Source organism: Pseudochaenichthys georgianus, chromosome 8, assembly GCF_902827115.2.
Source record: "Pseudochaenichthys georgianus chromosome 8, fPseGeo1.2, whole genome shotgun sequence".
Lineage (NCBI taxonomy): Eukaryota > Metazoa > Chordata > Actinopteri > Perciformes > Channichthyidae > Pseudochaenichthys > Pseudochaenichthys georgianus.
The window spans coordinates 18,637,553-18,920,840 of record NC_047510.2 but is presented as its reverse complement, the minus strand read 5'-3'; the positions used below and the strand labels follow the sequence as shown (position 1 = coordinate 18,920,840).

Genomic DNA, 283,288 nt, shown 5'->3' with positions numbered 1-283,288 from the left:
AAAAGAAGGAGATTTTCAGTCCCACCTATGACATTTAAAATAAATAATCTATGACCAAAAGGCTAAAACATTTTGTTATGTTACAGCCATATTTCAAAGTTGATTAAATTAATTTGTTTTCTCAACATTCTAGACACAATACCCCATAATGACAAAGTGAAAAAAGTTTTAAAATAATTTTTGCAAATGAATAAAAAAAATAAAAAACTCAAATATACCATAAACACAAGTATTCACACCCTTTACTCAATACGTTGTTGAAGCACCTTTGGTAGCAACTACAGCCTCAAGTCTTCTGAGTATGATGCTACAAGCTTGGCACACCTATCTTTGGGCAGTTTCTCCCATTCTTCTTTGCAGATTGTCTCAAGCTCCATCAGGTTGGATGGGGAGCGTCAGTGCACAGCCATTTTCAGATCTCTCCAGATGTTCAATCCGGTACAAGTCTTGGCTCTGGCTGGGACACTCAAGGACATTCACATTCTTGTCCTGAAACCACTCCTTTGTTATCTTGGCTGTGTGCTTAGGGTCGTTGTCCTGTTCGGGTTCTTGGTCACCTCTCTGACCAAGGCCCTTCTCCCACCGATGCTCAGTTTGGTTTGGGCAGCAAGCTCTAGGAAGAGCCCCGGTGGTTTCAAACATCTTCCATTTGCAAAGGATGGAGACCACTGTGCTCGTTGGGACGTTCAATGCTGCAGACATTTTTCTGTACCCTTCCCCAGAACTGTGCCTTGATACAATCCTGTCTCTGAGGTCTACAGTCAATTCCTTGGACCTCATGACTTGGTTTGTGCTCTGATGTGCACTGTCAACTGTGGGACCTCACATAGACAGGTGTGTTCCTTTCCGAGTCATGTCCAATCTATTGAATTTACCACAAGTGGACTCCAATCAAGTTATAGAAACATTTCAAGGATCACCAGTGGAAACGGGATGCACTTGAGCTCAATTTTCAGTGTCATAGCAAAGGGTGTGAATACTTATGTACATGTGATATTTCAATTGATTGTTTTTAACGCGTTTGCAAAAGATTCTTTAAAAACGTTTTCACTTTGTCATTATGGGGTATGTGTGGGATATTGAGAAAAAAATAAATGAGAAATAAGGCTGTAACATAACAAAATGTGAAAAAAGTTAAGGGGAATGAATACTTTCCGGATGCACTGTATGTTTCTTATCTTTTTAGTCTTGACTGAGTGTGCCACTATAACCAACCAAACCCATAATTCATATTATCAGAAAAAAGACAATTTAATCTCATATCTATTTTTATTTAAATATCTAAGTTTGTCCTTGTCTTGAAGGTAGTATGACATTCTGCAGCTAGCATTTATTTCTAAGGTAAAAGCTAACATAAGCAATGGTATGCAACCATGTTACTATAATTAGATTAATAATTACAGTTGCATTGTTGTATTTTTTGCAGTTCAATTTATTATGTGTATTCATATTAAATGTTTATGTATCATTTAGCATAATCTAAATGTTTCAAATAAATTACTATATTTTCCCAGAATATGAACTCGTGCTGCCTTTTTTATTGGCACCAGGGAGCCTAAACATGTTAAGGTTGCAACAATTAACACATTCTCTTAACAACTAACTCAAAATGAACACAATTTTGTTTCAATTATAGTTTTAAGATGTTAATGGACGTTTTTTTTAAATGAAATCAAAAAAATCTAATAAGAAGTGTACCTTTGATGCCTGAGTTGACCAAATAATTTATTTTGATGGTTTACTAGCTGTTTTTATCAAATACATAACAGAACATTCGAAAATAAAAGGTTAATTTTTTCAAAAGTTTTGATGTCTAAATGTCCTCCAACTCTGGAACATCCCTTTTATGCTTTTATTGGGTAGACATCTAGTTAAAGAATATATGGAGGAAACATCCTTCATTATTACCAGCTATATACCCATTTCACCACATGGTGGTGCTATGTCACTGATAGTCTTTTCAGATTGTAAACCCTCTTGCTGTCAAATTGTAATTGCACATTCAACCTGGCCAAGTTTATTTTCTTCAGATAAATTATCTATATATATATATATATAGAACTATTTTAATTGAAAAGTGATCCATTTTAATTTTGCAGACAGTTTAGGCAGTTTGATGTGTATATTATATACAAAAACTCCTTCAGATGATATACCTGTTGTTTTTTGTAAATGTTTTGTATATGAAGTATTTCAAGCCATGCACTGTTTTCAAAGACAAGCTCACATCTGTCTTGCATGCTTGTTGCTGATTTAATTATTTTGTGTATACAACTTCACCTACAGGTTTCTGAGCATGATGTCATATCCTGCATGGGCACTGGAAATGCTTGGCCGGCTTCCCAGCAGTGCAGCCTCCTGGGGCTGATTCAGCCAAAGTTCCCACCCAGGAATCCTGGACGTCTGACAGGAAACAACCCAACTCTCCCAAGACCACTATAAGTCAGTCTCTCCCCTCACTAAAAGTCTCCCCCTTACCCCAAAATCTCTCCTGGGGCCTTTTTCTGTGCTTCTCTCAGACAAACCATCTTACAAATAGACATTTCACCACCCCCCATATTCACCCTCTCTGCCCTCAGCCCAGCTTCCCATCATAGCCCTCTCTTGCATTAGCCTTTAGCGATTGTACATTTGTATTAGGCAAGACAGGCAGTTTCAGGCAGTTTCAGGCTTTCATGTTGAAGCTAGTGTTTTCCTAACCTTGTTAGAGCATGTTTGGATTAAATGTTGCATTTTAAATAAAATTCAGATGAAAGCACAATAGGGAACGTCTCAGGACCTGCAGATAAGCTGCAGCTGCAATGAAATTGTTTACAGCTAAGAATTAAAGTCAAACACACAAACTGGATTTATTTATTTCATTTATTTTATAAAAAAACGGAATGCAATTAACAAAAAGTTTATGTACCTACATTAGTGTTTCAGATTGTACCGATTTAACACAGGCAGCGTGCTACTGGACACAAAAGGCTATTGCACACGAGACATTTCATACAACACACATCATACATATTGTACAAAAATACATACATACAAACATACATAGTTATTCATGTATTTATTATAAACATCATAGAGTCAAGCAACACAATGAAGTGATAGGTACACAGATTCAAAAACCTCTCAATCTGAAAAAAACAAACTGGGAGAAAGAAAACATCACTGAAGCTGCCAAAGTGCTTTTCACCATTTCTACTTGGTTGTCTAAATGTAAAAGTCCATATATAAAACACTGGGGGAGAGAATAGTTTTTAATTGTGTGGCTACAGGAAGACGGTTAGTGTAACCCTGAACAACAGGAACCGGAAAATGAAAAACAGGACTTCCTGTGGTTGAAGGAAGTTACATGTCAGAGGATGAGGATGAAGGTGACCTCCCATGAGGGTAGATCCCCCCTCCATGCATTTGTAACCGGATCTTCTCCCATTTTTTTTATGGAAGGCTTTGGAAATATGAGACGTGTGTACCTCTTTAGCTGCACAAGACATATGGCTAGCAAATTAAACAATGATGTTTACAACACATTTTTTGTTCATGGTGCTATTTAAGACTTCACAGTGAGTGACCTACCCTGTTCATTCCACTCTCTGCTAGTCATGACTTGGTAATTCAAAAATAATGATCAATAATACTGTCAACAATGGAGCGCCTGCCCCAAACACTTCATACATACATTCAGCCAAATTCCCTAAGAAGAAGGCACAAACAGACACATCACATTGCTGCTATGTTGCTACAACACTGTCAGGACATTGGTCCAGTTAGTCCAGCTGTCATTGAGTAAGATTCATCAGTGCTAACTCACTTCAGGAAATGTGCTTTCTGATTAGGCCTTCCTCTAAGGAAACTGTTAAGATACAAAAGACAACAGTAAAAGCAAGAAGTACAGATTACGAGGACATATGAGGGGAGGGGTGTTAGTGATGGAAGCTGGAGCTGGAATATGTCATACATACATTAGCACTTACAAATAAGTTAGAATTTCATGCATTAAATGTAAGCAGATTATGTAAATTTGTCGTAGTTAATCAAATGTTAAAGCAAGGTTATATAGGGGATATATAGCCCTGGTTTTGGTGAGGGAGCACTCGTGTTAATTTGGCTCCTTTGGAGTGCAGTGCTGAGTAAAGTTGATTACTGTCTCCAGCTTTGTAAAGAATAGGCGATGGATCTCTGGGCCTAATCTTTACGTATATTAACAGAGGTAAGTCATTTGGTAACGTTTCACTGAGGACAACAATATCGGAAGTAATCTACAAAGTGCAACTTTGCAAGCTTTGCATTGATGATGTTCCTGAAACAACCAAAACAACTCACCATAACTTTGATGTTGCATGTTATGCGTCTATTTTTGGCTTTCAATAGGGGTTAACATGTGTAGAAAAAAAGTTGACAGTCATATACAACAAAATGCTTTGCAACAAGTTTGAGTACCCATGAAAAAGCTATTTTCACATTTCTGATAGTTCTCCCCACTGAATTGTCTCCCTCTTGAAGCATTGTGTTTGTACACCGGCTGCCACCAAGTCAATGCTGATTGTGAATTCAAACAATTCTGATTGTAATAAGGAAACGTCTACATTGTAGCTTTCCCAGCCATCAACGTACACAGTTTGGTCGCTTCTTTATTTACGTCTCTTGATCACATCACAGCCTTTCTTTTTGATCTCATATAAACACACCTGCTTCCTTGCACTCAACCACTCTGATGTGGTGCAGCTTTTCAGACACAGGTGGTACAATCTTTCATGATTGGCGTGTTCTGGTGTTCGTATTTGTTGGTGCAGTGTTCCAGAGAGCTGGAGCTCTTTAGAGGAACCAGACAACGGTCAGATGGCCGCCCACTCTGCAGCACCCCCCAGCAGCACAACACACGCAGGAACTCCTTTCTCATGTCCTTGCTGCGCAGTGTGTAGATCACAGGGTTAAGCGCTGAGTTCAGAGTGGCAAAACCAAAAAAGATGTCTGCTTTGGAGAGGATCGGGCAGAACTGTATCCTGCAGGATGAATCCAGGAGGAGGATGGTAAAAGCGGGCAACCAGCACATGATGAAGACACCCAGCACTATAGTGACAGTTTTCAAAAGAGCATAGGCCGGGGAGTTGGTTGCTTCATGGTGGCTTGATCGTACAATCAAATAGATCCTCACATAGAGGATGACAATAGAAAGTAGTATGAGGCTGAAAATGCTGACAACGAAGAGGATGTATTTCTTGGAGTAGAGTGGCAATACAGTTGAGCATTCAGGGAGGTTGTTGATGCAGTTCCAGCCCATGATGGGAAGTCCTCCGAGCAGGATGGAGGTGAACCAACAAGCTCCTATCAGAAGGAACATGCGGCACGTTTTGGTGGAGCCGTACACCTTCACCTTTGTAATGGCAATATAGCGCTCCGTAGCTATCGCCAGCAAACTGAAGACCGAAGCTGCCAAAGCGATAAACGCCGTTCCCTCCCGGATGAACCACTGCACAGGCATCAGGTCGAAGGTCTTGGACCCTGACAGGAAAATGTTGGCTATGTAGGCCGAGCCTGCCAGCAAGTCAGAGAATGCCAGGTTACCGATGAAGAAAAACATTGCAGAGTGAAACTTCTTGTTGCGGAAGACAGCAATAAGGACCAGCAGATTCTCCAGTATGATGATGGTGCAGAGGACCACGATGACAATGTTGAGGGTGGTCAGCTGCTTTTTATTCTCAATACGTTTATCGAGCTCCTGAGCAGTCATGTTCTTAGCAATGGCATAGTAGGAGTGGATCAGGCTCTGATTGTAGTATTGGGAATACTTGCTCTTCATGGTGACAGGGTGGCACAGCACAGCAGCTTTACGACAAAGATTCATTCACACAGTGGAGATGTGCAGAGTGTCTAAGACGATAATCATTGCCTTTAAGGAAAGAAGAGGGCCCAGACTGGGAGGGGCACTGCCTGACCCATGTCACATCTATGAACCTCTATGTGGGTCACCTGCAGAAACACAGAGAAGAAGAGAAAGCCTGGGTTACTTACAAGGGAAGTTTTTTTGCACAAATGAAATAAAGTGTAACTAAGCAAACATTCACATTTTAGCAAAGCAATGTACTTTCCAAAGCAAAGTCCTCAAGCAAAACAAAGTAGCCAGGCAACAACCTGCACCTCAGTCTGCACAGTGGAAACTTAACATTTCAAGTCCAAAAATTGAGAACCCCCTTTATTATCAAATGTCCCTGATTTGATCCATAAGATAAACAGATTTAAAAATAAGTAGCTGGTATTTATATTAAACTAAAGACCAACAACCACATGACAAATGAGTGGCCGACACACTGTGAACAAACTGTTCATTTGTTCTCAAACTGAACACCCACACAGACAGTTGCAGCTTGTTGCAGTCCAAAAGGAATGGAAAGTAATACTCCAGTGATTCACAAGAGAGTCGTATCTTATCATAAAAACATTTTTTAGGGAAACTTAAGTTCACTCTAATAAATATTTACATGCGTAGATCTTCTTATTTTGGTGAAGCTGTGCAGGCAAAGATGATCTTCAGGTGGAAGAATAAATACTCTGTGAGTGCTGGTGCTTGGACAAAGGGCTCACAGTCCGATAGGGGACATTCCACTAACCCTGTCCGAGCACTCTGCTGTCAACACATGGCATTGTTGTGGGAGCAGACCATTCCACTCCAGTGAGCTACCTCTTGAAACTTCAGCATAGCTTGTGGATCAGCTAGACCTCTCCATCCCGACCCGCCACTACCAACCAGTTCGCACAAGCCAACAGCAATTCAAGAAGATACCTGAGAAGTATAGGTGGGAGTTTTCCAAACTTCTTGAGAAAAAGCTTTGTCAGACTTGATTGCGGTGCATCAAAGCACATTTTACACTATTTGAATGACATATTGGACATGAGTCATGACTTATTACAATGAAATGTATTTCAGTTGTATTTTTCATTAAAAGGTTACATACACACTAGTGTTGCACGGTGTACCGATACTTGAAAGGTACCGCGATACCCTGCCGTTAAAAACGGTACGATTCCTCCGTTTCATTAGTATCGGTACTTTAAGAATGACGGGGAAAAGTACTCCCGTGAAAAAGCGCCGTTTTAATAAGAGCCGTGTGTGTTCAGCGCTCTGTTTCCACTCCCTGCACTGCAGCCGTGCCTGCAGTCCCGCTCCTCTCAAGCACGCTCTAAGTCCCTCCCCTCTCTCGTGCACGCGGCCACGCGCTAGCTGCCAGAGCAAACGAGAAAACGAGAAGCATGGCTGCAAGTGGGAGTGCAACTGCCGCTGCGCCTCGGCTTGTTGACAAAAAAGACGCCAGAAGTCTGTGAACGGCCCGTTCAGGTGTTCAGAGCAGAGCTCCCTGTCGGAGCGCAGAGCGTGATGTGCACTAAAAAGTGTTTCTGTCGCAATATTATCGTTGAGCAAACTTAACTAGCAAACTAGCATCACTATCTGCTAACGTTAGCTTTAGCCTTCGTTTTCTATTAGTTTTTTCATAGGCTATAAACGGAGGTGGTATAAGTATATATCTTGTACTTGAGTAAAAGTAGAAGTACCCGGGTCTTGTACTTGAGTTAAAGTAGAAGTACCAGAATGTAGGAACAATCCTGCAATCAAAATGTTCCCAAATAAAAGTACAAAAGTATTATCATCAAAATATAGTTAAAGTAGCGACAGTAAAAGTAGAAGTACTCAGGTCTTGTACTAGAAGCACCAGAGTGTAGGAATACTCTGTTACAGTAAAAGTACTGCATTCAAAATGTTCCTCAAGTAAAAGTAGAAAAGTAGCGACAGTAAAAGTAGTCATTGTTTGATTGGTCCATTTCGGAATAATATATATGATATGTTTTATAATGATTGATCATGAAAGTGTTCTCAAAACTGGTGAAGGTGCAGCTAGTGTGAATGGCTTTGTATACTGCAGGGGTAGCTTGTGGATTTACTCCAGGTGGAACTACAGTCTGATTTAACACTTGATTATATTTCACATCATTAATCCAGATCTGTGAAGTAACTAAAGGGATTAATACATGTAGTGGAGTAAAAGTACACCATGTACCTCTGAACTGTAGTGGATTAGAAGTACAAAGTAGCAAAAGAAACATTGAAATACTTAAATAAAGTACAAGTATCTCAAAATTGTACCCAAGTAGTACTTGAGTTTATGGACTTAGTTACTTTACACCAGTGGCTATAAAGATAGAAAGACTAAGCCTTGCACAGAGGCATGAAAATACATTTTCAAAATGCTCAACAGTGCTGCCAAAATGTTAAACTCACTGCTACACAATTAAAATAAATTCTTTTATATATATTTATATTAGATGTGACTCTTTGGCGTTTCTGTTATTATTACCTGCTGCTTTAGTTGTTCTGACTGCTAAAATCATCTGTTATTCCTAATTGTAAAGCCGATATTCGGTGGGGTCGGGCGCTCGGATCCTTGTCACCTTTTTCATACCTGATGAGTTTGCATCCCTGATAATATTTAAGACTGTTTCCCTTTTTTTAAGAAAAGTATCGAAAAAGAATCGGAATCGCAATTCTTGACTTGGTATCGGTATCGAAACCAAAATGTTGGTATCGTGACAACACTAATACACACACAGTGACACAACGCCGTACACTGATTTGTTTCAACATGCCGTTATAGCCTGAAGACTATAGGGCTGCTCCATTATGGCAAAATGCTTTTAACAGTTGATTACCCTGAACTTTAAGTATAATTCAACTGAAAAAACAATAAATTAAAACAATTAAAAAATAGTTTTATTTCGATGTTGTTTTCATAATCGTTGCAAGCCAAAATCGTAATTGCGATTAAAATATGATTAATTGAGCAGCCCTACTGAAGACATAAACAAAGCGTTCGGTTTTATAATGACGCATTCAAACTAAAATTAAACCTTGTGAAACGTTAATGTGGCTTCAAATTACTCGGAGAGCTCTTTTTTAAGTAGAGCCCTATAAACAAACCAAATAAAAAATAAAAATGGGCAGCAGAACAAATGAAGGTTGGAGGCTCTGTAAATCTAATTAAAGGTGGAGCTGCTGTCTAAAACCTGTCAAAAGCAACAAGATCCCTGTGCAGGCCAGCAGCTAGGTAACTCTACACTGATGCTTCCACTGCTTCTCTTCTGCAGCTAGCTCTTAATTGGAAACCTTTAGTGGAAATTGGGGCTGAACCTCATCTCTGTTCTGCTGGGCTTTGACTCAAACCCCTGAGAGACTGAGCGATGGAGAGGGAGCGACACAAAGCCAGACAGAAAGCATGCATGTGGAACGGCATCTGGACACAAAGGCTGGAATCTGAGACATCACTATGACGTCCACACACACCAACTCATCCATGTCACGTGTTGCACTGCACACAACTTTACTCTACACATGCACAGATAGCTTTCTTCAAACACACCGACTAATTGTGACGGACATATAGAGTAATGCAGCAAATCCTTCACCTTCATACAGGCAGGTTCAACACACAGCTGCAATTGGTTGCCGTTATTAACCAGCACACTGTTTCCTCAAGGCTGCTGTAACTGTATCAAAGCCGAAATGTATTTAAAGTCCAGCACTTCCTTATCAGAACTGCTGTATCAGGGCAGCTCGTCTCCCCCTCCCCTCTTTTTCAGGTCCGTAAATTGACACAAATATGAGGCTTGAGCCTGAGCACATGTGCCAGCCGCACCGGTGTAATTACATTTGGTTACATTACTGCAGCCTATAATGATTTTATTAATGGAAAAGTCAGCTTATAGACCAGCTCGATATCCCCACAGTCTCCAGTCTGCTAAGATGAAAACACACTGGTTTTTGCTTCACCTTGGTTTTCCTCTCAGCTCTGCCACATATAGCGTGGACACTTTTCAAATGTGATGCGGTGACAGCCCGAGGTCGTCCTGTGTCGTTATAGGAGTCTGTCATCACAGGGATTTCACTTTGTGTGTAAAACCTGATGGGCAGGTTTGCCTACAGCACCACCTCGTCGCAGCCCCGCCCCTCTACCTGCCGTGTGCCATTCAGATGTTTCCACGGTGATTGGCTGATAGGAGCACAGACTTCCTGCTATGTAACCCCTCCCTGGGTCTTCAAAGTTGTGCCCTGAGCTCGACCCAGACATCCCTGGCACACTTCAACAATAGACATAACACACTGTATCTACCAATTGCTCTCCTTACTAACACAATGGGGTAGAAACAACAACACAAACTCCTAAAGGCAATACTTCAGTTTATCACCACAATAATAACAACAGTTTGAAAGTAATTTTACAAGTACATTTTTTAAATATTCCTTGTATTCTATGAGCTGTTGACATTTAAGAACAAACTTAAAATGATACAAAATATTATAGAATCTCAATCCTACAACCTCAAATATAGTTATTATACCAGACATACACTTTTGCGATGTATGCATTTTGCCTTAAATATGTATCCAACTGTAATTTAGATATAATTAATCTGTAGGTCACATTCTAGTCTACTACTATTATAGGATTACAATGTTTTATTTTGGGACATTAGAGACTATAGCCGCATTCACACTGCAGGACTTTCCCTGGTACTTTGGTTCTTTAGTTCCGTAAGTACCAATAATGTCGCGTTCACACCGCCGGGATTACTCGGTGCCGGTAACTCTTTTGGCCATTTTCAGTCCCTGCTAGAGAGGTGGTACGAACCTGGTGATAAAAGAGTGCCAATTTCCATTCTATTTCTATTGGCTGGGCGAATTGCAAACCACGCCCCGTTAGACGCTACAAAACCACATCCACACCTGAGCGAGTAGTTTTTTTGTACTTTAAAGCAGTTATGACCACACGTACTACAACACCGGAGCGGTGGGATGATGAGGAAGTGTCGGCGCTTCTGGCAATTTACTCTGAGGACGGGATGCAGCAGCTTCTACAGAAAGCAGTTCCCAACTCCAAATGTACCATCATGTTTCATCGGTTATAAACTGGCGAAGCTTTAGTTATTGTGTCCCACCCACAATATGTGGCTTTGAAATAGATAATTTCATTGTATTTCAAAATGTCGTCCATCAACAAAAGCACTATTTATTTAGTGAAAGAGAAATGGTTAAGTTTGTAAACACCAGTGTTGTGAGTTCAATATTTAAATTAATTATAGTAAGGGAACATCTTAGGAGTTAGTGTACCGAGTTCCTCTCAGGAGGATATATAATAAAGGTGTGTTAACTGCTGAGCCTATTTACTGTGCATACGACACCTGGCAGTTTTTTTTTATTTTATTGCCACACTGTTTTGATACCGACATTATCTTTGCACAAAGGTGTGTCTGCACTATTGTAATTGTGCCTGTCTTGAATGTGGTAAATAAAAGAGAGAACCAAATGCACTGTACAAAAGATCAAAAGATTTTGTCAATTTAATCGATGTTGAGATGCCTCATAAGGGCTGTGCGCATTTCTTTCCCCCCAGCCTCGCCAATATTGGCTGGCACATCAAGCTGGGTCGCCGCTGGTAAGGCAGTCCATTCATCCCTGTATTCATCACCATTACTCTCACACAGGTATACAGGTAATATGCAACATGCTACCACCTGGGTTACAAAGCTGTATAACATGAGCACAAAGACAACAAGCTCAGTGAACTCCATCATGTCTGAGGTCGGAAAGTAAACAAACGCCTCATACAGCGGGTGGGCTTTATATCCTCTCCCCCGTGTAGTTCTTCTTCTCTCGTTTTTTGTTGTACTCACCGTGAAGTGGTTTTGCGGCCTGCCAGTAAACCCAGAGAAGAAGAAGACGAAGTGACGTCAGCCTAATCTTGCCTCAGAGAAAGTACTGCGGTGTGAATGCGATTGGCACTAGCCCCCTGGCGGATTCAGTGCCGCGGTACTTTAGTGCCGGCACTAAAGTACGGCAAGTCCTGCGGTGTGAAAGCGGCTAGTACCGAGTTAATAGTTCTTTCATTATGACTTAATGTAAATACACTGAAGTTGTTTCAGTTTTTCAATTTAGAATAGTCTAGACTATTTTCATATGAACACATATGGAACATTTTGAGAATCATTTATTTTATATAAACAACTGTCAAAGTACTATGATGAAGGTGAAGGTTTAGAGAGGCTACAGAAAGAACAACAGCATAATATCCTGTCTGGATTTCACAGTGAAGCTCAGACACAGGAAGAAAAGGTGATGAAAGAAATAACTGAGAAGGAAGTCAAACAAGACACCTGAGACAGGATATCCTATCAGAAAGCTTATGTGAGGCCTATCATCACCAGAACAGCATATCTTGCTCTTTATTTGAGAAATGGTGCAAAAGATCTTATGTACTGCATGTCAATATAAACACATGCTTCCAAACTGTTGTTTAGGTTTTCAGAGCCATGCCTACTTATCACAACCACACAAACATGAAAACATGTATTCATTCTACTGTGGAACAACAGCTGCAAAAAGCTAAATGTATTTTTCTAACTTCCAAAGGAAGATTTAAAAAGGAGCTACTGAAAGCTGACTCTGGTTTTCCTCCGTATCGTAGCAAGAGACAGCGTTTCCCTCTCCATCAGGGCACTGACGGCTTCACAAAAGCCTCAGGTGTTTTTCCCAGAAACACCTGATAAGCCCCAATTAGCAGAGCGTCTGCTCACAAAAAACCAAGGCCACACCGCCCCATTACACCCCTGCTACCTGTCACACTCTACTTAAACCTGGCTCTACTTTCTCTGGGGGAAAGCACTCAAACCAAAAACAGAGCTCCTAACCCTTGACACAGCTTGAATGTCCAGGCTCACTCACATGTCCAATCTCCAGCAGACTAGATAAGAGTGGTGACTGAATGTTGTGTTTGGACAGTTTTTATTCACAGTTTATGTTATTTGCATTTAAACTGTTTGTTTACTAGTAGACTCACTCAGCGTGTTACTTTGTTGAGCTGTGTGGTCTGAAACATCCTGTAACACATCTTTCTCCATCTGTCCTTCACACGCCTCTGTGGTGGCAACAAACGCTAGACCAGTATTTTTTATTCACAACACACAATCAACTGTTAATCCAACATCATGAGACTATTTGATCTTTCTTTGGACTATACAAATTGAACATTTTCCATTTTAAGGAGATTTAATTCTAATGCCCTCTACAAGACACCAGGCTTTTTCTCCTGGAATAGACCCTAACTCAGCCACAAGGTGATCCATCATCCATACACAGCAAGCATCTGTTCTTTCCTGTTCAGTTTCACAGCCATTTATGGCGTATACCGTATCAGTATATATTTATCTCTGAGAGTACTTTTCTAAAGAATATGTCTACACCTACCTTATCCCCTCTGCTTGTCGTGTCCAGCTTCTGTCTACCATCTAACAACTAGCACTAAGGAAGTCATTTAAGTTTTCCTGGGCAATAGCAGATGTGTGAAAGTCACAGGACTGTTAGAAATAAACTCATATCATGTTTTAGGGAAAAAATAGTATTTACTCTGAAACAGGATTTCATGACTAATCCGAAAGTGTCTTTTTGTGCTGACGTAAATCAAAAGGTTTCAATGTGGCTTCATACAACAGAATAATTCTAGCTACTCTGAGAAAAATTCCATATTCAAAGCACAGCGATGTACTTTCAAGTGTTTACATGCCACTGGGGAGAAAACACATCTAACTATTACAACCACAAAGTTTCACCACTGTTACCACATAAGCTTTAAGAAAATGACTTCTACTGAAAGATGCACACACACAGTCATTCCCTACACTTCTTGTGTTTATTAAACTTTATCAGTGATTACGTTGTCTTTACACTGCCATCACACAAGCCATTGCACACATGGGCCCGTTATGGCAAGCCTTGTTTTTTTTCTGTTGCATCGAGTAGCTGCATGCAGTCACTGTGCAACCACAGAAAACACAGGGATAGGCTGTGTCTGCTGGCAGGTGGCTGCTCTGCTGCTCCATCCATCACTGAGCCCCACGGCTCTGTGAGTGAAATCTTTTCACATCAGCACAGAAACACTATTGATTGCCCACGGTCAATTTCCAGGAAAAAGCAATAATGTTTCCAGTATCTCTCTAACTGGGAAAAGAGGATTCATGTTGCCGCTGTGACATGACTGGTCCTTCATAGAACCTTGGTCACAGCACAGACTAAATAAACCCAGTGACTCTTTAAAGTGGGAAGCAGTGTCTCTTCTGTAAGGTCAACATAAACCCAGAACAGTCCTTACATCCATGTCTCCCTGATCTTATCTTAAGCCGTCGCCGTTATCTTCGTTACGTGCCACTCTGCCGACAAGCTCTGATAACAAAAATTCCCAAAACAGCGAAGTGAGGAGGCACAGCTGACATGAAGAGAACATAGAAAACACATGTTTGAGGTAAAACACCAAAGCATCAGCAACCTCAACTCCCTAGTTAAACACAAAGTATAAGCTACAGTATGTAAAGTACAAATGCATTCACTTTAAGAAATCACGACTGAATGCCACAGCAACAATTCTTTGTTTTTTTCGCAACACACTCAATGTTGAAACTCACACTATGTACAGCTGTTTAGTGACAGTCAGTAAACGCCGGTCGTAAAATTCCCCAGAGACAGAAAGTCTGACACATTATGGCTGTGATTTCAATGGAGCCTAGTACTATAGGGGACAAAAGTGTGGGCGGAAGTTGATGGAGTTAATGAAACCATCAGAAAATGAAAATGCTGGGTTTTAAGGGGGAAGTACAGACAAGAAAGAGGAGAGCATGTTTCAGTCTTACAGTGCAACTTGCACGGTCTAGATGAACAGACTGAGAGATATGAGAAGCGGTCTGTGATATCTCACAGCATCTAGCTTTGAGAATAACTCAACTAAAACAACAACTTCTACAGAGGAAAAATAAATCGGCAAAGAAATGTCTGTAAAAGCTAAATAATGTTGCAGACGAACACAAATCACCTCCTTTTTCATGATGAAAAAAATAGAGAAGTAACACAAGCTTACATTAGAGAGGACAAAACAGTTCCCTTTTAACAATGGAATAAACGGTTCCCTATGTGTTTGAGGTATTATTCAGCTCTGAAAACAAACCTTCTCTCTTTGTCCGTTATTATGCTAACATTATTCATAAAACTGTATATAAGCTGCTAGATATTAGGGGAGTGGGTGTCCCCAATACATGGGGTTTCAGCTTTTAATTAGGGATTACCCTTTAGCTCGTCAGACAGTTTGACAGTTTGGGTACAGCCTCTTCTGAGGGGTCCACTCTGTCAACACAGTTCAGTCAAGAACAATAAGGAACAAAAAATGTTTTTTTCCTTTTCTGCTCAAAAGTGACTTGTCCTGTTCTCTGTTCCTCTCCTCAGTCCGTTCATCACTAGAAACGTTGCACTGTTTTTTTTTACAGCAGCTGAACATGTGCTGAGGCTCTTAGTGTGGCATTGAGAGGAGCTGGAGACAAAGAGTGGAGTAAAAAAGGGCATCATACACCCTCAGGAGCCATAACCCGCATGACCGGCAGACCCTCCACCCCCAGCAGAAAACCCCAAAGTCTGCTCCATTGGGGGTGGGGGATCTCCAAGGGTGGCGCCTGAGAGGCAATTACTGTAATACCTTCAAACTCGGACCATTCCTGTCAACTTCAGTCACTGTCTTCCAGATTATTCATGATTTGATATTGCTCTATTTTGCATATTTCCCTTTCAAGCTGCTCCCTGATTTGCAGAGCCACATCTTCCTCAATCCAACACCCCCTCTCATATTTTAAACTTCACCACAGAGATCAAAAGACAAGGCCACAAAGAGGCGATTAAATGCACATCAGGAAGGATTTATTTAGCACACATCTGGGGCAAACATGTTCTTATAGTCCCCTATTAAAGACTTCATTACAGCACATAGTGTGCAATTAGCTCTCGATTCAGGAAACTCTGAAACTACTTTCTCAGAACCTGTGTCCTAAATCCTCTTGTAAGTGAACACATGTGTATGGTGTTTTGCGTTACTAATAATTATTCAAATAAGAAAAAGGAAATAATATCATTATCATCCTTCTCAAATAACCTTGTATGAAAATGAAAGTTTCGCGGCATTTGAAAACTGTCATGAGATTTGTTCAGCAAAAAAAAAAGCAATACACATTTTTCAGAAATCAAGCTGCTTATGCAACAGCAGTACACCACACATGCTCGTATGTGAAATATGTTGTATGTATACTTAGGATAGTGTTAGCCACAGTGCGTTCTTTATACAGACACAGATCACGTGTCCTTGCTGATATATTGCAGTTAGAAGTTAGATGATGCCTGGCTGTTCTGCATCAGAAACCTCTGGTCTGAATGATGGGGCGGGCTTGATTCAAGTTTCAGCCACTCTGCCCCTCTCACACCTTCCCATGTCCTTACAATGAGGTTTCCTCTAATGAATGGCTTTGAACACTCTTTTAAGATCTCTTTTGTCCTGGCTCCCTGCTCATATTCTACTCTGTTGCTAGACCTTGAACTCCATCCCTTCTCATGTTCTGTTGCTGCGATGGGAAACTGTGAGGTTGCCGTGTGAGAGATTGCTTGAGTGATTATTTGTTGCTTGGCATATGACACATGACAACATATACCTATGCACAGTGACGAGCTGTCAGGGCCCTCTAGGCCCTCTCTGAGGGCCTAAGACATTCTACAAAATAATATTTAAAAACATTAAAAACATATTTATTTAAAATATTATTTTAGTTATATTTTTCATCAGTTTTACCAAAATAACTTGATTTAATTGTATTTAAAATAGCATTTCCAGGGAAATAAATCCTTTGAATCTGCCTGTTCAGTTTCTGTTTGAATGTGAAGGGTTAAATGAAAGAAGCTCGTCTCAGCGAGGTGAAGATAGTGTCCTGCTGTAAATTCACAGAGGGCCCGCTATAGTAAGAGAGAGTAATGTCAAATGACAGTACAATTGACCAATCATATCGTCCCTCTAAATGGGTGTGTTTTATTATTGCGGACTTTATGACAATTTCTGCCCGCTGTGAAGCTTTTCTTGTTTCCATAGCAACAACAACTTCCTGTCAACAGCGTAAATTCGCCTTCAAAATAAACACAATGCAATATCCTTTTCAATTTCAAACAACACAAATTGGGTTATTTACAGGTGTTGTTTTGTGTGGTAGAGGGACACTTTCATTGATGCGTTTTGCACCCCGGGCCGTTGTTTTGATATTCCTCTGAAGTATACGCTGTGACGTAATAACTTTTTTTTTTTTAAAGGGAAGGGGTGGGGGTCAGAGGGCCTAGGTATCAAAGTCACGGGGGAGGATTAGTTGCGGCTGTGATATTTGTTCCACTGACTTTGAGAGCATCACCACAGGACATCATGTCAAAATCAAATGCGTGCTATAGTCAAAGCAAAGCACAGCATAATGGAAATTGATACCATCTGCACAGGCTGACAAACAGAGGCAGTGAGCCGCCCTGATTACTTCTGCCTAGTGCCTGCTGATAAAATGATAAATTGATGGAGGCCCTCCATCTCTCCTCATGGTCCAGCTAAGAAAAACAACTCCAGACTCCTCTGGCAAACACACATCCATTTAACACAACTCGGTTTTTGGAGAAAAAACATGGTTGCCTAGCGAGGGAACATTGTTGTGTCCACACATCTATAGTTGCTCCTCGATATTTTATACACTCTAACAACTTAACATACATAAGTCAGCCTCTCCTGGCATTCAAACTGTGTAAATTAAACTGTGAAAAAATATGTGTGCACGGCCAACACAACCTGTATTTAAAGACCAGTCAATGTCTGGGCAGAAAGACACCTGGGGGTTTTTAACCTTACCGACGTTTAGAGGTATACTATGTCTGTGGTACATTCTTGTAACATCACACATTTTTTTTAAACAAAATGCCACCACTGTCAATAACTTGGCTTGGTCAGAAGTGGCTTGCCAAGTGATGATTTTCAAAAATAACCTACAGGACAGGAAGTGAGTATTGCTGTGGTTGTGCTTTTTAAGAATAGACAACAGCCACTTGACTTCGACCTAGATAACGCTCATCTGAAATGGACATGTTTGAGCAGTTGTCACATTAGTTTTAAGTAAACAGATTCCACTTCCACTCAATCTGTCTGTTGCAATGGAGAGGTCTGGCCTTTGTCACGACCCGACTGGAGGTTAATTCCATCGTGTATTTTAGCCCGGAAACACTGAGGCTGAGGCCTTCACAGGATAAACAATCTTAATAGGTATTTCTAACAAAACAAGCTATGACAGTTGAATGTTCAGTCATTAGAACATCTGAAAGAGCTCATTGGGAGGAGATCAACTTTCAGTTCCAAACCAAATTAATTGCTTGAACAGGTTCTTTATTGGCTTCATGGGACAATTCTAAATCCAAGAAAACTATCTCCAGCTTACTCCTGGATTTGGGGAGCTGGGTTGTGTGGAAGTAATCCTGTCGAGATGTCCAGCTGCACCAACAAAGCTGCCTGGATAACAAAGGCTTCCAGGAGAGAAGCAGAAACAGGAGGAGGAGGTTTTAAAAACACACACCATATTCATGTGTACCTGCTCCCTAATGTTGCTAAAGGGGGCACAGAGTATGACCAGAAAGCAGGAAAACCACAACATGACCACACTGATTAGGCCTGCCGCCTCAAAAGACAGTATATGGTTGCAACCCTTCAGTTCATAAATCACACTGCATAACATAAGGAGAGGTTGCAAAGTGATACATCCAACACCACAGCAGTAACCAGAAAGATTTGCTTCAATCTACATTGTTTATTAAATATATATACTGTTCCTACAATAGAAATGCCTGTCAGAGCTTTCCAAAAATCATTTGCAGCATTTTTTCCAACAGGCAGCAGCTTGAAATGTGACAGGAGAACAGACTTATCCACACCCCAGGAAGCGTCAGGAAATCCTGGCATGCTGCTACAAGCATCAGTGCCTGGTCATGGGGGGTCTCATAGTTTGTTCAAGTCCTTCAAGTGGAGCAGGAATGTAACAGGGGACTTTAAAGCTAATGGATTATTTCATTAGGTCGAACCCTTTCCTAAAATAGTCCACACCGAGTTCCAGCTAATGTAAATGTTTATGTGATAATCAGAACAGTACTGACAGCAACGGAGAAAGGTTGTTTGGAAATAGAGAGACAAATAGTGCAAGTAAGTGCACTTGTGTATTTCTATACCTGCCAGCAAAGACAGATTTTAGTGACCTTTAGTGACATCATGATCTCAATTGTGTTTACAAAATGAGTAGAAAGCAGAGGACACCATATTTATTTCTCTGACTCAGACACTCCCAGCTCTTGGATGTGAAAGCTCCATGCTGTCAGCTGTGTGTTGTGACTTGCACATTGGCAGCTTGCGAACAGAAGCCGTTTATTTTGCTCCAGCTGCCACACCCAAAGAAAGTGTTTTTTCCAGCTAAAGGGGGAGTACCACCTTAACTCTGAAGCCTGCAGAACCCAGGTGGCTCTCTGCAGAACTCTATTACCATCACAGAGAGAAACGCAAAAGCGATATAAACACATGCATTTTCTCCTGAGATCTGCCAAGGATCCTATTCTTTCTTGAAAGTTATGTATCCTCTGACTGGTTTCATTTGACCAGGTAGAAGTAAAGGTGCCTCCAGCAAGGATCTCCACTGATCTTTCAGTGTTGTCACCATCTTGTTGAATAAAGTGGTAAGAGTAAACAACAAAAGAGAAGTCAGTGTCCCTTAGGAAAACTCTTCTTGCCGTTTCATTTCGCAGGCCGCTCTCAGGCCTGAGCTGAAACACGAGCATCCTACAGGCATCGACACCAGCCACCCATCCCCGCCAGCAACCCCCTAGTGTCCCACCCCATAAAAAGTCCCGCAAATCCAGTTCCCACTGCTGAATGACCATTTATTTATTTATCCACCCATGCACTTATACATTTATTTATTTATTTATTCAACTCATCTATTTGTCTTAATTTATCACGCCTCCCCAGGCAGACCCTATTGAGGAGGGTCCGATTACAGCAGGAAAACAGAACCATGGGTCAGCAACAGACAAGTCATGATGTCATGGGCTGCTGGACTTTATACGATGTTAAGGTATAGACTGTTAAGACTAATGCTCCATTTCTGTTAAAGACTGTGTGTGCCCTAAGCTATATTATTGGCCATTGTCTGGCCAATAAGTTGCCGCTGCTCACAGCACCCTGGAGTGACTTGCCCAGGCCAAAGATGGTAAAGTGTGTGAAGTAACCTGGCAACAGTCGGGCCTGGTGTGGTGGCAGGTTTTGTCCTGGTGCAATGAGCAATGTGGTCACATTGGATGCACACAGACGACCGTCCGGCTGTATCATTGCCTGTCTAAAGCCGTCCAAGGCATGCTGGGAAAAGCCCCTGAGTCCATGAGTCTTTGTGCCCCCCCCCAAACAAACCAAGCTGCTCTTACACACAACACCAGCATCAATGAACGTGCTGACAGGGCCTTCAACACTTAGTAGTTAGATAGTCCTCTGCTAATGCTGCTGAGCGAGCTTCCTCTTCACCCCTTACCCCTGATGTTATCACAGTAAGATGTGTGCTTGTCTTTATTCAGGCTTTGTAGCATCTGTGTGCATTAGAGACTTTGGTTTCTTGCCCTGTAAGCTCAACTGGGCCTCAAGATAATGTCACCAGCCTTTCCAGTTTCAGACAGCCTGCTAATGAGCACAACACCGTGCAGACAGAACCAGAGCGTCCACAGGGTAAAGGATGACGGATGGGGGCTTTTATCTGGGCAATAAACATTAGTTCCTTCTCCTTATCACCTTATCTCACTGTGATTTGAGGATTCCCCCAGAACAGGATGCCTCATGGCTGGACTGCTGACACCTTTGCATCCCTCCCTGCAAGGTTCACTTTTTCAGACAGATACAACATGCTGTTGGTCAGTGCGGCCTTTCAGTTGTGATAGATGGCCCACAATTACAGTGTATATAACAATAAACATGCTTGTTGTTGTGACAGTGTACAATTGATAGGCTATACTTATGTTTTGATTATTATAAATGTCTGACAACAACGCACTGTAGTCAGTTAATACCTTGCTTGTGCTGCCTTCCTCTGGGGAGCACATCTCCAGCCCCAAGAGATTAACTTCGGTACATGGGGATAATGGGGGCTTTTGTCTTATTAATACATCCTTTCATTACAATGCCTTCTTTAGAGTGACGGATGAACAAGCCTCAACAACATCGGGGGTCAGAGAGAGGGGGTTTTGGGGGGGAGGAGGGGGTCACAGCAGGCTCGCAACGGCTCCAAGACAAGGCGTTTGTGAATGTGTGTGTGTGTGTGCGTGCGCGTGCGTGTGTGTGTGTGTGTGTGCGTGTGTGTGCGTGTGTGCAGGCCGGGATGCACGCAGCTCGTCTGAGCCTCCAACAACAGCTATACATGTACCATATGATGCATTCAACCCCCCACCCCTCCAATGTTTGATTGACAGCTGTAGCCCTGCGTGTTAATGTTTAACACCACACAGTGTTATTCATTAAAACACACACTGTGTTTAATTAACGAGGCAGAAGCTAAAAAAACTCATGTGTTGCCTAATGTTAGTCATCCGGCTGTCATCGATGTGTATTAGTCAACGAAACATTTGGAGACGTTGCGTGACAAAAGAGACCGACTTCTCCAAAGTAAAAAAAACTCTTGGAGTTTACATGTTAGAGATTTAAATAAACTAATTTCGCAAAACTATATATATTTTGTTACAGTAGCAGGCTAGGAGAGACACATCAGATCCTTTTGTTAGCCTGCTGCAGCACATGCAGGCGATCTGTCACACTTCATATATTTTACTTACCCCATGAGAGATATAGTAGTAGAGAGCAGCGAAAAGACGCTCCGACAAAAATAGTTGTCTCCAAATGTCCTCACATGCGGTCACCACTTTCGACTAATGCTGTGACAAAGTTCAGCTTTCCTCTGCTGCGGTGTCGAGAGTCAGCGATGACAATCAAAACTTTGGTGGAGCACTAGACGGCGTGTCTCGTCTAGTCTTTGGTAAATCCATACCGGTCTATGGGCCACCGCGGAAAAAAGATCTCGAAAGAGCGACGACTCCAAACAATAAAGCGGGGAGCGATGAGAGCCAAAGAAGACTTTTTTTTTTAAATAGCACTTTCTCTTTTGTTGCTCTAATCCAGCAGTCCGTCTGGTTGTCCTCCTCCTCTCTGGGAACAACAGCTCCACGGGGCTTTGGAGCGTCAGGGAGGCGCGCGCACAGTACGCACACACACACACACACCCACGCACACACACGCACACACACACACACACACACACACACACTGATAGGATGCAGCCCAAAGTGCTTAACAAAGCAAGATGAGATACAGAAAAATGTAAAAGACATAATAAATAAGAGTAAAACACATAATTAAAACAATCTACAGTGTTAAAGGAGAATGATATATAAACAAATGAGTATTTGACCTGCATCTGTGGCACTGCTTTATGTGTTGTTTCTGGTGAGTCATTGCTGTGATTTTCACGTATATCCCTAAGGTCTGAGTATAAGTGTAATGAGGAGGAGTGAGGTGAAGGTAAGTCAAGACTTGTTAGTCATCAGGGCTGCACCGAGACACACAGCAGGGCAGGTGTTGCCTGGATACAGCCCCCAGAGGAGCGAATAATGTCTTCACAGTCATTATGCTGAAAGCCGAAGTCATCCCTAGTGGAGATGATGTAATGTGTCTGTGATATGAGGAAGGAGCTGTGTAATCTTGTTATAAGATTTATTAGATTGTTTACAAAACATCCAACAGCTCCCCAGCTTCTGTGCTAAAGATATGTGGATTTGCCTCAGGAATTGCAGTAAGGTTTTTCACAAATATACAGTAACTGCTCACAAGAAAATATATAAACAGAAAATGAAGGACTTCTGTTGAGAGAAAATACTAAAAGAGCTAAAGATTGGACACCTAGGCAAAACATTTTTAAGGTATTGTTTAATTTTGGGCTACTTGCAAAACACACACTTAGTTGCCTCGGTATACGGTCTGGTTTCATTTCCATATTCAAACATGACATTTTAGAAATCTTGTGAAAAAAAGGTATTTTTGTAGTTAGTCAACTGGAGAAGTTTCATGGTGACATCAGTATTTTACTCATTCACCTCAGGTTTCTCTTCTTTTTAAGATATTCTTTCTTTTACAGTGACCAGATGGCAGATGGTTCTTCTTCAGACTCACGTATGGCAGTACTACCTGTCTCAGTGACATCAGAGCAAATTACACAGGGAAAGCACCTCACTACTCATCAAACAGTCTACCTACAGGAGTGAATGAAACATGCCCAATGGAAAGAAACCAGAAGATGAGTCTGGTCTGGTTTCCACCATACGGTTGAGCCACTTTGACTCATCTTGTGTCTGCTGATGTTTTACTGGGAGAAATACGTTAATGATTGTGCAATCCACTCTTACCGCACTCATCTCTGCCGCCCCCGCAGCAGCTGGTATGTGGAAACTCACTCTAAAGAATACAAAAAGGGAACTTCATCAACTTTGAAATAACACCGTTAAAGATGGAGACAACTTTGACAGTTTAGCGGTGCACCTTCAAAGCTTTTGTTGTTCATGCTCTGTATTCTGTGCTGAAGTGCTGGAAGGTTAAATGAGCAGTTTGTATAGGGTGTGTTAGTAGAAAGCCTTTATGGACTCTCACTGTCAGTGGGTTTATGATGGGACATTTTTAAAAAGCTGCCCCACTGCTGTGTCTCTCACTAAGCCTTTAGGGGAGGGGTCAAGAGCCCTGACCTCACTTCCTGTTGGGGCTCCTCACAAGCATTCCATTGTCTGTGAGAATGCGCATGGGCTCGGGGGACTCTGCACATCTGGCAGCTGTTATTAGCAACCTCCTTTATCCGCCACCACCCCCCCAACCCCACAAGGAAGATTACTTCATGTGCTGGTGGATGTGCGCCCCAAAATGCACCTCAAAATAAACTCTCTGGGACAGTATTGTTTCACATGGAACAGCTGTGTTTTTTTTTACAGGAATAAATCCAATTCAAATGTGTGCTTTGTTATGTATTTAGTGATTTGCCTTTTATCTCCCTGCCAGCAATGTAAGCATTAATGCATTTGAGCTATTCACTCTTTTGCAAATATTTAGATGATTTGACAGAAAGCTGAACCTGAATAACACATTCAATCTCATCTGTTTATTCTGAACAAAGTTATGGGCCAAATTATTTATTGTCCAGCAATTTCCTCATGTCAATCACAGGAATTGAACTATATTTAAATTGTGGCAGACATTGTGTTATCAGCTAATATTGTATTAAATAGCAGTAGATATAATATTGTATTGTGATGACATTTGTGTTTTACACCCATACTGGCAACTGCTCATGCCCATAACAAATACTCCCAGTGTAAAAGGGTGAATTTCTGTTTCACATGGGTAATCGTATACCAAGTTTTTTCTTTTTTTTTGTTAATTAGCAAGATTTAAAGGTTCTGGTAGGCGGATTAGTAACTACATTAGAAACAACATGACAGCAGTATCTTTTATGTTGTATCTGTTCTGTACAGGTCCTGTGATGTTTTTCTTGTTTCTTTCGTCAGCACTTTGTCTCTCATTTCGGATTCTTTACTATCGGCCCTTGTGTGTTGCCCGCCTGTGTGATGACATGCTCCGCCCTGGTGAGTTTCACCTGTCCCTCATTACCCTTCCCAGTGCACTGAGTCTGTGTAGCCCCTTTGTCTGAGCCAGTTTGTCTTGTCAGTTTCTGTCAGCATCCCATCCCTTGTTCCTCTGTAATAATCCTTTCTGACTCTGCTTCAGCGCAACGTTTTCTAACTCTTGGCCACATTGACTGATTACCTGTGTATCGAATTCTGCCTGATTAAAAGTCAAGACTAAACTTTTGTTCTTCTGGCTGTTCTAGTCCATAATAGACTACCTTTTCCACCAAACTCTTCGTTAGCATTGTCGCCTGTCACAATTGACAGACTGCAAATCTGAGCATTCAGACACGCTGCGGTCACCTGACCTAGGTTTGACCTTACTAGAAGTGGTACAGCAAGCAGGTTTTATACCAGAGATTGAGAAACATAAGTGCAGCATTAGAAAGTAGGTCAGACCGACAAAGACACAACACCACATTATTTTTTTTGCACATCTCTGTAGACCGTTTCTTCAAAGACCCAAAAAGGCAAAGACGTCATAGAAGAGCAGCTAAATATTCTATGTTCCTACTTTTAGATACAGGATTACACTGGGGATATCATTAACAGCAAGCAGTTCTCAGGCTCTGTGGTGTGTATCTGATGGGGGACATTCCATCCCTTGTTTACCCACGTTTCCAGAGCACATCAAGCTGAACCACAGATGCAGCTGTTAATATGTATGCATCCGTAAGAGCTGATTTCTTTCATGTAGCTCAATGAATACGTGTGAGTTTTCTTATGTACAAAAATCCATCAAGCCATAGGGGTGTGAAACTTAATTTATTCTCAGGCTTCATTATGGTTGCACTCAATTGGCCGGTTCTAACGTTAAGACTATGTAAATATACATATATAAATATATATTAAATATAATGTATTATATTATATTATTGGCTGTGCATTGGATTATTATCAGTTCTGGTAAAAACTACGTCTGAAAGCAGAAGTCTAGGGCAAATAATTGAAAGCAAATATTCACCAATTACACCAATTGTATTCTGCAAGCTCTTGCAGGCTGGATTTAGTCCACAGGCCTTGAGTTTGACACCCTTGCTATACAAGTCTGATGATAGTAAACTATTTTAATTTAAACATACCACATATAGAAAGTAAGTTGTAAAAGAAACACTTCCCATTTATAGAAAGAGCCTCCTCTTCTAGATCAAGTCTGTGTGGAAACATTCCTCTTTCCTGCACAGATGAAGTTCGATCTGTATATGGACGCGCTGCAAGTGTTCTGTATGTGCATCAAAGTTCACAGGACAAACGTGATCTAAGTGACACGCCTTTCAGATGACTCTACAAGTTAAATGGGAAGTATTGTGTACAGTTTGCATCTGAGGACACACCTCTATTCTGAGTAAAGGCCTAAAAGCCTTTCATTTAAAAAAAAAAAAAAGCCTTTGATTAAACTTTTGTTTGTTTTTTATTATGCCTCCTGTAGCACCTTGGGATTGCTGTTAGCAATGAAAGGTGCTTTACAAATCAAATGTATTATTATTATTATTATTATTATTATTATTATAAAGTGACCAGACACTTCTTCACACAGATGACTCACGATTCACTGTACACTTTTTCGCAAAGTGTGAAAAGCTTTACTTGCTCTACTGTATCTGATCATAATTACCACTTTGCATAAAAGAAGGGTAACACACAATGAAAATGCAACTTTAGTTTAAGTTACACACGTTAAAAAGATGATTAAATTGTGCAGAAGGGAAAATATAGAATATATAAAGATATATCAATATAAATATAGATATATATATACTGTACATAGAGAGAAAACGATGTAAACAGGTGTAAAACAGTAAGTAAAAGTAGGTCATGGTTCAGGACCTGTTATGGAAAACAAACTGCCTACCTGCCACAGACAGCGCTTGTGGCAGTGGAGGTTTGGTTTCTCCTCACAGCACCGAACAGCACGAGTGCAGCCTGGAGTCAGGCTGGCTTATCTCTCGCTGCACTCCAAACAGGAGGCTTAAGTGCTGGCTGTGCCACATGTCTCTGCTGTTCACAGGTTTAGAAGAAATCTGTCCAGCCTTCTCTCACTCCCCCGAGACCAGCGGTGTTATCTTACCGCTTATCTCTTGAGCATTTACTTTTTTCCTGCACAAAAGATCTCAAATTCTTCTCACATCTGATCTGTCCTCTGCTCAGGAATAAAGTCTAGATAACTGTCCACATTCAGGTTACTTTATATCTTCTTTAACAATGGAAATGTAGGCCTCATGTTTAAGTGACAATAGCCAGTCATTTTGTGATCATTTGGCCTAAATTCCATTTATTTGTGTCTTTTGGTGTTGAATTCAATCCATGATGTCCGTTAAACAAAATATTTGTATATATTTTCCTCTGGTGGTTTTTAAAGATTTCATCACTCCAACCCTCCACTGTGGCGTCTCACAGGAGTATAGAGTTACCTTATTTTTACAATCAGGCCTCAAAAGACCATTCCCATGGTCCACTTCTGCACCGGTCTGTGTACCGGTTACCGTGCTGGAGTATTAATTCATTCGTATTGGGGGTTTGTTGTGCGCACCTCCTCTGGTCCAATGAGTAGAAGAGTTTGAGTGGATATTAAAAAGTAATGGGGACCCACATGGTTATGTGGGGTGGGGGGGAGTCATGACTTTAGTGGCTTCCTGTGGATTTTAGACAATGTTTATAAAGCCTTGCTGGAAACCCTTAGCAAAACACATTCAAATCCTCGCACTCATTATTACAGTATTTTCCGTTAAACTTTAGAGCTGGGCTTGTGCGTTTTATATTGCAGCAAGCCGTTAGCCTACAGGAGAAGTGGTCCAACCGTCATTTGGTGGTTAGAGAGGTGTCTTTCCTGAGGCAAAGACACATTAAAGCCAACGTTTAACATTTAGCAGAGCCACAGATAAGATCTCAGAGGCATCACAAAGGGCACAGCTAAAAATCAGTTGTTATGATCTGAAAGCATATGGCAGCCATCAGAGGCTCCTCGGCCTCGGCCAAAGAAACCCAATCCTGACATGTCTTGCTAATTCATTGACCAGAAAGTAAGTTCAAAAGGTTAGTCATAGGTTTGCATGTGTGTGTGTGTGTGTGTGTGTGTGTGTGTGTGTGTGTGTGTGTGTGTGTGTGTGTGTGTGTGTGTGTGTGTGTGTGTGTGTGTGTGTGTGTGTGTGTGTGGTTCACAATCAGTCATGTTTTCTCAGTTTACATTGACACGGTGATGGTCATGAGTTGCAGTTTACAACTCTGTCACGTCTGTAGTAGCTTTATAACATCTGCTCTCGTTCTTTGACCACCTCAGTGCTGTTCAGAGTGCTACGTGCCTGTCGAGGTGAGTGAGGATTACAGTGCCCAGATGTTGCAAAGGAATATACTCAGAACAACAGGGAAAACAAACATGTCCTTGTGAGTCTGCTCATGCAGAACGTTTCTGAAGATTTTCACAAAGGAGGGCTGTGGTTAAAGGAGTTAAGAAAGGAAAGGGATAGATGTGTGTAAGCAGAGGAGGGAAGGAAGTGAAATTAAGTTGGTCAACAGAGGGTAAAATAAGCTTTCAGTAACCAGGTCAAGCGTGCACCTATTGGAATCTTGCCTGAAGAAGCTTGCATGTTATACGGCGGAGACAGGGAAGCTGGGCTCAATGTGTTGATCTCTGTGTGTTTTAGCTTGAGGAAGAACGTCCTTTTTGCTGTTTGTAAAGGTGTGTTTACAATAGAGTGTTTGTGCAAACACATGCGTCAAAGGTGCACATTTCTCTCCCCAAGCAGACCTTATCTTCTTTTTCCCAAAGGGGAAGCGGGCACTTGACTGCCGGGGTCATTGCTGGGGGTCATCAGATAAGAAGGATCAGGGTCAGACCATTACTTTAATCCAGCTGTTTGTGCCGGCCTCTCTCGTGACCCGCACCCCTCTGCATGCCCTCCCAGAGCTCAGATATGTTGTCAAAGTAGTGAAGAATAGCAGATAATAGTATATAGTAAAAAAGAGGAAAGACAAAGAGTGTGAGGAGAAATGGCAGGAAGGCAGCAGGGGTCTAAATCTCACACTCTGCTGACATAGCCTGGAGCACGTCTGTCTGCTGGCTGATCACGGACTGGATGTGGCCCAGACAGTCACATGGAAAGAACTAAATGGCCATGACTATTATAATTTGTAAATATTGCATTCATTTGGTTGTTACTAGAATGACAAAACAACTTACCCTTTTTAAATGTACTACTACAGTAATGCTTTATGAGATAAATTGGTAATTCTCATTATATTCATCAATAAATGGTAAACCAATAATAAAACAAACTTTAAAAAAGGTTAAAAGTTATTTACTGTTAACAGACAAGCAATGTTAATTTATAGTGTCTACTAATTATTTGTGACGGTTAATTATTTTGTCAGTAGGGGCTTGGACTGTGAGCCGTAGAGTCACCGGTTCAAGTCCCCGACCAGACCTAAATATGGAGTATGGACTGCTACTTGGAGAGGTGTGCTCTGCATGTGTGACCATTAAAGAGCGTTTCATCCCTCCCATTCTATTCTATTCAAATACTAAAATAACATACATTATAATCTTACATAGGTGACTCATCTACTCATAATGTAGTTACATAACAGCACTATAAGTGTATGCCAAATTAAATATTTCCTTATCAGATTATCAAATTATTCCTAAACCTTTAAATGAATTGTTTATCAAAAATCTATGGCACAACAAGGTGGATGGAAAGTATTGATAGTTATGTTTAAAGTTGCTTTAAAAAAATAACATTTAACAATGTATTATAATTCTCAATTGCGACGTTGTAAAAGCCTTCCAACTAATGTATAAAGATGTGGACAAACCAATGTTTAACCAACAACATAACTAAACAAATGTATGTTCTTCCCACGTCGTTTTTATAGATGTTTTACAAACGATTTCTTTAGGGTTTGCAAATTATTAATGAGAAAATAATATTACAAATCAAATGTTATAATCCTAGACTGTTATAATGTGTGCAACCAAAAAACTGGTAAAATAACACGAGTTACAGCATCACTGATAATTACTTATGATGACATTATCAAAATAGCTATTATCTGAAGTTGAATAAACAACTTGCCTTTATTAATGGTTATTATAAAAATGTAGCTATTATTTTCCAACTAACTAACTAACAGATACATAAGGTAGGTTATTACTGTAAACGTTAAGAATTAAGTAGTTTGATTTTTGTTTTATGTGTATCTCATTGCGTCCCTCTCACTCACCTTTGCACTGGAGACAGACCTGCCCAGTTTATTGACGGCACGGTGCTGTTTCCTCCCCTGCGGTCAAGCTCCTTACGCCACCCGGGAAGCGGTGCTTTGATCAGCACACTGCACACATTCTTCCCATCATCCTCTCACTTCCCTCCCCGGTGTTTATTATTGGCTGCAGCTGGAACACCTCCAGTCTCTTAGACCTCACCCCACCAAGGTTGTGCTGACTAAATCACACCACACAAAGCACAAACAGTGCACATCTATTTGACTTTAACTCACGTAAGCATTGTAGCAGCAAGAAGAAATGTGTCTGCACAGGTTCAGATCAAGTGTGTCTCACGTCCCTGAGTTGGTGTTCATTATCTATTTGGCTGAATAATAATGGTCAATACATTGCATGTAATGGGAGATGATTTATTCTCCTTTCATGTCTGTTGAATAATATGTTATTAAGCTGCAGCAACTCATTTGGTTTTCTATGACCTCTGACCCCTCTGTATTTGAAAGATGACAGTGATAAGCAGATTTGGGGCCGAGTCTTTGAACTTAAGTCCCATAAAGTCCCAAGTCCTAAACTTTGCATCCCGAGTCCTAAACAAGTCATAATGTTCCCTTCACCAAATAAAATGCAATTGTCAAGTCAGATGCTCAAATTCCAAGTGTGTCACAGGCAACTGCTGTTAACCCAAGTCGAGTCTAGTCGAGTTTGACAGGAACCCTTTTCTGTTTATAAACGTGCACACAATGATTGCCTTCATTTATCACAGGGTTGTTTTTTTATAGTGCAAAAGAAAGAGAGAGAGAGAACTTTATAAAGTGATTAAACCATTATGTCATACATGTTCTTCACACATACAAGGGTTCAGTGGTACAAAAACCAACAGCGTTTGTTGACATAGTCACTTTATATGAGTCATCTCACATCTCTTCTATTTTGTAACCGTTGAGTTGCTTTTAGACATTGGCAATCCTCTGTTAAAGAACGGCTCTGTCCAATTAAAAGTCCTGCACACAGTCAAGGTTGCTATAAAGCATTTGGACAGCAGTTGTTTGCACTTCAAATGACTTTTTAAGGCAAGACACAACTAAAAGTGTGAAACTACAACCTCCCCAATACTTTCTCCAAGGAGGATCAGGTTAAAAGGTGGAGAAGGAAAATAACAACTTGGCCAACTGGTAATATTGATACAGCTGCACAATGACCTCACTGGCCACATCCAATCAAGTTAAACATTATTTATCACCCACAGCCCAATCTTCAATAACCTCAACGATTAAAGAAAAGTGACCAGATACCATGAAGAAGGAACCAAATGGCAAGTGAATCCTTTGTACGGTGGCCCTGAAGTACAAGACACCACAGCATTTCAGAAAACACAACAGCATTTCAGAAAACGCCGCAGCATTTCAGAAAACACCACAGCATTTCAGAAAACACCACAGCATTTCACATTGGACGGAAAGGGTATTCCTTTAGGGAGAACACTTCTTGTTTGTGATTGGACAGAGCCAGCCAGAGAAGCACTGCTGTGATTGGTTGTTTTTGCTGCCAGTCAAGAAATTACGCTTCGTGATTGGTCAACACCCGACAGCGAAATATGTCCCAACCATGGTCCCAACACATCAGCCGTTAGCACACACTCAGAGCTCACAGCTCCTCATATCTGTTCAGAAACTAGACAAAAGTTAAACATGTACAAACCACAGACTGTCTGTGTCATGGCGAATACAGTCGCTGCTTTATTTATGTCTGTATGATGTTGTTGTGTGGACGGAGCAGCTACAGGTTAGTTTAGCCTGATGAATCCGATTCAGAAAACACGCATTTTAAAAGCTTTTCACCTGCCGTCTTGTCTGCAGACTTGTCAAAGTGTTAATTCATGGTTTTTACTAACTGCTATTAGTATGTAGTTACTTCGGCATCACTTTGAAACGTGTATTACAATTAAATCACGGTCAAATATGTTCATTTTGTTGTAGGATTTACATGGAGATACGCCCCGTCCCCTCTCCAGCGCCTCTTGTTTGAATGACAGCATTGACAGGAGCAAACACAGCTGACAGCCGCGGTGAAACTCGAGCGATGCGAATATTACAGAATATATACAGAATTAATGCTTTATTAACTCATGGTTTTTAAGGGGCTTATCTCCATGTAAATACTATGGTAGACAAGCCCCTTAAAAACCATGAGTTAATAAAGCATTAATTCTGTATTTACTCCTGTCATTCAAACAAGACGCTGGAGAGGGGACGGGCCGTATCTCCATGTAAATCCTATCGGAATCGGATCCATCAGGCTAAACTAACCTGTAGCTGCTCCGTCCACGCTCACAACAACGTTATACAGACATAAATAAAGCAGCGACTGTATTCACCATGACATAGACAGTCTGTGGTTTGTACATGTTTAACTTCTGTCCAGTTTCTGAACAGATATGAGGAGCTGTGAGCTCTGAGTGTGTGCTAACAGCTGAGCTAACGGCTGATGTGTTGGGCTAATCACAAGCGTCATTTCTTGACTGGCAGCAAAAACAACCAATCACAGCAGTGCTTCTCTGGCTGGCTCTGTCCAATCACAAACAATAAGTGTTCTCCCTAAAGGAATACCCTTTCCGTCCAATGTGAAATGCTGTAGTGTTTTGTGAAATGCTGTAGTGTTTTGTGAAATGCTGTGGTGTTTTGTGAAATGCTGTGGCGTTTTCTGTAATGCTGTGGTGTTTTGTGAAATGCTGTAGTGTTTTGTGAAATGCTGTAGTGTTTTGTGAAATGCTGTAGTGTTTTGTGAAATGCTGTAGTGTTTTGTGAAATGCTGTGGTGTTTTGTGAAATGCTGAGGTGTCTTGCACTTCAGGGCCACCGTACTTTTGTTCACATTAAAAGCACCACTGTAGAAACACAATCTAAACAGTACTTTAAAAGATAATTAAGTGCAGCTCCAGATTCCACAGACTTGCTCAAGAGCTGGCAACCCACATACAATATCCCATCACTCGATAATCACCATGCTTCGTTAATGACATCCTGCCGTCACTTTTCCCCCCGCGGAAGCCCAGGATGAGCCATGATGACTAAAGCGTGTTGCCCTCTATTAGATTTCACACTGAATGCATTTGGAAGAGCCCTAACGTCAGTGAAGCCGTCGGCCTTGGATACACACATCTGTAAGTCAATGAGGTTTTTACATGATGACTGTTAGCTCATGCTGCTGCTTGCCAGCTGGGTTGGTCACGCCATTAGAGCATGGTGTCACAGAACAAATCATTATCTGGCAGACTGCAGGGTTGATAGGGGATAGCTTTCACTGTGAAGAACATATACATAACAATTGTTTTAGTTTTTAGGCAGTTGGTGATGGGAAACATAAAGCCAGAGTGTGCATGTGTGTGTGACTGAGTGTCAAGTGTTCTTCCCTAAAATGCTGAATTTGGCAACATTGCAGCTGCCGCAGAGACTGCTCCATAAAACTGACTAATATCGCTGCTGGATAACAAAAAAATAAATGTGGCTTTAATGAACAGCTCACACGAATTCTTCTATGAATGGCAGTAATCTCACTAACCTAAAACAGATTGAATTAGACATTCTTCCCTCTAAAGAAGCAACAGGACCACCGTTTTTACTAGATTTGAATGGTGCAACTAATCCAGACCCAAGATCCAAGATGGTTCTCTGATGCTGTCGCAACACACACCAACACAATCAGTGTCAGGGATGTTTTGGAAATACATTCGTCTATTTTTATTTATAAATCTTATTTCTACAATGTGCTTTCATTTATAGTCGAGGTGTCAGCTTTGAAATGATGATGATCTCATTTTTCACAATGTGCATTGCTCCCAGTGGAAAAGAGCAGGAGGCCTCAATGCACTAAATGTTGGACTTTCATTGCTGTTTTAAAGAATTTCAGTTATTCTTTAACCCGGGCCGAATGTTTGTCACATAATGATCTGCGGCGCTGACTTCTACCAGTTTCAATAACACGGCTACATTGTAGCTCTCCAACTTAGAGAACAGCCTTAACCTCTAGGGACCTGGAGAGGCCTAACGTCAAAGCGACTCGCAAAAGGAAAAGACAGAATGCTCTCCAGCTTGGCTCCTTCTGGAGGTGAATTGATTTAACGGCCTGAGTGAAATATTGCTCTCATCTTGGCCTCGGACTACTCTTGCCCCTAACCCCTTCCTCAGCCAACCCCCGGCCCGTCAGAACAGCCCCGAATTCCTGGAAAAGATGCAGTGAAGTTCTGGCTTCCATAAATCACAGCTCCACTCCCCAGCCGCTCCCTGCAGAGCGCCGAGGGAGAAACATCATCCCCTTCCCTTTCCCCCGACCCCCTTAGAACCCCCCCCTTCTCTGACTTTTAATGCTGCGTAGAGTAGCGGATGAGAACTTCCTCACCATTTTACCGCAACATCAACAGGTCTGTGTTTTACTTTGAGTCGCTCACTGTGCACTCAGATCTTTACGACCTCGTCTGTCACACCACAGTGGCGTCAAAGTCATGTGGCTTCAATCAGTCTCCACGCTTTATTTACCTGTTAGTGTTTCTGCATGTGGTCTTGGTGTTGTAAGGCCTTTTATTGCCCACAATCCACTACGGTCCCGGTCAAGTCTGACTGACTTCTATCTCTTAACTGCTTTTTTATAGTGAGCACAGCGGCTAAACAACAAAAAGTCCCTGCAGGGAGGTGTGCTGGAGGGAAGCTCATGTTGCAAAAGTTGTACAAATAACTGACAAGTACAGAGCTGCAATATTTATGTTGGGAAAATGTTCCATGACCCAACACACTAATCTAAACAAATGTGTTACACAAGCATTGTTCAACCCCTTCTTGTGGAAAAGCTTTTTATTGATTGGCCTGTGTGTATGCCGAAAAAGGAGCGTGTGACTGCAGTGCTGTAGCCCAACCAATGTGAGCCATAGACCTGTCTCTGCATGCCCATTAGGCGCATGGAGCTGATTAATAACCAGGGTTTGGTTCACACATGAATGACACAGCATCACATGGCTGGGTTTCTGGGACAATAGAGCCGAGGGGTTCTGACAGGAACTCTCGACACAGCTCTCATGAATAGCACGTAAACAGAGAACATCCGTAAACAGTTTCGAAGACCCGTTTGGACTTTGTTCCAGAGGGGTGGGTGGTTGGGTGGGAAGAAGTATACGAGGGAGAGTGAAGCACTGCAGCTGATACTCCCTCCATGGCGGTTGGGAGGAGCAACATCTAGCTGTTCTCCTTTGGGACGTTCTGCCTGTACAAACAAACCGACCCCGGGCCTCTGGTCTAATGGGAACCAGACCTGCTCAAGGACCAAACCCCTTTCCCTTCTCCTCTTCTCCCCTCCCTCTCTGTATGACTAATGCTCTGCCGACACACACTCCAGCTGAAGGACGCACTTCAATTATCCCAAACAGACCTGAAAATATTCCCCAGTTTTCCCACACAGCAATGGTTCATGACGTTCCAACATCAACGCTGGCCCTCTTGACCTTCGAGACTTCAGACTCCATTAGACTTATTTCCACAGCAACACTTTCTCTCCCTTTCACATACTCTAACACTTCTCAACACTTCCATTCTATTTCCCTCCATCTAAACATCACACAACAATGACTTCCAATGACTCATATCAATATTACACCTTTTCTTTTCCAGTTTCAACCATATCTTGTACATATCATATTTATATGTATATAGACTTTTCGCACTTGTATTTAGTATTTTATTGTATATGTTGGATTGCTGGAGGAGCTCAGGTCATAAGATTGTCATTGCCATTTCTACAGCTTTGTGCATATGACAGTAAAACCTTTAAATCTTGAATTTGAATCTTGAATATCTCTGATTAATTTGACCCAGTTTATATATATATAGATATATCCCGGGCAGTAAATCAGATCTCCAGTGAATGACTTCAGGCCTGGAGGCACCATGGTGAGCTGCTGGTTGTTGAGTGAGAGCAGCTCATCCCTGGCTACAAAGTCTGAATGTTCTCATTGTAAGGGATCAGAGTTTATCAGTGAATGTCCTCCCAGTCTCACTGCTGTATCTATCAGAATGTTCTGTTTCACTAAAGTACGAATATTGGCACAGAGTCAGAAGGAGAGGAGAAAAGGCTCTTAAAACACATAACGTCTCCACGTTGACTGCACGTCTGATGCAGAGAGGGCTGATTGTGATACGGCCTGGTGACAGCGGGCCTCACAGACATGTGGTGCTGTTTAAATTGTCACTTTATTGCAGCATTCCCCTTCCTGAACGATAAGTCTCAGAGAAAGAAATACATGTTAACGCTTCCTTCTGTTACACCGTCTTCGGGTGTGTTAGAAGTGTACAAAAACGGTTCGAGGCCAGAAAAGCTTATTATTTGTGCGTGCTGGAATCAGCGATCGAATCACTGATGCCAAGTGCCTGGAAATACGGCAGACTTGTACGGCAGATTTGTTGAAGAGAACAGACACACATCTGGGCACAAAACCGTCAATGTTCCCATAGGCAACCATCTGTGATGAGCTGAGCTGCTGTGTGTGTCATCCCCCCTCTCCGCTGCACACACACACACACGCGCACACACACACTTGATTTTTGCCAGGCCTTGTGTGCTCCTCTTGGGTTCTCTCTATTTCGCTTGGCCTTTTTGCTTGAGTCTTCGTGCAGTGCACCTCGGGAGTGGCCAAACTCAGACGCAATCCTCTGAAACAAAAGTGTTTTCGTGCAGAGTCAGCACAAATTGAGACCTGCCGGTAACAAACATGTTGCAACTCACTTAACTCACTCCCTGAAAGAGGTTAGGAGAGAGAGGTGTGTTTGGGATATGAAACAAATGAGTCAGAAAGTGTTGTTTACAACTTTGAGTTCTGGGTCATATTAGGTATGTGGACTAATGTACTGTATATATGATCTTCTCTTTGTTTTTGGAGTGGGCGTTTGTGATCCCGCGTGTGTGCATGATATTGCTCCAGGGTACATTTAATTGGTGCTTCATTGATCTGCTGCAAGCATGTACTCACACGTAACAGTTCTGTGAAATGGAAATGGATCAATACAGTAGCACAAGAAACTCTCCGAACAATATGTTCAGCAGTATACCAGAACAATAATCTGAATTTGTATTTCTTCACACGATGTAACACTGTAATAAAATGTGGCTTTGCTTGTCTTTACAATCTCAATTAAGATATACCTAGATCTTGCTACATAACCACAAAGACATAAAATGTGCTATGCTATCCTTGCTTCGATAAGGCCAGGTGGGTGTGTCCAGACAGAAGTTGTTAGTTTATATTCCCCATGATGTCATTTGTTGAGGCAACAGAAGTTTGGCAGGAAGGGACGGACAAATAGTCAAGGTCATTGGCCCACCACTGGGAAACGCCACCAATCAGTTTGTCTGTCCCTGATGCTTCAAATGAATGATTATTCCCTGACGTATGGGGGAACAGAGCAGTCTTTGTCTATTAATTGATAAACATACACATACAAAACGTCATTCGTCATTTGTTAAAAGCTCCTTCCTCTTCAAAACTCATCTCTTCCTCCACATTGTTCCACTGCCACGCTGCATCTGTTTGGAGCCGAGGAAGTAAAGACACCTGGATCCAGCTGGTTTTCCACTGAGATTGTTCTCCTTCCAGAGGAACTTAAACCAAAGTCCATGGCCATGTGTTGAGAATGATGATGTGGCATGGTCTGATAGTGAGAAACTCGTAAGCGTGGGGACTCCACACCCCCGTGCCCCCCCCATGCTATCCCCTCTCCTGAATCCAATACGCAGAGATGTGTGGGATTACTCTCACAGGAGGAACATGAACCCTCTGACTTCCTGCTCGCTGATGAGGTCACTGGTCTCAGTGGGAGTGTCTGTGAAATGTCTGCTCAAAAACAGACGACTGACAGCAGGGCATGGTGGGAGATGGAGCAAGGACGAAAAGGTGGAATGGGACATTTAGCGGGGTTCGAGGGGGTAAATGTGGAGGGGGAAAGGACCATCCAGAGCCTGTCTCCAGTGAGCCTCAGGCAGGTGGCCAAGCTCAGCATGTGTTAGTGTTATGGAGAGGACTCAGCTCTCTCTTAAAAAATGACAAAAGAGGTGGGGGTGTTGAAAGCTCCACAGCCAGGAAAATCTCACAAAATGGCTGCGAATGTTCCCGTCTGACTTAACTCTCTGTTTTTCATTATTCAGTAATTGCTATTAGATGCAGTGACCTAAAATCTGACTGTAAATCGTTGGGTTCGCCTAGAGGCTGGCTTCATTCATGACCAACAAAATGAGGCCTTCAGCAAGTCATATGATTGAGCGCTTAGAACTATCACGCTGTCACAACAAAGTACTATCGCACAAAAGGGAAGAGTGATACACTGTATATGGTATAAAGAGCATCGATGCGGTGTATCACATGCTGCTCCCTGTCAGACTGTCGGATGGCCTGGCTCCCGGCCGATGTCACAGCCCATTGATTAAAGAGGGTGCTGCCTTTGGTCCCAGTGAAGGTCAGGTTACCATGAGGTCCCTTCTGCCCTGTATAAGCAGCAGGACCTGAGCGGCTGTGAGGCTAATGAGGGGGGGCATCTGGTGCACGGTGCCTGAGGCTACGGCTATAGGTAGAGTTTTGGTTAGGGGAAGGAAGGGAGGAGCAGGATGGTGATCGCACATACAAAGCCATCTTGTTATAGGCCAGGCTCAGATGGAGCTGCTCTGTTGCCAAGAGGGTCCAGAGCCCTACATCCTGCCGCCAAGTGAAAGACCCAGTCTTCAAACAAGTTGCACGAACAAAGAACCATACAGGCTGCTTGCATGAGGACCAATACATCACCCCTGCAGCAACCCCGAGAAAGAGTACTTCACTATCTGGCTTCATCTCTGTGTTGACTCCCAAATGCATTCAACTCCAAGTATTTCTCAAGAGGTCACAGTTCCATACCCTCACTCTCACAAAACAATGCAATTAAGTCAGTAAAACACACACAGCTTGATGAAAACACACACACTCACTCCCCCGTCATCGCCTCCCTCCGTTTCACCCTTGGGCAGTGTAATGCCTTCCAGATGTTTATGTACTCCAGCCCTACCAAACCTTGGAAGTCCGTGCCCCTCTCTCATGGTGTTAATGGTGCCCAGGAGGCCTCCGAATGGGGGAGGGGAAGAGGGGGGCTTTCAAGCTCTTACCAAATCCTACAAAAGGACCTCTGCATCCTTTCCCTTTCACAGGGTAATCACTTATTTATCTCTTTGCGCTGATCAGCAGGGTTTCAAACAAAAAAGCTGCATGAGGAACATAGGTGTGGTTGGAAAAGACATCCTGGTAAGTTTTGAGAAAAGAAGGTTTGTTTACAAGCAGGACAACAAAGTCCTCTGCAGCTGTTCTCCATCCAGATGGGTAATGGCGGTAAATACTATTAGGTTTCATTTGTCTGCATCCACGGGTGGGGCATTCGGGTATCATGTGTCAGCAGCTCCTCGTCAACTTATTACAATCCTGCCAGTGTTTCTCTTATTTCCTTATCTCACTCTCGGCCCATTAGCTTATAGCGTAAAAAATCAATGGCTACTCCCAAGAGCTAGCTTATATTATCATCTCCCCTCCTCCTGACCCTCACCAACAGATTGTGTGTCACAGTCTGAGATGTATGTTCATGTTCCAGACTTAGCTCTATTAAAGTGTAAAAGGCCAATCATTATGGCCCTATCTGTTTCTCAGTACGGACACTAAAACACCCTGGAATATTGGAGACAGCCACAGTCCCCCAGGTCATGTTTTCCAAGTAATAATCTCCTCTTTAAAATTGGCAATAGAGCTCATCTGGTTGCTGTAGAAACTTTTACAGGGGATTTTTATGTATGCACATTTCATATAGAGTTTAGTGGTGCATGATATGTAACCGTCAGTGATACAGGGCTGGCTTGGGGCTGTTGCTGTTATTTTGGCAATTTACAGCACAGAAAGGATACACAATTCAACAGCTAATAGCATGGCAGGGGAAACGGGACAAGAAGTGAAAAGACCAAGAACATTTTGTCTAGCCAATAGATCCACTGAGGCCATGGGTGAGCCCCACACTCAGAGTCAAAGAAGAGAGAGCGAGTAGGAAAAAGCTCCAGGCTGAGGAGCTCTGTGAGAAAGTGTCTATCTGCAGCACATGTTGGAGACAGCCCAAAACAAACAAGTTCAAATTAAACCACAGAAAGACTGCCATTCTCTGTGTTTAAAGTTCTTACAGAGGATTACCGTGTTACCGTTTCAAAGGTCTGAAAAATGGTCAGTTATGTGGTTTGTCCCACCACAATACAACCAATAATTTCCGTATAGCTACACTGCTAGCTGAGGGCACAGCTGGTGAACATAGTATGAATGAAGATACATGGAAGTTTAAACAAAGTTTTGGGAAATCTTCGCAGGTGCCATCACTAAGCTATTGATAGGATTTTTAAAAGAACTTTCACATTCATTTTCCTTGGAGAAGTTACAGCATTACCCATTCATACTTATTGCAGGTATGCATAATATTTTCAATGACATTATAAAACTACTTTTCTTTTCATTTCATTTTGCACACATGTAGGACTACATAAAATCCAGAAAATGACAAAATAAGAAATGTAACAGGAGAGGTCAACATGACACAGGCTTATACAACAGACCTCCCCTCAACCCAAGGAGAAAAACAAACGATAACAAAAAAGGGAAAAATAAAACTAACATGATTTAAAGGTGGGGTAGGTAATTTTGGAGAAACCAGCTCGAGTGCGCTAGAATTTGAAAATACACAGCCGCAAAAAATCTGCCACTTCCTTACAGAGCCCCTCCTCCAATACACACGAACATGACCAATGAGGGCATGAGATAAGTTTGTGCACAGATGGAAGGCCATCCACTTATTTGAGCCGGGCCGGCTAAAATGATTGGTTGTGCTTTTTACAGAACGACGGCTTCCACAGATGACATTTGAGCACTTAAGATAGTATCGGGAAGTTAAGAGCATTCCATGGAATATAACAAAAAGTGTATCTCGAGCCGTTTTCTCAAACTTACCTACCCCACCTTTAAGTAATACTTGTTACGAACTCAGACACTTACATGTAGGATGTAGGACCCAATTGCAAGACCCGGTAGACAGAGGTAAAGTATTTGTAAGATACTTTATTTTCCAAAACAGCATTGAACAACAAAAAAGGTAAGTATCAAATCTCTAGCCGAGATGACAAAAATAGAGAACAAAAAATGAAAGTGCTCACGTAGTGAGGAATTAAACCTTTCAATAGTAGGCTACAAGGAGCATAGACCTGACCATAGCAAGAGACAATACGCATAGACCTGAACATGATAAAAAACGAACTGACACTGAACACTGGGAGACAGGGGAATTTAAACACAGGGTAACAAGACACAGGGAACAATCAGGGGCGGGGCTGACGCTGATGAGCACAGGAGACACAGAAGGGATGACAGGTGAAAACAATCAGGAAATTAGACACACCAGGGAAACTAACGACAGACAGGAAAACACGGGGAGAAAGACCAGACAATACACAGGGAGGAAAACATGACAAGGAAAACAGAAAAACACCCACTACCAGACACACAAACTTGATGAGCAAAAACATTAACAAATCCGTAGAACAATCCAATTAAAATAGAATAGGAAAACTATGAGGTGGTAAGGAGAAAGATAAACGAAAAAGAATTATGCACATGTCAAGATATAATAACACACCATCAATTAAATGTTCTGGCAATTGTATTTTTACATATGATAAATAGCTCTCAACAGCACTTACAGTAATAACAAGTGTAGCAGATGCTCACTTTACGGCTACGCAGTTCTTAAAAAAAAAGAAAGTACACAGTGTACTACATTGAATACAAAAAGGTAAGTTATTTGAAGATAAAACAAAGCAAGAAGACCAACTTAGATTTGCAGAGTCTTGACCTGAATAAACGACGCCAGATATTATAAACGACGCCAGATGTTATAAACGACGCCAGATGTTATAAACTCCGACTTTGAGTCACATTTCCTGCCAAATGTGCAGTTAAAGGTTAGTTTGTAAGACTGGCAGCTTTTGTTTAACAACAATTCTCGTAACTACAATTAATAGAACAAGGACACCTCTGAGCACAGTGGGGTCTCTTAACCCAAAAAGATTGATTCAAATTAAATCTGACTAACAGCAGTCCCACTTTTCAACTTCATTGGTTTTGACCTTGCTAATTAGATTTCCCCAGCAGCGTTGTTATGGCCTCACAGTGAGTGTATGCGGTCGCTGTGGTTGCCAGTGCTGAGGTTTCCTAAATCCATATGATATCCAACTGTTTGCAGCAGCCCCCTCCTCCACCTCTACCAAAAGTCTGCCCCAAAAATCACTGCACAGGCAGAGGGGATCAAATTCATATGAAGGTTGAAGAGAGTGTGATGGAGCTTTGACTGTGGATTTTACACTGTGCTGCCATCTAGTGGGTACTGACAGTATTGAGGTGCAGTTTAGGGATTCATTGCTTAAAAGAAAACAGTTCAAGTATAGTAACTTGAAAGCTTGAATTTCTGTTGCACACATTAACTTGACAGATCAAAAGCATCTTATATGTTGATTTCTAAGCGAAGAGAATTTGCTCTTTGACTTACTTTAATATCACTTTGTTGAATCCAACACGCGGGGGAGCCAGAGATCAGTAACTCATGCATTTGTTTCTGCTGTGCAAGCACTAATGTAATCCCCAACTGGACAGAAGAACAAAGAGCTATCAGATTAAACATTAACGTATGTCTTCTCATTCTCCCTTGGGAAGCATTTAACATCATGAACAGATGTTGTTTGTAGGCATGGAGGATATCATGTATGGGGTTTGGAGAACCTCTACTCAGAGCAATCACAGCCAGATGATGTTAGGAGGGTCTTTGCCGTTCAACTGTAAAAATATTTACAGTTTATGGCTCCCAAAATGCATGACATCATTGTTCACAGTCTTTACACAGCACATGCCCCTCCTGAACCTATTTTTTCTGCTTGATAAAAATAAATAAAAGGGGGCTATTGAAAATAAAAACGATTAGTTATTTACTATACTTTAGTAATCTAAAATGAATTGTCAAAGAGAATGAATGAGTGGGAAGAAACTGAAACAACTGTCTTTAAGCTCTTTGTCTGTTCTCCCTCATGTAGCCCCTAAACATTCCCATATGGCAGATGTCAAGCTTTATGTTGCAGAGAAATGATCCTCTCTCTGGACGATCATGCTCAGATAGGATAGTTAGACCCTCCCTAAACAAGAGGACCTGAAACCCTCCTGTCAGCAAGCATCTGTCCTTCTGAAAGGAGCCTAAGCAGAACCCGTCTTTTTTGCTTTTCTGAAATTCCTGCAAAGGAGCAGCTAGAGAGGATCATTTCCTTACACAATTGACTCAGGTGATTCATAGTTTCCATTGAAATCTTTGCAGCATTGTACAAATCTAAAATGTGTTTTGTATTATCATCTCTACAGTTCAAATCAGGGGGCGACTTGGCAGATGCTAATTCTTCATCCCCCACCAACTGGGAGTTTCTGTGTGAATCTGAGGCTGGAAGGGGGATATTGTTCTTGGAGAGACTTTTTTCTATCACTCAGCTGGACAGGAGTAAGCCTCTCTTTACGAAACAATATAACAAAACAATGAAATTACCATGAAAGGAGGTTTTCCGTCTCAGCTGAGACTTCCAATAACCATCAAGAGAAACACTCCTTCATTTCCAACTGAAGAGAGCTGTTGCATTTAAGAGGGGACAGGAGAAAGGAGCACACAAGAGTACAGCTGTGTAAAGGAAGGGGTGGGGGGACATAAGAGAACATTTGATTTAGTCCCGCCACTCTAGGCCTACTCCGCATTGGCTGGCAGGGATCCAAGTCTACTCAATGAACTCCAACTGTATTGTTTGTCTTTGTTAATAAGCGAAGTTGAAGGTAAGCTGAGGATACTGGAACAGGCTCAGAGTTTGATTATGTCAAGTAAACTGATACAACACAATCAGGAACTACAGAGAGAGAACAGAGATCTGAAAGAGGAAGGGGATCCACTACACGTGGTGGTGATGAGGAAGCAGAACATGAGGTCATCTGATAAGAAATAAGGTCAGGGAACGAGTCTTCCAGTCTCTGGCGAGGCTTCGACTCGCACATTGATTTAAACACTTTTCCTGTCTCTTGCAAACTCCTGAATTGTTTGTAGTAAATTGGATATTTCCTGTTTGTTATCTGGTTCCTGCATACAATACATGTACCCTTTCCTTTTCTATCACTTTGTGTTTTATTATGTGTCTTGCTTTTTCCTCGTAGTTATTTGACTGAAAACGTTTTTGTAAGAGGAAACTGCTTGAGAGGCCAGTCTTTTTTGTAGATATAGGAGGCCTGCAAATAGACGACTGTCCTAACATTTGGTACAGACATTTAAGAATCCTGCTGAATATTCCTGTAGTGCTTCCAGAAGACGCCACTTAACCTGCAATATCTCAAAATCCACTTAATGGAATTTCTTATGAATAGTCATGGTTCCCACACAGAGAATCCTAATGACTTTGGTGATCCCCTGACCTTTCCTCTACTGCCACCCTGAGGTTTACATTTGCTGTTTTGAGTAAAATGTCTCAACAACAGTGGAATGGATTGCCATACAATTTGCTACATTTATCTCCCCTTAAGGCTAAATTGCATTTGCTGATCCCCTGACTCTCTATGAAGCATCATCATGTCAACATTTTGTATCTACTTTTTGTAGGTAAAACATTTGTTAGTGGTGTTAGCAATCTAAATCTGCAGTATTTTAGCACGACAATGTCAATAATTAACTTGAAGCACCACTGTATCTAAGTACAGCCTTGTTGATGGCATTGCTTCAGAGGCTAACATTGTATTGTTGTGTATAGAACGCTATATATTGCTATACCAGCCTGAGGTACATTTGACTCATAAAGTATTGAATGCAAATATAGGTGTTGAAGTTTGCTTGCATCTGAAATGTTGCAACCTCTATAAATCTTTCCAAGAGAGTTTGCATGACATCAGCTATAAGGTACATGTTTGTCATTGCTTTCCCAAAAGCACACATGCATTCCAGAAATGGCCTCTGCTCAGTTTAATGATCAAGTGAAGAATGCAACCCTTGGCAGGGGAATTAATCTTACTCAATGTTGTGGTATGTAGCGTCCTAGCTCTTTGTTAGTGCAGTTTGAGGTCCGCATAGAAATCAAGAAAAGAAAACTAACTCTAACTACAAAGATAAATGGCCTAAATTCTGTACCTGGTTAATAAAATGAAGTTTGACTTCCTGGGATCTTCTGAAAGTGGGGAGGTGTATTGTCTTGTGTGGATGAGTAAAGTGATTTTCTTTGGAATCCAGATGACTAAGCTTTGCCTGTGTTTGCAGTATTCCTCGCAGGTAAGATTCAATTGCTCTGTGTGAAGGACAGAACATTATCTAGTAAAAATCTTTGAAAGGAAATTCTGCTTACAGTGTGTCCAGCCAGTTATTTTCATACACAAGATAAAGAAACTGGCTGCAAAATGCCAGCAAAGAGTAGACACAAGGAATCTGAGGAGGACAGAGGCACCTCTGTTAGAGTCATGCATTTTCCATGATCACATTACAGTACGCTTTGCTTCAGTGAGTAAATGGACAACACTCATATTGTTGCATAGTGAATGTTTCTGGGGTTGTTCTCTGTTTACACAAATCCACTGGTTGAATATTAAACAGTAACTCAGCATTAAGCACAGATAACGACAGGGTGAGAAAAAAGCATCTGGTAACCAACAAGGTCCTTTTATCAGTGTACCAACAGATTCTGGATGTTACTGGATCCGCATTCATATTTCTTACATGTAGTCATGTGTTTTTCCTTGTCATATTTCCACAGCTATTTCCTTTTTGTTGCAGTAAAAAGTTTAAAGAGGTAATTTGTCCCTTAGATCCTTTATGTTTTACTGGTATCCTGACAGCGCATTCCTTTGACTTACCCCCCTACTTCCTTTTCAACAAAGAGCATCTAGATGATGAGATTATTTCCAACTCAAATTTAAGATGACCTTTTATGCTGCTGGAAACGGATCAATATTGTCACTTCATCACGTGTTTAGAAACCCTTCAGCTTGAGAAGAAACATCCCGTACTAAAGCTGCCATTTTACACACCATTAGCTATTTTGTGACTCACTTGTGAGAACCAATAATCCAAATTATTGAGGTTGTTCCCTGTATGACTGTGGACACCAAAAGGAACATGAAACTGATAGCTATCCCATTGCAAGCTTGATAACATTTATTAGCCAAACACACTTGAACATAGAGTTCTGTTTCGCAGCACTCTTTGTTTCATTTTGAGTCCCTTTTTTTTTTTTGCTGGGAAAAAACAAACCGTTGTCAAGAGATTAAAGCGAACTATTGGCATGTGTCCAATAACCATTTATCGGAATTCTGATACCCACCCCCTGGGTCTGATTTACTGGTTGCCCAAACCTCTGGTAGTGAGATCGCAGAACAGTGCATGGATTGCCTGTTTTTAGTTTTTGTGAGTAGGGAGGGTTTCAGCAACACGACTGGAATCTCAATGCTTGTTTTCTTAACTGAAGCGCCCTGCTTGTCTTTCACAACCTCCCCTGGTGAATATCTTCTCCTATCATTCCCTCCTGCTCCCATCTGATGGACTGCTCCAACAAACTTTGACCCTCGCTGGATTGAAAACGTCTTACTGTGTGCAGCTGTTTATTCTCAGCATTCCCACTTTCCCAATTTCAACTATACAAACACATTGTTCTGGTTCCAATTCATTATTTCTGTGGGTCACAAGGGCCAAGGGAGGATGTGATTACTCTACCTCAGGGGTACTCAAACTTTTTTGTTAAAGGTCCACTTGTGAATTTTATACAAGGTCAATGGTCCGGATCAATGCATTCCTACATCCTTCCCATCAGGGTAACCTTTTCCCCATTTCAAGGAACTCATATCCTGGAATATCCCGCAATTCTGAAATCTGAAACATCTAAAAACAGGATGTGACTGCATGCATGCTGTTTAGAATGGAAATTCCACTTATTGTTATTGCTTCTTGTGGAAGTGAAAGAAACTATAGCCAGTATGTTAACAGTGAGAAGAACATATTTAATTTCAGAATCAAAAAGTATCCATAAATGATGTAAACATGTCAGATTTTGGTAAGAAAAACATTCTTTAACGATTCCAAATATGAATCACTTTGCTGGGAGGGCTGCAGAGATTCATTTTGTCTTGCATGTGGGTGTGAATCTCTGCTTCGGTGACCTTAAGGAGTTTGGGCATGCGTACAAAAAATGTGGACAGTTTAGCTTGAACAAGAAGCAGCATTATGCTATTCCTGCCATCAAATCTGTTCCCTATGGCTCTTATATCGAATGAAAGCAGCAGGATTTTTGCATTGTTATTCAGGGGGACAGGGGGTCTTTGTTTATACAGTGGGGCAAAAAAGTATTTAGTCAGCCACCAATTGTGCAAGTTCTCCGACTTAAAAAGATGAGAGAGGCCTGTAATTGTCATCCTAGGTACACTTCAACTATGAGAGACAGAATGGGGGGAAAGAATCCAGGAAATCACATTGTAGGATTTTTAATGAATTAATTGGTAAATTCCTCTGTAAAATAAGTATTTGGTCACCTACAAACAAACAAGATTTCTGGCTCTCACAGACCTGTAACTTCTTCTTTAAGAGCCTCCTCTGTCCTCCACTTATTAACTGTATTAATGGCACCTCTTTGAACTTGTTATCAGTATAAAAGACACCTGTCCACAACCTCAAACAGTCACACTCCAAACTCCACTATGGCCAAGACCAAAGAGCTGTCAAAGGACACCACAAACAAAATTGTAGACCTGCACCAGGCTGGGAAGACTAAATATGCAATAGGTAAGCAGCTTGGTGTGAAGAAATCAACTGTGGGAGCAATTATTAGAAAATGGAAGACATACAAGACCACTGATAATCTCCCTCGATCTGCGGCTTCACGCAAGATCTCACCCCGTGGGGTCAAAATGATCACAAGAACGGTGAGCAAAAATCCCAGAACCACACGGGGGGACCTCAATGACCTGCAGAGAGCTGGGACCAAAGTAACAAAGGCTACCATCAGTAACACACTACGCCGCCAGGGACTCAAATCCTGCAGTGCCAGACGTGTCCCCCTGCTTAAGCCAGTACATGTCCAGGCCCGTCTGAAGTTTGCTAGAGAGCATTTAGATGATCCAGAAGAGGATTGGGAGAATGTCATATGGTCAGATGAAACCAAAATATAACTTTTTGGTAAAAATCTCAACTAGACGTGTTTGGAGGAGAAAGAATGCTGAGTTGCATCCAAAGAACACCATACTGTGAAACATGGGGGTGGAAACATCATGCTTTGGGGCTGTTTTTCTGCAAAGGGACCAGGACGACTGATCCGTGTAAAGGATAGAATGAATGGGGCCATGTATCGTGAGATTTTGAGTGACAACCTCCTTCCATCAGCAAGGGCATTGAAGATGAAACGTGGCTGGGTCTTTCAGCATGACAATGATCCCAAACACACCGCCCGGGCAACAAAGGAGTGGCTTCGTAAGAAGCATTTCAAGGTCCTGGAGTGGCCTAGCCAGTCTCCAGATATCAACCCCATAGAAAATCTTTGGAGGGAGTTGAAAGTCTGTGTTGCCCAGCGACAGCCCCAAAACATCACTGCTCTAGAGGAGATCTGCATGGAGGAATGGGCCAAAATACCAGCAACAGTGTGTGAAAACCTTGTGAAGACTTACACAAAACGTTTGACCTCTGTCATTGCCAACAAAGGGTATATAACAAAGTATTGAGATGAACTTTTGTTATTGACCAAATACTTATTTTCCACCATAATTTGCAAATAAATTCTTTAAAAATCAGACAATGTGATTTTCTGGATTTTTTTTTCTTCTCATTTTGTCTCTCATAGTTGAGGTATACCAGGATGAAAATTACAGGCCTCTCATCTTTTTAAGTAGGAGAACTTGTACAATTGGCGGCTGACTAAATACTTGTTTGCCCCACTGTATAATATGTTAAATGTGTAAACACAGTAAAACATTTCTATAATTTCAATCAACAGCACACACTCCAATCATGTATATGATAATTGAACAGAGATATTTTCAGTTTCAAACCTACTTACAAACAGATTTGCTGCTGAGCCATTATGTATATTGGGAGTGTAAAGCAGCTCACATGTAGTATCCCCTGAAGCCTATTATGGTTTGAACTGCCATATTGTTCAAAGGTGCTACACAAATAATCTTAAATGGTCTAAATCTTAATCCACCCAATCTCAATTGAATGTGATATTCTCAGATTGTGTCAATTACAGGTTATAAAATACAAACATCAATCTATGTAAATGTGCTAAAAACAACACAGCAGCAGAACAACTAGGCTAAGTAACATCGCCTGACTCCCACACACAAACCACCAGCGACGGTACAGAAATAGAGAGAGAGAGAGGGGGAGAGCGAGAGGGAGAGAGAGAATATACCAGTGTGCTGGCTGTGTTCCTCTCTCTGCTCTCTCCTCTGAATGTACTTCATTGGTTTATTACGGACCGGACACTGCAGCCCAGGAGAGAAGCCGAGCAGAGCTGGGATAAACGACAGAAGGGACATTGTTAAAATCCAATGAGTAAACAACGGAAATGAGTGAGAGTACATCATTTATTCGAATCTTCGTGGGGGTCCTGCTCAGTGCGACAGGTAGGTCTTCATAATGCTCAGAAGGCTTTGTAATGTATGATATTGTTACCTTTATTTTTGTACTGTTATTAAACACAGGGAATATTTAATGGTTAACCATGAAGTGTAGCTTGTATTCAATGGGCTCCGAAAACGTTGTATACGAGCAAATGCTATAATAAACCAAGCGCCAACAATAACATGTCAAATAGGTAAAAGTGTGAGGTGTAAGTGATGGGTGCACAACTTAGTTTTAACCAGAAGGGGGCGGTATATAGAAAGGGACTGCCAGCGCATTGTGCACGGAGGGCAAACAAAGAGCTTCACATTGGGTTATTAGAAAATGGCTTTTAGAATAATACCTTTCAAAGAACTTTAAAAGCCTTTGACCAGCCATCACAAACAAAGGTTTATGGAATATAAATATCTTAAAATCCGGCCCCTTACTTAATTTGTTCAAATGAAAAGCGTTTGGATAAGCCTATTTATGTAACAGTAGGCTACTGGCATTGACTAAAGCTGCACATCTCCAAGGAGAGCTGAAAAACAGCCGACATTTATTTCACAGTTCTGAATGTACACCAAAGTGAGGTCTTGAAAAGATTTAGAAGAAGCTGAGGATACAGAGAGCTTGCCTCAATAATTAATTACCTGAATGTTAAATGGCTTAAGTCCACAAATACAATTTCTCTAACGTTTGGTGTTTGACAACTGTTAGTTTTTTGTTCATAAAATTGTTTTAAAACAGTATTTAAAAGTAAAGGGCGTTTGGTGGCTAATTGGAAAAGTTGGGGAAAGCACCTATGGCACAACAGGGACTTTCTGCTCATTTGATGGGCTTCTACTCAAACTAAAATTGAAACTGTTTTTCATTCTACTTATTTCCAACTTCAAATTTTCCAAAGAAACAACACCTTCTTGGATATCTAATCTGTATCCAGGATGTGTTATTAAACTCTTTGCTCTATATCTTCTCATTCAATCACAGTTATTACTGGAGAATTCCACAGCGCCCTAAAACCTTGTTTGATACATTCAAGTTAAGGGAAATGCCTCGGTAATTGAAACACTTACGTTTATTTTTTACCCCATTTAGCTGCTATTACATTGTGCATGCACTCAAAAACCAACTAAGCTGTTGTTGATGCATTTTAATCACCTTACTTACATACAACAAACAAAGGGAAAAATGCAAAGAAATGTTTCTCTTGTGACAATTATGTGAATGTGCTACAATATGTCCCAAGCTGCAGGTGTATTTACCTCCTGTCCCATTGAGTTGAGCCCCCCCAGTGTTGTGGTGAGATATGGAGACTCGGTGTCAGTCAACTGCAGCACATCGGAGAGCCTGTTTGATGGAATTGGCTGGGAGGCTTCACAAGGAGGCAAAAGTCTAGAGAGTGTCACCCATATGGCCTGGACAGTGGAGAAGCTAACAGAATGGACAATTTCTCCCTCATGCTACATCTCCCCGTTACCGGATAGTTCCTATCTGCAGTGTTTCAAGCACCCTAAAGTTGTACTTTACAGTAAGTCTTGCTCATTTTGAGGGAAATCAGAATGATACTCTGTCTGATACTATGTCTAAAAATGTATCTACTTTTTCTCCAGCATTCCCAGAAAACATCAGTCTCAGCTCCAGCAGTAACCCACGTATGGAGATGTCTGAAGGGGAGGAACATAACTTCACATGTGACATCCATAATATAGCTCCTGTTATAAATCTCACCGTAAAGTGGTATAAAGGAGATGAAATGGTCTATGAAGACACTTTTAAAGATCCCAGTAAGGAACCAGTGGATCAGTCATCTGTATTTAGCTTCATACCGACCAGACAAGACAACGGAGTAACATTCAGATGCGAGGCACTCTTGGACCTCCGACCTGAAGGTCCACAACTAAATGCATCTTCACAAGAGTATAATATTACAGTATTTTGTAAGTATATAATGCATACTCACTCACCAATCTGAAAGCCTATTTAAGTTATATAGGCTTTAAGAAAACTGTCAATTGTATTTTGTATTTCTATTGTTATTTCATGTGTTATCTCCATCAAGGTTTGTTTTTCTTCTGCCGGATTACAGAGACAGTACAGACCTGATTCACATGAATACAGTTGGAAGGGTGTAGCATGGGCCAATAAAGAACCCATTACATTATTGTTAAGTAATTCAAATGCCCTTTGAGAGGTCTGCAAAAATAAAAGGGCACTTGAAGAGCCAATGCTAGGTCAATAAAGCAATAATTAGATCAACTGAAAATGTATAAGCCACTGTTTAAACTACTAATCCTGTCATTTGTCAAGAAGAAATACCAAACATTTGACCTGTTGGACTACAAGACACTTTGTGATGTCACCTTGAGCTGTAGCAATTTGTGATTTTTCCCTTTTTAAATGTTACACCCAAAAAATTATTCAACAAAAGAATGACTAGATTAATCAAAAGAGAATATAATCACAAGTTACAGCCCTGAATTATCTTACATGCATGTCTAAAAGGAGAAGTGTCATTTAAGCCTAAAATTATTTTTCTCTGTTGAATAAAAGTACAATAGCATAAATTCTTGTTGTTTTTGGTTCTATATAGTTGGACCAGAAGTTCAATGTGCTGCTGTACTGGAAGGAGAAACATTGGAAAGAGGATGCTCTGTAACGGGATATCCTATACCGACGGTCACATGGTTGAAAAATGGAACATCCATAGAACCGACCGAGCCTTTGAGCAGGGAGAACGCAGGCATGTACGTCGCTGTAGCTGAAGGCGCTGAATCAACCACAACGCAACACCGGATTGAAGTGTGGTGTGAGTATCACAGTCATCAGCACAAACAGCAACCACATGAGCATAAAGACAATATTAGTGGTGGGGTTACTGTATATTTACAACATTTTGCACATATATTTTACACAGATTCTGGGTTCTGCTTTTCCTGTTGTCAGGATTGTTCCTTTAATCTGTAGTAGTGGTTTACTTAAGTTTAAAAAGCAATACTACAGTATAATAGTAAATAAATATTCTACTGCAAGTATCAAGGCTTAAAGTAACAGTAAAGACGTCTGTTCATCTTAATATACTTAGGTATACAACTCTTCAAGTACTTTTCATGCAGAATGCCCAACTTGTTACATTATTATATTTGTTGGTTACTATTACATATCCCTTAATGTGTAAATAGACTTTTACTATTTGTATCTGCTTGAGATGGGTTAGGTTAGGGTGAGGGTTTAACCCTTAGGGCTTAACAACTTTAAACAACTCAACACACCGACAAGATTCAAATAAGAACAGATGAAAACTTTACAAAACTTTAAACTGCATGGAAAGTAATTCACATAAAAGTCTGTTTATATAAATGTCTGATAAATGTAGTGAACTATGAACACCACTTGCTAGCTGTTGTATTGTCAATCCACTGTATACTAAAGAACAAGTGTTTTTGTTACCAGATAAACCAGAGTTGAAGTGTCCGAGCAATTACACTGCACTGGAGGACGCTCCTCACAACCTCTCATGCACTGTTGAGGGTTTTCCTAAACCTGAGGTTATGTGGTTTAAAGATGAAGATGATGTGGCCCTTCCAGAAAGCTTGACAAGAAGTGATACAGGGCAGTATGTGATCACAGCTTCAAACAATCTGTCAAGTATCAACGTCACAGTGGAGATATATGTCGTATGTAAGTTATTCTGATGAAAATCCTCAATATTTACTTTTCGTTTGAGCGTTTTTCTCTATTATGACTTATATTGTTTCACTGTTGTCTGTAGACCCACCATCCCAGATAGTCGAGCTTGAAGACTCAGAAGTTGATGTTGGTTCCGATGTGTGGTTGAAGTGCTCCTCAACGGGCAACCCACGACCAAACTATCTCTGGGATTATTATCAGACTGCCAATGTGGTGGAGGAAAATGAAGATGGAGTGTCCCGTCTGCACATCCATAACGCTACTGTATACAACAAGGGCTCCTACACATGTCACGCCTGGAATGACAGAGGAAATGTCTCTAAAACAGCCACAGTTACGGTAAAAGGTAGGGTCAATATTATGTATACTAGGCTGTCACAGTATCAGATTTCCCCTATGTGATTATGATGCCAAAATAATTCCCCAAAAATATATATTGGCCATATCTACAGAATTGTTCAAAAACTAAAGTTTTGTCAGTCTAATTCATTTTTTAACATTATTGTGCATTTCTTGTCTTTTTGGCAAATAGTAACAATAATTTGTGAAGTGAAACAAAGAAAGAACAGAAAAAGCCTTTAATCTCGGAGGCTCTGAATTATTTGCACAATAAAAAGAATGCTGCTGAATAGGCGAATATAAGAAGTTGTTTTTTTTAGCCATGACTTCAAAGACCTTAAATGACAATTTAACCAGTTCACCACAAACATTTATTTTAAAGGAGAAAATCATGAAATAAACATGGAATAACACCGATCAGTGCTGCTTGTTCTCACCAGTTGGCACATCACGAGAAATAATGTATAAAACAAGTTCACAGTACGAAACCACTTGAACTCACCAGACAGATTAGCTGAGCGAACACAAGGCCATAGGGGCATTCCCAGTTCATGTTGGGAGGGTCCTCTTTAAGGCTACCAAGAGGAAGGAACTCCATTATCGCTACATAACTTGTCCTCCTGTCAATCACAATGCAACAGCAGCTATCCTCCTATCTTGATTTTTGAAGGCTCCAATGGCTTGTTGGCTATCTTGTTATTGAGGCTCAGTTTGCTGTTTGTTGAAGCTCAAAATATTGACATACAATATATTTGCAATACTAACAGAGGGAGGGCAGAGACCAAAAATCCATTGCTTAAAATCTATTAATTTTGCAGGTCACCCGACCCTTGAAAAAGAGATATTTTGATCTCAAGGGGCTTTCACCTGGTTAAATAAAGGCTACAAACAAACAATTAAGCACCACAAACTTAGAGAGTACGTATTGAGCACTGCTTTGCACATGCAGGCACTGTATTTTCATATTTGAAGACCGAGGTAAGTTGAGGACTTATCCAGTTCAGTACAACAGCCTTTGTACTTGAAATGTTGCTGTGATTATGGGATTTCCGTATGTCGATCTCCTTCATCCAGCACTTAGCACTTGACGGCTTCAAAGCCTTCACTACCCTAGCTCTGCCACTAGCTCTCCTGTCTGACTGGTATTATAAAAAGAGACTCTGGATAACTAAATATTTCTAAAACTTAAGCACATTTTTTTAACACACTTAACTTAGTTGGGGAACAGACTCTCATTTTGTAATGTGTAGGCTACAATTCATATTTATTGTTTTAAACCTATTGTCAATGTAAGCCTTTACGACATATTATTTACCAAACACTTTTAATTGAACCAAATGAACTCTAAAGGGACTCATTTGGATACATTCACCACTTTTATAACCATCTTTTTATCATAATGCTAAAACAAGCTAACGCCTCACTGTAGCCAACTGGCACCGCTCATATAGTTACATTACAGACAGCGTGGGTGTGAGGGCTTGCAGTGTGTGTGTGTGTGTGTGTGTGTGTGTGTGTGTGTGTGTGTGTGTGTGTGTGTGTGTGTGTGTGTGTGTGTGTGTGTGTGTGTGTGTGTGTGTGTGCGCGCGTGCGTGCGTGCGTGGGGGAGGGCTGTTTCCCATGGCTGTTTCCCAATTTCCTCTGCCGTGATGTAGAGCTGGGAGCAGTGCCTACAACCATAGCTTAGCTTAGCTTTCTTCCAAAAAGTCAACAAGTAGCCTCCGGCTGGTCCCATGTAGCTGAGGGGAAGCAAGATAAACCTCAGAGGCGCTCAGTCTAACGGAAGAGGGTCGACCGCAGCTGGAGAAACTTTATTCTAATGGAAGATTTAAACTTTCTTCGTCTACTTTCAGTCCTCTTGGCGTTAGAGCTGCTGTCGCTTTCTAACGGGACACCGAGTAAGTTGAGAGTGAAGTTATAGACCTCATGTTTTCTTTTGTGTCGACTCGAGATTAAAGTGGCCCCATTAGGCTGGTAGATTTATAAGGAACGAAGCACGGGATTGTATTGGTCTATTTATGTAGAGTGCTGAGTGATGAGGAGCTAATTTAAAGCAACAGTAAATTTTATCTAGTTAAAAAGAAACGGGCTATTCAGATGTTGTGCTTTGAATGGGAACACATAATAATTGTGTGTGTTTGTGTGAAGGATTATGGAAAATCAAGTGCTTTAGGGGTGTAATAATTAGTTAGTATGACCTTTTGTCCATCTAATCTAATGTGTAAAACCTCCTCTCACATCCTGTGTATATTACAGTTAGTTGATAACATTGTATGTACATTTCCAATTTAGATTACAATGAATTGCAATTGGGTTTGGGAATTTGACGCATATATCTTGAGATAATGATATAACGTTAAAGTCAAACATAAAGAATGGAGGAAAGCAAATGTAGACCGTTCCTATGGGAGGGGGGACATATCCTTCCTGAGCCTTTTCCTGTTTCCTTCTGAGACCCAGCTTTTGTTCGTCAGTCATTCCACAACATTTCAACACAACCCTTGATGAGGAAATGTTGTGTTAAGATAATGGATGTGTGTAGACTTTGAATAACATTTCATGCCCCTTCTGCATTCCTCAGGTGCCGGGCAAGAATGCCCCATCGAAATAACTCCGGAGAGGATGGTGGTACAATACCAAGACAGAAAGCAACGTGCGACATGCAATGCAATATCAACCGACCACACTCATGCGAAAGAAATCTACTGGCAGGTTCTGCATGGTGACAAAATTAACAGCTCGATTTGGTCTGTTGACACCCATAAAGACTGGGACCCAAAGCCTGTCTGTACTGCAATATTTAATGTACGAGGAATGTGCCAGAAACATTTAAACTTCACCCTCTACAGTATGTATTTCTAACTTTTGGACTTTAATTTGTATCAACCTTTAACATGTTTCTAAAATGTCGGAAGAATCCTGATTTAAAATTGTGATTTCCTCTCTTCAGAAACACCAGACAGTGTCTCCGTTTCTACTGTGGATAACTTGAGCTCAGTGGTGGAGGACAAGGAGTTCCAGCTGCAGTGTGACATTACCAACGTTGCTCCTGCAGGGAACCTCGTTGTGCAGTGGTACCGAGGGAATACAACCTTATCAAAAGGTGAGGAATGGTTTTAGGACTGTTCACCCCAAAATCCAAATCTTACCAATTAGGGTTATGTATTAATCTAGATTGTTTTGGGTGTTAGTTACAGAGTGTTAGAGATATTGGTACTCAGCGCCCATAAATATTTTTGAAAATATCAAGACATGACTTGACCTAAAATGACCCAGTTACTCAAGATAATCCACAGATCTTGTTCCGAAAGTGTTTCATGTAGGAACTGTTTTTTTCTACTCCCACAAACCGTATAACCATGCTAAAACAATTGACACCTACTCATGGATGAGAGATGTAAACATTATTGCGTATTTCTCTGCTTAACTCTAGCGTAAGTTAACACAGGTCAGCCATGAGTAGGTGTTTACTTCCTTCTACGCTGTAATGCAATAAAAAGAAAAAAAAAGTTCCTACATATACTTCTCACAACAAGGGATGGTGGGCAATCTCGATTGATAAATAGTATTACAGGTGTTACGGCCTGGCTCATAGGCTGCAACAAAGATGGGAGACCAGACAAGTTAAGTGTAACAAAAGCATATTTATTTACAATACCACAAAAACCACAGGTCTTTTAAGAAACCTAATAAATGTGGAAGTCAGTTATTATCAGTAATGATTGCGTGTATGGGTGTGTGAAAATGAGCAGAAACGAAGACGCGGCCGTGTCCAACAGAGGAGTGAGAGGGCAGTATGGGTTGGTGTTGCCCTTTTATGTAGACGGCCCAGGTTGATCATCTGAAACACAAACAAGAGCCAGGCAGCAGAACACAAAGACAGAGACCTCTAGTGGAGTGGGGGGGGGGTCGTCGTAACAACAGGTAACTTATTTACAATGGCAACCTGGCAGAAGACAATGCCTCTTGAGGGGAAGCTGTGTAGGGGCTTAAACAGACATGTGCCCACATGAAGAAAATTATTCAGCATACATTAATATAACCTATCATGGAAGACAAATTAGGACTTGTATTTACAGGATTACTGACAACAGATACTACACAGCCCCGAACATGTGTAATTAGCCTTCATATTCATTAGTTATCCTAATGATGATAGGCCTCATTTCCTTTTTTAATCAGATGTTGCTCATTAAACAACCAGCATTATTAGTGGAAAGGAAAGTGGTGTGGACTGTGAGGGACATTTGTAAACGTGATCACGTTTTTATTAGACATGATATGACTAGTTTCTTACCAGTTTATCTCATTTTTGCATCTATGTTTGACTCATTTCATGATACTATCTGCAAACCACTTTTTATTTTGTTCTGTTTGTATGTTTCTACAACCTAAGGACAAAAACATTGCATCCATGTTCCATGTGCAAGGTTTAGGTGTTTATTTAAGAGACTTTAATTGTGTAAATGTAAAATCAAACAACTTACTTTTAATTTCCCCCCCAATTGTCCAGGTTCACTGCGAGTGAGTGGCTGCCTGCCTGAGAACAACACAAATTGTGACATCAATGCTGTCCGGTCCCCGCTGAACGTGTTGTCTACCATCAGCTTCACTCTGGACAGAAATGACAAGAGCGCAGAGTTCAGATGTGAAGCGATATTGGATCTTGGAGCTGAAGGACCAAAGCCTCCTCCAAACATGATGTCCAGTCCTCTGAACATCACTGTCTACTGTAAGATCACACTTACATTTGCTGCTCAGTAGATCATCATCACTGTAAGATCAAGTGATGATGGACATTCAATACAATACAATACAATACAACTTTATTTATAAAGCACTTTAAACCACCAGACCAAAGTGCTGTACAGGCAAATAGATAAAACACAGCTCAGCTCACACACCATAAAACAAGTACAAGTAAAAACAAAAAACAATTTAAATGCAAAAAAAGCAACACTCTAAAAGATGTTGAAACGCCAAATGTTAAAACGCTAAGGAGAAGAGTTGGGTTTTAAGAAGCGATTTAAAAGCAGGCAGTGTGGAGGCCTGTCTGATCTCCAGGGGCAGAGCGTTCCACAGTTTGGGAGCCGCTACAGAGAAGCAACGGTCCCCTCTGAGCTTTGACCTGGTTTTAGGCACATTCAGGAGCAGTTGGTCCGCTGACCTGAGAGGGCGGTTCGGCGTGTAATGCTGTAGCAGCTCAGCAAGGTATGGTGGGGTCATGCCATTTAGGGATTTAAAAGTAAATAAAAGAATTTAAAAATGGATCCTAAAATAAATTGGCAGCCAGTGGAGAGAAGCTAAAACAGGGGAAATGTGGTCAAACTTCCGTGTGCCAGTCAATGATAATTACATACTTAAACTCATGAAGAGAGGTTGTCGGAGAGTGCTCTCAATACGAAATTCTATTTTCCTATTAAAGATTCAAACATCCTTAACTGATGTAGAAAACAGCAGAGTGAAGAGAATGGAGACATGTTGATGCTTCCGCAGTGTGTATTGATGCATCATGCAAATATAGGCAGATGTTAATATTTATAACTTTATTATTTTATTATTATTCAGTGGGTTTTTTCCCTCTTATGTTATGTATTTGATTTTATCCTATTTTTGAGTTTTATGCCATGTTTACTATTATGATCCAGTTTTGTATTTGCCATGGATTATGTTATTCTATCCTGTGTTAATTCAATGTTAATTCTGTCCATTTCAACAAGTATTGTTTATTTCGTGTTAATTTCCTTGAGGAAGAAATTGTAAAAATGCACATTTATAATGTTTTTTGCTCTTTATTTCTCAACAGATAAGCCCAGCATTAATACCACCAAGCTTCCAAAGAGGATCCCAGCGTTCAGAGGTTATCCTGCAGAGCTTGTCTGTGAAGCCGAGGGTCACCCCCCTCCGAAGATCGAGTGGCTCTACAGCGAAGACAAAGTGCCCCACAAGTCTGGAGACACACTCATGGTGTATGAAGCCGGCCGCTACACATGCAACGCCACGAATGAAGTGGGTTCCGCCTATCATGCAGTGGAAGTGATTTTAAAAGGTAAAAATGTAGTTAAACAGATCTCTTGCAGGGGGTTGAAGCAAGTAAATATAAAATGTTATATAAACTAAAAAACTAATATTCATGAGTTTCTGCTGCTCAAATCTTTATTTTACTAGATCATACTATTTTGCTCTAGACAGCCTTTATTCGCAAAATATATTTCATGAGTAGGGGTTAACCTTAAGGAGCAGAGCAAAAATACATACAGGTTCAAGGACGATTTTGTCCACCTATTTAAATCCATTACAAAATGCCGCCGTTATCTTTTTGAGCGATTTGCCGGAGGAATGGATGGAGGTAAAGGTACGTTTGTTGGAAAGTTAAGCTTATTTTTATTATCTTGCTGTTGTAATAGTTTATCATTATAGTGTAGATGTACCTTGTTTTAGATTTTATAAACCCAATAAGCCTGTCTTCCTGTCTTCCTGTCTTGGCCTTAATCTTACGTTCAAATTGTAAGTTTATATTTAGAATTACACTTTTATTTGTCAGTTTTTCATCCAAATAGCAAAGTGCATCTTTATTTATCCTGCAGTAGAAACCATTATGATATTTCTGGCATAAAAGTTCAAATATAATATGCATGTGTTGAAGCATGAAATATATCTGATACTTGTATTTTTAGCCGTTAATTCTAATATTCATAAATGTTAATATGTTGCCTGTTTGATTTCCTTACAGAGGACTACCTTCCGCTCATAGCTGGATTTGTGGCTGTCACAGTAGTTGCCATCTCCATCGTCTTCCTCTTCATCTACTCAATCTACTACAAGAACACCAAGATGCGTCGCTACAGTCTTAAAAATGCCAAACTTGACACTCAAAGTGGCAACGTAGCCCACTACGGATGTGACATGCAGTTTCCTATGACTAAACTGTCTTAGCAGAACATCTATGGGTAGCACAGACTGAACAGCTGACCACTCTGAATGCATCTCTCTGCCACCAGAAACTAAAGTGTGACTCAGCCTGCAGGCTCACACTGGACAAGCCTGCATCTATTTTCCCACATACAATAGTATTTGACCATTTATGGAATAATCTAATCATACAAAATAATGAACCTTGGCTTGAGATGTAGACTTTTATATTTACTACTGGATTTGCCCTTTTCACTGGAAAGGAAGAAGAGGAGCAAGGGCTCAAAATGCCAAGAAAACTGTTTTAATGTATTTTCACTATGGAACATATTAAGTATGATTATGAATGTTTTTTGTCCACATTGGTTTCACCAACGCTTGTGCTTCTCATTATGCCCCCTTAATATTCACTCAAACTCAGATCTCTGTGTGAAATTGTTTTTAAAAACCAAACAGGATTTTGTAAAGCACAGGAAGTGATGACCCCGGGTACAAATAAATAACCTGAACCTGAACCTTAAACTGCTGTGGTTTTAATTTCTACTAACAGGAAGTTTGCAGTGTTTTCGCCTCTCAGAAGGTGTGACATTGAATCAGCTCTTCTCACAGTATTGCTTGTACATACTATTCATTGACCCCATTGTCCCTTTAGTATTCTTTGTAAGCCACTCTGCACTTCTTTCTGAGTGTGTAGCCTTCTCTGTGCCAGGTGCTCCATTGTGCCTTATTGTGTCTGGCTTTGGCCTTATGGGACAAATTGTCTTGTGCCACAGTTGTAATGGCATTTATTGCCTATTACAATTTAGATTCCGGATGTTTTATGTAAATGCAAAACAATTATATTTATTTATGAGAAACAGCAAAGGTAAAACTATTTAGTATTGAACATGGAGAACAGTCCGGTGTGTAAATGTAAATTCAATGTGAGGGACATGAAAAGATTTGTGAATAAAGCTGTAAATATTTGTGACTGATGTTAAACTGTATTTTAATAATAAAATGGCTTTTAAAACAGATTGTTTTGTTATCGAAACCTTGCATGAATACTCATGATGTGTATAAATGTATGATACAAAGCTACATAACACTATTATTGTGTCTTCAAGCAACAATTATATAGTGCAATACTGTTGTTTATATCCAAAACTGCAAATGTATCCGTGCCTGGTAAATCTATTTTAGAGTATAGACCCGTGAGAAATCCTACACTTGAAGTGTCTTGTCTGTATATTTGGAAGGAGGAACAAACAATAAATCTAAAGAGTTAACATCTAATTAAATCTAACCAAGAGGGGGCGTGCATATCCGTGTTCCTCCAGCAGCACTATCTATCCTGTAGACTGCTCTTCTAAAACTATGGTCTGGCTCCATACAAAGCACACACTTTCCAAGTCTGAACGTGTTGCTGGACCGACTCCACGGGAGGGTGCTGTTAACTGAAGCCAGCCGGTTTTACGAGCTGGATTGCAGCCTATATTTGCTGCCTTCTAATGCTGTAGGAAATATTGTTGTTAATCAAGAAACACTTCCTGTTTTAGAGGAGAGGTTTATCTGGAACGCGAATTTTCGGATGTTATTCAATCGATTAATAAATCAGTCGATAAAGCAGACTAAACAAATCAATCATCCTTCCTTCAATCCTGCATTCAGTCCCGCCTATTGACCATTGACACTGTTTACTTCCGACCAACACATGCTACTCTAGAGGCTAATGTTTGGAAATTACGAGGAGCACGTCAATGCATCACACATGGATAATGTTACAGTACCTTTTTACGATCATACAGTCTATGCTTACGATGTGATTTCATCTCACTTTTACACGGTCACCAAGTGAAAGAGAAAGTAGCTTCGAAGGACTCGGATTTAATCAACTGTACTATTTTGTAATCTTATTTAGTCCTAAAAGTGCTTCTGGTTTGTACGACGGATAAATCATGAAGTTGTTCCTGGTTTTAAGCGTCTTTATAGCGTTTACAGGTAAGTGTTTTGCATTGTAGGCTATGCAAAGTTAGAAGGCCAACTTGTTTTTGTATTTTGCTGACCTCCGCCCATTGTTTGCTTTATCTTCTTAAGGCTGATCTGACTCAAATGGTTTGCTTTTTATAACAGCGGGTCGAAATTGAACCATTATCAGGGCAGCCATACATAAGACACGAATATGTGGCGTAAAATATATGACCTATTTTTGGTAACTAATATTAATGTATTTAATGTTTACACTTGGAATGATTTAAGAACGTTTTCAACTATCAGAACGAGCAGGGCACAACGTATTGTTAGTGTAAACACTTTTACAGTTGCATGCATTTTCTTGTAACAATTGTAAAAAAAGATCTTCTTCACAATGTTATCTGTGGTGTGAAGTAGGCCTACTATTTATCCAACAATTATCACTGCAAGTGTCCCATCAGCTTTTGCTTGGTCAAACACCTATATTTTAAAAATAATGCTGTTTAAAACTCTACTTTTTTTTTTACTGTGTATACTGTAAACTATATTTACCCTTTGCTTTTAGGAAATCCTGTGAGTTCCTCCTGTGAAATTGAATTCAGCCCTCCCAAAGTTGTGGTGAGATTTGGAGACCCCTTCTCACTCAACTGCAGCTCAACATCCAACCAGATCGATTCAATGGGCTGGGAGGCTATGTACGGAACAGGTACAAGACTACAGGATGGGGTATCATCTGTTGCCTTAAAAATAGACTCTGTGAAGGACTGGAAAATGGAACCTCAGTGCTTCGTTAATCTCGAAAATGGTGTTCAGTGTTCAGAAACCCTAAGCTTTACCGTTTACAGTAAGTAGCTTTTAACTTTCTGTTAATTATTAATGGAGTTTTTGATCATTCAGTGCTTGTGATTTTGGATAGTTTTTTGACTATTTTGCCAATTTGCCACTCTTTTTTTTAATACAGAAATGCCGGACTTCATCTCTCAGCCAAGTCAAATGGACCACATGGTCGAGGGTGAAAAGTATCGCTTGCAGTGTGACATTGTAGATGTTGCACCAATAAGACACCTCTTTGTGGTCTGGCACATAGGAAATACTATAATCTATAAAGACTCATTTAATGATGACACTACATTTCCAGTCAATACTTCATCCGTCTTAAATCTGACTGCTCAAAGAGGCTATAACGGAGCTCAGGTCTGGTGTGAAGCAAATATGTTATTTTCGCCACCGGTACAAAGCCTTCCTAAGATCCAGTCCAAGCCTCAAAAACTGATTGTACTGTGTAAGTTTTTAATACAATCTTGAATTAGCCATAACAGTTCTAGATGTTTTTTTAAAGAGAATATGGTGTTTGTTTTGCGTCTGAATTTCTCTCTGTTTTTCTCTCTCTGTCTGTATTTTCAACACATTTTTTCCTCAGACTCGCCAACCTTCACCAACCCCGAAAATGAGACGTTTGAACTCTCAGCTAGGAATAAAATAATGTTGAATTGCACTGCTACAGGAAACCCAATGCCGGTATACAGCTGGGGTTTCGCACACCCAATACAACAGACGAAGAAGAATGACAGTCAGCTCATTTTGACCCCATCCATTCGGCTTCCAGGGACCTACAACTGCACAGCGTCTAATAGCCAGGGCTCCAGCACCAAGTATTTCACAGTCATCGAAGCTCCAAGTAAGATATTTTTCATAAAATGTTACAGCAACTCTATTATTGTCTTGCAGTTTTGATAATTCTATAATTTCTTAATGCTATTGTTTTCCATCAGGTAGTCACCCTGGAACCACTGCTGGAATTTTAATTGCTTTGTTCTTAGCAATAATCTTTATTTTGGGATGTGTGGTTTATCACAAACAGAGAAACTCTTCTGCTGCATGACCAGATAGTCTGAACAGATGAGCTGAGACAGAATGTAACAAAAACTCCCGTCTCCCACAGGGAACCGCACTACCTTTGCAGCCTTGGTTGGAGGATTTGTGTTCCTGGGAGCCGTGCTCTTCATTGGCGGTCTTCTTTTTGTGAAACCTGATGGCACGTTTTCTTTCAGCAAAGTCGGCTATCTCTAAGGAGAGCTTGCCTCATCAGGACCTGTATGAGGCCAATTTTTTTTTATTCAATTTTGCATGGGTTTTCCATGTAAGTAGTACATTTTTAACGTTTTTTGGTGCTTGGATTAACATATTGTCATGTCTCTTAAAGGCCTAGAGGTATAATCAGTTTGCTCGGCTATTTTGTGGCGTCATTATCATGCTTGGGTGCTGTAGCTTTGACATTGCATCGCTTCAGCTGTCTGTAAAGCTCCACTAATCAATATTGCTATATTAACAAACGGTACATTTACATGAGCTCAAGACATCAGGTTACATGGAGAAACCAGGGATATATTTAGTACACATCTCCCCAGCTTCCCACTCTGCGGTCAGAGACACACTTTTCCTGTCTGAAGTCTGTGTCCTGCACGAAAGCTGACTCTAACCCAGGTTATTTACTAGGTGCATGCAAGCGCAACGGAGCATTAACATCCAACTTTGCAGCTCTACAGAGCTTTTTAACTTCCTTAAGCTCTTTGTTTTGGTTTTGTGGCCTGAACATTTGCTGTATGTTTCTGTCTTAGTAACTCAGCCACCTTTTATCAGCAGGAAGGTTTTTCCAGCAACACTTCTGGTAAACCAACTGTATGCTACTTGTCTAACAACAAAGCAACAACATGGGGAAGGAATTTGAGCATGGAAGAGACAAAAGTTTTTCTAAGAAATGAGTATAGACTGTATGTTGGAATCTTGCATAGAGCTGATAGAAGAATGTATTAGAAACACTATTACATGTATAAGGCCAAAGTGGGTGTGTCAAATTGTTATAGAGTTATTCTGCCTCCAAGTGGCCGCTTTGCCTTTTGGCAGTCAGGAGCTGCAGCCCTCATCTCTTATAACTTAAACAAAATGTCTAATGATAAGATTGCACAAATGGATACTACTGAATGGTACTGATTCAACAACCATTGTTGCCTTAAAGTTATTACAGGCATTATCGCTTGTTTTCTATCCTTTTTTTCAACTAACCAAACAAGACCAAATGTTAAGGCAAAAATGGAGTTGATCTATTCTACATGATGTTTTTATCCACTCAGGTCAATGGTCACTACATACTTTCCAGACACTACAATTGTTATAGTAATTACTTGAGAGTGCCTGTACTGCAACTGGGCAGTTTTATTTTTATGAATAAATTGTGCTATTTCATGTTATGTAAAATATTTTTTACCAAATGTTTTTTTTTTAGTATGCGTTGGTACAGCTCTGGAATGTTGGTTTATTTTTGCACTGAAAAGACTGACCATGCAATTTCTGTAACGTTCCTTCAATTTTATATGAAAAGACATGCGAACAGATGCTTTTTATTAAAATGACGTGATTATGAGCTACTAAATCCTGTGTCAGATATACTATTTTTCTGATGTATTGGTTAAAAATAAAACAAAAGACTGTTCTTCATTGATAACCGCTGTTATCAAAGACGAATTCTTTCAAAAAAGGGACGTTGTGAATGATCCAAGGGGTTTTAAAGGGAAAATAACTGATTATTTTATCCAAAATGTTAATTTCCCCAAATCCTTAGGCAGAATACTAAATGAGGGATAGACGGAAATCCCCTGGATCTCTCTCTGTCTCTCTCTTTGGCTTACATTATGCGGTGATCAGGCAGCCATACTAATCAGTATTGCACAAAGTGAATGTAAAGGAGAGCATTTGTTATCCTGCCTACGGTTGCCAATATAAACCTATTTTTTTCTGAAGGCATGTTCCTTATGTTCAGTCCTTGTCATTTTCACTAAAGGTTTTGCAAGAAAGCACTGTTTGTGTATGCTCTGACTGTGTTGCTATAACAACCTGGCAGAGTGGATATTGCTGAATTTGTCAAGGAGTTAAAAAAAGGTTATGATAGAAACACAAACTGAACATAATTCTCTGGAGAACTTGAAGAGAGAGCAGCATATTGAAAGTGAAGCATGAACTTTAATCTGTACATTGAGATTCCCAGCTGTGCTCTCACACCAAAGAGCATCCGATTACTTGCTCACTTGCACTGCAGTTGCGGTCAGAGCGGATATGCTGTGTTGCATTCTGGTCACAGTGTGAGGTTTACAAGCTACATGCTGTACTAATACTCCTGCCTGCTGGGATTTCACAAAGCATGGAGTTCAGAAGCAAGAGGATACAAGAATGCTAGCAGAATTGAAAACAGGCTGTTGTTCACAGCCAGTCATGATGGCCGAAACAACAGATCAAATCTCTGGTTGGAAAGCAGAACATGGTCACACCTAAGGCTGGAATGTAGAAAGTATAAAAACAAAACATCCCCCCTTGACCTAAATTAAATAAAGTTCAGATTCTTGTAAATATGTGTGTGCATTATTTCAGTTTAAAGATATTTGGAAAGTTTGGTTGCTGGAATAGATTAATTACTTTATACTAAAACATGCTATAAATGTATTACAATGATTATACATGCATTGAAGGTGTATTGGTATATTTCAAAATTGACAACATTTTGAACACCAAATATTGTTCTCTAAGACTATAGGGTTTTAAACGGATATTGTAAATTGATGTATTCATCTTGTACTCACAGTACAATATTATTCCCGGTGATGTAATATGAATGTCTAAGGTGGGACCTGCAATGTCCTGTTTATAATGCATTTTATATAAGAGCAGTGCAGTACAAAGGATTTCGCTGTGTTTTTCAGAGGCCTGCCACCTGTTAAATTTCCCTCTTTCCCTTTCACCCCCCCCCCCCCCCCCCCCCCGCCCAAAGTCAGCTGGGATGAAGGGGGCCCTTTTGTTCCAACATAGTTCCCTGCAGGGTTGCCAAGCTTGTACAAGTTGGAATTTTTCTCTCTCTCTCGCCCCTGAATCGACGGCTCAGTGCACAAGATAACATGGGAAACACATTTTTTAGATGGAGTCTGACACTTTGCATGATTTACTCCGGTAAGATTTTTGTTGTTTTCTCACTTGTTGGGGTTATAGATGCCGTTCGTTGCGGAAATGTTCTGGAAAACGATGACATCTAGTCTGTGATAAAATGAATGTGAGACCGACAATCAGAGCAACAACACGTTAAAGCATTGCTTTATTTATTCCTCGCGGAATCACTAATTATATTGTAATTAGGATTGTTGATCTCCGTAGCGTGAAAATATGCCTGTTAGTATTTCTATTACTGCAGTATGTTTCACAAGTGTAATTATGACGGGCTGACAGTTAAGCTGTAGGCCTAATTCCTTATAGGGCCCACAAAGTAAACATGTTGTTGACATGGCATAGCCTACAAATACATCATAATCAATGTAGTGTTGTGTAATTATACACAGGCGATTGCGTTGATTTCCTGTGTTGTTGGTTGTTACCATAGACTGTATATATAGGTTGTTACACGGTAACATTACAGCCTGCATACGAAAAGAGGCCGAGTGCAACAAGTGAAAAGAAGCTGGGGGAGATGACCATTTGTGAAAAGTAACTAAGTCTGAATATTTAGAAAATGTGTGTAGCCTACTCCATTACATTGATTTGACAGCTAGAGTTACTTTCCAGTAAAGATTATTAATATAAAGAAAATACATTTAATGCATTAATATTATAGGTTAAGACTAAGAGTCGTATAGTCATTAAAATAAGCTCCTCTTTTGGCAGCTGCAAAATGTACACAATGACAAGTCAATCAATAACTATACTCAATGGAATATTACTCTGGAATAGGCCATTCTGTTTTAAATGTGGTTACTCTGTAAGTTTGATGCTGATACTTCCACCCATTGTGTCCCAGTGTCAGGTGAAGGTTGCTCTCTCGTCCTGAAGCCCTCCAGGGTGGTGGTGGGCTTTGGGGAGCCGGTGTCGGTCAGCTGTGAGGCCACTCGCCCGGTTCGGGTCCTGGGCTGGGAGTCTGTCATCAGTGCTGCACACACTCAACAGGACCTGTCTGTCCAGTGGAAAGTAGACAGCCTCATTGATTGGATAGAGGAGCCTATCTGTTATGGTGTGTTTTTCACAGCTCCCAGACAGTGTGAGGAAAAACTCAACCTTGTCCTCTACAGTGAGTCAACCCTTTATTTAACACACAGTGTAGAAAATGATCTTATTGACTTACATGAACCTGTTTGACTTGAACTTTTTATTTATTTAGAAACCCCAGATAGTGTCTCCATCAGGCCTGTGAACCACTCTGGCCCCATGGTGGAGGGAAAAGAGTACCAGTTGCTCTGCGAGGTTCAAAACATTGCTCCGGTTCAATACCTAACCCTGAGGTGGTACAAGGGGCAGACTGAGGTATACAACCACTCCTTCACTGAACTCACATCGTCATCGCCTGTCCAAGTGTCCTCTATCCTTATGGTCACACCAACAAAAGCCGAAAATGGAGCACAGTACAGGTGCGTAGCGGAGCTGGAGCTCGGACCAGAGGGACCACAGCCCCCCCCCACTGTGACCTCGGAGCCTCTCAATGCCTCTGTGTACTGTAAGTCCTGAGGCTTATCTGCAAAAACAGTTATCATCGAAGTCAACTTTATTGTCAATCTTTCAGTTTGTGTGTACAGACAGAGAGATCGAAATACCGAATACAAAATACAAATATTTATAAAAATATGTATACAAATATGTATATACCTATAAATACACAACCAACAGACACATTTTATACATATGCACACATTAATACATAAATAAAAGCACAACAATCAATTCATATACAAAATAACAGTCACTTCAAAATCTGTGAAAAATGTACATTAGTGCAAGACTGTCATAGCAGTGGAGAAAGTGTCTGTATATCTATCATATTTTTAATGTTGTGGATATAATACAGTTACTAAAGTATTTTAGTTTTACTTTTTCACGAGTATTTACATTTCCTGCGACTATACAGTATATTTCTACTACACTAGAATTTTGAGGCAACATTTTACATTTATAGGACAGCTTTGGAGATTTAGAAAAATTATATTAACCCTCCTGTTATCCTCAGATTTACTTTAATTTGATTTACACCCTTTATCCTCGTAGTTTAAAACTCAAGAAAATGATCATATTCCAAATTTTAACCAAAATGTATGTCTCTGGTGCTTTAGGTGTCTTAGTTGACTACACAAATAACCATTTAAATAAAACATTACCCCAACCTTCCCCCCCCACAGACCCCTTTATATGTCCAGAATTCCTATTATATGACTATCAAAAATATATAAATAAAATAAAAAATGTTTTACAATGAAACATTTGCATGTAATAGTCACCTCAATATCATCCTACACAATCAACACAAATATGTTAAAAAAAATGTTGACATTTTTACATGTTTTATACTACTAAAACAGCCTGGGGTCAAATTGACCCCAAGGAACACCAATGCATACAAAGTGCGTGCAGGACATTTAAAAATGATCTTCATGTTCATTTTATGTTTACCCAATAGTCCTCACTAAAATAGGAAAAGTCATGAAATACTAAGCAAAACAAATAATGTGAACCATCTTTTTAGATACGTTAAACATTGAATGGTGTCAAATTGACCCCAAGGATAACAGGAGTGTTAAATAATGCAAAAATAAAATCAACAAATGATCAATTTTGTAATATTACATGTTAAAATAACACTCTTATGATCCATTGGTGAAATTTTCAAGCTACCCTGTATACATACTTCTAATTCAATAGAATTGTATGTTCGCTCAATTGAATATGCTGAATTTAATCCTTGTGATCTTTGCTCTAGTTCCCCCTACTTTCCTCGATCCGGTACCAGCGGTCTTGGACCTTACAGTAGGTGCTGAAATGACCTTAAACTGCACCGCCACAGGGAACCCTACGCCTGTGTACAGCTGGCAATCCTCCAATCCCATTCCCGAGGGGATGGGCGATGAAGCAGCTCTTACCTCCTCCTCACTGCTGCCAGGGACCTACACTTGCACAGCCTCCAATACACTGGAGAAGAAGAGCAAGCAGTTTATCGTCAAGGCCAAGACCAAAGGTATGAGGGGACTCTGAAGTGCACATGTAGTCTCTACACACTGCCTCTTAATCAGCATCTTCTCATGCTTTCACTTAGGTGTTTGAAACAGGAAATCCTGAGAAGGGCTCAGATGACAACAATGGACATACAAGGAGAATCCAACAATGGGGATTTTACTGCTGCTGCTTTGGAGATGGGAATGACCTTCATGACTCAACAGATATTTATGAGGATCTTGCTATCAGGCAGGATTAGATCTCAATTAAAAACAATATATTTGATATACTTTGTTTGGTAACTGTTGTTTAAACTGTCAGTATTTTAACATGAAAGTGTTCGTGAGATAGATTGGTTATTTAGGATATAGTTATGCTTTCAATGTGATATCCTTTCTCTAATTTATATATTTGCTAGATCTATTTTCGTATTAATGAAATTATCGTGTAATCTTACCAATGTGTAGCTACTCTTGATATAAAATGATGACGACATTATTATTAATGTATGCTGGAAATTAATTAGGGAACGTTAAAGATCACCCGGCCATTACTGTAAATATAAATTGTTAATTTTCTTATCTTTATGAATAAAAGTTAAATGAAATTTTTTTTGATTTTCACTTTTTTGACACCTAGATTTACCTAGATTTAATTGTTTGTTTGTAGCCTTTATTTAACCAGGTGAAATATAATATATTATATAATAATTCTGATAATATAATATTATCAGAATGAATGTGTTACTGTTGGTTGTGGGTCAAGTGTCATAAGAACATACATAAAGTGATTTTGAATACAAATTACCTTTAACAAGTAAAAAAACATAGCATGTTCAGAATCAGGCTACAAGTATTATGTATATGACAGTAACAACCACAGAGCAATGAGTTTTATAGACACAATTATTATAATAGAGGTTTAAATTGACATAACTTTTGTTTGTCAAAATAAAAAGTATTTTCACAAATTGGTCAAAATCCTTCAGTTACTTTCCCTTGTTGCCATCATTATTATGAAATGTATTATAAAGCATTTATGCCTTTTTGTGTGTTATCGAAATAACCAAACCACTTTACTTTGTGTAAAGTCTTTAAAATACGATATGTGAAAAATAAGCAACGGTCTTCCCATAAATTCATAGAGGTAAGACTATTTTTCTGAAGAACAGAAATAGCAGTTTGTATTGTTTTAATGTCTGTATGTAATTCATTACGCACCACCAGGTGTCGCTGCTGTACTCTTTCACATCATGATTTGAAATTCTATCCAAACGTCACGTGATCAAAACATTGTCCCGCAGAAGGAAGTGCGGCTCACCAACATACGACCTTTAATCTAAATCGTCATCAAAATACGTCCTTGCAATCTACCCGGATTCAAGACAAGGTGGGGACAAGAATATACAACGAAACTGTTTTATATATCTATGAGTGATGTTCTGTCCTTTGTAATGCAGTGCCTGATGTGTTTACTTTTAACATATTCTGAAATGGTCCCTTTTCGGTCCGCTTCAGCAGATATGCCACCGAAAGATCCGTGTCAAAAGCAAGCATGTGCAATTCAACACTGTTTACAAGGTACACACAACAGTCATTTGAATGCAATTATGTTTTGTTTAAGTAAACCCCACAGTAACATGTGCTAACTCCTCCTGCAGCTAACAAATACGTGGAGAGCATGTGTCAGGATGTGATCCGGGACATGCGGCGCTGCTGTGAGTCTCAGGCCGGAAACTCTATCTGCTGCTCCGGGTTCAAGGACTCAAAACCCACGGAAAACCAAAGTAACACATAGCTCCCTGTGGGATGCTTTCGATGGGAATCATGGTGAAAAGTCACATTGTATCAATGTTTTATTTACTGTCACATTGTCTCTATCCTGCAACAGCGAAGTACAGTGACTTAAATAGTCTTTGAAGAATTGTGAAATGGCCTTTCTCGAAGCAAACATTTTGACATGTCTTTGCAGAAAGGCACTTGAGCCCTGGGGCTGGCACACCTACAGTAGGCTATATGGAGTGTAACCACTAGTCCTGTTATTAAATTAGACCCGTGTTCAACCAGTCAGAATGTCCTACCTCTCTGGCACATCATAACTTTTGGAAATGTATAATGTACACTGTCAATGTCAACTGATTATTTATTAAAAATAATTGTGTTCTGCAATTGTGTTCTGTGGCTTTTCATGTCATCAAATTCAAAGGAACTACTACTACTACTACTACTACTATGCTACTGAAACATTCATAATGCAGATGTGACTTTTTAAGGGCCTGCAATCACTCATGGTAAACCAATCAGTTGTGTTTGAATATAATGTTGACTGATTAGACCTATTGACTGTATATGAAGAGATTATACCTCTTCCCAGGATTGAATGTGTACAGACTACTTTACTGACACCTGCCTGACCCATTTTTTTGTAGTTAAATAGTACACTGACTCTGTTGACCTAACATAATTACCAGTATAACGCAGCACCTCTATTGATTTTCAAGAATACAAAATAAACAAAAATAAATTGGATGAATTACATGAAATTGTATTTTTAAAATACAAACGAAACAGACAGGCATAGGTTATTGGAGATGACATGTACAACATAAGTAGTAAATATAAAAAAAAGGAAACATCCATATGAGGCAGCATACTAATATATTATTATTATTAATAATAACAATTTTAATACTAAATATATATAATACAATCATATAACTTAGCACATCTTTAACGTAAGCAGAGGTCTCATCTATGATAATTGAAAATACAGTCGGGCCTCTGATAACACATCTTATTACTGGGAATAATTGACATCACCTAAATATACATTAAAATAAAAGTGGTGTTCTGTCAAAAATGTTGCAAATATATAGTTGATGCTTTTTTTGCAGAACATAAGCAGTAACCATGTGCATGAAACACAGGTTATTTGAGTTTGATTAGCACTTAACTGTCGTCAACAACAGTCGTCTTTTTTTCTTTTCCGGCGTCGTACATGCGTATGACGCAGTGACGTAATGACGCAGTGACGCCAAACGGAAATGTGCAGCAACGATTCTTTCTAGAAATCTGTAGCAGTTTCTCGCTAGCCCGCCTTAGGTAGGTGTAGGTCCATCTAAGTTTGCCTTGGCCAGAAACAGCCAGCCACTGTATCGACTACTAAAACATCTTAGTCAAAAGTGTTGAGTTGTTTGCTTCATCGGCTTTTATTAGATTGGAGATTGAGGATAGCTTGGTTTAGCCTCCTAACTTAGCCGAGTCATATCCGAAGCTAACGTTGTTTGGCTCGTACTGGTATAATGTCTAGGATAGACTACAGCGTGTGGGACCACATCGAGGTGTCAGACGACGAAGATGACACCCACCCCAACATCGACACACCCAGCCTCTTCAGATGGAGACACCAGGTACAGATTTAAACAATTGTATATTTACAGTACGTATTTACATGTATACTTCGTTTCATAACTGTGTCCTGTTCTCACTTTGGTGATGTATACGACTGCAAATAACTTCAATAAATCATTGAGAGGGGTAGGACCCAAACCAGATTTATTTTGGACTAAACAGACTACAGCTTGCTTCACGTCTTTACATTGGCATTTGTTCTGCAACACTGACCCCCACTGTTATTGTGATATGTTGTGGTCTTACCATTACTGCTGGTGCTAAAGTATCATATTACCCATTTTAATTAGTTTAAATGATCACAACACATTTTCTAGATAATGTGTGTACATAATATTGTCACTATCAGTGGTATAGGTAGTCATCTCTGACCATTACTTATGGAGAAGCTGCCTCCAATGGCTTCAGCCAGTTCCCTAAAGACAACATGAAACCCTTGTACCTGTGCTGTGGACTTATGTATAACTGTTATCATTTCTGTTCTTCAGGCACGTGTGGAGCGAATGGAAGATTACCACAAAAAGGGTGACGACATAAGCAAGGCACTTAATGAGAGCCGTCGTAAGCTGGCAGAGGCACAAAAGAAAGTACAAGAGCTGTCCGCTTCATCAACCGATGATGCCAAAGCAGAGCTGAGCAAAGCCCAGGCCGAGGAGAAGAAACAGAAAAAAGAGGAGCGGGATATAGATAAGAAGCTAGCAGAACACAACCGGGAAGAGAAGAAGATGCCATGGAACGTCGACACGCTCAGCAAGGAGGGTTTCAGCAAGGTGAGGCAGATTTTGGATTTAGGATTGGCATCATATAGTTATATTTTCACTACAAGTAACAATTTCAACAAAATGACATGTGGTTAAGAAGATTGTAATAGTACGAAAGTAACAAACAAAATAATAAACTCTATCAGCCTTTGGTAAGTTTATATTTATTAGAATATATTGAGTCGTGTTTTTCTGTCTTTAGTCTAATAATTATAAAAGTAACTTCTCAATAGCACTTTAACAGTACATTTGGTGCGTATCTATCCCTTTTTCAGATCATTTAAAGATGATTTATTTGCATGGCCTATGCTATAAAATAAATAATACACCCTTTTGCAACAATCTGGTTAATTATATCTTTATTTATCCATCCAAATAAAATAGAAAAATGTATATAAGACAATAAATTAGCTTCTGTCCTTATCAGAAACATAGTCTGTAATGATGATTTTCTGCCCCTGTTCGTCCTCCTCAGAGCGTCGTCAATGTCCTGCCTGATGCCACTGAAGAGACTGAAGAAGAGAAGGAGACAAAGCATAAAACCTTTGTGGAGAAAAACGAGAAGCAAATCAAACATTTTGGTAAGTCTTATTGATATCTATGCATCTTTCAGAGTGTTGGTATATAAAGAAAGTACAGCTGGCCTTTCATTGCGGTCTTCAAAATAAAGGTCCATCTTCTTCTTTACTACAGGCATGATGCGGCGTTGGGATGACAGCCAGAAATACCTCTCTGACAACTCTCATCTAGTGTGTGAAGAGACTGCCAACTACCTGGTCATCATGTGCATTGACCTTGAAGTTGAGGAGGTAAAAACAAACGGAATGTTTTTTCTTAACATTTAGCTCCAAGGGAACTGGTACTTAGTTTGTTTTATGGGCTGTAACATTGTGATACTTTAACATGCACCAGCAATAGTGTTTTGAAAATGTGTACATTATTCTTAAATTCCTTTTTTTTGTAGAAACACTCATTGATGGAGCAAGTGGCTCATCAGACCATTGTCATGCAGTTCATTTTGGAGTTGGCAAAAAGCCTCAAGGTGGATCCCCGCGGCTGCTTTCGGCAATTCTTTGCCAAGATCAAGGTGAGTAACTGCCACAAAGTCCATCAAATAATTCATAGCTTTTTTGATAAAGAAAGTTCAAGGTACTATGGAGGGAACAGGAGCTAAACTCAGACCCTAAACTAGGAACTACAGTTTTTTAAGTCAAGTGATGTTAAAAAAACAACAGTGTCTTAAACCCAATTTTATTCTTTTACACATTATAGATGCCGTTAATAACTGTGTAATATATTCCTGGCTGCTAAATCCTAAGAACTGTTACAGGATGTGTATTTTTAAAATTATGTAACTTTTGATTTTTTATTATATATATTCTTTTAATTATATCATAACGTAGTTTTTTTAAATGCATGTCACATATTTAACATATGTAACATTAAGCCGTCTGTGGCTCTTTTTCCTGCTGTAACTTCGCACATTTTCCCTCCGTGGGACTAATAAAGGGATTCTGATTTCATCATGGTTGAGAATTTCAACTCTGACCAGACCTACAGTAGTAGTGATGTCACAGTTACTGGAGTACACCTGTACTGTAACACTGCAGCGAGTTGAATCTTTAAACCACTGGAGGTCAGCAAAATCAAAGTGTTAACATACTCTTCAGGTTCCTAACTTTATCAAAACATTCTTAGAAACATCATAACCAAGGAAAATACCTGTTTTATGTTCAATTAAATGCTCATTGTTATGTCTGCCAACACACACAACTATGTGTCCACTCACAGACAGCAGATCAGCAGTACCAGGAAGCTTTCAACGACGAGCTAGAGTCGTTCAAGGAGCGAGTTCGGGGCAGGGCAAAGATCCGCATCGAAAAGGCAATGAAAGAGTATGAGGAAGAGGAGCGGAAGAAACGCATGGGACCTGGAGGGCTAGATCCTGTGGAGGTGTATGAGTCACTGCCAGCTGTGAGTCCTTTTACAAAACGCATGTGCACTTTTTTCTCTTTTCTGAAGTTTAAAATGCCTTACAAAACATGTTCTTAATTGCAGGAGATGCAGAAATGCTTTGATGATAAGGACATCCAAATGTTACAAGAGGCTATTAGCAAAATGGACCCAACGGTAGGTTTCTTATTTCATATTTCAGTTATGTAAATGTGAAGTTACCTGATTCACGTGTGTCTTCTTTGTCCTACTTTGGGTATGTTAATAAATGTGATTGTGTTATGTGCTTAGGAGGCGAAGGTTCAAATGAAGAGGTGCATAGAGTCCGGGCTCTGGGTCCCTAACTCCAAGACGGATGATGGGGATGAAAAAGAGGAAGATCCTACCTATGAAGAGGTGAAACAAGAGCTGGAAGAAACTAAGAAGGAATGACCTACAATGATTCTATGATGTGCTGTTTTTGCAAATGTACTTACCCACTGTATTGCGGCTCCACTTTGTGTATGACTAGTTGGCCAATCATGAAATAATGAATTCGCTTTTTAAAAAAAATATTAAGCTGAGACTAGCATTCACCTATCTGCGTAACTCCTGCTTGGAAAAGAAAGTGCAGCTTGTGTTTAGGTTTTTTTTTTTTTTTTTTTTAGACATAAGCTGTGTTATTACATTTATTTGTGTACACCTATCAATTTGTGTGTGAGTGCCTGCCTGCTTCATTTGTGCTGTATAGTTGAAAACCATCCTATACATATTCAGGTTGTGCACTTAATGATGGATGTTTTTTTTGTGTGTCATTTACACATTTAATGTTTTTTGTTAGACTTTCAGGGCTTAAGCAACCATGTATTCAGATGGTTATTTCCCCAAAAGTGACATTTTCTACAAACTTGCTTAACTAAAGGTTGAATTATATCCCAAAACTCAAGGCCAATGCGTTGTGGTTTTCTCTATAAATGCAAGGTCCGGGTGACATGCTTTTCCACTCATGATGTAAGAGGTCGTAAAACATAGTACCATAAAAGAATCACACAAATATTATCCATCTGCAAGAGCTGTTGTCGTGGTAACGGCTGCTTTTTAATGTGGAGAGACTGCATCTGCTTGGGTTTTCTAATAAAGCCTTTGGTATTTACAAATGACATTTGTTCTACATAGAGATTGAATGGTACTGTAGCCAAATAGGGTGGGTATGCTATGCCCTTTAATACGTCACTATACACATTAAATGACAAACAATATTAATAACAGTACCGACAGACAGTGCCAGGTACGTGTGGATTCTATACTTTTACTTTCAATGCTTTTATTTTGAAGGTGAGTGCAAACTGACAAAATCCCTCCAAGCTTTACGGTGAGACAAATGAATGTGATAAAGGATTGGAGGCACATACTTGTTGTACTACCATATATTGCAATCAAAATGAAATGGTGAAAGACAGCTAATCCTCCATTTAGCCTGACAGAAGGTTAAAGAACATAAGGCTATTAAAATGGACATGACACTGATTGGATGAAACAGCTAACTGTAAAGGTGGGGGGAGGCTTTGAAATCACAAGTGCAGAATGCATTCTCAACACCTGACATAAAACAAATGCACATGAAAAAAAGTGGCCAGTTGAAATGATTAAATAATGACAGAAGACACACAAGTACAATATTATAAACTGGTTATTTATAATAATTGTATTTGATACTTCAAGTAATTTTGAGCATAATAATTTAGTATTTGTCTACTTGAGTATTGCTACTTTTACACATAATAATGGTATACAATAGGAGTTCTATTTCCACCCGTTTGCTGCATATGTTGTTATATATATATATATCTAATAAGTTATACACGTCCATGTATACCTACACATGTAATCGCTTTAATTCTCGACGTTTTATTCTTGAAAAATCATACGTGCGTGTGCGCGCATGCCTGGTGGAGGGAGTGGCCATATTGCGTTCAGGAACCAGCCGTCTGCAGAGTCGACACTTCGCAGTTCACCAGAAACTTGTGTGGGCGAAGGGGAAATACGCTCAGAAGATAATGAAGCCCGACTGTCCCTTCTTCTCTCCTTTGGCTTTGAAGTAAGTCTGTGAAAAGCTCGCCGTTCAATGGTAAGATACTTATTTTTTAGACCGGTTGTTTAGCTTTTTTGTCTCTAATAGTGTTTACATATTTCCTGGTCATAGATGTCGGATACATCGTGAAATGCTTCAGGACGCGTGATTATGAGCCTCGGCCACCTAATGACGCAATCTGTTATATATAATACGTATTCATATTAAAACAAAAATAACTTGTAGACCTGTTATAGTGCTGTACAGTGTTGTGTAATGTAGACAAGTTACACGAGTAATATTTCCTCGGTAGGCCTTGTGACACATTTCCTGACAACATATTCTGACAACATATTCTAAGAAGTTATTTATACATGTTGTGTCATTTGGGAAGAGCATGTTAGTTTTAAGTTTGTTTTTCAGTTTGAAACGAAAAATAGAGAAAAGGTTGATATTTCTAAACGCCTGCAGAACCTGCAGTTCTGCTACAACTCTTTTACTACTTTTAAATCCAGGCTGAAGATTTTTCTTTTTGTCGTTGCGTTCATATCTTACACTGCACTTGAACCTCTTTATTTATGTATTTTATAGATTACCTTGTTTTATGTTTATTTTTTATTATATTAGCTTTTGAATTACTGTTTTTAAAAATGCCATTTTGTAATGTATTTCTGCTGCACTATTTCTTAATGCTCTTAATGTTTTTCATTTTTGTAAAGCACTTGTGTTGAACGGTGCTATATAAAGTAGCCTTGCCTTGCCTTGTTGACTCGAGCCTTCAACAAAAAAGATCAGGTGCTAGAGCTTTCGGCTACCAAGCCCCGTTCCTCTGGAATCAACTTCCAGTGACGATTAGACAGTGTCCACACATTTAAGAGTAGGTTAAAGACTTTCCTTTTTAGTACAGCGTACAGTAAGACTGGTGGTTTTAAACCCCTTTTATACATCCTCATGGACCCTTCGTTTTATGGAATTTTATTTATTGTAGCCTACTCTAACTGTATTTGTGTCATTGTGCTATGTTTCGGTTTAAATTGGTATTTACACATTGATCTTATTAGATACGTTTGTTGTTTTTACATTATTTTACATTACCAATTGTGTTTGTTGACTTGTGAAGCCCTCTGAGACAAATAGGATTTGTGATTTTAGGCTATATAAATAAACTTGACTTGAATTGAATAATGCCTTCATGATTCCACAACAGTTGATGACAGGCAAATACTCTCCTTTACTTTGTGTTTGTTAGTGATTTGGCTGTCCCCACCATGTCCAAACGTGGGTCATCCAAGCATTCAAGGCACGGGGCGTTCCCGAGCCTGTGTGACCCCCCTCAGGGTCCTGGTATCCATGTTTACATGTTCTGGTCAAAGGAAGGGGAAAGATATTTGTCCCATACAGATGGAGAAGTCACAGCAGAAGACCTGTGCATCTCAGCTGCGGAGGCTGTAGGTAAGAGTGACCGAATACACACATACAGACCAAAGTAAACGTTTATCTTCCTGTGGTATTTTATCCTGCTGGTGGCTAGTGTGTGTAACATCCCTGTGTTATTCCCCAGGTATAACACCTCTATGCCATGTGTTGTTTGCGCTGTACAATCCACAATCAAGCTGCTGGTACAGTCCAAACCACACGTTTACTCCAGAGAACTCCAGCCTTGTACTTCACTACTGTATGAGGTAAGTGTGTTTTTATAGCACTGTTATACATATACACACAGATGAAACATATTCACAATCTTTCTCTGGTTTCCTTGTATCTAGGTTCTACTTTCGGAACTGGCACAGACTCAGTGGGAAGGAGCCGAGTGTTTACCGTTATGCTCTCAGATCTGGGGCAGGTCAGGGAGGTTCTCCCTTGCTTGAAATCGCATCCTTACAATACCTGTTCTCCCAGGTTGGTAATTTTTGTGTATTATAGGAGTGCACAATTTTCGCAGGTTCAACCTATTTAAGTACTTAACCTCTTTGCTTCTTCTGTCTCCAAAAGGCAAAATATGAATTTGTGAACGAAGTGGTACAGGTGGAAGACGTGGACTCAGAGGAGAAGTTAAATCGCTTCGAAAATGAGAGCTTGGGGATGGCTGTGCTTCAACTCTCACATCAGGCAATGGAAACAGGCTGCTCCTTGCAAGATGTTGCCCAAAAAATCAGGTAATTACTTTGGAAGGATTGAACATGGGGCAGTGAAGAAGTAATAACGACTTATTGCACGTTAATCTGTAAATCTGTCAACCTCTATACTAAATGGTCTTTCAGCTTCTTACGATGCATTCCAAGATCTTTCGCCAAACACATTTCCAGAGTCAACTTCCTGACAAAGATCAGGATCCGTCGGGTGTTTGCAGAGTTTGTGCGGACCTTCCAGCAGCACACTGTTGATAAGGGGAGACTGGGCGCACAGGAAATCATGTACAAGTACATCTCTACTCTTGAACACTTGTCACCGAGTTTTGGAACAGAAACCTTCTCTGTATCCCAGCTGGAGCTTCGAGAGGACGGGGATGGAAGCAGCTCTTTCTCCAACACCACCCAAACAGAGGGTGCCTCAAAAGGCAACTGTATAGATCCTGCCACACACGAGATAATGATGTCAGGCACCAAGGGGATTCAGTGGAGGAAAGTGTCTGGTCAGAAGGTTTGTTAGAATGCAATTTCAAGCTTTGGTGGTCTCATTCTGTGGCCGGTTGTGTATTCTTCCAGTGTGGACATTTTGTTGATTCAGTCTCCTTATCTAGGCACTGGCAAACACTTACCTCCGAAATGACTACATGAAGAAAAGAAAACAGTCCGACCAACCGAACGCAAACACTCCCAACAAATGGACGTCCTTCTGTGATTTCCCTGAAATTACGCACATAGCCCTCACTGGAGATAATGTGTGCATTAGCACTCAGGACAACCACTGCATGGTGAGAGCACTTGTTTACCCTTTTATGTAAAAGCTCAAATACATACATTTAAGTGGTAAATATGTTTGTGATGCATTAGTTTAATTAGTATTCTGAATATAAGATGTTCTCCTGATCAGATTGTTAAATCTTTAAAGCGTGAATGTCCTGTACTGTGTGCTAATTCTACCTGTTTATGGCTATAGGAGCTTTGAGTACGCTTCAGGGGTTTCATTATGTTTTGAATGCGTCTGTAGGAGGAATCTCTGATTGTAAGCTAGTGGTGTTTCTGTGCGTGTATGTAGGAGGTTCAGATGAACTCCAGCCAGGAGGCCCGTTCCTTCATCTCCCTGCTTGATGGATACAACCGGCTGACTGCATTCGCCCACCACTTTCTTTGTCATGAAGTGGCTCCCCCAAGGGTAGTGCTGAGTGTAGCAAATGGACTGCATGGACCTCTGCAGTGAGTTTTATCCTCTTACACATGCACATACAGACACAGGCAGGATGTGGAGAAACACAGTGTGTTATATCACAAGTCTGCTGTGATTCCAGTGATGATTTTGTGCTGCTGAAGCTGAAAAAGGAGGCAGAGGAGGGAGCTTTCCTGGTACGCTGGAGTGCCCACGACTATCACTGCATCATCCTAGCAGTCATGAAAAAAAGTGAGGTAAGTCAACACCCACACTCCTCTCTGGAATAGATTGTAGTGCAGTGATTGTGTAAATGTGTGTGTGTTTATATGTACTTCTGGTTCACAGAATGGATCAAGGCCAAACCACAAGCAGTTTCGGATTCTGCTCAAGGGTTCCAAATTCTGTCTGGAGGGCTGGGATCGAGAGTTCTCCAGTATGAAGGAGCTCACGGAAAGCCTCAAGACCTTTGTCCTCCAGTCTGGTTCGGACAGCTTTACTGTAAAGAAATGCTGTTTTCCAAAACAAGCAGGTTTGTGTCAATTGGGCTTTTCAATTATTGATCTGTTTTGCTGACTTATGCCCATGTCCCACTGTGTATTTTAAAGATTTTCTGTCTTCACCTTAAAATCATAAATACATAATTTTGCTCTCACTTTCAGTGCTGTTTATCAACCTTGTTTTGATGTGATGCAGAGTGTTGGAGATATCGACTTATTACTTATTTCTCTCAATTATTATCATATAACTACATGGAACTTGGCTTGTAGTGCTCAAAGTGCCATAACAAAAATTGAAATCCTGACCCAGTTACTGAAGATAATCCAGAGAACAAACAATGTTTCTCTACAGTGCAGAAGAAGGCCTACATCTAGTCATGGACAATAGGCTTATGCTCATTCATTGGCGGCTGTAGTTCGGTGGGAGGAGAATAGTTCCTATAAAATATTTCAATGTCTGTGGGTTATCCTAAGTAACCAGCTCATTTAAAATATATTGCCAATACGTTTTTTCAATGAATCAAGCGTTGTTCTGTCTCTTCAGGGTGCGTTCACACCTGCCTTATAGTCCGGTTGAATCGAACCCTGGTGCATTTAGCCGCTTGGTACGGTTCATTTGGGTCGGTGTGAACGCAGTCCGAGACCTCTCAAGTGAACTAAACAACCGGACTCTGGTCCGCTGCTTGCGAACTCTGGAGCGGTTCATTGCTGGTGTGAACGCAGTCCGCACCAAAACATAGGAAGCGCAGTATTTACGTGTCACAAGAACGCGGATATCTTCAAAATCTTTAGCGAAAGAGTCTTTCAAGACATCCGCGGTTGTTTAGTTAAAGAGTGAAGCAGAATGACGTGTGAACAGTGTCGTGTAAAGTAACAATTCTCCGTCAGCTACATAAAAGTAAGAACACCTGTCGTCGGTGAAACGCCCCTCCTTACTGCAGAACGTCTCTCATTATATGAGTTATAATGTTTTTTAACGGACGTTGTCTGATTATATAATCATATGCGCGGGCCGCTAGTCTCTGTTGATCTCCAGATTAACAGCAGCATGAGAATAACCTGCCGAAAGTGCCGATGCTCCATGGCGGGGGCTCCGGTAGAAATTGCCGGGATTTGCGTTTTTACCCCCTTAATGTCTGACCAATGGTTGAACAGCATTTCCGTGCACATGACTTGTGTTTAAAGTTTATAGTCCGTTTGAGTTTTGCCCGTGTGAACGCAAACCGAACCTTCTGAAAAATGAAACAATGTCGCACCAGAAAACGGACTATTAGGTGTGAATGCACCCTTAAAGCACCACAAGACATTTTGTTTCATCATATTCAAGCGAAGATCTGTATGGTTGATAGCACTATGCAACTCACACCAGAATGATCTAGATTGATAACTAGCCAGGGAGAAAAATATTTTTGTGGTGAACCATCCCTTTAACATAGGTTTATCTATGTTTGTGTGATGTAGAGCTCTCCAACCTTCTGGTGATGAGGCAAGGTGCTCGCACGGAGTCCTTGTTCCTGAACACAACTCAGCTGCGCTTCCACCAGATCAAGGAAAGAGAGCTTGTACAGGTGACAAATTCTCCACCTACATATGACCATCTGTTCCGCCGGACTAACGTTCTTGTTCTCAGTTGTGTGACTGACCAGCAAATGTTGTTTACCATCAGGAACAACATTTGGGCCGCGGGACAAGAACTAACATCTACTCAGGACGTCTGCTGGTGCGAGGCGGGGGGGGAAATGATGAGGATGATGAGTTCAACAACAACTTGGCTGACCGCAAAGGAATCCCTGTGGTTCTCAAGATTCTGGACCAAAGTGATAAAGATATCGATATAGTAAGCCTTGTGATCTCTGAAAAAGGCCTCAATAGTTACCAACACTCATGTATATTTTCTAATCTTTACTCTCTCCCTTCTCTCTAAGGGTTTTTTAGAAACTGCGAGTCTCATGAGCCAGGTGTCCCACAGTCACCTGGTGTTTGTACATGGCGTGTCAGTCAAAGGATCTGAAAGTAAGAGCTACAACACTGTTCACCGTCACAAACTCAGGTTATACTTTTAGATGTGTGACTTCCTCGTTTGCTACTTCCTCATCACACACTTTGTTTGTGTTTTTAGTCAAATGTATGATCCCTGTACCAAGTGAGCCGTGACGCAAATACATACTCGCCCTGTTCTGTTTTTAAAGAGGATGCTTCTTGTTTACATGTATTTTGGGGATGTACTGGAACCTTCAATCCGTCAAACTTGTTTATTCCTTAACAGATATCATGGTGGAAGAATTTGTGGAGTTTGGGCCTTTGGATGTTTTCCTTCGAAAGGAAAAGGCCTCTGTGACTCCTCAGTGGAAATTCATTGTTGCAAAACAGCTTGCCATTGCCCTCAATTATCTTGTGAGTGCAAACACTACTTTGTTTTTGAGTGCCACAGATTATTATTCAATACAATTCACTTACATTGACCACAGCTAAGTGGTCATTAACGTGAATTGAGAGTGATGTAATACAAGTGTGGTACAATTCATCTTTATATCGTCTTAAGCTTTACAATCAGGTGCTACAATATTTAGAATATATAAAATATTAACAGAAAGAGGGGAGTGGGGCTATTAAACCGGACGTCAAGTTTTGAGTCTGAGCTGCAGGAAGGAAATGATACTATCTTATTATCAAACAAAACTTAACGATAAGTGGTGCACATGAAGTTCATTTTTGCCTTAAGATTAACAACGATAATAGTTTATGTTTCACTTGTTTTCTTCGATACTTCGCATCACAAAAACACATTACCAGTGCGTTTGTCATCTTTGTAGGAGACCAAACGGCTGTTTCATGGAAACGTCTGTGCTAAGAACATTCTGGTGGCAAGGCGAGGTCTCGAGCTCGGCACCTCTCCTTTTGTCAAGCTGAGCGACCCAGGAATTGCCCTGAGTGTCCTTTCAAGGGAAGGTCAGTACCAGAAATTCCCTCCTAATAAACCTCACTTTCCAAGAAGGTCTCAGTCAGCTTCAAGACTTCTCTGTTTCTTTACTGTTCTGCCTTACTGATAAATCTGATTTCGGAAGCAGGAAATGTCTACCAGACCATTTCCTCTGACTTGTGTCCTGTTCTCTTAAAGTGTTATTTCACAATGTGTTATTTAAGAAATAAATCAGTCAATCTCAAAATGCTCACATATGTTTTCTAAACACCGTGGTTAGTTTTGTCTAAATTCTGCTGTTTTTATGTTTTTCTTTCAAAAAGGTTTAACCAGAGCACACAAAAATGTATTGATTTCACCTCTGTTACTTTAATTGTCCCTATTCTGCACTGTAGAGCGTCTTGAGCGTATCCCCTGGATTGCCCCCGAGTGTGTGGAAAGCGGCGCACCCATTGGAAATGTTGCTGACCAGTGGAGCTTTGGCGTTACCTTGCTGGAAATCTGCAACAACGGCGATCTTCCAATGAGTGGCAGCACATTGTCCGAGGTATTTCTCTTCCAACAGCCACAAGCTGCACCTGGCCTGTTGACTTCCATTTGTAACAATATAACCCCCCCCACAACAGAAAGAGCGCTTTTATCAACAAAAAGGCCGTTTAGCAGAACCATCCTCCCAGGAACTGGCTCGCTTCATCAGCATGTGTATGACCTACGAGCCAATGGAGAGGCCTTCGTTCCTCACTGTGCTCAGAGAGCTCACAGACATCATAATCAAAAGTTGGTCTTTACTAGCTCACCTCTGAGTTTTTTTGTCAGTCTAATTTTGGTGATATATGTATATAATTTGTCTTGGTTTTTCCTGATCACAGATCCGGATATATCCCCCAGTGAAACTCTCCCTGACTCAGACCCGAGCGTGTTCCACAAACGCTACCTGAAAAAGATGAGGGACTTGGGAGAGGTAAGATCCAATACCACATTACCTGTGGTATTCTTCTTCCTGTATGCTCGAGAATAATCCCCCTGCTCATTGCTCCGTCTGCAGGGACACTTTGGGAAGGTGACTCTCTACCAGTACGACCCGGCCAATGATGGGACAGGAGAGCGCGTGGCCGTGAAGGCTCTGAAACAAGAGAACAGTCAAGTGCTTGAAGGCTGGATGAAGGAGATTGACATCCTCAAGTCACTCTATCACAGTAACATTGTCAAGTACAAAGGCTGTTGTACTGAACTCGGTGAGTCCTCAGCTGTCTTCGGACTGCTTCCTTTATGTTTTTTGAAATTAGAGATGTATCTGTTATGAAAACGTCAGTGAAAAAGTGAAAATGCATAAGATTGCAATTCAATCCCATGCATGCTACTTTAACAAAAAATCGAAATCCTTGGCTTTTTCTGCTGGCCTTCTCCCCTGCTCATATGATAACCTTTTGTATGTGACATACAATTGAATTTGCCACTACAAAAAAGTTACAAAAATGTGCTTGCATGTTGTCAATTAACGTTCTTTGAAACATTTTTTTAAATACAAGGTCAAACTTAAAAAAAGTTGCATTTACCGCATTTCTATTTGAAATATAAATGAACATACATTGACTACATGTGGAAAGAAGTGCTTGATAACTACTCTGTTTCAGCTTACAGTGGTCAGCGGACGATTCAGGGAATAGATTTTTGTTCCTTGCTTTTTTTCTGTAGATATTGAAAATCTTTTCAAAATGCAACCCTGTCTCCCTTGTATGTCAATATTATAAACTTCATCTCACAGCACACTGAGCATCACAGCACCTTCAACACTAGAGTAGGCAGCAGGTCATTTGTGCCTTTGATGGAGAATGAAGGATGAGTACTGATGCTTTGTACATTTTCAGGAGGACAGGTGGTGCAGTTGATAATGGAGTACCTTCCTCTGGGGAGCCTGAAGGAGTACCTTCCCAAACGTAAGCTGGGAAGGCCTCAGGCCCTTATGTTCGCTCAGCAGATCTGTCAGGTGAGTGCAGATGTTTTGTGTTTTTGCTAATCCAGATTTCCAAATTCATGTTAGTCTGTTCTATAGTGGGTGAGATACTTCTTAAAAGATGAGCCACAACGTTCATCAGTTTTTTTACACTGTTAAAGTTTGCAATCCTATCTTCATTAGATCCATCTTTCATTTATGTTGTCTACTTTCAAAGGGTATGGAGTACTTGCACTCCAAACGATACATCCATCGAGACCTCGCTGCCCGAAATGTCTTAGTGGAAAATGAGAGTTTGGTGAAGATTGGAGACTTTGGCCTGACCAAATACATACCTGAAGGCGATATCTACTATCGTGTCCGTGAGGATGGGGACAGTCCCGTCTTCTGGTAAGTTCACGCAGCACTTAAAATATGGATTCAATTATCTGTTCAATGATAACCACTCAACTGTGTTTTTTTCTGTATGCATAGGTATGCCCTTGAGTGCTTGAAGGAAAATAAATTCTCCTTTGCCTCAGATGTTTGGTCCTTTGGCGTTACATTGTATGAGATCCTGACCCGCTGTGTACATCGCCAAAGCCCGCAAGAGGTACATCATCACCGGCCTCTTATAACAAGCTCTAATCAGAATAAATTCCCATGTTAGACAATTACAGTACATTTTGAATCCCTTTGTAAGATGCACAATCTGCTCTGTTGTGTTTGTTTTGTAGAAGTTCAGGGAAATGATGCAAGACACCCAGGAACAGATGACTGTGATGGTGCTCATAAAGCTGTTGGAGAAGCAGCACCGATTGCCTGGCCCCGAAAACTGTCCACATGAGGTACTAATTAAACACTATTGACATTTTATTCAGATTATTAGTAGACTGATATATTAAGAATGATTGTTTTTTAACAAACAGGTGAAGATTTTAATGGAGCAGTGTTGGGCTGCAGACTCAGCACAACGGCCATCATTCGAAACCCTCATCGAAAAGTTTGAGGCCATTCGCCAAACATACTGGCTCTCCAATATCAAGTTTTCCTCGGCTCAGATTAGCTGAACAGCACTGTGAAGAACCAGCTTGTCCACATGGCATCCCTTTGCCACCATACCCACAGTTGTGTTTCCGCTGTGCAATGCCTGCTGCCTTCATTTACATAGATATCTTTACATTTATTTCTCTTTCATTTGATGTTTTTTAAATGTTTTATCTATGTTTAAACTTTTGTTTCATTATGTATAAACTAAAAGAACAAATTCAAAATATAATGCACACTTCTTTTCATGACAGTCTATTAAAAACTGAAACTTATTTATCAAAAAGTGTAAATGAATGCTTTACAGCTACATATCTGTTACATGAAAAATCATTGATCATAACCTGGGCTGTCCTATAATCATGGGCATAATTTCCACTTTTCAAAATCCCATTTGTGTCCCCCCCACTTTTTAAAAGAGCGAGAGCGAGAGAGAGAGAGCGAGAGAGAGAGAGAGCGAGAGAGCGAGAGAGAGAGAGAGAGAGAGAGAGAGAGAGAGAGAGAGAGAGAGCGACACACACACTCTCTCTCTCTCTCTCTCTCTCTCTCTCTCTCTCTCTCGCTTCTCTCTCTCTCTCTCTCCTCTCTCTCTCTCTCACTCTCTCTCTCTCCTCTCTTTTCTCTCTCTCTCTCTCTCTCTCTCTCTCTCTCTCTCTCTCTCTCTCTCTCTCTCTCTCTCTCTCATTTAATCAAATCCCCTCCTCGGTCCTCCGGTTATGACCCGGAAAACTTATACAGCTATCATACTGAATAAATATTTACTGTGAATGTATGCAAAAATGTATGGCATATGGCTGTCTAACAGAAGTTAAATCAATTTCTCACTTATTCTGAAAATGTACTTAACCCCAAATAAAAGAACCCAATAAAAAGAGTTGTTAAATAATAGTGAAGTCACGTTGTAATAACAATAACTCATCCTTCTCGAGTTTTATTTTTCAGCTTTGCCAAAAGCCACTGTGTCAAGGGTCCTTCTTGGATTGCCGTCCGGAGTTCTCCAATATGGCGGACCATCTCGCACATGCGCACTGTAGATCGGGCAGAGCTGCAGATCGAGTACATGGGCCCTTTCTCATTTTATCAAATCTCCTCGGTCCTCCGGTAGTGACCCGGAAATGAATTTCAGCGCGCCATGTTGAAGGACATCTCATTTCTCTAAATGCACTTCGAGGACCGAGGATCGAGCGTCGAGGAGGCTCTCTGATGGGTCCTCCACGGTTGCTTCGTGGATGCATTTCCGGCAACAGAGATGTTTCAAAGACTCGTGACGCACGGCCGGACTTATCTCAGCCAATGACAGCTCTGCATGCATCCCCTGGATATTATTTTATTAACTGCTTTCATCGCGACGCGACAGCTGTGAGGTCCATGCAGAAAGCAGAGCAGTGTGTATAATATATATCACTCAGTAGAACAGGCCTACTCTTTTTGCTTTAGTTTAGTAGATATCTACAAACAAAGAGTCGATATTTTTCTAAAACCATTTAGTGCTTCACAATCAAATACACTACGGCTGTAGCCTGTTTTAGGAGCTGTATATGCGTGTGTGTGGTACAGTGTGTGCGTCGATGCAGCAGACAGGCAGGTGTCAGTTGGTTTGGTGTCCTCTGCTTACTTTTAATACTTGTAAATACAGCTTTTGGCCCGTAATTTATTTTCCACATTGTAGCGACCAGAGAGGGGGGGGGGGGGGTATATCCAGTCTCTGATAGTGTTACGTTATTATGAGAGTGCTCTAAGTATCGAGGATAGGAGTCGAGGAGGGGAGTTCGAGAAATGAGAAAGGGCCAGAGAGTTACGGGGGTTGTTGTTAGCATTTGGTGCTAGCTCGGAGCTAACGGAGATTAGAAGCTGTTTCAACCATAAGGAGAGGGAGAGCTCTTTCCTGTCGGAGAAAGAGAGAGAAATAGACTGAGAGAGTTACGGGGGTTGTTGTTAGCATCTGGTGCTAGCTCGGAGCTAGCTAACGGATGTCACTGTCACCAGTACCAGACCATACATCCATGGCCCTTTCTCATTTCTCGAACTCCCCTCCTCGACTCCCCTCCTCGACTCCTATCCTCGATACTTAGTCCCGCCCACAGGAGATGCGAGCGGAGGAGCCGAGGAGGGGAACCGAGGAGAGAGGAGGGGAAGCAGCAGGCGGTTAGAGAAATGAGAACTCCTCTCCTCTGTGCGGTCATTTTAAAGAGACGTCCATTAATGATGACAGGAGGCACAGCAGCCCTCTGTCTGATGGACAGATGTGTTCATGACGACTTATATATTTACTTTGATTCATTCACAGTGCGGTATAATGAGACAATAATGGCTACAGATGCGGACACACACACACACACACACACACATATATATATGTATATATTTATATAAATATATACAATTTCAGAATCAAGCAGAGCACTCTCATAATAACGTAACACTATCAGAGACTGGATATATATCCCTCTGGTCGCTACAATGTGGAAAATAAATTACGGGCCAAAAGTTTTATTTACAAGTATTAAAAGTAAGCAGAGGACACCAAACCAACTGACACCTGTCTGTCTGCTGCATCTATGCACACACTGTACCACACACACGCATATACAGCTCCTAAAACAGGCTACAGCCGTGGTGTATTTTATTGTGAAGCACTAAATGGTCTTAGAAAAATATCGACTCTTTGTTTGTAGATATCTACTAAACTAAAGCAAAAAGAGTAGGCCTGTTCTACTGAGTGATATATATTATACACACTGCTCTGCTTTCTGCACGGACCTCACAGCTGTTCTCACTGTAAACATCGCGTCGCGATGAAAGCAGTTAATAAAATAATATCCAGGGGATGCATGCAGAGCTGTCATTGGCTGAGATAAGTCCGGCCGTGCGTCACGAGTCTTTGAAACATCTCTGTTGCCGGAAATGCATCCACGAAGCAGCCGTGGAGGACCGTGGAGGACCCATCAGTGTATCCTCGGTTATAGCTCCTCCAGAGAGCCTCCTCGACGCTCGATCCTCGGTCCTCGAAGTGCATTTAGAGAAATGAGATGTCCTTCAACATGGCGCGCTGAAATTCATTTCCGGGTCACTACCGGAGGACCGAGGAGTCGAGGAGGGGGATTTGATAAAATGAGAAAGGGCCCATGTACCCGATCTGCAGCTCTGCCCGATCTACAGTGCGCATGTGCGAGATGGTCCGCCATATTGGAGAACTCCGGACGGCAATCCAAGAAGGACCCTTGACACAGTGGCTTTTGGCAAAGCTGAAAAATAAAACTCGAGAAGGATGAGTTATTGTTATTACAACGTGACTTCACTATTATTTAACAACTCTTTTTATTGGGTTCTTTTATTTGGGGTTAAGTACATTTTCAGAATAAGTGAGAAATTGATTTAACTTCTGTTAGACAGCCATATGCCATACATTTTTGCATACATTCACAGTAAATATTTATTCAGTATGATAGCTGTATAAGTTAAGAAATCCTTCCAATGTGTACTATAGGTCAGTAAAAAAAAAAAACACAATTTGAAAGGGGAGTGATTAGTCAAATATGCATAAATAAAGAATACAGACTAGGTAAGATAAAGAGAGGAGTTTATCAATGATGTGTTATTGGTTGTGAGCATATTCTAATGGTTTTTTGATTATTGAAATATATACAGTTCTGTTTCATATGAGTGTTGAGAGCCGTATCCATACATCTCTTAATGTTGCCCTCAAAGTGCACCAGGGGGAGCATACCCCCGGGGGAGCATACCCCCGGACCCCCCTAGAGGATGTGAGGTCATCACAAATAAAACAAGTTCACATGGATAGGATACTATAAGTGTGCACACTCATTATATACACTACACATTTCTCTTGGATTTGTTAACACTATAGTCCCTAGTATATTTGTAGAAAGGCAGGAAATGGAATTAAATTGAGAAAATGTTTCATTGCGGAGGACCCCCTGTTTTGTGTCCCCCCCACTTCTCAAACCAAAGTTACACCCTTGCCTATAATTAACTTTTATATTCGAGACAGATAACTGACCCGGGAAATATCCTGTATTATGTTCACTTTTTAAATGCATCCAATACCGTTTGCTGAACCAGACCAGTCAATCTGTTGGCAATCCTGTACCTGTGATCTTGCTGCACAGCGGCAAAAAAAATCAACAGGAATAATGCTACTCTGACATTGGACGATTTTTTTACTGATGTACTCGATAGCTACATAGAATTGTTGGTATGAGCTGGCCAAATGATCCATGACAGATGCACGCAGCTGTCCTGGCATGCATAAATGTTTGGATCTGGACAGACATACATCCAATACAAAAGTTACAAAGGTTCTCTGTTTTGCAATTGGCTTTCCAACTTTCTAAAAGCGGAAATAAAGAGCAGAATAGACCAAAGGCTAGTATGCGCAATGTATATTGTCTAGTACTGTAAGTAATATTCCATAATGTACACACCATCAGCTGACACTCTGCATGCTATGGTACTGTTCCTCCTGGGAACCGAGGAAAAAAAGTGTCTTCCAATTAAAAAAAATTGTGATAGGATTAAATAAACATTTTGCAATTTAGACTTATTTTATTTAAACACATTTTTAATTGTACAGTATGTCCAATGTAGTGAACCTGAAGACCTTTTTGGTGAAAAGTCAGCCAAAAGATAAACATGTAACATATTATGCCTATAGATTGATATTAATACAGGAATACAATACATAATTGATTTAATAAAAGTTGATAAATCAATTTAGCGAAAATTAAGGCTATTAAAAAGTATTAAATGGCATTTTCCAAGGTATTACATTTTGTAGCTAGTAGTATAGTAGTATATAAATTCTCCAAAGAGGTTGTACAGTTTTCCTGAATGTAATCATTGCGTAGGTGTGTAGTGTGATTCTGTGTAGTTTATTTATGGCATCCCGTTGGATTTGACGTCATCTGAACAGGACATCGCACGCTCACTGCTTGATAGTAAGCGAAGGTCCGTTTATGCCGGTTGTTGAACAACATTGTTATGGGGAAATGCAAGTTTGCATCTCTTGGGAACAATGCCTAAATCAAATACTACCTTCTAATGGTTTATTTTTCTAATAAACCTTGCATTGGGTTGGTCACACAATTAATTCTCTTGTGCTTAGTTATATCTGAATTATGATAAGGAGTTATCACAAGCTGTTTAGTTGTGCTATCTTACAATCAATACTGTATAGTAAATGTGAGGTAAAGTGTGTCGCCAATGTAACGGGTTGGAAATCAAAGTGGCGATGAGGTCTTAAGATGTATGGAAAGGGTCTTAAAAAAGGTCTTAATATGTATTACATTTGACTTCAGGATTCCTGCATATACCCTGTGTATAGTTGGACACTAAACTAGTTTGGTTTTTGTTGTCAATGTACTGGGAAAAGCACTCAATTGGATTCCAGTCTGCACGGGGTGTAGGGTCATCTTGACTTGTTTCATGGATGTGGTCTCCAATTGACCATACTCATAGGAACAAACTTTGAATTCCTGAGGCAATTCTAATTGTTCATGGCACCACTTAAATAAAAAAGCAATAAAACAGACTTGCTACTCTTGGCCCACAGAGGGATATGTCTTTCCTGCTCATCCCTATCTGTCTTTATGTCTGTATCTGTCTGCTCATCTGAGCCTCCAGCAACTTTTCCCTCTTCTTCTTCACCCTCCACTATCCCAGGTGTGAAATCCTCATCTCTCATCACCTGAGAGCTCAAAATCTGAATCTCCCTCAACTATCTCGTACAGTATATGTCTGCTTCAGTTCTGTTTCCTGCAACAGCAAGTCATTAAGTACATGAAGACGGTCCTGATTTCCACTAGAACTGACATTTATAAAAGAGCTGTTATTTCAATAACATACACTATCTGACATACATGTCCTCCTCAACATGTTGTTGTTGGTATGCCTGCCATTTTTGGATGAAAATAAAGAGGAACCTCCCGGCATTCAATTTTAACCAATGACATATCACTGGAAAGCCCAAGATGTCCTCTGTACAATGCAGCAGGGATTGGTAGAGTATAGCTCAAAACAGTAAAAGGATATGCATGAGAACAAAATGTCCACTACAGAAGACAATGGGCTGGGTCTCTGGGATGTGAGACCATAAGACTGACTGTTTGTTACAAGCCAATCAGCCCACTACCAGGGGACATCAAGAAAATATAGAATAATATGAATCAGCACATATTTAAAATTCCAAAAACAATATAGTAAGCATATAATTCAAAGCAGACAGTAAACTGCAACAACATGAAAGGTATCCATATGGCTGTACGTGTACGTTTTTGTTTTAATTCAAGTTTCATTATATTAGGCCTATATTATGTTCTTTGACACTTATTTCTCCTGATGTAAGACTGTTAAAGAAGGATTTAAAGATCTTTATAGTCCAAAGTTTTATATCTGATGAATTATTGACATGCAAGACTGCTTATAAAAAGTGTCATAGAGGTAGGTTCAATGTGCTGTGAAGATAAGTTAAAACAATACCATTTAAAGGCAATACAAAATATATATATATATATATATATATATAGTAAATATATATATAATATATATATAAAGTATAATAATAATAATAATAATTATTATTATTATTATAATAATAATATAATAATTATTATTATAATAATAATAATAATAATTATTATTATTACTAATATTTAAGGTCATGGTTTTGTAATCTATATCCTAAACTGCAATGATTGGCGCATCCCTTTGGTATGGAAGCCCATTTCCGCCACTTGAAAAAAATAAAATCCCCATGAAAAGTCATAATTATGAGATAAAAAAGTCGAAATTATGAGATAAAAAGTCATAATAATGAGATAAAAAGTCATAATCATAATGCCTATAGTTTTGTGGTAACGTTCACGCCACTAATGACAATAGTGTAGGCATACTGCTGCTGTGAGTTGCTCTAACTCTAACCTGTGAACGTTACCACAAAACTATAGGCATATATATTATATTCATAACAGGTCATGTCAAAGCTATAAACTGCATTGTTGTAGTTTAGCTGCAATATAGGCTAGCTATAAACTGCATTGTTGTAGTTTAGCTGCAATATAGGCTATATGTAACATCTAACATTTACAAAAGTCACCTGTAATAGTTACCTTATTTAGGACTAGATGCCGTTTGCATGGTGGAGAGCAGCAAGGTGATAAAGGGACCTTTGAAGACAGCGCCACTGCAGCGCATGCGCACTTCTTATCTCATAATTATGACTTTTTATCTCATTATTATGACTTTTTATCTCATAATTATGACTTTTTATCTCATTATTTCGACTTTCTTATCTCATTATTATGACTTTTTATCTCATAATTATGACTTTTTATCTCATTATTTCGACTTTTTTATCTCATAATTATGACTTTTCATGGGGATTTTATTTTTTTCAAGTGGCGGAAATGGGCTTCCATACTATGGACATAAATGTGTAGTTTTTTTTTTAAGGTGAATCCCTAAAGCCGTTTAAAGCTCACTGGCTTGTCTCTACTGAGAACTGCAGGATCTGCAGCATTCATGTCCAGTTTGAGTTAACGTGGCCCCGCCCCCTACCTCAGTTACGTCGTAGTCATGGAGAATGCGTCCTCCTCTCGTCCAATAAGAAGCGGCGCTGGGGCCATGTGTGTATTGTTTAAACTGCTCAAATCGGGCTGAGTTTTCAGACCGACAAAAACTTCCACCAAACAGAGTGATGGCGGCCGTTGTGTCTGTTAGAACAGCTGCCAGAGATGAGAGCACAGACACAGGTCTCAGTTTCGCCCCTCGTCCGCTTCACGATAACTACGACCTCCCTGTGGATGCGGGTCACGAAAGCTGGATGTCCGGAGGAGACCACCGGTATCATGAACCCGGCGGAGAGGACTCACCGTCGGACCGCGACTGTCAGCGGAGGGTCGACGAGGACCTGACATCACTGAGCCCCGAAGAGATAGAGAGCCGCTTAGAGAGAACTCGCCGGGAGTTTTACAACCGTAGAAAAATAATAATAAAGAATCTACCCTCCGACGTTAGCAATCAGGTAAGAGAAAAAAGTCCGGGAGGTTTCACTTATTGGATGATTGATTGATTGCTAACGTTAGCCTAGCTCCAAATTGCTTTGCCATGCTACCTATCTTAGCCGAGTAGCCATTTAACTCGTTCGCTGATTTTAGGTTTGAATAGTGCGATATTTTGTTTTAATGAATATGCAATTGGTTTAATTTAAAGGCAACACACTAGAGCTGTTATTTGGTAGCCACATAGTATCATTATTGTTTTAATTCAGGCTTTGGGTTGTTAGGATTTCTGCCAGGTGGTCAGATAACTGTCAATAATGGTCATCTGTGGCCTGCATGACCTGCCACTCCTGCCTCGTAGGCAACAACTTGATAACTTTTTATATTTGGATTTTATATTTACTATTTTAAACACCAAATCAAAACTGTCGTTGATTATCCTCCCCCACATGGCGGTTACAGGTGCAGTGTTACTTTATTCATCAGCCCATCTGTTGTTTAAGCTGGCGTTTGGTTGTATCGACCAGCCAGTGACTTACTCATGATGCCACATTTTTTTGGAACGTGCCTGACTCGTGGGGAGCGGTGGGCCTGCGGGCGGAACCATTGTTCACAGAGAGAGAGGGGGGGTGGGTGGAAGAGCAGTGGGAGTTCGAGATGTGAGTTGCAATATAACAAAAGGTGGAAGGTGTAGAGACAAAACGTTTCAGAAAATGCTAGATAGAATCGCCATTCGTTTGTGAATAGTCAAAAGCAGCGCAGAACAATTTCTCATAGAACAATGACCTCTGACCCCTCCACAGGTGCAACTTGTTGCTTGTTTCCAAGTGACATGAATGAGTTAATTATGTGAATACTTACCTACAGTTAAAGTGGACCTATCATGCTATATTTGAAACATATATTGTAGGGCCGTACCTATATAAATATATATATATTTCAAAATACCAAACAGATCCTGCATTTTAGCCATGCCTCATTTCGCTCTATTTGCTCTTTCCAGCCCTGTTTTTGCAGGGGGCTGATTCTGTGAGCTGCAACTGACCATGGCCCCCTGCAGGCGAGGGGAGTTGGCAGTTACTTAGTTTGGCATTAGGGCAGGGATATCTAGATACTTTCCAAGGTTTGACATAATGAATTGTGCTAATTGTATGTCTTTATTAGGATCCCCATTAGCACTAGCATGAGCATTGGCTATTCTTCCTGGGGCTTCCTTTTTAAAGCAAGCAACGATGTTTTCAAATCTGTAATCAAAAAGCTCCTCAAAAACACTATCGAAGCAGTTCCTGCCGTTGCTACGTTAGTTCAAACGGTAACAATGGACTATTTTTCTTAGCGGATGCATGTCAATTTAAATCAATACAACTATTTCTTAAATCAATAAAATCATTTTCGAAATCCATGAAAGCATTTCAATTAATATTGGGAGTCATGTCGTTACTTTGTTGAGAATGTGGCCATGTGTAATAAGCGGGATAATGTGCAGCACCTAACACGTAACACCTTCATGCCGATCTAGATCCCTCCGCTTCGCGTCGGGCTCCTGATCAGCCTGTCGGTGTTCTTTTCCCCATAATGACCTTGCCGCTGCACATTATCCCTTACATATGATTATATAGAGTCATTATTCATTTGTTTTAAGGCAGGAGGTGCAAACGCTTGCCTCTGGGAGGGAGAAAAAGAGCCACAGCGCAGAATAAACGGAAGGGCAACCATGCAAGGGAAGTCTTCTTCGCTGCTTTTGTGGCAGACTACAGCGCCACTTACAGGTCTGGCATATTTACTACAGCGTCTCCAGCGCTTTCGAGCAGCAATGGCCGGCCGTGGCTCAACCTCTCATTCCCCTGATAGGTGGAGAATTGACCAATAGCCGTAGCGCCACCTTCCTGACGTCAGGACAGTGTTCAAATCTGGATCAGTCTGTATCAGATCCGTTGCAGCCCCTTTTTTTAGAGATTTGGGTATGGAGGGAAATAGAGAGGGTTGTTTTCTGACACTTGGTGAGTTCCCTGGAACACCGGGGACACATATTCATGTATAAAAGATGTACAAAAGTGCATTTTGCATGATAGGTTCCCTTTAACCAATTTACAATAAAAAAACGTCTTCTTTTAGTAAAATATTGTATGTGTGATTCCTTGGTTAAATGGTTGTATCAATTCAGATTTCTTAATGTCATTTTTGTTTTTTCTCATTCACAGGAGGTCCATGAGCTGTTGGGCAACTATGACTTGAAGTACTGCTTTGTGGATAAATACAAGGGCACAGGTTAGTTTAACTAACTTGAATTAATAATAAATTAACTTGAACTAAATCCCTCAAATGTTACCCTAGTTGTTTGCTGCAGGTTTGTATTCAAGGTGTGATTGTAGTCTGTATACCAGCGGCCCCCTTCGGCTCTGAAACAAACCAATACAGCAGTGCCTTTATATTATATATTAGGTCTATGAGAAAATGATCCTACTTCTAACTTGATTTGTTACTAGGTAAACATTTCTTTATTACTTTATGGTCTCAATTGGTAGAATTGTCATTAAAATATGATGTCCATTGTGATTGACGGGCCGTTACAGAGGTTTTGTCCAGGTCTGTATTTTGGTCTGAGAACTTGAATTTCACAGAGATTTCAGTTGGTAGCATTTCGGTTGTTGGTTCGGAATCTCGTGTCACTCCTGGTTGCAAAAAGACACAATATGGCAACAGCCAGAATGCCAAACAAAGTTATTTCTTTTAATTTATGTAACTAAAAAACATTGTTTCATGTAAGAAATCCAGAAAAATAAGTGGCTTGTGAGAAATGGGTGATATGGCTAAAATGTTATCACAATTTCTGTATATATCTCAATACTATAAATTGTTCTGTAAATTACGAAATAATTGTTTATAATAGCCCTACCATACTTTAACACATTTATTATTTTTCTTTCATTTGAAACTCTCATACAAACAAAACAATGTTCTAAAGTCATGTAACCAGAGTTCTTCCTCATCCCACTCTGCAGTTAACTTAATGTCTGCCCTCTTCATCCTTACCTTTATAAGGCAGCAGGATTGGCAAGATCCAATCTGTGAATTTGATTGACATATGGTTGAACTCACTTGTCGCATCAACAGTTACTTATTTGTATGCATCAAGGAAACCAGATTCTGTGAATCGAAATGCAAAAATAATCAGTCATAAATTATCCTTAGGGGTATAAATTCACCTTGTATGCCCCAAAATGTGAGCTGCGTCTTAAATCAGGGAATTGCTTGTTTACAATGGTCTAATTGCAACAAAGATCAGGTTTTCTTTAGAAGCCTCAAAATCAATTTGTCAATTTGTCAGAAAGACATTCAAGAGCACTTAAACAGCAAACCGCACCTTAATGTCTAATAATGGGGCAGGAAATAGCATAAGCCAGATGGTAACCTCGGGGTATGTCTGCTATCTACCAAACTGCCGCGGCAGATAACCATCACATTTAGGTGTGCTTTTGTAGAAAAATAGTTGGCTGGTGAAAAAGTTAGAAGATGGAGAATTGGGAGGGATGAAACCGTCTTTAATGGTCACACATGCAGAGCACACAGTGACATTTGTTCTCTGCATTTAACCCATCCTAGTACCAGGGGTGTTTCTCAATCTCGAGTACGCTTGCCAGGGTGTCCGCGGGGTCTTAAAAAGTATTAAAAGTTGATAAATCAATTTCACGAAAATTAAGGCTATTAAAAAGTATTAAACTGCATGTTCCAAGGTATTAAGAAGGTCCACAGCAACGACAACATGAAACACCCTTTAATTTACTGAAACAACATGTCGGGAAACCCCCTCAAGGTGGCCCCATGCATAGCGTGCCATAAAATGCTGCTTCTTATTTTAAGTTTCGTTGCCTTGCTCCGCTCTGTGGGGGGGGGGGGGGGTTTATCTGCTGGTGGACTACCTGAGAGATATACAGCAGGAGAACACGCCGTCCACTGCTGAGAATAATCAGAAGGGCAACCATGACAACCATGCTCCGGGGTCTTCTTCGCTGCTTTTGGTGTATTTTGTGGCGGCAGCAGCGCCACTTACAGGCCTGGCATATGTACTACAGCGTTTCCAGCATTTCCAGAGGTCGAGTGTGAACGGACGCGTAAATGAATGGAATGCGTGTGAACGGAAGACTTTTTTGCGTTTGCGTATGCGTTTTACTGTATGCGTCCTCGTGGGGCCGGGGTCTAAGCCAAACTATATCCGGTCACAGAGATCTGCTATTTTAAAGTAAGGTCAACACATATCGACCCTAAATATAGTCTATATTAAGAACGAGAAAAGTCTTAACATATATATCGTTTTTTGTAAACATATGACAAATGTGTGAGGGTGATGACGTTAGAGCATCGTCCTATGTGCCGGGCTTAGCCCCGGACAGCCCCAGCCCAATTTAACCCCTGGGTATTTGTGAGGGAGCTCCTATATGGCATTACCCCGCTGAAGCTCACCAAAGTTTAATATATTTCAAAGTTTTGTCAATTGTTTTGTTTATTGGTCAAATACTGGTTTCGAATGGTTTCTGAGGAGTTTTACTGGAATGAAAGAGCACAGAGTACAGAAGCAACAAAGCAGCATCGACTGCATTAAACCTGACCTTCACAGAGAGGTTGCAGTTCATGTGGAGAGGAGGCTTCAGTCGTCTGTCTGCACTCTGTTTAGTTGTCTTACAATCAATATAGTAAATGTGAGGTAAAGTGTGTCGCCAATGTAACCGGTTAGAACTCGAAGTTGCGATGAGGTCTTAAAATGTATGGAAAGGGTCTTAAAAAAGGTCTTAAAAGGTATTACATTTGACTTCAGCATTCCTGCATATACCCTGGCTTGCTTGGTAGCCCATGTCTTCCGAGTCACTTGCTTCAGAAGTGAGGCAAGAATACTTCCTGGCATTCAGTCAGTCTACACATGTGCAGCCTCGAAATTTCTCCAAACGAAGTACTCCGGCCTCGGTAGAATTCCAAGTATGCTGGACATTGGAACAGTACTTTGGCGGCACTCGATGACGTAGTATGCTTGAAATGGTGGCTCTGGAGCAGCTTTACTCAAGGTTGAGAAACACCCCAGGAGTCTAGTACTAGGAGCAGTGGGCAGCTATTGTACAGCGCCCGGGGGGAGCAATCGAGGGTGGGGAGTGTCCGGTGCCTTGCTCAAGGGCACCACAGCAGGGCAGGAGGTGAACTGGGACCTCTCCAAGTAGCACTCCACACTCCATATTTTAGGTCTGGTCGGATGGTTAGGCTATAATAACCTTTTTATTTTAATTTGGCTTTCAGGCTGGAACATTTGTTGTTGTAATCCTCCACTTCTGTTTCAAAACATGGTTTACAGGATGTTTTTGTGACACTGAGCATCACACCATAGGGCTCTGTTGTACAAGAGTCTGTCAAATTAGTATACACTTTAAATTGGTGATGTCAATACTATAAACGGGGCTATATGTGTTTTTTTAGGTTTCAACATAATCCGATGAAATGCCTTTGATTCTTGTCAGCCATGATGGCTCCCTTTTGTAGTCTCAATAAGAGAAATGTTGCAGTGCCATGAAAGCATGTGGGTGGTAACATTCTGCCACCAGCGTTGTCTTTTATCACACCTGGAGGACTGTTATCACTAAGGCTGGCTCCCTGAGACCTGCTGTATATGAAGAATCTATTTGAATGCTGACTGAACAAATATCACTGCCTCACTTTTAACGTTTCCCTCTTTTCCCTTAGCATTTGTGACACTTCTCAATGGGGAACAGGCACAGTGTGCTATCAAAGACTTCCACCAGCATGTGCTACGGGACCGGGAGATCTCTGTGCAGCTGCAGCCAACAGACGCTCTGCTGTGCATCGCCAACCTGCCCCGCGCCTTCACCCAGCAGCAGTTTGAGGAGTTGGTGCGGCCCTTTGGTAACCTGGAGCGCTGCTTCCTGGTGTACAGCGCCTCCACGGGGCACTCCAAGGGCTACGGCTTTGTGGAGTACATGAAGAAGGACTCGGCTGCCAGGGCCAAGTCGGAGCTGTTGGGAAAGCAGCTGGGCTCCCGCATGCTGTACGTCCACTGGACTGAAGTGGGCTCCCTCACATATCCACTGCTGAACTCCAAGTGTCTCTGTGTGGACCGTCTGCCCCCCAGCCTGCTGACAGCCCAAGACCTCCGCAATGCCCTGGCTGACACCCATGCGCCAGTCTTCTGCCAGGTCAGATGCAACACAAATGAACACTCCGGGGCTGCAACTAACTTTTGTTTCATCATAGATTAAACTGCCATACATTTTCAAAAGTAATGGAGTAATAATTTGATCTATAAAATGTCAGAATATTAGGACATCCCAGTTTCTCAAAGTCAGATGTGATGTCTTTCTTTAATGAATGCTTATTGGTGATTATTTATCTGTTGATCGCTCAAGGATTAGTTGCAGCTCTAAAACACTGGTACAAATTGATATGATTTTAGAAAAATGATTTATCCAGATTGTATTTTACACCACAGATAATGAATGTTATTCGAGTTTGGATCAGCCATTTGATATTCCCTGATTGGATGTGAATTGAATGTGCTGACATGTGTATATGAGTTGTAGCCATGCCACTGAAGGGGTACGGATGGCAAGATTCTATTTTTGCGTATATACAAATGAAATGTTTTGGTGTTTCTGTTCCCTTTCACCTTTACCCCAGTTTTCCTGTGGCCACTCAAAGTTTCTATAGCAGTGAGCATTGCTGGTTTCTATGGTGATGACCACCTGACTCCCCCAGGTGGTGTCATTCAGCGGGCTCTTCTGGAAAGAGACAGAGAGTCAGCCTTTTTAACACGCAGAGTTGTGCTTTCTGCTGGTTTCAGGGTTTTTAAGGATTGTGGCAAATGCAGTGATTTAAGGGAACCGTTTTAACAAAATGCAAATAGGCTTTTGTTTATGAACTATTTACACTTGGTGTTTTCAAATCATGAGGCTACATTTGTTGCCGGATTAATTTTAAGGCCTGTAAAAGGAAATTCACAACTTATATTTTAGAAAAGCAACTCTGTAATAAAATTGTGTACAATGTTGAGGAACAGTCAAATATAAGTATTATGAGAGGTTGCCTTATAAAACCTGTAGTTGCTATCAAATTGCCTGAATGCCACCAATTAGGGGAGTCACTAGATCTGTTTTGATAAAAAGATTCTGGTTCATTTCCGTTTCACAGGACATTTCCTACCTAAATGTGCTTTTAGATATATGTGCAGCACATATGGGTGAAGGTCAAAAACCACAAGCCTAGCAGTCAGTGTTGCACCGGTGTTGCTGTATTTGTTAGCAACAAATTGCCTTTAAGATATGAGAATAACGCTTTTTTTTCTCCACACAGTTGGCTCAGGGACAAGATGGAAGTTTTCGTCGGTTTGCGGTCTTAGAGTTTCCCTCATCTGAGATGTCAGAGGAGGCGCAGCGCCTGGCTGACGGCAGGCTGCTCGGTGGGACAAACATCAGGGTGTCCTTCTGTGCCCCTGGGCCTCCTGGAAGAAGCATGTTGGCTGCTCTGATCGCTGCCCAAACCATGGTATTTAAGTCAAACTAATGTGTCATACCCCTTTCACACCAACGCGGTTCCAGGGCCGGTTCGGAGCTGGAGCTTGAAAAGCACCGGTTTCCTGTTCACACTGCAGCGGAGTCACCTCTAAGCTCCGGAATCCGGTTCGTTTCAAGCACCAAAAAGTTGTCGGTCTAGAAAGCAATCACCGCATACGTCACGCTTACGTCGGATCTGGGCTGTGTCCAAATAACACGCGACATCCGCCTTTCCGCCAGCTTCAACATGATCTGTGGAAATAACATTGAGAATCAGTTTTAATGTTATACCATAGTAAATAATGCTGAAAAACTGGGTATTTTGACCTTGGCGCATGCAGAGGCTAACAACAGCTAGCTCCAACGCCATCGCATAGGACGTATATTTACCTTCTTTCTCCTACGGAATTGTCGATGATGATTGTAAAGAACTTTTGAATGTAGCATGTAACGACTGTAAAGTCGTTTCGACAGACCAAAACGAGTAGCGCTTCAATGCAATCTGCCGTTGTCGATGTGAGGGGTTTCCGCACGGTTTGGCTTTATGAAGCAGGCACGCAAATGGTTACGTCATGACGCAAACAATGACGCAGCACCAGTCGGGCTCTGAGCGGTGTGAACAGAGCGGGAGCTGAACCGGTTCTGAACCAGAAAAGCTCTAGCACGGAGCTAGAACGGGAAAAGCCTTGGTGTGAAAGGGGTATGAGTCAAAAGCTACTATTACATTTGCCTGTGTGCTGACTGCCTGTTCTGTGTCCTGTCCGCCTCTTTTTTTTCTTTTCTTTTTTAAGGCTGTGAATAGGGGTAAAGGTCTCCTCCCTGATCCCACAGCCATGCAGATACTAACAGGCCTGAATAACCCTGCCACCCTCAAGATGCTGCTCAACCCGCTGTCACAGGGGCCCAAACAAGGTGAGAATGACTCACTTCCTCTTAATCAATGCCTTTTTAATTATCGTGTTTGTTCTGGAGCTGTGAGTCCTGATGTCCTCTTTGTGTGCAGGCCTCCTCGGGGCAGCTCCCACAATGCCCCTGCTGGCCAACCCCGCCCTCTCCGCCGCCCTACTCCAGCTGCTCCTTCAGAACCAGGCCAAGGTGCAGCAGGTACTGTAGCCTTTCTGCCTTTTTCACTCTGACATGTGGCTCCTTTGCCGCTCGGCTCGCTTTGATTCATCCTCACCCACTCACACTCTCTTCCCCCCCCCCCCCATACTCTCTGCTCTTTCCTTCTTCACCATTAGCAAGTCTTTCTGGGAAATCATCTTCTTTGGGCTCAGGTGCTGCACAATAAAGAAAACCCTCTAGTCCCTTGTGTGAGTGATAATGGTGTTTTGTGTTTGGCTATTGGTGGGTAAGCTGGATTGATCTTTTTGTGTGATTGGTGATAGTAGAACGTGATGCTTGGGTGGGTAAGCTCTCGCTAGGAAATTGAGGTTTGTTTTGTGTGTGTGAGGCGTACTTTTGAGTGATCTGATTGGTGTGTACAAAATGTGTAAATAGCCACTCTGCAAGGACATCATTTCATACGTGGTGAGTAAGACTCAGTGTTGATTAGGTGTGCTGGTGTAGTGCAGCGGTTCTCCCCCGCTCGAGTGTTGCAGCCAGGCTGTGACCCTCCTGTGACACAGAGCTTTGCTCTCTCTCCTTTGGCCAGCAGGCAGGACTCATCGGGGAGAATCCTCTGGCCGCTCTGCCTGTCCAGCAGGGAGTCCATCTGCTCGGAGACCTGCCCCAAGGTTTGACATTCCTCGACTCCAGCCGCATGTTGTTTTTTTTTTTTTCCGCATAGGATGCTTAACATCTGTATCCCCCCGGGCTTGTAAATAATGGTTTCTCCCCTTTTTTTTTTTTTAAATTGCTCATTACATTTTGCTCACAATTCAAGATGGCATGCATGTTAATATTTAAAAAAATATACAGATCACACTTATTGTAAATTCAATAATCTGTCTTTTAGGTCTTGGTCTTCAAATGGATCCTATGGGCCCCCTGAAGTCAATGCAACATGGCAGATCCCTGGCAAGGGAGCAGGAGTCCCCCACAGCAACGTGCACCTTCCCCCAGACTTCCTCTCCCACCCTGCAGGGCATCTCCATGCCCCTGATGGGTGGCATGATGGGAGCAGATGGCCTCACAGCACAAGGGGTGAGGTCCCAAGCAATTTCCGTAATGTATTCTACCTCTTGTATTTGTGTCTAGCGTTGTGCCCAAATGTAAATAACAGAATAATAAAAAGCCATTTTCCCCTCCGGCAAGGTATCTATACTGGGAGACCCTCCAAAAGATGTGAACCATCCCCAGAGTGCCTTCCTCGGTGTCAACAGTGGTTTTCCCTCAGGTAATTCCCTTTTTGTTTTTAAATACTGTGTAGTTCTAATTTTCCTACAGCTTAATAAATAGAAAAACATGTTCCAGCATACTGTATAATGTCTGTTTGCACTTTGTTACTCCAGTAGAAAGCTGCAGACCTCACCCCTATAGGAAAAGACCCACTCTAAGTAATGTGTCCAACCATCACACACATCAGAGCTTACAGCCAAATTACAACCTGCGCTACCAGGACTCCTACAGCCCCGAGTACCCTCCTCTCCACCAGGTAACCAGCGTTGAAAGACTTGTTCCATGAAAAGATGTCATTGTGACCTTATGAATTTAGGGTTTAGTGCGTGGCTGCTCGTTCACTGTGCTGTATGTGATCTGGTGTTTCTCCTCAGGATCCTCTGGCCCACCTGTATGAACTGCAGGAGAACCTTGATACTGGAGCTTTGGCTGGATTTGGTCAGCAGGTAGGGTTTTGTCAAACATTTCAAGACTGCAGTATTTGAATTGGATTATAAGGAGGTATAACTGTTCTGAACTCAAAACCAAATCTCAGGATGAAAATGTATTGTAGGCTTACTTGCAGGCAAAGTGAACTGTTAGAAATATCTATTTGTCCTCTTATTTAACGAATCAATAAGCCGTCTTAACTAATGGTTCTTGAAGTGTTGGTTTATACAATAAAACTGATAAATGTCCTCTTTTTTAATTGAGTTACTCCCCTGCCACCCCACACAAAGTGTAACGTCTGCCCCAAACGGTGGAATTGTTTCCCCCTGGTTATTTGATGACATGCTTACTGCCCAACTCTAACACACTTTGTTTCTGCAGCTTCCCCGTCACCCTGACTACAGTGAGCGGTTCCCCCCCTACAGTTACCCTCCCAGTGAACCCATGTCCCCCTACTACAGCTCGGGGCCGGAGGACAGAAACCTTCCAACCCCCCATCTCAACAGGGTAAGCCTGAAGCTTCTGACTGTCCTCTTTTCTTTTTGGAAATGTTTTAGAAGAATAATCCCATGGTCAATAATGAATGTGAGGCTGAGTACATGAGCCTCGGTCGAAGTGTAGTCCACTGAAGGCTGCTTGTTTGTCCTCAGGCTGTGGGAATGCCTCCTGCGAGCCACGCCACAGACTTCCCCCCAGGCCTCAGCAATGCTGCCAAGGTAATATTTAAACCTTCTTGTCGAAGCGTTATGAGTCTTAACTTTTTGTAAAAATGTTTTACTTTTAAAAGCCCATCTGCTCTTTATTGATTTTATTTTATTTTATTATATATACAAATTCTAGACTCCTATTGGTGGCCACAAGCGTGTGTTCTCCCGGCTGATCCCATCTCCGGAGCCGAGCCCTGAAGGGGGCTACGTGGGCCAGCATTCTCAGGGCCTTGGGGGCCACTATGCAGACTCCTACCTGAAGCGAAAGCGTATATTTTAGGTACAGCTGAATGCTTCTTGCTGTAGGAGTAGCCAATCAGCAGCCAGGACACAATGGCATCTCCTCTGCTCTCCTTTGAACTTTATAGCGTGGTGTTCCTTGGATTTGTCTCTGTACTCCTGAGGGACCCCTGGAGGGTCGGGGAGTGCAGCCTGTTGCTATCTGGACAGTTGTGTCACTTCATTGGAATTCTTGGTGGTTGTATTTTTTTCTGTTGTGAATATATGATTTTAGTGTGTTGGTAAATTTTAAGTTTTTACTTTTTTCCTTATTTTTAAAATTTGACTTTTAATTTCCTGTTGAAAAGCGTGTACAGTGAAAAAAAAAAAAGGTTAACCAGGAAATGGAAGTATTTTCTCTTGATCATTTTTATTCCTGGGAGTGTGCCGTATTAGCAGAGCTACAGATAGTTTGGCCAGTTTTCAATGGTGGCCAGAGGCTGCTTTTCATAATGTAAAGTGAGGCTGTCCACAATTTCCGTAAAGGGACTTCGTCGTATTTAAAAACAAGCTTTAATTCAAAAGTTTTACTTTTTTCTTTTAAACAGCCTTCCTAATTCCATGTAAAACGTTCACTAGTTTGTTTATAGAGATGGTGTTTTTTCTTTTTTCTCCTTTCACAGGGTTGTATATTTTGCTTTATTACTCTTTCTGGATCCAGGCCTTATTTCATTGGTTAACATACAGCTCTCCATCCACCAATGACAGCTGTATGTACCAGCCTGTGTATAATGACACTGAAGCTTTTTACCCTTCTGGCATATTTTCTCAAGCCTAATCTTTTCCACGTTGTTTGTCCTTTGATTCACACCCTCCAACTTGTTTACGGAGTCTGTTCTCTACACTGATTGAGTGATGCACTTGGAGGTCACAATCCTATCTGTTCTCACGGCTATAAGATGCCATTCTTAAGTCTTCTCTCACCCGTATGTCCAGGAGTTAAATGTTTTCTGTTTGTATGAGTTCTGGTTTATAAAGTCTAAATTCCAAACGCCACACCTCTGGTTGAGTTGATGGGCCGGTGGACATGTGCCATTCCTTTGAGTGTTAAGATGTACTAATGGAAGCTAGTAATTGGTCAGTGACATGGCTGTCTGTGTTTTTCTTTTTTCTCTTTTTTTTTTTAAATCTATCTGGTTGACAGTTTGATTGTGAAAACCCCATTACCTCTGACTTCTGCTAGGAAATGCAGCTACACTTGAGCCGTAACAGTGTTTTCTGTGACATCATCCTGCCCTGTGTTGGCTTACATCTTACCATTTCTGTGTTTTTTGCTGTGTAAATAGTTAAGCTTGATACTTTTCCAGAGTCCAAAACTTTTGTTTTTCTTAAATCATACCTGCCTCTGGTCTGGTGTTTTGAATGAATTTGCTGCTCCTTGTGTTTTTGTTGTTTGGCTGTATGTGGGACAGCTGAGTGGCGCCACAGCAGGCCGCCCATGTTGTGTATGGACCAAGAGATGCTGTGTACGTACTCTATGATCATTTATTTTGATTCTACCATCTTCTCATCTGTACTGCCATTGTTGTCTCTGTATGTGTGTGATGAGAGCAAGTAAATGTTATTTAAACCTTTAAATGTTTTCATTTAATTTTTTGCTTGAGCTTTAATGCAGCTGGTAGCTACATGCTAATCTTCTTTTTTAGGGTTAACATATCATATAAAAGTTTGACTTGTTCTTTGGGACATGCCCTTGTTTTTGGAACGCATAATTTCCTCTTGAAGCACAACTGCCTTTAGGAGGTTAATTTTTGGAGTCTTAATTTCTGAATTAAGTTCAGAGGGATCGAAATTGATTTTGAGTGACCCTGAACAGATTTACATAATTTTACATTTACTATCAAAAGTTAAAGAGAAATAAATCCCCACATGGGGTTTAGAGCTGGTTAATGCAAATTGTCTTTGGTCCCATTATTATTTAATCATGTCATCCTTCAGTAGGGGTGCTGGCATGAAAAGAACAACACATTTGTGTCGAACAACCATTTATAGGCCAACCAAAGTATTTTGAGCTGCACAAAGATGCGCACAGCGGTTATCGTATTCATCATTTAGCTGATTATGTGAGTAATGAACCAGAACTGATATGCCTCCTCTCAATCAACAATGAACGCATGCACAGCCGGATGTTTTGCTTTATTGGATTGGCAACCAACCGTAAAACTAATGTTTCTACAACCTTGCAGACAGATGTTGAGGAACAGCATGAAGTAAACAAAAGGGAAGCCTCAAAACATCTTGTACATTTAATTGGAAACTCATTTTGTTGCCCAATATGTGAAAATAAATTAACAGTTGTTAGTGTTTCATGATACATAATACACTAACCTTGTAACAACCCAATAATAGCCTTTGACTTTCCTGCGTTCTTAGGTTACATGTCACCAGGCAGACGCCCTCTGCCTCCATCAGAGCGTTAATGCTGTGAATGTGACCTGTATGAAAGGTAAACAAGTTATTGCTGAGAGGATGCATTGTGCTCCCTGAATGAATAATTTAACAACAGCCTCAGCCAGTCAGCCATAACGGCTGATAACAAGCTGCTCAAGAAATGCAAACAAGCTAATAGCATATCATAGGGAGAAGTGAAGTACATTTCCCATATGATAAGACTAGAGACTGATGATATTCTAATGTATTGAACGTGAAATAATTCAGCTATGTTCTCATAAGCCCAGTATTTTCTGTTGAGCAGACTCTGAAGTTAATGGCATGTCAAACTGAGTTTAAAGTGGTTTGCTCGGGTGATTAGCCCTTTGCATCGCCGTCCCTCACCCTTCATACCGAGGGGCAGGAGGCAGGGAGAAGAGCGCCTCTTCCTCTCAGCACTCATCAGGATGAAGGGTTTGTATTAGGCGTAATTCATGTGGACCTGCTGAGCCCTGAGCTGATGGAGCTTTCCCCTGATGGGCAGAAACACAGCTGCAGTACATTTCTCATAAGAGTCTGCCTTTTCTTGACCATTGGATATTGTCTTGGACATTTCTCAGCCAACAACTTTTTTTGGCTGTTGTGATGCCCAACAAATAACTATCATTATTATTTAAAGAAAAATGGAAAGGATAATGTATAGAAGACATGCTGGGTTGTTTTTGAGACCTGCTGGCACTATATTAATGGGGTTTTCCCTGTCATTGGGTATATTTCTGTAATATGTGTCTGTAATTCTTCAGGCACCCTTGAATTATGTTCTCATACCTGCAGCCAGTCTACCCAGAGTTCTCAGAGGGATTCACCGAGGCTCGGCGGACGCTGAGTCAGACACATTTAGATTTCTGCCTTTCATGATTTCCACCCACACAGTCACCCTGCACAGTTGCTGGTGAATGCTGCAGAAACATGCGATTTTCCCAAATACAGAGAGGGAGAGCTCTGACGGCAGATCACTGCAGCATCATTTATCACCCACCACACACAAATCAAGGGGAAGTTTTATTTCTGGAGCTTTCTGTGTGTGTTGAAAATGTAACTGACCTTACCTTTACTGCCATGTGTTTGAATGTAGATGGGAAAAAACAGATCCACTGTAAGCTACTTTTATAAAACTAAATTCACATCTGCAGTGATTTATTACTGCTTTATTCGATATACGAGCAACAAAGAGTAACCAAAAAGGGTATGTCACAAGTGCTGTTTATAGCAAGATTAGTCATAGAAAGCAGCCCACTCCCCCTGTGACAAACAGTCTATAAAACAGTGAAACATCTCCACAGCACAGGAGAGAGCTGTCTTTTGCTAAATTCAGGGGAGGGTGAAAGTCACTCAGTTTGAACGGTGCTCCTGCTTACAGCCAAACAAGATTATATTATAGTAGGGAATTAAATTCCAAGCCAGAACATGTACCCTTATCCCCCTGAAATAAGCTTGGCTATTGTTACACTCTTCATTTTCATCTCTTCCAGTCGATCCCCTGTGTAATAGTATCAGTGTATAATATAAGATAACCATGTGTGGGAAAACAAAAGCTATGTTTCCCAGCACAGAGTTCTAATGCTCTGAGAAAACAAACGTTATACATAGTCATTCTCATTTTCTGGATAGATATACTTACATTTAATTTTGATTATTTAATTTCCCTAGCATCAGACATAGACTGTAGCAGTGTGATGGACCTGGTTAAAGCATCAGGCTGAGAGTTTCATTCAAAGCGAAGCAGTAGCAAGGTACTGTAGAGCTTTTTCCACCACACCCAAGAACCTAATCTCATATCTTTGAGAATCTTCTCTCGTCCTCCTCTCCCCTGTTGAATCCTATCTCCTGTCCAGAATCAGATCCTTTATCCTGCGCACAGCTCTCATTCCTCTCTTATTTCCTTCCTGCCACTTGTCTCTTACATGATTACAATTGAATCAAACCATATTGTAAGAACACGTTGTCCGTGAACCCTGCATTTATTTTTCTCTGTGTTTTTTTATCTAATAATTAAATATAAGAAGGTTATTCATTGTGGAACTCCTTGTTTATTGCCTTAAGCACATATTATTTGAATGTAAAAAACAGAGTGCAACAACAACAAAATGTTATGCTTTCATTTTTATGTCTTTAAAGGCACAATATATAATCAAAATGTAAACTGAGACCTGCCATCACCCACACATTGACTGAAGGGTCTTTAATTATGATGACAGACACAACGATTAAATGAAAGTGCTGATGTTGTTTGACTGGCCAGTTGTTAAAGACAGATTATACTTTTCATATAACATTAAAATTCTTCGATTAGATTTTCAAACATGCATAATTAATGTGGTTGTAGTAATGCATGATGGGCACTTTAAGTCGTTTTTTTCCTGGTCTTCCACTTCCATTGTGCCCCCCTGTTTCACCAGTAACATATCACACACCAGGGCCCATTACAATGCATTGTGGGAGCTCAGCCTTGTGGTCTCTCTGACACTTGATTCTCATCTCCAGTTGCCCTTATAGCGCCGCAACATCATTAGTAGAAGTTTTAAGAAGCTTTCAAATCTAGTTATCAAATCATTTAAAGCCTCCCTGGTCCTCATCTTGTCCATAAAGTGAAACCTTGCCTCCCATGTTGCAACATTTCCGATCGAACTGCTCCTCGGCCTTCTACTCAAGACACATTTCAGAAAGATCTGATTGGTTTGGAAAAAGAAAACATTACTTAAGAGGAAATGAGGCGAAAAGTGGTGTCACGCTCGTGCTGCTTGAGAGCACACAGAATCACTTCTGAATTATTGTGTTGTTCAGTAGGATTTGTGTTAATGCACATGCACACAGTGTGGACAGGAGGACATTACGCCCACACCGCTGCACCTCCACAGGAAAAGAAAAAGACAATCTGAAGTTATTTTAGGAATCCTTTATCACACCTAATATAAATGACCCACTAGCTTGCTGAATCACTGTTACATATTACTGCAACCACGTCTAAGTATGCCTATACTTCCTCCTCTCTCACACATACCTACATTTAAGGACTTTCAATCTACTTTTCATTGTCCTACATGTGTGTTTACACGCATGGAGACACACATACAGAGTAGCTGCCAGACTATTGCACACAGTCAGGAAAGAGGTGTGAATTAATATTTCATGGCCCTCCACTGGCAGAAAGTGGATTTATTTCCCAGCATTCCCTAATGCCCGATGTGTAGACTCAGTGTGGGCCAGAGGCCAGACAGGCTGCTGATGGTCTTTCGGCTCGATATGCAAAATCTGCTGCCTTCTGTGGATATCTGTACGCTAGAGACATTATTTACATGTTCAGTTTAAGCTACATCTCCACCGTACACACTCACCAACATTAAAATAAAACGGCAATAATGCATTACACGCTGCACTTCACCATGGCCTGCATGACCCTCCTATCCACATGCACTGAGCTAGCAAGACTGCTTGGCATTTCAATTATTTTTCACAATTTGAATGTATAATGCAGAGATCTATTTGGCCAGGTTGATGGTAATAAATCAGATGCTCACTCAATGAAGTGTGAAGCTGACTCAAGCACGAGGAAAGATTGTTCCCCCATACCCCATCATACGTTCTTTATCTGGGGAATTATCATAAGAATACATTTATACATGATGAGTTGACATAAGGTCCATTGTCTATGTCATCAAAGAGTACTTTTACGACAGAGTACAACATTCTTGCACAAGGAGCTGGTTAGAAATGTTCCTACATTCCACAAAAACGTTACCCATGCCACATTCCGATCTGCATACTTGGTGGTCAAGATTTCGCGCATATGAGAGCCATGAGACCAACACTCTGGGTAATTAATAAAATACCTCACTGTGTTTGAGCATTTCTTTCCTACGTTTTTGGTCAAGGCTTTTGAGATGAAATGAACCCAAGTGAGTTCTCCTTGTTAGCATGCAGCAGTTACAGACTCCTGGATTCTTTGCTTGCTCATTCCCATTCTGATGAAGCATCTGAATCGTATTTTAAATGTTGGTTAAATCATTCTAATTGTCCTTCAGAGAGAAATTCCTTGCAGCACGATTCAATTCAATTGAAGTATCGTATTTCTTTTTAAAAGTGTTTCCCAGTGAGTGTAATCTGTGATTCTGATAAGCAGCTTGCAGTTGCTCATTTAGGATTTGTATGAACCATTTCTAGACCCAAAGCAGCCTTTAAATAAAACACTATAGTTGTATGGTCATCGGCTTTAAATAGGAAATTAAAGTTATTTCCACCTATTCTCTCTGCGTCCAGATACAGACAGCTTTTTCATTTTTCCCTTTTCATTTTCTAAGGACATGTACTGCACTTTAACATTGTCTCTCAAGGAGACAATATTGAATACTTTGGAACAGCTGCCCTGGGAGAAAATAATCATTTAAAGTTTAAATTAAATTGCAGATTTGTTCTGAATCATAGCGAGGAAGTAAAGTCCCCAGCGTCATTCAATGCTTCAAGGTAAATATATTCAAGATATATTCTTTTCATTCTAAATCACATATGACAGTTGTGTGAAATGTGAAAAGAAAGGGGTCTTTATGATTACATTGTACATGTTTCTTTTTGTTCTAAAGAAACGTGCAATGAAGGTTAAAGTTATGATCATATCAAACCGCAGATTTTAAGCATTGAGCCACTCACAAAAGTTTAAAACCTAACATTTTCGACTCGTCTTATTTTGATAAATGCGACAAGCAAACAAGCATGTTAAACTGTGCCTTTCCTTTCAATTTCAGCTGAGAACACACTTCTAACATTAGGCCTTGGCTTTTAAAGAAGCAGACAAAATGATGAATGCCTTCGTGTTGTGGCTGAACTACTGCAATGCTTCTGTACGTGCCTACTCCAACCTTCTGCAGCTCACCTCCAGTTAAAATGCTTCTGCTGTTGCTTTTCTCTGAAGGTTACCACAACTTTTCTAAAGTAGTTCAAATAGCTTTGAATTGTGGGAGTGCATTTCGTGATCCAGTAACACAGTGTATGTGTAAACTATTTTATGTCCATTATATCAAGAGCACGGATTGCGTTCATTCCGGATGACTAACTGCGTTTCAGTGCTTAATTTATCAAACAGTGTCAGCTCTGGAAAATCCACTTATGCTTAGTGTTTATAGGCTTCAAAAACAACATATTCACATGATTACCCCTACAGGCTATGTAAGCCTAAACCGACCACATTTAGGTAAAACACACAGAACATCTGTTGATGCTATACAGTATCACTTCCTCTGAAGCAGTTTTAAACTCAATACCTTCATACAATTGCAATTGTTTGTTAATTTATTGTACTACATAGTATGCATGTAGAATCATAGCTCAAAGCAATAATTCTTCTCATCAAACAGACTGTAAACACACTGGGTTTTTATTTCTGTCCAGCTTGCTCTGAAGGGCAGACAGCTGGAAATGAGCACGGAATAAACTAAAGATTGAATTTAGGGTGAGGCAGAAAAAAGCGTGTGGACAAAAGGGAAACCACTTTTTACAGCGCCAGTCTATGTGTGACAGAAGTACTTACAGTATAGATGGAAATTCGACTAGAAATCTGCACGCTCTCTGCTCTGTGAGGCTGTGAAGCTCACCAGAAAACAAAAGCTGTTGGTTTGGACCACTTGTTATGCATATTCTCCATGAAACCATAAGAACTGTGAGGGTTGGCATGAAGAACATGTTGATTTATTGTCAGAATACAGGAATATTTGGACATGTAGAAAATCTCTTGGTATTACTATGCCTTACATTTCTTTCTGGTCACGTTCTTGCCTTCTGTTTCAATCTTTCAGAGCCCAGGCACAAGGGAAATGAAGGAAAGCTTTCACAGGACCCCTGGGAAAAAGTGGACTTTCAGTTAATTGTAAGTGGCACCACTGCTTCCCTTGACACTGCTTTTGTCCTGCTGCACACACACTACACATGAAGGGCAGCGACGATTGTCTCCGGCGGCCCCCGGCTAATGAGCTCGACTCGCCTGAGGTGTGAGGCCTGAGGTCAGGTCTGCTGCGCTGTAGTTCAGCCAGCCAGCATCGGATGGAGCCAGTGAGCGGCGTTGTAGCAGATCTTCACCAAGACTCTCCACAACCACTCGCTATGGCTTTATCAAAGTAAATAACCATTTCCTTTTGGTTTATGACTATTTTAACCCAATGCCAATGGTTTGGCTTATTGAAAACTTATACTTAAAGGATCGGTTGCTGTTCTGAGTTTGTATCTTCATGGTTGATTGCACTTATTGTAAGTCACTTTGGATAAAGGCATCAGCTAAATGAAATCTAATTTAGCGTGTCTGTAAATAGTTTTTTTTTTTAGCATTTATGGCACCAAGATGTTCAATTCATCAGTTTACAGCTGTCAGTGCCACCATTGATGCTGTTCAGACATCACTCCTGGGAGCATTCAAACTGTGCTGGCAGGAAAAGAAAAGCAGCAGCATTGAGAAGTTGTTAGTCCATCCAAGCATCCGCCGTCTATTTTTTAGCTCCTTATCTGTGTCAGGGTCACCAGCGGCAGCAAGCATAGCTGTCCAGATGTCTCGTTTCCCAGTAGCCGAGTCCAGCTCCTCTCTGGAAATCTGAAGGCACTTCCAGGTCAGCTGAGGCTGTCATGAGTCCACTCATGCTGATTCCCGGTGGGCTGTTCACCAATTGGAAATGTGAGCTTATCTTCTCTAAGTGCTCAACAGCTGTCACTCAACATTGAGGGCCTCAAGAACGGTCTTACAGCCATGTTCTTCACAGCCAGTCTGATACGCTCCTTCTCATAACCACGGGTACATTATGTATGTGATGTACACACGTATAGTACACAGAAACCCAAACTCCATGGAGAAATATAGCATTCCATCTAAAAGTGGCAAATCAGGAATAAGATATGTTCCCAGATCTGGGCACGCTCGTATTCGTCACATGTCATAGTCAGCTACAAACTCCTTCAAAGCAATTTGGACAAAAGGTTGAAAATTCTGCAGACACTAAAGACTCACCTTAATGTCAGCTAAAGCCTGTCTGACTGCAGATGCAACTTGATTGAGTTTAACTCAGATGATCCACATCCATTATCAGAATCAACCTTATTGGCCAAGCAAGTGTGCAAATAAAAGGATTTTTTTATATTCTCAATGTTATTCTACAGAAATAGACATAACTGCTAAGAACAAGAACAATGAAGCTGAACGTGGTAAATGTAAACATTGACTATGACATATATAAATAAATTAAGTACTTCTGAGTTTGATTATTCAACGTAGGTTAAATACTCTCAATCACTAAAGAGAAACATTACCATCCACAAATAATAAAAGCATGTTCCTTCTAATCCTAGTTAACACAACTAGCACCTGATTTGGCAATACATTGAATTGCATGTACACATTGATCCCAGCCTGACAGAGGTCAGATCATTGTCACAAATGCCACTACAGTCAGATGCTTTCATCCAAAATGTTAGTGCCATTAGCTGCGGTGTCCCTGGTGGGAATAGGTCCTTTCATCTTACAGTCTGAGTGCCCTGCCCATCTCCAACACAGGATAGAGTTTAATTCTGTTCTTTATCTAAAAATACCAGCCGAAAGGAAATATTAGGGGAGGTACTGGGAGGTGTCAGTGTACTCCTCAATCAGGAAGAAGCTAAGTAATAGGGACAATTTTCAGCTAGAAATAGGTCAAATTACTAACAGTGGCATTTTAAGATGCCTGATCTTGTAAGCCTTGTTCCCAGCTGCCATCATCATTTGAGCAATTTGCTGTGTTTGTTTTCTGTCAAGGAAATGCGCAGTGAATGCGTGCATGGGGCAAAACATAATGGATGAGCACATACAAGGTTCAAAACACTCCAGTGCTGACAAATCACTGAGTAGAACAACCATCCAACCACCATAGAGATAGACTGGACTTAGAGGGAGATAGGGAGGTAGAGAGGGAGGGAGAGAGGGAGAGGGAGCTTTGTGGTGAAGCCAATGTTTGTCGTCGAACTCCAGCAAATATGAGGATGGGAAGATAATGGCCCACACTGAACAGAATGGCTGAACCTCCGAAATGATCAATTTGTGTCATTTTATGATGCATTCTGACAAAACTAAGCCTGGAGAAGAGAGTGGACAGAAAGGAACAAATGATCGCATCTGTTTTTTCAACCCATTCTTCATACCATCCTGAGGTATTGAGGAAGGATGTTTTTTGAGTGCAGTGTGCCATCTTTTTGAAATCACTGGATCTAACATCTCCATGGAGGAATTACTGGAGACATCTGCGGTGTACGCGCGCTCCGAGATGCCGTAGCTCTACACGAGCCGTGATAGATTGAGTACTTTTATGGAAATTGCTTGGACATTTCTGAGAGACGTATACGTGCAGCAATAATACCACACACATAAGCCAGCGCCGGCGATCTGTGTGTCTCTGCAATAAGTGGCTGATAAAAAGCAATAAACTCTCTAAAATAAATACAGTCATCCGGTTGTGCGCCATGGGCGACGAGGCGTCAAACTTCAGGGGAAGCAGCAGGACCGGTGTCTCATCACTGAAACGCAGGACTGGTGAGGATCACGGCAGAGGGGAGAGTCTACTAAATTAAAACTGATCTCCACTGAGAACAATGAGATTAACGATTTTTGAGTTGCCAGATTACCACTGTGACAGTTGTTGATGTTATTCAGAAAACACGATTCAGATCTGGGCTGTGCTGGACTTGGTCACTTTGATTTGTTCGAGTGGCAGAGAGGGACATGAAACGCTTTGTTTTGTGCTTGAAATAAACGAATACAGCCATATCATTTAAGAAATAACTTTTAAAGGGGATCTTTCATATTTTTTTTGCACTATGATGGAACCATCGCCGTGCTCGAAGAAGAGCCTGTCCCTGTCGCTCCCGGTTCCCCGGGAAGGACAGGCGACTCTGAAGCCTCCGCAGCATCTTTGGAGACAACCCCGGACCCCCATCAAAATCAAACAACGGGGCTACTCCGACGCCGACCGGCATCACCACCGGCACATGGAGCGCTCAGACGCCGTGGATACGACCGACCGACCAGGACTGAAAAAGTCTCGGATGTCTTGGCCGTCCTCTTTCCACGGGACCACAAACACCTCCATCGGAAATTGTGTCGGGAATAAACGGTAGGTGAGAGAGGAGTGTGCATTCCAAACATCCCAATAATAGCCCATGACAGCCCACAAGGCATATGCGTAAACGAGAGGGGAGGAGGGGGTGCATTTTAATGAGTGCGTAATAACGCAGTGTGCCTGAAGGGTTAACTGATATGAAGCGCTTTCTACCGGGAGGCGGGACGCGTGGGTTTTCGGTGCTGATGCGTTATGCGTCTTTGGATAGACTGTCAGATGGGTATGAAGCGCAAACCGGTCCACCCACTCGAAACGCAGGAGCAGCATCTGTAGAAACCAAGGACATCTTAAAGAGCGTCCACATGTCAGGTGATAGGTAGCCTAGTCGCTTTAATGGCACCAAAGGTCTAGTGGGTGCGATGGAGCGTGATGCACTGACATATTGACATGCAATACAGGCCTTTATGAGCTTGTTTGCAGAGGGAGGTCTGGAGCCCTCTGTTTATGCACACTGCTGCCCTTTAGCAAGGCACTGAGTCTCAGGTGTGGCGAGGTGGAGATTAGGTTGATGGTGTGAAAAAGATGTGAAAAAGTCATAAAGTGTTACCTGGACTGTCAAACAGAAGCTTCTAATGTGCACCAATGGCTGCTCTCAGATGTGACAGTAAGAAAATCACTGCATTAGGGGGAGGACATCAAACACAGAAGAATGATATGATACTTTAACTCCACCAGCTAACAACTCTTCCAGCACTTAAATCAAATTACACTATGCGTGTTAATCAAGCAGATTGAATTAGAGGCATTTCATTAAGTGAGTCATGGAACGATACATTTTCCTTACACAACAATTGCTTAATTTATCCTCTTACTTAGAATCCATCATGGTTTTCTTGTTATCATTTGCTTCTCCATATAGAAGTACTCTTCTTAAATAGATGATAGAAATGACAGCCTCTTCAGTGTTGCCAGGGGCTAGGTTGGCACATGTATGTTATCTTTCACATGTTTCTAAACAGTCATATCCCTGTTTCTGAGAGAGATTGTCGCAAAGACAAATGCAAGGCTATTAATTCCGGTCGCTCCCTCTTCCGCTCTGTCCTTTGTGTGACCTGAAATCCCCAGATGTTTCTGTAAGTGAAGGAGTTAGTTAACATGTTGGACTGTTTCCGACTCGTTTATCATATCCCTCACCCTGAGAAAGCCCCAATGTGCTCCTACAACATTTAACAGGATGATTTTTAGACCAATAATACATCCCTGAGAAGGTGCTGCATCTCGAAAGGACGGTTGGGTCCTTTTTAAAATAATTTTGTATGCTTTTCTTTTATTTGTAATGCCACAGACGGCTTTCCCAGCAGGCCCCTGGGAAAAGGACCAACTCCAGCTGACTGGAGGAAGGGCTGATTTGTATTTTAGTCCTCAGGACACGCTCTGAGGCAGTCCAATCTGTAGTGCATTGGGACTGACTCTGCCTGCCCTTCTCCTTCTGTGGGCGGCAAACCATGAGAGGGCAGAGGGAGAGAGAGAGAGTTAGCTAGCTATGAGAGAGAGAGAGAGAGAGAGAGAGAGATTTTGATTCAGACAAGCTCACTTCTTAGAGCACACCAAGCTGGCGCCAACTGTGTGTGTGTTCATGTGTGTGTATGAGCCTTAGCACATCCATGAGGTGATGTGTACGGTCTGTGGGTGTTTGTACTACACATTGGTCAGGAAGGAGGGTGCTCAGAGGAATGGAGGCTGGTAGATGAAAGTTGTGTGTCATGAGTAGTGGTGAGATGCCGCATGCACAGTGTGTGTGTGTGTGTGTGTGTGTGTGTGTGTGTGTGTGTGTGTGTGTGTGTGTGTGTGTGTGTGTGTGTGTGTGTGTGTGTGTGTGTGTGTGTGTGTGTGTGTGTGTGTGTGTGTGTGTGTGTGTGTGTGTGTGTGTGTGTGTGTGTGTGTGTGTGGATGTAGAGGTATTTATGAGTGGGCTGTGCCCAGGTTAGTGTCTGACCCGTAGCTCGTATGGAATGCAATAACCCTTATTTAATCTGTTTTCATATCAGCGAGAGGCCACAGGGATTTCCGTTGTGTTTATATTATTTTCATTCTTTTCACATAACAGAGGGACTGTATATCCTGCCTCCTTACTTACGTCCGAATAAAGGATGCTTCGAGCTGAATGCCTCATCTCCTCGCTTGATTTATCAAGCTTTATGAACATCTAGCCACTCTGTGTTTTTAGCTCAAGGCTACATTGACTCAAGCCTACAGCAGCGCTATGTACATCTGCTCTCAGTACCACTCTCAATCTCTGGAAATACATTTCACCAATCCCTAAAATATGTTATAGAAGACAGAATCAGGAGTTACCCCCTTAATCCTGCTTAGATTTACAAAGGCCCATATTACTAAACAAGTATTGTCACAAATTGTCCCAAATGGAGGCTGATTACCCTCTTGCTGTGATTTCTTTATGGAAAGATGTGAATTCTGGATATAATTCCAACATTTTAAGATTATTTCAACAAGTTTTTCCAATTTTCATGACAAATTTTGATCGGTCAAATGTATTTGCTAAGGAACATGAAGTGACTTTGTTGTTGGAGAGTGGACAAAGTCATTTGTCTTTGATTAGTTTGGTGCTGATCGATCAAGCGGTGACCTTTTTGTCTCGAGCAAGCAGACCGATCAATCACAGAAGAGTTAGTCAAGACCTCATCTGGAGGTTCAAAAGATCAGTCTGCCAGAGAGATGCTGGTGAAATTGTTTGGGACAAAGTTCATAGAAAAACAGATTGCAGCGTGTTACTGTAATTGATACACTTGTTTTTGAAAATGAAGCACTCCTAACAGTCCCCAATGAAGGGTTGGATAGCATACAACGGGGACTCTGGGTGTGGTTTCGCATAATTGTTGGAGGAATCATTGTCTGTGACTGTTTTCACTTGTCTATTTGTGTCTCTGTTGGAACCCACAAAATGGCAGTCTTAGTGGCAATCAGCTCCCCCCTCAAAAATTGTCAGTCTGCCTCCTCTTCCCACCCCCGATGTCTTTTGTTCGACCGACTTGTCACTCCTTTTGTCAGAGGATGTTAATATGAGCGTATCAGTCATCAGGTCCCATGCCTAATACGCTCTGGGGAAGTTACAAAAATGACTGACTGACACCGAACGAGTAGCGGCTCTTCCCGTTATTCTGTTGCTATGGTTACTTGTTTTTTTGCATTTGTAGAATCTATTTCATTTACCCAAAAAAGGCAAAGCCTACAGGCACTTGATGGGCTTGACTGTATAATTTGTCAGTATCAGATCCCTCTGGATGTGCAGTATGACTTGTATGTCTATAAGGGGAGAAGGTGAATATGCTGTAGATCTGCTGTCTGTCAATAGAGTTTAATAGCAGCACAAAGCAGGTTTCCTGTTCAGTCCCCTGAAACAATCTCCAACTAAAGCTTCCCTCTCTCCCTGACCTACCGCTTCATGCATTCTTTACACCTTTTTCCCCCCCAAGCTGGGATTGACTGCTGATTTATAAGCCGGAGCTGCTCTTATGCCCGCCTGTCTGGCCGGCTCCATTCATAATTTAGTTCATAATGAAGTACATCTCCAGTTAATCAACACAACAGCTGTATTGTGTTGTTGATCATACAGTTACATGCATACACGCTGAGAGTATTCAGGATTTATCCCTACAAATGTGCTTTATTAGCGTTAAGTAATAGACCTCTTATCTCATTTGGAGCCATCTGTTTCAGCTCCAGATTGCGCACATTGTGCTTTTCTCACTACTCTCGGCACCAATTAGTATCTGGAGACAGTTCATGTCCTAGAATGGTGCTCGCTATCGGTTGGCTCAGGCAGAGCTCAGCCACCTCAGGTACAATCCCTCTGAGATCTTTTAGCAATGACAGCAAACAGGTTGTTTGCCCGAAGGGATGTGTGCAGCTCTCACCCAAGGTCCCTCTTTGTGTTTGTTCTCATCACTTTTTCTCATTGGACTCTTAAAGACTCTCCCTTAGAAATGCAGTCTTCCGCTAACCACATTAAACTGCTTCGTGAATCAGCTGGAGACCTTGGCATCTTTATGTTTTAATTGCTTTTCACACTGAATTGTATTGAAGTGGTGATACACTAGTCATTTGTTGTTTTGTTTTTGACAAGTGTGGATTGGCAAGGATCCCAGGGAGAAGAAACAAACTGAGCCATGGCATCACAAATCCAAGTTGCACAACGTGTCCACCTGTTACCAACAGATATCTCCTAGTTTGGTGCAACGATAAGTCTGCTTACTTTTGTCTTAAACAGCACCCAGTCTTTTCTCCTCTTACTTTGTCATGCTCATTAAAACAAAATCAAACTCTCCGCCACAGTTTATTTAGCTGCAGTTTCCTCTCAAGATATCCAGTGTGATTGCAGGAAGCCTCATGCTGGCCTTTTCTAAAAAAACTCATCTGATCTAATAATATTGTTTGAATCAAGCTTTTGTCCGTGAAAATTATAGCCTTTGATTTTTGCATTTCTCTTTTTTTTGATATCCTCTCAGTGCTTCATCTCACCCCAGTGTAAATTAGTTGCATTGATTGCATCTCTATTTCTGTGCTCCGCTTTGTCTCTCTATTGTGTGGCCCATCTCGCTGGTTCCCTGAAGCTTCCCAGATTCTCTCTGATAGATAGCCTTGTTTTTGCTTACAGCGGCATTAAGCACACAGTTTCTCTGTCATGAATCTATCTATCATTTCTTCCCACTCTCCCCCCTTTTTCTTGTCCACTCAGATCATCAGCTGCGTGCAGAGTCTCTCCCTCCTCAAAGCCATTTCTGAATCTCAAACCTTCAAATCCCCAGTGGTGGATTGTACTGCCCACCACTGACAGTTTCCAGTGCCTCATCTCTTTCTATATTATGGTCCTTAAAGGTGTTTTACAGTGATGTAATCTTCATTCTTTATGCTCCTGAGGTTGCTTGAAATGTCCCAGACTTCTAGGACAGAGCAGACACCAAAACCTTCATCATGTGGTTAGCAATCTGCTGCCATTAACAAGTGATTTCAAACAGACCTGTGCATCAAAGAGCAAACCTATTTGAAGGAAAGACTGTTAACAATTAGGCTGTGGAATGAAAATACACTCTAAATATCATGTGTGAATTCAGAATAAACGTTCCCTTGGATTTGTTTTCTTAATGTTGCAAAAAAAGATTTTTGGTAGTAATAGTAATTTATTTTCATGCCCATAATTAGGCACTAAGAGGGACTGAAAGGAAAACCCTTTTTAGTGAAATAAAGAAACCCAATTTAAACTAAGGAAAAAGGTCTACTTTGCTGAGACTTGCAAGTATTTAAATGTCAACACGTGCGGCGTATTCAATTTCAAAATAAGTGGTAGTCTTTCACCCCAAGCACACCGCTCTGTGTGACAGAAACCTCCAACATGATGCTTGTTTTGTGTGTGATTTCCTAACAAAGCGGATGTGTGAACAGAGTCCATATTGCTCCTCAGCAGTTCAGGCAGACCACCGTAATTTAGACACAGTCAGTGGTCTCAGCAGCTGTGGCACCGAGTTAAACCACGACCCCGCTGTAATGTGCTTTCGGCTGCTGTCTTCGGCACAGATCAGTCTGAATGACTGAGACTGACAAACCCCTCTGTCATCTGTGTGTCAGGGCAGAAAACACACACACACACACACAGTGGAGCAGAAAGAACACATCGCTTACACCTGTCGATCAGAGCGCAGTGTCAGACTAATGCAAGGCACGTCAGGGGAGCGCACAGAGAGCCTAGTTCAAAACAAAAGCTCACAACAAATCAGAGCAGAAAGGGATGAAGGAGAGCACCTGGAGACCCACGTTTGGCACGGACAGACACAGATGAAAAACGTGCGCTTGTTCAAATGCCTGCTGATGCCAACGTCTCATCTGAGGTATCACTTCCAGACCTCCTGCCCCGGGACAGGGTTGTTGCCAACAATTACTGGCACATTATCAGCTTCACTGGATGATTATGAAAGTGTGTCAGTCGTGCTTAGAGAAGAGGGACAGATGGCCTTAATAATGGCGTGCATGTCACAGACTTCCTTACTGTACACTGTGGCCTAGTCGCAACCAATATGACCAAAAGCTTTGTTCAGAAATGCATTATTATTCTGTCCACTAAACCAAGCCAGCTTGTGTATGCTGCCTATATATCACGGTAACACAGTGTTGTCAGATATATAGGACGGCTGAGAAAGACGTATAGCAGGAAATGGTTTGTTTTTGTCAATTTTTCGTCTGGCTCAGCTCCTTTGATGTTGTGTGAGCTTGAATGGAAAAAAGATACTGCAAACAACAGCAAAACATAAGCGTTTGCAATCCAAACACAAACGGCACAAGGGCGTGCTAAATGTGACACTAAATGTTTTATAGCATCTTAATTTGGAAAGCTAAATAACAAATCAGCCAGAAAATATACATTGTCATGACTTGTGAGCTGTTGTTGGATGGAAACGTATCTCGCAAGCAGTCCAAACCACAATGTAAACATACGTTATTTACATTGACTTCATGGGACCACAATCTAGAAACATCGTGCTGTGTTAAAGATAACTTGCGAGGAAAATGTTTCCTGGGGAAATAAATTAAGTGAGAAATATGGTCATTTTCTCATTGACTGCTGCCTGACTCCTGTATGAACATTTTATTTAAGTACAGTACTGACAATCTCAACTTTCTTAACACCTTTAACCGATGCGAAAAAAAGAAAAATATCAAGCCTGTTCTGAAAACTTAGATGAAGAAAGAAACAGGGTTGTTGTGTCAACGTGATTAGGATAATGTGAGGTCGTATTTAAACATGCAACAATTTGAACAAAAAACGTACATGTTGCAAAGGTTTCACATCTTTTAGAAATGTTTTAATCACTGTAATTCTTTAGTTTTTTCTGAAATACATGATATTGTAAAGGCTTAAAGTTCCTTGTATATTATTAAATAATAATAATTTACATGTTCTTCTTGGTACATATGACATTACAGTGTATTTTTCTTTATGTTGCTGTCTGATGATGTCTTGAAGCTTCTGCTTAGAAATGCATTATGCGTGTTGCATTCTGTCTAAGTCATGGCATATTTTTTTTATTGCCAACAGAATGAATCAGAAGCCCATGAAAATAAACACGGATGTGGGAATATATATGCATATATACAGTATGCATGAAGAAGCTTGTGATTTATAGCCGATTGAAGGTGTGAAAGGCAGGCTGATGTACACCTCTGTTAGAAAAAGAGCTTCTGTTGCAGATCCTAGATCAGTGTTTGAGCGTAACCTGTCCTGTCAGAGCAGTGAGCCCATTTCGTGTAGGTCATGTTCATGTTCACACATTAACGCTCAACATTGAGGCTGTTGGAGGGCAGAGAGGGGGAAATGGCATGGCCCAAGGGTTCAGCATGGTATTTCATTTGATGCCCTACTTTTCACTTTAAGATCTAAATGTTTTTTGAATTTATTTCTTGGGCCAGATCCACAGCAGATTATTTTACATTTTACATCCTCCATTGTGCACGCCTCCATTATACAGAATTTCTAATGATGCTGATGCAAACTTGGAGGTGTATTTTACCCCCAACAAACAGAAAGTAATCAACACCGTCGAGGCCTAGTCCGTCTCCCTTATTTTTGTTGTGTTTGTATCAAGAGGCTTAAAATGTGATTGCTTTTGTGGTTTGGGGGTTTTCTTGTGAGGGTTTATCTTTAAAAAGAACACAATTGAGCGTTTTTTCACTCCATGCAGTTTTTCTAACGATGTTTTTTCATTTTGTTTTGGGCATTTTTTAATACATCAAAAGGTTTCTGGTGTAAATCAAAAAGTTTTACCTGACAATGCCAGGTAAAACTTTCAAAGTGTCCCTAAGCATACCAGTTAAATCTATCCAAGACTACTCCTCCTCATCCTCAGTTTGAGTGCCAGAAAATACCAGAGAAACAGAGGTATAAGAGATGCTGCCGAGTTTAACAGAAGACAACTCCTGAGCCATTCCCTTACATTAAACAGGAGGGACCGGGAGAAGGTGTGAATATGAGGGGAGTGGAGAAGAACAGAAGTGTGCATGTGTCCAGAGAATAGAGAATGAGTGTGATTTTCTTTACAGATAATTGGCAAATGTGCATTTTGTCACATTACATTTGATGCAAGACCTGTCTGCGCTTGATCGTGTCCCTTTGTCACTCGCGGCCTCAGTTGCACAAGCCAGTGATGATGTTGTGTTCATGAAGGCCGGCCCTGCTCGCTCTCAGGGTGCTATAAATAGGGGAGAGAGGCCTCTGGCTCTTAGTGTAATGAGATTAAACCAAACCAGCCTCAGCCACCAGTGTTTTATTGAGCTTTATTTCAGTTTCCATTCTGCGTTTCAATATGGATAAGAAGATATTGAGTGTGGCTGCTTCTGCGTGCTAGAGTCCATGTAGGAACACTTGGTTCTGCATCAGCATGTCAGTGTGTGTTTGCCCACTTGTGCATGTGTGTATGTGAAGGCAGTGAGAGTGAGATAATGTGAAAGACTTGTGTGAGTATGTGTGTGTAATGTCCTCATTTTGCCCCCCGCAGGGCATGGCACATCTCCTAAAGATGTGTTCATCATGATGGTAAAGCGTTTGCCACTATAATCTCGTGCCGTCACGAAGCTCCAGAAACCACTGGCTTAGAATCATCCTGAATTCCTCCACTTTGCTTCCTGACTTTTCCAGCAGTTTCCTTGTTATGCACACGAGGCCCGTCTGTTCCCGTCAGTGGAAAAGAGATTGTTGATGCAGCCGCAGTGCACGATACTTGTGCGCTGCTTTTGTGGAATCCTGAGCTGTGAAAGGCAGCCAGAGAGCCGCACTGGCACAGCTATCAAGGCTGAACGTCTGCGTGTGTGCATGTGCGAGTGTTTTTGTGAGACGGAAAGTGTCTGGGGACATGCAGAGTGGGAGACATCCATTCTGTTTGGACATACTGCTAATTCTCACAGCCCATATTCCCAGACTATGACGTTTTGGAAACTGCTAGAGTCTGACTGCCTTTCCTACCACACCGCTCAGGCCTCATTACCTAATTACAGCTTCTTCCTCCATCATTTTGCCATCGGTAAGGGAGCACTTGGCTCCCCTGGTTCACTCAATTCTCTGCTGATAAATCTAATAAATCGTTTTTCGTCTCCTGCTTCTTTGCACATTAGTAGGAGAACACAACATTTACGACATCATCTGCACCTCGTAGAATAATCAAAACAATACATTTATCAGTGCTCAGAAAGACAAATGGTGAAGGGAAGACATAGGAGCAGAAACACACTAAAGGAACTTTAAGCTAAATCTATCCATCTTTTACATTTTCCTTGACTTTTTTTAAGGGTTGTTTAAACATCGACCTCTCTTTTGGAGGTCTGGCCACTAAAGTGTGACAAAGTGAAATCACATTATACTGAAATATTCTAGCTGCTGATTGACGCGATGTGAGACAGACATGAATTTGAATTTTGAATTGTGGAACACTTTTAATAGACGTAAATTATAGTACTCATGACATTTTTCGGGGATGGGAGGGCATCAAATGGCAAAGCAATAAAAAAAGAGAGACATATGATTAATCAGACAAGCATGTCACCTTCACTGCCCGCTGCAAGGCAATGGCCCTGAGGCAGCTTCAAGACGAGTGAATCCACACAGTTGATTCTGCCTTTTCCTCACTAATGATATCTCACTGCTAAGATGATCACACTGATTTTCTTATTGTTCTCTTGCTAACATGATTCTCGTGCTTAGCGCCTATTATAACAGCACTGTAATTGGAGTATAGTTCTATTCATTGTCCTCGTTAAATGTATGGTATATTGGATCTCCAGGGATGTGAATTTCCTATCTTATTTCTAAAGGTATACTCCTTTAATTATATAAAATCATAGAATGCATCATACAAAAAGCATAATTTAAAGTGGCTATAATTAATATCTCTTGTAATTACGATGGATGTGTGTGATGTGAAAGGGCTCTCTTAGTTAAGACTCACACCATCCCACGGGGAAAAAATCATGTTTGGCTTATTGCATCTGCGATCTCACTCTTTCAGCCCTTACCAAAAGCTCATGACTGTAGGTGAGGGCTTTTCTTTGAATTAAAATGGTTTCATAATGCTCCTTTTTCGTCGTATTCATCAACCGGAGTTTACTTCCAGTAAGACGTGTCCATCTGAGTTGCACTGCTATACATGGTGATGAATATGAAGAAAAATACAGCAAAGCAAAAAAGTGGGGAAGCAATTCAATGGTGCGATCCCTTTTGTTCAGCCACACCATGAATGCGTTACAGGACAATTCAGAGCACCAAGCTAAATGGACCATTTCTCTGTGTGTTCAAATCAACCGTGTACTCCCTCTCACTCAGCTGCACCCTGCCCAGGACTTGTTTTTGCACCACATTATATCAGTAATGATCTATCATTCCAGGATAATAGGCAGCCAACCACCTTTGTGATGCAGAATATGTATGACATATGTTAATGATAAAATGGCTTATTAATCTTTTTCACTCCTAGATCTGATTAAATATTTTGAGGCCATAGATAGATAGATAGATAGATAGATAGATAGATAGAGAGATGGATAGATTAATATAAGATAGATATTCTTACATTAGCTCAAAGTGGCAGACTGAGTGTAAAGACAGATGGAGGGAAAGGTGGAGGAAAGATAGTGAAATGTGTGGAGGAACAGAGCCAAAGTGACACAAATGTATAGCTCTGGATGACTCACACTCTCTCTCTCTCTTTCTCTATCTGGATTAAAATAAAAGAGGCCCAGCAGCACCAGCCTGCAGAGAGGGAGTTACGCGCTCCATCTCAGAGATAGGGTGATGCGCTAAAAATACCACTCCTTGTGTGGGCTTGTTGGGGAGTAAGGGGGGGGGGGGGGGGGTTTATGGATATGGTGGTATAGTACAGTGCTATCACTACTGTGTACAGTTCAGCTTGATTGCATTTCCACATTCTCTCAGACGTTTCTTTTCTCCTCGTCTCCACAACAAGTATTAATTGTTTTTTGTGAGAACGCTCAGGAATGCTAGTCATTGCAATTAAACTCTAGTTCATTAAGTAGAATCCGACTGGATACCACTTTTATCTCATCGACCCCAATTCCGTCTTTTCTTCCCACACCCTCTCCGCCATGGTCTCCTCTCTGAGAAACTCCATTAAACATCAAAAGCAAATCAATATCGCTCTATTACTCTTGTGTCGCCGAATAGTCACTCTCCCCATGAGGAGTCGGTTTCTCAACTCCTAATTTATCTGGATGCGATTGGCAGAAAACTAAACAGAGTACCAATTGAACATGCCTCTCCATCTGTCATCTCTCGGGATGCTTTCTCCGTGTCAGATGATCCATCTGTTTAGCCCAGCCTCTGTCTCCACAACAGCAGAGGGGAGGAGAATTCAGAGGAGCTCCTGTATCGCAATCCTACAAGGTGCTTTTTGAGAGCAAGGATGCTCATTAAGCAAACAGTTCCTCTAGTTGCCCCCTTGATATTTGGGAATCTGAAGGCTGGTTATAAACTGAGCAGGGTGTTTGTTTAGAGTCCCGATTTTTAAATACTTACCTTTCACATTAAAAGGCCTCTGGGGTCATGGGGGATTTGCATATAAAAGAGCAGAGAGCTCCTGGTGTGCGAGGATGAAGAGTAAAGAGATTATGAAGAGGCAGAACGGTTGCTTCCTGCTGGTTCTGGGTGTGTGCACCATTTATGATGATTTCTGAGAGGCTCAGGAAGATTGAAAGACGGAACAGAAAATAAAACAAGCTGCGCTGACCTGGTTGCCCCCTGCTTCTTAGATGATGTAAAAGTGCAGAACACTAAGAACACATTTGTTTTTATTCTTTTGGCTCCACTCCAAGACAGTGTCTGTTAAGATCTGTAGATTTTTGCACAAAGTCCTCAAATGTTTGGACACAACAGCAGGACAATTATTCTCAATTTGCAGGCAAGGTAACCAATTCAATTGTGTGTCAACATTGTGAAATAATCCTTATTGGCCAGTGCAGTCCTCTGAACCGAGTCCAACTGAGCATGTGTTTGACTTCCTAAAGACCAGATTGAGGGCAGGAAGGCCGCAAAACAAGCAAGAAGTGAAGATGGCTGCGGTCCAGGCCTGGCAGAGCATCACACTATGACTGCCAGGGTTTGAATTCAAATTAAAAAGTAATTTTCTACAACGTTTATTTGACGTCGAGGTAAACATTGAAGCTAGTAGACGTAATTTGTAACCTCGTAGTCACGGTTTCAAATCAAGCCCAACCTGCTGGACTACAGAACCAACAAAACAACAATTGAGCAATGTCCTATAATAAAAAAAGTCTCCACTTTACATTTGAAAAGCAGCTGTACACTGTGCAGCAGGCCATGTCACAAAGTTTCAAGCAGATGACAGAACCAGTCGGTCTCCTCCAGAGGAGAGACTCCTGTGAGTTTGTGGGAGTTCAGAGATCTGCTGATGGTGATGTACAGTGACGGGTGTTTGGGTTTTGAAGAATGCAAGGTGTAAGACAATCCACAGCCGAGTCCAGATTCCTCAGGTGAAAGAGAAAACTGTGCTAAGAGCTTTGTGTGTCTAATGTGCACCACCCAATCCGTTTGGAAATTATTTTGTACGGTGCATTAATAGATTAAGAGGGCTGGCGGTGGCTGTCCTTTCACAATGGGGAAGGCCTGTTGCTGTGCGGAATAAAGGCTGATTATCCTGTCTACTGTAGCACATCAAATAAATCCTTTTCCTGAGCCGTTTGCCAGGTGTGTGAATGATAGCGAATCGCTCTGAGTAACCCTGAAAGGCATGTGTTCTGCACTTTCACGGGATGAGGCTGGCTCTCTGTGTTCGGCCGCTCGGTGTTGGGTCCGTGATCCTGGGGGTGAGATAATCTGCTGTAATCCACGGCTCTGTGATCTGACCACAGCGCAGCCGAGAGCTGGATGGGTGGGAGATGCTACGCCTGGATTAGGGGGACAAACAGAGGAGGTCAGAGTGACTGTATAAACATATTTTATTAATTATTAGATTTAAAAAATGACCAGGCCTTTATATTCTGTGTCGAATTAAAGTAAACCGTTTGTTCGATTTGGTCATTCGATTTCAGGTTTCAAGATATTTGTTTTCCAGTCCTTACAGTATGGATTTAAAGTTGAAATACTCCCTGCACAGTGGAGTACATTTTTATTATACTGTTCACAGCCACGGTCAGTCCAGTATTAGTACAACAATGCAGATCTCACCGCAGCTCTGAGAGTGTGGAGGTAGGGGCTGAAGTGGATTTGAATTTTCATGGGGGTTAGTATTATTTTCATTTTTATCTGAGAAAATATCTGTGACTCATCTGTCATCTGAGATGAATGCACGAAAGGCTCATAACAAGCCCCCCTGATGCAACTGCATTCACACAGGGTAAAGGAAGGATTCTGGAGAGCATTGATTCAAATGCAATGTATGCTGGAAAATATGTTAATAAGATTATAATGATTCCCCGCTAACATAATTGATGAGTTTAATGAGCGTTTGGCAGCCAGGTTGCAAGAAGTCACGAAGCCTGGATTCATGATTATAAGCTTTTGAATTGTTGTGATGGTGATGATTAGAAATGTGATTTAATTATATTGAATTAGTGAGAAAATATTAGTGGATATTACAATAGATCAGATTCCACAGTGTGAATATACTGACATACCTTTCCTGTTGTTCACTTCTGCTCCAGGGTCCTGTCTTGCGTTTATCCTCTCTCCATGTGCGTCATTTCATTGTTCTCCTCGTGTCTCTGAGAAGCTAGAGGCCAGATGCCCTCTCGTTGCCTGTATGGCGTTGCACCAGCACTCTCCTCTAAGATTCTTGTGCATCGTACTGTAAATGTCGCCATTAAAATGGAAGTAGGCTTGAGCATGCTTCTGTCTCCATCCCTCTCTTGTTATTGCCTGAGAGGCACAAAGGGCAAGCTGAGGCAAGCGGAGATGGCAGGCCCGCTCAGGACATGTCATTTGAAATGTGTCAGTTATGGGCATGTTGCCCTAAAAGCATGCCCCAGCCTGAGAGCGCCTCATAATAAAAACTCTCAATGTGCTCAATATAACAGCAGATGATTCAACCGGAGCAATGGCGTACAGCTGTGATTACATGGTCAGCCATGAAAGAAGCACCCATTCCCAATTTGCGAGTCCTTGCTCCTCTTCCCTTCAACTCCCCTCACTGCAACCCCCACACTGGTAGCAATCAGCCAGGTGCTAAATGCCTGGGTGAGGCACCGCTCATGGGTGGGTGGGGGGAGTACTGGAGAGGGGGTTTGAACGTGGAAATAAGCATCTGTGCTTGCCTGGCAGAGGAGGAAGCGGGGGCAGGAAATAACTGTCATTCTGACTGTGTTTGTGTGTGTGGTACAGAGAGAAAGGAAGACGGATTTAGGTAAATTGTAAAATTAGTGAACTGAGGAGAATGAGGACAATGTGGTGGGGGGAAAGATTGACTGCGATTTTTTTTTTTTTTAAGAAGTTTAATAAGTAAGTGTCGGCTCTTCCCTTCAGAGAGGCCTGATTAACGGCACCATACAGTGGGATGAGGAAAAGGAGAGTCGACACCAACCAGGCTGTTTGGAAAATACTGATGCGGCAGCAGCTAGCCCCATCCAGGGGCTTCCCTGTGATGACTGTTAATGAATAATCAATTGCAAGAGCGGGTCAATGTAGGGGATGTATGTGAATCTCCTCTACACTCTCATAAAGACTTAAAGGTTTAATTAAACTAATCGCTGCATGTCTCAGAGCCCCAAAGCCCTTTGAAACCTGCCATATTAATGACACCAAATCAAGCTCCCCCTTTTGTTGCAGAAACGTGTGCAGAGAAGAGAGAAAATGAAGTGCTGCTGCAGAACAGTTCAATTTTCCTGGCTTATTCTGCACGCTGTGTAAGATGTATTGTCCTAATTTCATAACTGCACCACAGTAATACCTGATATTTTCCTACCTCAATCCAATTCAGCTTTATGCTACACAGCGACTGCAGATCATGCAACTAGAGAATGCAATTCCTGAAGAAATTGCTAGTGGGAATGCTTTATGCTGAAAAGCTGACGCTGAATTGCTATGCTAAAATATAATGTGTAAGAAGAAAGTGAAGAATTTAGATTGGAATGATACATGAACACTGGGGGCTTGAAGAAAAGAAAGCAGAATATTTGAACTGCAAACCTTTGAACTAACTTGATGGTGAATGATCTGTCGCCATGCCAACGGCATTTGATGACACCCCATAATACGCTTAGATGCGTTGATGGCTGCATCGTTACCAAACCTGTGAAGTTTTGGGCCGTTTGGAATATTTTCACTGAAGTTATGAGAAAACCGTGTTTCTTGGCGAGCATTGTGTTGCCATGGCAACGGCATTTTAATAAATCTCAAAACTGTCCTGTAGATGTCTTCACGGCTGGACTGTTAGCACACATGTGAAGTTTGAGCACTTTTTGAAAATGTTCATAGGAGTTCATGGAAAGCGACATCGCCTTTTATGGCGAGGGATGCGTTTCCATGGAAACGGCATATGATGACAGCCCATAATTGACATAGAGCTGTTGAGGGCAGGACCATTAACCATTATCTGAAGTCTGCTGCTCTGAGCATGTCAGTTGGAGTTATGACATCATCGTGTTCCATGACACAGGTGTTTATATTAAGCTAACGAGGGATGTCCCGATCACCTTTTTTTGCTCCCGATCCGATTCCGATCATTTGATATTGACAATCTGCCGATACCGATTTTTCCCGATCCGATCTTTATGCAATGCATTAAGACAAAAAAAAGGTAACCGATAAAGGCTGGTCATCCAACGCGATGAATTCAGCTATCTTGGCTGTCATTTCTTTGGCCTTTTCACTGTTCTGGGGCAGTTTCTCATTGCTTTTAAAAGTGTTGGTTGTTTCAGTGCCGTTACCTTAGTGGCCGCTGTGTACTCGTCCTGTTGTTGTTGGTGTTTGTTTCTCAGGTGGCGTATTAGATTGGTCGTGTTGAACGTAGCTCTGTTCTTTCCACCACGCGGAACCTTCGCCTTGCAAACATTGCATCTGGCTGTTACACTGCCTTCGCTTTCAATTTTATAATACTTCCAAACTCCTGACATTTTCTCTGTCCCGACTCCCGAGTCACCAGCTGAACGTAGCCTCTCGTTAGCTTACTGCTACTATTAGACACTGCGCCCACTCTGTTGCCAGATTTGAGAGGAATAAGCAACCAGGTCTATGAAAACACAACACACTCTCACTCCCTAAGCGTCCAATAGCGACGTTTGGTCAGTGTCCGTGGCGTCCAATTGTGACGCTCCTAGGCTCCTTCAGCGTCATAAAGGGACGCAAATAGCTTTCAACTGATTGCAATGTATTCCCATCTGCGTCGGGATTTGACGCTCATGGAAGCACGGCATTCGTTTATGCCGGCTGCCCTTAAAGGCAATGTGAGCATCCATTCCCATTGGATAACGGAGAATTTTACACCCGGAAGTAAGTACTCCTCTTACTGTCGATTGATTTTACAGTGATATCTGCACTACTCATCGACTAAAAAACACCAGATTATCCTTGTTAATTACACAACATTGATTGGTTTAAATTGTGTACAATGCTTTTGTATTTTTCCCCTTCGATTCGGAGAAACAAATGTGTTTTCTGAGTAAAGGATGGCAGAAGACACTACACTACCCAGAATCCCCAGCTATCTTTTGGCCTACACCATGTGCTCTGTTTGACAAACCCCGTTTATGGCTGGCGTCTATGTCACGTGATCTTCAAATGTCTCCCTGCAGAAAAAGAAAACATGGCCGAACTTCGTTTTATTCTAGGTGTAAAATGCCTATTTTAAAGTTAGTTTGGCCATTAAAATGCGTTTTGATGTCATTTGATGCGAGAAATATGAGTTGTTATTTCAGATTATGTGTGCAGTGGATGTACATGATCTTTAGTTTGCTAGTTATTACGAAGATTACTTCAGGAAATCGCGACGTTTTCATTGTTACCAAGGTGGTTGCTAGGGACGCTGCTATCGATATTATTTCTGTTATGTTGTGTAACTGTTTAATGGTGTTATCTTTATTGCTACCCCCTTCCCCGTCAATGTATAGTGTTGGTCCACAGCCTAAACATATTAGTTTAACAAAATCCGCATCTAAAGATAGCCTACGTTATTTCCCCCCTGTGCAATTCCAGTCTCACATCTCAGAGCACACCGTCATTAACAAATACCGGAAACAGACCGAAATAATAATAATACCTTATTCCGAGTGTGCTTGCGTTTCTCTTTGAAAGTCATCACATAACGGCATTGTAATACACGGTTCGGCTGCATTACATATTACATATCTGCCGTAGTTCTGTATTTATAGAGCCCTGATGAGAAGACAAACATGAGGAACTGAAAACGTGACGTGGATCATAAATATATCAGCTATTAAACAACATCTTACATTTCTTTTCACACAATGCGTCTCCTTGCAGTATCAACACTAATTCGGCTCACTTTTATATTTGATCCAATTGGTAGATAGGCTGTATTTACACCATAAAGGTGCACAGTTGATATAAAGGGACACCTGGTGGTTAAAGCATGTTATTGAATTTCAATATTTTTATTATTAGATATTAATACGATCCCTATAAAGTATTCATTACTCGTTATTCTCTATTAATTGTTAATTAAAGACTGTATGTAATGACTATTTTGCACATCCCTTTCAAGATTTCAAGATTTTCTAAGGTTTATTGACATATCATAATAGGCCTACACAACTGTGGTGTAGTTCTGCACTGAATGAAAAACTTGGGTTGCAGGTTCCTCAATAGTGCATTACAAGACATCTATCAATATTTGTGCATACCTCCAGCAATGTTAACTATGTTGAAGCACTTATTGTAACTGATATTATACATAATGTATTATACTCTTATAGATGTATGTAGATATTTCATCTCCGGCCTTGTCAGGTATTGAACAATCAATAAATAAAGAACACAGAGTTGTTGAATATAAAACACAGAATTTATGTGATTATACTAAATGATTTTCAAATAAACACAACTGCATATTTAACTGTTACACATGCTGATGTAACGCAAATGTTCCAACTTGGGATCAATAAAGTATATCTTATCTTAAGCTGATCGATGGCTACTGCCATATTTGTAAAATGTGCTTCTGAACCTTGACAAGTGCATGTTTCAGGCTTATCAATTAATGTAATGTAATGTTATCACAGGGGTCACACACATAAGACCAGCTGTTAAATAAAGCTCTTCTGACTTTAGCTGGCATGTGGGTATATATAGTAATACTGCCCATAATGGGCACAAGCAATTTTCACCCATTTATTAATTATATGTTTTAAATGTGAGTGTTTCCTTTCCCCTAAACCTCCAGGGATGTACACAGTTTAATACTGGCAACTTCTTATTATGGGAAATACGAAAACGTCTTTTAAAACTACAACTCCCAGTAGAGACGTGCCATAGAGAACATGTTGCGAAACAGTATAGCCAGCATGTGTATTTCTGGGGACGGGGTGGGGGAGGGGGGACGCGGTGGACCCGTTCAAATCCAGTTTTGGACAGTCTGCCGTGGTTCCATCCCATTTCAAGTGCTGTTCGAGGCTGGCTTAACCCTCGGAGCACACTCTCCAATCACAGAGCTTGAGGACTATCACGGGGTTTGTCAGGAGCACATGGTGTAGTCCAAACGATAGCTGGGGATTCTGGGTAGTGTAGTGTCTTCTGCCATCCTTTACTCCTGGGAATGGACGCTCACATTACCTTTAAGGGCAGCCGACATAAACGAATGCCGTGCTTCCATGAGCGTCAAATCCCGACGCAGATGGGAATACATTGCAATCAGTTGAAAGCTATTTGCGTCTCTTTATGGGGGAGGGGGGACGCGGTGGACCCGTTCAAATCCAGTTTTGGACAGTCTGCCGTGGTTCCATCCCATTTCAAGTGCTGTTCGAGGCTGGCTTAACCCTCGGAGCACACTCTCCAATCACAGAGCTTGAGGACTATCACGGGGTTTGTCAGGAGCACATGGTGTACGAAAACGTCTTTTAAAACTACAACTCCCAGTAGAGACGTGCCATAGAGAACATGTTGCGAAACAGTATAGCCAGCATGTGTATTTCTGGGGACGGGGTGGGGGAGGGGGGACGCGGTGGACCCGTTCAAATCCAGTTTTGGACAGTCTGCCGTGGTTCCATCCCATTTCAAGTGCTGTTCGAGGCTGGCTTAACCCTCGGAGCACACTCTCCAATCACAGAGCTTGAGGACTATCACGGGGTTTGTCAGGAGCACATGGTGTAGTCCAAACGATAGCTGGGGATTCTGGGTAGTGTAGTGTCTTCTGCCATCCTTTACTCCTGGGAATGGACGCTCACATTACCTTTAAGGGCAGCCGACATAAACGAATGCCGTGCTTCCATGAGCGTCAAATCCCGACGCAGATGGGAATACATTGCAATCAGTTGAAAGCTATTTGCGTCTCTTTATGACGCTGAAGGAGCCTAGGAGCGTCACAATTGGACGCCACGGACACTGACCAAACGTCGCTATTGGACGCTTAGGGAGTGAGAGTGTGTTGGAAAACAAGCCCAAAGAAAGCAACACATACATGATGTTGTGTAATTTTAAACCAAAACTAAGTCCTCAGGATGACTTTAAGACGTGGACATGGTCATTTTTGTTTTGTAACGTTAAATAATTAAAAAAAAATTGATAAAAAAAAAAGAAAAATCCCGATCCCCGAATTTTTTCTCCCGATTCCGATCTTTTCAAAATCACGTGATCGGGGATCGGAGCCGATCACGTGATCGGATCGGGACATCTCTACTAACGAGGCATCCAGAGATGAAAGGTTTCCATTGTTCTGAATGAGAGATAAACCTCTTAACCGGGACCGGCGGCGCGGTCCCGTGGGTTAGATCAGTGGTTCCCAAACGGTGTGCCGCGGCACACTGGTGTGCCGTGAGGCATGTCCGGGTGTGCCGTGGGATTTTGTGACAACCATACGTTATTATTGCAATATACAACTACACAAAAATAATTATTTTTTAATTTACTATATCAGTACTTTGTAGGTTTATATGTACGTAATCTGCGCGACTTGCGCGTCCACATCTCCGCGTGCAGTGCTGCATAAACATGGCTGAGTCAGCGATAACTCTCGAGGGGTGGAGGTATGCCCATTTTTTTGAGTTCATCCGAAGAATAGACAGGAATGTGACGGTGAGGTGCAAACTGTGTCCAGGCCAGAAGCTGTTATCCACTGCTGTAAACACCACGTCAAACCTCAACAAGCACCTGTAAAGAACACTTGCTAAGGTGGAGCTACCGCACACGCCATTTGTTGTTTGTTGTCTGTTCTTCTTCTCTGTCTTCCGGTTGTTGCCTGTTTTGAATGACGAATACACACTCCCGCCGCCTGCTGGTAAGGAGAGTTATTGTACGTGCTCGGCTGAAGTCTTTGCGGTGTCTGGTTCCAGTGCAACACATGGCCAACACGCAGGAGAACACGCCGACGCAATAGCGTGAGCAGAGATAGACTACGCAAAATATACAGATAGCAGGAGACAGAGGACAGCCACGGTCAGATAGGAAAACATTCAGGATCTGGATCAGTCTTATGCGACAATGGAAACTGAACTAAAGAGAACATTTGAAACTTTAGCAGTCTGCGTGATCTGCCTGCAGGGAGGGGCGGGCCGGCCCTGCGAGTAAAGTAACGAGTAAAGTAACGAGTAAAGTAACGAGTAAAGTAACGAATTACTGTAATATATAACGAAGTAGTGTAATATATTACTTTTTTTAGTAATATGTAATATATTACTTTTTTTTTAGTAACGACCCCATCTCTGCTGAAATGTTACATTTATAATTTGTAGTTCTGGACCATGGACAATGCAGCTTCCTTGCATTGACAGTTCTCTGTGCTGAATTTCCTTTGTCTCATGTTTAATGTTGTGACCTGTCTGGTTTAAATGAGTGTGTTGCTGCTTTGATGAAGCCTAATTTGATAACGTTTCAAATTAATTTCTGAAATATTTCGTTAATAAATATTTCATGAGTAATATAGTTGTCTTTGTCACATTTTATTTGGCATTAGTAAATAATTATGCACATAATACAGATATTTTACATGATATGAGTGATAACACGTGTTATAAGGGCTATTTTGCACAATAGGTGTGCCTTGAGATTTTTACTTGTCCTTTGGTGTGCCTTGGGCACAAAAAGTTTGGGAACCACTGGGTTAGATGCACGTTCATAATGCAGAGGGAAATAACTCTCAGTATAACGTTATTAGCACATTATTACAACTTTAGGAACGAATGTTTTTTATAAGGGCTATACAAGTGTTCATACTGGGTAGTTTATTTAGTTTAAAAAAAATTATCTAACGATTTACAGACCACTCTTTCCCCAAGTAAGTCAATGGGAAAAAGTGTTTCCGGGCCTGGCAACCAAACGGAAGTGTAGTACCGCCGTTTGGCCACCACGAATATTTTCATCTGAGTCCGGCGCACTTCCTGGGGGCTTGGTTGAAACGAACCGGATTCCGGAGCTAAGAGGCTGCTATGCTGCGGTGTGAACAGGAAAACCCGGTGCTTTTCAAGCTCCAGCTCCGAACCGGCCCTGAAACACCGTTGGTGTGAATGAGGTAACTAACAGAGTGAGGCGGTTCAGGGGAGACAGCCGCTTTAGTGCTCCACTCCGTCTTTGGAGGAGGTTTGTTATCTCCTATAAGAAGGAGTCACTCAGCTGAGTCAGCTGGCACAAATCCCCTCCCCCCTGAAACCTCTGATCATCATGTCATTGTCCGCACTCCAGGGACTCTGCTTTCACATAATGAAACCAAGAGAGCTGCCCACATCTCGGCTTATTATCACCCTGTGTACAGTCTGTGTGAGCACATGCAAAATATAGGAGCTTTAACAATGATGCTCAACTGCGTGTGTGTGCCTGAGTGCAACATGGGGGTGCATTTCTCGCCAGTGTGTTTCTCCACGGGTGTGTGTGTCCACATGTGTGCATGAGTCACTTTGAGAGGTTTCACACCAGCTATTATTGAGCAGGCAGGGACTGGTGGATTTAATATAAAATAGAATAAATGTCTCCTCATCAGCTCTCCAGAGATTACAATAGTAACTGTCATGTGAATCAGAATTCTTGACATTTTTCCAAAGTCTGTCTTTGAAAGGCACTGTTCAAACAGGCTGTATGTGAGGACTTTAAAATAAGCGAATTTCCAAGACAAGCTACACCATCCATCCCCTGTGTGTCATAAACAAACGATAGTCACTCTACCAGGAAAAGAGTGGAGAGAAAGCGAGAGTCAGGAGAAACAATAAGCTAGTGAATGTGGAAGGCAAGAGGAGAGAAGGAAGCAGCTTGACAAGGCATCTTACCTTCACTTTGTTCTTTGCTGTGCGCGGGCTTTTAGATGCTTGCGGAAAGGTGGAACACCAAATTCATGCAGCAGGTTGTGCTTGCTTTTTCTTGTTAGCTGCTATTGCAGAAAACAGCTGAGGGAAAACAGATAGAGACTTTTCAGGGGGCATCTCATTTGTGCTCTCATTTGGTATGTGCGGCGTGTTTATTCAAATGTTGACACGCAACGTTTGAATATCTTAGCTCTTTGTGCTTCACCACAGTCACAGATAAACACACGCAGGTTGTCAGAGGTGCTGGCACACACACTTTCTTTCTACACACATTTACACACACACACACACAATTTAAGATGTCCAATCTGTTTTCCAAACACAGACTAAAGGTCAGCCCTGCTACCAAAAACAAAAAGTGTCGGAGTGAGCTTTCCACTCAGAAATTAGGACTTAGTTTTAATCAAGACTGGGCAGCATGTAATGTATGGTCTGTTCTTATTGATTTTGCTGCCTTCATTACAGACACTAATTAACAAGAAAATGTAATTAGAAATGGTTAAATACTTGAGTATAATTATCAGAAACAATGAACTAAAACCTGCTTGTGTCACTGTCATTTATTTATTTCAAATTACAATGAAATAAACCACATATACATTTCTCACATGTTCTGATGCTAAGGTTTGTTTTGTGTCCAAATGCCATCCACGACTCAAGCATTTGCTTCCTCCTGCTCCCTTTCGGACACATATGATTTATTATTATTATGAATATGTTTTGTTGAATATATTAATATCATTATGAATATTGTTAAATACTGTATACGGTATTCTGTTTTGCACATTTGTTTTATTTGTTTTTTTAACCTGTTTGAAATAAAGATTCAAATGAAATGAATTTCTTCAGTTATACGTGAGAAAAAAAACGATGTCTAAAGCAGTTTAACTTTATAGTAAAGTAGAACTATGTAAAGATGTAGAGTATTATATAGTGTCACAGAAATACAGTAAGCAGTGATCATTACTGAGAAATGTGTTTGTGTGCTCACCACATGCTCACCACTTCTTCAGTTCTCTCTTTAAAGGAAATTGCCACACTTGCCACACACCATTTCTGCAGTTGAGGGGTTAATGTACTTCTTAACAAAAGCTGTTAATCAATGCCTTTGGATACACAAGTAATACACAACCTCATCATAATAACTTCTCACAAGCTGCCAGCAATCCTAAAAACCAGAGTATTTACTAACACTGACTGCAGTCAAATATTTCTGCATATTGAGCCTCATTGAGTTGAGAAACCATGTCAGTGTAAAGAAGGAAAACTCATGCTTGAGGCTGTCTAACATTGCTATCTCCCATGTCATCACTGCATTAGTTGTGGTTGACCTAACGCACCTTGTTTGAAAGCTTTTTCATGGTCTAATTGTTGCTCATGCACAACGTTAAGGCATTGCTGTGTCTGCTCACATCTAAAGGCCAAGGAAAGAGCTGTTGATGTCAACATAGGAAATGTTTTGGGTGCAAACCTTGCACGCTGTAAAGTAGAATATGTAAACATTTACACAGGGGCATGAGTCAACCCTGACTTCTCTCTCTTCTCTCCTCCTCTCTCTGGGATGTTTTCTACCTTCTCTTCAAATTGTGTGTTGCTCTACTCTGGCGCCTGGTGTTACTTATACTGATCAGCCTTCCTGTTGCTGCAGAGGAACTGCGAGCAGCGAGATAAGCACTGTCAGAGCACATGCTAGCGCTGGTGAGGCGGGGGGACGAGATAAAAAGAGATACAACTTGAAGGGCAACAAGTTGGCTAATTTTTTAAGTTGCCTCAATATTAACAGAGGTCACCACAGATGTGTTTGCAGTCTTGGTTGTCTTAACGTGAATGTGAGACAGCAGAACCGAGTCCAGATGTGGACAGAGGTCCAGTTTGGGCAGACTGGTCCCAGCAGCAGCAGTGAACAGAGCTGAGAGGGGGAAATATCAGAAGAGCTCCGTTCTGGGAGTCTGAGGAAACAACCAACCAAAAGACAAACGTGCACAGGCGAGGATTAAGGAGACCTGCATTAATCCACGGAGCAAACTGAGGGTGTGAGAAGGGGGAACTGGAGTTTAAGCAGCCGGGGCCTGAGGATCACAGCCGGGATATGACTCCTCCGGCATGAGGAAACAGGACTAAAGGGAGGATCAGGCCTTTTATTAAATCTTACTCAGGACTGAGCACAGTTTGCAGGTGCTGCGGTTCTGTCTGTCTGAGACGTGAGTTGACGACTAAAAAGTGGATAAAGGGGGACTGCGTGGGAGGCAGACAGCCAAACAGAGCGAGACAGCCGGTTTTAAGTGGAGGCCGGGGGAGTTTTCTTTAACTGGTGGGCTACACCAGGGCCAGAGAGCAGCGATGAGTCAGAGGAGGCTGACACAACAGCTGACATTGAGGGAGAGTCCTGAGGGTCCTCCTCACGCAGCCCCCCTCACCTCCCCGGTGTCACCGGTCGATCAGTGGCGAGGAAACGGAGGCTCGGCTCTGTTTCGACGTTTGAAACTGAACCGCAGTATTCAGGAGCGTGGACGCTTATCTCTGTGTTTGAGCAGGTATCCAAGCATCTGATTTGTCCTCACTAACATATCTTCTATTGATAAAGAAACTTTTCTCATTTATGTTTGTATTACCAAGGCTTAGGCAGTATGTGTGCAACGTGTCTGTAATGCAATATCTCACAGTAAATTATTCCATGTACACACTCTAGATGGATTCGATTTTTGGGGAAAGCTACATTGAGAAACTGGAGTCTAATAATTACTCCCAACGTTTTCAGAGGAAAATAAGAAGGAGGATTAGCGTGTGCGGCAGCGGAGGGTCCCCCTGGCAGACAGTTCGGATGTGTTTTTCATTACCGGGGAAAGTTGTTAAATGATCATTTGATCTGTAACCATATTTACAATGCCTTCTGGGGATAGGAGTGGCTCCTAATTGGCCAATTTAGAAGTAAATTCTAAAAATATCACACTTAATTTAGGAAGTCAAATTGAAAACCGTTCAAAAGTGTGTTGACACCAAAAGTTTGATAAGTTTAGGCGAAGTGGGGAAATGTGGAGATAAAAGTGATCCTACATTAAAAATAGATGCGGCAGCAACACTAAAAACCTGCTCCCCATCTGTCCTCGCCATCCCAACACCTACTACTGCAGCCTGAAAGTCACAATAATAGATTCATATGATTTTTACATCTGAAGTATAACTGAAGTCTTGTAGATTTTGTATCAATATACTTTTCACAAACAAATTGTACATCATTTTATTGTAACATGACACCAAACTCTAAAACCCCATCCGATCAATACTGACTTAATGTCTTAGCTGCAAAATCAATCTTCTTGCTTTTCACAAAAAAGTAGGGCTGAAAATAAGATGAGTGTAACCAGAGACGCGTGTTGCCGTGTCTCCTTTGGCTAAACTCGTCTTTGAATTGATCCACTTCTCTCAGCCTTGTGTACTGGGTTTCGCATTACTCAGCAATGTGCTGGCAGAATATATTTTGGTTGGGTATATTTACTCTCCACCTTGTCTGTTTTTGTCATGTTCCCTTATAAGCAGTCTTCATTTATGGAAGTGTCCCTAATACTGTCAGCGTTTTGTCTCAATCAAGCTCACCTTTAGACAGACAGCTTTGGCACAGAGAGACGCTTCGGTTGATATGGCTCATTTTACTCACTAAAACACGACCTGCTCTACAATATGACTTGTCAGTAGAGTGTAACTCTAGGGCAGCCCGGTGGCAGCCTGCCAATCCAGTGGCACATCATGCTGCTGTCACAACTCTCTTTCATTAACTTCCTCTCTAAGAAACTACAAACCCTCGAGCAGGCTGCACTCTGTGGCTAATGTTTGGGTGTTTAGGCTTATCGGGTTGTCGCCGTGAGATGAGATAAGCAGAGGCAAAACAAACACCTTCATTAAATGCAGCAGAAGTAAAACCGATGTTCTGCCTGTCCTCTCTAACCCTTCAGCTTCGATTCAGAGAATGGTCCCTCTCCAGGACGCAGTCCCATGGATTCGCAGGCGAGTCCTGGGTTGGTGCTCCACCCTTCTTTCCCCCAGAGCCAGCGCAGGGAGTCCTTCCTGTACCGCTCAGACTCAGACTTCGACACGTCGCCGAAAACCATGTCACGAAACTCCTCCATCAACAGTGAGGGGTAAGCATGAAGCCATCATCCTGGCAGATGCAATTTAAACACACACACACACACACACACACACACACACACACACACACACACACACACACACACACACACACACACACACACACACACACACACACACACACACACTCACACACACACACACACACACACCACACACACACACACACACACACACACACACACACACACACACACACACACACACACACACACACACACACACACACACACACACACACACACACACACACACACACACACACACACACACACACACACAGAGTAAGTGCACATCATCCCAATCAACACAGCAGTGGTTATGATTGTAATTATGCAATCATTATGCTAATGAAATCCTGATGAATCCCCTTAACAGTAACTGTTGTTCTCCATCTTCCTGGCTTGTCCTCCAGTGAGTTTAACACACCCAAACTCTTCCATTAGCTTATCTTAGGACTGTGTCTGTGTTTAGATCTGCATAGGTATTTGTAAACACGCAGCTCACAGATGCAGCCTCTCAGATAAACACTTGATACCGAGTGCTTCAGCACCAAACACCTCACATCCAGTCCGCTCATTTAGCTCTTTCTTTGCATATTCTGTCCTGCAGGCACGCCGAAGACATGATCGTCACCCCTTTCGCTCAGGTATGTTTGTGCACCTGATCTGACATGTTTAATTGCCGTAAATGACTAGAAGAGGTGGCTAATTGGTGCAGTGAACTTGCCCTCCCTCCTGTTTCCTCCCTCCTCCTTCTTTCCTTCCTACGCTGTCCATCCATCCCCCAGGTGTTGGCCAGCCTACGAACTGTAAGAAGCAACTTCACCATCCTCGCCAATCTCACAACAACCACTAACAAGTCAGTATCACGCTGTGAAACACTCCTTCCCCCCACTTACACTCGTCACGACTGCCTGCTTAGTTTGCAGTGTGTGTTTGCTTATGTCTCCTTCTCCTCGCTCCCGAGGGGAAACACTTTTGCCATCATGATTAAACAGTTTATGATTATCCGGCTGTGCTCAAGGAAAATATGATCTGCATTATTTGGCATCTCTCCAACTTGCTGGCTGAACACTGAGTGCAGCACGCCTCAGATGTATGTCCCTGACTCTACCTAGACGATAGAGATAGTCAGTAACACTAAAATGATTCTCCTTTGTTATTCAGCAGATAGAAGGAGCTCGACTTGGCAGCCTTTTATCTCCACGTCAATATGATATATATAAACCAATGCACCACAGAGTTATCAGCATCTATAATTATTCAGCCTCACTTACTACACAATTATGAAACCAAAAAGGCTACTTGAAAGGAGAACAGGGCTCAGGCATTGTCTTTGACTATTTTGGGATATTTTAATATTTGAAGTGAAACAATGGCCTCTTTAAGCACTACAAATAAATCACACATTGCAGTTGAATTCAATATTCAAGGATCTAGAAAGCACAGCTGTATGTATGATCTGTATGTGTAATGTGTATTTGTAAAGCGCTTTGAGAGTCATTGATAAAGCCCTATAATAAATATAATGATTATTATTATTACAGCCCCATTTGTCTCTTTTGAGACACACATAAATGAATAACATACATTAATATATTTATATCGCCTCTGTGAGCCATGCCTTTTGTTGCTTCCTTCTGTAATGCTGAAAGTGTGTTGAAGCCCAGCAGGGGGCAGCAGTGTGCTTCTGCCTCTCATGTAATGATGTGTTTGTCCACAGGAGGTCACCAGTGACAAGCCAGCCCACTGTTCCCCAAGCTACACTCTCTGGTAGGTTGTCAGCTAATTAAAACTCTTAGTGCAAAAAGTCCAACAGTCCCCTCACAGAGCTGTAAGGACACACTCTCGCTCCCACACTCCCTGAATGCATCATCAGTAATGGGAATGATTGCAGAGCAGCACAAAACATTATGTGGTATCAGTATTGAGTATGTTCTTAAATAAAAGTATACTGCATACATTTTATCACACTGGACAGATATTAAATTACTCAACATATGTTGCTAAAGTTGAAAGAATTATAAAAAATAAAGCTGATGTTTAGAGAGTTTAATCTTTTTTTACTCAAAGGACATTTTTGCAAAGCTTATTTTTCACTCTACAGAACCTTTTATCTGAACTGTACATAATAATTATAATAATAATAATAATAATAATAATACAATTCTGTTGTTTTTATGTTACATGTGTAACTAATGTCCTGCAGGTCACCCTTGAAAAAGAGATCATTTGATCTTAAGGGGCTTTCACCTGGTTAAATAAAGGCTACAAACAAACAAACAATAATAATAATAATAATATGTTTAATTATTATAGCACCTTTTACACACACACACACACACACACACACACACACACACACACACACACACACACACACACACACACACACACACACACACACACACACACACACACACACACACACACACACACACACACACACACACACACACACACACACACACACACACACACACACACACACACACTCATAAAAGCATAAAAATAACATGTCAATACATTTTCCATCTGATACTAATCATGATTTAATGCCAACTGTGTTGATTAATATTACAAATATAAAAGAATGTTTACAACAACAATCAGGAAACAAAAAATAACTTAGATGTATTAATTGTCAGGGAATTCAATAGAAATATGTCAAATTAGAGCTGTCAATGTTAGAGGTTCATTTACGTGTTAATACAAAAAAAGATGTTGTGTTATTCAGCTGAATATAATTTAATATATTGAACAAAAAGAAGCAAAGTGACGGCATGACACACGTGACTTTGATTCGCATGTTGTGTTATCAATCAATGAGTAGAAGCACATTTCCTTTTGAGTTGTATTGTTGAACAGCCATGTAAACACTATTATTTGCAGACAAGGTGGACATTGGTCAACTCTTATTGTTTACAACCTTTCTGGGTTGCTGGACCTTTACAGTCACAGCTCATTTAAAATAGAATGTATTCTCTCAGGGCGTCAAGTTTTTATGCCACTTTCTGTGCCCTTTCTCTACTGCTAGTTTGTTCAATGTCTGTGTGTGTCTTTGTGTGTTCGTCCTCAGATGAGACATACCAGCAGATGGCTCGGGAGACTCTGGAGGAACTGGACTGGTGTCTGGACCAGCTGGAGACCATTCAGACTCACCGCTCCGTCAGCGAGATGGCCTCCAATAAGGTGCACAGCTGTCCACACACTAACACCTCTACGCTAACTCAGTGTGGAGCTACGCTTGTTCATAAATGACCTATACACTGTGTATTTCATGGTTAAAGGGTACAGTTCAACACTTCATGTGGATCAGGTTCCACTCTACACATAAATACATATAACACAGATCCACCAAGGTTAACAATTTAAATAAATGGTAAATCATTTTCTGCTAGAGATGCCACAGTTGTTCAATACAAGCAGTAATTCTTTGTTATTAAGTATCTTTGGTTTATGTGCAATCCTGTGGTTGTAATTGTAATGAATATCATCCATGTTAGACTAAACGCTGATGATGTCTACATGAGCATTTGTGGTGACAACTGCAAGTGATGCAGACAGGTTGTATTGCATTTGCATTATGGCATCTACACGCCTGCATTTGTAATTGTGGGGGCTTCGAGGATGGAGAGAGAGAGGGAGTAAGGACTGTGGGTATGGAGGACATGACAGGGAGGGGGAGAGGGTCCTGATGCTGATGTCTCTGCTGTAACCTTGGTTGCTATAGAACAGCAGCAGGGTCTGCCCTTCCCTTTTAGTCATTGGCTTGCCACTCTGACCACAAGCCATGTGGTTTGGGCAACAACCAATGAAATGGAGGTGATGCTCCTTTAATAGTGTTCTGTCTTAAAGAGACAGCATCATGTACGTTGTTTGTTTTATTCTAGATATTCTTTCAATGTTGCACATCCATTTGAATGACAATACTCCCTTTTTTAATCAGTCACGCTTTTGATTAAAGGACAAAGGGAGAGATGACAGGAGATGGGTTGAAAGGACATCATTCATGTGTGTGCACAAACAATGTGTGCAGAGAAATCTCCTGGGGTGATTAGAGTCTCTGTGAATATGTCGCTGCCTTTTCACAGCCGCAGCTAAGCTACAGCAATCCTCCACACTGTGCCAACATGGAGGTACACATGAATATTCCCACTCAGTCTCTCACTCTTATTCACACCCTTGCACACACACATATTTTCAACAGACGTACATGCTGTCTTGTCGCACATGCGCACTCAGGCTGAGAGCAGAAGCAAGCACAGACGCACACACACACACACACACACACACACACACACACACACACACACACACACACACACACACACACACACACACACACACACACACACACACACACACACACACACACACACACACACACACACACACACACACACACACACACACACACACACACACACACACACACACACACACACACGCACACATGCATGCGCCTGCAGCCACACTGCCTGATTAGCTTGCGAGAGCTGTCTACAGCATCCACGGAAATGGCGCAAGAGGCAAAGCATTGGAGGAGGCACGGCAGCCTTAAGCGGCAGGATTAGACCTCTGGCTTTTTGGCCAGCTGAGGCATGGATTGACTCGGAGCAGGGGACTGGGATACGGAGCTATCAGGAGGCAGACTGTCTGACTGTGGACTGACTGACTGTGTGTTGCTGGGATCAGTGTGAGACGGCACAGGCTGCAGGTTGATGCTCCGGTAGGACTGGGCCGGGCCTCTGGATCCGTACCGTGGGGGAGGGGCAGTCGATGCAGGGAGAGGGAGCCTGTTTCTCCAGACCAGAGCCCTACTGTGATTCTTGAGCCTGACTGTCTGCTACAGGCCTGCCTGCATCCCTCTCTCTCTGTCTCTCTCTCATCCTTTCCATTCTTGTTTTGCTCTTGCTAATGTCATATGTGTCTCCCTTCTTCCTTCCCCCCTATGTTCCCGTGGTCATCCAAGCTCCCTTTACCTCCATCATCTGAGACTATGGTCACCTTTCTGTCCTACCGCCATCGTCACTCCGTCCCTCTCACCTCCATCATCTGAATTTTGTATTACTGTTTGTCAAGCAGCTCTGCCCTCGCAACACCATTGTTTCGTTTACATCTCTCTCACATCCTCTCCACCCTCGGCTCCTCTCTGTGCCCTTCAGACGGTCCCTCGCTCCCTCTCTTTTCTCGTTTCCCTCCATCTTCCCTCTTTCGGCTCCCATCCACCTCTACCTTGCAGTGACTTTAGATTTGGGTCAGTCTGCTCAGCAAATGGGATGAGATGTAGTCTCCACAGCAGCCGGATCCAGGGGGCTCCTGGTCTGCCCATCAGGGGGACCCTCATCTTCGGACCACATTGAGGCTGGAGCCCGACTCTGGACTGACTGGGGGGCCTGCTTTGGGGTGCTGCATGTAGGCAAGGCCAGTCTGCACCAGCTACCCCTACTGTCACCCCCTTCCCCCCTGCTCCTTCGTCCCCCCACTCGGGGCAGCCGTCACTCTGGAGTGTCCCGGCTTGACCAGCTGTGGCCTCTCCTCACACACCCTGCCGACGCCCTCATGCCACTGGGGCACACACAGCGCCCCCGCGCCGCTCCACTACCGCACCTCCTGCCTGTGCCATCGGCCCAAACCCCCCGTGACCCTCAACATGGGTGTGGTAGAGGCCATTGACCCGGCGCCATCCCCTTGCCCCTCACCTGTACCAGGGGGCTACAGGCTGCCCCGCTCCTCCAGCTACAGCCCCCTGCAGGGGAGGGCAGGGGCAGAGCTGGACCTGGGTGCAGCTGGAGGGGTTCTGGAGGGGAATGGGACGGCGGCGGAGCGCAGGACGCCCCTAGTCGACCTGTTCTGTGAAACCTGCTCCAGGCCCTGGCTCATCGGTTGGTGGGACCAGGTAGGGTTGGAAGGCTTGCAGAGGGCAAACAAGGCTTAGCAGTGGCCATCTTGGATTCATGCCCAAGTTTTACATCTAAACATGCCTTAACAACTCTTCTGTTTGCCTTCTCCATGTTCTTATTTGTCTTTGTTTTGTATCCAACAGCAATGGTGTTGTTCGTTTATAATGGTGCTACATTGGGACTTGCTAATTATGAACTGAATGTATGTGGTGAAGGGTTGTGGGTCTGACAGTGGCTTTGTGGGAAACTGTTAGGCAGTGTGTTCCTGTACATAAGTTATGCATGAATCCATTGAAAGGGAACAGGGAAAAAGGCACAGAGCTGATTACATCTAGCAGCAGCACTGTAAACAAAAAGACAATATCAAACTCATACTTCATCCTTCTATACATGGTCTGCATTTCTCTCCTTTTGAGATTTCACCGAGCTGCTTAAAATCTCGGAAATAGCTTTGGGACTTTGTGTAGTAGTCTAGCCGTTTTTACTGCAGGTATTTTGCAGTGTCACATAATGTCCATTTCCCTCCTCTACACCTGCGTCCCACTTCTCTCTGTGTCTCTCTCCTGCTACCCTGAGGCTGGCCTCAAAACAATGCCTATTGTCTTCGGATTGAGTTATATCAAATGTATAAAGCTAGACATTGTGTCAGTTGGCTTCGATATGTCAAGTTGGCTTGAGAAATGGTATGGTGTTAGCAAAACAAAGTCTGGCTTTTGTGATAAGTTTTTCCTGAAAAACATTGGGAACACAAAGATATGCACGCTTTTTCTCTGCTTTTATTTTTGCAGTCTCAACCGATCACTTGTAGATGTAGTAGTTCAGACCCTTAAGCATGTGTGTCATTTGGCTATTGTTATTCATGATCGTAGGCCGTTACAATGAATAAAGCCCTCCTGGGTCCCATATGCAGGTGTATGCATGTGTGTGTATGTGTGGTCATGTCTGTGCAGCGTTCACATTAGTCAGTGTCAGAGGAAGAGTGTTGTTTGTCCTGGCACTCGGACTGGCACCGTGGAATTGTTGGTTGGCAGCTATGACTCAGCGTTACAGCATTAGGGAAGGAAAGAACGAGAGAGCACTGAGAGAGGAGGAGGTTTGGGCTGAGCCTGCTGCCGAAGTGTGCCACGGGGCTTGTCTTCCTCTCCTGGCTCCTGGTGACTGATTCTGCCTGACTGCGTCTACGATTTGCTGTTCGAGCACCTACCTGCTTGGCCTTGTAACTGGTGCAAGGCTGAATGGGATGGGAAATAATGGGAAAAAAAGATTATTGAAAGAGTTAAAGATGGAGGGAAATGCATGAAGTGTGTGAAATGGCAGGAAGGCAAAAGTGGAGCCTGAGGCAGGGGAGGATTTTGGGGCTTGAGGGGTGGTGGGGTGTTGTTTACGGTGATAGGGAAGGAGGAGCAGATATAAGTAACAGGGAGATGAAGAGAGGAGGATGGCAGAGGAGGGGAGGGTTGACCTTGGTAAAGGTCAGAGACACCTGCCTACTCCCTCAGATTGTCACCCAAGCAGCCACCGCTCTCACATCAAGCTGAAGGACGGACTGTGAGGAGGCAGTTTCCACGGCAACCGCTCTGGTTGCCATGGAGATTGTTATGTGTGAAAGATCAGTCGGCAGGAGACATACTGAAAGGGGTCTTGTCCGAATCGTATTGTCGCCTTCACATGGCTTGTGCAACAGATTCTCTGTGAAGCCTTCCAACGCCACCTTTATCCCTTTAGAAATACAATAAATCAAATCTGAGAGAGCATGCTGTGCTTTTTGACTGCAGGGATAATGAATTCGCTTAATCACATTTGTGTCTGTACTGCAAGGAACTGCAGACTAGTTGTTCATGAACGTAGGGAGAAGAATATGTATAACAATGCCACAATACTGCAGCATTTAAACACATTTCAAAATGAACGCACACTACATTTAGGGGCATAGACCAGTATGGAGGCATGATTCATCATTGCTTTTCTCACACTAGTTAATAAAACCAGAGTCAGGGTGATCATTTATTCGTCTCACGTTTGACCCAAAGTACGTTTTGTTGTGATGTGTAAGTAATAATTGGAATTGGATGTACAATAATAATAATATTGCTTTACTTTCTGTTTCTTTGTAAGTCAAGTCGCTCACTTCCTGTGTCTGTCTGTCCTTCCTTAGTTCAAGAGGATGTTGAACCGGGAGCTGTCCCATTTGTCAGAGATGAGTCGCTCAGGGAACCAGGTGTCAGAATACATCTCCACTACCTTTCTAGGTAAAGCACACCTGCCAGTCATCTGTGATCAACCTTTACAGTCCCTTATAGTGTTGTCTCCCTCCTGGCTGACCTGACTCTTGCCCCCCCCCCCCTCCCCAGATAAGCAGAACGACGTGGAGATCCCATCCCCGACTTTAAGGGAGAGGGAGAAGCCCATGTGTCACATCAGCGGTGTGAAGAAGCTCACGCACAGTTCAAGCCTTTCAAACTCCACCATGCCTCGGTTTGGCGTGAAGACTGAACACGAGGATGCGTTAGACAGGGTAAATACATCCTCACCTTACTGTGTTGTTATTAAGAATGCACCCATCAAGGCCAACACCGACTCAACAAGCTGAGATCAATTCAATGTTATGTTTATATACTATTTACATAAGCCTATACAATACATGTTATTGCTTAAACCTGTAAACACAGGTTAGAATTGAGTATTCAACAAAGATGTAGAATAACTTCTGCTGATTTGAAAGATTTTAGGTATCTGGACTGAAACAGTTGGATCCCCAGTTTTGATTTTGTTTAATATTTAGGTTTATTGCTGTCTTGACTCTTGACGCAAAAGAAAACCCTAATTTGGGACAAAACAGATCTGAACTGAACTAAATGGAAAAACAGCTGGCAAATGATTGCCTAGACAGAGTAAACCCACAGAGTAGATAACATCAACTACATAGATATCCAAAATCCTGACTTGTATTTCCTGTCTATCATCTCTACATGTTCTACAGCTTAAATTAATTCGGCTATGCACACACGTAGTTCAGGACATATTTGACTAGCTTTCTTTGACCATCGGAATACCCGATTATGTAAACAGACACTGTTATCATAATGTTAGACATCACCTGTAAACATCCTGTTGACATTGGTCTTGGATTAGAGAAATATTATAGACAAATATTTACTTAGGAAGAGAAACTAATAACTCATTTGGCAAGATCCACAATATAACACAAAGAAAATGGTGCATGCTGCATGTTTCAAACAACATCATTTTAATCTAACTAAAGAATTAGGGAGGAAAACCACAAGACTTAACTCTAAATGATATGTTTACATATCTTCTTCCTTTAACAACTATGTTGCCTCCTGTGATTTGGATATTTCACAAATCCATATTGTGTTTTTATATTAAATGTGTTCAGCCGTATGAAGACCAAACAACTGAAGTATGATTGTTGGAGTGACATGTGTTAATGTTTCCTGTTATGCCTTCAGGAGCTGACTGACTTAAACATGTGGGGCCTTAATATCTTTCGTGTGGCGGAGTTCTCTAATAACAGACCCCTCAGCTGCATAATGTTTTCCATCTTCCAGGTGAGAGACGGGGAAAGAGCTTTCACTAACAATGGGTTATACAGTATGTCATGTAGCCTGACTTAACTGTGACCATGTGGCTGTAGGAAAGAGATCTGCTAAATACCTTTCGGATCCCCGTGGATACGTTTGTCACCTATGTGATGACCCTGGAGGACCACTACCATGCCAACGTGGCCTACCACAACAGCCTCCACGCTGCAGATGTCACTCAGTCTACTCATGTACTACTATCCACGCCGGCTCTAGATGTAAATACCTCTACACATCTAACTTCACATGCACAAGTACCAAGCCCTCAAAGGATAAAATAGTAAAAGGTAAAGTGTTAACAACAGTTTACAAATGATTTTGTTCTCTTATTTCTCTCTGACAGGCTGTGTTCACTGATCTAGAGATACTAGCTGCGTTATTTGCGGCTGCCATCCACGATGTGGACCATCCAGGAGTGTCCAACCAATTCCTCATAAACACAAGTGAGTCGAAATGACGCACATTTAAACATTTCAATTCAGAAAGAAAGAATAGAAAACAACATGATGATGAAAATAACAAACAAAAAGCTGTTTTTGCAGAATTGCTAAAGGGTTTCAGAAGTGAATACACCAGATACGTGATGTGTTTCCCCAAGACTAGTCTCAACAAAGGAGGCAAGCTATCAAATATCCAATAAAATAATGACAGGTGCAATCTTTGAGTCTCTTGATTTTAAAAAGACCACAAGGCAGGTAGCTTCGAAGCACTATGTGGGAACTAGATCAGGCTACTTTGCTAGGTTAGCTATTCTGAGAAAACCTGGTATTTATTTTCTTTTTACACAGTAAAGGCTTCATTTGAATGTTGTTTCTAAACTCTTCTTTCAAGTATTATCATGTCAGTTTTATGCAAAACATTGTTTTTATTTTTTAGTTTCCAAAAAACAAAATATATTCATCCTCTAAATCAAATTATAACTCTAATTATTTTATGTGACAATACTGCACATACCATTAATTATTGTGTCGTGATCTGAAATAAAATAATTTGAAGTAGTGACATTTAAAGACACTCAATTAGTCTTATGTTGCTATTTTAAGTATTATTGTATTATAGTGTTTTTATAACTGTATTGAATAGTTTGTTCTAGTTTTGTGGTGTCTAATGTTTATAATACACTCCACTGAGTTAAAATGTTCTAATAGTGTTGCATTTGGTAGTGAATCCTCCTGGGTTAAAGTGAAAAAGCACACTTTTACTTGTTACGTTTTTAGTACATTCATCTGTTTGGTTTGTCTATTGTGTGCTTTTTCTAGTTGTAAATTGAAGTTATTGTCTCTGAGCATACATGGCACTGTGCTTCTTCCTTAATCAACTGAGTAGTTGTACATTTTTGAACAGTGCCACCACCACAGTCTGATTGTGTTTTTGACTTACCGTAAGTGTTGGATGGTGCTTCCCTCAGATTCAGAGCTAGCCCTGATGTACAACGATGAGTCTGTGTTGGAGAACCATCACCTAGCTGTGGGCTTCAAGCTGCTTCATGAAGACAACTGTGACATCTTCCAGAACCTGAGCAAGAGGCAGAGACAGAGCCTGAGGAAACTTGTCATTGACATGGTGAGTGTTGTCAGCACACAGGCTTGAAGTATGAAGCTCTCACTCAGCCCTTTATAATGTTTTCAATCGTTTCCCCAGGTTTTGGCAACGGATATGTCGAAACACATGAGTTTGCTGGCCGACCTCAAGACTATGGTGGAAACGAAGAAAGTGACAAGTTCTGGAGTATTGCTGCTTGACCATTACAATGATAGGATACAGGTGAGACCTCACCTTTCAGTTCATTTATGAGTAAGGTCAAAAAAGAAAGGTTCAAGGCACTCTTTTGGCAGAAGGTAAAACTATTATGTAATCTAGAGGATATTTCATAGTTAAATTCTAAAAACATGGACAATGTTTGTATATTTTAGGATGATTGGTCAAACTTGACAAGAAAAATCTTGTAGGCATCTTACTTGTGGCTTTTTAGTTGTATGACAGTAACGGCCCATCCACACAGCGGCGTGCGTTGAAGCTTCAACGCTTCTGCCCATTCACTTTGAATGGGGTGACGTCACGCTTTGCCGAACTGCATTGTGGGAGCGTTGCTTCGCTTTGCTCGCGTTGCTTCGCTTTTCTCGCTTTGCTCGCGTCGCTCGCTGCAAAAGTTGAGCAATGTTCAACTTTTGAAGCTTCGACGGAAGCGTCATCAAATCAAATGCCAGTACAGTCTAGCCAATCAAACCGTGTGCCCTTGTGTCCGGGGCGGGAGATTCATGTGATTGGTTGTTGGTCGAGTTTCAGACACGCCCACCTGCAAGCTTAAATGCACGCCGCTGTGTGGATGGGCCGTAAGAGTGCATTGGACTGTTCTTCTTGAATATTTGATGGATGAAGTAGGTGCTTCTTTATGTTGTCAATGACAACGGAGAGATGTTGTGTGGGGCAAGATTTTGCATTTGATGGACTGGTTGATGTCAACTACGCAGAAATGAGGGAATATGAGCTTTCATTTAGAAGGCCGTTAATGGAAGGAAGAGAACATCCCAAGATATTCTTGTCTTTGCAAGAGTAAGCCCAGGAAAAGTCTTTCTTTGTTGTCATCCAAACGGAGGTTGGGAGTGATGGTTCAGTACTCCACTTTTATTCCTGACTGATGGAGGTCCACCAGGTATTTCTTTGGGAATCTTTTGATTCAGGTTTATGAAAGGAATCAAAGGAACATCTCTCGTCTGTAGTTTTTTGACACAAATTGGTTGTTTGCATTGGAGAAAGTACACAACTAAGGCACACATTTCATACAAGAGTTATGATTGGCATTAAAAAGGGAGTGAAGGGGATTGGGTTAGCATCGCAGGAGGTCTCTGTGCTAAAGGCTTCTGCAACTTTCTGAAGAGAGACACGAGAACAATTTAAGCCAGACTCCATTAAGTCATAATTGGTGGCATATCTTTTTAAACATGATATACATACTTCCCAAAGTAGGTGATTAGATAAAACAAAGGACATGCATTCATGGAAATGTTTGTGTATCTAACAATTTTACTGTAAATTCAGAATCTTTCAATAACAGAATATCGTTAAGAACGTTTTTTAGGCAGGGAAGTGGATTTTGGAGTTATACTAGCAAATAATAAAACATACAATCCCGCTAAAAATAGCACAACCACACTTTATGTGCTGAAATAATTACTGGAATCTGTGTTAATGACCTCCATGGTAATCTGCATGTAGGGCTTGATACTTGGTGTATATTGTGTAAGATGTTCCTCTGTGTTTATGCAGGTGCTAAGGAACATGGTGCACTGTGCTGACCTAAGCAATCCTACGAAACCCCTGGCTGTGTATCGACAATGGACGGAGAGGATCATGGAGGAGTTCTTCAGGCAGGGAGATAAGGAGAGAGAGCGAGGGATGGAGATCAGCCCCATGTGCGACAAACACACTGCGTCTGTGGAAAAGAGCCAGGTAAAGATGACCAGCCCTGAAATATACACACACGTATGAATCATGTTCTGTGCCGACTGGATAAGTGTTAATGCTGTAGGCGGGGTGATAACCACAGTGTAGACTCTAGAGCAAGGGTCTCCAACTTTTTTCACCGAGGGCCACATGCAGAAAAATATACGAAGGGCAGGGCCACTGAGGCGAGTTATATTGCCTCATAAGTTCAGTTATAAGTCAGCAAAATAAATCAAATGTGGATAAATTATGCTTGTTACTTGAATATGATTTAAGAAAAAACAACATACATCCCAGCTCTCTATAGGGTTTCATTTATTTTGTTGGCAGCTCATTCCTTAAAACAGCAGCCTCAGATTGCTTATCATAAGAGGAAATATGAAGGGTCTATTTCACGGTTGTTATACAAATAAGTTATTGGGCTTTTTTCTTATCAAGTTAGATTTGTTAGAAAATGTTTTCAAATTTAATTGATTGAATTTATTTTAAAAGTGGGATTATTAACACATGGATACTGTGTAATATATATTTACATATATATTTAAGAAGTACAATACAAGACAAGCACAAGTTTCATTTGTGGGCCGTATTTCATTACACTTTCAGAATTAGCTAAGGGCCGATTCAAAATGGCCCCCGGGCCGTAGTTTGGACACCCCTGGTGTAGAGTGATTCGTCAGCTCTGATCACAGCAGTCATCCTCGTACATTTTTAATGTTGATCTGTGGTTTTCTATCATGGGAATCACACTCTTTTTTCTGAATGCAGGTGGGCTTTATTGACTACATTGTCCACCCGCTGTGGGAGACATGGGGGGACCTTGTGCACCCTGATGCCCAGGACATCCTGGACACTCTGGAGGACAACAGGGACTGGTACCAGAGCACTATCCCACAAAGCCCCTCGCCACCACCTGTGTGCCAGGATAAGGATCTAAACGTCTGCATGGACAAGTTTCAGTTTCAGCTCACCCTGGAGGACGGCACTCAGGGAGAAGAGGAGGACGAGGGGGACATGAATACACTGAACCACATGGCACAAGACTGCAGTCAGGGGGAGGACGAGGACGAGGAGGAGGAAGAGGAGGACAAAAAAGAGGAGGACATAATGGCAGAGGAGGAAAATGGGGACATTATAGAAGAGGAAGAGGAGGTAGCAATGGAGGAGGTGGAGGAGGAACAGGAGGAGGAGCTAAAGGCTCAGTTGGAGGTAAGATCTGAAAAGGAAAGACTTTCTGACACAAGTCCTGTAGAGGAAGAGGAAGATTCTTCTTCACAAGCCGAAGATACATGAGTTCTGCTCCCGTATCTCCCTCCTCCCGTGCACACATCATTTTGTTCATCCTTTTCAATGGCCAAACCAAGAACAAATAAGACTGCAATGACAGTACAGACCTTTAAATATATTTTTCAAAAAGGGAATAAATGTAAATCGCTTCAAGAGAAGGTAATTACACAGCAACTGTAGATTTGGAGTGGTGACAAGTCCTCCGACCGATTTCACAACGAACTTTAGACTAAGAGGAACCGAGGAGAGCATTCAAGACGGACAACTGAAGACAGCGTAGCACTCTGGGACTGTGATGCACACACACACACACACACACACACACACACACACACACACACACACACACACACACACACACACACACACACACACACACACACACACACACACACACACACACACACACACACACACACACACACACACACACACACACACACACACACACACACACACACACACACACACACACACACACACACAGGAAGTCACACAAACACACATAGTAGGAGCAAGTCATGTCAAAATACACCAATTGAATAATGTGAGTGCATACATCAGTCATGCAGTATAATTGGTGCGCAAATGTACCCCTTCTTTTCCTCTGTTCACACAAACATACACAGACACACACTCTTGACCATGTGTTTGTGTGTGTGCATTTACATGAGGGACATTGATCAGTAATGAATCTCTTTGGAAAAAGCCATCTCTTAAAGGAGTATTAACTAGTGTTCAGTCAGTATTAGTAATTCATGAACAGAAACTGTTCTCCTCTGACAAGCTACTCAGCCGAGGGACTTTTTTTTCCATTTCTGTCGGAAAGAAAAGAAAATCCACAGAGTTGGAGGAGGAGATAGGAAGATGCTGAAGGAAAAAAAGATGCTGCGATGGAGGGGGGGCCGCCGGCTCCAATACCCCTTTCCCTTTACGAGGAGAGTGCTACTGGTGCAAGATGGCTCTGTGCCTTTCTGAAACACCAGCTTCCTGAATGGAGCTGTCGTGAAGCAATGCATTGTGGGACAGGAGTGTCTACTTTTGTTATCATTTTTGATTGTCTCTTGTTAAAGATCTCTCTTTACTGTTCATGGTATTGTGGTGTGTATCTCACACGTACAGTTTCTGTGGTGATATGTTTTAAGTCTTCCTTTGTTGCTCTTCTGGTAATATAATAACTCAGAAGTCTCGATGCAGAGCAATCATCACCACCTCCACAACCATCAGTGGACTTTTTCCAGCTTATGGTTTTTTCTTATTAGAATGATTTTTTTACTTTCTGAGAATAAGCCATGTGATGCTTTGAAGCATAAGTTTTGCCTATTTTCTATTTAACAATTTCTAAATATGTTGAAGGGATACCGAATTATTTCATCAGCAGAACAAATTTCCACTTGCCATCTCACACCCACTTGCACTGCGTGGTTATTTCTCCTCATACACAATGATTCTCACCAAAGGAAAGGATGAGAAGCTTCAGTGGGTGAAGTGATTTGAAGGAATACGGATGAAGATGAAAATCAGGGAGGCAGAATGTCAGGAGAAAGAAGCGTTACTTGACCAAAAGCTGGTCTGGCAGTCCCTATTCATCCTTGTTATGTTTGATGCTTTTTTGCCTTAATGTCAGATGCAGGATACATACCTGCCAGTATGTAGATTTATAAGATATATAATAGATATCCTAGTATATTTATATCACGTCAGTATGCTTATTTCTGTGAGTATCAGTGTGTCTATACACAGTGTATCCAGCATTGCATATAGTGGGGAAAGGAAAAAACATTGCTGCCAATAATGTTGTTGCTGAGCTCGGACTAACATAAAGAATGTGCTGTTTTTTATCAGGAAGGTGAAATTACTTTCTTATAGCTTCATGAAAGCATGAGGAGGAAATAAGAATTATGAGATAAGATTTTGCGGGCGGTGAGAACGAATAGGGATGTCCTTTAATCCATTAGTTTGAATCTGACCAGTTATCGATTTGACATGATGGAGTTGATGCGTGTATTTGTTTGTTTGTGTGGCTTTTTGTGTGGTCATGAGTAAATGTAACAGAGAGAGATGGCAGGATGCTTAAGAGGTTGTCATATGTGTCATTGGTCCCTCACCGGCATCAGCACAAGTTGTTGAATGGTGTTCAGGATTTGATCAGCTCAAATAGGTCACAGCTTGTTTAGGTGTTTGTTTTTCACAGGGTAAAAAAAACGAAAATAACATGAGTGTGGTTCTTTTGAAGGGTAAGAGCAAGTTCCTGCAGGTCAGTAACTGAGCTTATCTGAAGACGCCACAGCTCGGAGCAACATAAGCCTGTGTGTTCGACCTGCTCTGTCGCAGGACGGAGCAGAGCTGCCGGGCCACCACACAGGCTTTCACCTTGTACAATGGGAATCCAGGATTACTACTGCAGTTACTTAAATAAAAGATTCCCATATGCATCGGCCTTTCACTTTAAAGATGTTGCTTTGTTTTTGTGGCTTCTTGTTTTGTCATAAGCTATAAAAACATCAATATTTACTTGCCATACAAACACGATACTGTAGCAATTGTTTCTTATTAAGAAATGTATTCAACTGATTGATTGCTGCCATTCTTTTTAAATGATGAAAAGAAAACCATGGGAAGTGTTTTCTTTGAACAGTTTGTGTACAGTTTATTTTTATATCATTCTGGTGGATGGTCTAGAAAAGGAATCATGTGTTGATGATATAGCTATAAGCATAACCAATCTTGTATATAATGTAATATTGGATTGTAAATTATAAATGTATCCAAGTCATAATGATTGACAAATAACCACTTAAGGTTGTTTTGTGAACCACTAAAACACTGCAGGCCACATCCTCACCTTTTCATTCTCTCGTTATGTTTTCGCTCACTTGTGCTAACATATTTTAATCGTCCACATTTATTGTTGAAATCAAATATATTTGTACCAGCACTTTATTTCGTCAGGTTTTGAGGCAGACAGTGTGTTTCAGGTAGTATTCAGTCTGTGTCTGGTGGTTTGGTCATTGGCAGTCACCCATTGATCATTTTACATTGGGCCAAATCACAAACTTGTTGTGCAGTAGTCAATGTTAACGACTTTTCTAGAGGTCTATTCAAACAAACAAGTAATTCTCCATTAATAGTCCATGTGAAATTGAACTAATTTGATTAATAAAGTCAAAGTTGAGCTGATGTAGTCACATTGGATGTGACATTTTGAAAAGGAATACATGTGTCCTTATCTACCTTGGCCATTTTAGTACTACCACCACTTCTATTTCTTAGTAACTTCGATCTTTGTTAGCCTAGATGTCCGTCCCGTGGTGACCTAGTGGTTCCCATCTTGGGTGGCTGTTAGGTCACTTTTTCACAGAGACCCCTCTGTGAATATTTTTTTCTGGGCTTTAATTCATGTGTTTGTTCACAAGTAAGAAATATTATTCAAGGGGAAAAAACAACATGAAATGATTGTAATATTTGTAAATGATCTTGCTGTAATGTGTAAAATGTGTCCAAGTTATTTTTTATTATATTATTTTTATGAAAGTTTTTCCTCTCAACAGAGCTGAGGTGTCATTTTGTGAATAAATGCATTTAATAAGCAAACATCTATATATAAAACAATATTATAGTATATCAGTATATTTTTCTTTTATTTCACTGTTCGGTACTGTAAAGTGTGTTAAAAATACAAATAAAGTAAGATTTTTATATTAAATGCAATACAATTGTCACTATTATTACAGTTTCATATGCTAGGTGGTTTGTTAGCAAATTTAGTCCGCATAAGAAACAACAGGATAGAAAAACAGATACTGAAAAAAGATACAAGATATGGTACACAGACATAGTCAATCAACATCCACATAGTGCAATAATATATGAAAAAATAGAAATATAAACCCAAAGAGTGTTCAAATAATATTTAGTAATGTAAATAAATGTTGTATGTAAAGTGATATTGTATTGTTCCAGACTATTTGAGCTTAATCTTATGTTTAAGTGTAGCATGTTTGTCGAGACTGTATTATCCTATTACTAGATATTGCAGGCAACGTCCTTTAGTTGTTGTATACATTTGACCTTTTATAGGATACAATTAAATGATAGTGCCCTAATTTGTCCACTTTATCGATATTAACGTTTAGTCTGTACGATGCCTGAATGAAACATGGTCTAATGATGTAAAGAGTGATGACTACCTGCACTTGTCTAACTCTGCCATGAGAAGGCTGAATCCTCCCCAGAATCCTCTTCTTTAGGCGGCTGCCACGGCTCTCAGCCAATCACAGGGGCTAAAGAAAGCGTCGACCAATCAAAGAGAAACAAGACACAGCGGGGCGGAGGTGTACGCATGCGCTTTTACAACACGGAACTAAGCGGTGCATTGACCGGTAATGATTAGCTATTAGCTTGTTTTAAGCAATTGTTTTAAACGTTTTCTTTGTGTCTATCAACAGTATTTACAGTGTACGCTTAAGGTATTATTATGTTATTATAAATGGTTACGCACTCCTGGTATTTCTATTTATTTACGTGTTATTTTAGAGGTTGCTTTTAGTTAAATTGGCTAGTTCGCGTTACTGCGTTAGCTAACAAGAAGTCATTGTCGAAACCAGAACAAGCGAAGATACTTGATGGATTTTAGTTGATATAACATCATCGTTCTTGTCCCGATATGTTTATTGTTTTAACATGGTGGTTCCTGTATTAATCTACACATTTTGTGTCATAGAGGCGGTTTGGGTGCAGCTGAATATTCCTAAATACTGATCAATTGCGGAGATGACGTCCTGTCAGACTCAGTACCTGCTATTGCTGCTGCTGAGTGTGGGAGTCTCAGCGGTGGAAGTCCAACGACCTCGGGGTGTCCCTTTGTCAAGTAAGCATTCATAATAACAACTAGTAATGACATACGAGTACAGTACAGCAGTGGTGAAGCGTTACTAAGTAGATTTACTCAAGTAAGATTTTGAGGTACTAGTACTTGACGTGAGTATTTCAATGTGTCGCTACTTTATCTTTCTACTCCATTACAAATCAGAAGGAAATCATGTACTTTACTCCACTATATTTATTGTATACCTTTAGTTACTTCTACCCTGCAGCATACAAAGTAACACAAATTGGTTGCTCCTTTACCAGATTGTATTAATTTGTCAATTTGCATAATGAGTGCTTTTACTTTTGGTACTTTAAGTATATGTGGATGCTAATAATGTTTTACTTTTACTTGATCAACATTTGCAATGCAATACTTTGACTTGTAACACTGTATTCTTACACTCTGGTAAAAATATCTAAGTACTTCTTCCACCTCTGGAGTAGAGTTGTATACTTTGCACTCGGGATAGAGTTCAAAATAAGTTCCTTAGTTTTGGATCTGCCATATCTCTGACCCGTTTCTTTTGTTCAACCTCGACAGAACGGCAGTTCTACGAAGAGGGCAAACCTTTTACTTGCCTAGATGGCTCCCGCACGATTCCCTTTGACAGAGTGAATGATGACTACTGTGATTGTAAGGATGGCTCTGATGAACCAGGTGCGTATATACTGAATGCTGTTGATGCCTACACTGCTATCTAGTAGGTGTGTAACATTACACAAGTCAGAGTTCCGTTCATAGCCCGGTTGGGTGGACATTTGGTACAGAGGAAAACACATCCAACACTGGACATCTTTCTATTAGTTCAACATTAAAGACACCAACTAGACAACTTTAATACATTGTTTCATTATAAAAACTAAGGTACATATCAAAGACTTCTGTATTACACTGCACAAACACTAAACCGGTCACAAAAGGCTATAAAACTGAAGAGTATCTCTAATGCTCTGACACTGAAAAGACATACATTTAAATATAATAGTTACTTTTATTTAGAATATTAGTAGTAATGTGAATTGTTTAGAAAAGCTGCTTGGTCTGAATCTTCTAACTTTTCAAGGTCATGACAATATGGAGCACCTGTTATACTCCAAATATTATTTTGCAGGCACTGCTGCTTGTCCCAACGGCAGCTTCCACTGCACCAACGCAGGTTTCCGACCAGGCTTCATCCCTTCCTCCCGCATCAATGACGGCATTTGTGGTATGTGTTTTAAACTGTTATGCCTACCGATGACGGGTGTGTTGTGTGTGCTGCTTTTTTGTCTAACATCTGCATTTCTTGTATAGACTGCTGTGACACAACAGATGAGTACAACAGTGGTGCTGCCTGTCAGAACACCTGCAGGTGGGAATGGTTTTGTCTTATAACTCTAATAACTTAAGTACACCAGCAAGAATAAGCCTGATCTGTTCAGACAGCCTATACATAATGATAATAATAAATTTATATTTATACAGCGCCTTTCAAGGCACCCAAGGTCGCTGTACATGGTGGACAAACAAAACAAACAGACAATCAAAGGGCAAACAAAAAATAAAGGAAGCCGGGCGGGGGACCAAGAACGGGCTAGGGCCCGAAGGCCAGGGTGAACAGGTGTGTTTTTAATGATGATTTGAAGATGTCCAGGAAGGCAGCATTACGGATCTCGGTAGGAAGTGCCTTCCAGAGAGTGGGGGCCGCAACACTGAACGCACTGTCACCAACAGTTCGGAGGCGAGAGCGGGGGATGGAGAGCATCCCCCGCTCCCCAGTCTGAGGACCCGGGCAGACACGGGCATATGTTCTGAAAATATGAAATGCTTTGTTTATTGTTGAGTATTTTCTTTATATTTCGTGTGATTTTCAGGGATTTGGGGCGCAAAGAGAGGGAAAGCCTGCAGAAGATGGCAGAGATCACTAAGGAAGGCTTTCTGCTTAAACAACAACTGATCCAGGAGGCAAAGAGGGGCCTAGAGGAAAAGAAGGTATGAATGACAACAGAACCGTTGGAATTTGTTAGTGTAATAATTAAGATTCGTAGCTCTGAATCATTTATTTTCTCACCGTCAAATATGTTTCATACAGGGTGCTGACACTTTCATAAAGACGGATGAAGGTGTTTACAAAAATGTTTTATATGTCTAGTTATGTCACCTATTCTTTTGCTTATTATGCACAAAAACTGAGAGTAGTTGTAGGAGTGACCAAATCATCCCACTCACTTTATTGGCCTGATTCACACCAAGAAACTAGAAACGGCCATCTTACTCGTCCTGTAAAACACAGACAAGCACATTACGCGCATCTCATAGTAAATAAAGAGGTGCCAGGTCTTCCAGGTTGTTGGTGATGTTCTTATTCTTCTCTGTTGCCTTTGCTGCTCACAGCTGTTCTCCTTTGAATAGATGTCATGGTATAGTTTTGTAAACGGCATGGCGTTTTCAGGGATTGCGTGTGTTCTTAAATTGATTAAAGGTATCATGTTGATTGTCCTCTACAGGCCAAACAAGCAGATATTCAGATCGGTAAGAAAGATTTGGAAGCTAGGGTGGAGGCCCTAAGAACAGTGAAGGAGACTGCAGAGCAGCCAGAAAAAGAAGCCAAAGAGCGCCATCTGAAGGCCTGGGAAGGTAAATGATAATGTGAAAGCATTTCACCACTCCTGTTTGAACAGAGCATCACATAACATATAGTACAGTCTGTTTTATCACAGTTTTGAGCTAGATGAAGTTACCTGGATTCCATTTGCACTAGTTATACTAAAACTTGACGCTGATGAGACTTCTGCCCTGAAGTTCATGTTATATAACAGCATGTGGAAACACTGTATACAATATGTGTGTATGATTAGAATCAATCATAATAAAGAAATGATATTTTTTGTTTCAGAACAAAAGGCTGTTATTCAAATGGAGAAGGACAAGGCTAAAATGGCTGAGGTGTTGTCTGAACTGGATGATGATGCAGATGGCTCGTGAGTATCAGCACCCTCAAGTAGTTGGCACCCATCATGGGAGAAGCCTGTGTTGTCAGGCTCACCAGGTTGAATACAATATAATGAAAAGGAGAAATGCAGCATTTGTAAATCTGGAGTGTGATTTCTTTTAAGTTCACTTTTGTTTTGTGACTTGTATAATTGGAATCCAAATTGCTGCTAGAGAGACTACATTAAACCAAAAAAGGCCAGGAAATAGATTATCACTCTTTAAAAACAAATGTATACTCATATCTTTCTTTTTTTAATTTACAATTCTTTATTTAGAAGACAGTTGAGAACATTTCACCAGTTACAATGAAATAGACTTGCAGGTACAGGGAGTATTGAACATTTGCAATAAGGGAACGGTATACATTGAAGCCCTCCCCTTCTCATTGTCCTCTTTTTCTTCTGATGTGGTATACTCATATCTTTCATATGTACCTTTTGTGTGATCGTTAGTGTGGTGGTAAGTATTATGTGTGCTTGCTATAACTCAATAATGACGTGTCTTTGTTTGTGTCAGTGTCTCCGTGGCTGAGCTTCTGTCCCACTCTGAGCTCGACCCAGATTCAGACGGATCCTTCACAGAAGCAGAGGCGCAGGTGATTATTCGTGTGTTCCTATAAAACCCTGATGGTAAAGTCAGGGTTCATACGGTCGTTAAAAACCTGGAAAAGTCATGTAAATTCAAAATGCTAATTCCAGGCCCTGGAAAAGTTCTGGAAAAGTCATGAAAATCTAACTAAAGTTTGGAAATAGTAATACTATAATGATAATAAATACTGTTTTACAACATGTTTCATAAGCAGACCTTATTTTCCTGTTACATAAACCATTTTCAGTGGTACCGCTGAGAAAGAGTCATTTTCTTTGGTCATGGAAAATTAGGTAAAGGTCATGGAGAGGTCATTGAAAATCATGGTGAAAAAGTGTATGAACCCTGTAAAGTGTGCACTTTACCATTTACCATTACATGTCAGAAATGAAACAATTCTAGAAACACATTTTACGGAGCTGAATCTAAATGCGAGTATTATCTTTGGGTTTAGGGACTGTTAGGAGGAGTTGACAATGTGGACTCTGTAGCCTTTGAGTCTGTTTGGAATAACATCAAAGACAAATACGCATCAGAGGTAAGCCCCTGCACATTCTTCTTCAGTAAGCTCATCGTGTGGAAGCCTCGGCCTCCTTTTGAAAATGTGTATCTTTCCTGGCAGCAGGCCAACACGGAAACCCCAGCAGAGGTGGAGACTACGGTGGAGGAGGTAAGGGAGCCCCCCTCCGACAACGACTCCGAGCAGTACCCTGAAGAAGACATCCCAGAAGAAGAGGAGGAAGATGATGATGAAGAGGACGAAGAAGAAGACCAAGAGGACGGAGACTATAAGGTAAGCGCACCCGATTTCTCCATCAAACTTATGCTGCATGACTCAAGTTTTCCTTTAGTGAGTCACTCTTTTGTGTGTTCGATCAGCAGAGCCCCCCTCCGACGCAGACCCCAGATAAGAAGGAAGACGATGACGAGGGGACGATGCCACCCTTCGACCAGGAGACGCAGAACCTCATTGATGGTAAGAGTTTGTAGGAAAGTGAGTGAGTCAGCCGTCCACAGCTGTGAGTGTGAGTCACGCTGTGAGATCAAAAAGCACCGATTAGGGCTGGGGGATAAGGGGACACACATTATATATTATAATGCTTTTGTGGAACAATACTGTACAACCGACCAAAATCTTAAAACAAGATTTGTCACCATCATCAGTAATGTGGATATAATGACTGAATTGGTAAAGACACATTTCTAAACCACAACAGGTACCAACACCGATAACTTTGAAGCCGTTAAAACCATGAAAATACATTTATGCTTTATAGTCAATATTGGAAACTATCCAGACGGTCCAGTCTCGTGTCACGTTATCTATATCATATCGATATCTTGTCCAGCCCTAATACCTATTAATTGGAATTCAAATGTACACACATAGGTTGTTGATCGAAAGCTCAATGTGATTTATTGAAGAGACGTTTCTTTTATATACAGCAGGGTTTTGGTGTGTGTGTGTGTGTGTGTGTGTGTGTGTGTGTGTGTGTGTGTGTGTGTGTGTGTGTGTGTGTGTGTGTGTGTGTGTGTGTGTGTGTGTGTGTGTGTGTGTGTGTGTGTGTGTGTGTGTGTGTGTGTGTCTGTGTGTGTGTGTGTGTGTGTGTGTGTGTGTGTGTGTGTGTGTGTGTGTGTGTGTGTGTGTGTGTGTGTGTGGGTGTTGTGTGTGTGTGTTTGTGTGTGTGTGTGTGTGTGTGTGTGTGTGTGTGTGTGTGTGTGTGTGTGTGTGTGTGTGTGTGTGTGTGTGTGTGTGTGTGAGCTTGGACTGAATTGACATTCTGTGCTTTTGATTCCCAGCTGCTCAGAAAGCCAGGGATGCTTTTGATGAAGCCGAGAGAGCTCTGCGAGAAGTCGATGATCAGGTCAAGTAAGTGCTCTGAATATGAAGCAGCTTCTTTGCCAACAATGCAATCAGCGTTGGTTACTAAAGCTGCACTTTGAGCAGCTTCAAAAGATCATTGTGTTGCGCAGTCAGTGTGGTGTTAGAGGAAGAAATAAAGGATTCCATTTTAAACTTTTTATGTTTGTTTATTTTCTAGGGCTGTCAAGTTAACGCGTTAACGCAAAAAAAAATTAACGCCACTAATTATTTTAACGCGATTAACGCATGTGTATTTTTTTTCCTCGGCCGCCCCGTAGTTTCAGAGCGCATCGAGTTTAAAATACCATCTGCTGACAGCCCCGCTCCTGCCGCCCGCTTGTGGCACACACACACACACACACACACACACACACACACACACACACACACACACACACACACACACACACACACACCCCATTTGTATTGTATGAGAGGTTCCAGGTTGAATTGAGGTGAATATTTGTAATGTTCAGAGGTTGTTGTGTTTAATATTCATGAGAATATTTGTCATTGTTCAAATGATAATAAACATTAGCATAAAGCATATTTGTCCACTCATATGTTGAGAGTATTAAAAACTTGAAAAATATTCCTCTAAGGTACATTTAGAACAGATAAAAAAATGTGCGATTAATTTGCGATTAATCGCGATTAACTATGGACATTCATGCGATTAATCGCGATTAAATATTTTAATCGACTGACAGCCCTATTATTTTCACATGATGTGCAATGCCTTGTTTTAACATGCATGCATCTAATCGTGTCTGCTTTGTCTCTGCAGGAACCTAGAGAAGGAAATCTCCTTTGACTTTGGACCCAATGCGGAGTTTGCATACCTCTATAGCCAGTGTTATGAGTTGTCTACTAGCGAGTACGTACACTCTCTGACTTAGGAAAACAAGTATTGTACTCATTAATCATTATTTAGGTTCCTACTACTGAAGACTTATGATTGAATATTTTGTTTCCAGGTACATCTACAGGCTTTGTCCATTCAACAGAATGTCCCAGAAACCCAAGTTTGGTGGATCGGAAACTAACCTGGGGTGAGGGAATATCCATGGTCCATCTTTTTCGGTCTTTCTTTATACACTCTTCACTTGCAACATATCTTTTGTATTCTGTAGATCATGGGGGCATTGGTCCGGTCCCGAGGATAACATCTACTCTTTGATGAAGTATGAACATGGGACAGGGTGCTGGCAGGGCCCGAACCGGTCCACCACGGTGAGACTCAGGCAGATCTAGTTCAACATTTCATTTCCCACCCCATTAATATTTCTCATTGCACACGGCACAAAATAAATCATCTTTTGTCTTTTTAGATTAAGTTAACGTGCGGAAAGGAGACAGTGGTGATATCTGTCTCGGAGCCCAGCCGCTGCGAGTACCTGATGGAGTTCATCACCCCTGCTATTTGCCAGGAGCCCCCCAGCCTGGATGCAGCGCTTCATGGGCATGAAGAGCTCTAGATCCACCTGATCTGTGAGTAACTCATTTCCTGTGTTGGCAAACCGTATTTTGTCTCCATACTCTACCCAGTAGGATATTTATCTCGTGCCCTATTTTGTTAAGATTTTGAGGGACAGGTTTTTTTTAACCCAAAAAATACTGCACCTGAAGTAAGCAACTGTTCATAGTTTCTAAATGGCGCTTACTCAAACAAACTAAATATGAGTGCAGTGAAACCTGCATCATGAAGGATTAGCGTTTCAACATTCTGTTGTGAAGAAAATGCAGTTTCAGCTTCCCTTTAGAAGAAGAGCAAGGCAGCAGCAGCAGCAGCAGCAAGGTAAAGGTAACTTTCTTGAGCTTATTGTAGTTCTTAGGATGAAAGAGGAACTCAACTCTTAACTCAACCAGAGACTTGTGACAGCTTAGCATTGTGTATCCTTTTTCATTTAAGCTTTCGTAAAAATGCTGTAAACTGTGATATCAGTGTTGCTGTTGCTAGATGCAATGGAAACTAATATCATGTTATGCTGAGCAGAGTGAATAGATGTCAGCTGTAGCTTCCTGTTGAAATAAACAAAAGGCTACTGTACTTTATTGAACACTTGGATGTATCGGGTGTTTTAAACGCATTAGCTGTTTCTAACTTCCTGTTTATTATTGGATTGTAGACAGGATTTTGAGCTAAGCTGGGCTTTACTTTACTGATAGTGCTGATATCTTTAGGTCTGCTAGAGGAAGCGTGGAGCCGAGAGAGTCTGGGACAACAGAATTGATGTTTCATGGACCTAAATCAATTTAAACAGTAATACCCATATTGAAGTGCTGACTGCAAGATAACACAGGAAGTGCATACATCCGTGGAGTGAATGCTTAGTCCTCGGAAAACAAACCGCCGGGGATCAATTTCACCTAAATTGCCCTTCCCTTTTAACAACGAGGAAGTCATGACTTAACAACATGCCACTGAATTGAATGTGTATGCGCTCACTCTTGCAGGTTGTTCTTGGGGGACCACAGTCACTGCAGCAACACGAAGTTGTTGTGAGAGGCAGCATCATGGCATTGAAGAACAATTCAGAATAAACAACGGAAATTCTAATGAGCAGTTATCTCCTACACATCCACTTTCCTCTGCTTCCTGTTGTGTTTTCTCTGATTTGTGACAAATGTATTCATTCCATTGTTTTCAAATAAAGCTCATTTTATCTCAACTCAAATTTGTGTTCATTTTTAGCTCCAGTGTAAAACTCCATGTTCATACAGGCTTAAAATCAATACTGCTGTTTTCCATTTATGGAACCAAGCGGGAGATTACACTATGGGGAAGAGCTTAGTACAAAACCTATAAATACAACATGTAAGAGCAGCAATATACTGTTCTTACAAACTTATACCATTTATTCAACTAATTCTTATTTAATTCATATAAAATATACACCTTGTAAAAGACCTATTGCATAACTAATTATAGAGTCTAATGAAACAACCTGGCATGGGCAGAAGTGTTCAGTGATAACATTCAACAATCTCAGTCAATAAAAACGGGATCACTCAATATTTGTAACTTTTATTTTATTTTTTTCTGGCATGTAAAGTACAAATAATTAAACAATTCCATGAAAAAGTCTTCAAGCGTCTTCAGCTGAAATCCCAGTAATAAATATCCTAGACTAAACTGAAAGGTTTATTTTTTTTTTCTTTGTTCAATTTTGACATTGTTCATTTGGTCATGTTTGGAAGTATGAGATTTTGAACTGTTTTGATCATTTTCACCTTTTGATTTGTTCTACCATTCCAGGAAAATGTAAGAAAAACATCACTAAGTTACTGCGTCCCCTCTTCTAAATAAATAGACACAAAATACAGTTGGTTGAGAAACAGAAGGACCACTCACCCCTTTACTCCCCTAGAGACACCCAAGAAAACCTTCCTGCAGCTTTTCTGAGCTCTGTAATATTGTTGCCGAAGGTCTTTGCTGGGTTTTTTAAATGCATCTCGGGACTAAAGAACATCTTGGTTTCAATTCAGATGATCTCAGTATTACAATGCTGTTACAGAAACAAACCCTTAATATATTTTTTTTATCAACCCATCAGCATAAACAGGAAAGCATCTTGTGAGCTATCAAACCTAAGACATCCCTTTTTGTTCCTGGCTAGTTTTTGGACCATCAAATGTTCCAAAACCTCGCTCCAGGGACTGTCCCATGTCTCAGGGGTTCATAGAGTGGTTGAAAAAACAAGACTGTGATTAGATTAAATAATTAAAAGATTTTCATTTAACAAGACAAACAGAACACAGGCAGTAAAGGCATAACATCTAGCACACAGCATGTATGTTTATACACTTCAATTAGTTAAATATAGCAGTGCATTCTTTGACTATGGAGAACATTTCCAAATCGTACTTCTAAAGCTGTTTTTCTATTTGTCCCCCTTTTTAAGAAACGTAATGGTGTAACCACAATTTTGGCAAACTTAAAATCTTTTAAACTTGCAAATATAATGAAATAAACCATAAATATACACAAAACATACTTTATACGAGGCAATAATAATAATAATCATAATAAATAGTTTTTAAGTTAACAATAAGTTAAAACTACAAGCTTAAAGTCGCCCAAATAATACAAGTTTGTTGGCGCTATTTTGAATTTTTTCTGTTTAAATTATTTTATGTTGCAACAAAAGCTACCACAGACTTTTACAAACACAATTGAACACAGTTTGATTGAAATAAAAAAATCTAACTAAGTCTAAACTCTGCATACACTGTAAAACTGCAACTAATTAAATAATGAAGAAAAATAACAAACTGTACCCAATCAATGCAACCAAACATAATCTTTGACCCATGTGTGTTCTATATGGCAACATCAACAACACAAATACGCTAATTCAACAAGTGAGTCTTGATATGTAAATGAAATCAATAAGTTACAGGAAAGAAATGATATTTGAAATTGACATGGGCTAAAAACTGATGATATATTAGACAGTATTCCCTTCAAGGTCATTGAATTGCTCTATTGAGTCAGCCAAATATGCAGTTTCTTTGAGCTTTCGTGGTCAGAGCACAAATTAGGGGCTAAGGAAGTGATTATGGAAATGTACAGATCAGACCTGTCATTGCTTGTTTTATTTTCTTAATGAGTCCGTTCATTTTAATGTTTTTGTCTGAACTTTTACTATTCCGCAAACCTTTTCAGTGTGACGTTTAATTTCTTTTTTTAAAAATATATATCATTTGATCTCAGTCAATATAAAAACAAAGCACATTGCACTTACTGTTCCATAGGAAAGTTTTTTTGTCTTTTTAAATGAATATTGTTGTTGCTCAAGCAGTGTAGTACTGTTTCCTGCCATGGTCCTTGGCTCTCTACTGTACATCAGGTGTAGGTCTTGGTATCGACTGTGTATGAAAGGTCGTTTGGTTTGTGGGTTGACTGTACTACATCGGACATGACTGGGTAAACAACTCCAGCTGCAGTTCAACGTGGCCTGTTATCTAGGTTATTTCTAACGTCTATCACTGGTCTGACCAAGTGCTCAGTTCTATATTTCTTCCAATTTGCTCGACCCAAAATGGCTAGATTAGCCATTTTTGTGGTCATCTCCGGAAACGTCAGCGACAATCATTTAGAGTATTTCGGGGGGGAAACAGATCGAAAGATGCCAGAGTAAGTGGTGCAAAGTTAACGGTTTTAAAGGATTCAATTAGTCACAAAACAAAGCAGATGATATAAAGTTTGGGGGGGGAAACATTATAAGAATGCATCAAATTTGTACTTTGTCTGATTCATCGTCATTTATATTTTGATATGTTTTTTTCTATCATTCGGTGTGTGCATACAATTTGTGCAAATGGGATTGCTTGCAACTGTTTCATTTTAGCATTTGGTTTAGTGGTTGTAGGATTTACTAATGCAAACTGATATGTGCAACTTAGATATTTAAAAGTAATGATAACGGAAATTGTAGAGGGTCCTTATTCAATAAATAACATAGATTTGTACAGCAATTACTCAGGGAATAATATAGTTAGTCTTAATTTATCCTTCTTGGTACTGACTTGCAAAGCAATTCTTTGGCAAAAATCAAATCTATCTAATCATAACGAGCCATGCTCAGTGTTCATATGAATCTGTATCACTGTTTGAATCTGCATTTTACCTTTTTCATTTGCAAGCAGCGATTCGGTTGTTCAGCTGAGCGATGAGCCGGTCTCACTGCAGCTTTGTCTGGGATTCTCAAGTCAAAGAACTTCACTTCACTGCACCATGGTGGAAGCAACACTGTACACAACTTCAGGACAAGAGATGAGTGTGTATAAGCACTAAGAAGTATAGATGTGTCTGTCAGGTTACATACTCAAGTGTTGAATTTAAATCTAATTGACTTTTGTTAGTTAATTTCAATTGTTGTGATATGCTTGAACGGTTAAGTTTGTATGAGATACGATGCTCCTTCGCCCCTTCCCTAAATCCCCACCCATACACCGCATGCTTATTCCCCCTTGCTCTGCAAAGATCAGAGGGTTTAAAATAAAGCCATGCGATGTCCCAATTTTTCCAAGCTTAAGAATCTGTAAAAATTCAGCACAAGGTCTTGTTCCTTTGTATGTATAAAAATAGATTTATCTCTAATGTAATCCTTTCAAAGAGATCGTCCTCTTTGGCTAACACAGCGTCATTTAGAAAAGCAAAAGCAAAAATGTCTTGAATATAGTTGACCTTATTTAATCTATTATCATGTGTAGATGTCTTGATATTGAAAGACATTAGCTCTCCCCACGGTACATCGTAAGTCTGGTATGTAACAGACGTTTCATCTAGACAGGTTGGCCTTAATGTTTCATCAAGGGTGCCATAAATAATTTTCATGCAATTGGGTTGGGGATATTTTGAGTAATGCTATTTTTGTGAAAGTGTCAAATAGATCTAAAGCAGATAAATAAATACCTTTCTGTTGTAAACAGATGTATTATTATGACACTTATTTGCAGGCTTGATGTTGTACAGTCATCTTTTAAGAGGGCAGGAGTACAACGTTTCTTGGAAGCTTTTAAGAGAATTTGTAGCGGTTTTAAATAAAACTGAGGAGCATTTGGCAAAGCTAGAGGAACTATTCATCTTTTTCCTCCAATGATCAGTGATCATTTGAACATTGCCATATATTATCGCTCACACACGAGACTCTAAGTCAGTTTTAAATATTCAGTCACTTGGAACTGCAGTCCTACTAATCTGCTCTATGCATGTTGGTTCTGTAGATGTACTCAACTGAATGGTAACAATTTGACCTAATTTATCCTGGGAGCTTCTATCTGTGCACCAGACTGAAGAATAATACCGGTGCTCTTGAGTTTTTGCTCATGTGCGTTATATCTCTGCAGAGCAGCAAAGACCATTGTTCAGTCAATGGGGTGTATTGTCTGACATTTTCTTCTGAGTTACTTGTAGCTGCTTCTTGGGTCTTAATCCCATTCAAACCATCAAATTCCTGCCTCCATTTAAAGTTATTAATCTAAATCTAAATCCTCGAAGTCCTGTCTTGCTGTAACTTTCATAATCAAAGCAAGAGCATTATAATTTGGATGTCTTGTTTGCTTTGTTCTCTTGACGAAAGATGGCCTTTGTGTTAAAGGGATATCGCACCAAATCATGGCTGACAATTCCATCCAGAGTAAAAAGGCCTGTCGTTAATGTGCTGAGAAATACATTTCTTTGCAAAAAGTGAAAAAACACCGGTATTTTCCTCTGACGTGGCTGTGTTATGGTGAGACGGTTTTCCCCTTGTACTCGTCGCACTCTCGCCCATTAGAGATTTACTAATGAACACTGTCACCATGGGAGCACTGCCACTCTGCTCCAAGTTCACAGACAGTCTGCTTGTGTTGAACCCATCCTAAGGATAGATTAGAATACAGGAACGTTTGCTATGTTTGACTTGATATATCTTCTAGTTATTGAACTGTGTTTCAGTGATACAGAAGTGTACTCGTAATGTTGTTTGGTGTGAGACTGTGAGGGAAAGAGGCTTTCTGATGGCTTTCGGACTACTCTTTTCTGTGACCAGTTTTCATTGGTTAGCCTAAATCTTATTGGGTCTGAGCTAATCAGCTCACATATGGTAGAGGAACCGCCTTTACGCTAGGCACCACCTAATGCAGGTCAGGAAACAGTAGTCAACGTTTCTAGAAAATGCTTACATACTCGGCTATTATAACCACCTTAAATATTGAATATATAGTTATATTTTTAATAGACGTATATAAGAGAACACTGTTTTTTAATTTCATTTTCTTTGATCTAAAAAAATCGCTGATTCAAAATGCCCAAGTGTAAAAAAAGTGACTACATCCTCTCCAGCAAGATAATAGGAGAGATGGTGGGGTAAGAGTTTGGGTAAATTGCACATATTTGTTCATTTAAAATTTTTGATCGTTTTGTTCATCAGTTGTCATTATTTGCCTGAATTCAATCAAAGCACTCAGTACACATTCTCTGTCACATTCGTTAGACTGTCTCCTAAATAGATAGCTCTTGCTCCTACCCAACAAACCAGCTACGTACCCCTTCTAATTCAATCCAGGCAAATATAGGGAAGGACTAGCATGTTGTGTAAAGAGAAAATAAAAACTCCACTAGTGTGTTTGTTTGATACTCTGAATTGTGTATGCTTGCGCGTATGGATATGTTTGGTTATGTCTGTGCGTGTATGCCTGTATCTGCATGTCTGTGTTTGTGATAATATATTATGGATTTGTGTGTGAATGTGTCAGAGAGAGACTCAGTCCAGGCCCATGTAGAGTGATGTCACAGGGAGCTCAGGGGGCTCCCCGCAGGTCGAAGGAGCTTGGTGCCCGCAGCCTCTCTCTCAGGCCTTGTGCTGCTTGCTGGTCTTGAAGGAAACCTGCAGCACGCGGTCGCCAAGGCGGTAGCCATTAAGGCTAGCGATAGCCATGGCAGCTTCATCGTAGTTGGTCATGGTGACGAAGCCAAAGCCCTTACATTTGTTGGTGGTGAAGTCACGGATGACCTTGACATTGGTGACTGCGCCGAATGGCCCAAAGAGCTGCCACAGGACGCTCTCGTCCGCCTCTGGGGACAGGTTGTACACAAAGATGCACCAGCCGGCTCCAGTTGGACCGGTAAGGTTGACGCCTGCAAGGCTGGTCATGCTGTCAATGGTGATGGGGGAGAATCTGGGGAAGAGAGTAGGAGAGCTACCATGGGTGTCATTCTGAAGTTCTACACAGAATCCAGTTCTCTATACTGTCTCTTATGGGCTTGTTTCTGTGAGAAATGATAAAGATTGGAGTCGGGGGACTCCATCTCCATCCCCTCTGCTGTACAGTAAGTAGATAAATATGTGTGGGCACCGCAGTGGCTCCAAACTACCTGCTTTTATACAGAATGATACTGTGTGCCCTGAGACACTGACACCCACACACGGTGAATATTTTTCTCATTTTTCTCTGCTGACCAAAGCCTCTGGAATAATTAAACATGATTCACAATGTTCAACAGAAACCACAGTATTGAATAAAACACAGAAACCTAGAGAGGGATGAAAAGCAAATTCGAATCAAATCAAATCATACACAAACTGGAGCAAACAGAGGAGACGCAAACGGAATCTGGTATGTCCATGCTGGTGAAAAAAAGGGACATTAAAGCAACTGAAACTGACAATGTTAGTTCATAAATAAATACATATAAATTATTTCTATTAATTAAAATCAAAAGAACGAAAAGGTTAAACAAAGCCATGCCAGAATACCCTGCTGTCAGAAGCTTGCATCATTGCATTACTGATAGTATTTTGTTGTCTAGGCTGCGTCCGTAACATGGTTTATATGGGCAGTGGGTATTAAGAATTGTGGCCATTTGATCTGATTTCGAGATGAAGTCAGCAGGTGGTATTCCAGGCACTTTGTTTGAGGTTTTAATTTGGCATGGATGCTTTTGAAAATACACCTTTGGCATTTACCTCTTGACTCCGTAGCTGGCGTTTAGTAAATTGTCGAGTCTGCAACGCAAGAGGGAAAATGAAGGGGATGCAAAAGTTAGTTATGAGATCTACAAGGAAGGGGGGCTTTCAGTTAACATGTTGCTTCTTCAGCGGCCTCCAGAGGGCATCCTCCACTGCATCGCAGTCCCAAACCATCCAACCACAAACTGATGGTGTCTAAAAAAACTCCTGTGAGTATGTCTCAGCTGGTATTTATTGTTTGTCGAGTTCGGTTGGTTAAACTCCAAAATAGATCCCCCTTTAACAAAATCTGTATCCTAGGCCATTTCACATCGACTGATAAAAAGTAATTAGCCATAATGAATACGTTAGCATGCCCTGATCTCCAATTGTTTATGAGGTTATATAAACATATTTACTTCTGAAAGCCTTTGAACCTTTATTCAAAAATATCAATGTATAGATGTGGCCGACATCTGACAATTTCACTCTATATTATGTCCATTATGTTGTAAGGACAAACTTTAAAGGTTCAGAGTCATTCTTCCTAAACCAGTATTTATTTAGCTTTGTTGTTTTGTTTTTTAAATTGTATTTGGAAAAGTCTGGTCTCTTACATTGGTTTTGAGCTGTTATTTGGATCTGGTCCCTTTCCAAGTGAAGGGATCATGCTGCAGTTTCAAAGAAAGTCAGAGAGAAAGAGTGAGAAGGAGGGACAATGCAATATTGCCAATTCCTTCTGTACTGTGAAGCAATAATATTGCTTCAAGGAACAATTTGTTAGTATAGACAGAAACGGTTGTTTTGAATTTGAATTTCTTTTGAATACACATTTTCCCACTTGCTGTTTGTGGGGCGTGCGACTTCATCTGATATGCCTTTGCACTGTTAGGTGGTGTGAGTCTGCCGGGGGTTCAGTACCTGAAACGCTGAGTCTGGTGGTGCAGCGGACCTGTGTAGCGGCGGGCAGCAGTCTGGTACAGCTGAGTCAGTAAGGCCTGGCCTGTCTTCTGGCTGGGGTTGTTGGCAAACTTGACAGTGATGGGCTCCGCGGCCCCCAAAGGCTTCTGTCCGTTCAGACCTTTGATGGCCTCCTCTGCCTCATTGCGCTTATCAAACCGGATGAAGCCCACTCCTCGTGATATGCCTGCTCCGATTTAGAATAAGAAAAAAATGTTACTACCTTGGCATCCATGACAGTTTCTGCCTAACAGTCTTTCTTACAGACATGGAATGGCTTTTTCGTGGGACGTGATGTAAGGCCTTACCTGTGACTTGGTCCACTAGGATACGGGATGTGATGATGCGACCGTATTGGGAGAACAGCTGCTCCATGTCCTTCTGGTTCATGGTTTTGGGGAGTCCACTCACGTAAAGGTTGGCATCACGGATGGAAGCCGAGCTTGGCCGGGCATATGATACCTTTAACACCAAAATCACAAAGTTTCAGATGGCTTAAATTAGGGAAACATATTGAAAAAAAACAGATGTCATTGGAGTGTCAACAAATAGTCTTTTTTTCATTCTCCTTTTTTCCTCTTTCTCTTAAATATCTGTTGACCCACACTCATACTGATCATCAGCTCACACGCCTAAGTGTAAGCTTTGTTTTGCACTGAAAAGCATCAGTTAGTTGATGTATTTTGCCTGAAATCACTGGTGGCTTAATTAGTGCACAGCCCTTTTTGGTGTGTCTGTGCTTATATCCCTTATGGTTCTCTGTTGGTCTACTTTCGTACTGCAGATAAATATTGAATTGATTGTTTTAAAAAGGGCACAAAAACATTCTTGTTTTTGTGTTTATGGGAGCATGCTAACACATGTGTGACAGATAATCCAGTTCAGTGTATTGTTGGAAGTGCTGTGATTGTGTGTGATGGAGAGACAGAGTGAGTGTTGTGTGAGATAGGCTGAGCTGTCCTGCCTCTTTCCTTTGTCTCTATCCTCTGGGGGAGAAATGCTCCACTGGCAAACAGCACACAATGTAAGAGGGCATCACAAGACTTGCAAGATCCTCGAAAAGTTGAAAACACTGACACACACACACACACACACACACACACACACACACACACACACACACACACACACACACACACACACACACACACACACACACACACACACACACACACACACACACACACACACACACACACACACACACACACACACACACACACATACATACATACATACATTTCTTATATGCATATGTATTGGTGTGACAAATATACATATTAGCGAATTGTACTATTTTAAGACAGCTGGAATCTGATTTGCTTAGGCACAAAGAAAGCTTTGAATTTGAATTAAAAGGACTTGTATATTATCTTTCAGATGAATACAGGTGTTCTGATTTTATCCGTCACTACTGAACACCAGTGTCTATTGTGTACACAGACGGACTGTGTGAGCAGGAGGGTTGTGTGGTGCAGTGATTAGGGTGTTCTGGGTGAGTCAGGGGGGAGTCGCTGTGTTCCGGGACCAGAGGCTGCCCTATAATTAACCCTCTCCCTGTCGCTCCCACAGTACAGATGGTGCCTGAAGCCCATATGGCCTCTAATCCTGTCATTGGCATTCTGCTCTCCGAGCTACCCCCTACCCTTTCACTGCTGCCCCCCCCTCCCTCTTTATTTAAGCATTCTGTAAAATCCGATAAAACTATGCTTTTGAGCCGAGGAGTTATTTTTTAACACTGGAGAATAAGGAAATACAAATGTAATTTAAAGATTAAGTGATGTATGTATAGATAAATTGAATGATTATTGAATGTCATAACATAAGATTAACAATATAATGTGTTTACACAATCAACACCTTTTCTACATGGTTGTTCCAGAGTCAGAAATAATTGTATTTGTGCACAATATTTTGCACGCAGGACATTTCATAATTATGAAATGATGAAACCCAAATCCAGCTCTTGACATCCTCATTATAGCTAGTTTTTTCAGTCAGCCGTTCATCAGAATTAAAGTCCCTCTTCTTGGACAGCTGTTGGAAGATCACCTGCTCTGCTTTCTCAGAGATTTGATTTCTCAATCCTGAAGTTCTGTCTGACTCTTTGATCTACTTAGGGGGATGGAAGGAAGTGGTGTCCCCTCTTTCCCTCATCTGATTTTGGGACAAAGAAGGCCCCTAATTAGCCTGGATAAGAGGCAGATGGGGTAACCAGGACTGACCCTAGTGCACCACAGCCTGCCTTCCTAATTACATTTCCATCACAATAACCTCTGCATGCTGTCGGCCTCTTGCTTTCTGACCTCCACACTCTCCTGCTCTTTTCACCCTTTCTCTACTTCCTTTGTTCTGGCGACCGCTCCCTTCTGCCTCCTCCTCCTCCCCATTTCCCTCCCCTCCCTCTGTCACGTCTGTCGCCACCTCTCTTAGCAACCCCACCCCGCCCCCCTCACACCCTTGACAAAATCTCGACTTCCTTTCTTTTTGTCTTGCGCGGTTTGAAGAATGCTTAAGAAAAAAAAATGCGATTATTGTAAAAGCTCACCTTGATTGTTTTAGTCTGCAGCTTGAGACCATTCAGTGTGTTGATGGCCTTATCTGCATCGTTTGGATCCACATAGTTTACGAAACCATATCCCAAACTCTGACCTGGAGACAAAGAAAGACCCCCTGAAATGTCAGTGATTTTAAGAGCCAGTCGTAAAGTTATTTGTTTCCGGATGTGGACAAAGAGTAGTACCTGTTATCTTGTCTCTGACCAGCTTGCAGGACTCGATCTCTCCAATGCTGCCAAACAAACTTTTGAACTCTTCCTGGGTCATGTTCTGAGGCAGATAGTTGACGATCAGGTTGGTTTTGCTGTCGTCTGTGGAGCCATTGGTGCTAATGACTGGACCGTTGGGCAGACTGGTTCCGCTTGGACCGTTGGACACCTGGGTTTCCATGGTGCTGATTATCTGCTGAGGAAGAGGGTGGGGTTAGATTCATAATTCACAAAGAGACAGAAAAGGAGTGTTTTTGCACATAAACTATACACACAAGACACGCGCACAGACTGTCCACTCTGTCACTGTCAGAGGGAAAGGTCAGAAATCAGCATTGCTAAAATGGAGATGGATACACGGTTTGATTCATTATCTCCCCTCCCCCACTTTTACCCCATCTTCCCCCTCTCTCGCTCCCTGCCTCTGGTCCTGCAGATGTCACAGTCCCTTTTTCCTTACTTCTCCCCTCCCCCTATCTCTTCCAGGGTCAAACACCATTACATCATTACACAGGGATGGATAATAGTGATGGTGGTGTGTGAGGCTGGGGGAGTTTGACGGTGGCAGTGGTTTACGAGATGACGGACAAAAGGAGGGTTGTGTTAAAGAGATTTACAGGAAATAAGGAATATCACGGTTTGGTAGAAAAATAAGGTTGAATTACACTTGTGTTCCCAAGATCTTGTTCAGATGTCTTTGTGGTCAGATGACTTATTTTTGTAAGTAGAGTAAAGGCGTTGGTTAGTGCACAGTATAGTGTTTGTGTTGCTCTGGAGTACACCGTGTTGCTTAATTTGACTCACAGCGGCTCCTCAAGCAACATCTGTGTTGCCGAAAACACAACTTCCTGCTCCACTTTCCCTTTCCTCTCAACACCCACTTCTCTGTGTCTGGATCATTATCTCTGGTGTAAATCTACATGGAAAATCACTGCAAACTCTGTATTTTAAACTAAGGACAGAGCATTTCAAGGTGACATGTTTGTCGTCTTGTTCCTAAGTGTGATGCTAATGTTTTAAAGCTGCAGTGATTTGATTTGAAGATGTGAAGAAATAACTAAATGTTCAGGCTTATTATCAAAAATATGTATACATCCTATTTTCTTGTGCACATTAAATGAAAGGACAAGTCGTTTTTTCATTTGCATCTGTTATGTTCATGTTCAAACATCATTTGATTAAATATTGAATTCATTGCACATGTCAACGTAAATAAGCATGTTTATATTTAGGTTATCGTTGTTGGCTCATGCAAATACAATTGGCCTCTTTAACATTACTGTGTGTGCATTTGAAGTACATTTTACAGTTGACTGTATCAAAAATGCCTGTATCCTTTTTATTTTTTAAATAAAAGTGTGGGGTGTCTGGATATACAATTGAAATGCATAAACAGTTTGGTAGTTTTCCCATTATATAAATTGTTCTGTCAGATTCTTGGTTTGAGCCATTGGAGCTTGGAGATTTATGTATGTCAATAAAGTTTAATAAATCTCCTCTGACTGCAAGTAAAAAAGGGATTTCATTTTGATCTATTATCATTAATTATATTTGAAGGTTTTCCTTTATTGGATTATTTTTTATTACTTCCCGAGATAACTAACAATAAGCTTTTACTTTTATAAGTATTTCTCTTTTTATGTTAACCGCAGAATGATCACAATTAATAATTTTCTGTCAGGTTGTTAATTGAATTCCCAGCTCACCATCTCTCGTGAATCCACCACCGTTTTGTGAGTACAGGCTTTGTTTACTGTGTTACCATCACATTGCTAAAATAATTCATTTGTTTCAGACCTACATGTTGTCTCTCTTTTTTCCAGCGTCTGTGGATGGGGTTTGTCTAACCTGGATTTTCTCCTCGTCTCTGTAACCTGCTCTTGCTTTGAGCCTCACCTCGACTCTGGTTGCCCAGGTAACAGCCCCTCAAAGACTGCATTGTTTCTAATGGCTGAATGGCTTTCTTACTTTCAGTGTGTTTGTCTCTGTGCTTGTTAGGAGCAGATATGCAGGTCAGACATGTCTTCCTCTGTGTCTAATAGTATATGGCTTTGTGGAAGCAGGGAATATCAGTAAGTCAAATAGATAATGACAAGGGGAGAAGGAGCACGGTGAGCGAGTAAAGACAGCCTAAACATAAAACTCTTCAGACATATCTACGCACAAAGGCATTGCAACGTAGATAGCAATCTGTCACAAGATTTTGATGCACCGCTTAGATGCCTGCCGACTATCTTTTTTCATTATGAATTATGAAACATTTAACATGTAAAAAAGGTTGAATCGAGGTGTTGTTTTTATTAACCTACAATGTAGTGCGATGTGATACATCTGACTAACAGAAATATGAGCAACTGAAAATGGCCTAGATATGACAAAAAGCATTTTATAGGGAGAAAAAAAACATATTAGGGCAAATTTGACTCGCCAGCTGAAATAACCCTCAACATGGCAGAACACACATCCCCAGTGAACAGTGTGACGTTATATAACTCGCTGAGAGTGGCTGACACAAGCAACAACTAAGATTACGATTCGCATACAGGAATAGAGAGAAACTGCTTTCTTTGAAACAAACAAAAAAATATAGCAAATCTGAGTTTTTTTAATATTTAGGCCATTGTATTTATAAAAAATAACTAATAGTCTCGCGTTTGGTTTGCAGTAAACAATTTACAATGACAGTGACACAACACATCATTGGGAAGCTGCAGCCTGCATTAATAATACGCCCAGTTTAGATGTACTCCCGCTTCAGACTCCAGACATTTTCGACCAGTGGAGACAATGAAAATGTCCACTCAGGAGCAGCTTGTAACCGACATTCCAGTGTGGAATATATATGGTTTAGGATCTTTGTTGCTTCTCTCGCTCTCAAAAAATGTCTTGTTAAATTACTAAAATGGACAGAAAACTGCAATAAAAATATATTGTTTTTAGAAATCATCTTTCAAAATTCCTAAAAGATTCCTTGTTGTTAGGGTAGCACTTGTGTACCACACTGCTTTTTTTTCTATTTTGGGGTTCTGTGAGATCTCCCTTAATATTTAATGTACTGCATCAGCATCGCCCACACATGGTCCCAGACTCGCACGCAAACAAGAGCCCTGCCTCCTCTGCCAAACACATGAACCCAGACTTGCACGCAAACAAGAGCTCTGCCTCCACTGCCAAGCACACGTACCACCTACACTGTACACTAGCATTACATGACTAAATGTAAATGCAGCCACTGTTCTCTGTCTTCTGATATAAACCACTTTCCTCAATTAATTTCTGCTCCAAATGCAGCACAGCACTGGAGGCTATAATGCATTGAAGAGTAATCGTCTCCCAGTTATAACATGAGATATGCCACATTATATTTTACATTACACGTAGAATCACATTTTTAAAGTGATATTAAGACAGAAAATGACATTGTCACCATCAAGATTTTGTTTTGGCACACAGAAAAAAGAAAGGGCGTGCTACATGTTAGGCTTATTGTAGGTTTAAATTCATGTGATGTATTTGTGTAAAAAAAGTATGATAATGATCGAGACAAAGTGAATCATGAATCCAAATAAACACTGAAGGAATCCACCTAGATATTTCTAACCAACAATGCTGATAATGATTTCTCCTTCCTTTTCTCTAGTCCACTTTATGATGCATTATATAAAGATTTTTTGTCTGGAAGGCATGATTTAAAAGTGAAAGCTAGACTGAAGTGTAAATGAGCCCTCTAAATAACACAGATTAGAGGATTATCTCAAACAAAGGGCATTAGCCACACTCTGCAGCTTAAGGGATCATGGTGGCAGCTGTAAAACAACAGGACGACAGGAGTCACAGCCCATGTCAGCCAAGCACTGAGGCTCCATCCCATTCTCCGCTCTTCAGACTAAGAAGAAAAGATTTCTAAAAGATGTCAGCTCTCTCAGTATGTGCTGCTTTGATAAGATTGGAGCAGACACCGTCAAAGGCTCAAGGAGACAAATCTGTCCTGCAAGTGCTTGTAGCATGCGGGGTGCTATCCAGCGTGCTGAAAAAGGGAGTGGCTTTCGGACGGTGTGCTGTGAGGCCAAAGAGGCCCGAGAATCAAGCAAAGACCATCGAGTCGTTTAATTTCGTTAACTTTGAAAACGTTTTCATTCGAGAAATTAAGGAATAAATTACTTGTGCGGATATTTAAATATGGCAGATGCAAAACATAATCCCTCGATTCCTCTTGTTTTTGTATTTAGCCCCCCTTTTTTAAAGGGCAAGACTTGTAAGCTCTGCAGGCATTCATGAAGCGGAGCGCCTTTTTGCTGAATAAACGTATTGAAACGACCAAACAAAAGAGCCACCCGTTCCTCCTCTTCTGCCTCGCAGAGGCTATGGCAGCACTATGAATATTAATGTAAACAGTGGCGCTTTGTGTCGTGGCCAGGGGCTGCAGGACTCTCCGGGAACAATGACTGTTACAGTTGCCAGCCACAAGTCAAAAACGCCAGGATAGTTCAATAAAAAACGCTAAATTACAAGATATTTATTTGCTGATTTGATCGTTTTCATTGATAAAATTAATAGCCTTTTTTCAGTATTTTTTAAATCGAGATAACTGCCTTTACTCGGCGATTATACAGCGAATGTACACTATTATACATAATGTCAGAGAAATCACAAGTTGTTCGATTAATTTAAACCTTTTTGTGGTCATAATATAGAAAATGTATGATCAACATTTGTTACCTAAGAACATTAATACAGACGATTTTGCAGTCTCAGAGATAGATGGTTACATTCACTTCTTTCTTCCCTACAGGCTTTGTATTTGTTGCTGATAATTACATGAAGTCGTTGGCAACAGGAGTCAATTCACCGCTTACATAACATAATTACATTTAACGTCTCCTATAAGTTAGACAGGGCCATGTCTTCACTGTAAAAAATAATACTCATTGAAGCCGTTTTATTGTTTTATATTGTATACAGAATATAAATGTCCTCTAACCTTTCAAATCATCAGCCATTACATATAATTAAAAAAATGTAATGCAACATCAAGTAACATTTAGACTGCTTTACAGTGATGGCCTCGGCTGCCCTTGTCCTTGAATTGTGTAAGTACCTTGGATAGGTTATCTGACTCAACGCTTTTATTTGCTTGGCACTGCGGTACAGGCATGGAGGACTGCGGACATGTGGAGGGGAGCTACAGCTACCGTCGATTCTGTCTCGGCCTGCAGGGATTGTCCCTTGCAGGTAATGCACAACAAAGAGAACAAATAAAACTGGGATTGGAAATGTGTCAAGTGGACAGTCAGAGGCTCACAGATGATGCGTGTCGTCCACCCCCATGTTGCATATCTTTCCAAGGAATATTCAGACTATTTCAAATTCAGTGATGTGAGACTTTAAAGTTGTTTATGGGTCCAACTCCATCTCTCACATCCTGTTCCTACTATGTGTTAAATAATTAATCTTGTGTACTATTAGTCATAGACTGAACACCCTGACATTCTACCGTGTGTGGATATACTTCCAATTAATTCAATATTATAAAAAACTATTCTACTCAATAAATTGAGGGATTTTACATTTTACACTTCAGGGGGTTTTAACACCTGCTTGTGATTTTAAGGTTGGACCGAGGCTACATCTTTTTTTCCTGGCTTTTACAATTTAAATGCAAATGTGTCTTAATTACTCTGCTTGAATAAACAAATTGTGTTGTCAACCAGCATGTCAAGAGGTAAATCGGAGTGGGCCTTTTGAGGCTTCAAGGCCCTCGTTTGGTGCTTAAATCCAGCAGAGACACGCCCAATCCGGCCGTCGGCTCAGAGCAAAGCTAATTTATCACCGCTCACATCCCTTTCATCCGACACGCGCAACGCAAGCATGGCCATCTTGTACGTTTGCGATACTTGGAAGAAATGTGCTTAAAATGGAGATGTCAGTGTGCGTCCTTACTGTCACGGCCTCAGAGGTTTCCAGCCCATTTACTCGGTCGCATCGCAACGAGAACCCTGAGGAATTCGGACTTTGTCTGATTCAATGCAAACCAATGGATGCGTAATCTCCCTCCTCCCCCTCCCCCTCCCCCTCCCGGAGTGACTCGACCCTTTTTTCCTGTGCCTTGCTGGATGGGCCCTCAGCCTCCGAGGCATCATGTTTTGTCTCAGAAAGCCGTATCCAGCATCCTTGTGCTGCACCAGCAAAGAAAGTAAATCCTCCCCCACTGAACCCAGCGCCTCGTCGCCTCTCTCCATCACCATCACAGTAATCTTGCGGAATTCCTAAACCTCTATAGCCTACTCGGGAAACATTTTTGTAAATATCATCAAAGCTTCGACATTTAAGCACTCGTATCGGCTGTGATACATAAACGCAAAAAAGCTGTGCTATCTAAAATGGCAGGATAACGACTTTATCCATCGCCCATGATGACTGCAGGCTGGAACGCAGCCGGCATGGCGCATCACTCAGTGTGAGATTTCTAATTGCCACTATCGATCGTTAATCTTATCATAAGAATACGGCATTGCATAGGCTAAAGGATAAACACGTATTACGCTAATCTCAAAGATCCTCTATGCTTTGGCATGTGGGCATAGCCATGAAGCTCCGCTGAAAAGACATTTGTTTCCACAAGGAATATATCAATAGGCTAATAAGAAATACATCTGTGTATAGCTACATCTCACCACATTGCATTGCAGTTCAAAACACATCCAACATAAACACACAAGTAAGCATGCTGCCACAACAACTCTTTCACAAATATAAGAGAAGAGTAATACGTACAGTAACCATTCTTGACGTACAATGAAAGAATTCTAGGTCCTTCCTTCCACTGGTCTTGAAGCTGGATGCTGAGTCTTAATGTGTTCTTTGGCCTTTGTTGTATTATATGGCCCTTCTGCCAGGAGTCCAAATGAAAAGAAAAAAAAGAAAAAAAGGAAAAAAAGACAATCTTTGCCAGGGAATCTCAGCCCACTGAGATTGTAGGTGTCCTCTATAGGATGAAAATGAGGAGAAAGGGGTTTTCTACTGGATGATGATGAGGGAGAGTGTTCTCTCCGAGTGGCGTGGGCGATGGTTCAGAAAAAAGAGAAGCAGTGATCCTCAGCAGGGTGTGTCCAGGGGAGGGTGTTCTGGTTCTGCTGTTTTTATGTGTATTTCCCTGCTCCTCTTGCACTCTCCTTCTGTGCCTCTGCTGCAATGTTCTTCTTTTATGCGTCCTCCTGGCTGGCAGAGCGCGCTGCTGATTGGCTAATTGTGCAGGGAGGGTACTACATGGCAGCCATTGCAATGCGCTCCTCTCCCATTATCCCCTTCAGGAGAGATCACCAAGAGCCCCCCCTCCCCTACCCTCCCCTCCCTCTTCCATCCCTGCCTTTCCATCTCTCCACTCCCTTTTTCTCGCTGCCCTTCCTTTCTTCCTGCCCCCCTCTTCACACACACACACACACACACACACACACACACACACACACACACACACACACACACACACACACACACACACACACACACACACACACACACACACACACACACACACACACACACACACACACACACACACACACACACACACACACACACACACACACACACACACACACACACACACACACACACACACACATGCAGAGCGCAGTGAATGGGGCTCCACCTGCACTTTGAGAACAGATGGGTGCAGCAGAAGATAGCAGACTTGTCTTTCTCATTCCCCACACTTTACACTCACTTCTCCCACAGCACAGCCCCTTCTTTTCTCTCTAATTCTCCATTTACGTTTCTGTCTGAAACCATAGCAAACAACTTCACTCCTTTGGTCTTTGTCTTTGCAAATAAAAGCTATTTTGAGTGTAGATTGGCAGACTTTCTGAGTACACATTCTCGACTGACATTCACAGAATTGTAGCAATAGGAGTAAAGACGCAAAATATGCAATAATTGGATGGGAATTGTGGCTACAAACAAAGCATTTCATCCATTATGTGACTAATGGGTGGATGATTTCTGGACCTCTCATATGCAAGGCAGATGGCTAGCTATAGGGTCAGGTGCAGACATGAGAATAACAAATTAGATACCCCCTGAATTCATTAATGTCTATTCAGTGAAAAGTTAAAAAAGGTGCAGTTGTAGTTCTGACCAGGCTGCGCTGAATGATCTCTTTTCTTTACTTTTTCAACAGAACTGTAGCCAGCAGTGATTTTTGTCTTATTTTATGACATCCCAATATCCCCTTCCTGAAGAGTTCTGGACCCTCTCGGCCCACCTCCTACTGCTCCCTCCTGTGTGGTGAGTGCTCACTGAGACATGCTGTTTGGGCTCATCTATAATGCATCCCCCTGCCCCGGGACATCATGTGTGACAAATGACCTATTTCTGTGCAGACCCCCATAGGGCCTTGACCTGGGGGGGTGGGTGTGCGTGCGAGTGTGCGTAAATCAGTGTATGTTTGTTTATTTGTGTATGGGTCTATGGTTGCTGTTCATGAGAGGATGTAAAGGCTTTGTATGAAATGAACGTCTCCTATGCGTGTGTTTTCAATGTAAGTGGACACGCGGTGCTGATGTGAGTCCTCCTGCAACAACAACCAGTTCCTCTGCTCGCCTCTCCCTACCTGACCTTGAGGAGTCCTTTGACGTCTCTTGCTATAAGGACGGATGGTGCGAGGGTGGAAACGGTTTGCATTATTGACACCGACTACTTGCCTTTGATGGATATGTGGAGTAAGTCTAGACTCTATACTCAGATGGAGATATAGAACAGGACATGCAAGAAACTAACTTCCTTTTACTGTAGGTTTCTTAATGTTTCCCCCATCTTCAATCACTCTTGTGTACCCCTCTTTCTTTCTGTCATTGTCCAGCGGCTCTCTTCCAGTCACATTCTGAACATGGGTCCTGTCTGATATTTTACATAATTGCCTTACATAAGTAGCAAGCTCTGTTCAAAGCTTGGATGATATTAGTGGAGATGAATATTGCATGAGGAAAGCACTCGTTAAGCGTTAATAAGAGGATAGAGATGGAGCCCCACTGTCAGTCTGTCTTAACCCCGCCCCCACCGTTCTGTCAAGCAGTGACTCAACTCAGCCTCGATGCGATGGAGCCTTTGAGTCAGTTTGTTGAAGAGGGAGGAAGATTGTGTGTGTGTGTGTGTGTGTGTGTGTGTGTGTGTGTGTGTGTGTGTGTGTGTGTGTGTGTGTGTGTGTGTGTGTGTGTGTGTGTGTGTGTGTGTGTGTGTGTGTGTGTGTGTGTGTGTGTGTGTGAACGCATGTGTGTGTTTTTCTGCCGCTGTGTATGAACGTCTGAGAGGAGACGGCGAGATTTGGTCATTAGGTGCTTGTGTTTTTTGCCTCTTTGTTTGCTGAATAAAAGCAGCTCTTATTACACAAAGGCACCCAGGTTCGTCAACTGACTGCAGCCCCACTTACAGTTCACACTTAATGTGAATAAATGGGCTTAATTGTGGCCCCTCATTAGAGCCCCGGTTAGCAGCTCGGCAGCTGAATCCTCCCTGTGGGTAAGAGGGCATTTAAAGCGCCTATTGTACATAACTGAATCAAAGGATCAAGCATTGCTTTTGCTAAAAAGCCTTTTTGTTATTCTACTGATTATTTTCTTGTTGTTGAGTGTTCCTCCACTAGTGGTGATTAGGAGTCTTGTTGCAGTGGTCCTTTTCTCTTGGCATATCATGGAATGCTACTTGGTGCCAAAGGGATGAATTCTAAGCATTTACAAAATTAGTCCACTGGTTTTGACGTCAATCAGCCCAAGCAGAACATACTAAACACTGCTACATATGCAGTTATCATGGATGTATAGTAGGAACGGAAACAAAGCTATAGGAACAGAAACAAAGCTATAGTAGGAACAGAAACAAAGCTATAGTAGGAACAGAAACAAAGCTATAGGAACAGAAACAAAGCTATAGTAGGAACGGAAACAAAGCTATAGTAGGAACAACGCTATAGTAGGAACGAAACAAAGCTATAGTAGGAACGGAAACAAAGCTATAGTAGGAACAGAAACAAAGCTATAGGAACAGAATTAAAGCTATAGTAGGAACGAAAACAAAGCTATAGTAGGAACAACAGGAACATAGGAACAGAAACAAAGCTATAGTAGGAACAGAAACAAAGCTATAGTAGGAACGGAAACAAAGCTATAGTAGGAACGGAAACAAAGCTATAGTAGGAACAGAAACAAAGCTATAGTAGGAACAGAAACAAAGCTATAGTAGGAACAACAACAACGCTATAGTAGGAACAAGAAACAAAGCTATAGTAAGAACATAGGAACAGAAACAAAGCTATAGTAGGAACAGAAACAAAGCTATAGTAGGAACGGAAACAAAGCTATAGTAGGAACGGAAACAAAGCTATAGTAGGAACAGAAACAAAGCTATAGGAACAGAAACAAAGCTATAGTAGGAACAGAAACAAAGCTATAGTAGGAACAGAAACAAAGCTATAGGAACAGAAACAAAGCTATAGTAGGAACGGAAACAAAGCTATAGTAGGAACAACAAAAACGCATATTTTACATAGCATCTTCAATTGGCAGTAGTTACTGTTTTATCATTTCACTTATACAAGGACATCAACTATATGGCAGTATGTGAATTACAAATGTACTTTGTGTTGATGGTCTGCATGGTGAATATATTATGATCATTTGTAAATAGCAAAAACCCTTTATCTCTAAATTCCTTAGCCTTTTCTGTTTCTCCACTTATTCGTGTGATATTACGTTAAAAAGGGTGCCTGTTGCCATTGCCCTGCGGTAAGGTAGTGTGTGAGTTAGAAGGAGAGAGAGTGACACTATGACAGTGTGTGTGGGGGATGGGCAGGATGATTCAGCCTCAGGTCTGGTTAACTCGGTGGTCTCTGCTCTCCACCAAGCCTGGCTCGTGGCGTTTCAGGGCTCAGTGGCAGCAGCAGGGAAGCAGCCATTTCTTTCAGGAAGAGATCCAATATTAAATTAGCCTCTTTAAAAAAAAAAGGACATTTGTTGATTATGGCAACTGGCCTAATTCAACCCTTTATGTATTATTTAGCAATTTTCTTGTGGTCTCCCTCATGGGTTCACTCTTACACTTTCTCTGTCTCTCTCCTCCCCTCCTCTATATCTTTCTCTCCCTCTGTCTGTCTGGATGTGTTGTCTCTGGGCTATTATTAGAGTAGACAGGCTGGTGGGAGGAAGTCTCTGAAGTAGACTCTCTTGTCATCTTTTTATTTATGGAATATATTCTGCTTTCCATGTGTCTCCTTTTAATTCACAATTGACAAATCTATCCTTTGTTTGTTTGTGTTCACTCCAGTGCGAGACGCGTTTCACCTTTTCAGGAAATGCTCCACATCCTTATTATCTGACTGAAGAATGAGTTGAGGTGCCGGTATATACGAATACAATATCTGTGCCACCTTTGATGACCTTTCATTTTGTCCTGTCTGAGCTGGTATCCAGGGAGAAACCTTAAATACACAAAGCTTTTAGAAATTCTCTGTGTTTGTTTTTTCCTGGTCCTTTTCCTACTGCTGCTTTAATTCTATCTGACATGAACAAAACACACAAGTGACAAGACACAAAACGAAAGCAGAGATATAAGTATGCCTGCCTGTTAAGCAGAGCTGTAAATGACCTGACTTTTAATGAACGATGAATAATATACAACACATTTCCTGCCTTAACCTAAATGTACTCTTTGAGCTTTCATGTAAAATGTCTTCCGTTTTTATTCAACAAAGAATTAGACGAATATTAGATCGATAGCTTGGGCTGTATAAATGGAAAATGATTATGTTTCCTAGAGAAACTCACTGGTTTAGCCATTGCACTCTGTTTTCCACCCTCCATCTTCCTCCTCTCCTCTTTCAATCTCTTGTTCTCACTCCCTGTAGGCCATCTCTCTCCCCATCATAACCCTCCCTCGTTCAGTAATAGGACACTTGAAATCAATAGCACATTAGTCCGGCCGGAAACTCTTGTGGAATTAAATATGAATGACTGAGATTGCAGCTAACTGCTGCTCAGAGAGACATGATGGCTCTTGGGGATATGGGTTTTAGTTTTGTGTTCCTTCCTCCAGCAAACAGTCAGTCCATGGTGTGCTGTTCTTACAGCTTACTGGATCACTGGGCTACCTCGTTCTGTCGGAGATCAGTGTGAAGCATTGTGGAGGTATTGTCTGGGTTGTCATTTTTTCCTCAGCACTGAGCTGTGAGCAGTCCGATTGCATGATTTGATAGAGCAAATGGGATCGTGGACGTCACAAAGCCGCGACAGCTCAGCAGGCAAGACGAATCAGCGGGCCACACCCATCCTGCAAACACAGCAGCAGCAACATTTAAACATGAAAGAGCTCTCTGGTTATTAACAGATTGCATCTCACTTTGTTTTTTCTTCAGTATTTCCCCCAAATAAAATATGTGTGGGCTGTTTCATTAGCTTTAGGGTTCGCTGCTTTGCACATTCATTCGCCAACTTTTCACATGCAAATTTCATTACTTGGTTGTCTTCCATTTTCATGAACTGGTTTGCTGTGTAAAGTGGAATAATTTTCTTTAACATGCTGTTTGGCTTAAAAGCACAATTTGCGAGGTGGTTGGAGAGTGCTATGTGGTGGGAGGAAGGTAATGTGAGACAAAAATGCTTCTGGTAATTGGTAGAGGCTTGGGCACCGGTAAGCGAATACACATAGATGATATAGAAGTAGATGTATTTGTGAGCTATATTTCATCCCATCAGAGATGAAACGGTTTGTGACAGATGGAGTGATATTGTTCTCCTGTTCGGCCCATGAGTGCGGCCCCTCCTGCTTTCCCTCTCTGACAGATGTAGGGGGAGGACCACAGAGCACTCGTCTTTCTTTCAATTGATTTGGGTGCTTGAACCCTTAGGGACTGGAGGATGGTGGTGGGATGGGGGTAGTGGTAATGGTGATGGGGGTTTAGTCATTTCCAGCAGCACAGAACCTGTAAAAAGTATAAAGCAAGTGCTGTAAAGAACCCATACACATACTGTATGCATATATCTGCATACATTGAAAGATGAAGCATACAGTAATAGCAGCGTGCTCCGTGCACTGCACTGCACTCAGAGGAGCTGGAAGGGAACATTTCCATAAATCTTGGTTAGTGAGTGATGGCATAGCAGGCATCCATGCATGTAATGTAGGGAGAGGAGAGAGTGTGCTGTGCATATTTGTAGCTAAACCTTACTGTAAGTGTTGCTGTACACGATACTATTGATTCTTCACAGTTTGTCAGCTAATAAGCATAGAAATGCAACATATCATTCTTAAGTCTGTATCTGATTAGCACAATATATTGTTTTGTGGATGAAGAAGGGGGGGGGGGGAATACCAAGAGGTATGGGTTTGAATCTTGTGTAGTAATTAAGCAGATTTAAACTAAGTGATTCAGCAATGATTACCTTTAGCCCCTAGCCCCCCACCCTGACTGTAGGACGACATTATGAGACGTACAGCTGTCCTGTAGCAGATGTGTCCTGTTGCTAACCCTCTGTCCCTGGAGGGGAAAGGTCAATTCAGGGGTGGAGGTCGAAGCGCAGATTCTCTTGAAGACGCAACGTGTTGATGGTTTGAGAGATATAAACAAATGAGCATCTGCTTGCCCCTTGTATCAGACACCACCACAGGACGGAGAGAATTAGCATTATTGATCACAATATTAACTTTGGTGTAATTCCTCCATCCTGTTTTAGGAGCAGCTGGAGTAGGAGGATATAGAATGACTTAAAAACGTATGATTTTCATTTAAAATCATACCTTTTAGGAAACCATGAGTGGTTTTTCTAAACAGCTAATGCATGTGTATTCTTTTTTTGTTTTTTTATGTAATTGTGTTTACTTTTTATCTAAAGATAAAAATGTGTGTTGGTGCTTTCTATTTAGGAGATAATGTTGTTAAAGTTTTTACTGCTGGCAGAGTGATGTCCTGGAAACAGACCCCAGCAAAGAGTGGTTAATGATTTTAATAGGACTCCCTGGTGGGGCGGGATGGAGAGGGGCGGTGCCCTGGCCACGGGCGCGTGGCGGCGGAGCAGGTGGATGACGGGCAGCTGAGTAGTGGGGTCCAGGGGGAGGGGTGCCTCAATTTTGGAGGACTCTTGGGGTTGAGAGAAACCCTGAAAAAAGGCAACCCCATCTGGAACTGAGGTGGGGGCTCTGGTGTGAAAGAGATCTAGTGGGTGGTGTCTGACACTCTCTCTTTTGTTCTTCGGTAACACAGCAGTGATGGTGGTGGGGGGGGGGGGGGGGGGCTCTCGCTGCCGTGGGGGCTGGGCACTCAAACAATAGTGCCGATCTAGGAATTGAAAGCCTTCGATGAACAGAAAGGCAAGGAAGCAGGCAGGGAAGGTGCAGACCGAAGGATAAAGCATGCATGGGTTCAGCCCCCTTAGGTGGGCTTCCAACTGTACAAGGACATTGCAATGTCAAACGATGACACAACACTGTGTATGTACACTGTGTACTTAAGTGTTCATAGCAAATAATTCGAAACATATTTAGTCAGTTTAGTGAAATTGGAAATGTCTGAAAAGTAAATGCATATCAATTTCCTGGAGAACAATAATATTGTGTTTTAAATTTTACAAAAATAAATCTGCTGAACATTTGAGAAGAATATAAAGTAAAACAAATAAAGAAATGGTAGCATTGTTATAAATGTCTGTAAAAGGGGAGAGACGTGAGCACAAGCTTCATTTATTTTTGTTAGCATTGTCTATGGACCAGACTCGTGCCGGCTGCGAGCTCTAATGCTGCTCTGACTGCTGCTGCATACATAAACATATATCCCTCAGACGCCTGTCGTTGCTCGGCTTCAGCCAAGCCCCTGTCACGCAAGGTTAATTTCTACCTCCATCTCCTCCATTTCCATTTTTCACATTCCTCGTATAGAATTCATGCCATTCATCAGCCATCTCACAGAGGACGGCCGAGTACCTGCAGCAGCTCTCCAGGGTGCTGAATAGGGCGACTGTGGGGTAGAAGGAGAGAGCAGTGGGGGAGGGCTGCTGCAGCAAGCACTGTTATATGAATTCCTCATAGTAGGCATGGGGGTATGGAGTGCAGGCAGGGAGGAGGGGGATGAAGACCTGCCATCATAATAAACTGACAAGTCCTCCATTGGTGGGAAGATTCACTGACAATGTCATTCCTCATTTGCTCAAACATACAAGAAAGAGCCCGTCAAATAAACAGTTTCTGACATATTTGTTTAGCCCTCCTTTAAGAATGCAGAACCCTTTAATGGCTACTTATTTTTTTGTTTTGGAAGATGTTTTTTTGCAGTCGCTGTTATGCAGCGAGCCAGTAAACAAAGCTGCAGCTATTTCTCATCTTCTCGTAGAGGTCAAATTTGAGGACTGAATCTTAAACAATCACCGATGTGGCAAGGCTTTCTTTCTTCTCTAATCATGGTAAACAGCGCCCCCTGCTGCTGGAGTTTCAATACAACACGTCTCTAAAGATGATAATGTAGTGCAAGCTGACCTCTAGATGTTGCTATTGTGCAGTTTTTTTCTAATGAGATTTAACTTGGCATCAACAATACAAAAATACGCCCTTGAGGGCTGAAGCTAACGGAAGAAATGTTCAATCCTGTTTGACTAAAATAGAACATTTCATGCCAGGCAGTCAAAGTCACGTTGTGAAAGTAAAGTAATCACCTCTAGAGTAGGCTATGATCTCGTGAGAGAAACTGAGGGCTTGAAACTTTTCTGTCCTGCTTCCTAAATTTAACACAGAAATGAAACCAGTGAAACCCCTAAACTGAGGTGAATCAGCGACAGACAGTAGCAGGTTGCTGTAAACCGGTCAGGTGAGATTTCTGCATGAACAGACGGTGCATGAAGCAGCAAGCTGCATGTCAAATGAGTGGGGAAGGTAGTAAAACCGGAAGTACAGTAAAGCGTCCCGGTGATATTTACTTTGATAATTATGTATTGTGCAAACAATGCATGCTATTAGTGTTGAAGGTAAAACATGATTCATTGTTTGATTGCGATGATAACTATCCTTGAACTATTATTGATCCTTAAAGAGACATTTTATAAAACTACATCTTTTTTTACTCAACCCCATATTTAGAGTTTTTTTTTTATTTAAATCAAACTTGATTTTTTTAAACATGTAACACATAATAAATGCTTTAAAGCTAAAATGTTGTCGCATATGTGTTATCTAAATTATTATTATAATTATTACATTATAAGTACTATTAATATGTATAACTTATGTTCTATGCTATTCTATTTTTTTCCGGTATGGAAAAGTCTACATTATTATAAATAAAATCGACTTATGTATAGTATACAAATAAACCAAATAGCTGCTAAAAAAAATCTCAATGCCGTGACAGTAAACAGAACATTATAATAAATGCAAATCTGTGTTTAGTTTGTACTTTATTTTTGAAGTTTCACCGGATGTAGTGCATGTGTCCTTGCGGACTTGACACTAACGGCGGGTTTTGCTGTTTGGCTCCCAGCCGCTAGGCGGAACAGGGAGGATCGATGCCCGGTCCCAGCGTGGAGGAGGAAGCCGTCCGAGAAAGTCCGCATCCCCACACAAGACAAGACGGGACGTATTAGCCAAAGCAAAGGAGGAGAGTGATTTCAGTTGTCTTCGAAAAGCTTCTTTACATGGGGGATAAGAAATGACATCTACCGCGAGCGAGAGGAGGGCGTTTGCTCATAAAATCAACCGGTGAGGCAGTAACAGAAGTTATTGTTTAACAGCTAACGCACAGTTGTGCGGTGAGAGTGACCTGCTGGACACATAGCCAGTTAGCTAGGATTTGAAAGGTATTAGTGACTATAAACCGGTCGGTTTAAACACCACTGTACCTACCTGAAATAAAACATCTCCATTGAAGCAGTTTGGGCTCCCATATATTATCTGTGGCACTTTGAGTTAAATAGCATGTATTGTTTAAGTACCGTAGCGTAGCATCGCAGGAGCATTGTCATTAACAATGCATGAGCTAACGTTAATGCAGGATAACATTGTGAAGCGGAGGGCTTATCTAATGTCCCAGATGTTTCATTGTGAGTTTTAAAACAAACATATTAACTACCAAGTGACATCCATTGTGATATTTTGCTCGTATTTCGTGTGAACACCTTGCTGCATTATTGTAGCAACCTGTTTCCACATGTTGTAAACTGGTTTTCCCTTCTCTGGAAGGGTTTAGTGGATCATGGGATGATCCTCTTGTATGTGTCACTATACTTAATACATTTTGACAAGATTCCAGGAGAAGTCGTAAAGGCATGTCACATCTGTCAGCTGGATCTTTGAATAGCATGGGATAACAACAGTGGTAGTATTTGCAACCAAGTGCCTCCCTGCATGCTACAATAGCCCTTTTTCATGAATGAAGATCCTCCAAACTTTGATTTTCACCAGTGCTTGTCTGGGTTTTATATTTTTGAACCAAATCACCCTGTCGTCACAGTTCATCGAAAGAAACAGCTTTGCCTTGCAAATCCAGATAGCTTCTCCAGAAAAGAAACAGGATGACAGATTCTTATCATTGACCTGCAAGTAAATTATTTTCTCACCAAAGTGAAAAACTTGCTGAAATCATGTCAGTACAGCGGTTCTTTATACTTTTGACCAGGCACCATCACCAGGGGGCTTTGTTTTAATTAGTATCCTGTCACTTTACCTGCTGATCGTCAATAACATGTCCTGTAGAGAAATGAGCTTCCTTGGACAGTCTCCCACTGCATTCCCAAAGTCCTGTCTGCCCTCCTTAGTGCGTCCCAGTCCATTGTTTTGTGCCGGATGCAGGAAAAGGGTGGGAAGGGGTGTTCAGGCTATTGCCCTTGCGGTCGATAGCTTCCCTTTTTCCTGTCTTAAATCAAGGCTGCTCAAACTGTTTCCACATGGTTTAAGGATACAGCGAGTGATTATAAAATCATAACATTCTAAATAGACTCATTTAAAATAAAAAATGATAGTCAGAAAGTCTTGTTGTATCTCAGAGATTGGGCGAGAGGTCATTCATCTCTGCTTTACAGTCCATGGGTATTGATGGAATGACGGCATGAACTGTAGCTGTGTAATCATGAGAACTATGGTTTGTGAAATGTTGAAGCCTTCACAGCTGTGTATATGAGAGAGGCAGACATTATGTGGTTGTAAAGGAGCAGCTGTCTCTGAGAGGATTGTACTTTTTTTCTTTTTCCTGCTTTGTCTCTCTATAAGCCTCCCTTTTTCCGTTGGTCCATGAAGGCCACGGACAGAGCTCTGGCTCTGTGCCTGCTCCCTGGAGCCGGCTCGCCACCTCTCTGTGAGATCCGCTCGAGTCGCTGTTCAGAACAGCTGCTGGCCCTGTCTCACAGTACCAGAAGCTAAAGAGCTTCTGCTTTACAGTTTATAGAATTTTAGGACAGAATCTGAAACATAATTAGCATCATCAATTAAAAGAAGTATTTCATTCATGCAGATATCTGTCCAATGAATGAATGCGGCCTAGTTTCTAATGCTGTGGTTTGATTTCTAAGATCCCTAAGTTGAGCATGCAAACATTGGCATGATTATGACATTTCTGCATCAACTTAAATCAAATTACTTTATTTTGTATAAATCCTGAACAGCTCAGATCTTGCCCATTAACAGAATTCTTTACAGTTAATCTTCATCATGTCTGTACATTGTTGAGTGTTTCCCAGCTGACACTTCTCTCCTCTCTTTCTCTTGCTCAGGACGGTGGCTGCAGAAGTCAGAAAACAAGTTTCCAGAGACTATGGCTCTCCTCAGCTGTCCAAGAAACGAGGCGCACACCAACCTGTGAGTCACCCTATGTTTAACCTGCCAGCCGATGAAAGGACCAATTAGCAAGATCAGTAGTTGATAAGTAACTTTAAGTTTAAGTTTAGATACAAGGAATCAGAATACCTTTATTCGTCTCACAGAGGGGACATTTACAAGGAGATCAGATGATTGTGTGCACAGGGTTTTGAAACATGATAGAGCTGCTTTTGCTCGCTTGTGTTTTCCAACAGTCATGCAGGGGTTCTGCAGAAAGCAGTCGTTTCCTTGAAAATTAAGAATATTTGTTAAAAAAACCATGATCCATCCTCACGGCATCCTGTCTCTTTCTACTTCTCCTTGTGAGTCCTTCTGATCTTGCTGATCAGATAATGATCTGTGATTATGGCCATGTCAATGTGAACCTAAAAGTCTAACCTTTATTGACAGTTGCCCCTGACGGAGGTGGTTGAGCCTGTGGACTTCGAAGAGTATGTGAGCAGTCACGCTCCGGGGGTGGAGCCCGGCCCACTCCGGCAGCTCATGGAGTTCCCCCAGGACGACCTGGAGCTCCTCCCGCTGGACAAAGAGTGCATTACACTGGAGCCCCCACTGCCTGAGGAGGAAGAGTGAGTCCCACTAATGGCCAACCCAACCCTCGTACTGCATCACATCCCTTTATGGTCTTCTTTATACTGCTCCACACACAGAGGATTAATATAACTGTTATGGAGGACAGGCATTTCCAGAGATAAGAACAAAACCTTTCTCTCTGGGACACTGAATGAACATAAATATTAAAAGCATGCTTTGCTCAATTATTAATGTGTTTTTCTCCTATGTAGCTCTCTAGATCCCAGAGTGAGAGATGCCTTGGCCGTCTACACAGATGACTGGCTCGTCATTCAAAGGAAGTAAGTGGTGCCAGCTGTAGTACTAGCTGACTTATCCTTCAAGTACACGTTTCATCTACTTTTCCCAGTTCACTGTTCCCATCATTGACAGTAACATTAATACAACTTCTCTTCTGATTTCCTTCAGATATCAGCGCTACAGCACCACGTACAGCCCTCAGAGCTCTGAGCGGCAGAGGGAGAGGCAGCGAGGGCTGCACAAACAGACCTTTGAGCTGGACGAGGCTGCTGCGGAGCGCCATGACGACCAGGTAGCTGGTGGAGATGTTCAAAGCACTTGTTATTGTGACCGCTGAGTGACCATTCAGTCTTTTAAGGTTCATTAGACTTATCTACTTATCTCTACAGTGTTGCGAGGAGGAACAGCTAAGAAGGCTTTAATATGTCCCTGAACTCCTATGATTTGGTACCTGGACCAAGAGAGTTGTAGAATTGGGCCTTACCTAGTTTTTTCTTGTTTTTTTAAATCAATTGAAATGGTCATTAGAATGTCCAAAACCCAAAAAGAAGTATGTTCTTCTAAGATTCCAAAGTTTTGTCTTTAAAAATCGTTTTAAAACCCGAATATAATCCGTTTAATATTATAATAACTATAGATAAAGCCGGAAATCTCCATATTGAGAGGCTAAAAACAGGACGTGAAACATTATCCAAACAAATAACCAATTATCAAAAAGTCTGTTGTTATTTTCTGTTGCTTGTCTGATCCATTACTTGACTAATGGTTGCAGCTCAGGTGGAGTGAAGCCAGTCAATAAAGCTTGTGTCTCATGATGGGGAAGGCAGTATGAGTCGTATTGTGCTCAGCGAGTTGATCATATGGAGAATGAGTAATGGATCAATGGAAATACCTTGTCCATTATCCTTTCCACAGTCACCACATGAGTCATATTAAAGGGGTAAAAAGGTTATCAGATCTGTAGCATATTGTTCTCCTTGTGTTTCTAAATCATCTGCTGTGAGCACTGAGGTGACATGTTTGCCTGGAAGGGGGAAAGAAAAACACATGATCTCACCTCTTTGTCTCACTCTCGTGTGCTTCAGGATGATGCAAAGCGGCGTTCAGTCAGCCTCGATGAGACTCCTCGGGGAAGCTGGGCCTCCAGTATTTTCGACTTGAAGAATTCCTCCCCAGACGCGATCCTGCCGTCTGTGCTGGAGCGAGCAGCCGCCGAGGACATGGACCGCCGCAATACTGAGGCCCGCCTGCAGGGGCGCCACAGCGACCTGCTGGGCCTCTACCCGCCTCCCGATGAGGTTCGAATTACACCATCCCATATCTGCCTCTGTGCTAGTCAAAGCTATGTTATTGTCAAAAAACTGTGAATTTATAATGTACAGAAGATACTTAAAGGTCACCTATTATGCAAAATCCACTTTTTCATGTCTTTTCTACATCAACATGTGTCCCCTCTGCGTAAAGAGATTCTGAAAGTTTCAGGAACAAAGATTCTCTCACTTTTTGTCCTGATCCATTTCTATAAAAACCTGTCTGAAAATGAGCTGATCAGATTTTGGCCACTTTATGATGTCATACATTTGTTTTGGCTTGTGTAACCATTAGCCAATCACCAACCAAGGTAACCCCCCCCCCCACCTTATCACCTGAATCTCCTCCTAGAGCACCATTGTGTTCCTTTAAACCAAATATCTCTCAGAGGGGCGTGGGGAGGGGCTCCTTATTTTCATCTAGAGTAACAGACAGAGAATCAGCCCTTTTGAAACAGGGCTGAAACAGAGGGGATTGTGGGATGATACAAAGATCCGTTTGGAATTTGGAGCCAAACACTTCAGAGACATGTTTTGTATATATCTGAGACCTATAATATATTGATGAAAAACAGTATAATAGAGGACCTTTTTAATGATTGCTAATTTATATTAAAAATGGTATTCCCTTTTATTTGGAGGTCCAATCAGTGTTGATATTAAAAATGTAGACGATTGAAGCGATAAACTCCTCAGTGCGTGTTTTATTATATTAGTGAATAATCTCAGAGATTATTACTACAACCAGCAGGACTCGTTTGGAAATGTTGGTAGATGTAGTTTCCATTTGTTCAGCTCAGTCACATAATTGGATGTTCGCTTAAAGTGGAGGTCCATAATGTCTACAAACCCAGCAACTGTTTGCTTTTCTTCCCCCTCAATGTTCTCCTTTTCCAGCTCCATCCTTCTTCCTTTATATCTATGTACACACGTTGGCTTTCTTTGCCACTAGGTTGCCATGACATCTGTGTAAATGTCATGCCGGTGTGTGTATTGAACATGGCTCTTTGTGTGTGTGTGACAGGATGAAGCAGTAGAGAGATGCTCTGCCCCTGAAGTGCCTAAGGAACACTGTGGTCAGAGGATCATGGTGAAGTGCCTGTCTCTGAAGTGAGTAACATTTAGAATATATGTCTGAAATGATCATTATAATAAATCATATAATCATTATACCCACGATGCTCTCCAACTATATTTTTCCGATTTTCAGGTTTGAAATAGAAATTGAGCCAATATTTGGAACACTTGCCCTGTATGACGTCAAGGAAAAGAAAAAGGTATTTATTTTTTTTGTTCAAGCAGATCAGTTTTTATTTGATCATTATTCTACCAATTACTTTAACTCTGTAAAACCGCTTACGTAATGCTGAGCTCATGCCTACCTAATTGAATTTCCCTTGTCTCAAGAAGCTCTAAGTGGTCTTGCGGTTTGGATGACTGAATTAAAACTGAATAAAAATCCCTTGACGTGCATTTCCATTATCCTCTTTCTCCCCCTCCCTCTGCTGTTTCCTGCTTAACTCCATCTTGCCTCCAACAGATCTCTGAGAATTTCTACTTCGACCTGAACTCAGATCAGATGAAAGGAATGCTTAAACCCCACACACCTCACGTAGCCATTTCCACACTGGCCCGTTCTGCCATTTTCTCCATCACCTACCCTTCGGCCGATATCTTCTTGGTCATTAAGGTACTGAGAGAACCGAATTGTAAACAGAAGAATCTGACTTTATGTTAATGGCACAAACTATATTTGTATTACCTTGTTTGCATTTCATTTGGCATTTAAATGCTGCGTAACTAAGTTTAAATATAAGCGTGTTATTAAAAAAAAATTGTTTACGGTGTAAAACCCGTCTTCTTGTATTTCAGCTTGAGAAAGTCCTTCAACAAGGAGACATTGGAGAATGCTGTGAACCCTACATGGTTATGAAAGAGTCTGATTCCTCCAAGGTAATGGAGCCAAAAACATATTTGTTTAAATTGTTGCAATGCTCAGGGCTGACGGCCAGCGTGCTCATGGGACCATTTCACTGTCTAGTCAACAACCATTACCCAATTCTGTCTGGCAAGCTGCAATATTTACCATCCATTTGGCAGGTCAACTCGGTTGGCCATTGCCGTTATTTTCAGCCTAACTTTTTCCTTTGATGTTTTTTTGTATCCTATTTTGTCTGCTCAGCACAAGGAGAAGCTGGAGAAGCTGCGTCTGCAGGCAGAGCAGTCATGTAGTCGTCTCGGCCGTTTCCGCATGCCTTTCGCCTGGACGGCCATTCACCTGCTCAACATCGTCAGCAGTGTGGGGGGTTTGGATCGCTCGGACCCTGACTCCGACTCTGGTACTTAAAACACATCCTAGGTTTTACAAAATGTTCTAGCATGCAGGTACACAGAGCACTCATTTTACAGTGACAAAGCCCTGTAGCGGTCACTTTCATGCACACGCCGCTCTAATGTTGTTTCCTCCTGCCAGAGCGAAAGGGCCACGGAACATGGAATGACAGAAAGAAAAAGGGGTGCGAGCGGATGAGTGTTGGAGACGACATGTGTAACTTTGCCACTTTCCGTCCAGCTACATTGACAGTCACCAACTTCTTTAAACAGGTCAGACTCTCATGACTCGTTTAGTTGTTCATCTTGTCACAATTATCGCGACTGTGATGTTTGATGTAATGGGGACAAATGACTCTCATATCACTTTAGTAATAAAGCTGAGTATTGTCACTTTTACCGACAACAAAGTGAGGCCCTAACAGCTACCAATAATCTATTACATGTATTTACATACCTCTTATATGTTTGACGACAGACCGCTCAAGAATGGATGACTTTCAAAAAGACTGGACACTTGCCATTTTAACATTTAAGGCGGATCACACAGCTTTTTACTATAGGATGTATCGTGAAATAAAGAAGTTCATCCAATACTTAATCAATTGTATGTTCCATTCGTGTTTTAAGATAAAATACACATTAGAAATTGAGCCTACAATGTTCACAAATACTACAAGTAGTTAACATTGTAGTGAAGCACTGCTATTATAACTATATAATAATGACACACTCTGCTCCTGTCTGTGTCCATGAAGGAGGGGGACAGACTGAGTGATGAAGACCTCTACAAGTACCTGGCAGATATGCGCAGACCATCATCTGTTCTGAGGCGACTGAGGCCTGTCACAGGTAAACGAGAGCATTCTTAATATAACTGAAACGGATCATGAAAAGGCTTTATGGATGTTTTGTATAAACGGTGTCCTATCTTTTGTCCCTCAGCCCAGTTGAAGATAGACATATCCCCCGCTCCGGACTCGCCTCACTACTGTCTGTCCCCGGAGCTGCTGCACGTGAAGCCGTACCCCGACCTGCGTGTGCGCCCGACCAAAGACGTGCTGGAGTTCCCTGCTCGCTACGTATACACCCCTCACACAACCTACAGGTGAGTGTGTTCAACTTAAACACACACACGTATACACAAACATTGCTTAAGTTGACTTGTAGAACAAATATACTTTCACCCCTCCGTCACATGCATGACTCAATGTGTTTGTCCAGATTGATTTCTTCTGCCTCTCCTTTTTAAACTTAAAAACAAAAATACACATGTATTTTCTTTGGTGAAACAGAATGTTTAATCATTTAGAAAAACTCGATTTGATAGGCTCCATTTAAAAACAAAGATTACTAGTGCATCAAAGTCAAGACTAAGAACAGACACAAACGGAGAAAGCGGCAACAACAAGCACATAATCATAAGAGTACTAAGACAAATGTTTTCTGGCATTAGAGCAGATCTTTCGCACACATTGCAGGCTTGGAAGGGAGTGCAGTGTAGTCTGGGAGACTTCAGTAGTGAATGTTAAAGTCTATGTTTTAGCTTCACTCTGAAAGAAGAAAATGAAACATAAATGTAATCAAATATTAACAACAAACGTTCAAAAGACTTAACAAGTGACTCACCATCATCTTTAGTTTGGAGAGCTGCTCATTCTGAGTCTCAATGTTCTCTTTCTGGAACTCGGTCCAATGCTGTAAACCTTTCAAGGTGTTGGATTGCTCCTCTGCTCTCTTCTGAAAACGGCAATATAGTAAAGGGAACTTATTTAGTAACCAATCAGTGACTGGTGTTTAAATACTTCTGGTCGCCGCTTTTACAAGACCAAAAGCAAGTACAGGCTGGTGTGACGGTGAAGTAAGGCTGAAAGCATTGAAAATGAATCCTGGTTTTGGCTTCATACTAAATGTAAGGGCTTATATTGATAGAGCGGGATGTTTTAGTGTGAAAGTGTAATGCATGTTGTCCCTAAAATAATTACGATAAATAATCGTAATCTCAACAATGATCCAAAATGATCATGGTCATAATTGAGTCTATAATCGTGCAGCCCTAAGAGAGTGTGTCTTTTATAGGGATGGGTATCGTTTGAAATGTATCGATTCCGGTTCTGCTTATCGATTACGGTTCTTATCGATTCCCTGTTTCGATTCCAAAATTGTAAAAGAAAGAGGTCAAACGTTTAGTAAACAAAAATATCTTTATTCTTTTAAGCTTTAACTGACATTTTTACAAATAAAAAATATACATGCAAAACAAATGTATTGCACAATAGCTGTGCTTTATTTTAACTGAGCTATGTCAGCGCAACTTATATGATGCCGTTTAAAAAAATGAACGGCGGAGCCGGCCGTCAGCGTCCGAGCCGGCCGTCAACAGCCTGCTGACGACCGGCCGTTCTGTGATTCTCCAGAACACACAGATGGCCAGTCCGCCCTTACCCTGTATTCCACCGGGTCACCGTGGCGCAGACGGACCCGGTGGAACTACAGGGTCTACCGCGTTTAGGAACCGTTAAGCAGTACCAAAATTGTGTATTTTGTACGAGTACCCGGCATTTTCTTATCGGTTCTCATCTGGAACCGAGTTTCGGTTCCCAACCCTAGTCTTTTATCTCTACGTTCCAGCGCTCTTGTTACCTGCAGCTCTTTGATGCTGATGCTGGTGTTGAGATACATCTCCAGCTTCTTCACTTTAGTTTGGAGCTCCACCTCTTCCTGCTCCACGCTGGCCAGCCAGTCTTTAGTCATGTTGATCTGAGCCCGTTGCTTGGCCATCTGGGCCTGTCAAAGCAGCATCTGCACATATTATCCTCGTCCCCAAACAACCATCCGAGTGCAGCTGGCAGCTCTCTAACGACACCCTCACTCTCTTATCTCAGATGAAAGAGCTTCATTGATCCATATGCATCAGGGAAAAGGGTCTTACAAAAGGAAACGAGTCAGATGCCTACAGTAACTAAGAACAGCTGCATTAGCGCTTCTGTAGACATAGAATAGATCTGCTTTGGTATGTCTATTCAACATTTTCTTTCTCTGTAATCTGTCTGCGATTTTACATTCTCTACATATTGTGTCTATCCCCTCTGCTCCTGCACGTTAGATCTGCAGTTTGATAGTCAGCGATTATCTCCTGCAATAACACAAGCAGCACCCGAAGAATCTGTTGTTTACATATTTGGGTGTTTTCTTACCTGGAGCGACTCTATGGCTGCTTTTATCTGTCTCTCCACCTCCGCAGCCGGCTCAGTCTGCCTCTTCAGCTTTTCTAGAGTCCCCTCATGGCTGCTCAAAGTCCGTCTGATTTTCACTATCTTCGCCTCTGTGGTTTCATGAACATAGTTGAGCGATTCGCTGAACTGTATGACGCCGAACAGGAGAATATTGACTTCTTCCTTCGGCGCAGCCTTGTCCTTCACCTTGCTGGTCCTCCTCCTGACCGGAGCTGCATGGACTGCTCTCAAACCCTCGGCCAAAAATAGCAAACACAGACCCCAGATAATCTTCATGACAGCAGTCACAAACTCACTGCGGTCTAATGTCTGTTTCACTGTGGCGGTTCAATGCGTACTTCTCTGTCGCAGCTCAGCTGTTAGCATCATCAGGATCCCCAGTGGATGAAGAGTTCGGAGGGTGGTCAGTGCGCCTTATATTGTATGTCTACATGCAATATCATAGTGAAACATTAGCTCAGCTGGGGTTTAATCCCAGGTCTTGTCTGTGGCCTTAGACTGTGACCCTGCCTGCTTTAACCCCTGAGAGACACATTTAGTCATTCAGGTCACGAACACACGTGAAATACATTATATAAATCTGGTTTTCTTGTGTTTGATACAGAACATGTATAATCATAATCTGCGCTGTACATTTATGAAGTTATTTTAAAGTTATGTGATTTTGTGGTGTGTCATTAGCTCTTGGCAAGTGAATAAACACCGCTGTTTAAATAAAATATGAACAAATATTACCTCTTTATGTTTGCCTTGGACTGTAGTTATGGTTACTTTCACTTAGCCAATACAGGACACAGGAAATCTTATCTTTTGATTTTCTAATAAATGCTTTTGTAGGTTTTCAGGAATGATTGAAACAGAATCAGACAACATAACAAGATCCAGCTAGGCTGCCTACATCTTTGTATATTATGTTATTTTTGATTGTTATTTGATGTCATTAACCAAAAAAAAAAAAAGTTCCTTTAACTCCTTCATGGATTTGCTGTCGTTTTATTAAATTCTGTCCTTGTTTCATTTTCTGCCTTTTTATTATTTTGACTTTCAGGAATCTCCTCTATGTTTACCCACAAAATCTGAACTTCAGCAGTCGCCAGGGGTCCGTGAGAAACATCGCTGTGAAGGTTCAGTTCATGGCCGCAGAGGACCCAAGTCAAGCTCTGCCGGTGAGTCACACTCGGTAGAAAGAAGCTCCAGTCACAAAGGGCAGCTTGCGGCAGTGTAATAGTATACGATGGTTGATTGGAAGAGTGAGCTTCATCAAAGGGGCATTTATCCGAGCACAGAGGGAAGGACAACTTAGTGATCTTCTTTGTTTATGAACTCTTTGTTTATTGAATATCAAATGGTTGATTCACACTAAGCATTACTGGCTTAAAGTAACATTGTTTGTTTCTTGTAACCTGATTGGATGTTTGACATTCACTATGCAGAATCATCTAAACGCAGTCTAAGACTAGAAGGCTTTCAGTTTTTGAGAAGAAACAATATTTTTTTTTTTTTAAGAAATCACATTTGTGCCGTTAAACTGAACCATAAGAGTATTAAAATATAAGGTCTGAAGAGAAATAGCTTGAACAATTAGTCGATAGCATGAAAAGTAATTGGCAATTGGCTATTTTGATTATCGATCAAATTATCATCAGTTTTATGAATCATTTCAGTCATTGTTCAGAAATAGTGAAACGATTTTAATATTGACTGATTCCAGCCTCATGACAGGGTTTTCCTGGCTTTACACAATTCATCGTTCTGAGCTCAATATGTTCCACTATTTGGTCTTTTGCTTTAACAAAACAAAAGACGTCAAGTTTTGCTCTGTGAAATTTTAATGCCTATTTTTCAAAGTTTCACAGCCGAAATGGTTATCAGTTAAAGGTGGGGCAGGTCATTTTGGAGAAACCAGCTCGAGTGCGCTAGAATTTGAAAATACACAGCTGGAACAAATCTGCCACTTCCTTACAGAGCCCCTCCTCCAACACACGCGCACATGACCAATGAGGGCACGAGATAAGTTTGTGCACAGATGGAAGGCTGACAGGCAGGTAGGTCGTGCTTTTTACAGTACCACGGCTTCCACAGATGACATTTTTCTTAAGGATTTTTTGTCAAAGCACTTAAGATATTTATTGCTATCGAGATGTTAAGAGCATTCCATGGAATATAACAAAAAGTGTATCTCGAGCCGGTTTCTCAAACTTACCTACCCCACCTTGTGGCAGAAAATTCAATCTTGAAAATAATCCGTATTTGCAGCCCTAGGTTAAACACATCTCTAGAGGGAAACTTAAAAACAGTTTGTTTTTGTTGACAGTGCAAGTCTTTGAATGATCCAACAGATCCATAAGGATACTCATGTCAAAGGATATCCTCCTATTTGTGAAGGAGAAACTAAATGTACACTCTGCTGTTTGACCAGGTCATCTTTGGGAAGTCCAGTAGTTCTGAGTTCATGCAGGATGCGTACACTCCCATCATCTACCATAACAAGTAAGGCCCGTCTCCTGCTGACCTTCACTGCACTGGAGTCGGTCCAACTTGCCTTTAACATTGTGTTTAACTCTTGCCAACAGATCTCCTGAGTTCTATGAGGAGATAAAGATGAAGATTCCTGCCAATTTAACAGACAACCACCATCTCCTGTTCACCTTCTACCACATCAGCTGCCAAACCAAGCTGAACACCCCCCTGGAGACCCCTGTGGGCTACACTGTGAGTACACTCCTCACCCACACACTTGCTCGTTTGATCGCTCCTTCTTTTGTCTTGCCGTCGGTGAGTGATCGCGTGTCTCTCTGTCTGCCTGCAGTGGATCCCTCTGATGCAGCATGGCCGACTGCGCACCGGCTCCTTCAGTCTGCCTGTGTCTGTGGAGAAGCCCCCGCCCAGCTACTCTGTGCTCACCCCTGACGTGAGTGTGTTGAAAGAGATGATGTGTATATCAGTCAGCCTGTCATTACCGTCTGCTGTTGTGATGGGACTGAGTGTTAACTGAGTTGGGTGTCACTCTGCGGCAGGTCCAGCTCCCAGGCATGAAGTGGGTGGATAACCACAAAGGAGTGTTCAATGTGGAGGTGACGGCCGCCTCCTCGGTCCACACTCAGGTACACACGTGCTTTCTACGCTTACGTTTCTCTTTCACATGTATGAGTGGAAAAACTGAATTTCCCCCTCGGGGATCACTACAGGTTCTTCTTCTTCTTCTTCTTCTTCTTCTTCTTCTTCTTCTTCTTCTTCTTCTTCTTCTTCTTCTTCTTCTTCTTCTTCTTCTTCTTCTTCTTCTTCTTCTTCTTCTTCTTCTTCTTCTTCTTCTTCTTCTTCTTCTTCTTCTTGTATGACACATCTGTAGCCCTACATATGCATCCAGCAGTGTATCATTATAACAATAATACAATTATAATGATAATAATAAAGTTTGATTGTATCAGAATATATATAATAATAATAATTTAGATTTTATATAGCGCCTTTCAAGAAACCCAAGGACGCTTTACAATGGGAGATAGAATACATAAGTAATAATAATCACACAGACACACAAATATATATACATAGTATATGCTATATATATATAGCACCTTGCATACAATAAATGCAGCTCTCACTGCTTCAAAGAGAGAGAAAGAAACAGGAAACACATTGAAAGATAATAAAGAATACATCTCAGTGTTGCAGAGGGGAAAAGCCATTTAAAAGATGAGCTAATAAATGTTTGAAGAAGGTTTGGTTAAAGAGAGGTTTTTAAGTCTTGTGTAAACATTTCCACGGAGCCATCGCTCTCATTTCTCTGGGTTTGCTCTTCCACAGTTTGGGAGCATAGCAGGAAAAAGCCATATCCCCAATTGTCTCTTTAGTGGGGTTTAGAGTGTCTAGAAAAACAGACGTGGAGGATCTAATGGCTCGTGAAGGAACATAAGACAACAGGGAGTCTGTGGTGTAGGCGATGCTGAGCTTTGTATTCAAGTTGAAGGACTTTCAAATCAATTCTAGAAGAAGCAGGGAGCCTATACTGCACGTATTACATCAGCGAGTTCAAGTGATACTTAATATTCATTCTGTTGTTAACTCTAGGACCCCCACCTGGATAAGTTCTTCACTCTAGTGTATGTTCTGGAGGAGTACTCGTTCCCTTTCCGCCTGAAGGACGTCATCATTACTGAGGCAAACATGGAGGGGGAGCTGAAGGCCAGCATGTCTGCCCTGAGAGGGGCTCTGCTGGATACCTGTGTCAGGTTCCTGCACCAGCTGCTCAACAAGCTCATTCAGCTCATCGTCTACCCACCGGTCATCGCGGGCCAAATCGGTGAGTGAGTTCTAAAGGACAGCCATTTAAGATCTGAAGTGCACTTCCCCGAGCGACGCTGAAATGCTAATTTTGATCATTTGAGTGGATAATGTGATGACGATTAACTGCTACTTCCAAGGGACACAAGAGGACTGGAGCACACCGATTGATTTTCAACCTTTAATTGTGCAAACAGACTAAAGTTTCAACACTACTGTGCATCTCCTTTCCTATTATACATTTGACTGTTATTGAAGATAACAAGACTATGAATTGTTTATGTATTTATTTATGAAGTGCTCTGTTCTAACATCCACAGGCAATACAAATGGCTTTGAGGCAAAGGCCACAAAAACCAGATTTAAAAAAAAACAGAAATAGTCATTAAATAAAAAAAGTAAGACGTACTTGTGCCTAAAAATATTTCCTTTCCGCCTTATTTTGATTTATTTTGATTCATAATCAATGTCTTTGCAAATTAAGAAAAAAATATGTATTTTACTTATACTTTCTTATTTTCAGCTACATAGAAACACTGAAAGACATATGTGCTCGGGCCAATATCATACTTTTTTTATTACAACATCAAATAGTGGTAATGATCAAATAGAGTAAAGTGTGGACAAGCATAAAGATTAATATTTCAAGCAGAAATTATGTCATTTTAAAATGACAGTCTAATATTATGCCCTGTTTAAAACCATAGTTTGGTTAATTAACACATGCTATACTCGCTTTAAATTCTCCGCAGTGAACCTTGGCCGGGCTTCCTTCGAAGCGATGTCTCTGTTGATCAACCAGATCCACAAGAACCTGGAGGGGAACCAGGACCAGCACGGCCGCAACAACCTGCTGTCGTCCTACATCCACTACTGCTTCCGCCTGCCAACCGCCGAACCTCCAGTACCCCCGACGGGTGAGTCCTCCATCTGAGCCGCACAGTCGCTATCTGAGGAGCAGAAAGAGCCTCTCGCTGCCCCACATGCACACTTTAGATCGTGCACATGGCAGTTGACTCGCTAATATTTCACCGTGTAACATTTCTATTCGTCCATCTCCATGAGTAGCTGGCAAGCAGTCCTACGACATACCGATGCAGTATGCCACCTTATCGAGAGTGACAGCCCGGCCGAGCAGCCTCCACCTGGCCCGCTCCAAGAGCATCAGCAACTCCAACCCCGACCTGGCCAGCACTCCGGTGTCTCCTGACGAGGAGGTGCAGAGGATCATCGGGAGCAAGGTGAGCTGCACCTTGCTATTCTCACAAGAGCTGTACAACTGTTGTGTGTTCTTATCTAATAAATACTTCACCCTCAAAACCAGATCAATTGTATAACTAAGTCACCTTGAATTATTCTTGAAAGCCTCCAAGGTGGACAAAGAGTCTCTTCACGCGACACGTGCCGTATAATCCAAGTCTATCCAGTAGTATGCTAACTACTTCCCAAACACGTGCATTTTTGTTAAAAATATTTAGCACAACAGACACATTTCCATTTACTACAATTCCTGAAGAAGAGTCTTTGTTCAATGAATGGTATGCAAGACAAATCATCCAAGGCAACACAGGGCGGGTAATTGTTACACAAATGGTCATTTTGGGGCGAAAGTTGTTTCTTTCAAGTCCTTCGTGCAGTTAAATACTTCATTTACAGATTTAAAGTTTTACATTTTGCACGTTCTCTGCATTTGGCATGTTTTGCTCTAAAAGTCTGTTATGTATTTGCTCTCTGCCTTGTGTTCTCATAGGGGTTTATTGGGCACATTACTTTTATTTGCTAAGTGTGTAATATATGTGGTTTTTCTTTTGTATTATGAATCTCCATCTTGTTCTATCCCTAGTACATTTAGAAAAGATACAACGTCAAAAAATGAAAGTGTGTGTTTTCATGGTTCCCAGGTGACCTATTCCCACCCAGGGTTCATGTGTTTGCAACATCAGTCTGTCAACGTGTTTCTTAGTCAGTGTTTCACTGCCGATTGAATACGCTTAGTTTGACTGATATCTCTGTGCCCACAGTTAATGATGCTGCTTATGTAATTATTCTTTGTGCCTCTGTTACATTCAGTACCTCCAGCCCTCCCTTTGATTCCACCCCCCCCCTTGCTTTCTTTGCTAATTCAAGCTTCCCTTCTCTACACTCCGTGACCCTCATTTGTCTCTTGCCGATGTTATCCCTTGAGTAATCTTGTTTATAAATGACCTCCCTTTACTCACTGTGCCCTTGCCTCCTGCTGCACTCTGTGTGTGTGTGTGTGTGTGTGTGTGTGTGTGTTCCTGGTGGCTTTCGGCAGGGCATTGACCGCTCCCACTCCTGGGTAAACTCTGCTTATGCCCCCGGGGGCTCCAGATCTGTGCTGCGCCGAAACCCCAACTCCAGCTGTGAGCTCAAGCAGGTGCCAAATCCCTCCTCTTCCTCCTCACCTTCACCTCCTACTCACCACCTCCATCCTGTTCCATCTCCGATCAACTCTCGCGGGTCATTCCTTACCTCAGTGTTTCTGTCTGCCTCTCACTCTGCTAGCCTCCTGTCCCACATGTTGCATCTCGTCTGTCTTTCCCAGTTCATCCTCTCACCGCCAACTAACAGACCATATCTGTTGGGTTTGAGAGACCTAATCTCTGCCTGTGGCTCTTACCAGAGATTAGAAAGAGTTCTCTGCCCACCCATCAATTTCCATTCATCCATTTTCACGTCACTTTGTCCTCATCTCCGTGGCTTCACCTCACCACCACTCCATGTCAGGCAAGCGACCGCAGCTGCAATCGCATGTCTGCCTTTCTGGACAGCGTGGCCTTGTTTTCAGTTCCCCCCAGGCAGATTACCAAGAAGGTAAAGCTGACATCTACCATGACAAACTGTAAAAGTTACATTTTTCACATCAAACTAACCCATTTTGAAGTCCTAACTTTCATCAACTTTCCCTGTCATGAACATTCATCGTCATTCATGACATTTTAACAATTGTCTCATTCTGTAAGTTGGTGTGATTTATGTGTGTTGATACATTGAATATTTCATATGCTCAGTCTCTGGTAGATTTACTAATAAATGAGTTATTTTTACTACCACACATTTAACATTTTACCAACATTTTACACAAAACACTTATTGCTTTTAATTTTAAATATTATTTACCTGAATTATGGATTTTATTAACTATTAAGAAACACACACCACTGTAATCTTAAAACTCATCTATTATATTAGAAAATGCGCTCATGTAAGCTAAACTGGTCTCCATGTTGGTCCATGTGCAGCTGCTCCATGAGGAGCTGTCTCTGCAGTGGGTGGTGAGCACCAGCACGGTGAGGGAGGCAGTGCTGCAGCAGGCCTGGTTCTTCTTCCAGCTTATGGTGAGTATGGCTACTGTATTAATCTGACACCACTTCCTTAAGAGAGAAAACTCAAAATGCTACTACACACCTTTACTACTTGAGGAACCATTGTAATAGCAGGATAGTTCATATTCTCATGAAGTGACTGTTTCCATATACTCCCTCTCTTTTAGACAAAGAGCATGTCCCACCACTTGTTCCTGACCTCGAAGTTGGACGTTGCCCGGCGTCAGCGTTTCCCTGACCGCTTTGTGGACGACGTCGCTGCACTTGTGTGTGCCATCAGTGCAGACATCGCCAATCGATACCACAAGGTAACCCAAATCCCACAAGCCAAACCACAAGCAGTTCAAGAAATGAACTGATGAAAGTCCATTTGCTGTTAATGAACAAAATGTTGAATTATTAAAGATGGCCAGATGGTGTGTTAAAGTTCTTAACCAATAGAAATTAGCCTTATCTCTTAAGCATGCTCAATCTTCATTGGTTTCAGTGATTGTAATAACCCAATCTTACAGAAAATGTCTGTTTTTCTTTTTATATATATCATACAGTATCTTCCTTTTTATTTAATCATATGTACTCTTGCTCACTCTTGTCCACACTTGTCTCTCTCTCTCTCTCCCCCCCCCTCTCTCTCAGGATGTGGAGCTTGTGGAGAGGTTGAATAGCAGTCTGGCTTTTTTCCTGAATGACCTGCTGTCTCTCATGGACCGGGGCTTTGTGTTCAACCTCATCCGCTCCTACTACAAACAGGTGCTCCTCTCCCTGTTTTCCTTTGATATCAAACACGTTAAACCCTAAAGCTCCCGGGCACATTTGATACTGTTTTAAACAAATTGGTGTGTTAAACAGATTGCCAACAAGCTTCACACGGCGCAGAACCCCAGCTCTCTGATTGCCCTGAGGGTGGACTTCACTCGCATCGTGTGCAGCCACGAGCACTACGTCATCCTCAACCTGCCGTGCTCCACTCTCAGCCCCCCAGCCTCCCCCTCCCCCTCCACCTCCTCCACCACCTCACAGGTACTAAAGCGGGCGGGAAAACACAATATATCTGATTTAAGTTGCTTTAATATACTTTTTTTTACATTGAAAGCTTCTATTGACCTTTTTCAAAAGAAGCTTTGCATGTCTGACGTCATATTTTATGATGTCGTCACCCCGAAAACACCTCAACAAAATCCTTATTTTTTTTTTTATAATCTGAATGTGAAAGTTATGAATGTTACTTTAAGCCAGCGTTTCTCAAAGTGTGGGGCCCGCCCCACTGGTGGGTCGCAGAGATGTGATAGGTGGGTCGCGAATGGACGCGATGAACGGGATTTTCTTATTTTTTAATAAACTTTTTGGACCTCAGGCCGGAATCGAACCTGGGTCCTCGCGGGCGGTAGTGGACTGTTTACAGCCGAGACTCGCAACGGCGGTGGACTTTCACAGCGCCGGAGCCTCGCAACGGCGGGTGTTTGCGGTGGCGGATGCGTATACCGGCGCTGTGAAAGTCCACGGTCCACCTATGCCAGAGCCAGCGGTCCACCAACAGCAGCGGCCCACCGGGAAAAGTCCTGAATCTCCCGATGGCGAATCCGAGCCTGCTCTCACACACACACAACTGAAAGCGTTGGGCAGAGAGCTGTGCACATTCTTCTTCCCTTCGCCACATCTTATCTCTGTGAAATGGGCTTTTCAGCTGTTGCAACACTGAAAACAAAATACAGATCTCGGCTTAACATTGAGCACGACTTGAGAGTGGCATAATAATAATAATAATAGGCCTACATTTGATTTTTAGGCGCCTTTCATGACACCCAAGGACACCGTACGATTTGTTAAAAAAAAGAAGAAAAGAAAACGCTAATAGGCAACAGAACATGATAAAAACACAAACAGGAAATCATGGAGGAGACAGTCAAGTGGACACAAATGAAACGTATAATGGGGGGCACTACAGTGAGTAGGCAGATTTGAACAGGTGGGTTTTTAATTGGGATTTGAATATGGTGATTGTGTCTGACTGTCGGATGTGCGGGGGGAGGGAGTTCCAGAGTCTGGGAGCAGTGCAGCTAAAAGCCCGAGCACCCATGGTGACGAGGCGTGGGGTGGGGACGGTCTGCAGACCAGCAGAGGAGGAGCGGAGGGAGCGAGAGGGGGTGTACTCCTGAAGAAGGTCAGCTAGATGGGGGAGGGGCAGTGAGCAGTAGGTTTTTGAAGTTGATACGGGATTGAACGGGGAGCCAGTGGAGTTGGATCAGGATGGGGGTGATGTGTTCTGAGGCCTTGGTGCCGGTGATGATCCGGGCTGCAGAGGTCTGTATGATCTGTAGTTTATTGATGAGTTTGGTGGGTATGCCCGAGAGGATGGCGTTACAGCAGTCGATGCGGGGGGACGTGACAAATGCATTGACCAGGACTTCATTGTTTGATTGAGAAAGCGATGGGCGGAGTCTGGAGATGTTGCGTATGTGGAAGAAGGCAGTCCGGGTGATGTTATTTATGTGAAGTGAAAATGAGAGGGAGCTGTCCAGGATGACACCAAGGCTCTTAACTTGGCCAGAGAAGGGGATGGAGTAGCCATCAATGATGAGGTTGGAGGCAGGGGAGGATTATCAAGCCTGCAACCGCGTTTTGAAAAGATGTGTAGTGCAAAACAGGCTCATTGCAGTCACTAATAATCCAGTGATGAGACTCATGCATTCAATTGGTCATTTGCATTGCTGAATGTATTTCCTGAATATATGAATGTATTGATTTTCTCTATTTTGAACTGATGTTATTTGTTATTGATTTTATTTGTTATTATTGACTGATGTTATTTGTTATTGATTTTATTTGTTATTATTGACTGATGTTATTTGTTATTGATTTTATTTGTTATTATTGACTGATGTTATTTGTTATAAGATGTAGAACTTGACGTTATTTAAATACATTTGACAATGTTAAGCTTGGCCTACCATTGATAGCACAATTGCATAGTAGGCCCTTTTTCTATATTTTTGGAACTCAGCCCATTTGAGGCAAGGATTGACACCATTGCACTTTTATTTTCTCTATTTCTGAAATGTTATTTGTTATTGATTTTCTCTGTTTTTGAACTGATGTTATTTGTTATAGATATATTGTTATGTTATAGAACGATACATTTGACAATTTTAAGCTTGGCCTACCATTTTATTGGAGCGATGAGGGACAGGTGGGGCTTGAAAAGGCCCACCTGTTCAAAGTGGGGAATGACAGAGAAAGTTTGAGAACCTCTGCTTTAAGCTATTTGATTAAGCCCTATTATTTTGTCTATACTTCTTTCCTTCAATCTTATCTCACTCTGTATCCTCAGAGTTCAGCATTTTCCAGTATGGTGCAGGACCAGGGTGTAGCCACCATGTTTGAGCTCTCCGTCCCTTTCCGCCAGCAGCACTTCCTGTCTGGCCTGATGCTTACTGAACTCTCCCTCATCCTTGATCCTGAAGGAGAAGGGTAGGTTCTTACAGGTTACACTATATAAGAACCAGGAGTTTCATTCAGTTCCCCTTTAGGGATCAACAAAGTGTGAACTTTAAAATGAGACACAGTCCTGCTCACAGCGAGGAACCAACAAATATGCTGATATTCTCTTTTTTTACCAACAGGGTGTTTTTCCTTCATAAAAAGGCCATTAGTGCTGTTCACTCCCTGCTGTGCAGCCATGATGCAGACCCCCGTTACACCGACCCTCAGGTCAGAGCCCACATCGCTCAGCTCTACCTGCCACTCGTCCCCATTGTCATGGAGACCTTCCATCAGCTCCACGACTTCTCTGGTAAGCACAACATATATGCCACCCACCGATATTGTCGTTATGGCGATGCACCTCCTCCGCACATTCATTTCATTTGAAAAAATGTTTGCAGTGTTTATTGAGTGCTTTTCTCGTTTTCTTCCTAGACTCCTCGCCTGCTCGCGGGCGCCATAGCACAGCCCACGCCGACGATACTGACCCAGACAGCGGCAGCACTATCAGTCAGTCTGTTGCCATGGCGATTGCCGGCTCCCCTTTGCCGCATGTCAAAGCCAACCCGTTTGCGCTGCCCACAGCGGTGAGTGATAGCGGCGGGGGTCAGGCTGCCCCCCCGGCCCTACAGGCTGGCCTCTGAGTGGGAGGCTGCTGCTCAGCAGACACCACTCTGGCCTTTCTGTAACTCCAAGCAGACGTTCAGCGTTTGCATTATCTCATGTTGTTGTTATTTTCTACAATGTTATTACAACTGCTCCTCTAAGCCTGTAGATGGCTCTCTGCTCCGTTCCTCACTGTAAACAGCCATTTTGTTCTGAGGCGGATTAAAAGACTGGCTCTGAGTTTGTGTATTTTTCCCCACCAGGCTGGGCGCCAGTCCAGCTCTCTGTCTGCCGAGTGCAGCAGGACTCTGCTGGTGAGCTTCCTGTGGGTGCTGAAGAATGCAGATGCTGCTCTCCTGGAGCGCTGGGTGTCTGATCTGTCTGTGCTGCAAATCAACCGCCTGCTGGACCTGCTGCATCTCTGTGTCTCCTGCTTTGAATACAAGGTACAATAACCATGCTGTGTCACTACTATAGAGTCTTTAAAAAAGTTAAAACCAGGTGCTCAATTTGGACGTACCAGAGCTGCTTCACATTATTACAATTATGTCAGTAGCAGTTTAAAAAAAGTTGCTAATGTTGATTTATTACGAGTGCGGTGTACTTTGTTTTTTTTGTAGTTTATAACTGTTCATGAATTGAGTCTTGCTGAAGTTAATACAAATGTTGCCCCCTCTTATTTTTACTGGAGGTTTAGATTTAATTGAAATATGTTTTTTATATTTCCCCTGGTTTGTTTTTGTGTGATTTTTGTAGGGGAAAAAGGCTCTGGAGAGAATCAACAGCCTGACGTTTAAAAAGTCCCAGGACATGAAGGCCCGACTGGAGGAGGCCATTCTGGGCACCATCGGGGCTCGTCAGGAGATGGTCCGCCGCTGCAGAGGTCAGTAGCATGAGAGCGCGGTAATGTGTGACAGGGTGTAGCTTCTTGTTATTTATATATTTGTGTTAATCGATGTATATAATGTGTTTACTTTTCTAGAAAGGAGTCCCTACGGCAGTCAGGAGAACGTTCGGTGGCGGAAGAATGTCACGCACTGGAGACAAAATACAGACAGAGTCGATAAGTATGTTTACATTCATTTATTTAGTGATTACACTTTAAATCATAAACGTGGTATACCATGCTGTCTCTTCTTCTAAATAGTGTCTGAATGTTATACTGATGGTTGTGAAATAACACCTCTTACAGGACTAAAGCTGAGATGGAGCAGGAGTCAGTGGTGGATGGAAACTTAGCAACAGAGGCCTCTCTGGTGGTACTGGACACTCTGGAGATTGTTGTCAAGGTAAACCAATCAACTCACGCCCACCCGTGCAGTAATGTCCACTTTGTGTAGAAATGTCTTGTTGTAATTTGTGGTGTCTCTCTGTCAGACTGTGGTGGCCTCGGAGCTGAAGGAGAGTGTTCTGGGTGGAGTGCTGAGAGTGCTCCTCCACAGCATGGCAGGCAACCAGAGCGCCCTCTTCCTGCAGCACTGCTTCACTACACAGAGGGCTCTGGTCTTCAAGGTACATCATGCAAACATTTCTCTATTATATTTAGTTAGTTAGTGTTTAGCAATCTGATGTCAATGCAGCTTAAATATTGTCAAAAGTTACACATTTTCCTTTTTACATTGTTTTCCTTCCTTGTTAAGAATCTAACACCAACTGACACATTTTAACACTATTTAAGGAAAACAACTAAATTATTTCAGGTGTATATTTTACTCTGCATATCTTTTATTTTATTGCATTACAAAATAAATATTCCTTTTATGTTATACGTTTAAAGCTCTACCGTTCAAGTTTACCAACAACCTAACATTTTATTTTCTCGTTTAAATCTAATACAGTACAATATCCTTTATCTACTTAAACTTAGATATCCCTCATGCACGCACTGATTTTTGCAGGAAATGTTTCTATACTGTACACCTTTATCTTTATTCTACATTCCCTTAAAGATTTTAAAGCTTTACTATCCAGTGTTTTTTTGTGATGCTTTTGACTGTTTTGTTTATTGTGTAGTTGTGAATGGTTCTTTTTCTGCTGTCTCTCTTGGAAAAGAGACCTTGATGTCAACGAGACTGACTATAATTCATGTACTAATACATTGCATACAAGATGAAAGTGTGTTTGTGTGTGTGTAGTTCCCAGAGATGCTGTTTGAGGAGGACACGGAGCTCTGTGCCGACCTGTGCCTGCGTCTCCTCCGTCACTGCGGCAGCAGCGTCGGCTCGGTCCGAAGTCACGCCTCCGCCTCTCTGTACCTGCTCATGAGGCAGAACTTTGAGATTGGAAATGTAAGTCTGGACACTGTCTTTGCATCGTTGACCATCTTTTTTTAATATTCTTGTAATAATCCCGGACCTGGTGAGGTGTGTGGTGCAGTGGATTGTGCGTTGGTGTTGGGGTCAGGGGGTCACAGGGTCACAGGTTCAAACCCCACTGCAGTCAGCATGTCCTTGTGTCCCTGGGCAAGACACTTCACCCCAAATTGCTCCTGTGGTGATTGTCCACAGTATTGAGTATGTAAGTCGCTTTGGATAAAAGCGTCTAACAAGTAACATGTCAGTAAAACAAAATGGATGTCATGGACTGCACTGGATGTTTGAGGAATAGATGCTTTATTGATACTGAGTCACACTCTTTCCTAACTTCACCCTTTTACCAGAACTTCGCTAGAGTGAAGATGCAAGTCACAATGTCCCTGTCGTCTCTGGTGGGAACGTCGCAAAACTTCAACGAGGATCATCTTCGCCATTCGCTCAAGACGATCCTGACGTATGCTGAGGAGGACCTGGAGCTGCGAGACACGCCTTTCCCAGAGCAGGCATGCAACGCTTCTGTAAAAAAGTGTAATCAGGAACAGCAAAGATGGATAAGACTTGTATACTAATGTGCTGTGTTGCTCTTTGAAACTGCAGGTCCAGGATCTGGTGTTCAACCTGCACATGATTCTTACTGACACTGTAAAAATGAAAGAGCATCAGCAGGATCCAGAGATGCTCATTGACCTGATGTACAGGTACAGCAACGCACATGAATACGGCTTGCAAACAACAAGAAAGTGTCTCAAATAAAGACTCTGATATTTGACTGTTTTTCTTTTCCCAGGATCGCAAAGGGCTACCAGAACTCCCCTGACCTGCGCCTGACGTGGCTCCAGAACATGGCGGGGAAACACTCTGAGAGAGGGAACCACGCTGAGGCGGCCCACTGTCTGGTCCACAGCGCAGCGCTGGTGGCAGAATACCTCAACATGCTGGAGGACTGCCGCTACCTGCCCATCGGATGTGTCACCTTTCAGGTCAGTGCGCGCTGTTGGAGGCTCACTCTCCTTGCAGCAGTACGGCAGAATGAGATAGAAAGTGGAACCAAGACTCGAGCCTGCAATTGTTTGAAAGTGCAAATATGATATTTTATATAAAACAAAAAGATTCAGGATTGTAAGATAGACATAATTTTACTAAAAAAAATTGTGTAGAAAAAGTCAGTCTCGTGTATCATGATGAAAATGAAATGAAATAGGACTCATTTATTATAGCCCCAAATCACAAGAAATGCCTCAAAGCAAACAAAAGCAAAGACAAACGTCATGGCATTAAAATTATAAAAACATTATACATCAACATAAATATTGCCATGTGACTGAAGTGATGGTAATGAATGAATGAATGAAAACTGTATTACAGACTCAGGGTCCAGATAAAAGACAAGACATTACATATAATAAATTACATACACAGCATAAAAAGAATTCATAGTTTAAGAATAATTTAAATCAGTGTCCTACAAAGAGACAACTATACCAATGTCTCCACAGCTGCGATTGGTAGCGTGTAGTACTATACCTTGTGTTCGATAAGGCCAAGAGGATTTCATTATCAATCATTAAGCCGGCAAATACATTTATACATAAGATTTCTTAAAACAGCTTGTAGAGTATTGACTCCTGCAGCCACAAACATTTCACTTGCACTAGACCATCGAGGTCTCTTCAGCAATATTCTCATGGCATCTTTATAAGCTACTTGAAGTTTCCGTAAACTTTCTTTTCTGTAGTTTGACCACAGGTGTGCCGTTTAGAGCGGTGTGCAACATGCTCTAAGCAGAGACATCTCCACTCCATCTGTACACGCACCAAACCTACGTAGGAGAATGTTTGCTTGTGCATACATCATGCGGCATTGCCTATAAATATCTTCATCATCGGTCATTTGTTCTGTAATAAAGTGTCCAAGATATTTTAACTTATTACAGACACTAAGATTAATATCAGACAATTTAAAATCAGGACATTTTAGACATTTATCTTCTTTGGTTCTAAAGATCATGACAGCACTCTTACTGGCGTTTGTATTTGATGTCATGTTCCACACCGTACACAGAGCACACAGCAAGAAGCTGCTGAAGACCATCTGCACACATAATATGGTTCACTAGAGTACTACCAGTCATGCATCCAGTCGCTTGGACAGATCATCAATACTGTGTAAAGGTTAAAAAGAACTGGGGACATAATTCCACCTTGTCTGACACCATTGCTAACATGCAAAATGCGTACTTGCTCCCTTATTGATTTTAAATGTAAAAGGTTATTCAAATATTATCTATCTTAGTATCCTGGACTTTGATTTATTTTGTGTAACCTGCTGCCACCCGGGAAAGAGGCACTGCTGTGAATGGGTCACTTCAGTTCTCTGTATGTATAAGAGACTGTATTTTTCTTCTTCTCACTTCTCCATTTTTCCCCTCAGAATATTTCCTCGAACGTATTGGAAGAGTCAGCTGTGTCCGATGACGTCCTGTCTCCAGAGGAGGAGGGGATTTGTGCTGGGAAGTACTTCAGTGAGTCCGGCCTGGTGGGCCTCCTGGAGCAAGCAGCTGCCTCTTTCAACATGGTACGACTCGTATTCTACGACCACATGGGGACAGACTGTTGCAGCATCAACATGGCTGAAGGAGTGTTGGGCGCAATGTTTTAAATTGGCTTTCTGTTGTGCTGTAACCCCAGGCCGCCATGTACGAGGCCATAAATGAAGTATACAAGATTCTGCTGCCCATCCATGAAGCCAACAGGGACTTCAAAAAGCTGGCGACTGTCCACGGGAAGCTGCAGGATGCTTTCAACAAAGTCTACAACCAAGTGAGTTGACCTGAAATCACCAGCAAAAACTGCCCTCTGAGTGTTTATGAGAAAATATACTTCATTCTGGATTCCATCTTATGTATCTTTTCTTTTTTCCACTTTTTCAGAGTTCGGGATGGGAGGTACCATGTTCATTTGTTATTAAGAATATTACATGTGAGGTCAAATTGTTTCAGAAATTCAATTTTTTTCTGTTCTGACAATGTTTTCTTTCTTATTGCTGGTCCTCTTCTCTCCGGTGACATGTTACTGGTGAGTGGTTTTCACTTTGACATTTCTCAAGTCCCTCTTACAAAACACTTTCCATCTCTTTTCCCCCCGCCTTACTGTTGTGAAATAATTCTTAGTCTAGATATATATTTTCTCTTTGTCTTACTAAACTATTTTTCTTTCGCTCAGTTTACATATTTCAACTTTAAAATAATCTTATCTCGTATCTTGTCTTCAGTGTTTAGAGAATGTTTGGGACCTACTTCCGGGTGGGTTTCTATGGCTGCCGGTTTGGAGACCTGGATGAACAGGAGTTTGTCTACAAGGAGCCATCCATCACCAAGTTAGCCGAGATCTCCTACAGACTCGAGGCATGTAAACTACTCGAACAAAGGTGTCAATAATGATTAATGAGAATCATATCTCTAAAGATTAATCCTTTTAATACACAGGAGTTCTACGCAGAGAGGTACGGGGATGACGTAGTTGAAATTATCAAGGACTCCAACCCAGTGGACAAAAACAAACTCGATCCCAACAAGGTAGGATTACACGTACATTAAGTGTAAATCAATACAGAATTAGCAAAAGTTGTAATTGTGTTGTTGGTTGTTGTTTCAGGCCTACCTCCAGATCACCTACGTCGAGCCCTTCTTCGACACATACGAGCTAAAGGAAAGAATCACGTACTTTGACAAGAACTACAACCTGCGTACTTTCATGTACTGTACTCCCTTCACTCTGGACGGCCGGGCCCACGGAGACCTGAACGAGCAGTACAAACGCAAAAGCATCCTCACTACGTCTCACGCGTTCCCTTACATCAAGACACGCATCAACGTTATCCACAAGGAGGAGGTGTGTGTCTCGGCTCTTTGTGTCATGTTTCCATGCAACTAAACTGCAAAGATCATCACCTATTTTGTCCTTGATTACAACGTAGCTTTAAACTTGCGCTAAATGTTGTTGAAATTGAAAGATAAAATGCAAAAAAACTCCCCGATTAGGTATTGAACAAATATTATGTTTTGCCTTTAAATTAATACATTTATTTTTGAAGTTACAGACAAATAGAAGAAAGAAGTAAATAAAATAAAATGGTTGTATGGGGACTCACATTTTTAGCAAACAAAGCTGCTGTTTTAGGGAAATATTTGCTATTATATGGATGTAGTGCATGGGGGAAAAGAAGTCAACTATTTCTGTCTCTTTGTTCTCCAGATCATTCTTGTCCCCATGGAGGTGGCCATTGAGGACATGCAGAAGAAGACTCAGGAGCTCGCCTTCGCTACAAACCAGGACCCTGCGGACGCCAAGATGCTGCAGATGGTGCTGCAGGGCTCTGTGGGCACCACCGTCAACCAGGTGCCTGCTTAAGTGCTTTACTCATGACGTATGACTGTAATGCATTTAAAATGTCAAAATCCCACATCCTCCTGAAATATTAATCCCATCCAAAACTGTGTTGAGAGCCTGGGACATTCCTGAGCAGAGATGTAACCGTCTCTCCTTCACAGGGCCCCCTGGAGGTGGCGCAGGTCTTTCTCTCCGACATTCCTGATGACCCAAAGCTGTTCCGTCATCACAACAAGCTGCGCCTCTGCTTTAAAGACTTCACAAAGAGGTGATGACACACTCCACGTCCCAGACGCAGACTGCTGTGTACCTAATAAAAAATAAAAGCCAACACCCCATGTGTCCTCTGCTTTTTTTCGTGCAGGTGTGAGGATGCCCTGAGGAAGAATAAATCGCTGATTGGGTCGGATCAGAAGGAGTACCACAGAGAGATGGAGAGGAATTACAATAAGCTGAAAGAAGCTCTGGGTCCTCTCATCAACCGGAAGATCCCCCAGCTATACAGGAGCCTGCCAGCTCAGACTACGCAAGCACAACGGTAACTTGAGACACGCGCACAGAAAGACACAATATGAGCTCATGCTGCTCTTCAAACCCATCTGACCAACACAAGAGTAACTTAAAACCAAAATGCATCATACTCCAGGTCATAGGCTGATAGAATCTGTGTTTTTGCACACACCACGCAGGGACTGAAAACGGTCACATTTCTCCAAGAATGTGCAATCCCTTTTTATAAGAAAGTGTGCAAAGTATTGCAGCCTGTTTGACTATGGAAACTATCACCATGTGTTTTCATCTGCCTTTGGCACCAGCTCTGTGTTTGCATGTGAGGGCCTGAGGACGGCTGCTTCATAATCAAAAACAGAGCTACAGCCAACAGCACCTGCCAGAGAGATGCTTTCAAACTGAGGACAATTGAGTGTCTGACAATCACTTTCCCAATGTTAGATTGTATGTTACACATTATAATGTGTATAACAGAAAGATACTTTTCACAACTATCTCTCCCTGGGTTGGATTTTGCCTCTCAAATGAACTAATCATAAATAATTCAAGAATCACACAAATTAATATCTATGGATTTAGTAGATTTTCCGATGCACTTTTTATCAAAATGAACCATAACACTTGAAGTAATCATGTTTGTTCTTGCTTTGCTCTCACAGGAACTCCTACAGTAGGTCCAGTCTCCGCAGAGTGGACTGTTGAGGCCCGCCAACTGGACAACAACAGAAAGAAAAAAAAGATTTATAAATTAGCCTCCTCTCGTCCCGTCTGTTCCCCCTCCCCCCACTGTATGGCTCACCAACTGTCACAAGCACACGCGCCGTCCTCTCCCTCGTCCAGCTCGTTATTTTAAGGCCCACCCAGACACGCCATAATCCCCCCCCAACCTCCCCAGCACTGCCACCACACACACACTTGTCCCCTCTCTCCCTGCTAAGCCATCTCCCCCGTCACCGGCACTCTCACACCTCTGTAGGAGAAAACCTCGGATGTTTATTCTGGAAGGGTATCTGCACTGTAAACATCGACATGTGGAGCGAGGCTCCGACATGTCAGTGTTTTTAAACCAAGCTTTCAGAAGAAGTCTCCTTACAGTATTCTCTCTGAGCTTGATCTGCTTTTAACTTCAGTTTTTACAGGACATGAGCTGCCAACACATTTTGCATCCAAATCGTTTGGGGGTTTGCGCATGTTTTCCTTTTGCTTGTTTGCTTTCGAAGACACTGTGCTTCGTCTGTCTTGTGTCTTGGCCTTATTTCATTAAGAAGAGATTTTTTCTAAACTATGCCTGGTTGAAGTCACTGCCAGACTTTGGTTATTAAATAGTCCCAGGGAGTTTTCTTTTGTTATCAACAGACCAAATAACTGACATTCCTCATTCCTCAAGATGTCACATTTATCTGCCTATCGCTCGTTATAAGAATTCATTAAAGAGCAGAGCCGGGCTCCTTCGCTGCCAGCTCAGGTCTCAGTCCCAGCCTGAACTGTCCTAGCAATTTTAGGAGGGAAGGGATATTTAAATGTTTTTAAAACTGTGAAATTCTCTTGTAATGCACTGCAGTCACATCAGATGTTTATCACAGAAGCAGGCCATCTCCTTCGCCCACACATGTCTAAACTGTGACATGTTATTATCACACTACAGTACAGACTGATAACTGAATACATTTTGTATTTAATGCTGTCCAAAGGAACTTCAAATGTCTCGTATGTGTCCAACACCCCGGTTGTGGCACATTTATATTCATTGTAGCTATTTCCAACTACTGTATCTATTATATTGCACTATTGTAAACAAACTGCAGCACATTAACACTGTAACTACTAAAATGTCCGTGCTTTTGTTATTTTACAAGGCTGGAAACAGTTTTTTTTACCAATTAGATCAACTTTTTTTATTTATTTACAATGTCTTTTTTCTACTTCTTTCTATTAAATGTTTCTTCCAATGCCTCAGGTCTTTTATTTGTGTGGGCTCCAGAGCTGAAGAATAGACAGTGGAAAATATGTAATATTACCTTTAACAGCCAAAAGAGACTCAATACTATTAGTAAGTATTATTTATTTTGTCGGTCAAAATTTGTTTTTTTGTGAAATAGTTTTTTATGATATGTTTTTATTTTATTTTCTGGCGTATACAGTATTTCAGTGGTTAGGATATTGTATATTTAAACGCAAAACAAAAAGTATTTGACAGACTCAGACTAACAACAGCATCAACCAAAAATACAAAGTACTAAATAAACAGAGATTAATAAAACAAACGCTTTCCCGTTCCTGTGTCTTACTCAATCTTAAACACTCCTATCTTCATGTAACTCTTTTATTGAAGGTAGTTAAATGTAGTTCTTGACTCTTATTTGTTGGTTAAAGAGTTATTGTCAGTCAAAAACTGGCATTTTCAATTGATATTGCTCGTACAGGACTGCTTCAGCGTTTATGCTTTGTTATCAGGAAGTCTAACCAGGAACACCTGCTGTACCTCTGTGGTGAATGACCTGCAGTTAACTCTCTGATAGAACAGCTGTACGTGATTTGTGATTGACTGATTGGTTATCTTACTGTAGTTCTTGGTAGCCTTTAAAACATGCAACCTGAAAACCTCAGCACTCGGAGCCCTCTGCTAAATCCCAGTGCTTTACATTTACACAGTCCTGCACTATTTGTGTTACACGGTTGGAAAAAACGCGGCCAAGATGTATGTGATCCAGATGTCCTCCTGGCTCTCCTTTTCCATAGCATTAGTCTTCATTTCCTGTGGCGGTAGGAAGATCCACATTATAGCCTGCAATGTTTGTGTAATTTACCAGAATAAAGGGCAGCGCATTAATAATCAGGTACTTTACAAAGACTTGCGATGGCTCAGTCAATCAGACCTGAGGAGCGAAAGCTTTACACATTAGAAAGTCACTCGATACTCAGCACTGTGGTTGTTGTGGGAAAGTTTATACAAATCATACTGTGAATATTGACTTTTAAACTGGATCCATAAAGCTTTGTTACCGTCTAAATGGATAGGAAAATATTCTGGAGGTGTTGCTCCTTCACATCGTATTTCATATGAAAAACATTCATATCTTTTGAATTTTTGTTCTGTGTATATGCCTGTTTTTGTTTTATTAATTTGCTTTAGGTACTCGTACTTGCTTAAAGGTGTTGTACTTGATGTTTCCCTGCTGGCCTCTTCAGACATCCTAAGTGTCTGGCAGGTCCCTCCACTGATGTCGACAGAGGCCCTTTGACTTCCCCTGGTTAGTCAGGAAGGTCGTTGATATACAAAGAACTTGAAGGGTCAGGAGATCAAGTACTGTGTTTAACTTTTAGGTAGTTACATCATTAAACATGTATTTGTCAGCTTTAGTTACTTTACAAACTACAGTTTAGACAATCTATACTCTATTTGTTGCAAGTGTATGAAGAAGCATGCCCTTGGAGGTAAATGAGGGATTCCAGTTGACCCCTGTGAGAGGATGGAGGCTCTACAGTGTGAGAAGAAGGATGATGGAGGTTCAGTGAGATGATGGAGCTACAGTGAGATGAGATGATTTCATTTCATTTTTATTTGTCCCGCTCATGGTACGCAAAACCAAATGTACAACAATTGCCATAAAACATGACTCCACCATTGAGCGAAAAGGAGCAGGGAGAAGAATAACATCTTATGTGACCTGCCCCTTTCTAAAAAAAACAAATAGATGGTCTGCCCATAATGATGGAGCTACAGTGTGAGGAGAAAGATGATGGAGCTACAGTGTGATGAGAAGGGTGATCGCGGTACAGTTAGATGAGAGATGACGGAGCTACAATGCGAGATGATGGAGCTATCAGATGATGGAGGTACAGTGAGAGTCCATCAGCCTCCAGTGTGAGCTCCCGGCTCGGCCTCGTGGTCGCTGGCCCTTTAAGAGCAGCGGGGGGGGGGGAGTTGGGTGCGCGGAGCATCTTGGCTGCGGTGTTTTTGTCTCTGTCAGTGAGCGCTCCTGGGCCGAGGCGGCTGAAAGGGTTTCCAGAGGACAGGTAAGAACAGCTCATAAGTTACACTTCCTCTGTTTGAAACGTGCTTTGCCCTCTCTCTGGCGGACTGTTATTTTAAAGCGTTCCGGAGGGGCGCCTTGTTGTGAGAGCGACTTCTTTGTAAAGCGTCGGTCCTGCCCAGTCCCTTGGTACGCTCTCTGCGAAGTAACGGCTCCTTTATCCTCTAAACCAGTCATTACATTGATTTTACTTTATGCAGTCCGGATTAATTAGCTTCCATGATGTCACATGAGTGTTTCTCCGCCTTTTGATTAACGTTAAACTGAGTCTTGTTTTCGCTCCTGCTCCGGTGCGTGCCTTTTTGTTCAGAGCATCACCGGAGGCTCTGCACGGCGGCGAGGAGCGCTGTTACCGCGAAATACCCTGGTTCTAAAATAAAAAAATATTATTATTATATCGTAGAAATGAATATTAAAACCGTTCAAATGTAATGAGAGTTAGCAGTGGTCCTAATGAAATGGGTTTTATTATTATTATTGTATAGGATAATGTCTCTACAAAATCTGTGCATTTTACTCGTGTTACATTTGCCATTTATAGTCTGCATTGTAAAGTCAAATTGAGGGGATCACAACTTTGGTCCAAATTGCTTAGCAGGAGTTTCAGAGGGCTTACAGTTTGCAAAATCTTTCCATACAGTCTCTCCATTTCTGAGCGAGCAACACATTTGGGTGTTTGTGTCAGTCTGTCTGTTCTTCATTACGAGACTTTCCCAATTCCTCACACATGATCTGTTGCAGAAATCTAACCATTTTCTAATTCCGTTAAACCAAAAAAAGAAAAGCTCAATGAAGACGTAAGACTCAGGGGAGAGGGTGGGTCCGTGCTTTCTGCAAGTTTTCATTACTTCCAGATGTTCGTCAGCTTTTCGTTGCCGCTTCTTGCCCTCAAAGTTGCTCATCTCGCCTCCTGGAGCCGGCCAGTTGTCACTGAGGGAAATGTGTGTATCCTCAGAAGTTGATGAGTTAATGAAATTGAATCTCAGCTGAGCATGAGAAGAGTAAACACACCTCAAACTCTCTTTAACTGCTTTTGTGGTTTTCAGATAATGCCAAAGCTAGAGGCACTCTCCTGATGGTGGCCCTCATTGAATCCCCTTAATAAACTCATAATGCTATGCAATCTGAATATGATATTTTCTAAAGTAAATATGCAGGATTGTTTGTCTTATAATGACTCATACACTATGTGATGGGATGTCTCTTGGTATGTGTGGTACACTGCTCATCAGTAAACACATCAGATGTTGTTGTGATGATGATGAAGAAGAAGGACACACAGAAGTTGGCAGGATGTGGGGGTGCAGTCATCAGCCTGTTACTCTGCATCATACACACAATACACCACTGTCCCGCTGCTGTTGTGTAAAGGGCTGCTGGCCGTATGAAATCACCTACCAGCGAATAGAGACAGATTGTAGCAGCTGCATGGCACTCATCCAGCTCTGAGCTGTCATGCATGCCATTAAACCAGCTTTGTCTGTCTCCAATACTGAGTCTAATGTGTTGTTAAGTGCGCGGATTAGTTTTAACCAGGTACTCCTAAAAAACAGGCAAGTGAATATCTCCCTATTGTTTTGAGATCTTGCGTCTGTTGTACAATAACAGTGAAAACGGACTCTTCCTCGTGTCTGGGGACCCCCATTAATGCCATCAGAGACCCCTGGGAGCCCCCAGAATGCAGTCAGTGAATCTGGTCAGGTTTTTGGGCAGCTGGAGTTTCCTTCAGGATTCTTTTTTTTTTACCAAGATGGAATGTGATTGTCTTATTACAGCTTCTAGACCCAGGGGTGCTGTTGAGGAATGCAGAGTTATAAACCCCATTTGCACACTGGGCCACACGCCGGGCATTTCAAATGGTTTAGTGAGTCTAATGAAATTACACTCTCAACCTGCATGACAGTGCCCGTCATTGTGATCTTCCACTGATAGGCATCCCAGACGGATTTACTGCTTGATGAATGAACTCTTCTGTTCAAACACTGCACACTATTAGTGATCATTTACTTCACTGGAAAAGTGAAAGTTAGCCATTTTAAATATCCGCACCTTTTCAGTGAATACATATGCAGTATATGTGCATGCAAGTCCTGTCTTTAATTTGTATTGAACATGCAAAAAAGGATTCTCTATTGCCGACAGAGTACGACAATAGAGAATTGTTTGGTCGGCATGTGTCTTCTTATTACAGACTAACATTTCCTAACATTCGGTCTATATGCTGTAAAATGTATTATCTCGTCGATTTACACACGGCATCTATTGCATGTCTGTCCGTCCTGGGAGAGGGATCCCTCCTCTGTTGCTCTCTCTGAGGTTTCTCCCATGTTCCCCTTAAACTGTGGGTTTTCTCTGGAAGTTTTTCCTTGTACGATGTGAGGGTCTAAGGACAGAGGGTGTCGTATTCTCATACTGATATTCTGAACAATCTGTGCTGTTGTATTTGCTGTAAAGTGTCTCTACTGTAGGCTATTTTTATTATATGTACAGCACTTTGGCTCGACCAAAAATCGTTTATAAATGTGCTATATAAATAAAACTGGATTTGATTTGATATAAAATGTCAGAAATTAGTCAAAAATTCCCATCCCAGTTTCTCAAAGTCCAAGATGATGTCTTTAGATGTCTTATTTTCTCAGTCCAAAACTTGACCAAAGATATTAGATATTCAGTTCAATTATGATTTATAACAGAAAAAAGCAGGAATATTACAGAATATTCTATATTTTACATTTTTTGCATGACAAATGTGTTGGTGATGATTCTCCTTCTCTAAAACAACACATTTTACGATGATTAAACCCAATGTTCTTAGTTGTATTAGAGTTGAATTAGACTAAAGTAGGGATAAACATTATTTATTTGCAAAAGTACCATCAGTCTGATTTGATCAATAAAGAGGGTTAACACTCCTACTTAACTTTATTACTTGGGGCAGCCATTACTGAACATATGGTCTAGAGTTGCTTTGAGGTACTTTACAAGGGACTGTGATTATCTTCCCAAATAATCTCCCATGATCTCCTCGAATACATTAATCGTTCAGAAAACAAGATGGTAATTTCTGTCCACTAAAACATACAAACGTGTTGGAAAAGTCAGTGTTATGGATGTTTTTTCTGGCCTCTTTTATTATCTTTATGTCTGCAGTCAACAACTCTCATTGAACCAGGAAGTAATTGATGAATACCCTGAGAGCGAAACACTTATCAACGTCACCGCTGCAGTAAGGTTACTTCCTGTGCTCAGTACCACAACAAACGCTGACCTGAGCTTTCACCCCACCACTGCTCCGACCGGCTCCCCACCACCCGTCTCACTGCCATCTGGACTTCGTCCGTCCCCCTCCAGACCCCACAGTTCCCTCAGAACAGTGCAGCGCTCAGGCCTCTCTGCTCGGCATCATTTTTAATCCCCCACCTCCGCAACGGCCCAGGAATTTTCTCCCAAATGCCCTTTTTTTCTAGTGTCTTTTTTTCCGGAGCCGCTCCTTGCCGTTCAGCCCCACCCATGCTCAGTTTCCTGTTGGAGGTCAGCGCAATGACCAATAGCAGACTGGCGGGTGTTTACTCTGCTCCTGTTCCAGGAGTAATGGGAGCCAGCCGGCCCCTCCTCTTGGCCGTACACGAGCCAGACTGCTGGGTCTGTGGCGTCTGCTCCTCCATACCACCAGTCCTAATGTAAAAAACAGGGCTTTTTGCTAAAGGGGCAGAGAATCCTGCAGGGGACGTCCCACTGGGCAACGATTTCACCGTCCTGGGTTTAAAACCTATATTAGTCAAAAACCACATGTCCTGCAGCAGCACTGGAACACTGTGTATTGCCATGTTGATATGAGATCATCTGGCCTCGGTACGCATGCTGAAGGCTCCGTCTGTCTGTCAAGCGATGACGTACACCGTTCAGCCGCATTATGCCTGGTGACAAATGGCTGTTGTTGCTTCTACATTTAGCATTCTTTAACAGTTCAGGGGAGTGATTTGTTGTACATTTTGCCGATTTATTATTCACGCTGGACCATTTGGCTGAATGAAGCCATCTGTGCTGCAGAGTGAGGAGGAGGACAAAGAAGTCTTGGTAGATAGATCAACAACCGTGTCTCCTGTTGTGATCTTTGTGAAACATTTGAAACTCGTCTCCAAGTCTATATTAAGTTCTTTGCGGCCTGTTACTCCGTGGAGAAAACCTCAGAACAACAATGCGCTTTATTTAAGTGTAGCTTCTCATATATTCTCTATTGTCGGCCTATTTTTAGGGGAGGAATGCACAAATGATGGTAATCTTCTAGGCGGAGCCATGTTAGATTATGAGGGAAGGTCCTTTGAAACTGTATATACTCTTGGTGAGGAGTTCTTGCAGCCTCTGTGATCTTTCTGATGTTGTTCCCACGTTTATAGCAGCAACTACATTCTGGTGTCCGCAGCAGTGATTCATACTGGTGGTCCAAATGAGAGCAGTCATGGTCTCCTCATTCGAGAACTTTCCATCTAAAACTTTCAGCAGCGGCTCTTTTTTTCTCTTCCCCCCTCCTCGTGCAGTATTGCCTTTCTTTCCTCACATTCCCACTCTTTCTCTCCTAGCCTCACACACATACTGTACTTCTCTCTCTCTCTCTCTTACCCCTTCTCCTTTTCCCGCTTACGCTCTCCCCTTGTTACTCTTTCTCCTGCTCTGGGAGAGGAAGTGACTAGGTTGTTTCTGGATCCTCTGGGAATAGAAAGATGGAGCTCCCTTTTCCTGTAACCCTTCCTTCATCAGATTTCAGCCTATTGCTCCATAGCGTCTCTGTTTAGCAACATCAATTAGCTTGGTATGACAAGAGTGCATAATGACAAAGCAGTGATCATCCGAGAGCCTTTCCAGATCAACTGACATTGGAAAGAGCTCTCTTAAAAATGTTGCTACCTATCAGTGGGATACAAACTTCAGATTCATCATCAAGGATACAGACATAGTAAAGCATCTTTGCTCTCATAGAATCGCTGCCCTTACCTGAATAAATCAACTGAAAAGCTACAGCTGTGTGTGTTGATCAGTGGGAGTCTTGGGCCTCGGACAGTGTTTGGAGGTCTGTGTGTTTTCATCTGTGCTGTGTGGGAGTCGACGGGAGTTCAAGTTGTCTGCTGTAACGTTTGGTATTTGTCCAGAACATAGTTCACTGTCTTTAATCCTATCCATTGGTAGATGCTTTTGGCATTGGTATAAGTGTCTTTATGTAGGGACACACATCTGGCAGCACAGATAGCCAATCACCGATCTTCTTCGAGATCTAGATAGCAATCGTCAGAGTATTTCCGGCTTCTGTCAGTGTGTGGGTCTATAACAGCACTTCATCAACTGTTTGTTTGTTTGTTTTGAGGCAAATTTACTCACCACACTCATACACACACCCTTTCTCTCCGACTCTCTCTCTGAGATGCCCCTCCTTGCTTTCTATTAGAACCAGCTGTGGGACTAGAGGCTGGATGAATGGCTCTTTGTGATTTGGCTGTCGCTCCAGTCTAAAAGGTCTATTTCTCCCCCTACTCCTCCACCTTCTGTGGTGTTGGCATGACAACAATATAAAACAATGGACTGAACAACAGTGAGTCTTGTTATGATTTTATGCAAAGGTCATCCATCTAGGCTGCAGGACCCCCCGAAAAAATGTCGACCACACTTGCACAGAAGGCTCTGAGCAGCCGGAGCAGAATGTATGAGAATCAGCAGACAGTCACGCAGCCTATCTGGTGGACTAACACACACAGAAGTTAAAGGTCACGCTTCAAGTCTGTTTTGTCCATGAAGGAACACATTATAAGGCTCATGAAGTCAGTCTGCCTTGAAGGTGTGCAGATGACAAATATTCCCACATAAACTGGAGGGCGTGTGTGCCCTGGATCTCAGGGTGTGAGTCAAAGAGGCAGCAACACAGAAAACATTGCCCAATCACATGGCAGGGAGGCTCCCAGTCTTGGATTGATTAGACAGCCCCGAATCGGAGAGAGGAATGGGGTGGGGGAGAGTGTTTCTGGAGAGCTGGGAGAGGAGGAGAGCAGCTTTGCAAGGATCCGGCCGGCTTCATCCAGGCTGCACGACAAGGAGGTCAGAGAGTGATTGGCATTTGACGGGGGTGTATTGTTCCCATCCGGCGTGTCACTCAAAACCACTGGAATGTTTTGGAGTGTTTTTCTGGCTACGCAACCTGTGTTTAACGCCTTTCGGAGGCCACTCTTTTGTTACCTGTCTGGTGTTATCGACGTGTGTCAACAGAGCTACAGACATTCAATGGGATGTTACCCTCCTCTGATGACTTCTTGTCTAGATATGTCCTTTTATTTCCATTTGACCTGGGATATAGACGGCTACAATCAAAATCCAGGAATTCCAAAGCTCAACTTTCCTTTTATTCTTTTTCCCTACAGGTGCTGACTGTAAGAGTGCAAAAAAGGAAGGGAGAGCAAGGATCCTGGGGAGGAGAGATCCCGTCCTTGCAGCGCACGCAGCTGGTATGAAGCGGAAAATAAATCCCTCTTTTCCTAATTCACAAACCATTCCCAAGCTTGAGCAGAATAATAATCACTGAAGGCTGAGAGAGTCACTAAAGCAGTGGAAACATCCATAACGTTCTCTGGGTAGAGGGAAGAGTGGTATTTCTGACATAGCAAAACTGGGGTGTAATCTGTTGTAATGGCAATAATGATAAGGTGACTCATTGAATGGAAGCAATGAGTTTGAAAATGCTGACCTCGAAATGATGCCTGGAAAGATGACTTTTCAGGGTGGTCTCAATCCTCTGATACACAAAAGGCACAAGCATCTATATACACGTTGTAAATCAAATCCAGTTGTAATCCCCCAGTTATGAAGTGCATGCAGAGTGTGGTTGTAAAGTTAAAAACCTGAAGCTACATTTACAAGAACAAACATTTTGAGATTGTTGCTGTGAGATGTTAAAGACGTGACAGTATAATGCAGTTATTCTCGTGACAGAGCATACCACAGATGTTTAATTTGTGATGGGTGACCTGATCCTACCCCCCGAGGGTCTTCCTAATTTTAATAGCAGGGAACGGAGGGAGTAGGGCGCACACTGCTTTCTGCTCAGAAGTCATCTCAAAGGAACTGTTTGAGAGAGAGAGAGAGAGAATTACAATTATGGCTTGCAACGATTACGAAAACAACGTAATCAACGTAATCGTAATCAAGTAATCAACTGTTAAAAAGATACTGTTAAAAAAATTCTCCAATAAATTGATGTTTTCAAAGTAAATGGATAATCGTTTTTAATAATGGTGATTCGTGATATCAATTATTGACCTAAATAATGGAGATTATGATTGTTGCCATAATCGAGCAGCCCTAACACACACACACCACACACATAGTAACACATCTGAAACACCCAATGAGCCGCTGTTGGAGAAGCAGACGTGGGCGACTTGAGTGGGTGATGTGAGATGAATGAGTCCCGGGGGAAGTTCTACGTAAAGAGAGATTTTGAAGCAGAGGAGAATGTGAGTTCCCTTTGATTTGAAACAGCAGAGAATTAAGTTCAAAGGGGGGTGCAGTGGACAGTGTCAGCCGTCTCGCCCGCAGGTCTGGGATGTTTGGTTGCTAAACTGCAGATTCTAATTATATCTCATCAACTGTCCTCTGTCAGCGCCGTCCTCCACCCTCCTGTACACTCAGTTTCTCTCACACACACACACACATCGACAGGCCCGCTGACTCCCAACCACTCCCCAATCTCTCAGTCCTGTTCTCACGTTCTCACACACGTAGGCATACCCAGACCGCCCTGTACCTCATGCAGTCCATAATCAATCTAACACTATCATTCCCATACTGGAGATCAACTCGCACTGCCTTGCCTCAGATGCCATTCATTCTTTTCTTTCCTCACATAATTCCTCTACAAAGCTAATGTATGGAATCATTAAGATGTACATTCAGGATGCCTTGTTGGCTTTGTGTCAGTTTTTTCTTATCACAATGGAGTGAGGAGTACTTTTTCATCTGTCTGTGTGTGCGTGCATGCATGCAGTGTTTGCATGCCTCATAATGTGTGGCAATCTTGGTATGAGGGGCCGATGAAGGGGCCGATGAAGGGGCCCAGATAAGGGGATAGCACCAGGACATTAAACTGACTACAGGACTTCAAAAATACCAAGTCAATTTAGTCACTGTTTCCAAGTGGCCTACTTTTCACAAACCAGCAAGCACTGACTAGGGTCACGAGATAGAATGCGCGACTTAGAGGAGAGAGGCTCAGTTCTTGCTGAGGAATCATAAAGCATGCTTGAAGTGAAATGAACTGAGTATGCCTTTAAACAAAACAAAGTGGAAGTTTGCAGTCCAAACCTCTGATCTCAGCTCAGTCTAAAGTAATATAACGATGTCAAACCGGCAAAAAGCTGTGGATGGCTTAAACATTAGGTGATATCCTCAGTTCCCACAAAGTGGTGACCTAGAAAGTTAATCTTTTCCAAGCAGACACAAACTCCGAGTCAAAGCGTTGTGGGCTCTCTGTGTGCTCTCTGTGGGAGGACAAAGCACTATCTTTTGATGATAGAGTCAAAATGCATTACTTCTGGTGTGGAACATGTTTTGAAGCAATTCACTTCGCTTTCTGCGTGAAAGCACTGAGCGAGGCAAGGAGACGGCGACCAGCTAAAACCTCCTGACCGTCAGCTGATGTAAGAGAGGGGGAAAGCACCAGAAAGGAAAAGACGAAGCAGGAGGAGATATAAGTGGAGAAAGTGAGGGAGAGAAAGAAGAGAGAGTGTCTGTAAACCCTAAATTGAGAGGCGAAGTTAGCTTGCGCAGATGATTCCTAATAAGGTTGTAACTGGCAGCCTCAAACCTCTGTCCTGACGCTCGCTGCCAGGAAACTTTGGTCTGTAAGTCCTCTTCTCTGAGCGCTAAGAACAGAAACAAACACACTGTGGCCCACTATGCTCCCAAAACTGAACAGATCAAATTAGACGGGGACGCAGGAGGGTGAGTGGTTGGAGGACACGTAAATCTACTTCTGACCATCATACAGAAAAAAAGCAATGTGTTCTAGAAGAGCAACCTTTTATTGTAAGATTTGTTTAAACCATGTGTAGTGTAGATACATACTGTACATTTACTTGGTTTCAGGGTCTAGCATTGTGCATGATGGCTCACTCTCACTGGGACACTTTGTTAGAACAGAGCATTTGTCAGTTACACCTGTACGCTTACATTGTGGTTGTGCAGTGTTGTTGAAACGACCTGAGAGTGGCAGCCATGCTAAGGTGTTGTCCTATTTTCTAAATGCTAAGGAGCGGTGATTCAATTCTTCTTCAATTTATTTTGATTAATTGAGTTCTCTCTGGCAGAAGGCACACTGGACCATGGGACAATCGTTGTACTATATTGCATTGAGTTCGTCATTGTGCTCATTTTCTGTTTCATACATTTCATTTTACTTCCAAAAAGCCTAGTGTACTTGCAGTCAAATTCTAATACAAGTGCTAATTTATTCTCCTTCATATCATTCCTTATTCTTGCCTTAAAAACGTTACATTTTCGTATTTTGTGTAATCATTTCCAAGGTCTCTGTCTCTCCACAGGCGAGTGCTGGTGGATGTTTGAATAACAGCCACAGGCTCACGATGGCTCAGGTGCTGCATATGGAGCCCGGCTTCCCAGGTGCACATTCTATTTGTTATCATTAATATCACCCCGCCACGTGATAATGAAGTTACGATATAAGTTTATCTTTGTTAAGATTTAGACTATTAAACACCTTCTAAGTAATGTCATAGTTGTACCATCCAGACACTTATAGTTATAGTCGCTGCGCCTCTTCCACCTGTACCTAATTTGCTGATTGTTTCAGAGTACATGCACAAACACACAGAAGCCCTAAAGTGAATGCTATTTTCTAAAGTCTGAGCCCAAGATTAGACGCAGATATCCGTTTGTTTAAAGTTGATTTCCTTCCCCCTCAGGGAAGCTCAACCCGCCCGCAACTCCTTCCCTGCACGGCAAAGAGCAGGAGGCCTACTCAGTGGAGACCCCCTATGGCTACCGTCTGGACCTAGACTTCCTCAAATATGTTAACGACATAGAGAAGGGAAACACTATCAAGAAGGTACCCGTCCACCGCCGACCACGCTATGGCTCCCTGCCCCGTGGCTACGGCTACACCGGCTCCTGGTGGACCTCCACAGAGTCTCTGTGCTCCAACACCAGCATCGACAGCAGACACTCCTCCTTCTCCTACTGCGCCCCGGGATACCACACAACCCAGAGGCCCAACTTCAGCACCGCCCGGGTGGAGAAGACCCTTATGGATGCACGCAGGAAGCTGGAGGAGGAGAAAGAGGGGCGGAGATTCTCCAACCTGGGAAGCATGCACAGCAGCGTAGCAGGCTCCAACACCTCCATCAGCAGTGCACACAGCTACAACAGAGCCCATGGTGGAGGGGGATCCTTCACGCCGATGAGTTCTGGCCTGTCCACCCCAGTGACCCCCACACCAGCGCACCTGCAGCACATCAGGGAGCAGATGGCTGCGGCTCTCAGGAAGATCAAGGAGCTGGAGGAGCAGGTGAAGACCATCCCAGTGCTGCAGGTCAAGATCTCCGTGCTGCAGGAGGAGAAACGGCAGCTCAGCGTCCAGCTGAAGAGCCAGAAGTTCCTGGGTCACACTCTGAGTTTCAACCGAGGCCGCCCCAGAGGAGAGCTCTACATCGACATCCCTGAAGAAGATGTGAGCGCGGGGGCTAAGAGCAGCAACCAGCCAGCAGGGCCACTGTCCCCCACCTCACCCGAGGGCTCCAAGCTTCAAGACTCAGGATGTGAGATTGAGGACACAGTGATTGTGAGTGGAGCTCGACCGGATGCAAAGCGGGAAGTGCGCACCATCGCAGTGGGGCCAGAGGAGTTGAGGGGCAGCAGTGAGTTGGGAGTCGGGGTTCGGGAGGAGGATCTGGGGCTGCTGCCAGAGACCCAGGCTCTTAGGAATAAAGTGGGTCAGCTGGAGGGCCAGCTAAAGAGGACGGTGCAGGAGCTGCAGGAGGCGCGGCAGCAGGCCGCAGCAGTCCAGAGGGGCCCTCAGGCAGAGCACCCAGTTATGGCTACCAGCGTGGGCTGGCAGGAGCCTCAGGGCTGCAGCCTGCACACCCTGGTCAGCTTCACCCAGCCCCCCCAACAGAGGGAACAGAGGACTGTGGGAATCCAGGTGTACACACTGGAGCAGCCCACTGTGGTGGAGGTGGGCACGCTGATGCGAGCGGAGATCTGCAGCTCCCCCTCCCCTCAAGCAGCTGCTGGAGCCGTGGAGGGCCAACACAGAGGACAAGCTGAAGGTCTCTAAAACTAAAACTTAAGATCATAAGCACAATGTATCTAGGAATGTCCAATGTGGGTTTCTCCAGCTGATGACCAATGATTTGCTGCATCTCACGGCTGATACTTAGAAGAAAACCACTAATAATAAAACATTTTAAAAAGAAGTTCGTATTCTGTAGGTTATGCACACCCGACGGTAACTTTTTGAGTGTGTAGATGCTGCATTTGTTGAGTCAATAGAATACTTTTTTTTAATTAACAGCTATAATTTTATTGTTGAAGAAATAATAGAATATACACCTTTTGCATTTCCAGCTAATAATGAATGGCACTGCGTTATATTGTGCATCCCTAGATTAAACACATTGCCATTGGATTGCATTACATTGTACTACTGTAACCAATAAGCAGACAAGGGTGTAAGAACTTGTGTTGACCCGAAAATTGTTTGATAAACTATTTACATTTATTTTGTTGTATTCCTCCATAAAGTGTTGTATTAGTTATGCTGTAACGTTGATCTCTTCTCTCTCTCTCACAGAGGCTCCAGTTGAGTTGCCGATTGCCGTCAGCTCCAAGCAGGTGCGCGATGTCCTGAAGAGCGAGCTCTCCACCTCGGTACCTGTAGCGAGTCCTGCCGTCGCTGTCAGCACGGCCGGGGATCAGATTGGTTTGATGCATTCAAAAGAAGAAGAGACACACCAGCATACATCCAAAGAGGCTGCCGAGTCCCACGAGGACCCTCAGACAGGTAACTGGGCTCGACCATTATTCCTACTTTGTTCTTCCCTCGTCATGCCCCCACGGTTTGTATGATCACTGGGTTTTTCTTTCAGCCTCATCTCCCCAGTCTTCTCTGAGGTCTATTATGAAGCGCAAAGCAGAAGGTGAACCGGGATCTCCCACCACGAAGAAGAACCTGCAGTTCATTGGAGTCAATGGAGGGTACGTGTGTTTGCAGACCATAAAACTGACCTTTTCATGCATGGCACACAAGTATTTGTATTCGTATAAACTCTAATAAGTATGATGGTTGACAAATTATTTGGTTTGCGTAAGTATGTTTATATCTTGACCCATTAATGTACTGTATTCCTATGTATATTGTTGTTGGCTGTAACTCCTATGCTGCTGTCTTTGCCAAGATCAACCCGTGTAAATAAGTTAATTGACCTCAACATAAATGTCTTGCAGCTACGAGTCCACGTCCTCAGACGATAGCAGCAGCGAGAGCTCAGATGAGGCGAGTGACTCCAGCGAATATCATGAAGCACGAGAAAAACTCACCGAGTCAGCGGCCCAGCAACAGCTAATAACCAACAGCCAGGCTTCCCTGCCTTCAGAAAGCAACAGAGTACCTCATCAGACTGCCGTCGTACTGCCAGCCATCATTCCAGACTCACAGCAGAGTCTCAAAGATTCAGCAACAGCCGACATAAAGCTGCCGGTCAAACCCCCCCGGTCACCAGCGATAAACACTACTCTAATTCCTCCATGTCCACAGAATGATGCTGCCTCTAAAGACACTGTCAACCAATCATCAGACACACTCACAGTCACGCAGGAGTTCTCCTCCACATCATCAAGCACTGAATCCACTCCCGAACAAAGCTCCTCAGTTACCTCTTCTTCTTCATCGCTGTGTGTCACTAAAACCACTGAGATCACCCAACAGCAATACACCGTCCAATCAGAAACAACCGTCCTCTCCAGCCAATCGGAGCCAACGCCAGCAGCGGAAAGCCACGTAAAAGACACTGCCACAGTACCTGCCAAGCAAGTCAGGTAAATATACACATAAACAGACATACTGATAAGTGGTGATGGTACTATCTAGGCTGTGTTCAATCTTTCAATGGCTGATGTTGTCTGTCTCTGTCTCAGATTGGATCTGAGTGACAGCCTGATGTCAGCTCTTCATGCCCTGCAGAAAGCCCTGGGGGAGCCCAATGCCTTCAGCCAACAAGGAGCAGTAGGTGTCCATTTAATCCACTAAATCAGTGTTTTAATGCCCTGGATAACACACTCAGTATCGATACTGCTTTCCAGGAGTTCCTTCTAAAAGCTATCACACTGGCAACAACATGCAGAAACACAATCAAGCAGTCCTTAAAAATGTATTTTATTAATTCCACAGTCAGACAATTTGTAGAAAATGTGTTTTACTATTGATTTGGTAAACTAGAGGTTATGTGTACTTGTAATTTACATTACATTACGTGTCATTTGTTAGACGCTTTTATCCAAAGCGACTTACACACATTCAGTACTGTGGACAATCCCCACAGGAGAGATTTGGGGTGAAGTGTGTTGCCCAGAGACACAACGACATGCTGACTGCAGCGGGACTCAAACTTGCTATCCCCTGATTCGAAGTCCAGCACACTATCCACTGAGCCACAGCCTCCCTCCCTAAATCTCCAAATGTTTGATATAGTCAAGAAATAAGTTGTAGTTCTTGTAGTACAAAAAAACATGAGAAAAGAAAAGTGTTTGCTTTGCTAAGCTCTAGACCCAGTTATTTTTGTATTTCTTTAACAAACCTCTGTTTTTTATTTTGATATGCTGATTATGGCAAACCTGCATGCCTGTGCTCTTGCATTTCCCCAGCAGTCTTTCAAGTGTGTTTGTGTCTCTAATTGTCCTCATTGTGTCTGTCTCAGAGGGCGGCCTACACCAGCGTGCTGCAGGAGTGGCTGCGCGTGTCCTGTCACAAAGCGGCAGACACAGCTGTTGTCAAAGCCTATATGAACACCTTCGCCTCAGTCTCCCCTCAGCTGCTGGAGTTTGTAATCAACATGGCAGATGGTAATGGGAATACAGCGCTTCACTACACCGTCTCCCACTCCAACTTCCCCGTGGTGAAGCTGCTGCTGGAAACTGGTGCGTGTCTCTGTCTGTATATCTGTATGTGCGTGAGAGAAAAGTCAGACAAGCTTACATAAGGGTGTGTATGTGGGTGGTATGGGCTCTAAAGTTAAGGATATTAACTCAGTCTCCAACATGTTCCGTCTCCCTGTCATTGTTTGTGCTGCTGTTGTGTCACCTGTCTCACTGATTGGCCTCTATACCTGACAGGCCTGTGTAATGCTGACAAGCAGAACAAGGCGGGCTACACAGCCATCATGCTGACAGCCCTGGCTGCCTTCCACTCTGACAATGACCTTCAAACCGTCCTGCAGCTGCTGCGCACGGGGGACGTCAACGCCAAGGCCAGCCAGGTGCGCCCTCTACTGCTCATAATGTCTCACTGCACGTCCACACAACTAAATCCATTGAAAGAGCATTTATATGTTTGCTTTTGAGTTCTCTTGACACATTAGAAAGCTGAGCTTTAGCGTCCTGCAGCATGCAAACAAATGCAACCTGTCAACAATTTAGCTCTGAAATAAGATGCACACTGTGAAAATGAGTCTCATGATGTGTGTTTGCAGGCCGGTCAGACGGCGCTGATGCTGGCAGTCAGCCACGGTCGCGGGGACATGGTGAGGGCGCTGCTGTCCTGCGGCGCTCAGGTCAACATCCGTGATGACGACGGCTCCACAGCGCTCATGTGTGCCTGCGAACACGGTCACGTTGACATTGTGCGTCAGCTACTGTCTATTCAAGGCTGTGATGCCACTCTCACTGACAATGTAAGCATATTTTCTTTCCGTCTTTACTTTCTCCTATTTCCTTTTTTTATTATTGCAATCCAGTCCAAAAACTCCACATATGTTCTGTTTTTACAGGACGGCAGCACTGCTCTGTCCATCGCCCTGGAGGCCAGTCAGAATGACATTGCTGTGCTCCTGTATGCTCACCTCAACTTTGCAAAGCCCCCTTCCCCTGTGAGTACTTTGACACACTGCTAACACACACTTACTGTTGTCTCTATAAGGCACAGTGGAATGAGGGTAATAAGTAACTGAGATAGAGGAAGAAGAAACAGATTAAATGTTCAAAAAAATAAAAATATCAGCACTCCTTGAAAAGACAAACCATCACAAATCGGATGTTGAGCTGTACAGTACATACCGTTCAAGCATAATCTGAATTCTTGAAGTTTCACACACTGGCTGTAGTGTTTCCTGCAGCTGTGTGTGTATAACTGTACAGAACTATAAAATCTGATTCATGTTCTTGTTGTTTAATCCTAAACTAGACTACATGGGAAAACCATAGGGATGAGTTGTGAAGTTTTGTGTGACATCTGGGAAAATCAAGTCTGTTGCATTACTTGGGTTGCATATAACAAAATGACGGAAACGTGTGCTGTCACATTTTTTTCTCTAGTGAAATGTTAATGCTAAAAATGCAAGATATATAGTTTCAGTTTAATTTAGTTTTTCCTGAAGGATGTTGTTTTTAATTAGTGCATTTTTCACTCCTTTTTAGTTCTACTTTGCAATAATTACCCTGGAATATGGGATTATTTTTTCACCAATAATACCTTTTTTTTTATTTTAGGTTTCACCAAGGTGTCCTCTCTTGGGTTCCTCTCCTCCTGCTGGTGAAGCAAAATAAACCCTGCTCCAGCCAGTCCACAGTAACTACTCATATTACAGTGTGATTTATTTTCCTCATCTGTGTTATTCAGAGAAACAATGAGTTTGTGTTTGTTTTCACCCTCCATAATTTAAATACTTTATAATGTGCAGATAATTACATGACAGCTTGCACCATTGTTATCTATTTCTCTTTGTACACTGAGGTCTTTCGTGCTTTAAAACAAGTACAATCTAAAAACGGAACATCTAGCACAGGGCTATTCAATTGGCGGCCCGCGGGCCAAATCTGGCCCCGGGGTGATATTTACTCTCCTTTTGAGAATAATGTTAAAAAGTAATCTACTTTTTTTTTAAAGATTTTTTTTTTTAAAGATTGCTTTTTGGGCCAGAGTGCCTTTATTCCAGAGAGGGTGTTACATTGAGAGATAGAGAGGAAGACATTGCCTGAAAACTTTGGCGGGCTCGGGTTTCGAACCCACCTACTAGCTACTGTAGTGACAACTCCTGTCATTGATTGCATCTCTGCGTGAATGATTAGATCATTTCACCTAAATTAAATCAAATGAAATGATGTTGATGGTTAAATTAGCTTCACATGTCGGCCTACTGAGTTCTGAACTTGCCATTTAGATCTATAATGGACTTGGGGCTATGTTGTTTGATTTAATTAATCACAATATATGCACTCCACTATTTACTGTATATGAAGCTCTTAATATGATTGCTCATATTTCAAGCCATCCTTTTCCCGGCCCCTTGCTTTGGATCATTTTCATCAACCGGCCCCCATTCCAAACTAATTGAATTGCCCTGATCTAGCAGCTTCATGGACACTGTCAGCACTATTTTTAGTCAAAGTCAAAGATGTTCACTAAATTGCATCATATATAATTATACACTTGTTGTTTTAATCCATATGAATCTCATAGTAGTTGCTTTTATAGAGTGATGTGTTTTCATTGTTATGTGTACAATAGCTCTTACACAGTAGCATCATTATGTGTGTGACCATCGATCATTTGGAATAACAGAAGCCACTCCTCTCACGGATAAGTGTCCTTGCTTAAAGTAGCTCGTTGATGCTACAAAAATCTATTACAGTGAACACCACTTCAACAGTTGACCAATATTTATACACAGGATTTATTCACTCCAGAGTATTTTTGATATTGATTTTTTTTTTTAAATGTTGACTTAATTCAGGACCTTCAAGGATCACCATTTTTTATTTCCACAGCAATTGTTTCCTTAAAACACCTTTTCAAACAAGACATAAAACTACAGTTAATGTGTCGACCACCCAGATTAAACCCAAAGATGTCTCTCTCTGTGTTGCTGTGTGTTGTGGTGATAAAATGAACACCGTGTGAAGGAAGGAAGAGGTACATATTATTCTCTAAAGGCTACGGTACTTTGGTCTTTGTGTTTTAAAGTGACGGTATTTTGGATGTTAGTAACGAAGGGTTAGAGTGTATCTGTGTGATATTCTGTGCTCATAAGAGTAAACACAATTATATTGAGAAAGGACTGAAAGCACTGGTGTAGTCACCTCTGCTCTGCATGGTTAGATTTTTCAGGGAACCAGAAAGTGACTGATTGGGGTCTTTAAAGGAAGTGCCGTGTAAGATGTGAATATCAAAATAATATATGTTGATATAGAGTGGTAGTTATTATGCCTAAAATCAAATTACTTAAGTTAGAGTACATAGGCTATTGATGTCAAATTTCTATTACTTTTTAAATACTTTTTTCACAATTTTCATATTCACTTTCAAGCAATTGAACTTTTATAAACTTCAATTTTTTTATTTAAGTATCTATCTTTTTTATACTTTTAGAATTTTTAAGCTCACACCTATTTTATGTAATCGCACAGCTCTTTAGTTTATGTTTTTATGAAGGTTTATGTAAAATGTTAGACTGTTACTCCACTTCTAATTTGTGCTTTTTGGAAAAACAATGAATTAATAAACGTGGACCACGCTGTTTCTGTTGCATTTATTCCGTCTAACTTGTTTGCATGTAAGTTGCCATTAGTTATTTTAAACAAAGTAAAGAATGTTTGTGCTCAAGATAGTATGTTTTATTAAAGTCACATAGGTCACAGCATGGCCGGCCCTAGACTTTTTGGGGCCCTAAGCGAGCTTTGGCTTGGGGCCCCCCCTCACTCTACCGCGTTCTCAGTCCACACAACACGGAACCAACTTTTGTCTTATGATGTTAGCATAAGCACACATATTGTATACATAAGCATGTAAACACCGTGAACCTAACCTGCTCTAGGGGGGTCCGGGGGCATGCTCCCCCGCGAAGATTTGTGTTTAAATATTGAAGTTAAAAGCATCAATCTGGTGCACTTTGAGAGCAAAATTAAGAGATCTATGGATACATCTCTCAACACCCATATGAAACAGAACTGTAAACAGATTTTTCTTTATGGATATTTTACAAATCACTTAAACTGTATTCTTGTTTTGTCATATAGTATTTCATAACTGTTTTTCATTTATTCTCTCTGGCTGTCCATCTCATAATGTTCACATAGAAACTAGCTGTCAATAGGAATATCATTCAGAAGAATTATAATTTCATGCAAAAATCTGTCACAAAAAGAGGTTGCACATTTAAATTCAGGTGTTGTTATGGCAACGTCAGTGGCCAAACAGCCACATTTACTGCTGCAAATACGTTCAAACATGCTGTCGACACGTAAAGCAGTGGCAACTATGCCACCATTTCAGCTGACTTTTTCTCAGAAATACTGTCACATAACATCCATATATTTCAGTGCTAGGTTGATGCTTAGCTAAGCTAACTATGAAACACTTTAACTGACAGGACTCCGGATCAACTGTGTACTGTAAGGTAGCTTCTAGCTTCATGTCGAACAGTAAGTCAACATTTCCCAGAGAGCTTTCTTTGAAATCACCAGGTAACGCTAAAAAACATTACATTTAGATTGTATGACAAAGTGTTTATTTAATATATCTGGCTAGCTATAGCTACTTGCTAACGGTTTAGCTTACCCCCGCGATTCAAAGTAACGTCAACGTAGCTGTAATTTATGCTTTGCTTACATGTTCGCATAACTTGGAGGTTTACTGACATGTACATACCTTGTTCACCTGGCTCAAGTGGTGGCTGTGTGAGCCACCACTTGAGAATTGTCGTCTTTTTTAAGAAAAATTGTTCTTATGTCCATCTTCAAAAACTCTGAGTCCGACTGACAGTTTATTTTAAACATTGTCACAGCTCACAGGATAGCTACCTGTCAGACAATAAGACAGATGTTTATTTCCATTCAACTCTCTGGTTGGTCTGGTGTCTTGCCTCTGTTGCATTCACTGAACACGGGAAATTACAATCCTGCCGTCCTCTCTAGTGTCATGATGAGGTTCAGGTAAAGCACGGTTAATGTATTATATTATTGACTCAATAATATAATACATGACTTTGAGAGTAGGCAATATAGGCATATTAACACAATTAATTAAACGTACTTATCACGGCGACGGTGTACTGAGATATTTTTTTTTTTTTCATTTCCTTTTTTAATTTTTTTTAAAAATGTGGCTGCGGGGCCCTAAGCGGCCGCTTATGTCGCTTAATGGGTCGGGCTGGCTCTGGGTCACAGTTGTTTTTCTTGCATATCTTTGATTTATATTTTGTTTTCATACTCAAAGGGGACCTATCATGCAAAATGCACTTTTTTATGTCTTTTATACAGAAATATGTGTCCCCGGTGCGTCAGGGAACTTACGCAGCGTCAGAAAATAAAACCCTCTCTCTTTTCCTCCGTACCCAAATCTCTAAAAATGGGGGTACAACGGAGCTGATCCAGATTTGTGTCCGATATGACGTAATATCAGCAATGCACTATCAGAAACGTGGCTATCAGAAACAATGCCCGACTGTTTTGGACGTAATATGGTCGGTGTTTACATTAGCATCGGTAACACTCAGAGCTAACCTGTACTGCACAGAGCATGTGTGTGAAGAATAACCGGCAAGAGAGAAAGCCTTTGAGCTCCATACTGTTTCAGAAATAATCCTTGATAATCCATGATATGGTGTTTCATCACGGCAGAATCTGCCGGTAGAATCTCCCGCATGAGCAGGCATAAGCTCCGCCCCTTTTTTTATCAATTTTTAAAAAAAAAAAGGTTTATACATAAAATCAGCACTTTTGAAACAGGAAGTGAAATAGAGGGATATGAGGTATGGCTAGAATGGGTGATCTGTTTGGTATTTTGAGCAAAACACTTCACAGACATGTTTTTTATATATGTGTATATATCTGAGACCTATATGCTATTGCCTAAAAATAGCATGATAGGTGACCTTTAAGTAAAAGGTATAACTAGTGGTGCATGCTACAAAACGTCCACTAGAGGACGCTCCAGCATTGAACAGTTCTTCCGTCTGTGTACATCAAGTCCCCATGTGCAGTACATTACTGTTTACTCATTCAAATAACTACCAGAAATTATTGAAAGGTCCAAAACTATCAAAACTGTACAGTGATCTGTTTATTTTATATGTACACTTTAAATGAGTTTCATCCATTTCAATCAACAGCATCATAAATGTGAGATTAATTCCCCTTTGATGTTGCCAACACAACATTACAAAACTTTTGGTAACCTGTAGATTTTTGGTTTCAAGTATAATTGTCCTGACCGGCCCCTGAAATCCTTCCCAAAAAGTCATTTTCCCAAAGTAGCCCCTGGGCAAAGCAAGTTCAGTATCCCTGTTTAAGATTTCTCTGTGGAAGGCAACAGAGGATCATGAAATGGATCTTGGCAATAGGGCTGAACGATTAATCGATTTTAAATCGAAATCGCAATTTTAAATGATGCGATTATCAAATCGCAAAGCCTGCGATTTCTTTTAACATTTATTTTCTATTGTGTGTCAGACATCCACACCAATCATAAGTGCTGTGCTCCACATGTACCAGCCATTGTTAATCAATCAGAAGTAGCCCATGATAGAAGGTGATAGACAGATTGATCCAATCACCTGCCAAGTGCTTTTGAAAGTGCCTGCCCTTTCCAAATGGCTTCCAATGGAGCTTTAGATACTTTGGTGAAACCAACCATCTGAGTCAGGTTAGTAATGCTCCATCACAAGTTTCTAATACAGGGTGAATGTTAAACTGAAACTTGACTTTAAAGCAACCCAACGGAAGTTTCATGTAAGTTTAGTTCTTTCACTCGTAGCTCGGGCTGCGAGGGTGCTAGAGACGGGAGCATGTTGATACGACCTTCCTAGCCGGAGATATGGCCGCATTTTACAATAAACTTCCGTTGGGTAGCTTAAAAACAAATATCGCAATTCGAATCGCAATCGCAATATTTGTCAGAAAAATCGCAATTAGATTTTTTTCCAAAATCGTGCAGCCCTACTTGGCAAGGCCTCATCTATTTAACATGTGTCAAAAGAGTCTCAACATGTCTTCAGTTCTGAAATGATAAAACTTCAGCAACACTCGTATAAACATTATTTTTACACCTACAAGTTTTGGCTTGTGGTCTTTATTAAGGTCATCCGCAACAAGCCAAAAACGCGCTGTTCCGCCACAGACTTCTTAATTTCTCCATGCACCTTGGAAGTAGGTTAGGTTTGGCTGGAAATCCCCACCCTGATTGTACAATCCTTACCAGATGTGACCAGATGTCATCACAGACAGGGGACAAGAGGACCCTGGAGTCGGGGTCAACCTCTTCCGGGTGACTCCTGCAAGAAATGTAAGTGTGTTCAGGTGTATGTGCACACATGGGTGTCTTCCAGAATTTGAGGCTTTAGCACAGGGAGAGCAACCTGATTCTGTTAGGCCAGCGGTTCCCAACCTTATTCAACTCAGGGCCCACTTAAGAATCTAAAAAAAATGTGTGGCACACATTCAACCATAAACAATACGAAGGCTAAATAAAGTACTCAAGAGTCATTTTTATTTTAATTAGAAAGGGAGCTGGCCATCAATAACAAACAGACATTTTTATTTCACGGTTTAGTCATATACTCGATTCTGATTGGTCAATTTAGAACATGTGACACATTGTTAATCCAGTAGAACAAACCGCTGTCAAGGACTGTAATGACCGTTGCTAAGGAGGATCAATAAAGAAAAAGGAAAAGAGGTTAACATTTAAAAAAATCTTAATTCTGAAATGTTTCAACTTTCCACACCAATCATGTTTGAAAATTATTTGGCGGCCCACTTGCAATGCCTTCGCGGACCACTAGGGGGCCACGGCCCACAGGCTGGGAACCGCTTTGTTAGGCGATGTAGAACCAACTCGAAACCATGGCCCTTTCTCATTTCTCGAACTCCCCTCCTCGACTCCCCTCCTCGACTCCTATCCTCGATACTTAGTCCCGCCCACAGGAGATGCGAGCGGAGGAGCCGAGGAGGGGAACCGAGGAGAGAGGAGGGGAAGCAGCAGGCGGTTAGAGAAATGAGAACTCCTCTCCTCTGAGCGGTCATTTTAAAGAGGTCCATTAATGATGACAGGAGGCACAGCAGCCCTCTGTCTGATGGACAGATGTGTTCATGACGACTTCTATATTTACTTTGATTCATTCACAGTGCGGTATAATGAGACAATAACAGGCTACAGATGCGGACACACACATATATATGTATATATTTATATAAATATATACAATTTCAGAATCAAACAGAGCACTCATAATAACGTAACACTATCAGAGACTGGATATACCCCCCCCCCCCCCCTCTCTGGTCGCTACAATGAGGAAAATAAATTACGGGCCAAACGTTTTATTTACAAGTATTACAAGTAAGCAGAGGACACCAAACCAACTGAGACCTGTCTGTCCGCTGCATCTACGCACACACTGTACCACACACACCTACACATAATCAGGCTACAGCCGTTGTGTATTTAATTGTGAAGCACTGAATGGTTTTAGAAAAAATATCGACTCTTTGTTTGTAGATATCTACTAAACTAAAACAAATATAGAGAGTAGGCCTGTTATACTGAGTGATATATATTATACACACTGCTCTGCTTTCTGCACGGACAGCTGTTCTCTCTGTAAACATCGCGTGGCGATGAGAGCAGTTAGTAAAAAAATATCCAGGGGATGCATGCAGAGCTGTCATTGGCTGAGATAAGTCCGGTGTAGGTACCAGAGAGGCTTCTCAATACTCAAATTTCCCCTCCTCGACTCCTCGACTCCTCGGTCCTCCGGTAGTGACCCGGAAATGAATTTCAGCGCGCCATTTTGAAGGACGTCTCATTTCTCTAAATGCACACCGAGGACCGAGGATCGAGCATCGAGGAGGCTCTCTGGAGGAGCTATAACCGAGGAAACGGTGGAGGCGTGACGCACGGCCGGACTTATCTCAGCCAATGACAGCTCTGCATGCATCCCCTGGATATTATTTGAGAACCTGCTCTCATCGCAACGCGATGTTTACAGTGAGAACAGCTGTGAGGTCCTGCAGAAAGCAGAGCAGTGTGTAAAATATATATCACTCAGTATAACAGGCCTACTCTCTTTATTTGCTTTAGTTTAGTAGATATCTACAAAGAGTCCATATTTTTCTAAAACCATTTAGTGCTTCACATAATAAAATACACAACGGCTGTAGCCTGATTATGCTTTAGCAGCTGTAGGTGTGTGTGGTACAGTATGTAGGTGTGTGTTGTACAGTGTGTAGGTGTGTGTTGTACAGTGTGTAGGTACGTGTGTTGTACAGTGTGTAGGTGCGTGTGTTGTACAGTGTGTAGGTGTGTGTGTTGTACAGTGTGTAGGTGTGTGTTGTACAGTGCGCAGATGCCGCGGACAGACGGGTCTCAGTTGGTTTGATGTCCTTACTTTTAATACTTGCAAATACAACTTTTGGCCCGTAATTTCAATTCCCCATTTCAGCGACCAGAGAGAGAGGGGAGGGGGGGGGGCGTATATCCAGTCTCTGACTGTGTTACGTTATTATGAGAGTGCTCTCATACTTTAAATTGTATATATTTATATAAATATATTTGTGTGTGTGTGTCCGCATCTGTAGCCTGTTATTGTCTCATTATACCGCACTCTCAATGAATTCAAATAAAATATGTGGGGGAACAATGTTCAGCTGATCTAACAGAGATTATAAAATATGACAAAACACTCGACAGCTGATGCAGCTGTTGCCACGTCATAATGAACGGACGTCGCTTTAATATGACCGCTCAGAGGAGAGGAGTTCTCATTTCTTTAAACGTCTGCTGCTTCCCCTCCTCTCTCCTCGGTTCCCCTCCTCGGTCCTCCGCTCGCATCTCCTGTGGGCGGGTCTAAGTCTCGAGGAGGGGAGTCGAGGAGGGGAAATTTGAGTATTGAGAAGCCTCTCAGATGTGTTCGGGGTACCAGATATGTTCGGGTGTATTTCCGTCGCACCCGTCATATCCGTCTTCTCACCTCCCTCTGCTCCCAGCGCTCTGCTGCCACACACCGGCCGTCTGCGGAACTGCAGCCGGAGGAACTCGGGACAGCTTGTTATGTGTGTGTACTTGTGCACATAAATAATGTTTCTAATTATTTACAATTAAAAAATATATATATTCTGCGTTACTTTAGCCAACACTTTTATAAGGCCACTAGATTAGATAATTACGAAATGTGTAGATAGAATACATATCTTTCAGGTTGTTATTTTGTCATTGTTTAATGTTTTATTTACCTTTTAGTATTTTTATATAGTATCTGAACTTTGGAGAGGAGTTGGGAGACACACGACACATCAAATCACATCTACAGATCAAGACGAAGCGAATGGAAGTACTCCTAGCGTGAACATGTTTGTGAAAACGTGTGCAAAGTCTCCGAAAATCCTAAAAATAAGCTCATATTTGAATTCCCCATAAAAAAACACATCATTCAGTAAAAACAAGGCCCCACTGATCATCTGCTCCTGATCTCTCTGCGAATTGAAAGTACTTATTGCCTGAGATCGCATGCTGTGGTTTTATTAAATGTGCCAAGTGCTAGGACTGTCTTATGGAAGAAAGCTTTTCGATGTGCAGCTCCACTAACATGGAACAGTCTGCAAAAAGAATGGAAAATTACCAAGCTAGTACCACTACATGTTTTTAAAGCTTGGTTGGATGCTACACAATCAGATGCTGTTGGTACCTGTACATGTGGATAGATATGTTGTTCTGTTGTTTATGTTTTATGTCTTCATGTGGAACCTACTGCTGCAGGTCTCCCTTGAAAAAGACATCATTGATATCAATGGGATTTTACCTGGATAAATAAAGGTATTGAATTGAATGTCCAATGAAAACATATCCAAGTGTAACAAACATCCAGTATTAACCTTACTGTTTTTTTACTAACAGTAACCAACTAATAATTTTCATAAAGTGCATATTTATTCCAAACTCATAATATATATATATATATATATATATATATATATATATGTAATAAAACAATGCACAATGGTACACAGTATCCAAACTCTTTAGGCACTGGTCAGAGACATTCATGTAAAGCAGATACTGAATCCAATACTGGTAAAAACGTTGCAGAGATCAAATGTTTCCTTGTCTGAACGGAGAAACCTAATTTTTAAAACAACATTTTCAGTGTGTGACTTGAAAGATAAGTTCTGATAAATAATAAAACCTAGATATGTGTATGTAGTGACCCTTTCAATGTAAATGTCAGTCCCTTGAACAGTACAAATGTTGGGGAGAAAAGAAGTTAACTTTTTGCCATTTGAGAATATCATGAGTTTGGATTTGTCTGCATTTAATACTAACTTGAGTTGAGATAAATGGGATGGAATAACATCAAAGGCAGACTGGAGGAAATCAAGACTTTGCTCTATAGAAGAGGATGAACAATAAATTACATCATCTGCATAAAAATGGAAAGCAGCATTTGATAAATTATTAGAGATTATTTACATATATGGTGAAATTATTGGTCCTAGTATGGAACCTTGGCGCACACCCTTTCAAATCAAATCAATCAAATCAAGTTTTATTTATATAACACATTTATAAAAGATTTTTGGTCGAGCCAAAGTGCTGTAAAAATAATAAAATAGCCTACAGTAGAGACACTTTACAGCAAATATAACAGCACAGAGTGTTCAGAATATATGAGGAAGCCATCAGGGAAGCAGCATGACGAGACCCAAGGCAGGACTGCAGAGACAGGTTCAGCCACGACCCGAAGTCCACGACGGGCAGCATCCGGGAAACCAAACTTGAAGATAACATATCAAATGATGATCTTCATTAATTGCAGTGACAATTTAGTTTATTCTGACATTTGTTTGTGTGAGTTAATCTGTACCTATGATATCTGGTTGCAGAAGGGACTGCAATAGCCTGGATGTTGGTCATCAGAGTCGATGCCCTGCAATTCTCCTCTTTTACCTTTCCCAACATATCCTATGAATAGAAAAAGAAAATATTGTAATTGAATCACACTAGGACCACAACACACTAAATATGTAATGACACATAAACATTATTATCCAGAATAAGAAGTCTACCTGGTTTGCAGTTTTTGTAAGGCTCCAAGCATCCACGGCAGGTGTCAATGGTGTACATGACGTTGAAATCCTGCTTGTATGAAGCAGAGAACCAATCTGTAGATGTGATTTGATGTGTGGTGTGTCTCCCAACTCCTCTCCAAAGTTCAGATACTATATAAAATACTAAAAGGTAAATAAAACATTAAACAATGACAAAATAACAACCTGAAAGATATGTATTCTATCTACACATTTCGTAATTATCTAATCTAGTGGCCTTATAAAAGTGTTGGCTAAAGTAACGCAGAATATATATTTTTTTTTAATTGTAAATAATTAGAAACATTATTTATGTGCACAAGTACACACATATAACAAGCTGTACCGAGTTCCTCCGGCTGCAGTTCCGCAGACGGCCGGTGTGTGGCAGCAGAGCGCTGGGAGCAGAGGGAGGTGAGTAGACGGATATGACGGATGACGGGTGCGACGGAAATACACCCGAACATATCTGGTAGGCCGAACACATCTGGTACTGACACCGGCCGTGCTTCACGACTCTTTGAAACATCTCTGTTGCCGGAAATGCATCCGCGAAGGAGCCGTGAAGGACCGTGGAGGACCCATCAGTGTATCCTCGGTTAGAGCTCCTCCAGAGAGCCTCCTCGATGCTCGAAGTGCATTTAGAGAAATGAGATGTCCTTCAACATGGCGCGCTGAAATTCATTTCCGGGTCACTACCGGAGGACCGAGGAGTCGAGGAGGGGGATTTGATTAAATGAGAAAAGGCCCATCATTTCTGCTGTGGCTGGTGTTGTGTGTTGACAAAGTCGAAGAGGACGAAGCATTGGAGTCTCAATTATTTTCAGTATAAGCATTTCAAACAGGGCATTATAACTGTCATTTAAAGGGTTTACATTTGGGAAATTAATTGATACCTGGGGGTGATGATCAGGACAACATTTGTTAAAAGATTAAACTTAGTGAAATTAATGTAAATGTTTCATTTAAGGCAGTTTGTGACACAGACACCATGTTTCTCGATGAAAATTGTAGCAGCTTTTTAAAAGGATACGGAAGAGTTAAAAGGATGAAACTGTTGTGTATGCTGGTCACAAATTCAAAACATAAAGAAAAGTCATGCACCAGCTGTTTGCCTCAGACAGCTGCTTGTCTCTGGGAGGAGTCGATGAGATAACATACCAATGTAAGCAATGCATTCAGCCTGTACCATAACAGCTCTGTCATGAATTGAATTGAAGGTAATATAACATTTCAGGTGACAAGCAGCCAATCAGAAATGTGATGGCAACATTCTACTGCAGTAGAATTCACTATTGTATATAACACTAACATTCCTGACAATAGACCTCAATAGTCATCTTTTATGGTGTACATGCCTTTTTAATAACATTTTTGAATGGAACATTCATAAATCTAAATAAATATAATTTAAATATACATGATCTCTTAAATTAAAATAAAGTGAACATTAACACCAATATTATCATTTATAAAATGCTATAACAAAAAACATAACATATGCAGCAGATTTTTTAATTAAATATACATACCAACTACAAAATAAGCAGGTATTAAAGTGTAAACGGACAACAAAACGAAAACGGAAATGGAAATGAAAAGGCCTGATGGTGGTGCTAAATCAGAGCCTATTACCTGTTCTGTCTTTTTCTCATCATGCATCTTGTGTGTAGTGATCCAATATCGTTACCATAGCTAGCCTTGCCCTTTAACAGTTATTATGAGCCCTTGTTCAGCCTTACTCACCAAGAGCACAGCGCCTAGCCTTCTTACAGGCAAAGTCACTGATCAAGTCCTTGAAGTCCAGCTTTCTAGCCAACTGGCTTTCAATGGACAGCATGGCAAGACTCAGACTGCAAAGCCTTATGGGGGGACAGGGCTGCAGAGCCTAAAGATGGATCTGTTGGTCCTGGCACCAGGGGGAGGGACAACTGATTTAGTATGAATAGCTGCTAAAAATGTACCTGCATTTATTAAATGTCAGCTAAAAGAGGAGTGAAATGAAAAACCTCTGCATTTTCTGTGAAGATATTAACAGTACTTAATGTCAGCAAAACATTACAATTATTATTTACAATGGACTAAGCTTAGCTAACAGACTAATTTCCACCACTCATGGACCACACCCACCTTTTCTTTTGAAAAACTGGGTGACATACTGTCGCCCTTTAGTCCCTCTCTCTTTCTCTCCTTTCTTTTCTTTCTTGAAAGCCTGACTTTGTTAGTGGTTGAGACATTGTACACACGTAAGTACTAGCATCCCTCCTCACATGCTCTCACTCTGCTGCTAAAGAGCGGTGCCGCACAGCGTTTGGAGGCAGGACCAAACCATTACATGTAAATAGATGGGGGTGTTCGATGCTTTGGATAATTAACTTTTGGAAGAAAATTAGTTTAGTGCTTACATCATCAATATCATGTTATATTAATGTTAATTATTGATGATTGATGAAAGGTTACTTAAACATTTTTTCTTAATGTTCTAAAAATATTTGGGACCCCTGTTCCGGGCCCTTAGAATCGTCCTAACCTTTCACCCCTTTACGGCGCCCCTGAGTATAATAAGTGGGAGACATTTGGATGTGTGCAAACATCATCACATGAGTGGTTCTCAGCGATCCAAACAACTTTAACCTTAGGGTAAATTACTCTGCTGGATTCCTAATAACAATCATACAAATAGAATGTAATAATATACTTCAAACACACGGCACGTGTTTGTGGTGATGCTGTCTGTATCTGCTTCCCTCTGACCGGATCCGCCCTTTAAAGGAAGGCTCCAGTCATTAGATAGTTAATCAAAACTTCAGTATTTAGTGAAACATTATGTTTAAACCATACCCTGAAGAAATCAGCGATATACCCCGGTAAATAATGATTTTATAGGTCTTTTTTATCAAAACCTGTATATTCCGTCAGGCAGCTGCCATTTTGGGCATTTTCAGTAGTCACATGATCCGAAAAACTAGGTCGTGACGTCATCTATGCGTTCACTTTGTAAATACACGAACAGCTCATTCGACGAAAACATGGCGGAGTATTTGAGTTCGGACTCGTCAGCCGAGGAAGAAGTTTAGAAAAATAAAGTCCAGGCGGACTTACTTTGAATTATCACTATAGGTATTCATTCCATCCAAATACAACTGTAAAAAAAATAAAAAAAACATACTCTGTTATCCTCTTAGGCCCCACGGACCCGGTTAGGTTAGGTCAGAGCCATATAATAGAAGAGTTACGACATCTCCGTTCACTCCAATGGACCACTTTTTTACAGCAATGGCGGATCGTGGAGCCTCTCAATCGTTCCCCGGAAGTTAGCGCCAAGGCTAGCAGAGCTGTGGAGTTGCAGCATAATAGACCGTTCGTGACGGACTTTTAAAGGTAAGAAGAAGTTTAAAGATTTATATTGCGGATATTATCAGTACATCTGATTCAAATTAACATGTGTATTAAAGGATGTCAGTGTATTATCCCTAAATTAGTAGATTTAGGGAACGTTTACAGATAACAGATTAAGCTAGGATACCGAAGCAAGTTAGCAACACACGTTGAACAGCCTTTTAATGGTCAATTCCGTTCTCTTAATGTCTATTTGGTCCAACGTTGATGAATTAGAGAAGAGGGGCTTCTAAACGGGATTGTATGAGGGAGGGAGTTAAATATTAGATAAATATAACTTTGGTGCGTGTAAGAGTGAGTGTTTTTAGCAGAGCCATATTGTGTCCTTGTGATTATGTTGATTTTTCCTGTCTGTATAATGTTGCAGCTCAGCTGATTTTGGATTGATGGCAAAGGGAGAGGGACTTCAGTGAGAGTGAAAACACAAGGTAAGTTTAATACTACTGTTTTATATAAGTAAACACCTTATCTCCCCAAGGCAATTTCCCATCCAATAGGTGTGCTATATAGGTGTGTATAACCCTTTCTCTGTTACTCCCTCTTTCAGCACAAGAACCAGAGGGGGATTCAATGGAGCCTGAATACCTGCACTGAGACCCTCACCCTGCACCCTGCACCCTGCACCCTGCACCCTGAGTCTCAACTCAGTGTTTTTCAAGCCTTTCCCTGTTTTTTTGTATTAAACAAAACATGATGTGTGTGTATTTTGACCCGGTGGCGACAATACCTATTGACGCAGCAACCACTGTAAGTAATATTCTTGTTTAATTAGATTTCTCTATTTCAGTTATTCTACTCTGTATAATTGTTCTGTAGTTATTGTAGCTAAAACGGCACTTTTGAGAGAATTTAAATCTCAGATCTGATCACGTGAACCTGTTACACTGCTCTCAGTAGGCAATCAAGGCTGCATTAAAATAGGCAGGGCCTCTCAGCTGTCACCCATCAGCTGTAGAGAGTTAACTAATTAGAGGGGCGTGGCACCACAGCTGTGAGAACTCAGCAATCAGGTGTCCATTTAGGTAGCTCTTTCTTTGAGCGTCAGCTTCAGCGTCAGACATGGGAGTCCTGCGGGAGTGGCAAAGAGGAGGCAAATCCTACTCTGATTGAGCTAAGTATTGCTGGTGTCTTATTTTTCTTTTCTTTAGCTTTCTAGCCCCTCATGCTATAATCATGTGTATTTTCTCCATTCCTGTTCATGTGTCTTCTCGCAATTATCACTGGCCCCGTGTATCGCCTAATCGCTATAACCGGCCTGCTCTCGTCTATCCCACGTGCTCCACTGACATCCAACATCTAGTTTCAGGCGGCCTGTGGAACTGCCAGTCAGCTGTTCCTAAGGCTGACTTCATCTCTGGCTACGCTTCCCTGCAATCTCTGGATTTCCTTGCTCTCACTGAGACCTGGATTACTCCATTCAACACATCCACCCCAGCAGCTCTCTCCACAGCATATTCCTTCTCCCATACACCCAGACCCACTGGCAGAGGAGGTGGCACTGGTCTCCTGCTCTCTCCCAAATGGAGCTTTTCCCTCTTCAAGCCACCTAACTTCACTCCTTCCACCTTTGAATTCCATGCCGTCACAGTAACCCATCCTATACAATTAGCCATTGTTGTTCTCTACCGTCCACCAGGCGCCTTGGGGGACTTCTTGGAGGAATTGGATAATCTCCTATCACACATCCCTGAATCTGGCCCTCCCGCTGTACTTCTCGGAGACTTCAACCTCCAGACGGGGAAGATAGACGAACTAACATCTCTGTTAACCGCCTTTGCTTTCTCACTGTCTCTGTCCCCACCAACTCATAAAGCTGGCAATGTCCTTGATCTCATATTCTCAAGGAACTGCGCTACTTCTAACCTCTCTGTAAACCCGCTCCACACATCCGATCAGTTCTTCATTTCATTCTATCTACCCCTTTCTAAACATAAACTAATCTCTTCTCATCCTGCACCTGTCCGCCGTAACCTCCGTTCCCTCTCCCCCTCTACCTTTGCCTCATCGGTGCTCTCAGCCCTCCCTTCCTCTGACTCGTTCCAACTCCTGCCTCCAAACACTGCTGCGGAAACTCTCCTCTCTACTCCTCTCTGGACTCTCTCTGTCCTCTCACATCTCGGCAGGCTCGTCAGTCCCCTCCTGCTCCCTGGCTAAATGACGCACTGCGTGCCAATAGAACCGTCCTTAGGGCAGCAGAGCGGAAACGGTAGAAATCCAAACACTGCGACGACCTCCTAACCTATCAGGCTCTCCTCTCCTCTTTCTCTGCTTCGATCTCTCAGGCAAAAAGCACTTTCTTTCAAGATAAGATCCAATCTTCCTATTCCAATCCTAAAAAACTATTTTCCATCTTCTCCACCCTCTTGGACCCTCCCAAAGCCCCTCCCCCCTCCTCACTTCTGTCAAGCGACTTTGTTAACCACTTTGAAAAAAGGTTGATGATATTCGCTCTTCTTTTTCTGACTCACCTTTACTCACCGATGGGTCACCAGACCCTCCTTCCACCCGCACACTAACCTCCTTTTCCCCTCTCTCGCCAAGTGAGGTTCTTACCCTCATTACCTCTGCCCGCCCTACCACCTGTCCTCTGGACCCTATCTCTTCAAACCTCCTTCAGACTATCGCTCCTGATATTTTCTCACCCATTTCATCAACACTTCTGGTCACTTTCCAAAGAAGTCTCAAGGAGGCAAGAGTAAACCCTCTCCTAAAGAAACCCACTCTCAACCCGTCTGATGTTATAAACTACAGGCCTGTCTCTCTCCTCCCGTTCCTGTCTAAAACACTTGAACGTGCTGTCTTTAAACAACTCTCCTGTTATCTCCATCAGAACAACCTTCTGGATCCGCACCAGTCTGGTTTCAAGGCAGGCCACTCCACAGAAACTGCTCTCATTGCTGTCACTGATGAACTGCACACTGCCAAAGCAGCATCCCTCTCCTCTGTCATCATCCTGTTGGACCTGTCTGCTGCATTCGACACGGTGAACCATCAGATCCTCCTTCGCACTCTCCAAGAACTTGGAGTTTCAGGCTCTGCACTTTCCCTCCTCACCTCATACCTCAAAGACCGTACCTACAGGGTAACTTGGAGAGGGTCCGAGTCCGACCCTTGTCAATTAACTACAGGGGTCCCTCAGGGCTCTGTTCTTGGTCCCCTCTTCTCCCAGTACACAAACTTGCTCGGATCTGTCATTAGCCCGCATGGTTTTTCATACCACTGCTACGCTGACGACACCCAATTAATTCTGTCCTTTCCCCGCTCAGAGACCAGGTCGTCGCACGCATCTCTGCTTGTTTAGCTGACATCTCTCAGTGGATGTCCGCTCATCATCTCAAGCTCAACCTTGACAAAACTGAACTGCTTTTCCTTCCGGGAAAAGATTGTCCCACTCTTGACCTGACTATCAACATTGGCACCTCTGTTGTTTCCCCGACTCAGACTGCAAGGAATCTGGGTGTGATCCTAGATAACAACCTGTCCTTCACTGCAAACATCGCTGCTACAACCCGCTGCTGCAGATACACGCTTTACAACATCAGGAGGATACGTCCCCAGCTGACCCAGAAAGCGACCCAGCTTCTGGTCCAGGCTTTCGTCACCTCACGCCTAGACTACTGTAACTCCCTCCTGGCTGGTCTACCTGCATGTGCCATCCGACCTCTGCAGCTCATCCAGAATGCAGCGGCTCGTCTGGTCTTCAACCTTCCTACATTTTCCCACACCACGCCGCTCCTCCGCTCCCTTCATTGGCTTCCAGTAATTTCTAGAATTCACTTCAAGACACTGGTACTTGCGTGCCATGCTGCAAATGGATCTGGCCCTTCCTACATCCAGGACATGGTTAAAGGGATAGTGGAAATTGAACCCCAAATAGTTTCATTTTAACTTATATACAAGCATAATTACGTACCAAAACAATCACACCTGATTAAAAAAATATAATAATTGCCGTACACATGTTAGAAGCACTTTATTGCAGCTTCCCCGAACTTTTTTAGAAACGAAATTATCGCTTCAGCCAAACCGGAAGTGACAAAAACTCAGGAAGACGAAACGATAACAAACAATGGCGTCTATGCAGAATGAACGTGGAAGGGCAAATATACCAGACAAAGAAGAAGGATTGTACGAGGTATCCACTGATGATAGCGAGTCAGAAACATCCTCTCGGCTTTCCTACGAAAATGTAGTTTTAGGAACTGAATCTGAATCCGGTTCAGTAAGCGACGATGGTGATAATAATGAGCCAGACGATAGACCATCACGTCCTTATTTGTTCGAGCCCGAGGTGATGGAGTTAGTTCACGGCATGGGCAATGGCGAGGATGACCAGGACCAGGCGCCAGATGATGCACCCCTACGCACAAATAATCTTGACTGGTAGGTCCCTAAACATAGCTCACGCATCTTAAGATCACCTGTAGCCTTTACAAATATTAATCATTGTTAATTGCCTATAGTATATGTTTTAATTGGGACGGCCATCCATCCTATTTACAGACGTTTTTCAATGGCCTACCCTCATCCACCTTCACTGGCTCCCGGTCAAGTCACGCATCTAGTACAAACTCCTCCTGCTAACCTACAAATCTCTCCACTCCCTAGCCCCTCCATACATCTCTGACCTCCTTCAGCCCTACACCCCCTCTCGTCACCTGCGGTCCTCTGACAAAGGGCTGCTCTCCATCCAGCGCTCCAAGCTGAAAACATTTGGCAACAGAGCCTTCAGTGTCGCAGCCTCCACCCTCTGGAATTCTCTGCCCTCTGCAATCAGGAATGCAGACACTCTGGACACCTTCAAAAAACACCTCAAACACCATCTGTTCACTCAGGCCTTTGGCCTCAACTAATTTACAGTCACTTATTTCCTGCTATTGCTCTGTATGTTTATTATTACCTTTTGTTTTGTTACTTCCCATTGTAAAGCGTCCTTGGGTTTCGTGAAAGGCGCTATATAAATTGAAATTATTATTATTATTATTTTCCTTTTCAATATGTCCGATCATGCGATAATGTCAACTTTTCATAGTTAACTTTTTCTTGAGAGGCCGGCACTTTGATAAACATTACACAGGCTGGGACCGCACAGGCTACAATGGTCAAAGTATTGAGCGGAGTAGGTAGGCCTAATAAATAATGCCTGGACCCCAGGCAAGGGCTAGCTACTTCAGTCATTTTACCCAGTCTGCCTTCTAAAATCAGAGCCCGTTTCTAAACAATGTAAACAATGTTCTATGGAACTTTGACTGATGTTGACCAAGATCTTTGGACTGGAGGAGGCTATGATATTTTCTATGTTCTAAGGGTCCTCATACTTTTTAAGACTTCTTGGGTAAAATGTTCCCAAAAACCTGCTCCAAAAGGACACTCCAATTAGTTAGCTGCATTCGTGCTCATTTTTTACCACCAGGACTAGAAGAAAATGCACAATTCCATGGATTTCAGGACATATAATTATTGACATTTACAATACAAACTGTTAATCATGAAGTCCTGGTTGGCCATGTGTTACTCGGAAACTCAAAAAACAATGTAATGTAAAGTCTAGTAAACTACATCGACTAAGTCAGCCTCTTGTCCATTTTTTCCTTGTACCGATGTAGCTCTTTATGTCGTTCAATGACCTCTTGCTTGGATGGATGCTGATAAAGACTAGACAGTGGTGGTGGTGCTTTCTCTGGTTCAAAGGTTGTTCCTGTACGAACCATCTGATACAGCTCAGTCTGGAGTTCCCTAACATAGCCTGGAATGAAGACATTAAAATGGATGAAAACCAGGTTTTCTATCGTATAGACTGAGTCTTGATTAAAAGTAAAAAGACACCAAGTTTCCCAGAATACCTCCAAAACCATATGCGCTACACCAATGACATTTTTAACAAACACGGATAAACTTGCCGGGCATAGGAAGGTGCTATGATAAAAATTTGAAAACTTTCACCTTTTTCCCACTTTCAAAATTAAATCAAAATAGCACCATCCTATGTTCAACAAGTTGATCCATATTGGGTCAAAAATATCATTTGTCTAATTCACGGTTTTAGAGATATTCTGAGAAACTTTTACTTTTAACACTTTATTCACCAATCTGCCCTGGGATACTCCTGGCCACTTAGAATGGCCCTGAACCATAAACAGAAAGGGGGTGAAATTACTGCATATTTGTGAAAAGCACAGGAGAGCCCAAGTTTTGGCCAGTTTTCGTGGCACCCCACAACCCCCCAGGGATCGAAGGGGCAGTGCCCCCTCGTTCGCATACCAAATCCCAGCAAATATGTTTTTGGAATGGTGAGAGGGGCTCCGAAGACTTGAAACTTCAGTGATCAGTGTCAAATTCACCAAGTTGAGGTGCATATTTGTAAACTCCATCTATACTGACTTGCCAAGTAAAATATTTCTTCCATCATGACTGTCAGTCTGGTTGTACTCACCGAATGTACACTTGGTCAAGACTCGTTTAAGAGAATACCCATCCTTCTTCTTGTACTTCGGATATGCAATGTTGAACTGAAGCACCCCATGTTTACCCTTTGCCTGATCCCATCCACCATTTTCGTTAAAATGGAGTGCTGCCAACTGCAACCTGTAAATAAATTTGAGTGTGTCAGTGATAAGACGACTACAGTACGTATATCTCTAGAATTTGTTTTTAAAATGATTGAAAATGGTATAAAACCTATATCAGGACCACTTTTGCACTAAAAGACACCAAAACATTAAAAATCAATTGGATCTAGCTAAAATTGCTTGGAATATATTCACTTAGTAACAGGGATCACAAAATATTTCCCAGGTTCGCGACCATCAAAAATACCAATACAAATACCAATAAAACAATTCTCGCCTTATGGTGGAGACACTATACCTGCTTATCATCGTCGCATATCCGAAATGGTACATCTTGGGTGCAAAGTAGATGATGGTCGCCTGGTATCCTTCAAGGCTAGATGTCTGGCTATCGGGACTTAACTTTCTCACCGATTTCATGAAGCGTTTCGACAGGAGAATATCTGTAAGTTTTTCATAAACTTCTGTGCCTGGAAAAACAATTCAGTACCAGTTCAATAAACACCTGGCAATAGTGTAGCCCCTTTTTGTCAAGAATTTGATGAAAATCAAAAGAACGAATTATGCATTTGTCATTGGGAAATAGCTAAATAGTTGTACCAAGTCCAACCAACCCATGTTTGAGTCTAGTTCACTTGCATGGATGGTATAAAACAAAGCATAGGCATGTTTACATGGACCTTGTGATTTTATTCAAGACTCTAAAACAAACTTGACCCTGAAGGTCGAGCTTGGCATGGATGGAGCAGTTATGAGAGTGCTAGTGCCAAATTCTCATGTTTGAAGCAAGTAACTGGTAGGCAAATCCATTGTTTACAATCCACGAAAGTGGGTTTTAATAATTTTACCTAATACCTTTAGTGGGCCTTTTAATTAATAAAATATTTGAATTTGAATTTCTTACCTGGTTCAAACCACTTTCTTTTGATGGGACCATGCTTACACTTGGCAAACAATGGATTTTCATGCACATGGATATTGGCGATGTGATTGCACATCGATTTCCATCTTGCCTCTAGCATATCTGCATCGCCCTCACTGGTTGCTGCACACCAATACAAATGGTATAGGATACTTCGCATCCACTCGGCCACAAGCGCATACTTCTTCAAGCCAGCCAATTTTGCCAATTTCTTCTGGAGATCTGCAAGAGTAGGAAATGAATTACTTTTACAAAAATTGTACTACAGCAGTCACCTAAACTGTTTCTTGTCTTTGCCATCAAGACCTCCAGTTCCACAGGCCAGCATTTTGGCCCTGTACGCGGGCTCATTACAGCCACTGAAATATGCCTACCGGCTACCGGTACTTACTTTTAGCAACGTGCCATACATCCAAATAATGGGTCAACTTCGGTTTGTTATCACGCAACCATTTTTCTATTTGGAGGTGACCATCCGTCGTGAGTGTCGGCTCTATATCAGGCACAGCCACTTCCACCTTTAGCAGGGATGTTCTCAACCCTTCGCTCCATATGGTAGCTTGACTTTACCTCTGTACTCTATAAATTGAACAACAACAATTTGTTAAGGTAAGTACACAAAAGTACATCAAAGCCTGGAATGGAAACTTTATTATGCATTAAATTCATACAAACTGACCTCATATAAACTACTTTCTAAACATAAAAATAAGAGTTTAATTTTGTTTTACTGTCTAGCCATTTTTGGTCATCGTATGGTCAGTTGGGAAGTTTTGCAATAAAAAAATCAATCTCAATCGAACTAGGAATATATTTATATTTTTATTTCGACCACCTGTTCTTTGTTTTTGCTGAAAAAATCTGTAAACCAACAAATATAATAAGCCTGGCTTTAGGCGGAGCTTGAATGATCATTTTTTTTAGCAGTGTACCAGATGTGGCGAGGGGTTTTTGATTCACTCCCAATTGTCATTATTATAATTTGAATTCACTAGATATAAATCATAAGCATGATAAGTGTAACAAACACTTCAATTACATGTAGCCAAAGATATGATTTACCTGAATTAACTCTGTACAAATCAGTTTGTTCCTACGCGTGTCTTGTAGGCTGTAACTGCCATATTTGGCACTGTGACCCATGGAGTCGCATCTCCGGCAAACGAGGAATGCTTATGCAGTTGTGAGAGATTCACGCTATGCTGCTTCTCCCAAACTCGTCTTACAGCACCATGGAGGTACTGCTTCTGGTGGTAGAAGTACGTTTCTTTTGAGTACGTCTGGACTCCCCAGAAATTAAGCACACGGATAACTTTGTGTGGCACTGCACCGGCATATAAAATAGCACAAGATAGAGAAATATTTCCCTCCGCGATCAAGCCCTCTTTTGGTTGACTGGTCCAGCTGCTGGTGGTATCGCAGAATCGGCAGTAACAACAACAACAACAACAACATACTTCTGGTGTTGTGGTGATGCACCTGGTAAAAGTTCTTCCCTGAAAGTGGAATAGAAATACATTTAAAAAAGAAGAGTTAACCAATTTAACCCCGAGGTCAGAATAACAAATTCAGACTGCCATTCATTTGTGAAAGACTAAATAAAACAGATTCATACCTTTCAGAAAACTCAAGTAGTACTTGAGTGAGTACTGTACTGTATAGGCCTACATTAAAAAATATATTGTTGGCCTTGTTTCTGAAATTGCTGAAGAATGTAATAATGCACATTTGATGCAGGGAATTGGATTTCTGTGCATTCCGCAGCCAACCCACGCATGGGACCCCTGCACTATGTCTTGTCCATCATGTATGTAGGTCCCATAGACCTACATCATTAATCATTCTTGAAATTACAAAAAAAATGAAGAGAAGATAGGCAGACACAGTCGAGGCCTATGGCAATTTATAGATTTTAGGCTAGGGAGTGACCAGTCAGTGAGGGAGTAACCAGTCGCCAGCCTTTCGTGCATATCTCGCAATGAGGGTGAACTGTATTCTGCCGATAGGGTATGCGCATTGGTCCACACTCAACTCACATGTAGTCGTCCTCTTCTTCAATGTCTTCTGGTGGAAACCATTCGGGATCAACGGAGTCGGGCTCACCAGTCATGTCACTGTCATCACTGTCATCACTGCTGTCGCAGTCGCTCTCTTCTTCCATGACCATTGGAAACTCAGTTTCCTCTGCTACAATGTGCTCCTTGACAGTACTTTCCCCAAACGGTCTGAGTAGAGTGAGCGGTGGCAATGGCACCAACTCGCATTGGATCGACTTGGCCCTTGTGTGGACAAGTTTTTTTGGTCTGCCTGAAACGTAAACGTGATTTATTAGTAGGTATGGGCTAATCCATCAGAGGGAGATGGAGGAGATATAATATTTTTCCCCAGGTCCCTATATATTTTATTTGGGAGACATCATTTTTCCTGTAATTTGAGGAAATTCCAACTACTATATTCATAAAGAAAATTCAGCCACGTGTTCCAGACACGCAAACTCTAAGCTATAGACTGTGTGAACATGGACATTTCATATAGAAAAGGGGGTAAAATAACTGGATCCCCTAGAAAAAGGGGGTAAAATAATTGATCAACTAGAAAAGGGGGTAAAATGTTTTCATTTTAGGGGGTGTATTAAAAAGTTATCAAATTAAATAAAAAGCTATACCTACCCCCCTATGAATTACAGTAGTCATACAATATACTAGAAAATAAGTGTACATAACTATAAAAAAAGGTGATGGTGTTAACATGGAGTATGGTGAATGGTACTACATGTATTTGGTATAGTATTCCTAGTGACTAGACTTTGAAGTGTTAGCTATTAATTATCATGATTATTGGACAGTTGAATGCAGCATGGATTTGAGCCTTGGATTGGAATCATTTGTAGTCGCAGGCCTAATGCTGAACTCCTCATGACATTTTGAAGGCCACCATCCAAGCCCTAGACAGTTAGACTGAGTAGTAGTAGTAGTACTGGTCCCACAGAAAAAAGCACAGTAACGGCCCGTCTACACTACAGCGTCGACAGCGTCAAAAACTCCAATCTGCCATCGGCTGTCACGTAGCCTCGCTTTTTCGCCGAACTGAATTGTGGGTAGCAGAGCGGTCCGTCTCCGCCGTCTCCGACGCCGGAGACGCCGAAGTAGCCAGCGCCAGCCAATCAAATCCCGTTTCCTAAAATCTGACAGCTGAAGCCGTAGCCAATCAAACCGCGTCTAAGCTGGGAGAGATATCCCGCCGTTCATTTCTATATTTCAAAAAAAGTCGGAGGAGAAACTAACTATCGCCGTAGCAAATCACCCGGTTTTGTATGACCAGACCCTCTTCACCTACCGGGATACAAACCGGAGGAACCAGGCATGGAGGGAGGTGGCAGAGACAGTGGGTGAAACTGGTAGGTTTTCGCCTGTTTGGGGAGTTTATATATATATTGCTCCAATACAATCCCCGGGGTTTTTTGCTTTGTATGTCGGGGGCGGGAGATTCATGTGATTGGTTGTTGGCCGTGTTGCTTGAATAAAATCCCCAAGCTCCAGACACGCCCAGCTCCAAGCTATTTTTGAAGCTGTAGTGTGGACGCTCCGTAACTAGGAGTAGGCTCTAGTCTAGGCGCTATAATGCTGCGCTTCCATTACAGTTTAGGAACTGGGGCAGTTACTATAGTAACGCAGTGTAGGCGGAGCCGTGACGTCATCTTCAATGAGAGCCCCAGAAAAACAACACAGCCGTTAGCTAGTGATGGCAAAATGAAGCTTTGAATGAAGCTTCGTACCACTTGGACAATTGTGTCGGAAATAGGTTCATTTCTCGAAGCTTCAGTTACAGCGATCTCTCCTGGCGAAGTGCAAGGCTGCAGTGGGTTTAACGTATCTTTGCCTTGAAAAATATTCGATGCACACACACACTAAGACTGAATATCATGTTCTATTTGCAATTAAAGATTGATAATTGTGTGTATTGGGTTATTGAGAAGAGACTAGAGAGTGCTGGACCTTTTTTTGGGCGGAGAGGGACTTTTATCAGTTATTAAAGTATTAAAGTTGAAAAGCAATGATTAAAAGTTTAACTATTCCGGGCTTTGAACCAGCTGAGCGGAGGACATCGCCGCACCCTGGCCGCCGCCTCTATCCACTGGGCTATCTATTCCTTAGAGCATTGAAGTGTTTTTAATTTTATATTACTCATTTTCTTTTTGTTCACAGCTTCTCCACATTTCGAAGTGTTTCACGAGCCATAACGACCTATCTTTCTTCCTGGCTTGCTCTATAATGATCCAATTCAAATGCAATGCCAACAACAACTCAACAGCAACAACAACCCACACATTGCGCATTGTTTAGAGCGGTTATAAAGTGTTGAAGCGCTCAAATTTGAAACGGTTTCAACCTGTCACCTGTCAGAATCGAGACGAGGCAGTGCATTGAATCGCGTGAATGGACCGTGAACCAGTCAAGTGATTCATTCAGGAAATGAAGCAGTTGCTGGTTCGGACATCACATGTCACGTGACTTGAAGCAGTTGCTGCTTCGGACGTCACATGTCACGTGATTTGAAGCAAGCTTCGAAGCACTGCTTCTATGGAATAGGAAGTCCAGGGTTGAAGCTCCGTTCAAAGCTTCAGTGTCAAACTGCCATCACTACCGTTAGCTCTTAGCACTCAGAGCTCACAGCTCCTCATATCTGTTCAGAAACTGGACAAAAGTTAAACAAGTACAAACCACAGACTGCCTGTGTCATGGCGAATACAGTCGCTGCTTTATTTATGTCTGTATAGGCCGTTGTTGTGAGTGTGGACGGTCGGAGCATATATAACGTTAGCTTAGCCAAGCTACATTTAGAAAACACGCATTTTAAAAGGGTTTTTCGCCTGCCGTCTGTCTGCAGACTTGTCAAAGCATTAATTCATGGTTTTTACTAACCGGTATCAGTATGTTGTTACTTCGGCATCATTTTGAAACGTGTATTACAATTAAATCACGGTCAAATATGTTCATCTTGTTGTAGTTGTAGCCCCCTTGCCAGCGATTCTCTCTCTAGTTTAGCATACTCAGCCCGACTCAGCCTGGTTGTTCCTGGCCCTAGAACCACGATCTACTGTGAAAAAAGGTGAAAAAGTAGCCACGGGCCAAAACTAGGCCAAGTGGAAACGCAACCAAAAACGGGGCCCGCACGGCTCGGCACGCTTAAAGCGAGCTACCTGCTGCAGTGGAAACGCGCCATTATATATTGCAAAAGTTGGCATGCATGTACTGTAGGCCTATGGCTATGCCCGAGGATGACTGCATGTAGGGTACATTTCATAACATACCAGGTTCACATAAATTATCTTGTCACATTTATTATTAGGGCCTGAGCACGTAGTGCAAAGACCTATTGAAATCGTCAGTATTATTATTCTTCTGTTACCGGTTCTGCACTTTCGACCTGTTTTTGAGGGGGTTACGACACTATTCATGTAGCGACATTTGGCAACGCCGCCAGGACCGGTGAAAATGTTAACATTCTGGATTCGATGGGAGAACATTTTTCAACTTGCTCTCTAGCGCCACCTGTGTAAATTCAGTGTTTCGAAAAATGTACAAAGTCGCAGCGTAAGTCTGACGGACCTGAAATTTTGCACACTTATCCGGGTGGAGCAGCTCTACATATTATCCTCTCATATCCCGAAGCTCCGCCTACTTTGATTTTTTTCAAATTAGCATAATGTGAAAAACATTGAAATATTAACTTAAATTCCAATTTCTTGATTTTCCAAACCAAACTTAGTGCACAGCATCAATGGAGGGGCAGACACATTACCGTACAAAATGAGCACGAGGTGTGGAAAAATGTGGCCGACATCAATCAAAATGTATTAGCAAAAGGGTGTGGCCTACACATAAATGCTCACAATTCATCCAAAATGTATCCAAATATCACAGATTTCGGTGGATAGGTTCAGTGTGTCTTGGGGAATAGGCACAACAAACAATGTTCATTTCGAACAATAGGGGGCGCCAAAAACACAACTAATTTATATCTCAAGAACCGATGGACTAAAAAAATATATATTGTCATAGACATACTGGCAGGGTGAGTATAAACTGAGATTTAAAGGGTCGTAACCAATGAAAAATGTGGGCGTGTCCTATTCAGTTTTTTCTCGAAATCGAAGGGTTAAAAAATGTACCGAGCCATAAGTAGGGGAGAAAATGAGTTACGGCCTTTAAATTCGGAACGCATGTCACAGCCCACAACCTTTTCCAGACTGTAGAAAAAAATCGGACGTTTTAGCAAATATGTCTCAGTAGCGCCCCCTATTGTGCGGTAGTCAAATATAGTTTCTTCGAACTACCCGAAACTTGGCACAGAGATTCCTCATGGAAATGCGGACATATTTCAAAATGGCTTCCATTATCTCCGCCCCTCATGAAGTCGGCCATTTGGAAATATGTCCATTTTAAGCGCATTTTTGCATACTTGTCCTAGGAAAATGATCGGAAAAATTTCAAACAAGGACAAGATCAGCCCATATCCAATGTGATGCTAAATTGCGAATGAATAGTCGACTTCTCAAACGGGGAGCTCGTAAGCTAACGGAACATGTACCAATTTTGACGATTTAAATGCCACAAAATCGCTAAAATGACTTTCGGACGCAAAACTTGGAACACACGTCACAACCCACGTCTTTTTCCAGACTGTACAAAAATAAATGTACATTTTTGTACACCAGCTCAGTAGCGCCCCCTATTGTGCGATAGTCACATATAGTTTCTCCAAACTACCCCAATCTTGCCACAGACATTACTGATGGAATTGCGGACATATTTCAAAATAGCTTCCATTAGCCCCGCCCCCCAGAAAGTCGGCCATTTTGAAAAATCTGTGTTATTCATGCATTTTAAGCGCTTTTTCGCAAACACCTCCTCGGGAAAAGATCGGGAAAATTCCAGTCCAGGACAAGTTAAGCCCATATCCAATATCATGTTAAATTGCGAATAAAATAGTTGCTAGCTCAATCGGGGCGAACGTAAGCTAACAGAGAATGTACCATTTTTGACGATTTACATGTCTCAAATGACTCCAAACTACTCGCATATAGTTTTCCAGATATTCACGAAACGCTGTATACACATTACTATTATGATGGCACACAAATTTACCAGCAACAGCTCTGCTTATTAATTTCCCACATTAACCATAAACACCCAATACATATAAAACTCCTAAACAATGTAGCCTATGGTGAAATGTTTTCCATCTTTGTTTTTCTATCTACGACTACAAACAGTATATCCACTACAAGCACAACAGTAACACATCTTTCTATGCAATACAATATAACAGTATGTGTTCACAGCCAATCCATGATTTAATGAGTATTTCCTTTGTGCCAAGAGCTGATTTAGTATATTGCATCAACGACCTTTTCAATTAAATTGACAATTCTTTTGTGTAATTAATAGTGTGTGAAACCAGGCAGAGTGAGTGACATGGTGTTCATTTCCACTATGCCAAAGCAGTTTACAGTTGCTGACGGTGTAAGGTAATATATATTGTCCTAAGTAATTGTATGTAGCTGTGTTCAAAGGAGTACACGTTACAAGGCCGTGCGGGGGGAGCTGCCAGACCCAGATGTCCTCAAAGTCAGCGAGGTATACAAGGACCTCTCAGCAGACATCTCACCACGAAAAAAAAACGAATGGCTCACTACTCAACTCAATCTTGTGCACAGAGCCTATAGAACACATAATTTAAACCAGCAGGGTGTAAACGGAGGAGAACAGCCGGTCTGATTTAGTGCCATGTGATTATCCTGTAATGAGTAACATACACAGTGTTGATCGACTATATAAACAGTTCATTTATTGTCTCGATACATGTGTTGTGTAAGACATTTGAATCAATTTGATACGTCAATATTAAATGTACCTTTATTTTGAAAAACTTTATTGTGAATGACAAACCGGATGTCACATTTCCGGTATTTCCGGTTTAGGGAGAGACTTAATTCAGGTAGCTTGCCTTGGCTGTCTGTGTGCGCGGAGGTTTTGTCGTCAACAGACTCATTAAACTACCCACTTCTCGGTACATAGAAACCCTGCTCCACGGTCAAACGGTCAAACGTGAGTAATATCGCAATTGGTGTGTTATACTATAACTCAATCTTACTGCCTAAGTTAAGGGAGTAAACACACAGAGACTGAGCGGAAGGAGGAACCTATTGCGGTGAGCACGTTGCAACTTCCGGTTGTTGTTGTCATCTCCGGGTATCCCGTGTGCCTGTTCTGTTGCTGATAGCTTATTAACTTAAACTTAATCGATCGTTTTAAAACTCTTGATCACGGCAACTGCCTGACGTTGTAATCACACGTTACTACAGCTTAAGCACTCACAACTCTCCTTCTCTTAGCGACTGTAACTCCACAGTTGCCTACACTCTTTTCGGGTTTGCTAACGGTAGCTACTTTAGCTTGATAGCTAGCCATGGCTCTTTCCCCACCTTCTGGTGCTATTTCCTGCTCTTCCTGTCTCATGTTTGGTTACTTCCCGGCCTCCCTTACTGGTAAGGATACATGTGTTAAATGTAGTATAGTTGTTAGGTTGGAGGCGGGAATCATAGCCATAGAAGCCCGGCTCCGCATCTTAGAAAGTAACTCAGCTAAAGTAAAGCCCATGTTAGCATGTGCGGACCGGCAAAATGTAGCTCCTCTTAGCCGTCCCCCGGCAACTTCCGAGCAGCAGGGAGGCTGGGTGACTGTTCAGAAGGGGCATAACGCGAAACCCGCAGGTCCCCACCAACCCGTTCACGTATCTAACAGATATTCCCCACTCAGCGAGACACCCGCTGAGAAGCCAACTCTGGTTATTGGTAGCTCTATTATGAGACACGTGAATTTAGAGACCGAAGCCTCCACAGTCACATGCATTCCGGGGGCCAGAGCGGGCGACGTTGAGGCGCATCTTAAACTGCTGGCTAAAGATAAACGTAAATACAGTAGGATTGTTATTCACGTCGGTGGTAATGATGTTCGTTTACGCCAATCAGAATGCACAAAACTTAATGTGGAATCGGTGTGTAGTTATGCTAAAACAATGTCGGACACCGTAATCTTCTCTGGTCCCCTCCCCAATCTGATCAATGATGACATGTATAGCCGCATGTCATCATTTCAGCGCTGGTTGTCTTGGTGGTGCCCAGCAAACAATGTGGGCTTCGTAAATAATTGGACAGCCTTCTGGGGAAAACCTGGTCTGATTAAGAGAGACGGCATTCACCCTACTTTGAAAGGTGCAGATCTCATTTCGGCAAACATTTCAGGGCTTTGTGGACGTAATCCATGACAAACTGGAGTTGAGACCAGGAGGCAGAGTCGCAGTCTTACACACTTCTCTGCGCTCTCTCCTAGGCAGTCACCCATAGGAATCCCGAACCCAATAAAATACCCAATATTAGCGGTGTGTGTGTCTGCCCAAGGACAATTTAAGGTAAAACCTAATAGAGGTGTCATACATAATAACCTAATAAAAGTAAATGTAACAACTACTACAGTGCAACAAAACAGGAAGATTAAATGTGGTCTCTTAAACATAAGATCTCTAGCATCTAAAGCAATATTGGTAAATGATTTAATATCAGATTATAATATTGATATATGCTGTCTCACTGAAACTTGGTTGAGACATGAAGAATATGTCAGCATAAATGAGGCCACTCCACCCAGCCATGTCAACACTCATATTGCTCGAGGCACGGGCCGAGGAGGTGGAGTTGCAGCAATCTTTGACTCAAGTTTACTTATCAATACTAAACCAAAATGTAATTATACCTCTTTTGAAAGCCTCGTTTTTAGTCTTACGCATCCGACCTGGAAAACTTTGCAGCCAATCTTATTTGTTACAGTGTATCGTGCACCAGGTCCTTATGCAGAATTCTTATCAGAATTCTCTGAGTTTTTATCAACTTTGGTTCTTAAAACAGACAAAGTAATTATCGTAGGTGACTTTAATATTCATGTTGACGATGATAAAAATAGCCTTACTGTTGCATTTAACTCTATATTAGATTCTGTTGGTTTCTGTCAGAGTGTAAATAAACCAACCCACTGTTATAATCACACTCTCGACCTTGTTCTGACTTATGGTATTGAAATTGAGCAACTATTAGTCGAACCGCATAATCCTGCTTTATCCGACCATTTCTTAGTAACTTTTGAAGTACTGTTACTAGACTACAAAGCATTAGTCAAAAGCTCTTGCAGCAGAAACCTATCTGTTAGTGCTATAGCCACATTTAAGGAAGAGATTCAACCAATACTTAACTCGATAGCATGTCTGCATGTAGGGGAGGAAACTTATACAAAATGTACACCACCCCAAATTGATCATGTTGTTGATAGTGCTATAGATGCGCTGCGAATAAAATTAGACTCTGTTGCTCCTTTGAAAAAGAAGAAAATAAAACAACATAGATTAGCTCCATGGCATAATGCCGAAACCCGCAAAATAAAGCAAAAGTCTAGACAACTTGAAAGGATATGGCGTTCCACTAAACTTGAAGAATCTCGTTTAATTTGGCATATTACTCTCAATGAATATAAGAAAGCACTGCGTAAAGCGAGAGCAGCCTACTACTCTTCATTAATAGATGAGAATAAGAATAATGCAAGATTTCTTTTCAGCACTGTAGCCAGGCTGACAGAGAGCCACAGCTCGATTGAGCCTTCTATTCCCATAGCACTCAGTAGTAATGATTTTATGTGCTTTTGTAACGATAAAATTGTTACTCTTAGAAACAAAATTAATGACCTCTTGCCTTCGACCAGTATAGTGTTATCAACAGCTCCCGGAATCGTAAGTTCTAATATTACACTAGATAGTAAACTAGAATGCTTTTCAGCCATTAACCTTGAACAATTACATTCAATGATTCTCTCTTCTAAACCATCCACGTGCATGTTAGACCCAATTCCAACTAAGCTGTTGAAGGAAGTTTTTCCATTAATTAGCACTTCTTTATTAAATATTATGAATATGTCTTTATTATCAGGCTATGTTCCACAATCATTCAAAGTAGCAGTGATACAACCGCTTCTTAAAAAGCACAACCTCGATCCAGAGGTTTTAGCCAACTATAGACCTATTTCTAATCTTCCGTTCCTCTCAAAAATTCTTGAGAAAGCGGTCGCAAAACAGTTGTGTGATTACTTAAAAAACAATGATTTATTTGAAGATTTTCAGTCTGGCTTTAGAACACATCATAGCACAGAGACAGCTCTGGTTAAAGTCACAAATGATATTCTAATAGCCTCAGACAAGGGACTTGTCTCTATTCTTGTTTTGCTCGATCTTAGTGCTGCATTTGATACTATCGACCATGATATCCTATTGCAAAGACTAGAGCACTTAGTTGGCATACAGGGAACTGCTTTAGGCTGGTTTAGGTCCTATCTATCTGAACGCTCTCAGTTTGTACGTGTTAACGATGAATCTTCCACGCAAACCAAAGTTAGCCATGGAGTGCCACAGGGCTCAGTGCTCGGACCTATTTTGTTCACATTATATATGCTTCCGTTAGGCAATATTATAAGGAATCATTCTGTAAACTTTAATTGTTATGCGGATGATACTCAACTATATTTATCAATCAAGCCTGATGAAATTAATCATCTAAATAAAATTCAAGACTGCCTTAAGGACTTAAAAACGTGGATGACCTTAAACTTTTTGATGTTAAACACGACCAAAACTGAAGTTATTGTACTTGGCCCGAAGAATCTACGAAACAAATTATCTAAAGACATACTAACTATGGATGGCATTAATTTGGCCTCCAGTGAGACTGTAAGGAATCTTGGTGTTATATTTGATCAGGATTTATCCTTTAACGCCCACATAAAATCAATTTCAAGGACCGCCTACTTCCATCTACGTAACATTGCAAAAATCAGGCATATCTTGCCTCAAAACGATGCAGAGAAACTAGTCCATGCATTTGTTACTTCTAGGCTGGATTATTGTAACTCTCTATTATCAGGGAGTACTAAGAAGTCAATCAAGTCGCTTCAGCTGATTCAAAATGCTGCGGCTCGTGTACTAACCAGAGTTAGGAAAAGGGACCACATTACTCCTGTTCTGGCTGCCTTACACTGGCTCCCTATAGAACACAGGATAGAATTTAAAATTCTTCTTCTCGCCTACAAAGCCCTTAATGGGCAGGCGCCATCTTACCTTAAAGAACTCATTATACCCTACTGTCCTACTAGGGCATTGCGTTCCAAGAATGCAGGGTTGTTGGTTGTTCCTAGAATCTTTAAAAGTACAATGGGAGCCAGAGCCTTTTCTTATCAAGCTCCACATTTGTGGAATCAGCTTCCAGTTTGTGTTCGGGCGGCAGACACCCTATCCGTTTTTAAGAGTGCGCTTAAGACCTTCCTTTTTGATAAAGCTTATAGTTAGGGCTGATTAGATTCAGCCCCTAGTTTTGCTGATATAGGCTTAGTTTGTCGGGGGACATCTTACTTCTTCCTTCTCTCTGTCTATACCCGTGTACACTCATGTTCCGATTAACCCAGCTTCCCCAAATGTCTTTCTTTTTGGTGTCTATATACGCTGGGATCCGGAGTCATGGATGATCCTGCGGTCCTGTGTCCTGGATCGCGAGTGCTGGATCTTGAGTCGTGGCTGTGGTCCTGGATCATAGGTCCTGGATGGATATCCTCGTGGATTCATCTTCCTATTATACACACATGCATTTCCAAACATTTGGACTACCTATGTTGCAAATGTATTATCTTTTCAATTTACACACGGCATCTATTGCACGTCTGTCCGTCCTGGGAGAGGGATCCCTCCTCTGTTGCTCTCCCTGAGGTTTCTCCCATTTTTCCCTTTAAACTGGGTTTTCTTTGGAAGTTTTTCCTTGTACGATGTGAGGGTCTAAGGACAGAGGGTGTCGTATTGTCATACTGATATTCTGTACACACTGTGAAGACCACTGAGACAAATGTAACATTTGTGATATTGGGCTATATAAATAAACATTGATTGATTGATTGA

The 283,288-nt window shown here is 41.6% G+C and overlaps 12 protein-coding genes and 1 long non-coding RNA gene across 32 annotated transcripts; 9 read left to right on the top strand and 4 right to left on the bottom strand.

Moving 5' to 3' along the window:
* Positions 1-2,844: 2,844 nt before the first annotated feature.
* On the bottom strand, positions 2,845-22,216 carry s1pr2 (sphingosine-1-phosphate receptor 2). Its single transcript, XM_034089533.2, has 2 exons — positions 21,767-22,216; positions 2,845-5,964 (listed from the first exon to the last, which is right to left on the bottom strand). Exon 2 carries the CDS (start codon positions 5,837-5,839, stop codon positions 4,724-4,726), a length of 1,116 nt encoding a protein of 371 aa, XP_033945424.1. The 5' UTR covers positions 5,840-5,964; positions 21,767-22,216; the 3' UTR covers positions 2,845-4,723.
* Positions 22,217-49,387: 27,171 nt separating this feature from the next.
* Positions 49,388-71,102, top strand: LOC117451695 (hemicentin-1-like). Its single transcript, XM_071203891.1, has 22 exons — positions 49,388-49,610; positions 50,837-51,118; positions 51,201-51,527; positions 52,181-52,396; positions 53,041-53,268; positions 53,360-53,623; positions 56,198-56,464; positions 56,567-56,719; positions 58,130-58,348; positions 59,423-59,665; positions 60,350-60,545; positions 62,489-62,508; positions 63,047-63,325; positions 63,443-63,763; positions 63,902-64,159; positions 64,424-64,540; positions 66,524-66,617; positions 67,316-67,476; positions 68,315-68,581; positions 68,672-69,004; positions 70,259-70,513; positions 70,592-71,102. Exons 1-22 carry the CDS (start codon positions 49,553-49,555, stop codon positions 70,597-70,599), a joined length of 4,566 nt encoding a protein of 1,521 aa, XP_071059992.1. The 5' UTR covers positions 49,388-49,552; the 3' UTR covers positions 70,600-71,102.
* Positions 71,103-71,769: 667 nt separating this feature from the next.
* On the top strand, positions 71,770-72,659 carry cmc4 (C-x(9)-C motif containing 4 homolog (S. cerevisiae)). Of its 2 annotated transcripts, none has more exons than XM_034089644.2 (3): positions 71,770-71,880; positions 72,012-72,071; positions 72,152-72,659. In XM_034089644.2, the coding sequence occupies exons 2-3, from the start codon at positions 72,014-72,016 to the stop codon at positions 72,286-72,288; spliced, it is 195 nt and encodes a 64-aa protein (XP_033945535.1). In that variant the 5' UTR covers positions 71,770-71,880; positions 72,012-72,013; the 3' UTR covers positions 72,289-72,659. The 2 variants fall into 2 exon arrangements, with proteins under 2 accessions (XP_033945535.1, XP_033945536.1); XM_034089645.1 differs by having other exon boundaries at positions 71,771-71,880; positions 72,009-72,071.
* An 855-nt stretch (positions 72,660-73,514) lies between these two features.
* On the top strand, positions 73,515-77,754 carry LOC117451420 (hsp90 co-chaperone Cdc37-like). The gene is made up of 8 exons (XM_034089711.2): positions 73,515-73,900; positions 74,390-74,671; positions 75,138-75,243; positions 75,356-75,471; positions 75,627-75,749; positions 76,454-76,636; positions 76,721-76,792; positions 76,907-77,754. Exons 1-8 carry the CDS (start codon positions 73,793-73,795, stop codon positions 77,045-77,047), a joined length of 1,131 nt encoding a protein of 376 aa, XP_033945602.1. The 5' UTR covers positions 73,515-73,792; the 3' UTR covers positions 77,048-77,754.
* Positions 77,755-78,579: 825 nt separating this feature from the next.
* Positions 78,580-88,851, top strand: tyk2 (tyrosine kinase 2). 2 transcript variants are annotated; one of them, XM_034088972.2, is made up of 24 exons: positions 78,580-78,692; positions 79,915-80,117; positions 80,227-80,347; positions 80,432-80,564; positions 80,658-80,821; positions 80,927-81,305; positions 81,406-81,579; positions 81,864-82,021; positions 82,114-82,228; positions 82,320-82,503; positions 83,933-84,039; positions 84,138-84,308; positions 84,397-84,484; positions 84,738-84,865; positions 85,285-85,420; positions 85,787-85,938; positions 86,018-86,168; positions 86,261-86,352; positions 86,437-86,626; positions 87,260-87,378; positions 87,563-87,735; positions 87,820-87,937; positions 88,062-88,172; positions 88,254-88,851. In XM_034088972.2, the coding sequence occupies exons 1-24, from the start codon at positions 78,652-78,654 to the stop codon at positions 88,392-88,394; spliced, it is 3,549 nt and encodes a 1,182-aa protein (XP_033944863.1). In that variant the 5' UTR covers positions 78,580-78,651; the 3' UTR covers positions 88,395-88,851. The 2 variants fall into 2 exon arrangements, with proteins under 2 accessions (XP_033944863.1, XP_033944864.1); XM_034088973.2 differs by having other exon boundaries at positions 78,599-78,722.
* A 7,199-nt stretch (positions 88,852-96,050) lies between these two features.
* Positions 96,051-109,269, top strand: raver1 (ribonucleoprotein, PTB-binding 1). 3 transcript variants are annotated; one of them, XM_034088326.2, is made up of 14 exons: positions 96,051-96,412; positions 98,591-98,657; positions 102,114-102,583; positions 103,737-103,928; positions 104,728-104,848; positions 104,940-105,040; positions 105,594-105,672; positions 105,894-106,081; positions 106,193-106,274; positions 106,390-106,532; positions 106,651-106,722; positions 107,087-107,212; positions 107,356-107,421; positions 107,546-109,269. In XM_034088326.2, exons 1-14 carry the CDS (start codon positions 96,086-96,088, stop codon positions 107,690-107,692), a joined length of 2,181 nt encoding a protein of 726 aa, XP_033944217.1. In that variant the 5' UTR covers positions 96,051-96,085; the 3' UTR covers positions 107,693-109,269. The 3 variants fall into 3 exon arrangements, with proteins under 3 accessions (XP_033944217.1, XP_033944218.1, XP_033944216.1); XM_034088327.2 differs by having other exon boundaries at positions 105,591-105,672; positions 106,393-106,532; XM_034088325.2 differs by having other exon boundaries at positions 105,591-105,672.
* An 8,791-nt stretch (positions 109,270-118,060) lies between these two features.
* On the top strand, positions 118,061-160,388 carry pde4a (phosphodiesterase 4A, cAMP-specific). 2 transcript variants are annotated; one of them, XM_034088740.2, is made up of 15 exons: positions 118,061-119,234; positions 145,619-145,804; positions 146,427-146,463; positions 146,605-146,675; positions 147,540-147,589; positions 148,896-149,008; positions 153,878-153,971; positions 154,074-154,237; positions 155,193-155,291; positions 155,378-155,542; positions 155,668-155,767; positions 156,733-156,887; positions 156,966-157,088; positions 158,592-158,774; positions 159,537-160,388. In XM_034088740.2, exons 1-15 carry the CDS (start codon positions 118,939-118,941, stop codon positions 160,059-160,061), a joined length of 2,361 nt encoding a protein of 786 aa, XP_033944631.2. In that variant the 5' UTR covers positions 118,061-118,938; the 3' UTR covers positions 160,062-160,388. The 2 variants fall into 2 exon arrangements, with proteins under 2 accessions (XP_033944631.2, XP_033944632.2); XM_034088741.2 differs by lacking the exon at positions 118,061-119,234 and adding an exon at positions 143,303-144,202.
* Positions 160,389-164,356: 3,968 nt separating this feature from the next.
* Positions 164,357-173,025, top strand: prkcsh (PRKCSH beta subunit of glucosidase II). 5 transcript variants are annotated; one of them, XM_034088747.2, is made up of 18 exons: positions 164,357-164,437; positions 164,779-164,925; positions 165,469-165,585; positions 166,040-166,135; positions 166,222-166,279; positions 166,782-166,899; positions 167,415-167,544; positions 167,804-167,888; positions 168,418-168,496; positions 168,944-169,027; positions 169,115-169,282; positions 169,372-169,465; positions 170,290-170,359; positions 171,141-171,230; positions 171,331-171,405; positions 171,487-171,586; positions 171,685-171,844; positions 172,811-173,025. In XM_034088747.2, exons 2-17 carry the CDS (start codon positions 164,829-164,831, stop codon positions 171,829-171,831), a joined length of 1,608 nt encoding a protein of 535 aa, XP_033944638.1. In that variant the 5' UTR covers positions 164,357-164,437; positions 164,779-164,828; the 3' UTR covers positions 171,832-171,844; positions 172,811-173,025. The 5 variants fall into 5 exon arrangements, with proteins under 5 accessions (XP_033944638.1, XP_033944637.1, XP_033944636.1 ...); XM_034088746.2 differs by having other exon boundaries at positions 169,369-169,465; XM_034088745.2 differs by having other exon boundaries at positions 169,112-169,282.
* A 1,779-nt stretch (positions 173,026-174,804) lies between these two features.
* elavl3 (ELAV like neuron-specific RNA binding protein 3) lies at positions 174,805-190,791 on the bottom strand. Of its 10 annotated transcripts, none has more exons than XM_034089581.2 (8): positions 190,292-190,791; positions 183,494-183,713; positions 183,299-183,423; positions 181,059-181,212; positions 180,712-180,940; positions 180,408-180,461; positions 179,809-179,847; positions 174,805-179,041 (listed from the first exon to the last, which is right to left on the bottom strand). In XM_034089581.2, the coding sequence occupies exons 1-8, from the start codon at positions 190,298-190,300 to the stop codon at positions 178,693-178,695; spliced, it is 1,179 nt and encodes a 392-aa protein (XP_033945472.1). In that variant the 5' UTR covers positions 190,301-190,791; the 3' UTR covers positions 174,805-178,692. The 10 variants fall into 10 exon arrangements, with proteins under 10 accessions (XP_033945472.1, XP_033945475.1, XP_033945474.1 ...); XM_034089584.2 differs by having other exon boundaries at positions 174,805-179,020; XM_034089583.2 differs by having other exon boundaries at positions 183,299-183,402.
* Positions 190,792-200,033: 9,242 nt separating this feature from the next.
* On the top strand, positions 200,034-230,925 carry dock6 (dedicator of cytokinesis 6). Of its 2 annotated transcripts, XM_034088639.2 has the most exons (50): positions 200,034-200,242; positions 202,249-202,333; positions 202,745-202,923; positions 203,140-203,208; positions 203,336-203,459; positions 204,253-204,465; positions 205,502-205,587; positions 205,688-205,754; positions 206,018-206,167; positions 206,350-206,430; positions 206,660-206,816; positions 206,951-207,081; positions 207,567-207,660; positions 207,754-207,916; positions 211,093-211,210; positions 212,464-212,534; positions 212,618-212,756; positions 212,854-212,955; positions 213,062-213,148; positions 214,116-214,347; positions 215,081-215,245; positions 215,397-215,569; positions 216,625-216,726; positions 217,077-217,163; positions 217,592-217,687; positions 217,843-217,983; positions 218,312-218,425; positions 218,525-218,695; positions 221,004-221,143; positions 221,296-221,465; positions 221,591-221,742; positions 222,025-222,207; positions 222,518-222,644; positions 222,744-222,828; positions 222,954-223,050; positions 223,139-223,273; positions 223,897-224,049; positions 224,421-224,579; positions 224,674-224,774; positions 224,864-225,056; positions 226,507-226,650; positions 226,764-226,895; positions 227,006-227,020; positions 227,354-227,479; positions 227,561-227,650; positions 227,730-227,966; positions 228,330-228,473; positions 228,626-228,732; positions 228,829-229,002; positions 229,634-230,925. In XM_034088639.2, the coding sequence occupies exons 1-50, from the start codon at positions 200,193-200,195 to the stop codon at positions 229,674-229,676; spliced, it is 6,354 nt and encodes a 2,117-aa protein (XP_033944530.1). In that variant the 5' UTR covers positions 200,034-200,192; the 3' UTR covers positions 229,677-230,925. The 2 variants fall into 2 exon arrangements, with proteins under 2 accessions (XP_033944530.1, XP_033944531.1); XM_034088640.2 differs by lacking the exon at positions 217,077-217,163.
* On the bottom strand, positions 208,146-210,409 carry angptl8 (angiopoietin like 8). The gene is made up of 4 exons (XM_034088641.1): positions 210,006-210,409; positions 209,452-209,595; positions 208,438-208,548; positions 208,146-208,361 (listed from the first exon to the last, which is right to left on the bottom strand). The coding sequence occupies exons 1-4, from the start codon at positions 210,318-210,320 to the stop codon at positions 208,344-208,346; spliced, it is 588 nt and encodes a 195-aa protein (XP_033944532.1). The 5' UTR covers positions 210,321-210,409; the 3' UTR covers positions 208,146-208,343.
* Positions 230,926-232,911: 1,986 nt separating the features above from the next.
* Positions 232,912-250,791, top strand: kank2 (KN motif and ankyrin repeat domains 2). The gene is made up of 13 exons (XM_034089082.1): positions 232,912-232,991; positions 239,413-239,496; positions 242,590-242,668; positions 242,971-244,332; positions 244,857-245,066; positions 245,152-245,260; positions 245,510-246,100; positions 246,200-246,287; positions 246,979-247,198; positions 247,394-247,536; positions 247,750-247,950; positions 248,047-248,145; positions 248,765-250,791. Exons 3-13 carry the CDS (start codon positions 242,632-242,634, stop codon positions 248,819-248,821), a joined length of 3,117 nt encoding a protein of 1,038 aa, XP_033944973.1. The 5' UTR covers positions 232,912-232,991; positions 239,413-239,496; positions 242,590-242,631; the 3' UTR covers positions 248,822-250,791.
* Positions 250,792-258,851: 8,060 nt separating this feature from the next.
* LOC139434324 (uncharacterized) lies at positions 258,852-259,472 on the bottom strand. Its single transcript, XR_011643682.1, has 3 exons — positions 259,334-259,472; positions 259,132-259,229; positions 258,852-259,041 (listed from the first exon to the last, which is right to left on the bottom strand). It is a non-coding gene; the product is annotated as an uncharacterized lncRNA (long non-coding RNA).
* Between the last annotated feature and the right edge of the window lie 23,816 nt (positions 259,473-283,288).

What these genes read in the sequence shown, in the direction of transcription:
- s1pr2 (XM_034089533.2), bottom strand. Translation starts at nt 5,839, where the DNA reads ATGAATCTTTGTCGTAAAGCTGCTGTGCTGTGCCACCCTGTCACCATG.
- LOC117451695 (XM_071203891.1), top strand. Translation starts at nt 49,553, where the DNA reads ATGAGTGAGAGTACATCATTTATTCGAATCTTCGTGGGGGTCCTGCTC. An exon ending in GTATAATATTACAGTATTTT is followed by an intron (nt 51,528 to 52,180) that starts GTAAGTATATAA and finishes GGTTCTATATAG; the next exon opens with TTGGACCAGAAGTTCAATGT. An exon ending in TTTAAACTTCACCCTCTACA is followed by an intron (nt 56,465 to 56,566) that starts GTATGTATTTCT and finishes TCCTCTCTTCAG; the next exon opens with AAACACCAGACAGTGTCTCC.
- cmc4 (XM_034089644.2), top strand. Translation starts at nt 72,014, where the DNA reads ATGCCACCGAAAGATCCGTGTCAAAAGCAAGCATGTGCAATTCAACAC. An exon ending in AATTCAACACTGTTTACAAG is followed by an intron (nt 72,072 to 72,151) that starts GTACACACAACA and finishes CTCCTCCTGCAG; the next exon opens with CTAACAAATACGTGGAGAGC.
- LOC117451420 (XM_034089711.2), top strand. Translation starts at nt 73,793, where the DNA reads ATGTCTAGGATAGACTACAGCGTGTGGGACCACATCGAGGTGTCAGAC. An exon ending in TGTATGAGTCACTGCCAGCT is followed by an intron (nt 76,637 to 76,720) that starts GTGAGTCCTTTT and finishes TCTTAATTGCAG; the next exon opens with GAGATGCAGAAATGCTTTGA. An exon ending in TTAGCAAAATGGACCCAACG is followed by an intron (nt 76,793 to 76,906) that starts GTAGGTTTCTTA and finishes TTATGTGCTTAG; the next exon opens with GAGGCGAAGGTTCAAATGAA.
- tyk2 (XM_034088972.2), top strand. Translation starts at nt 78,652, where the DNA reads ATGAAGCCCGACTGTCCCTTCTTCTCTCCTTTGGCTTTGAA. An exon ending in GGACTGCATGGACCTCTGCA is followed by an intron (nt 82,022 to 82,113) that starts GTGAGTTTTATC and finishes CTGTGATTCCAG; the next exon opens with TGATGATTTTGTGCTGCTGA. An exon ending in GTCAGTCAAAGGATCTGAAA is followed by an intron (nt 84,485 to 84,737) that starts GTAAGAGCTACA and finishes ATTCCTTAACAG; the next exon opens with ATATCATGGTGGAAGAATTT.
- raver1 (XM_034088325.2), top strand. Translation starts at nt 96,086, where the DNA reads ATGGCGGCCGTTGTGTCTGTTAGAACAGCTGCCAGAGATGAGAGCACA. An exon ending in ACCAGGCCAAGGTGCAGCAG is followed by an intron (nt 105,041 to 105,590) that starts GTACTGTAGCCT and finishes TCCTTTGGCCAG; the next exon opens with CAGGCAGGACTCATCGGGGA. An exon ending in CAACAGTGGTTTTCCCTCAG is followed by an intron (nt 106,275 to 106,389) that starts GTAATTCCCTTT and finishes TTGTTACTCCAG; the next exon opens with TAGAAAGCTGCAGACCTCAC.
- pde4a (XM_034088740.2), top strand. Translation starts at nt 118,939, where the DNA reads ATGATGGAACCATCGCCGTGCTCGAAGAAGAGCCTGTCCCTGTCGCTC. An exon ending in GCGAGATGGCCTCCAATAAG is followed by an intron (nt 149,009 to 153,877) that starts GTGCACAGCTGT and finishes GTCCTTCCTTAG; the next exon opens with TTCAAGAGGATGTTGAACCG. An exon ending in GGAAACTTGTCATTGACATG is followed by an intron (nt 156,888 to 156,965) that starts GTGAGTGTTGTC and finishes TCGTTTCCCCAG; the next exon opens with GTTTTGGCAACGGATATGTC.
- prkcsh (XM_034088743.2), top strand. Translation starts at nt 164,829, where the DNA reads ATGACGTCCTGTCAGACTCAGTACCTGCTATTGCTGCTGCTGAGTGTG. An exon ending in GGATGGCTCTGATGAACCAG is followed by an intron (nt 165,586 to 166,039) that starts GTGCGTATATAC and finishes ATTATTTTGCAG; the next exon opens with GCACTGCTGCTTGTCCCAAC. An exon ending in CCATCTGAAGGCCTGGGAAG is followed by an intron (nt 167,545 to 167,803) that starts GTAAATGATAAT and finishes TTTTTGTTTCAG; the next exon opens with AACAAAAGGCTGTTATTCAA.
- elavl3 (XM_034089581.2), bottom strand. An exon ending in GGTCAGAGACAAGATAACAG is followed by an intron (nt 183,424 to 183,493) that starts GTACTACTCTTT and finishes CTGACATTTCAG; the next exon opens with GGGGTCTTTCTTTGTCTCCA. An exon ending in AATAACAGCTCAAAACCAAT is followed by an intron (nt 179,848 to 180,407) that starts GTAAGAGACCAG and finishes CTTGCGTTGCAG; the next exon opens with ACTCGACAATTTACTAAACG.
- dock6 (XM_034088639.2), top strand. Translation starts at nt 200,193, where the DNA reads ATGACATCTACCGCGAGCGAGAGGAGGGCGTTTGCTCATAAAATCAAC. An exon ending in TCACCAACTTCTTTAAACAG is followed by an intron (nt 207,082 to 207,566) that starts GTCAGACTCTCA and finishes GTGTCCATGAAG; the next exon opens with GAGGGGGACAGACTGAGTGA. An exon ending in AGAGGATCATCGGGAGCAAG is followed by an intron (nt 215,570 to 216,624) that starts GTGAGCTGCACC and finishes GGCTTTCGGCAG; the next exon opens with GGCATTGACCGCTCCCACTC.
- angptl8 (XM_034088641.1), bottom strand. Translation starts at nt 210,320, where the DNA reads ATGAAGATTATCTGGGGTCTGTGTTTGCTATTTTTGGCCGAGGGTTTG. An exon ending in CAGCCATAGAGTCGCTCCAG is followed by an intron (nt 209,596 to 210,005) that starts GTAAGAAAACAC and finishes CTGCTTTGACAG; the next exon opens with GCCCAGATGGCCAAGCAACG. An exon ending in TCAGCATCAAAGAGCTGCAG is followed by an intron (nt 208,549 to 209,451) that starts GTAACAAGAGCG and finishes TGCCGTTTTCAG; the next exon opens with AAGAGAGCAGAGGAGCAATC.
- kank2 (XM_034089082.1), top strand. Translation starts at nt 242,632, where the DNA reads ATGGCTCAGGTGCTGCATATGGAGCCCGGCTTCCCAG. An exon ending in CCACGAGGACCCTCAGACAG is followed by an intron (nt 245,067 to 245,151) that starts GTAACTGGGCTC and finishes TTTTTCTTTCAG; the next exon opens with CCTCATCTCCCCAGTCTTCT. An exon ending in GTACCTGCCAAGCAAGTCAG is followed by an intron (nt 246,101 to 246,199) that starts GTAAATATACAC and finishes TCTCTGTCTCAG; the next exon opens with ATTGGATCTGAGTGACAGCC.